This window comes from Amia ocellicauda, chromosome 9 (assembly GCF_036373705.1).
Source record: "Amia ocellicauda isolate fAmiCal2 chromosome 9, fAmiCal2.hap1, whole genome shotgun sequence".
Classification (NCBI taxonomy): domain Eukaryota; kingdom Metazoa; phylum Chordata; class Actinopteri; order Amiiformes; family Amiidae; genus Amia; species Amia ocellicauda.
This window is the reverse complement of record NC_089858.1, coordinates 36,729,137-36,948,827: the sequence shown is the minus strand read 5'-3', so window position 1 is coordinate 36,948,827 and position 219,691 is coordinate 36,729,137. Positions and strand designations below refer to the sequence as shown.

Sequence of the window (219,691 nt, the reverse complement as noted above, 5' to 3'; positions counted from 1 at the left end):
TCTCGCTTAACCACTTACAGAATGTTCCACAATTCTGGGTCAGCTCTGTCCTTAATAAATGGGAAATACATGCAAAAAGGAAATAGCATATCGAGCTCACACGTTCTTAAAGTGGAAACATCTTCATGAACTTCTAGAACTGTCCATTCAGTGAACCTATACATTTACAGTGTGGTTGGAGCAGTGTCGGGAATCAGCTTTAATCTGCTCCACTGTAATACTAAATACAATAAAGAAGACATGAAGGAATGAACTTCAAAGCACAGTAAATGCAACTAACTTTTCACAGAGCAAAAATATTCCGTCCCCACTGTGAAAGTGCGCATCCCCCCCCGGGGTGCCAGCTGTTCTCCTCATTGCGCAGGCAGCACAGCTGGCTCTAATAAGGCCGTCATGACTGATTCATCAGCACAGGCATAAGAATATCCCAAGCGGAGAACCTGCTCCGATTCATAACACAGGCACATAGGGTGAGTTGAATAATAATTTCACACACAAAGTTATGTTCATCTAGCCATTGTTAAAACGACTTCCAGGTCCGATCGAAACTGGAATGTAGTGTCACTCTACACAACATAAAGTGTTTTTATTGGACTAAGACTATTACATACTATATGACACCTTCTCTCTCTCTCTCTCTCTCTCTCTCTCTCCCTCTATCTGCCTGCTATTATCCTTTTCCCCTCGGCTTTTCTTGGCTGTTAAGAAACATGCGAGTGCAGATAAAAGTAATTTCCCGCCTGCATGCTACAACAGAGCAAAAGCTTGGGTCGGCGCCCAAAACACTATTAAAACCAGGAGAAAAAGCAAAGAATTAAGAAGAAATTATCCACCCATTAAAGAAACCTCTTTCCATTTGTACCTGGAGAGCCTTGTGGTACAAGAGCAGGCCTCCAACTCTGATCTCATTATTCTCCATACCTCCTGTAAAGAACTGAGATGCAGTGGAAATGATCTGGTGTCCTGTCTAGTCTCTGATCTGGAGTGGCTGTGTTTGTGTGTGTGTTTGTAATTGTGTATCGCATGACTGGGAATTGCCTGGGCCAGTATGGGTGATGGAGCTGCGTTTGATAAGGGGAGAAGAAACCCAATCATTGCATGGTAAGGCGAAGATTGGGCATGGGTTCAGGTTTTTCTTTGGGTACCTTATAAAGCAGTTGTTCTCAATACACTTGCTCTCTTAACACAAAATAAACTCGCTCAAGCTCAGCTTAAACAATCAGAGTTGGATGTGATTCCCCCAGCCCTGCAAACACGCGCTGAAAGTGTGTTTCGAGACTCCTTACTTGTTGTGCGCTCTGTTTTCTCTGGAGGACCGCCCAGTTTGGGCCCTTTTTTCCTGCACCAACAAGCAAGCACTTCTTGTGTTAGTATTAGCCCTACAGCTGTGCTCCAGACACACACAGCAAAGGGGGTGTTTAATATCACAAGCTGTCAAGAAGCCCTGCGAATATGAAAAGGCCATCACCTGTCTCCAGCTTTGTAAGTGCCGGCAGAAATTCCCCGTTTAATTGCGTCAGGAAAAAGGACCTGACACTTTGATAGGTTTATAAATGGAGCCCAGAAAAGGGCCTCTGCACACGGCCACTTCTACCAAAGCATGAAATGAAAACATTGTGGAGGAGAACTTTTTAGTAAAACAGGGATCGCAGCCAAGGGAAGGAGTCTCTTGCCAGGTTACGCATGTGGTGTTGTTTGTCATTAGCAAAATCATATTCTCTGTCCCTCACCCTAACACACAGAGATCGAGGAAGACACTAGAAACAATGGAAATGACTGCGATCCCTTATTATTTTGTGGACCCTGGGACTGTTTGACATAGAAAAGCAGCCTTTGAAATATATTTTGAGTCAGCTGATGGGCCTGAAATACACAACACCCTGAAACTGAGCAAACTGCTGTGCAAAAGAGTCCGTGTCCTGTGAAAAGTTTTACATCCGTTTTGAACTTGCCATAGTTTTATTTCCTTCAAAGACTCCCAACAGCTGGAGGTATATGGAAAATAAAGTATGATCCAGTTTTTTAAGAGCAAGCCACTTTTGTTATACCCTAAAGGGAAGTATGTTAACTTCTAAATGGCTCATTTCTCATAGTTTCTCCTTGACAGCATTGTGTGTGCTAGGCCATATATATTCTCTGGATAACTACCTTTGACCAACCATAGTCAAAGCGAACACGCACAATAAATGTACAATAAAGCTACTGTACTTAGGAATCGAGGTCAGTTCCCACTGTTGTTTGAAATCAGAGTAACGTACCATGATGGTGCTGCACCAAAAATGACAGAACTTGTAAATCTCTCAAGTGAAAAGAAAAAAAAAACAGACACTGTGCGATTTACATGATATACACTACTGTTCAAAAGTTTTAGGTCCTTGTTTTCCATGAAAACATACATGAAATGAGTTTGAATATGAAATATAGCAAAATGAATAGGAAATATAGTCATTGACAAGGTTAGAAATAATGTTTTTTAATTTAAATAATAATTGTGTCCTTCAGACTTTGCTTTCGTCAAAGAATCCTCCATTTGCAGCGATTACAGCCTTGTAGACCTTTGGCATTCTAGTTGTCAATTTGTTGAGGTAATCTGAAGAGATTTCACCCCATGCTTCCTGAAGTCAAGCTGCTCCCACAACAGCTCAATAGAGTTGAGATCTGGTGACTGCGCTGGCCACTCCATTATAGACAAAATATCAGCTGACTGCTTCTTCCCTAAATAGTTCTTGCATAGTTTGGAGCTGTGCTTTGGGTCATTGTCCTGTTATAGGAGGAAACTGGCTCCAATCAAGTGCCGTCCACAGGGTATGGCATGTCGTTGCAAAATGGAGTGATAGCCTTCCTTCTTCAAGATCCCTTTTACCCTGTACAAATCTCCTACTTTACCAGCACCAAAGCACCCCCAGACCATCACATTGCCTCCACCATGCTTGACAGATGGCATCAAACACTCCTTCAGCATCTTTTCATTTGGTCTGCGTCTCACGAGTGTTCTTCTTTGTGATCCAAACACCTCAAACTTAGATTCGTTTGTCCTTTTTCCAATCTTGCTCTGTCCAGTGTCTGTGTTCTTTTGCCCATCTTAATCTTTTCTTTGTATTGGCCAGTCTGAGATATGGCTTTTTCTTTGCAACTCTGCCTAGAAGGCCAGCATCCCGGAGTCACCTCTGCACTGTTGATGGTGAGACTGGTGTTTTGCGGGTACTACTTAATGAAGCTGCCAGTTGAGGACCTGTGAGGCGTCTGTTTCTCAAACTAGACACACAATGTGTTTGTCCTCTTGCTCAGTTGTGCACCAGGGCCTCCCACTCCTCTTTCTATTCTGGTTAGAGCCAGTTTGTGCTGTTCTGTGAAGGGAGTAGTACACAGCGTTGTACGAGATCTTCAGTTTCTTGGCAATTTCTCACATGGAATAGCCTTCATTTCTCAGAACAGAATAGACTGACGAGTTTCAGAAGAAATTTATTTGTTTCTGGCCATTTTGAGCCTGTAATCGAACCCACAATTGCTGATGCTCCAGATACTCAACTAGTCTAAAGAAAGCCAGTTTGATTGCTTCTTTAATCAGCACAGCAGTTTTCAGCTGTGCTAACATAATTGCAAAAGGGTTTTCTAATTATCAATTAGCCTTTTAAAATGATAAACTTGGATTAGCAAACACAACGTGCCATTGGAACACAGGACTGATGGTTGCTAATAATGGGCCTCTGTACGCCTATGTAGATATTCCATTATAAATCAGCCGTTTCCAGCTACAGTAGTCATTTACAACATTAACAATGTCTACACTGTATTTCTGATCAATCTGATGTTATTTTAATGGACAAAAAAATTGCTTTTCTTTCAAAAACAAGGAAATTTCTAAGTAACCTCAAACTTTTGAACGGTAGCATACACTCACCTAAAGGATTATTAGGAACACCTGTTCAATTTCTCATTAATGCAATTATCTAACCAACCAATCACATGGCAGTTGCTTCAATGCATTTAGGGGTGTGGTCCTGGTCAAGACAATCTCCTGAACTCCAAACTGAATGTCTGAATGGGAAAGAAAGGTGGTATAAGCAATTTTGAGCGTGGCATGGTTGTTGGTGCCAGACGGGCCGGTCTGAGTATTTCACAATCTGCTCAGTTACTGGGATTTTCACGCACAACCATTTCTAGGGTTTACAAAGAATGGTGTGAATAGGGAAAAACATCCAGTATGCGGCAGTCCTGTGGGCGAAAATGCCTTGTTGATGCTAGAGGTCAGAGGAGAATGGGCCGACTGATTCAAGCTGATAGAAGAGCAACTTTGACTGAAATAACCACTCGTTACAACCGAGGTATGCAGCAAAGCATTTGTGAAGCCACAACACGTACAACCTTGAGGCGGATGGGCTACAACAGCAGAAGACCCCACCGGGTACCACTCATCTCCACTACAAATAGGAAAAAGAGGCTACAATTTGCACAAGCTCACCAAAATTGGACAGTTGAAGACTGGAAAAATGTTGCCTGGTCTGATGAGTCTTGATTTCTGTTGAGACATTCAGATGGTAGAGTCAGAATTTGGCGTAAACAGAATGAGAACATGGATCCATCATGCCTTGTTACCACTGTGCAGGCTGGTGGTGGTGGTGTAATGGTGTGGGGGATGTTTTCTTGGCACACTTTTGGCCCCTTAGTGCCAATTGGGCATCGTTTAAATGCCACGGCCTACCTGAGCATTGTTTCTGACCATGTCCATCCCTTTATGACCACCATGTACCCATCCTCTGATGGCTACTTCCAGCAGGATAATGCACCATGTCACAAAGGTCGAATCATTTCAAATTGGTTTCTTGAACATGACAATGAGTTCACTGTACTAAACTGGCCCCCACAGTCACCAGATCTCAAACCAATAGAGCATCTTTGGGATGTGGTGGAACGGGAGCTTCGTGCCCTGGATGTGCATCCCACAAATCTCCATCAACTGCAAGATGCTATCCTATCAATATGGGCCAACATTTCTAAAGAATGCTTTCAGCACCTTGTTGAATCAATGCCACGTAGAATTAAGGCAGTTCTGAAGGCGAAAGGGGGTCAAACACAGTATTAGTATGGTGTTCCTAATAATCCTTTAGGTGAGTGTATATTCAAGGCATATATCAAACTCTTCAAGCTAGACCAAGGCAATCTGTTTTCTGTGGCCTCTGCCTAAATAAAGAACTGAAATGACCTCTTGAGCACCTTCTTGGTGTCACTGCATTGTGTGAGGTTAAACCAGCAGTGGTTAGGATTGTGAATATGTGCTATCTTTTCTTATCCCAATTTCCACATCCTTGCCATCAGAACATTGAGTTTATTCTTATTTTTATATAACACCTTTTCAATTTCACTTTCTCCACAAGGAAAGCAGCGACCGAGCAGGGGGACTGAAATTATAAGTCAATGAAATGTGAGAAAGATATATTTATTCCCTCTAGCGCTGGATGGGATCGGGCAGGATGACCATAATTACAAAGACAGCCCACACAACGGCGGAAGCAATTCCAAAACACTAAACACTAAAGCGCTTTTTTATGACTGATGCAGTTTGGTTGGGGAGTATCTTCATATGAGATACCAATGACCTGCAAGGGATTTTGAGGTTGGAAATCACAGTGAATGACATAATCCGGCTTGTGTTGCAGGCCAATTTCGAACACGTGGGTTTGCAATATAAACACAAATCACCTAAAAAAAACGATAGCTTCAGGAAAGCGAAAGAAAAGGAAACAAGGACATCATCTTAAAATGATCCAAGATAGGTTCATTAGTGGTAAAATATAAACACAGTTCCTAGAAAGAAGAGAGAATATGTTTTGAAAGATGTGCTGCTTCCTCGTTTAGTTCTTTGCAGGCTAATCTGACATGAAAAAGATGAAAAGCAAGTTCTACTGTAGGACTCTGCTGACGGGAAACGGTTTGATGGGCTGGAAGACCCTGTTTATGAGATCAGTGTTTTTCCTGAGCCTTGCCAGCCTGCTCTCAGTAGACCTTAATAGGACATATGTAGCTACTCTATAGGAGCTGGAATGTATGGAATAGTATTTTACAGAGCGGTCTGCACCAAAGTCCCTTCATCAGATCTAACATTTGCAGCCTCAGCCCTCAGCCAACATCTGCTTATCCATTTCAGCCAGTGGAAACAGGTATCCATATGAGAAAAGACCATTGCAGACTCAATTAAATAGGTGCATAGACAAGCTCTTCTGACGTGGCATTTGAAACTCAAAAATATGATTTTTAACTTTTATATATTTTTAAAAATTAAATGTGTAATATATATATATGCATTTCAGTTGAATGTTGCTTGATCAGAACACAGCCTTTTTCAAGATGCTCTCCTGCCGTCTGGCCAATGTGAGAAAGGGAGGGTGAAATTATAATGAATTGGATGGGATTTGTCTGGCTAACTCTGGTCTCCATGCAGAACCAATTAACAATTTGAATGCATGAATTACAGTATAATGGCTTTTTATACTTTTCATTATTTGGTGCAAACTGGAACACAGCAACAGTGCCAAATATGTCTTTGGCCTGGCATGCGATCTGTGCTGTATTTTTTTTCCATGGCATTCAAAACTATGTTGTCAGACTTTGTCACTGCAAAACTTCCAGGCTGGACATTGTGCCCCAAGAGGTAGACCGAATTTGAATGGAAGTCTTTATAAAATGGAAAAGGAGACTTTAAAATGTCCGGATTAATTTTCGGGGTGCGGGGGATGGAATCCAGTATAGTGAGTTCAAGAGCAGGTCCAAGGTACCCCGTCTGCTCACATGCTTCCTGCTGAATCAAAGCCTCACTAGGAAACACAAATCAGCTCCAAGTTCACGCCCAAAAGCATGGCTAAATTAAGGTCCTGAAACTGGAACTTGCTCGCAACATCTTTTCCTTGCTAATTCACTTCTGAAATGTTCAAAGGCCATGTCATAGGACAGGGAGAACAGATTATATTGGACTAAGCCACCAGGCATCCTGCCAGCTGCGTTTCAAGCTGCTAACCGTGGCTACATTTGGTGTACAGCCAATCACATAAGAGTTGCTTTGAGTTGTGGCAGGCCGTCCTTTACCTGGATTTCCAAAGTGCTTAAATATAAACGTTTAGATAGAGCCAGATTGTATTGCATAGTTCAGATTCAGCCATAAAAACCACCCAAGAAAGCAAACACAACAACAGTGTCAAGAGATTTATATTGTCCAGAGTGTGGACAGAACCTTAGTTTAACATCTAAAATATACCCCTCACTTTGACTAATAAGATGTCCACCATTTCTTTATCCTTCTCTGCAGCGACTGCATGTTTCCATCCATGTCTGCTAACAGAGAGATGACCAAACAGCAAATCTGTCAACAGCGCTCCTCAGGATCTGAAACCCAGTACCTTCTAAGAGTGACATCATAAAGAGAGAGAAGCATGTTGGCCTCCCCATGCGAACAGTGTTAGTGTGTTGCATTGTATTTTCTTGGAAAAAAGGAAAGAAAAATCCCATCTGACTCTAATTAGACAGCTCTTGGAAAAAACAAACCTTTTCTTCTCGGCCCATTAGTGAGTCATGCACATCCAGACTCTTATCTGCTCTGAGTGATTAAAGTTTGCTCTCGCTGAAAAAGGAACAGATTGGCAAAAGTACAGCCCACTTCAACAAAGCTCAGCCTCTCAAAAAACAAACCGCACCCCCCCTACACCCCTCACACACACTTCTACCTCAACCCCCTCCCCTGAATTTGACCCTGAGGTGGATGTTGTTTTTTGTTCTTTTTTTCAAAAGGGGTTGCCTCCCGCCCCTGATCCTATTCTTGCTCTTTTCTTTCCTCGATCGAAGGAGTCAGGGGCTGGGCTTGAGGAGTCTTCTGGGTTTTATAAGATATGTACAGCTGCCAGAGTGTTTGCAGAAGCCTGTGAGCCGAGAGAGACGGAGGGGAGGTCTGAACACAGTGAGAAGGAGTGGAGGGGGGAGACATTTACCAGAAATCGGCACCTTCTGTGATCAGCGAGATATTTCACTTTTTCCAGCTTCTGGGGGTGAGTCGTCATTTAAGACACTGCAGCTTATTCAAGACTTCAGTTCACTGTTCCTCCGCGCCAATAGAAACGGACTGGAACAGAAAAGGCAACAGACAGAGTTTGAGACGGTTTGTCGCAGTGGATTTTTCTTTTTCCTTTCACTTTGGGAATTTTCATAGCCTGTGGGGAACAGGATTTTTACACGACCAGGGCAAGGCACTGTTCTCTCTCTCTCTCTCTCCTCCTCATCTCTACCTCTGGAATCTGTCATTTTGTAGGCTTCCCTGCTCTGTAGATTAGAGTAGAGGATTCATCTAACATTCCTCCATAAAGTGTCTGTGAGGAGACCTGAAGAATTTATTCCCAAAGTGGGGGTGGCAGAGGGACCTGACGGCACTTCATACAAACATTCAGAGGGCAGTAGTGGGAGTCGACAGACCTCCAGTCCTTAGACTCCTGAGAGAACACACTGCAGCCACTTTATAAACTGTTAAAGATTTGGATTCATTTATTGTGAAGAAAGCAATCCTCCCAAGTTGACTTGACTCTTGTGCTTGAAGCATTAATGCACTTAGACTTTCTGGACTTTATCCTCAAATTCCCTCTCCCACAGAAAACTAAACAACAACCTCTATGAGTTTCATATCCTGACTGACAATTCCATCATTTGTTTGTCCTAAAGGGGACATGCTAGTATAATCTTGCCAACTTTGGCAAGTGCACACATTCAACTTCACCATACTATCCTCTTGTGCTTGATTGAAGACACTCACCCACATTAGAGCAATCATTCAGATTTGGGCAGATTTGGGGAAGGGGAGCCATCGTTCTAGACTACGTAGAGGAAGAAGGAGTCTTCCTGGTGGTGAGTGAAGATGGAGAGGAGGATTCCAGTCTACTGCTGCGTCTTGCTGTGTCTGGGTTACCTGCTGGTCTGGTGCTGCACTGCCGAGTCCCAGTCCGTCTCCTCGGACCACGATGCCACCGAGGTGCAGGCAAGGGACAGGAGAGAAGTGTCTGGGAGGAGGGAAGCCCAGGCTGACGAGCCAGAGGAGAGCCCGGACATAGCACCGGCACCCAAGAAGAAGGGGAAATCCAAAGACAAGAGCAAGAAGTCTGCTGAAGAGATCCTCGCAGGTAAGGTGGTCTGCTCTGGAGATCCACACTCCTGCAGTGTCTTGCCGTAGCTTGAGGTGGGCAGCCAATAAAGACCTGGAGAAGGTGTTGAATCAAGTAAACAAACAACTGCACTTTCCTCCTTTCCTTGAGACTTGACATCTCCTAATAAGTCATGGCCTATTGATGTCAACCATGATGTCCCTTACTTTTTTACTAGCTCATCGTCAGCATCATGTGAAAGAGGTTACAAAATAGATACAGCAGTAATGAAATGTATTCATACTGAACTAAACAGCGGATATGTTTGTACAGCTTCTTTTAGACAATCTGTAAAGCTGATATCCTGTTGTATGTGACACTGTAGTTGCAGTTGCTTGTGCACGCTACATCCCCTAGTCTCATTAATTAAGTTTGGACAAAAGTGGCTGTTAAATTACTTATTAATTGATTTATTAATATTATTATTACAACTCTGCAACAAAGCTGCATGGAGTACTGACACAACACTGGCTACTGCATCTTTAAAACTAGGTTAAGGGGCTAGACTATTGGTGAATTGAAGAGGCTTGCTGCTGAAAGACACATTCCTCAGTCGAGTTCACTCTTTTGTTCCACTCAAGCCATGGCTCTGTGGTCAGTGTGGTTGGTGGCAGAATGAGAGTTTGGACAGTCGGTTTACACAAGCGTTCCCAATCCCAGGCATGCTGCTTAGTCACCGACCCTTGACGTCTTTGAAACTAGGAGATAACATTTCTTGCGTCTTTTTCCCGCAGCGGCGGTTAGCCGAGTCGCAGTTATGTTGAGACGCATGTGGGCTCAGAGTGGAAAGAGCTCGTGTGGTCTTACGGAGGGTTTAGTGCTGTGAAGTTTCCAGTTACTTTGTGGATTCGTCTGAAATTTGAGCATTGCAAATAATTATCAGAAAGCTGCTGATTTCTCTTTAAAAAAATAATCTGTGGAACATTCTGGAGACATGTGTTTTCATTTTCTGCTGTGCATAGACCAAAAGTGTTTCTGTTTCTCTACTACATGGGATCCTTAATATAGTTGATATATATCTATATTCACTGTAACTTCAAGCAGAGAAAGATAAACTATGAAGCCGTTACCATTTGAAAGGGAAGCTTATTTGAAAAAGAATTACAACACAACAAATTGACACTGAAGTAAAAAAGCACTTTGAATCACCAATTATCTCTGTTTAAATACTGTTTTGAAGACACAAAGGCAAAATACAGTATTAAGTGTAATATGTTGCATTACTGTAAGTAGTTGAAAGTTTTTTTTTTTTTTCAATTACAGCAAAGCACAACCCCCCAGGATCAATCCTTAAAACACATTGCTAGCTATTAATTTAATGCACATTAAACCAAATCTCCATAAGATAGTCTACAGTGATTACAGACATAATTTCTTAGAAAGGATTTTGGTGAAGAACAAGAAACAGGAATTCCCAGTAATGATGATAGACCTTTCCTTGGCTCAGTCTCAAAAGCTAACTTATTTTTTCAGAAAAAGAGAAAGAAAAACTTTCCGTTTTGAGTGTGCAACAGTCAAGCTGCAATCCTACAGTTAGATTCCAAACCCATTCATTATTCTTACTATTAGTATGTCGAGGGGGTTGGTGTCTGCAAGCTGAAATGAGCTGAGTTGGGCACATTTGGTAAACCAACACACATTTTTCATCTGGGCTCCCATGCTTGATTGAAAAAAACGAAATTCCTCTTGTCTGAGTGAAAGCAGGAGCTTCAAAAACATTTTTGCATCACCTAAGGATTTTCCCACAATGCTAGGGATATACAACCATTGATCATAATTGTACCTAATTCCCATTTCCTGTATTCATTGATATTGACATCCTCCTTTCCAGGCTTTACTAACCCACTACTAGATGAAGGCCCCTCCCCAACATTGTTCTGCATTTGGCTCTCCTTCTCCATCTGGAAACATCCTATAAATGTCTTGATTTCATCTTGCTGCCTTCTGCTTCATTTCCTTCTTCTTCTCCCTCTTCTTATTTTTGGTTGTTTCTTGTGTTCTAGGGATATAGTCCAGTATTTGCCTTGGTCCAGCGATGACCTATTCATCCCGCTATGTGTTGGGCCCATCGCCATCTTTGTTACTTTGTTCTAGCAAAGACATCACCAGCTCTAATTTGCTTTCTGATGTGTTCTGTTATTCTGTCTCATCTTGTTATTCTGACCATACGCCATTCCATCATTTTTTGGATGGCCCTGTGGTTTTTGTATACTTTTTGCTTGCAGTGTCCAGACATTATCGCAAAGCCAGATGCAGCTTTCTGTATGTAGGCTGAGAAAGATCTTAAAAATGCTCCTGCCCATGCAGTGATTTTCTATGTCCTGGTATAATAGCCTGCCATTTCTCCTGCAAATATTAAAACTTCTTCCAACTAAAAAGAACTTCACAGAAGACAAGTTGAAGCAATTTGTCAGGAAACGGAGAAGAGGAAGCAAATAAAGGCTTTACCAGGACTCTCAGTGTTATTTCTAGATAACATAAAATGTTTTGATTGGTCAACCTTAACAGTGCAGCACAGATAATCTTCCCCAGGTCGTTTCCAGTACAGAAGCTTGGAGAAGCCTTTTCTACAGCCAAGTATTCAGCCTAGTTTAACTGGTGAATTAATGCACAGCAATAGGAATCGACTGAGTATCACTGTGCAGGACGTGTAGCTTGTCAGAAACTAAATAACGGAAACAAATGCATGCTCTGCTCTGATCCTTTAAGCTCCTCTATGTGTCACGTCAGAATATGCTGCTTTTGCTTAACACCGAGGTGAATTAAGGTGAGGAGAACGTGTGGAGACTGCAGACAAGAATGCCATGTTTGATCCAGTGCAGGAGAACAGCTGCCAGGGATTAGCTGAGCCAGGCCTTGTTTGAAATGTAGACGACCGTCTCCCTCACACCCTGCCCAACCAAAACGTGACGCGATCCTCTCACCGCCATGGGTGCACTGTGGCAGAAAACAACCAGCTGCAACAAGTCAGAGGACCCATTGATCCTTGGCTGTGTTTAGTCTGAGATATTTGCCAACCATAGCAAAAAAAACAAAAAAGACATACACAATGAACAGAACATCTAAGTATCTGGCATTTCCAAGTTTAGAATTTTATATTTTTTTCTTGTAGAATTGAAAGAAACATTCCTACACACTTTACCCCCTAAAGGAACCTTCTAGTAGCTATGGGGTAAAATGCATGTGAAATGAAATGGGATTTAGTAAATGTATTTTACAGCGTCTGTTCTCTGTCATTGTGTTCTGGCGAAAGTATAGCAATAGTACACGTATAGATGCTGGGGAGTTTTAGACACAGCACAGGGAGGCAGGGGTGAAGTTGAAGAGCAGTGACAAAATTTTGACATTGATTGATCCATTGTCAGTCTGGGGAGGAAGAGAGGGAGTGACGAAGAAAGTAAGCAAGCGTTACAGGCCTCAGAGGGGGTCAATAGCCTGATGGTGACTGCACTCTCCCAAGATTTGGTAGAGCATACAAATCTCCATGTTAGGGTGACTGAACTTTTGGTATGGCAGGTTTGTCATGCTTTGGGAGGTGTGCCCAAGACAACTGTTCAATCCCACGCAGGGTCTGACGCTACACATTACATGAGCTATACAGAAAAAAGAAATGGATGGAAAATGAGAGTGTGTGTTTTCTTTGGCTGGGTGTCAATCTGGCTTTGCAGAATGCTTGACATCACAGAAGAATAATCCAAGAATGGTGTCATGGAGTTATTGCCCTGCTTGGTACAGGGCTCCTTCAGGAGAGAACAAGACAGGCACTGTCTGGCAGCGCTGATGGGTGGGAGGGACGGAAAACAAGCATCTGACCATCAAACACGGTGATTTGCTGGGACTGTTTAAGGAGGAAGTGACCCTCCTTGACACTGGCATTGCAATCGTACCGAACAAGCTCCTGAATCCTGAATGCAACACATCTATACATGAGATTCACAATATGTAGTGCCACAAAACTCTGTAGGCAGCAGCTTTTGGAATCTCCTCATTGTATAATAAGTCTTCTTCACCTTTGCTTTGTTGGTCATCTCTTTGTTTAAATTAGTGAGTTTGATTTTCTTGTTCCTGGGAAAATATGTTTAATTTACAATAGTTTTTTTCTAACTCAGTTTTATCTATTTTCAAACAACAATGGGATATACATCACACAATGACAGTGTATCATCCTATCAGATCAGAGGTGGAAGTATGGAAACAGTACAATGTATTCCTTAGATTGGATCAACATCCCTGCAGGTGATGATTGATTTAATTGCACAATGCCCAGCATGTGAAATTTGCTTCTACCCACAACAGGTAGTGATGGAAGCTGCAATCCCTCTTCCTCATGGTCAGTCACGTGTATGAGGTACAATGAGAGAGTCCTTTCTGATCCAAAGTCAAGAGAGACAGTGACTTATTCACTATACAACTTGTTCCATTTGCCTGCTAACAAGCCTGGAACTGCCCAGACTCGGGTTGGACCCAGTGCCAAGGCGATGGGTACACTATGCAGGCTACAGCGATTGAATCAGACATCATTCAACAGAAATTCCTGAGCTGTGACTCAGATGCTTTCTATCAGCATTAGCATTGTGTCTTCCCCTGGATAACTTGTAGCCAGAGGCCCAAGATCAAGCAGGTTAATATTCTTGTATATCACTGACAAAGCAACACTGAGCAATCGCAGCACTTGTCAACAAGTTAAACACCTCTGCCCATCATCCAGTTTGTCTGGTTGTGTGTATGAAACCCTGGTCAATAGTTAACATTCAGTGGCTGAGAATTGCACATGAAAGAATATGCAAAATAATGCACAACCCTACCCCTCCAACACATTCTATTGCCAAAACAAGACAATAACAATGTAGATTTAAGGAAAAAGGTTTAACTTATTTTATTTCTTAGCAGATACCCTTGTCTCAGGCAATTTACAGTTATAATATATCACATTATTTTGACATACAATTACCAATTTATATAGCTGTATTTTTACTGCAGTGCCTTGCACAAGGGTACAGCACCTGGGATTGAACCCATGACCCTCCACTCAAGTCCAGAGCCCTGACTGCTACGCCACACTGCTGGAGTTTTATAAACCAGTACCCATAAAGACAAAATTTAAAACGTGATATTTGAAGCATGGCATTACTGCTATAATAATGATTGGGACAAAGAGGCAGAAATTACATGGTTTTTTTTAGAACATGACTGGTAAAATTGTATGAAGTTCCTGTAGGTTATTAATGGCTAAAGATCTGGAATGTCTTAATCTTGTCTAGTTTACCTAACAATGGCTACAAATTATGATCAGAAGTACTAACAGGTTGGGGTTTCATTCATGTTGTTTCTGTTTCCCCAACTCCTCTCTAGCCAAGGCCAAGAAAGCATCCGAGAAGGAAGCTAAAGCCAAGAAGCAGAAGGGCCCCAAGCCAACCAAGAAACCAAAGGGTCCCAAGCCAACTAAGAAACCCAAGGCCCCGAAACCCACCAAAAAGCCCAAAGCTCCCAAGACCACCAAAAAGCCTAAAGATAAGGTCCCCAAGAAGCCCAAGGAGAAAGTGAACACAGAGAAGCTGGAGGGGGAGAAGGAGGAAGACAAGAGGGAGAAGGTCGAGCAACCAGAAGAGCAGCCCACAAAACAGCCAACCCTGGATGAAGAAGAGAAGCGCATCCTGATCGAGCTGGGCTGGGACATTCGTATGTATTGCCAATCTGTCACCTTGGCAGGAAAACTCCATATGATGCTCTCAGATACAGACGGCCGATTGACAGTAGTTAGATTCTTAGCTTCTACCAAAGAAATACCATAGGATCAAGCGTTGTCTGTGCATGCAAAAAAAAAATATTGTGTAACAGGTCAGTGAAGCAATTATACTGACAATTATAGGAAAGCTAATCGGGTTACTTATATTAAATTGATTCCAACTTGAAACGTTTCTTTAGCAACCCCAGTGGAACCACCTACAGAAGCCGAAAAGGAGACGTCCCCAGATTCAGGTAGGCACAGTCTTGTCTCCTGTATGATGTTGAAAAGTGTCATTTGACCCAAGCATATGCATTCTGTAAACACAGCTGTCTACTGGGGCCATTTCAAGGCACTAACTATTCCAAAACTGTAAAACGGTGATGTTACTACATACTCACTACAAGAACAGAAGCCTGGATTTCAGTCACAGATATAGCAGTGTTTCAAACAGGTCAGGTCACTTGGGTGATAAAAAGTTGGACGAAAAGTCAATCTTGTTTGTCTTCTAGCACTGTTGGAAATATATTCTGTTTGTTCAGGAGTTTCCTCAAGCTTACAGTAGTACATCCAAAACAAATGTTTTGCTTCAATGAAGAGGGCAGTGGGGTGGGGAGGTTTAGAGGCTGATTTCCGAAGATCTCAGAGTAAAAGTTTGAAGCGCTTAAGGCCAAGGTCTAAAAAAGAAAGCACATGAAAAAATGATAGCAATCTGCTGTTGATAGACTCAGTTCTGAAAAGAGCTGGCTTGTTTTCTCAGGTTGGTCACATACAGCTCTTTAATCCTTATAGTAACAGATTAGTTTTGTTTTGTTGTTTTCCACAGTGGATGTTTTCTTGAAACCAGAAGTGCGCCCCACGCCTGAGCCGTCAGAGGACATCAAGAAGGAAACAGAGGAGGATGACTACTGGGATATCAAATGTAAGGGGGATTTATCAATTTCCTGGAATATAGAAATGAGTAAGGGATGTTTAATAGTTCAACCACTAGATCATCAAGGAAGAACAGAGAGTGCAGGGGTCAGTGCTAAGCCAACCACAACATTGAATGGCTTTCCAAATGATTGAAGACCAGCAGTAGCACACAAGGCCGTGTTATTAGAGAAACATGATGCTCTCTAAGTGGGCCAAACACCAGCGCAGGCTTCTGGGAAATCTACGAGTGGGCAAAACAACAAATGTCATGTATACAGTCAAGATGTGGCGTGAAGAGAGACCTGTGCAAAAAAATAACCTCCCCTCCCATGATAGAGAGGTCAGAGGCCAGTATGTTCCAACGTTAGAAAGAATACTGGTCCCCATTCTCTTGCTGGGCATTCCCTTCCAATCCTGGTGTCCTGTTTCCCTCTGACAGATGGGCTCCCCAAACCCCAGCCTGAAGGCAAGGAGGACTACCCTGAGCCATACACTGAGGACTGGAGACTCCCGGTCACAGGTATTCCTCTGGGGGACTGAGAGGATGTGGGCGGGGCCATCTCCCAGCCCTTGGTGTTGTCAGATTTGAGGTAGAGACGTGGCCGAGATAGGACAGGAATGCAGCCGGGGGGTTACGGTGAAAGCATAACCCCAGTGTAGTGGTCAGAACTGGAGTCCTGAGGTGGAGGTTATACCATTTTACACCGACATCCACACTCATCCCAGTGCCTGAGGAGGCACAGCCATTATAGGATTATATATCCAAAGTGACCCCAAACCTGGAAGAGGTCGTAAATTACACTAACACTGACAATGATATGCTTAATCGTTTGCGACATTCACCTCTGTGATCCCTACCTGCCTTTCAAGTAGTAATTAATGTTGTTAAGTCATGTGCGTTTCTCAATCAGATCACAGAGTTTCTGATGATTAATAAGTTGTTATTCTTTCTGTAAATTACATCTTGTTGAGAGCATCTTGTTCTTTTCAAATGTATGTTTTCATTAAACAAAAACAACAAAACAGTGAATGAGATTTCTTCACAAGACATCTTCTTTTTCCATCAAAGAATTCCCACGAATGACTTTAACAGGGGCCTGGTTCTGTTTTTAAAATAACTCATGAATGCTGGACTGGCCATAAGGTCTCCGTCACTTAACTTAGAAACGGACATGGATTACCAGTGCTGATCACAGATTTAAAGGCAGGTAGCGCCAGCAAAAATAAATGCTGGAACACCAAGCATCTATAGACTTGAATTCATGGAGTAACCCCATTCTGATCCTACATGAGGGGCAGAACTGGGAGCCTCCCAGGCATAGGGGAGAGTGTCTCAGCAAGGACCTCATAGAATTATCTGAGATTCTGCCAACACTGTTTGGGCTTCAGAGTCCTTGCAATGCTCAACAAGTAGGCCTTCAGGGTTTTGTTAACCCCCATTTCATCAAGGCGATCTCTTCATGTCATCTGTCTCACCGGTTCACGATCTGCTCAACCACTCCAGACATGTCACCTTCAGTCATGGGAGATGGATAAGGAGCATGTGAGGGGATTGAATGGGTGGAGCTGTGTTGAAAAGACATTGCAATTGCCTTTGACCCCACGTTTGACTGTTGCTTTTGTTTTGTCCCCCCCCCATTTTCTCTTCCCCAGCGGAACCCACCCCACCTCCCTTCGAGGGTCCATTGTACGAGTACTACGAATACGGATACAGTATGTAAAAGGCGTCTGTGCCCTATTTCTCCCCAGCACACCAGGCTTCTATAGTGATACACACAGTGCATTCCCATGAAGCACTTAGCTTAAGCCCCATGCTAAGGCATGTCTTGAAAACAATTAAATTACATTTTACAAGGGAGCAAAAACAATAACAATAATCATGAAAAGATGTCTGGATTACCCTGAGGCAGTGTTTCTCATTATTCCTGAGTCAAGTAATCATGCTTAATGGTTCGCTTTACCAAGGCTTGGGTTGCAGATGTAGCGAATTAGAGAGATGGTTGTTGTTTCTGTCGTTGTTTTGGTCTCTTAACTTGCTTTTATGTGTCTGTTATTTTGTTGTGTTGGTACAGGGCAATATTTGTACACTTTAAAATAAAACACAGCACTTAGCTTAAAGAAGCCAAGTTGGTGCAAGTTTCTGTGCAGAAACCAGAATTAAATGCAAAGTAAAAAAATAGCAGTCGCTCTGAAAGTGATGCTGAATCTCAATTAATTTATTTTTAAATCTCTCCCTAAAGGAACATAATGTAAAGCACTGCCTCCTTCCTGCTTCACAGTCTTAGTTTTTGAAAGTGCTCTTGTTATTTTCAATAGGAGTGATTTTTATTTTTCTTTACATTCCCATTGGATATATACATCGGTGATAAAACATGTTCGTTTCCATTCTTTAAGGAATGGAAACAAGGACACAGTACCAGGCTGGTTGAACAGGCTGTGTGGAATCCAGAGCTTCTAAGATTCACTGTTCACAAGCTGGTCAGATATCATGCCACAGCTCTCCTGAGAGCAGTGGGTGGCCTTTGAAGAAGTGCCCCATATGAGGTAATGGCCGCTGTGAACCAATTTCTGTGTGGTGCTTCAGCGCTGTCTCTTTCTGTGTCCCCGATGCAGACAAGAAGGAGGAAGAGGAGCTGGAGGCCGCCAGGAAAGAGAAAGAGGAGAAAGGTAAGGATTTTCAGTTTTTTCCAATAGTCATCAAGCTTTGTTCTGTATCCTTAAGGAATGGGTTAGTGGGCCACAGGGCCTAGACCAAATGTAACCTTTAACCTATACCAAATCACAACTTGCACCTTATCATGTTGCTTTTTCCCCTAAGAAATAGACAGTGGCCTCTAATAATAAAATTGCGTACAGGTTTGTAATTTGTGATTCACAGCTCGGCTGTAATTTTGCTTTTGTCTAGGCCTAGCTGTATGATCAGTGTTGTTCCTTACTTATAATAATCTGTATCTAGAATCCCCAGATGCCCTGATCTTACTCTGTTATATAATCCCCATATAGCTCTCTAAATTCCCAGAATTCCTGTCCATGTTCTTGGTTTTCTCCAGCCCAGCAATTTCCTCTGAGAGGGGTCAGGAGCCGCCAGTGCAGCGAGATACCGCAATCTGAGCAGGGAACAAATAACAACAGGGCGAGACACGTTTCAGCTGTGAAAGAGGGAAAGGGTTTTGACAGGGAAACCTCGAAAGTAGAGGTGGTTTGGAATGCGGCGGTGTATTGTAATTCAGACAGGTGGTGAGAAAAAGAGGGGGAGACAGAGAGAAGGGGAAAGGAAAGAAGTTAATTAAAACAACAGCTGCTGCCACGTGTAGGATTTTTTTTTTTGTGAGATAGAAGAGAGGAAGTTTTTGTTTTATAATTGCTCTGGATTTCCTGTGTGCAGCCCGGAAAAAATAAAATAAAATAATGTTTTTAAAAAACAAATGTCTGCAGACAAGCAACAAAAATGGCCAGTGGACTCGGGGAACACTTTCCCTATTGCTCCGGCGAGGGGGAGAGCACACAGCTGGAGATTAGTTAGTCTACAGCCGCACACAGGGACTGCGGGATAATGAATCGTGAATCATACAGCTGGGCTTTATCAGAGGCCATTATGTTTCTTCCCCAGGTCACCACAACCAAAGTGCAATCAATTTAATTAGAAATGTGATATTAAAACAAACAAAACTAAATACCTATGCTTACAAAACTTGGGTTAATACCTTTAATGGAGGGAGTTTTTTCATGGTGGTCTGGAAAAAACTTAGTAACAGTCAGTGAATTCTGTGGAAGATTGTTCATGAACAATCACTCAGAGAAATATATTGTTTGCCTAATTTGTCAAATGCTTGCAGACAATCAATATATTTCTTTTCCTGGGTTTTTAGACTTGTACGGGTGTTAAAGAGGGATACAAATGTATTCGCTTAAGCTGTGCCATCACACAATGCTGGAGACATATGGTGCTTTTAGTGTAAATTAATTCCTCCTGGTTCTGGTCTCTCAGCACATTTCTGCCTCTGAGCTTATTTACACTGGTTGATCTGCATTGAGTTTTCTGGACAAATATCTGCATTTGATCACTGCATTCCTTTGGCAGGGGAAGAGGGCAAGCTGGTAGATATTACTCTCAAAGTCCAGAACATGATTAAATACATTGAAGATTCATTCCTTTCACTCAGCTAAATAATTTGCGGGGAAAAGTCCTTTATGCAGTACTTTCAATCCTTACAAAATAAGTTATACAATTTCTCTGCCAAAATACTCAGATCCCTCTTAACAAATCTAAAGCTGATAAGATCTGGAACTAAAGTGGAATGACTGCAAGCTGAGTCAAAATCAACAAGATCCCGCTAGAAATCCCACTGGCTTCACCCTGCCTAAAACAGGGAGAATCCCCAATCCTCAGACACTCAGGTTATAGATTATGGGCGCAGGACAAAACGGAGAAAACGAGTGGGAAATACCTGTGACCACTGCCGAGAGTATGCACCTATATCCTTTCTACTCTGACACCACCTTGTTTTTCCTTCCAATTATTCTGGAAACATTTGAAATCATATCCTTTCCCTCCTGGATCTCCCCCCCACAGAAAAAGCCAGGAAGCGACTGAAGGAAGAAGAGGAGGAGAAGGAGCTTGAGAAGAAAGAGTTCATCTTCAAGGAACCCAAGAGTAAGGAACACACCACTGTCCCATAGGCCACAGAGACTGGCCTGGGAAGTGGGTTTTAGTAAAACAACAACAACAACCAACCAACCAAAAACAAAACACAGATTACACTGCATACAGCACATAGATTATTGTGAGCAGGATCACCATTAGCACTGCAGGATCTTTTGCAGGAATGCATCAGATACACGTTGAGAAGCTCTAAAGGAATTCTGGGCCAAAATCAACGAATCTGTAGTTTTTTTGAGTTCCTGGAAAATCCGTAAGAGTTTTTGTGTGAAACTTTCTTGTTTTTTGGGGGGTAGTACCTCTAACTGACCTGAAATACACACTCATAAACCCCATACGTGTTGTTTTAGTATATCTGACTAAGCTCTTACCACTTTCTTTGTTTTCCCAAAACCGCTTGATGTACAACAGTAGTTTAAAAAAACAACTGCATGTTCCCACTCACAAACCCAGAGTGAATCTCTGAAGACATATCAGATAGTAGGGTTTCAACTTAGGAAACAAGGGAAAAGAAATGTAATCATCCTTGTATTTGATTAGCCTGGTGTAAACAATGATGGCATTGTTATTGTAGATCAGTTGCCTCACTGTGCAGTCGTCACTGAGAGGTTTGTGGTAGCTGTTTTTTGTGCTTGTTTTTTGTTGCTGCGATGTCATTTCCACTCGTTGGAGATCATGAGATCGCGGACATGAGACGTGGTGGCAGACTGCGTCGTCAATCTGGCAACACTTTCACGGTGATGTTCTCTACCCTTAATCTGTGCTGAGCTCGGCTGAAATGACTGGCAAGAGGACTCCAATGTCAACACTGGGCCCGACTGAGATCTTGGAAGGGCCTGTGTTGTTTTTGGCACTGCCTCTATCCTGCTCAACGAAACAGTCTGGCACTCTTGCCTCAGACCCCTTAGCGGCAAAAACAGCCCACAGCTCACCAGATCACAAGGGGACTGTGGTCTGTAAGATCCAAGAGAACTTCCAATTTTTACTGAAGGCTGCTCCACAACTCCAGAGCTCTCTGACACTAAAACCACAGCTTTCTACAGCTAGAAACTCAAAGTCTTCAGCCACAGCACTGGGGATAAAGCAAACTTGTTGCAACCACTGAACGCTAATTCAATACAAGTGTGTAATACAAATTCACATTCTAGTAACTGACAGAAAATCCAAAGTGTTTATGTAGAGATTAACACAGTGTGGTACCTTTTAATTAAAAACCTTTTACTTTTTATCCTTTCTTCGCCATTTCAAGCTTTCAATATAACATGAGAACAAAACATAGTCAAAATTAATTGGTAAATTATTTTAATTGGGGGAAAAGAAAAACAGTGGTGCACTTTGACACCCTGACTCTCACAGAAGGGAAAGGTTGAAACTCTTTCACTTGTTCCTCCCAGAATGCCCTCCTCTGGGTATGGAGTCCCACCGAATTGAAGACGACCAGCTCCTGGCCTCCTCCTCGCTGGACCACAGCTTGGGCCCCCAACGAGGAAGACTCAACATACAGGTACAGAGCAGTTTCTGGACTGAATCCTGAACACTAGCCAGTAGTACCACAGCCCTCCCCATACTGATTACACAGATACTGGAAGGCTTACAGTTGATTTTGGTAGATACTAACTGATCTATTACTGCTAGGATCATTTTCTGCCAAGTATTGTATGTGCGACTCAAGGCACATCCACAGAGTGTTACAATGGAAGTCTCCCAGACTCATACGAAGCTATGGAAACCTTTTTAATTCTGTGCGTCCAGTCTGAAGAAATTTTCATTTAACATTAGCTTAGCTTAGCACAATTGGTGGAAGCAAATGGTTGCAAATCGCTGACTCTCAAAAGAGGCTAATAGACCTTTTAAATACTCAAAAGCTTGTCTGTTTGTCATTTGTAGTCTTTCAATACTACATACACATACTTCCTGATTCACGGACTACTTTTGAGTATTTAAAAGATCTATTAGCCGCTTTTGAGAGTCAGCGATTTCCGACCACTTGCTTCCAGCAACTGTGCTATGCTAACGAAATTATAAATTAAAATTCCTTCAAACTGGACACACAGAATTAAAAATAGTCTCCATGGATTTGTATGACTCTGGGTGAGTAAGAAATCAGGCCAAAATACCAAAGTTTCCCTTTACAAACACTGTGGGGCCCTTTCTCATCCAGTTGAGTTCCAATGCAACCTTAAATTCCCAAACGTACCATGGTCTCATCACATAAAGCTCAAAGTCACTTTAGGCCATGGGACATCACACCAGCCAACATGGGGAACGAGGGAGGGGTCAAGGCTAGGGTTTTGGAAATTGCGCCTCACTGCCCAAATAATGCCACCCACGTCCACACTGACCTGAACTGTCTCTCCATCTCTCGCTCCGATGCCTGATTTCATGGTAAATGAAGTCACATTCACAGGGAGGGGAGGACGAGGACAACCTGTACGGGGGAGCCTGGTGCGCCGAGACCGAGGAGACAAAGCACTGGTTCGAGTTTGACGCCCGACGAGAGACAGAGTTCACTGGCGTCATCTCTCAGGGCAGGGACTCCCTGCTGCAGTAAGGACCCCCCATCTGTGTGTCCAGGACCTGCCCCCCAAGACTACAGCCAGCTGGGCTATACAGAGCCTCTCCCCAGGCAAAGGATACTGGGTGCAACAATGTGTATCACGAGTTAGAGATTAATGACAATGATAAAAAAGTTACACTTACACATTATTTGCAAAGATCTAATTTACATCCTTGGATCTTTAGTCAAATGATTGGGTTCCTAACAGTCTGTAGACTATTACATCCAACCTGCTACTGTCTTCCCATCCCAGTCTGAAAGAGCTCATCTTTGAAATAGTATGGTTTTTGTGTATATATAACTGGTTCTCTTGTTTGCCACTTGGTTTGAAACACGTTACCCTTCCCAGTAGCATTTCTCTGGTTCTGCATCCAGTTTGTGTTTCTTTTTGTCTTGGCAGCAATGATTTTGTCACTGCGTACTACGTGGCCTTCAGTAATGACAGCAGGGAATGGACCACCCTGCACGATGGCTATGCAGAGTGGGTAAGTGCAGCACACCTTCTAGCTTTGCCTCAGCCCATCTTTATGCTCTTTAGGTAGTGTAGCAGGACCAGGGACTTTGTTCTTGACTCTGAATTGATTAGGACTGGCGTTAGACACTGAATTTCTTTTTTTTTTGCACTTATTGGAATATGCAATATGTTTTATGAAAAGAGTGATCATGACTGCCAAGAAATAAACTACTTTAATGTCTTCTCTCTCAGCTGTTCTTTGGCAACGTTGACAAGGACACTCCAGTGCTGTCACAGTTCATCGAACCCGTAGTGGCCCGCTACATCCGGGTCCTGCCCCAGAGCTGGAACGGCAGTCTGTGTATGAGGCTGGAGTTCCTAGGCTGCCCTCTCACCAGTAAGTGTGCAAATCACTACAGCAATAACACGAGCACTGGCGGTAGCAGGAAGTTGGACTTGGTTGATAGATCTCCTTGGCATGCTCCTGGCTGTAAAGAAGTGAATGTCTTTGGGGAAAGTCCTGTTACTGAAATGTGTTTCTCATCCTCAGAGCCCAACATCTACTACCACAAAGAAAATGAAGTAACCTCAGTGGACGACCTGGACTTCAGACATCACAACAACAAGGATATGAGACAGGTAGGCTCCTTGTCCCCATCCAAACCATCAACACAGTCCAGGCGGACCAGCAGGACAGTGAGACAGGTCTTTCTGTGGTGCTCCACATCCCCTCCACCATCTTCCTGTCTCATCTCTCTCTCTCTCTCTCTCTCTCTCTCTCTCTCTCTCTCTCTCTCTCTCTCTCTCTCTCTCTCTCTCCCTCCTTCACCCTACTAGATGATGAAGGTGATCAACGAGGAGTGTCCCACCATCACCAGGATCTACAACATTGGGAAGAGCTCCCAGGGGCTGAAGATCTACGCCATGGAGATCTCGGACAATCCTGGAGAACATGAGACAGGTGAGGGGTCCAAATGACCTCTGCCCCCACAGAACCTACAGCTCAGTCCCACTGTCCGTCAGCATTGTACCACTCTGTGGGGGTTGGTGCAGCAGCCAATTTCTCAATTTCAGAGTCACAGCCCAGCAGGGTTCAAAGGCAGCTTGCAAATTAAGTCTAAGTGGTATTGTAAACACCTTTATTTCCCTAAGTGAACAGTACTTGGGGGTTAAAGACCTGGAAACAAAGGCCAGTTTTAGACCCCTGATTGCAATAAGAGGTTATATAAGTAATAATAAGTCAGTAAGAGCCAGGTGACACCCAGAAAGGGGCGCACCAGAAGCCAGTGTCATTGCCCTAACGGTCCCTCCGTCCCCGTGCACCAGGTGAACCGGAGTTCCGCTACACGGCCGGTCTCCACGGAAACGAGGTTCTGGGCCGAGAGCTGCTGTTGCTGCTGATGCAGTTCATGTGCAAGGAGTACAACGACGGGAACCCCCGAGTGCGCCGCCTAGTGGAGGGCATCCGCATCCACCTGGTGCCATCGCTCAACCCCGACGCCTACGAGCTCGCCTACGAGATGGTCTGTGGCTCAGCCTGTCGCCCTGCTTGTTGACTTGTTGCTGTTGCTTAATGGCTAATTTTTCATAGTATGTTTTCATTTGTAACACACCTTTCGTTAAGTACAGTGAGGGAAAAAAGTATTTGATCCCCTGCTGATTTTGTACGTTTGCCCACAGACAAAGAAATGATCAGTCTATAATTTTAATGGTGGGTGTATTTTAAGAGTGAGAGACAGAATAACAACAAAAAAATCCAGACAAACGCATTTCAAAAAAGTTATAAATTGATTTGCATGTTAATGAGGGAAATAAGTATTTGACCCCTTCGACTTAGTACTTGGTGGCAAAACCCTTGTTGGCAATCACAGAGGTCAGACGTTTCTTGTAGTTGGCCACCAGGTTTGCACACATCTCAGGAGGGATTTTGTCCCACTCCTCTTTGCAGATCCTCTCCAAGTCATTAAGGTTTCGAGGCTGACGTTTGGCAACTCGAACCTTCAGCTCCCTCCACAGATTTTCTATGGGATTAAGGTCTGGAGACTGGCTAGGCCACTCCAGGACCTTAATGTGCTTCTTCTTGAGCCACTCCTTTGTTGCCTTGGCTGTGTGTTTTGGGTCATTGTCATGCTGGAATACCCATCCACGACCCATTTTCAATGCCCTGGCTGAGGGACGGAGGTTCTCACCCAAGATTTGATGGTACATGGCCCCGTCCATCGTCCCTTTGATGCGGTGCAGTTGTCCTGTCCCCTTAGCAGAAAAACAACCCCAAAGCATAATGTTTCCACCTCCATGTTTGACGGTGGGGATGGTGTTCTTGGGGTCATTCCTCCTCCTCCAAACACGGCGAGTTGAGTTGATGCCAAAGAGCTCGATTTTGGTCTCATCTGACCACAACACTTTCACCCAGTTCACCCATTGGCAAACTTCAGACGGGCCTGTACATGTGCTTTCTTGAGCAGGGGGACCTTGTGGGCGCTGCAGGACTTCAGTCCTTCACAGCGTAGTGTGTTGCCAATTGTTTTTTTGGTGACTATGGTCCCAGCTGCCTTGAGATCATTAACAAGATCCTCCCATGTAGTTCTGGGCTGATTCCTCACCGTTCTCATGATCATTGAAACTCCACGAAGTGAGATCTTGCATGGAGCCCCAGACCGAGGGAGACTGACAGTTATTTTGTGTTTCTTCCATTTGCGAATAATCGCACCAACTGTTGTCACCTTCTCACCAAGCTGTTTGGCGATGGTCTTGTAGCCCATTCCAGCCTTGTGTAGGTCTAAGATCTTGTCCCTGACATCCTTGGACAGCTCTTTGGTCTTGGCCATGGTGGAGAGTTTGGAATCTGATTGATTGATTGCTTCTGTGGACAGGTGTCTTTTACACAGGTAACGAACTGAGATTAGGAGCACTCCCTTTAAGGGAGTGCTCCTAATCTCGGTTTGTTACCTGTATAAAAGACACCTGGAAGCCAGAAATCTTGCTGATTGATAGGGGATCAAATACTTATTTCCCTCATTAACATGCAAATCAATTTATAACTTTTTTGAAATGCGTTTTTCTGGATTTTTTTGTTGTTATTCTGTCTCTCACTGTTAAAATACACCTACCATTAAATTTATAGACTGATCATTTCTTTGTCATTGGGAAAATCAGCAGGGGATCAAATACTTTTTTCCCTCACTGTATATAATACCCATGAAACAAAAAATTGGTATTGTTTTTATTGGTAGTATTACAGCCTTCATTTTCTATAATATATGCAAAATAAAGTATTTTTATTTTATTTTAGTAGTATATTGGTTGTTGTGTATGCTTATTAAATGGTGAACTGCACCTGAATGCTAACGCTTTTTATAAATGAGGAAAAGGCAGCAGGTCTCTAGAGGTGAAAGGATAAATTGTTTACCAGGGCAATCTGTGCTCCCCCTGTATAATCTTCTATATAGGGCTCAGAGATGGGCAACTGGGGCCTGGGACACTGGACAGAAGAAGGCTATGACATCTTTCAGAATTTCCCAGACCTCAACAGCATTTTATGGGGGGCAGAGGACAGGGGCTGGGTCCCCCGCATCGTGCCAAATCACCACATCCCCATCCCAGAGAACTTCCTGTCAGAGAACGCCTCGGTGAGTACACACAGCCAATGAGAGTGAAACAGTGATATTATTATTTTTAGATATTGTATATTTCCCTTTCTACCAATCTAACTTTTATTCAAACCTGAAACACTTAATCTACCCCATCCCAACCTACGAGTCATGATGAGACCACTATATGTAACTTATGTGCGTCCATGTTGGGCTTTCAGGTTGCGGTGGAGACCAGAGCCATCATTTCCTGGATGGAGAAGTACCCCTTCGTCCTGGGAGCCAACATCCAGGGAGGGGAGAAGATGGTGACGTACCCCTTTGACATGCAGCGGCCGGCGTCCAGCGGCGGCGGGGGGGGGCGGCGACGTGGACACGAGGAGGAGGAGGAGAGCGAGGACTCATGGGCGCAGGCACAGCAGAACATGGAGAACGAGCTCCGCGAGACCAAGGACGACTCCATGTTCCGCTGGCTGGCCATCTCCTACGCCTCCACCCACCTCACCATGACCGAGACCTATAGAGGAGGCTGTCACACCGATGACGTCACCTACGGCCTGGGCATCGTCAACCGGGCCAGCTGGAAGCCCGTCGTGGGCAGTGAGTGTGCACCCCCACCTCCTGTCACAGATCAACACTGTGGCAGGAAGACTAACTGGAACCCAGAAACTGTAGATGTGTATCTGTGGAGAGCTGAAGCCCAGGTCCAACATGTTATTGTAGTTATCTGGAAAGCTGGTTAATTGGTTAATAGTAATTAGCCAAATTGTTGGGCTAGATAAGTTCTTGTGAGCTCTGAAGAGATCTAACACAGAACATAGAAGAGATCTTCCTGGAATTCCTTAGGAAATTCCTGGCCTCTATGTATCAGATTTACATCCACTTATTGTGCAAAATTGTTTAGGTGTTGTTTTTCTGTGCAAACGAAAGCTTTCCAAAAGTTGGACAAGGTTACCTCTTTTTTATCTCCCTTTAAAAAAAAGGGAATAGGATTACACTATGTAACACAATTTTTGTTCCTGGGTAGTAAGTGTTATTTCCTAATTGCTTATGCCTCAAAACTATAGAAAATGGCTATTATTCCCCACAAACTTTGCTTTTGTGACCAGGACAGTGATATTTTGAAATTTATACTAAAGTAATACAAAAATGACTACAAAAGTTTTAGAAGTGAGTAGTTTTGCGAGATTTACAAAAATACTGTAAATACTTTAGTATAAATACATTTTAATTTGGATTCATATATTGTTTTTTTCTGATTTGTGAACGAAAAGACACAAATGTGCCCGTTTTCTCATTTGTAATAGTTACATTTCAAAATATCACTGTCCTGGTCACAAACAGCCATTTTCTATACTTTTGAGGCATAAGCATTTAGGAAATAACACTACCCAAAAAAAAATGTTACATGGTGTTATCAAGTCTATGGTGCCCCTCTTGTGGCATTGCCTTGGTATTGCAGTTTCTTAAGGGGTAAAGGGAATTTGAATTAAACTGAGAAAGGCAAAGTGCTTCACACACACACACACACACACACACACACACACACACAATGGCAAATTAGATTGAATCTCTAGTTTTCCCTCAAGATTCTATTTATAAAGAACGGCAGCCAAAGGTCCAAGAATCTCACCATCACTCTCACTGCTGCAGTTCTGCTCTTCCTTCACCAACCGATCACTTCATGTCAGATTCTTCCTCGTCTTGTCCCAGGTATGAATGATTTCAGCTACCTCCACACCAACTGCTTTGAGCTGTCCTTCTTCGTGGGCTGCGACAAGTTCCCTCACGAGAGCGAGCTGCCGCAGGAGTGGGAGAACAACAGAGAGGCCCTGTTGGTCTTCATGGAGCAGGTATGCAGGACTGGATCAGACTACTAGACCCATAGTGTACAGTGTCTAGAAAATTATTAAGTAAAGATGTAATGTAACAGGCCTTTGGGGCCCTTGTTAATCTTCATGTCATGGGGGAGGGGGATATACCCAGGTAAATCGCCAAGTAGCTTGGTTTTATAACAAAGGATGCAAATGCTCTCCAATGCGATCTCTTTTGTACCGAGACCCATCATAAACTGTGCCTCTGCTGACAGGTGCATCGTGGGATCAAGGGGGTTGTCAAGGACCGCGAGGGCAACGGAATCGCCAATGCCACCGTGTCTGTGGAGGGAATCAACCATGACGTCAAGACAGGTGAGGACTTCATGGAAGGGGAAGGGGGACAGCTTGTTGTCATGGTGCTGTTTTAAATAACCTTCCATATCACAGGAAACCAACATAATTGAAAAAGTAGTTGTCGGAGGTCATTCTTTATTTTTTCCTTTCTTTCATAATCCCCAACAGCAACAAATCTGATCCCTTGTTCCTCTCTCTTCCAGCTGCCAACGGGGATTTCTGGCGCCTGCTAAACCCGGGGGAGTACCGGGTGACGGTGCGTGCGGACGGCTTCTCCTCCACGAGCCGGCTGTGTGTGGTGGGCTACGAGGTGGGGGCTACGCAATGCAGCTTCACCCTGACCAAATCCAACTGGGACCGCATCCAGCAGATCATCGCCCTGAACGGGAACAGGCCCATCCGGTTGCTGAACAAGAACGGGAACGGCACGAGGATTGGGAACCAGATCAGGAACGGTGGGGTGCGTCCCCTGACCCGTGCGCAAATACGTCTGCTCCGCCTGCGCCGTATGAGGCTCCGACGACTCCGCCTGCAGCGACTCCGAGCCAACGCCACCACTACGGAGCCCCCGACCACGACCACCATGCCTACGACCACCACCACCACCACCACGACCCTGCCTCCTACTACACCCCCCTACTATGAACCCCTGTTCCCGGATGGCAACCCCGAAGAAGACACAGACTATGATGCATGGATCACTGTGGACAGCCCCACCACCGCAGATGATGTCTTCTACCCAGACACCCCCGAGCCCACCGGCAACTACGAATTTGAGATCAAAATAGAGGACTATTAAAGACCAGCGGAGACACTTTTAATCTCGCACCTTACGGTTTCAGGAGGGGCTGCGTCCTTCTTTTCAATTCATGTTAAAAAATTGTCTGTCGGTCGAATGATTTCCAGTGTCAGATCTTTTAAGAGTTGGAGCCAGCCTCCACACACACACACACAATTCACAGGGCTTACAGGAGTCTTTCACATCCTACCACTGTTACACACATTCGTAGTGGCAACTTGATTAGTAAGTAGTCAGCAGAAGGCAGGAGGGAGCTTTGGGTCTATTGAAACTGAAGAATGTAAGCAATGCACACACAACAAGGCACGGCAGGTACAAAAACCTTGATCATGAATGTATGAAATTAATACCAATTTATTATAATGCAGTTAAACAGAATTGTGTGTAGACTAGTGTAAGTTTGGGAACTCCATGTATGTTTCTGCACTAGCAATGCCAGCTAAAGTAAAGGATGTTTTCCCCATGTTTTCATTACCAGCAAAGTTAGGAACAGGTCTGTTTTCCTTCGGCTTTTTGTTTGTTTGTTTTCCAGGAAAATGTGCAGCGTGATGAAGACAGACAATGGAAAGTCATCTCTCTCATAATAAAAGCAAGAGCTTCAAGTTTATTTACATTTGTTGTCTGTTCTGTCAAAAAAAAAGGAAGAACAAATGAAAATCTATATTTAAAGTCTTTCTCCCCTCACTTTATAGTTGATGCATGTATAAACTAACAGACAGTAAACATCAAATGTCTTTTCTTAACTGCTTCCCACTCATGACTAGTAAACCCCCTCGTAACTACAGATTTTAAAACACTTTATCCGAGGGATTTCACAACACACTTCACAAAACACAATCAGGTCACATGATTCCGGAAGCGGTTCTCGAGAATTCAGATACAGCAACTGGATAACTGATCAATAAATAACGGGTGTGGGTGAAGAGTGCAAATGGACTTACAAGAAAGATACGAAGAAACAGGAAACAGTATGGTGTTCAGCTTATGAAACTCCAGGTGGATACAGTTTGGCATCCAGGACCACAAGTTCCTGGTGAATTGTACATAAGTAATATATATATTATACTCAATGTCCAGTACAAAATGTTCAAGTCAGTTTGAACAAAGGCATCATGCATTTTGGCCTACTGTGTGGCTGCAGAGTGATTTCAAGGCAGCCAGATGCAGCCAATGCCCGCTGTCAGGACAAGGGGCCTGTCAAGAGGGAAGACCCCAGTGCCAGCAAGACCCCACCCACCACCCCTGCCTGTGGGAGTCCTTCCAATTGGCCCCTCAGTGGCTGACGTTCATTTCACTCTCTTCCTGGTCCTCTCCCGAGAAGGCCGAGAAGCTGATGGGCTGACAGTCCAGATTGCGCAGGTTGACCAGGCAGGCGGTCTGGGTGGTGCAGAACTCTGGGATAGCGACAAGGAGGACCTCCTGGCCATCAGCTCCTGGAGAGGGAGAACCACACAGAGATGAGTCCAGCAGGCTGCAGACAGGAGTGATGGAACACGCGGTGGCCATCTCGGAACCTAACTGGCTTTTTTTTATTTTTTTCCCCCCACGGTTCTAGTTCTAGAATTCATCCCATGGGAACATAGCAAGCCAAAGTACCACAATGCAACCCTAAAAACAGCCCTCACCTGTGATGTGCTTGGACTGGTAGGAAGGAGCGTTGCCACAGAAATAGATGTCGGGACACTCCTGGAGAATGAAGGGGTCACTCTGGTAGAAGGGGTAGCAGCCTTTAAAAGGGGAGAGGGAAAAAAAAAAAAAAAAAAAGGGTCAAGGTCAACCAAGACTACATTTTCAAGACTCTTCAGCTCTCATTGGGCCCCATATCAATCTCAACTTGCCCTTCTCCTTACCCAGCGTGTCAGGGGCAGTGGGTGCCAGGTGGCGGAGTCGCAGCGTGTTCTCCAGGATGTCCAGGTGGTCGTCCTGGCTGCTGTACCTGCAGATGTCTTTCACGTTCTGGCCCGCAGTACCCAGGAACCTGAGACACAGCAGGAGGGCCAGCGTTCAGACACAGGGCTGCAAGGACGCACTTGAGAGGAGCGGTGCATGTTTCCACGCTACACAGCGAGATTCTCTATTTAGGCTTCCCATGTAGTTGGGTTCTTAAACATTTCAGGACCCCAGGGGGTGACCTGCAGATGCCTGCTTGGATTGTGGAACACAGTGGCTCCTATTTTAATACACAAAAATACAAATAAAATAAGTAGGCCTGTTTGCTGCCTGCCATCTTTCCCCTTTCACTCACCGGATCCCGTCGATTTCGGCCTGGAAGGGGTTACTGACGAGCTGCAGGGTGGGGTAGGCTGTGGACAGGGGGAACATGCAGCGGTGCAAAGGCTGCTGGGGGAGGGTGTAGTTGGTGGGGTCATATTCTCCTGGCATGAGGTCCACAGGCACCGAGGCCTGGAGTAAACAAAGGGACAGGTGTTAATTTTAGGCAGGAACATAGACGGCAAAAGAAAGTGCGAGAGTGAGAGATACAGAGATCACATGGACTGTGGTCAGTTAAATGGACAATCTGAGAAGGTTCCTTACCACAAGCTGCACAAGGATCTCGTCCAATATGCGGATGGCCTCCACGCTGCCTGCCTGCGTCTTCTTGGTCAGGTACTTGGCCTGTGAGGAGGAACAGCAGCAGCGCCAGGATTATGCCAGTGTTGTAGATGCATTTGTAAACTCAAACCAGCAGATTAACCTGTGCTTTAAAATGTAAATATATGATGAATGAAATACATAAAAATAAACAAAACGTTTTTCATGCGTTCAATAATGAGATTGAAACAATTTTTTTTTTTTTTAACAAACAATGCAAAATGCAAAATATATAGCTTTTTAGCTTACAATATTAGTTTATAATAATAATGACCTTTTGTAATAATACACTAAAATGCAAATAAACATAATAAACAAAACACTTAAAACACAAATACACAATAGACTAGAACTCACATATGAAAATAATAATACATAGAAATGCTGATTAAAATAATACACTGGAACGCTATAATAATAAACAATGAACAGTAAAATGAACTAAAACTCAATCTATCAAAACCTGTGCCATCACCGGCTTGCTCTGTGACATGTATTGAAAAGTTCAACAACACACCTGGAAGGATGCACTACAGATGCACTACAGGGATTTGTGCAGAACTGCGATGGATCTGGTATGTGCTTGACAAGGAAATTGTATTTTTGAGTATGTTTTTTTTTTTTTTTTTTTTTTTCTTTCAGAAATACAATTTCCTTTTAAATAACTTGAACAAATATAAAGTGCAGCACACATTCAGGCACATACTGATTTTATTACAAAAACAGTCAATCTCCTTTGAAACTCCTTGGATATTCCTAGGCACACTGCCTTGTATTCAGCCCTGTTTTCTGAACATCTCATCACAGCACTGCATAGCTTTTGCTAATAAAGGTGAATGGATTGTCACAATTATTATGTATTTCTTAGCAGACATGCTTGTCCAGGGCAACTTACAAAATATAAGAGCAATACAAAGTGCAATAATACAATACAATAGACATCAGACTTCTAGATACTCACAGGGAAGCTCTAAATGACGTGATTGTATAAAAATGTTGCATGATTGCCTCCACGGCTTTCAATACACATTGTGCAGTATGAGCACTACCTTTGGGAATGAACCTGAAACGCTGGACCGAGAAGGCACTAACAGAATAGAATAAGAATTTTGATGTACGCAGATACAGCATGGTACTGTGTGAGGGTTTTCATTTGACAGACGTGTGTGCATCATGGTACTGAAGTAGTTAAGGTAAGCAGAACAGTCACACAACTAACGTGACCATGAAAACACAGGACAGGAGATCCCGCAGCCCAGGCACATTAAAACAAGCGTTCCCAGTTGCATAATCTCCATACATCCTCCTTGCCGCTCACCTTGTTCACCGAGTCCTTGCCCTGGGTCCTCTGGCTCAGCAGGTTTCCCGCCAGCAGCACCCGGGAGATGAGCGACGCCCCACTCTGCTCTCCCTCGTCTCCCAGCTGCCCCGTCACCATGTCCACCAGCAGCTGCAGCCCCAGGAGACTGTCCGCACTGGTGCCCCCCAGCCCCAGCCCTGAGGCCAGCAGAACAAACCTGGGGTGGGGTGGGCAGTTGAGCTAGATTTACTATGTTTTGGGTAAAATGTACAACCCCAATTCCAAAAAAGGAATGTTGTTCTCAAAGTGTTGGATTATTCGCTGACACATCTGTTGGCGGATTGGCGAGCCTCGACCCATTCTTGCTCTTGAAGGACTAGGTCTTTTTTGGAGGCTCCTTATTTACCATGATTACACGATTGCCTCGCCTGTTTCACATCACCTTCTTATTTCAACTTGTCACGTCGCTATTAGTCCTAAATTGCCCCTGTCCCAACTTTTTTGGAACGTGTTGCATGCAACAATTTCAAAACAAACGTTTACCTTCAAAAAACGATGCAGTTGATTAGGTAAAACATCAAATACCTTGTCTTTACACGTTCAAAGTATATTTACAAATCACTCCTCTTTGTTTTTATTAGCATTTTCCATTCTGTCCCAACTTAGTGAATTAATGGGTTGAGAGCAGCGGAGCTCACCGGTCAGTGTCCAGAGCTTTCCTGGGGGGCTGGGGAGGGAGGTCAGCTGTACAGTAACCCTCCACCATGAACTTCCCATCATTCTTCTCTGCTCCAAACACAGCGATCACACTACCTGAAACAACAGGGGGAGAGGGATGCTCAGAGTCTGCGGCAGACCTTTCCAATAATCTGGGTCAATAGCCTTTCATAATAAGCGTATGTTATTGCCAGGGGGGTGGGGGGCAACCATTAGGCCTAGGCCTTAAACAGTGGACCCATCAGATATTTTCCTGCTTAAAAGTCTGTTACAGTCTATATGAGTTCTTGTTTCTCTCTCCTTTGTGGCAAATGTGTTTTTTTCCACCCAGGTCAGCTAGAAACACACTCTCACATTAACACTAGAAGCGCCGTGCCAGTCAATTTGACTAATTTGGTTATTAAAATTTGAATTACTCTGTGGTCCTACATGTGGTCCTAAATGTTGGATTTGATGTTCATGAATAAAACTTCTGAGTTTTATACGATCGTTTGCCTTTGATTATCATATCTCAGCTGTTAAATGACCGGCTTTGGCGCTGCTAGGTAGTTCGAGACGTCAGCGCTTCTAGCGTCAAGTAATTATGACATGGCTAGTAAGATCTGCAAAACCAGCAAAAGCTTACGGATTCTCTGTGGATTAACCCACTCAGGAATCACAAGAATAACTGCATCAAGGCACTTTACAGTGGGCAAGTCTCAAATAAAAGCATTCGCATTCCCTTCGTCACTTGCACTATCTCCGATCATCACTGCGTAGGCTGTACCCAGCCCAACCAAGTGCCACAGCGACAAAAAGACCTCCTTGCCTGTGACGAATTTCTGCGTGTCTATGTTGCCTTCCAGCTTGATCCTCTGCAGCTCGTCCTCCAGGATGAGCTCGTCTGATTGGCTGATGTACTTGGCGCGGGGCGGCTGAGGCAGGAGATTGTGCTGCGGGGGGGAGAGGAGGACAGAGTGAGGAATAGGACAACACAAAGCAACCGTCCGATCTTAACAATAGCAAACGATGCAAGAACTACGATCTCTCCCTTCCACAAGACGTGAATTGTCTAAACTAGTCTGTCAACACCTGGCGCCTACCTCCTCACTGATCTCCCGTAGGATGGACGGCTGCAGCTCCATGTGCTTGAAGATAGTTCCCACAATGCAGCACTGCTCCCCCATCTCGATTTCAAAGAGCTTCTTGACCTGCACGTTTGCACCTGCAACGGGAGTCTGCGCTCACACTCTGGATCATTGCAGCATTGTAACACTTCTTCTGAGATACTAAAGTTGACTTCCATGGAGAACGTGGAACCAGATGCTAGGTGCCCAAATGGCTCATCATTTTGACATCTGAGGAACATTTGGATTTAAAATCAATAAAAAACTGAAGTAAATACTCTTTAGTACCTCATGAGCACATCAGTATCCAGCTAGCAGAGAAGCTGCATAAAACTACAGCTAATACGTATAGTTTGAAAGTTGTTATTTTCATTCTGAGCTACCGAACCAGTTCCGATTGGTTTATTTGAATTTGATTAGCTGTACCGAACAGACCCTCCGATCTCATCTGTGGGTCTCACTCCAATCACAAATCGAGCCCGAGGCGTCCATACCAGGACCGTCATCGCACAGCAGACCTTGTGAACGAACCTTTCAACAATGCCCGGCAAAAACCGTCCACCGAGTCCAGCTTATTTATGAACCGCATTACTGTATTCTAAAAACCCCTCAGGAGCGGAGCAGGCCCCTACCCCATGTCTGCTGGGCTCGCTGGGTGAGTGTGGGCCTCATCTCCTCCAGCCGGGTGGCGTAGATGTGGGCGTACTGGCGGCTGAAGGTGCGCTCGCCCAGCTTGAAGCGCTCCGAGCAGTTGACATAGGAGGGCCGCACTCGCTCAAACACTGGGCCCTGAGGGGCAGGAGGACCCAGAAGCGTCCCCTGTCTCTGGCCTGTCAGATCAGAGAACATGGCAGCTAGAGAGAGAGAGAGAGACAGACAGACAGACACAGAGAGAGAGACAAAGAGAGATAGTTGACACACTTTGCCAAAGTTACAAAAGTATATATTTTAAATGTACATTAAACTAAAACATATAAAGACAATGCAAGATAACAATGAACAAGTCACATATTGGAGCAAAATACAGTGCAAGATACAATACATATCGCAAGACTACAGTGTGCTTGAATAGGGCAGTCAAGCAGAGCTGTACTTGTGAAGCACATATTTATTTCCGGAGTGAGACTGCCAGGGCAATGTGCAAAATGCTCTTCCTATAAAAATAAAAATAAAGTTAGTTCTCCACATTATCTAAACTTAATAGTGATTTACGACTAAACTGTAACGTAAATGATACTGCACTTACCATTTCCTCAACACACACTCGGCTACATCAAATGAAACATGCAAACAAATAATGATGTGTGTGTAGAAAGGCAAATTCGGCTCGTTTCATTATGCAAATTACGCCTTGTGAGTTGCAATCTAGGGCATTTGAAAAGATGCTCCGTAGATACATAGGCTACCTTTAACAACAAAGTATTTTTACCTTTCTGATACAAATGGCACTTTTAGTTTGCTAACAATTTTAACGGATGCACTGCAACAAGAAAGCACAACATGCGCACACTGCATATATACGTTTATTTAATGTGTGTATCCATGTGCTCCGGCATATATGATCAAATTTCACATTAAACCCCTGGATGATTTACAATCCCCCTGTCCGGACACAGACACATTGCATTGCTACAGGTCAAATGATTTATTATTACCCACAGACCGCCTTCCTTTCCAATTCTGGTCGTTGCTTACCTTGCAATTTAGCAACTCGGTTCCCGAACTCGTTCTTACCTGTATTTTGATCTAAAACAATAACTCGGACAGATCTATCTTCTCCTCCTGCGCCGGATCACGCTGCACACCACTGACACAACATCAAGAAATCCCGCGCCGCTAGTTCCTGCCCCTTGAACTCTCACCTTTCACTCCGACAGACGCAGCAGCGCCGCCATATTGGTGAGGTCGCTTGAATTGCTCACGTTTATTTAGTATTGTTTAAAAATGCATTCAGTATGGAGTTTCGCTCGAGATTTGTTTTAGTTTTGAAGCACTTGTGATCTGTAAATTATATCAATTCCCTTATAAGACAGCTAAAATTTGCTGGTGAAAATCTTGCCACTTATAAACAAACTTAAACCAGAAAGACAGAACGATGGAACAGGTGAGAGACCCCCTAAGGCAGGGATGGCAAACCTTTTTTGGCTGGAGTGCCCAAAGTCTGGTTTGTATACTTGTATAAGTGCCAAAGGGTGCCAATTATCAATTAGGGATATCAAAGTTTATACAATATTTAACCAATATTTATATGTATTTTTTGTTGTTATTAAGTTATTAAGCAAACATGCCAACAAAACCAACCGCAATACAGACAAATCTGAAAACTATGGACAGATAGAACCATCCAAATGACCCACCACCTGCATCCACTGCCAACCCACTATCCCACCACCACCACCACCACCACCTTGAACCTACCCCCTTATCCCTCTGGAAAGCAAGTGCAGCTCCAGTCTGCTGCAGAATATGCTGCACATATTCTTCCCAAAAAAGATTATAAATGGGCAGGTACCATTTTTGCTCACAGATTATTGTCAATTTACAAATATAAAAAAGCAATAGTAAAAGCACTTCACTAGCTCAATCATTTTGGGAATATGTGCCTTTTTATTTTTGACAATGAGAATCTTTAATCCTCATTCAAATTAAATCAATCAATCTTAATAGTATGCCAATAATAGTAACACCATGCCAAATCATGTCACAACATTAAAGAATAAAGAATAAGTGCATCATACAATGAATACATAATTTCAATGTTGCAGTATTGCTACAGTGCATTAAAATGCATGAATCCCATTTCATCACGCATTATGTATGAGGATTATAATGCTAAAATACGTTTAAAAACCCCATTAAAATCACAGTCTACCCCCAAAACAAAGTCCCACAGATTCCCCCATTGCGCTGCCGTTACATACAAGAAGTAGAAGTTTGTTCATTTGGCTGCATTAGTAACCCTTCATATTGTTTTGTGTTTTGTTTGCACTCAATCATTATCAATGCATCTTTTTAAACGTATATTTACTTAATACCTACTGCTTTTACATTTTGTAAAATAACTAAAACTGGTATATTAATATACATTATGTGGCACTTATGTTTTCAGAAAAAATAATACAGTAGTATCAATCTACCGTGAGTATGTACTCTACAATCAAAGGCATCATTTATTTATTTTGCCAACATTATGACATTTTTAAATTGTAGGAGTGTTAAATATGAATGATTGTGGCCATTTCTCCAGTTGATACAGGAGATAACGGTAAACACAATTTTTCTTTCGCCATGTTCAACAGACATGTTCACTGCTGACACAATGACCAGACGTCACTGTTTTTGGTGGCCTGTGAAAGAGGTCTAAGTATCTCTGATTGCCTGATGAATATAATATTGTTTATGATGAATACATGAAGATAACACATGTTGAGAATTAAGCTCAATACAGTTGTCATAATTCAAGATATGGCTTTTATTACAGAAATGAACTGAATTTAATGTTATTAAGGATATTATGGACAAGTTAAGTATCGGTACTTATTTTTATTATCTTATGAAAAATATATTTGACTGCCAAATTGTCTTTTGCATTAATGTAGTTATTACACCAGCAATACGTACATACATGAATAGGAAACACAATGATGCAGGAGACAGAAGGGTAACTCCCAGGGTCCCATTTTGTGGAAAGGGAAGTGTTATTGCAATTTACAATAGCACAGCAGTCTAGGTGATGCAAACCTGCCTGTCAGATGAATACTCTACTGGCATTTCAGTATATTTGAATGTAATTGTATCACAATTGTGCTGTACAATAGTAAGATGATGTCTAACAGTAATGGAGAACTGCTACATTGCTAATTGACTATGTGTATGTCTAATATATTGTGCTTGGAGGCGTGGGGATGGGTCAGTAGAGCTTTGAAGTCAAAACTTGTGTAGTTTCGTCATTTTACCATACGTCACAGAAAAAGAAGACAAATTAAAAAGACAAAGCGATCTTTTATTTTTGTATGCATTTTGTTTGTCTTTCACATTTTTACTGCCAGCATGATATGAATGTACAGAAAGCATAATGAAGAAGGGGGCTGAGATGGACTGTGGGCTTGATTTGCTGGGACGGAGTCTCCTTAAGATTCCTCCTTCTCGTCTCCGTGGGTGATGATGTAGCAGAGGGACTTGTAGTCGATGTTGCCGGTGACGTCAATGGGTGCAACAGAAAACGCTTGCTCCACCTGTAGAGATTCACCTGTCAGTTAATCTGGCTTTTGTCTAAGATCTAATCACACATGAATCCACAGACACAATAAAGTGTGCCAATAAAGACAGTTGAAAGGCCAGAAAATTGGGTATTCGATGACTTTCTGTTCACCCACTGGAGTATATTCCTTTCCTAACACAGGAAGTAATAACACTCATATTAATCTAGTGCTATATTGTAAATAAATGTTAACTTTACGAAGAGGGCTCTGAGAAATATTACAGTACCTTTTCCCTTAGATATGCTATTTGGGGACCCTTTGCAAGAATATTAAAGCTCGTAAAATGGAATTGACTAGAAATATTGACTGACTAGAAATGGAAATCAGAAAGCACAATATTTTAATTTTATTCCCTTGTTTTTAAAAATGTAGTAGTGATGTGGGTGTGGAAAATCACCAGCCACTCACCTCATCTTCTGTGAATTTGTCCGCTTGGGTCATCAAAAGTCTTTTAAACCTGTCATTCAGGACCCAACAAACAAACACATGAAAACAATCACACAATCAATGAAAAGTAAGGTGTAAACAGTTTATATCTGCAAAAATTCAAACACAAACAATCTAAAAGAACAGGCCAAGGGGTTTTAAACTAATTTATTATATCCTGCACTGTCAAAGCTTGCTTTCACGAAGACCAGATCATCTCATGTACAAACAATGCGTGTTGTTATTATTCCTAACATGTCTGTTATTTTGCACACGCCAATGACCAGCCATCCCTCCTCCCCTGTTTAAGTGTGTACTCACTCGTCCTTGTTGACAAAGCCGGTGGCATTAGGGTCAAAGAGTTTAAAGGCAGCAAGGATAGTTTCCTCTGGATCTGTGCCTGGTGAACCAAAACAGATGTCAGTTTTGTTAGAGTTTGTTTGGTCAAAACATCCATTTAGCTAATTAGCCAGTGGTGTTTTGCTGCAGATTTTCATAAACAAATGATAGACTGCATGTTGACTCCAATAAGTACATCATAGCAGTGGGAGATCTCTGTCCTTTACGAGAGCCTTTACTTCAGTCCTGGCAGTGATATTCAGCCTTGTAGGGCAGACAGGCACACTCAGTCACCTACCATTAAGCTTCTCCCCGAAGAGAGTGAGGAAGACGGTGAAGTTGATTGGCCCTTTCCCCTCTTGAAGCATCTCTTCCAGCTCCTCGTCCTTCACGTTCAGCTTCCCTGCAGCCCACAAACACAGAGTTTAGCCCCAGGACACCCCAATATGGGCAGTCCAGACTAGGCCTACGAAAGCTGGGGCAAGACTGAAGTCATTGCTAAGACAAATATAGATGCAAGCAGCAATCATCACTGGTGTAGTAAGCATGGCATTGTAGTACTTTAAAATATTGCAATATGTGTACGTTTAAAAAGTGTATGGCATTGTATGATATACAATAGATCAACTAATGCATATTGACTAGTTTCTAGGTCATACTAGTGCTGTAAAGGGTGTTCTAGGCCAATTTCAAAATATGTCTGACCCTCTCCTGATCTTAGGGCATAGCTTAGCGTAGTAAATAGGATAATGTTTTTACACTCCTGTGACAAGTACATTAAAAAATATATATACTAATTGTATTTTTCCTGTGGCCAATTATGCTGAAATGTATTTCACATTGTTAATAACCACACATTTACACAGGATCATACCCAGCTGAGTGTAGGTCTCTTTGAGGTCCTGTTTTTTAATGATGCCATCTCTGTCTTGGTCAATGCAGCTGAACGCCTGCAGATAAGAACACAGATTAAACACTCTGACCTGCAGCCTTGTTTCATACACAGCCTGCTCACAGGGCTGTGATCTACAGCATGGTAGACACTAACAGCGTGTACTGGTGATTAGGGCCCGCCGAATGGGTTGTCTCCTGGGGCACTGTGAGAATTGAATCTCTACTAGAAGGTAAACACCATGTAATTATACAATAATTAGCAGTTGTCATTAACAGAAGCTTTTATCCAAACTGTGTTTTTTCTTATACACAACACATTTGATCACAATGAGTTTCCTAAACAAATTACAATATAATAATACCCCCCCCCATAGAAAAACACCTACTTCCTTGAACTCCTGGATCTGTGATTGTTCAAACATAGAGAAGACATTGGAGGAGCCTCTCTGAGTGCGCTTGGCTGCAGCCTTGCTCTTCGTCGCTGCTTTCCTGCTGGCCTGAGTCACATTTCACACACGGTTACATTGCATATCATCACCACCTGCCCTCTTTCAGCAAGGCTTACCTCTGCTGTGTATTACAAACGTATGTTGTCTCTTAAACTCTACTCAAATACCATGCGGTTTCGAGACATTTGATAGCCTAGAAACTGATCAATCCCATCTTTGCTGATTAGATTTCTTCCATATATCTGAATCCGAGTGGCACTTTTTTTTTTTCTTCCGTAGAAGTTACAGTGACAAAAAAGTTGCCCTTTGAAAACCCAGCTGGATCTCTCCCCAAAATCCAAGCTATGGAAAAACCTGCGGATGCCATACTCACCATGTCTGTGCCGTGTGGATCTCAGAGCCCCAGGCTGGCGTGACACTGCTGGGTTATATGGCACCCCTTATCTCCTGGGCTCCTATAATAAGAGACGGGGGACTGTAGTCCCTTACATGGCAATCCACAGCCCTACATCCCAAGTGACGAAGATAAGCGGCCAATAGCTCGGATTCCTCGGCAGTGGGAGAGATAGGGAGCGGGAGGAGGCGCTGTTTTTGTCAGGTGGCCGTCACCTCACCCTGTCTGGCAGGAGAGTGAAAGAGCAGGACTTTCCCTTCATAACAGTCTTTCGCCATATTAAAAGTGCAATACAGTTAAAATACACATGGACAGTTGGTACCTGTGATCTGCAAAGCGGTACAGAGCCGGACAGAACCTGATTATAGAGCTGCCCTTCAACTGAAATAGAATACTTTCGTACCAAAGTGCTGCACTGTAAATGGGGGTGTAGTAAGATCATCCACAACACTGATTCGCTGACAATACTACCCTACAGAACTAGTCGAAATTAGCCCTAAATGGGGTCTTAATGGGGACTGAATATCAGAACTCTGTGTACGTAAGATTTTTTTTTCCCCCATCATTTACTACAGGCATAAAGTGTTGATCACAGTCAGTCTGCCCTCTTGAAATGATCACTATCAGTCCAAGTCCAAAAATTATCCTGATTTATTTTCTTTTTTTAGTACCGCATACGTGTCAGCTTTGCTTTTTATCGAGTTGCTTCTAAAATCAGACGGGATGGTACAGCGCAGCGCAACAACTTCTGTAGCCCCCGAGCTCGAGAGACCCCAGCAGAGGGAAGTCAGGAGTCTGTCGCAGCTGATGTCTGGAGATCTCCGAAATGTGTTGTGATCTGAAAGCAGTGTGATTGGTGATCTACAGTTCCTGTATGAGTGTGAACCAGAGAGCGAAATGAAGAAAAAACGTTTTATTTTTTTAAACATACAAGTTTATTGTTTACAGATCATTACTTTACATGGAACAGATTTGAGCTGGCTATCTTCTGCCAATACGTGTCCCTGATAAGACAGGGCTGTGCAGTCAGAGCCTGTCAGAGCAACTGACTCCTAATTGGGCCTTTTCTGTCTCCTGCTGCCCATGCGGCACAGTCTGAAACATGTCAAAGCGCGTCACCAGGTCAAATGCCTTTTATTAGTACAGGCTGCATGGAGTGAACACAAGCACTGTATACTGTAGTGGGTATTTTATTTGGTTACATCAGGAAGTGCACTAATCACTAAATGTGTTTATGTATATAGCTTTCCTGTTTTCATGTCATGTAATTAAGGCAGTTTCATATCTGGTGTAAGACACACTCATACATATGCATATAAAATTGGCCTTTCAACATTAATAAGTGATGCAATAGTAGAGGATATAGGCACTTATAAAAGCATATGAAATCAAAGGTTTATCCAGCTTTACAGTTTTTTTCTCACACACACTACAGCAGATTACAGGTTAACAACATTATTTACAAAGGTTTCTGGCCTACATTTACACCATTCCTGCTTACAGATTATGTACCATTTTTCACAGGATATGAGATTCAGTCCAGAAATAGCCCACATAGAGTTCAGAGCTTATTTTTCCCTTTTCCATTTGAGAAAAGACCACAACATTAATACAAGGATATTATTACATCACTACAATACAGGAGTCAGAACTGTACAATCTGGACTTGGCCTACAACATCACACATCAGACAACTGGCTAAATCCTGATTGAAAATATGGAATAAATAATAGTAACACTTAATTTCAGCAATTCTGGGGAAAAAAACAGACTGCTTTGGCTTTGTGTGCCGAAGAAGCTGCAGAGAGATTAGAGATCATAATTTTAGTTTAGTTTCTGTGGCTGTGGCCTGCACATACACAGAGTAGGCCCTATCTGCTACCTCAGTTTCAAGCCAGTCTGCAAAAAACTTTTACTTAAACACAGAACAAGGAGCTCTGCTATGAACTAAAGACCTATCTGGGGATACTGACTCGCAAAGTAGGAGACGAGGCTGTTTTTACAAGTTTTGACCAGTGTTTTGTATTTTTGGTGCAAAACAGCTCTGAATCCCAGAATCCCCTGTGCTGTTTTCAGTGTGCTGCAGGGTGCCCTCCATGACATGCAAAAATTGCAGTTTAGGAGAGAGCATTCCCCTGGCAATTGATGCCCATTCTGGCTACAAATGAGAGGGCGGAGAAGCGGTCCAGTAGGCTACAGTCCATTGTTGGGGAGACAGGCTCCCCCTAGTGCTAGGAGGCAGCAAGGACATCCCTCACTGGCTCAGCATGCACGCCATTTTGCAGGCCACGGCGGAGATGAGGGCCGCCCCCCGTCCACTTCCTTCCTCTGATTGGATGAAGGTGATGTCGCAGCGAGGGGTCAAATCCCGAACCGCTTTATGAAATTTCTCTTGGAAGCTGGCCAGGAAAGGAAGAGAAGACCATGGAATTAGGGAAATGGGCAAATGGGACAGCAGAGGTGCATTCAAATAAATGTAGTGGGGTGTTACAGAGTTAAGTCTTTTATGTTTTAAGTAAAGCAGTTAAAAACAGATCTGTTCATAGGATGGAGCTGTGCCTTGGAGCTACAATAGTCTCAATGTCCTTGTCTCAAACATGACTGCAACTCAAAACTGCAACTCAGACTAATATTTTCACATCTGCATTTAATTCCAATTGCTAATCTTCTCCAAAAATTCATTTCATGGATTGGCTGCTGGGTTTTATGTGAATTAGCACTGAACGCAAAGGTTTTCAAGAATGCAGAAAAGGATTAGTCCCACATTAATTTTTAATCTATTTGCATGTGAAAGTAAAAACATATTTTAAATATTATAGCCCGCATGTTTTTCAGCTTAACTGATCTTGAGGGGGAGATGTTTTAACCTTAAAAATGCTTTTGATGCTGTTTAAATCTATAAAGGGAACATGGGGTTGGTTAGATTTGTTTTAATGTTTATGAAATATTTGCAAAGCAGTGCAACTCCTTGGTTTCTTAAAGTGCTTTTCTCTAATCTCCCCTGCACTCCTAACCCCCACCCCACCCTCCCTCCTTGAGTGGATGACCTCTTATCAACTAGAAACCAAAATAACCAAATAGGATAATTGCTGGTTGTCTTTCTGATTTTCTACATCCCCCCGCCTCTCTCTCTCTCTCTCTCTCTCTCTCACTCACCAGGGGTGCAGTTTGTAGACCGAGCCATCCACTCCGACGGTGATCTTAAGGGCCTCTTCGCTGCGTCGCTCTCTCATCCGGTTGATGACGCCAGCCAGCCCAGCCCCGCACATGTGGGCGGCACGCGTGGACACACTCTCGCAGGCCAGTCGCACGATGTCACAGTCCAGCTCGGACGGCAGCACACCCAGTGTTGTCAGGATGTTGTAGATCTGCTTGCGGTCTCCAGAGTCGCTGTGGGAGGGGAAACAGAGACCGAGAGAAAGGTTGAGAAAAGAAACAAGAAACTTCTGTGGAAATGACTCCACTCTGCCCAGAAGCCTGCATGGTCCCATTAGACAAAGAGTTTTGGTTTTGGTTTCCTGTACTATTGTGTAGACCTCTAACTGGATTCTCCCCAAATCTTCATGTATCAACGTGAACACTAGAAGTGAGGGTGTGTTTTGTGTTTCTGCTGATCCTAGCACTTCAGAGTGTGTGAGTGTGTGTGTGTGAGTGTGTGTGAGGTGGGCTGCCATACCTCTCGATCTGGGACACGAAGCGAGTTTCAAAGCTGCCCCTGGTCTTCAACATGTCAGAGGCCTCACCGTTGAACAGCAGGTTCTCATTGACCAGCTTCAGCACGAGCAGCCGCACCAGCTCACCCATATATTTCCCACTGATGATCTTCTCATAGCTGGGAGGGAGGGAGAGACAGGGGGCAGAGGTGAGCTGCATGGGTCACAGGTCACACACTTTCCACGAAGCACTGCTTAAACAAACTGTTTTTTGATCCAAAAGCTACCAAAACTGGAATGTGTTCCTTCGTCTTCACATGAGTCACAAAAGTAACAAGGGCCAGCTTATATCAACTTTGGCGCCATAATTACCACTCCCCTATGTAAAGCCCGACCTCAGCGCTAATCCAAAACCACTTGTCAGTAAATGAAAGTGTACAAGCATTATTTACACACAATAAACTAAAAAAAAAAATGAAATCTTGATCAAATGGACACATGAATGAGCCTCTTTTGAAAACATTATTATTAATAATTTGAAATAAATATCAGCGGTCAGTGTCACTGAGGTGTGTAGGCTTAGCTAACAGCTTGGGAGTCCACACACTGCTTCGTTTGCAGTAAACAATCATTAGCAGAGACTTAATGAGGTCAGAGTAAGCCAGCGCCATTACAGCGCATTAGCCGGTGTCCAGGGGTGAGATTGATGGCTGCTTTATGGGGGAGATTTCACTGTGGGCTGCACAAAAACAAGCCTGGGGCCAGGATACCACACAGCAGTGCCAGGTGAGCTGCAGGTGAATGACTATGAGACCTAAACACTCTCCTCCCTCTCATTTCAGCCCTTACAAATAGCCAGCTGTGTTACTCACCTAGAGAACCCAGACATGCATTGCATTAACCTGTAAGCATCTTCATCTATGTTAAACTGAGCTTCTTTGTTTTGCAATATAGGAATACATACACATATATCAAATGATGAGTTACAAATAGGATACAGTGCATTTTAAAGAAACAGCTCACTGTGAAAGGAAATATACCCAATTGCCTGAAGAGAACAGTATTTGAACAATGCATACTACCAGTGCTCACTTATGGCTGCGAAACCTAGTTACTTAATGAAAAAATGTTGCACAAGACGATGACCACATAGAAGATAGGAAGATTAAATAAACTTTGCAGGTGTGACGTGGAAAAGAGAAGCTGTAGATCGAAGCAGAAACATCTTGGGTCTTTATGTATGTATTCCTATATTGCTGATATTGTCCTGGGTGGCTCGGTTGATTTCTTGCATGGTGTTGACTACACAATGGTTAGCTTCCCTGTCTACTCAAGACGCCTAGCACTTGGGACTCATGACCCCATGCTACAGTGATAGGGAAGCTTTTAACCACCAATGAATCGACAGTGGGTGGGTGGGTCTGACGATGATTGAGTTTAGCTTCTCAGGATCAGAGTGCACCTTGGTGTGATAGTGATACTCACAGCTGCTGGCCGGGGTTGAGAGAGGTCTCGTCCACCACGCGGTCGTACTCCAGCCGGAACTCCTCCAGCTCGCCATTGTCCCCAAAGGCTCCCCACTCGGTGTTCACGCACATCCGCCCCTCCTCGCCCTCCACCAGCTCCACTGTGCGCATCTCTTCCATGTAGCAGGCGTTGCAGCCCGTCCCTGTGGAAGAGGCCCAGGTTACACCCAACGAAGACGCAAAATCAGAAAGACCCATCCCAGAAACCCTCAAGGCATCTATTATTATTTTTGTCATTTAGCTGACATTCTTATCCAGGGCAATTTACATTTGTACCCATTTATACAGCTGGGCATTGTACTGGAGCAATCTAAGTGAAGTATCTTGCTCAAGGGTACAACAGTCATGAGTCCAGAGCCCTAACCACTACTCCACAGTGTCCACCTAGCCTGGGCTACCCATGTTTCCACTAGCCACGTTTAGGTGCTCAGTTACGGCACGGCCACGCTGAGGTGCAACTGAACGTGGCCAGTGGAAACGGGGTATTATATACTCTCTGGTCTCGTGACTTTGAGACTGCACAGAGATACTGGCTTACTAAAATCAACTGGGGAAGCCTCCTCTTACCTACAATCATCCCGACCTCGCAGCTGCGGTCTTCGTAGTAGCAGGAGATCATGGTGGCTACTGTGTCGTTCACCATAGCAACCACGTCCATTTCAAAGTCCTGAGAGGCAGGCAAGAGAAGTTATTTGTCAGTGGGTGTCAGTTGCATCTTATAAAAGTCATTATCAGCACACGAAAAACACTGTAGTACTATTATTTAGTAGTACTGGTATTCCTAGTATTAAGATTAGGTTGCACCGATTGGTTTATGGCATTCCAGGGCCTTGTTCAGGTGTCAAAGTGTGGCTGGGCTGGAGGGCTACTTTTGTGGTGCCAGGTACTGGAGGGATGCTAATAATTTTTTCCTTAAAAGTGATGCTAAACCTGCTGGTAATCTTTTTTATCAGTAAGACAGGGAAATTATGAGCCGTCCAGGTGATGGTCAAACTTACCCCTCTCCTTTTAATGGCGTCCCGGAGAAGACCCACCACGTTGTTGCCTTCAGCTCCAGAGGCTTTGAAGCCCTTGGTCCAGTTCAACAGGATGCCCTGATAGAGGGGGGAAAAAATCAGTGAACATCAAGGAACGCATTCCTAAAGACCTGCTACTATGGATGGACAACCAAAAAGCAGTGGCTCCCAGCTCTTTTGTGAGCCAAACACAATATCAAAACAAAACATAAAGCAGAACCCCCACTTTTTTAATGTATTGCGCATGCCCTCTTTCCCAGCCCCGGGGTCTCTCTCACCTTGTCGATGTCCTCGTGCCGCACCGGGAAGGAGAAGGTGAAGCCGAGTGGCAACTTCTTGTGCTTCATGTTGTGCTTGTCCAGGAAGTCGGAGATGCACTCGGCAATGTAGTCGAACAGCTGCCATGGAGAGGGGGAGAAGAAGATAGCACTGAGCATTAAGGAGCAATGGACTTGTCTTCCGGAATAAATCTCTTCTTTCACCATTAATCCCAATGGACATTTAGATTTTTCTATGCATATTCTACAGGATAAAGCCTGGCATCACAGCACCGCTCATCCTAGCCAAACCAACCCAACAGCAAATGCAGAAATGCCTGTAACCCTCCCTGGCTCAATTAAACATGGTCTCCATCCCAAACCCAACTCTTACCATCTCCGCTGTACCCGTCATGGCGTCCTCTGGGATGGAGTACATTTGATGTTTGGTCTCCACTTTCCAGCCCCTCTCCTCATCCTCCCCCACCTTCACCAGCATCACTCGGAAATTTGTCCCCCCAAGATCCAGGGCCAGGAAGTCCCCCACCTCTGATGAAAAACCACAGAAAGAACACAGCGCTGTTACACCATGTGTGTGCAACAGTAAGCTGGTATGAATACGAAAAAAAAAACATGCAGAGAATAGAGATTTAAACTGCAGGTAAAGTGCTGGTCTGTTCATTTTAAATTGCATGAATAAATATGTCTATCCACCCCCTCCCCAAATTAAGACTAATGTCACCCAGCCCCAGTGTTGCTGTGTTTTCCCCACTAGTCCTCTCAGTTTAAAGAACAGGGCTGCTGTTGCTATTGTCTAGAAGGGGGGTGTTGGGCTCGGGGCTGTGCTCTTACCTGATCCTTCAGGAGTAGAGCGCACATAAGTGGGCAGCATCTTGACACTGGCTTCATCGTGGGTCTCCAGACGCAGGCCGCGGTCCATTTCGTGCTGCATCCGCTTCATCACCTCCTTCAGCTCCTCTTTTTTCAGCCGAAACTCGGACAGGATCTGATCTACCTAAGGTAGAGAGAGACCGCGGGTCAGTGCCCCCGAGAGCGGCTTTCTTTTTCTAACTGGTTTCCAAAGACCTAAAATAAATCCCTTCACCAGCCTTAGTAAAGCAGCAAAGAGTATTTATTCAAACCATTCATGGCTTGGATATGTATTTGTATAGTTTGAACAACTGAATACATTACTGTTAGTCTAATTTTAAAACAACATGAGACTTTTTTTTTCTCTCCTTAGATGCTCTGTTTTTTCTATTAGTTCCAGCTTCCAGAGAATCCCTTTCCTGCCAAATCATGTCCTCTTAGACAGCGCAGTGAAAACACACTACAGTACAGTTCACACGACATCTCTACGATCAAGACTTTACCAACCAAACATTCATAAAAGCATACCATTCTTCCAGGTGGGCCCCAGGACTTCTCCCCCAAAACCTGCCTCTTCTTTAAAGTCAGATTCATCACGTTTATGTTCTGAATTATTACTAAGTATATCTGTCATTAGAGGACGCTGGCACCACACAACGCACCAGCATCCGTGTGCATTTGACTCTTCATTGTAATTGAAATGTACTCCTCTCTCCTCAACTGAAAAGCAAACAATTTCTGTAGGAAACGTGACTAATAAGAACCTTAATTTAGTTTTCTTGCCAACTCAAAGCATAATTCAAAATTACTGTTTCATAAAGCCACTAATGATTACAATATCTAAATCAAAACCAAATCTTCCTTACCCTGAGGACTCTTTCAAAAATGGAGCCACGTCTGTGGAACACTCTCAACTTCTCCGCGTGGTTAGAACGGCAAGTAGCGCACGGCATCTTGTGGAAGTTCGTCAGAGTGTCCGCGGCGGTGTAAGAGTGCGTATCTGTGTGTGTGCGTGCCTGTGTGTGTGGTGACAGACTACAGCTGGTTAGGAAGCCGGTCTGTTTTTATGCAGAAGACGGGGGGTGGGGGTGGGCTGGTCAGATTAAGTCAACAGCACACACTTACACCATCAGACACACACACACACACTCACAGACTCATCCCAGTCTTACCAGTCAAGGTCAACTTCCCCTCTTATCTCAAAAGAGTTACTAAACTTGATTGTAGAGATTGCATTAGGTCAAGGCCAAATGTCTAGTTGGTAATTTTAGAAATACTGTTTATTTTTCTAAAGTAGTTATATTTATAGTAAAGGCATTGACCCAGACCTGGTAAACCACCTGATTCAAAGGGCATTGCAATTGCAAGTTTATAAATGAACACACAGAATACACAGAATGGCAATGCATGATTCCAACTGCGTCTCCCTTCATTTCTCAGTTCATTTTGATACCTCTATGTATTGTAGGTTAGCTTTTTTTTTTAGGTGAGCAATTCTCATTTTTAAATTACTCTCGTCACATCAGTGTATCCTGAATAATTTAATTCACAACTATATTTGGAAGTCATTTACCCAGAACCCAGAAAAAGCAATAATTGAAACTTTAAAGCTACACTACCGTTCAAATGTTTGGGGTCAAAGAAATGCATTTTTTTTTTCCAAAATCTAATTGATCAGAAATACAGTGTAGACATGGTTAATGTTGTAAATGACTATTGTAGCTGGAAACGGCTGATTTGTAATGGAATATCTACATAGGCGTACAGAGGCCCATTATCAGCAACTATCAGTCCTGTGTTCCAATGGCAAGTTGTGTTTGCTAGTCCAAGTTTATCATTTCTAGGAAGGCTAATTGATCATTAGAAATCCCTTTTGTAATTATGTTAGCACAGTCGAAAACTGTTGTGCTGATTAAAGAAGCAATCAAACTGGCTTTCTTTAGACTAGTTGAGTATCTGGAGCATCAACAATTGTGGGTTCGATTACAGGCTCAAAATGGTCAGTCTATTCTTGTTCTGAGAAATTAAGGTTATTCCATTCGAGAAATTGCCAAGAAACTGAAGATCTCGTACAACGCTGTGTACTACTCCCTTCACAGAACAGTGCAAACTGGCTCTAACCAGAATAGAAAGAGGAGTGGGAGGCCCTGGTGCACAACTGAGCAAGAGGACAAACACATTGTGTGTCTAGTTTGAGAAACAGACGCCTCACAGGTCCTCAACTGGCAGCTTCATTAAATAGTACCTGCAAAACACCAGTCTGACCGTCAACAGTGCAGAGGTGACTCCGGGATGCTGGCCTTCTAGGCAGAGTTGCAAAGAAAAAGCCATATCTCAGACTGGCCAATACAAAGAAAAGATTAAGATGGGCAAAAGAACACAGACACTGGACAGAGCAAGATTGGAAAAAGGACAGACGAATCTAAGTTTGAGGTGTTCGGATCACAAAGAAGAACACTCGTGAGACGCAGACCAAATGAAAAGTTGCTGAAGGAGTGTTTGATGCCATCTGTCAAGCATGGTGGAAGCAATGTGATGGTCTGGGGGTGCTTTGGTGCTGTTAAAGTGGGAGATTTGTACAGGGTAAAAGGGATCTTGAAGAAGGAAGGCTATCACTCCATTTTGCAACGACATGCCATACCCTGTAGACGGCACTTGTTTGGAGCCAATTTCCTCGTACAACAGGACAATGACCCAAAGCACAGCTCCAAACTATGCAAGACCTATTTAGGAAGAAGCAGTCAGCTGATATTTTGTCTATAATGGAGTGGCCAGCGCAGTCACCGAATCTCAACGCTATTGAGCTGTTGTGGGAGCAGCTTGACTGTATGGTACATAAGAAGTGCCCATCAAGCCAACCCAACTTGTGGGAGGTGCTTCAGGAAGTATGGGGTGAAATCTCTTCAGATTACCTCAACAAACTGACAACTAGAATTCCAAAGGTCTGCAAGGCTGTAATTGCTGCAAATGGAGGATTCTTTGATGAAAGCAAAGTTTGAAGCACACAATTATTATTTCAATTAAAAATCACTATTTCTAACTTTGCCAATGACTATATTTCCTATTCATTTTGCTATATTTCCTATTCAAACTCATTTCATGTATGTTTTCATGGAAAACAAGGACATTTCTAAGTGACCCCAAACTTTTGAACGTTAGTGTATCTATGCTTGCTTTTATTCTCCCTCTGTACAGAAATAAAACTTCACAAAACACTTTGTTTTAATCCACAACCACATTAACATTATTAAGGTAAGATGCATGAAAATTAACTAAAATGTGTAAATAAGTACAGATTATATACACTTGTTTGCTGGGCTTCAGTTTGTGTTTAACCTTACTTGGTGGTGATGGGATTGAATGACTGCAATTAAGATCTCGCACGTTTTCAGAGCACATTTCTATTGGCCCAGCCTGCTTTGACACTGCTAGAATGATCTGTAATAATTAACCCTGAATCCATGTGAAATCCGGTAAGTACCGCCCTCTTAATGTGCTCGCTGATGACACACAATCATCTGTTCACTAGCAGCATTTTAAAGAGTGTGATTAGCAGCCTAACAGCATTGTCAACACACAGCTCCTCTTACCCTGTCTATTATGTCTGTGGACAAGTAGGACAAGACTAAGTGCTGTCAAGGTTCGTTAGAGATCCAAAATCCTACCCTTGGTTCTTTTTAGTATTTAGTCAGTTTGGTCAGGCTAAATGGAAGCGTGCATTTGATTACAATGGTTAATGAAAATAAGGTTAAAAAGAAAAGTATGGCAAGGCAGCTGCTTTACAGTGGCCCAAAGAAGGAAAAAACTTTTGATAGATCTCATAATTCTCCTCTGCGTGGTTAATCTTAGTGTTTCAAATTGTTATGGGATGAGAGAAGAAAGAACAGGGAGATGACAGGAAATTGCCTGACTTTGTTCTAGCTCTTGTTCCCCCATTACAAACAAAACACAAACAACTCGGCCAGCTTGAGTGTTTACGACCTTTTCCGCACTCGATTTCCATGGACAACAACAGAGGGATGTTACTAGCGTTGTTTTCTGTTAAAGTATAATAGCATCATCACAAGGTAGTTCAGCACACACCCCCACACCCCCACCACCACCTCCCAGAACCCGGTAACTGTGTGTGAAGAAGTGTAAGTGTAAAAACAGCTATTAGTGCTTCAATAAGAAGAAAACACTTAGTTTTCACTAACCACCATGACTGTGTCTACAATATGCTCCAGGCAACCAAGATTCAGTTGAACACGGTCACACGTGGAAGCTGACGCTGATCTAATTTACGGGAAACCTGACTTGTCCAACAATCCATCAACATCCTTTAATGTTTAACTCTCTGCTGAGCTCACACCTCTGCATCCGCTGGGATATTACATTGATTTATTAGACAAGATCCTATATTTAAGTGTTTTCCCATTGCCCGAGTAAAGTGCTACTACATCTCACCTGATCAAAATAATCTCCACCAAATAAAAAGCGCTCATGGGTCGAATAGAGGGACAAAGAAAATGAAGGCACAGGGAAACGTTTTGAAAATGCCGAATTTGCGTGAGGATCTGGGGGATAATGAGTTGTGTTCCATATCTCTGTGCAGGTTTCATAATATTTGGAGACATTCTTTTCAGCCAGGAAATTTGTCCTTGACTTCTCACTTTGTAACTAAAAATGGCTCCCCTGTGTTTATCTGGTCAAGCCACTGGCCTGAGGTACACCAGATCGGAAGAGTGAGGGAGGTTATGGCTGGGACTTGCTGATCTCGGCTTCAGCCCATATGAGCAATAGTGTGGACACAGTTGAATGCCAGGGGCCAGTTAAGTGTGTCAACTGTTAAGTGTGTGCTCAATCGGGAAGTAAATTAGCACAAATGTGTGAGGCTATTGCAAAATGTTCCCATTGATCCTGCAGGGAATTTTGCAATTCCACAATGGAGAAACTAAGCAGCATCAAACTGCCAAGACTGTGAAGAGACAGATTTAATCCCTCTTCTGTCTGTGGGCATTTTAAAGTACCAAGCAACGGTCTGGACTGTGTTTGATGAGAACGCAGTGCACAGTCTACATCCGCTACGTGAGGTGACAGCCTCTCGCACCAGAGGGGTGGTCTATATGGTCCAAAAAGCATATTGCAGAATTCTAGATGTAACATAAGATATATGGTTTATGCCACAACAATATATTCCCATTTGATGTGTTGCCAAGGTTGCCACCCTTTCTTAGGTGACTTTAATGTTATAACTCAACGTGTTATTCTCCCCACTTCGTGAATTGGGAGCTATCCTGCCACCTTACATGCCCATAAATGAGCAAAAACATATAAAAGTCAGCTCTAGCATTTTATTGGTTATAGCCATACAGCAGAAAAAGACAATTAACAGCACAAAACATCTTCCTCTCACTTAAATGTCGTAGATACTTTTAATAACTTATCATAAGTTAAATACCTTATATTTAGAAGATCTAAAGATAATATCGCATTAACATGAATAAAAGGGCACTTATAACAATCCTAAATGTATTTACTTTAGGGAAACTGGTCAACCTGAAGCAACAGACAGCACAACTACTTAAATATAGGTCAGACGTATTGCTGCAGAAGTAACATTAGACTGTTTTATACTGGGTGAATAACAGTACTATGCATTATTTTCTGTATTTGTATTTACATTTTTTTAGAAAATCCTCCATTGTCCCACAGTGTCTGCCGGGTCCCATTCCAGCCCAGCTCTTGGCTCCTTAATTGGTTAATGAAACAATTAACTGGGTGAATTGAACACTGCTCTCCAGACTCTGAAATGTTCTGTGAGTTCAATGTTTTGAATTATGTAAGTTATCGGCTCTAAAAATAAAATATTAAAGTTTTCCATGAGCCTACCTGAGTAAATAATGACATTAATTAGGCAATAGGGATCACCTATTGCAATAAACACCTGGCACTTGATTGGGATGAAGTTTCACCTGCTTGGCTCTTTCTACCGTCAGTTAAGAGCACCTACTACCTGTTCCTAATGAGTGAAAAACAAAAAATGGGACGGCGTGACAATGCAAACTGGCCAATCAGGGAGGGTTTGTAAAGGCTATCGAACAAGCTGGACGGGACTTAAGTGGTTTAATCTGAAGTTCTCTTTAAAAAAATATATGTTTTAAGTAAATGTAGTCCAAATTACAATATCTGTACAGATCCCTCATTTTGAGAATTCCCTATGCAGTCCAAATGGGTCAGACCATGAGACTTGAAGTGAGCACGGTGATGAAACAAAACCTATTTTAGTATAGGAATAAATATCAGATATCTATTGTTTGTTCAAATGAATGGTGTACACCAATAGTTTTCTTCCCTTTAGACACTTATCTTCATTTGGGATCTGTATGTAACTGGAAATGATGCAAAAAAATGAAATACTGGTATAATCCTTAAAGTCATTAAAAAATATATATTGGTACAAATTTGATACCGGTGTATCGCCCAGTCCTAACTGCAGGTTGAACAGGTTTCTAGGCAGGGACCTCTGGGGGTTTAATGAATCCATGACCTGCGTGAATCAGATTGCAGCCTCGTGCCAGCGGTTACTGTGTACACTACTCCAGCTTATCAACACAAACTGCAGTTTATATTTAGATTTGACTCTCTGTTTCAAGGACAAGCATCCTGGGTCAGTAGCACCAGCTTCTCTGCACTGAAATGTCATCACAAATTGCACACATGCACACACACAATCCTCCAGCACTGCAGAAACTAGTCAAGACAGTGTATTAAAGAGACTCACCCCACAGAACTCATCCTTTTATTTTATATTAGCTAGTTCTACATGTTTCCTCCTGTTTTAGCTCAATGTCTGCTGTAGCTAAGAGATGGCCGGTCACGAGGAGAAGTGAAGTGGAACAATTTGCAGACTGTTTGCACATCTTTGAACATAAACAGGGCCGTACTTTTTGGAAAGGCATCAAGAGCAAGGCTTCCACTTTGTAATGATAAAAATAAGGGCTCTCCAGACTGGATAAGGCCGTCTGCCAAGAAATAAAAATAAATTAAAAAAGAACATGTCTGTATTCTTTCCTTTCATTGGGGGTGATTTGAAGCACTTGAAGCACTGCAGTAAAGCTAACATGTCAATGCATTGCTGTGGTCTACAAGACGACCATATTTAGCAGTGCAGTGCCTGCATCTAAAATAACTGACTGTCTGCTTGGTGAAAATTCATCTCTGTTATGGGGTTTGTGAAAGACAAAAGTAGGAAAGCGAAAGGAAAGAAAGAAAAACTATGAGAAATTCTCGTCTGACTATGAATTCAGGTGGAGTGTGTGTGCTTAGCGCCACACACCAAATACAGACATCACTTGAAATTGTCCCAGGAACCCTGGTAGGGATGATTATCATGATTTATTAAACACAATTAGAGCTCTCGTACTGTAACATGTACGTAGATGGCATCAATGAGTCACAGTTCACTGCCCTATTCAAAGGTTGGTGGGGGGCAGAACAGTGTGACTAATGGTAAAACTGTAGGAACACACACACGCACGCACGCATGAACACACACACACACACACACGCATGAACACACACACACACACACGCATGAACACACACACACGCACGCACGCATGAACACACACACACACACACACACACACACACACACACACACACTGGTGGTATTTCTATGTCAGATTCTACAACATCCCAGACTAAGAATATACAACACAACTCTTAAGAAAAAACAGCCAAAATGAGGCATAGCACTGACCATTACCTCCTATATATTTTCAGAGAGGAGGGTTTTATAAAGGTTTTAAAACTGAAATAAAGTGATCACTCTAACATGTTTTGAAAACAAAACATTTAATATTCAGACTAGGACAGCATAATGTAATATATATATATATATATATATTATTGCTAAATATATTATATATCTTATATATTATATATTATATTATTGCTAAACGTGTATGTAACTTTAAACAGGGTTAAAGTATGAGTAAAACGTCAGATGTATAGTAAGGACTGATAAAACTACATCCCCAGGAACCCCGAGTGCAAACCAATTAACTGTCTTATACATAATACAATTTTTATAATACACCACAAAGATTAGCTTAAAATGTAAAGATGTGTTAATAATACTGCCATTTTATAACTCTCAAAATATGACTGCTGAAATTGCCTACCTGAACTGTACCATTATTACACTCAATCGTATTAGTGCACTCCTCAAGGTGAAAGTTTGTGGAGTATATATATATATATATCCGCCACAAAATAATTATGACAATAATATTATTTGCAAGCTCATCGTAATAAACTGATAGCGCAAGCAATGCATTAAAACTCGTGGTAACATTTACAGGGAGGGAATAAAAAACGTGCAATGTGGTTCAAGCCTGGAAAGTGAAATATCGAGATTGTTGCTGCGGTCGGTGACGTCAATATTTTTAAGCATCTCTGACTAGAAGAGTCCAGTCCAGAGGAGCTCACACGCCCCGTTAATAACTGCGCGATCCAGGGATCATTGGACGTACTAAGCGTGATCGCCGATTTCAATGATATATTTCCCTGTAATATTACATTAGTAAAATTGGACGGGTTAAACCTCACCTTCTCCATCATATGGTGGTCCATGGTGCTTCCTCCGCCGGTCATGGGTGCTGCTGTGCGGGGCGCTGGGTGCGAATGGGCTGGATCGTGCCGCACTGCCTGTATTACCTCTCTAACAAACTGACACGCGTTTCAACACTGCTGCTGTCTGCGTGTGTTTCGTGCAGTCTGTTTTTTAGTTATATAGGCTGCTGTCTATTTCTTATGTCGTTGTTATTTTTTAATTAAGGTAGTCAATTACCCCCCCCCCCCCCCCACACACACACACACACACACACACAGAACTACCAGGTTTTTATCTGCAAAGTATACGGTGTCGACCTTGCATGTGGTCCCAGGAGAGCTGCAACGCATTCAGACTGCTCCTCTCTTCATTGTGCAAGTCCCGTCATTTGCATTCATTCCTCCCAGACTCTTCAGAAACGTCGCTATTCCGCCATGGATTCATTTCCACTCCAATTTACTCTAAAGGAGATGCGTGACATGAATTGCTCATCCCAGTGGATTTGTACCCCAAGAAGCAAGAAATGCCAATTTTCACCTCAATCCACTGCTTTATTGCTCCGGTTGGTCGGTGTCCCTTTTGCAATGATCCCTGCCGTGGCCTGGTCCTCAGTTGTGCCGGCTGAGATGCAGAATTGCTTTTCCAACCATACAAAAAAAGTACATCAATGAGTCTGTGATCTCGCCCTAGCAGTGTGTCTATTTTGAGGCCATGCTGTGTTGATGAAGTTAACTAAGACTATATGTATGTCATGTTCATGATCTGGGACACACGTGTGCTCGTCCTCCCGGCGCTGCTGTTTATTCTAATAACTCCGGGGACACGTGGCGCGCTTCCCCTTCATTTGCACGTTTGGAAACACACTTAATCTCCCTCCTTGTTTTATAGTCACAAGAAGGACGTAGCTGCGTTTGTTTGAATAAAATGGGGACTGCCTATCGTCTCCGCAGCAACCGTCGCAAAGCCACCCCTTGCCTGAGACCCCCGACCTGCTGACGACCACCCCCGGCCGTTGCCAAGACATGGTGAATCTGTTGCTCTGGAAATCATTCGCTGGACGCTCACCTTATGGTATGGAAAACACTTATCGATGAAGCGAAGGGATAGTAGGGAATTGTTAAATGGAGCAAAATCAGATAGGAAAACATTGGTCTTGTAGCACTTTGTGACAGGGGCAGGTCGGCAACTGCGTCTCATTTGGGTGCTTCGCAGTGTCTCACCTTATTTAACCTCCCTGTCACTTCATCCGTCTAACACGGGTGGACAGCAGGTGGACAGCAGGTGGACAGTAGGTGGACAGGGGTGGACAGTAGGTGGACAGCAGGTGAACAGTAGGTGGACCGCAGGTGGAGAGGGGTAGACAGTAGGTGGACAGGGGTGGACAGTAGGTGGACAGCAGGTGGACAGGGGTGGACAGGGTGGACAGTAGGTGGACAGCAGGTGGACAGGGGTGGACAGCAGGTGGACAGGGTGGACAGCAGGTGGACAGGTCTCGATGTCTTGTTTTTACAGATCTGACGTGGGTGCGCTCTAATTGGAATGTGGGCTGACCGGATGTTATGCCAAATAGTGATACCTGCTAATATTTAGCACCCATGAACGCGAAGTTGTGTCACTGCCAAATAGTGCTACAAACAGAATACAGTCCATCCAACTACCGTAATTGCTAATACACTATTGATACATGAAGACACTAATTAGCACTATTGGGCAGAGCATATGCCAGAGAGTGTCAATTTATTTGAATCTGAGCAGCTTGTTTGGTAAACAGAAAGCATTTTGTAGACTAGCCTTGTTCAGTACTAGACAGCTACCACATGCATGAGCTATTTTAAATATGCAAAACCCATTTAGGAAAACAAAACACAGAAAATCATTACATTATACAGGATACTACGTATGTTTCCTAATATGACCAACATTATGATCAAAAACGTGCACAGATAAAGTTATGTTTCCCTTACATGTACACATTTAGTAGGGTGACGTTTGCAGTAGATTTTCAAATTTAATTTTTTTCAACATCGTTCACATCGTTTTACTGTTTTCTGTCAAGTAAACACGCACACGATATGAGTAAACAGTTTTATTAGTCTTGTGTGCCATTTCCTTATGATCAGTTATAATTATTATTTTAAGCCTAATAGTCACTATTATTATAATTATAAAAATAATGTATATATAAATATGATTATGCGCAGGCGCAATGAGTGTTGGAACTGTGCCAGGGACACTGTATGACATTTTATGTTAACCACGCCCTCTGCGTTCTGATTTGTTGCCATGGTTATATCACAATGGTCTCCGTAACTTAAGAATACTGTAAGGCCAAGCTACCACTCAGTCGGAGGAAAGCAGCGAAAGAAGTTGTAATTAATGTTTATCGATGTCTGTCTACGAACCAATTACAACCAAGAAGAAGAAAAAAACTGTGAGTTTTTCCTTAATAGATTTATTGATATGTCAATGTCTGCCTTAATTAATTAATTGATGTCCCCGATTTGCATAGGTTGTATTAGTACACAATGTCTGCCATGTCAAGGGATTGCTTAATTAGCTAATTATATTTGGTTCCAAGCAAATGCATTTGTATAATTTGTATACATATATCTATGTTTTTTAATGCTCATTAAGGTGTGTTGTATTGAAAAGGTGCTTTTTCATTTGTGTGTTAAATGTTGACTTTGAGTTTTCTAATGTGTGTGTGTGTACATCGTGTGTCAGTTCGTGAGTTTATTTATGTGCATCTCAGTGTTGATAATATGTTAGTATGCTGGGCCTCGTTCCTTGGACCTGGTTTAACTAAATCAGGCTATATCCTATGGTAATTTACTCATCTGGACTTTAAATTTAGATAACTTATGTCAAGTTATCCTGAATGTTATCTGAACTCATCCCTGTTCTAGTGAGCTGTGTATGTGTATGTGGGTCAGTGACGAATAAGGATTTTAAAATGGTAAAAAAAATATAGTTTAAAATATAAATTAAAGCTCTTTCTACCCTTCATTAGAATGTTATGCATATATTTCAAAAAGTTTTATTTGTGAAAATAATAATTTATACTTTTTTATTATAAATCATATGATTTCTAGTATCAAATATGTCATACCGGATAACAATGATAGATTTGCAGATTATTTGACTTTAGTTTTTTGTCAGCATAAAGTGGGTTATAAGTATTCATAGTTTGATCACAAACAAATCACAATTAATCTCACAAATTTGGGGTTTTCCATCGACACCAGTGCATTTTGTGAAGTTAGTCACCCAAAACATAACGCTGAATAGTGAAAAATGATGGGAAATGTCTGAAAAATTGTTGTATCCTTAACTCAAGGACACTGACTTAAGTATTTTTACAAGAAAAATCTGTGTTGTCCTACCTGACTGATACTGTTACTTGGAATGACATACTGTGAGATTTCATATGGGATGATATCTAAATATAGTCTCAGTAACAAAGATGTACTTAAAAAAATAATTCTGTATTTAACCGAGAGATAGAGTCACTAAATGTATATATATAATTTTAATTAACAGTAAATAATCAGAAGTGAGCAGTCAATATGATGTAATACAATTCCACTCAAGGCACGGGCTTTGATAAAACAGTAGCAGTAAAACATTTTAAGATTTAAACATATTAAATATATTCAGCACATTAACTATTTTTAAGGTTATACAGGAAACCTGTAAACATATGCCATTTTAAAAAAAGTAAACCGTAACAACAATGTTGTAACTCATTTATGACATGAAGTCAATTCAATTAATTAACATTTCAACAGATTAAAAAGTATATTGAATGTTTTCAAATTATAACATTTTAAATATATAAGAATTATGCTATTTGTGAACTTTAATATATATTCTCTTAAAACTTGCAAATGGCTTCATGGCATAAACATCTGCCATCTCGTTTGTTATTTAAGGACATCCACACAGACAAAAATTGCATTAAAACTACAGAAATAATGTTATAAATATATTATTGTGTTGTTAAAATAACATGACAATGTAAATGTGATGCCTACACGCTCACAAATACTCCTAAAAATAATAAAAGTATAAGCAAGTCACTCCAGATAATGAGTGACATTGTTGAACAACAGAAAGTGATCGTTTTCCGGTTGACAAAATCGTTTTCTGGTATGACAAAATACAGGTTTTAACTTATGAATCAGGCAATTACTTAACCATTTATATAAATGTATTACTTTGACCTCAAACTATTCAATGTCATCTTTCACATTAAATATACATTTGTTTTTAAAACAATATTATAAATGTTTTTTAAGTGTTGTCCAATATGACACAGAATTTTGTACCCTAGTGCACCAGTGATCGAAAAGGTCAAATTATCAACATTTTAGGAGAGACTTACTAAACTTTCTGCACAGCCTGGGAGTCCTTCATAATCATAATATGTCCTGTCACATTGCTAGCAAAATGCATTCTGATGTAAAAATGCTCCTGAATGTCTGTTGTCCAGGATGACACTGGAACAAATCCCAATATGGGGACAAAAGTTTTTTTCATGTCAAAATGTAATTAAATTAAGAGTCCGGTATGACATGTTGGATGATTGGAGATTAATAACTCCTAAAAATTTGTATAGTCATGAAAAATACTCATATCAGTGAATAAAGATAGGAGTATTGAGACATAATATTCAGTTTTAATAACAAATAAATACATGTAATATTTGTAATATGCTTGGGACACCAAATTTCATGCATCACGTTATTGACCCATGTATTTGTTCTTGTTTGTGTGTGTATTGAGTGTTAATTTGCTTTGTGTGTGTACTTACATGTTTTATTTGTGTTACTTTACAGAGTGCCCTTTCTGTGGCCGAAACCGAGGAAGGGTACTTTCATGTTAAGAAGCCATTGGGGAAGAAGGTGTTTGTGCCAGCAGGAACCCATGGCACCTTTCACACTACGAGGCTGTTCCAGAAGGTAAGCAGCAGACTGGCACTGCAGGGCTCAGTGATCAGAAATGCTATGAACACATTATTGTGCTGTTGTGGTAAGCTGTTGTGTGTGATTGTGTTATGTTTGTTGCTGCAGCGGCATCAGGAAAGGTCGCAGTTTGATCTGCAGGACCCCCATTGCCACCTGCTGGACAATGAATACAACTCTCTGCAAGATCCTCACCTGAAGGAGTTCTACAGCAACAAGACCAGACAGCGGAGAATGTACAAACATGGCCTCCTCACCGCAGACAAGAAAGTAAGAGCAGCACAAGTACACATTACAGCGTGTCTGTTAGAGTATTGTTAGCTATCACTCCTGATCTTTTGTTTCTTTTAAATTCCAGGTAGCGTGCTCCTTGAAGGACTATAATAGCTACTGTGACTACCTGAGGTCCGTCAAGATGGATTGGGACAAGAACTACATGAAGCAACAGGTACCTTACAGCTGACCCTCTGAGATCTGCACACAACACACTATGCAGTAACACACTTTCACACAGCTCAATACAACAGAACACTGACACACTCACACACAGCTCAGTTCCTGTGAAAGTTGCAGTTTGTGACGGATTAGCAGTGTATCCGTCTGTCCCGTGTGCCTGTGGGTGGGGTGAGTCGGCCCGGCCCGTCAGCAGGTGCTGTAGGGATGTGACCCAAGCTGTGTTGGTTGTGTCTTGCAGAAGGAGCTGGTGAAACAGTTCCTGATCCTACAGGAGGAAGAGAAGGTCCCGCAGGACATGTCTGTCCAGGACGTGACGGAGTGGCTCCTGGAGCAGGGCTGGATTTCATTCGGGCAGCAGGGCGAGGCTCACAGGCTTCGGTGAGTAGGAGGCAGGCACAGCAGCGACTGTGACTGCAGAGTGGATGGACAGAGAGGTGGATGGACAGGCAGGGGGGTTAAGATCAGTGGCAACATGTAGAGACAGATAGATTTGGACAGGTAGACTTACACTGATGAATTGGTAGTCTTAGGTGGGAATGAGATTTTAGAATGATGTTGGCCATTGTAATGTTGTGTTAATGTGGATATTTTTGAGCTTGGGTATGTCAGCTTTGAAAAAGGCTAGACAGACAGAAAGATGTGGTGACCCGCTATGTGTTCTGTGTTGTAGGAACCAGCTGGGCAATCGCCGGACAGAACAGGCCATGAAAGCCGCTGAGCAGGTAAGAGAAATAGGACACCGCCGCCCACAACCCCACAAACACACATAGCTACTGCTCGGCTCCACATACAGCAACAGAGCACAACTGAAATGCACTGATGTATTGTATACTTTCCTGCTTAACTAATGTAAGATTAGTAAAAAAAGAAAACAAATTTTAGATTTCTCCCTAATGATGAAATGTTTTAAAGTTGAACACCTATTGTCACAACGTGAACACAAGTGACTGATGACGGGAGTCCAGATGCCATGTTGGTGTCTGGCGCTATGATGCTATGTGCTGTGTTGACACACTGTGCCCTGTGTTCTCTGACCAGGCCTGGAAGGCAAACCAACGCCAGATGCTGCAGAAAATGGAGACGGAGTCACGAAGGGAGCTGAGGCTGGAGCAGCACTGGAAGGTATGGAGACTCTCCTCCTGCTGTCATCTCTGACCAAAGCAAGGCAAATTTCGCTTTCACACGGGCCCCTTCCTGCATTTAACACGTTTCTCTGTGTCTCCTGCAGAAACCCTCCATGAAGCATGAGGCGCCGAAGCCGGTGCGAACGGTCTCTCAAACTGGCAGGAAAACAAGTAAGGACTGTGACACCCCGACACTCACTAGAAAAATCCACCTCAAACCCTGTCAGATTAGACTGCACTGTTGAGACTCCTAATGTGGAGCAGAATAAGCATTAGACTGGGGGTCTGACTCGTCTCACCGCAGTCCATGTTCTGAACTCCCTGTGTTTCTCCTCTCTTTCACCACAGAGACTCTCTCCACTGTTGAGAAAGAGTTCACGCTCTACCATTCAAAGCCGACCCCGCCGGCACAGCCGTCTGACGAACCCCGTAGCAGCCCAACCCCTCACAGCAGCCTGACCGCTAAAAGAAGCCCCCGCAGCAGCAAACTGACCCCTCACAGCAGCCCCAGCACCGGCCCAACCCCTAAAACCAGCCCGACCCCTAAAACCAGCCCGACCCCTAAAAGCAGCCCAACCCCTCGCAGCAAACTGACCCCTAAAAGCAGCCCGACCCCTCACACCAGCCCCCTCACCAGCCCGACCTCCCGCACCAGCCCCCGCACAAGCCCAACCTCCGGCCCCAGCCCCCGCACCAGCCCGACCTCCTGCACCAGCCCCCGCACCAGCCCGACCCCTAAAAATACCCCAACCCCTCACACCAGCCCCCGCACCAGCCCGACCCCTAAAAATACCCCAACCCCTCACACCAGCCCCCGCACCAGCCCGACCCCTAAAAGCAGCCCAACCCCTCACACCAGCCCCCGCACCAGCCCGACCCCTCACACCAGCCCCCGTACCAGCCCGAGCCCCCGCACCACTCCAACCCCTCACACCAGCCCCCACACCAGCCCGACTCCTCAAAGCAGCCCAACCCCTCACACTAGCCCCCGTACCAGCCCGAGCCCCCGCACCAGTCCAACCCCTCACACCAGCCCCCAAACCAGCCCAACCCCTAAAAGCAGCCCAACCCCTCACAGCAGCCCCAGCACCATCCCGACCCCTAAAAGCAGCCCAACCCCTCACATAAGCCCCCGCACCAGCCCGACCCCTCAACCCAGCCCAACCCCTCACACCAGCCCCCGTACCAGCCCGAGCCCCCGCACCAGCCCAACCCCTCACACCAGCCCCCACACCAGCCCGACCCCTAAAAGCAGCCCAACCCCTCACACTAGCCCCCGTACCAGCCCGAGCCCCCGCACCAGTCCAACCCCTCACACCAGCCCCCAAACCAGCCCAACCCCTAAAAGCAGCCCAACCCCTCACATAAGCCCCCGCACCAGCCCGAGCCCCCGCACCAGCCCAACCCCTGAAAGAAGCCCAACCCCTCACATAAGCCCCCGCACCAGCCCAACCCCTCACACCAGCCCCCACACCAGCCCGACCCCTAAAAGCAGCCCAACCCCTCACATAAGCCCCCGCACCAGCCCGACGCCACAACCCAGCCCCCACACCAGCCCGACCCCTGAAAGCAGCCCAATCCCTCACACCAGCCCCCGTACCAGTCTGACCCCTCACACCAGCCCCCGTACCAGCCCGACCCCTCAAAGCAGCCCAACCCCTCTCACCAGCCCCCGTACCAGCCCGAGCCCCCGCACCAGTCCAACCCCTCACACCAGCCCCCAAACCAGCCCAACCCCTAAAAGCAGCCCGACCCCTCAACCCAGCCCCCGCACCAGCCCGACCCCTCAACCCAGCCCCCACACCAGCCCCACCCCTAAAAGCAGCCCAACCCCTCACACCAGCCCCTGTACCAGCCCGACCCCTAAAAGCAGCCCAACCCCTCACACCAGCCCCCGTACCAGCCCGACCACTAAAAGCAGCCCAACCCCTCACACCAGCCCCCAAACCAGCCCAACCCCTAAAAGCAGCCTGACCCCTCAACCCAGCCCCCGCACCAGCCCGACCCCTCAACCCAGCCCCCACACCAGCCCCACCCCTAAAAGCAGCCCAACCCCTCACACCAGCCCCTGTACCAGCCCGACCCCTAAAAGCAGCCCAACCCCTCACACCAGCCCCCAAACCAGCCCAACCCCTAAAAGCAGCCTGACCCCTCACACCAGCCCCCGTACCAGCCCGACCCCTCAAAGCAGCCCAACCCCTCTCACCAGCCCCCGTACCAGCCCGAGCCCCCGCACCAGTCCAACCCCTCACACCAGCCCCCAAACCAGCCCAACCCCTAAAAGCAGCCCGACCCCTCAACCCAGCCCCCGCACCAGCCCGACCCCTCAACCCAGCCCCCACACCAGCCCCACCCCTAAAAGCAGCCCAACCCCTCACACCAGCCCCCGCACCAGCCCAACCCCTAAAAGCAGCCCAACCCCTCACACCAGCCCCCGCACCAGCCCAACCCCTAAAAGCAGCCCAACCCCTCATACTAGCCCCAGCACCAGCCTGACCCCTAAAAGCAGCCCAACCCCTCACACCAGCCCCCACACCAGCCCAACCCCTAAAAGCAGCCCAACCCCTCACACCAGCCCCCGCACCAGCCTGACCCCTCAACCCAGCCCCCGCACCAGCCCGACCCCTGAAAGCAGCCCAATCCCTCACACCAGCCCCCGTACCAGCCCGACCCCTAAAAGTAGCCCAACCCCTCACACCAGCCCCCGCACCAGCCCGACCCCTCAAAGCAGCCCAACCCCTCACACCAGCCCCCGTACCAGCCCGAGCCCCCGCACCAGCCCCCGCACCAGCCCAACCCCTAAAAGCAGCCCAACCCCTCACACCAGCCCCCGCACCAGCCCAACCCCTCAAAGCAGCCCAACCCCTCACACCAGCCCCCGTACCAGCCCGAGCCCCCGCACCAGCCCCCGCACCAGCCCAACCCCTAAAAGCAGCCCAACCCCTCACACCAGCCCCCACACCAGCCCAACCCCTAAAAGCAGCCCAATCCCTCACACCAGCCCCCGCACCAGCCCGACCCCTAAAAGTAGCCCAACCCCTCACACCAGCCCCCGCACCAGCCCGACCCCTCAAAGCAGCCCAACCCCTCACACCAGCCCCCGTACCAGCCCGAGCCCCCGCACCAGCCCCCGCACCAGCCCAACCCCTAAAAGCAGCCCAACCCCTCACACCAGCCCCCGCACCAGCCCGACCCCTCAAAGCAGCCCAACCCCTCACACCAGCCCCCGTACCAGCCCGAGCCCCCGCACCAGCCCCCGCACCAGCCCAACCCCTAAAAGCAGCCCAACCCCTCACACCAGCCCCCGCACCAGCCCGACCCCTCAAAGCAGCCCAACCCCTCACACCAGCCCCCGTACCAGCCCGAGCCCCCGCACCAGCCCCCGCACCAGCCCAACCCCTAAAAGCAGCCCAACCTCTCACACCAGCCCCCGCACCAGCCCAACCCCTAAAAGCAGCCCAACCCCTCACACCAGCCCCAGCACCAGCCCGACCCCTCAACCCAGCCCCCGCACCAGCCCGAACCCTGAAAGCAGCCCAACCCCTCACATAAGCCCCCGCACCAGCCCGACCCCTCAACCCAGCCCCTGCACCAGCACAACCCCTAAAAACAGCCCAACCCCTCACACCAGCCCCCGCACCAGTCCGACCCCTAAAAGCAGCCCAACCCCTCACACCAGCCCCCGCACCAGTCCGACCCCTAAAAGCAGCCCAACCCCTCACACCAGCCCCCGTACCAGCCCGAGCCCCCATACCAGCCCCCGCACCAGCCCGACCCCTCAACCCAGCCCCCGCACCAGCCCGACCCCTGAAAGCAGCCCAACCCCTCACATAAGCCCCCGCACCAGCCCGACCCCTGAAAGGAGCTCAACCCCTCACACCAGTCCCCACACCAGCCCGACCCCTAAAAACAGCCCAACCCCTCACACCAGTCCCCACACCAGCCCGACCCCTAAAAACAGCCCAACCCCTCACACCAGCCCCCGCACCAGCCCCCGCACCAGCCCGACCCCTAAAAACAGCCCAACCCCTCACACCAGTCCCCACACCAGCCCGACCCCTAAAAACAGCCCAACCCCTCACACCAGTCCCCACACCAGCCCGACCCCTAAAAACAGCCCAACCCCTCACACCAGCCCCCGCACCAGCCCCCGCACCAGCCCGACCCCTAAAAACAGCCCAACCCCTCACAACAGTCCCCACACCAGCCCGACCCCTAAAAACAGCCCAACCCCTCACACCAGCCCCCGCACCAGCCCCCGCACCAGCCCAACCCCTAAAAACAGCCCCACCCCTAAAAACAGCCCAATCCCCCGCACCAGCCCCCGCACCAGCCCAACCCCTAAAAACAGCCCGACCCCTAAAAACAGCCCAACCCCTTTAAACAGCCCAACCCCTCACACCAGCCCAACCCCTAAAAACAGTCCAACCCCCCGCACTAGCCCCACCCCTAAAAACAGCCCCACCCCTATAAACAGCCCAACCCCTCACACCAGCCCCCGCACCAGCCCAACCCCTAAAAACAGCCCAACCCCTAAAAACAGCCCCACCCCTATAAACAGCCCAACCCCTCACACCAGCCCCCGCACCAGCCCAACCCCTAAAAACAGCCCAACCCCTCACACCAGCCCCCGCACCAGCCCGACCCCTAAAAACAGCCCGACCCCTCACACCAGCCCCCTAAAAACATCTCGACCCCTCACACCAGCCTGACCCCTCACACCAGGCCGACCCCTCACACCTGCCTGACCCCTCACACCAGCCCAACCCCTCACACCAGTCACAGACAGACGTGTTTTAAGGTATTTTATTTTGTATCTTCTTTTTTGGGAAAATGTGCATCTATTCACTCACACAATCCCTATAGATAAAGGGAGATGTTAAATTAAGTCCTACGTATTACTGCATTGTATGTATTTTAGGCTTTATACAATTAAAATATTACTAGTTACTAGAAGTCCGCCTTATCTCCAGATGTGTGTGTGTGTGTGTGTGTGTGTGTGTGTGTGTGTGTGTGTGTGTGTGTGTGTGTGTGTGTGTGTGTATGCCCCCGTTAAGGTGGGTCCATGACAGTTCATCCCCAAATGGGGGCCAAACAGGCCATAATGCAGTGGATTGCGTGCATATTATATTGGTTCAGAATTTAACATGCATACCATGTCAGTTTGTGTGAGTATTATATGGGTTTGTGTGAGTATTATATCGGCTGTTCACGTGACTCAGGTGGGCGGGGCAGGATTGGGGATGAAGGGAAATCAAGGTGGACGCAGCAGTGCAAGCTTTGTCCTCGAGCAACACATTACTGAATGACTTAACCATGTCATCTGAGCAAGACATTACAGATTACTTTTACAGTATTGATCACACTGTGTCCATGGTTGACACAGGGGGTGCTGTTTGTGTCATACATAATGTCATTCACAACAGCGCTTTTGTGCATGCAAACACATTTTGTCCCCCGGAATGGACATTATCTGTAAGTAAAATATAAAATGTACTTTGCCTTCACTGGACGAAATGAAAACCCTCTTTCATCATTTCACCCACAGAAGGAAAGTACATTTTACTTTTCACCTACAAAATTCCTAATTCCGTGGGACAAAATGTCCATTCTGTGGGACAAAATTATCATTCCGTGGGACAAAATGATAATTTTGTGGGACAAAATGTGAATGGTGTGCACAATATGGTCATTTAATGGGACAAAATGTCCATTCCGTGGGACAAAATTATCATTTTATCCCACAAAATGTAATTGTGTGCACGATATGGTCATTTTGTGGGACAAAATGACCATTCCGTGGGACAAAATGATCATTCTGTGGGATAAAATGGTGTTTTTGTGGGACAAAATTATCATTCCATGGGACAAAATGATAATTTTGTGGGACAAAATGTGAATTGTGTGCACAATATGGTCATTTATTGGGACAAAATTATCATTTTGTGGGATAAAATTATCATTTCATGGGACAAAATGTCCATTCCGGGGGACAAAATGTGTTTGCATGCACAAAAGCGCTGTTGTGAATGACATTATGAATGACACAAACAGCGCCCCCTGTGTCAACCATGGACACAGTGTGATCAATACTGTAAAAGTAATCTGTAATGTCTTGCTCAGATGACATGGTTAAGTCATTCAGTAATGTGTTGCTCGAGGACAAAGCTTGCACTGCTGCGTCCACCTTGATTTCCCTTCATCCCCAATCCTGCCCCGCCCACCTGAGTCACGTGAACAGCCGATATAATACTCACACAAACCCATATAATACTCACACAAACCGACATGGTATGCATGTTAAATTCTGAACCAATATAATATGCACGCAATCCACTGCATTATGGCCTGTTTGGCCCCCATTTGGGGATGAACTGTCATGGACCCACCTTAACGGGGGCATACACACACACACACACACACACACACACACACACACACACACACACACACACACACACACACATCTGGAGATAAGGCGGACTTCTAGTAACTAGTAATATTTTAATTGTATAAAGCCTAAAATACATACAATGCAGTAATACGTAGGACTTAATTTAACATCTCCCTTTATCTATAGGGATTGTGTGAGTGAATAGATGTATCTTTGCACATTTTCCCAAATAAGAAGGTACAAAATACAATACGGAAACTATTTAAGTTTTAATGTCTGTCCACCAGTGCTCTGCGGGGAAATGTCTCACTTCTGACCAGTTTCCATGGCAACTTTGTAAAAGGTGACAATATGCATTTTCATGTTTTTAATAATGTTAATTCCCATTATCATGTTCATAATCATAATTTTGGAACTTGTCACCCTCCATACCATGTGAGCGCGGGGCCTGACTGACCTGTTCAGTGGCATTCAAATAAAGAACTGCATTGCAACCTGCCTGCCTTGTTATTTTTTTACTGTCTTATAATATTGTTGTCACAATATGTTTTACATTATAGTCCAATATTTTAAAATATTTTTGATAATTGGTTTATTTTAACTTTTTTAGTTCACACACACTATTGCAAATGAATGAGTGAAGCAGACGATGCCTCACACCCAACACACCACCCCTGAGGACGGGTGTTTTAATTATTTAATATGCACAAGCTGAGTTTAATTTAGAAGTTTACTTACATTTTTGTGCTATAGATCATTATATATAATATGTATTATAGTCACAACTGCGGATACCTTCCACAACCTTGACCACTTCTCAACATGTATTTAGCAACATTTGGAGAAATTGGATGACCAAACATGTCTGTGTTGACAATGTCTCCTATGGAGTTTTGCCACCTGTTCTAATTTTCTGGGAACATATCTCACAAATCCTACAGAAGGTCTAATTAACATGCATTAAATTAGTACCCGATGAGAATGTCTTCACCAACCAGTTTTCAAAGTTTTTTCCCTATGTAACTGCCATTTGTGCTTCCTGTGAAGTATCATATTTTAACTTTTCCCCCGTAAATATCACTCTTATTAATGTCCACAATACATGACACCCTCTTTATTACTGGCCAGATTGCATATACAGACGGGTGATAAAGAAACACCTGAGTAAATGAGTGGAGGAACATAACGAATGCAGATGCCTCCAAACAGGTGTACTGCATGATACAATTAAGCAATTAACATGCGCGCATGCTCTGTGGCATGTATAAAGATGCCGCGCAGGCGCAGTTGAGCTCGATTGTGGCTCAGGATGGCAAGAGGAAAGGATGGCAGTGACTCGGGAGGTGGAAGGGGCTCCCTCTCGGATTCCAGCGGCGCATCTCAGACACTCAACCTTAGTCCTGTGTTACACGACAGGCCATACTGCAATACAGAAGGCTTAGTTTCCTTATTATTTTGTGTGTATTGTGCTTCTATACCAGATGACCACAATAGGGGGGCACAATCCCAGCACATTACACACAATCCCAGCCATCCCACTGGTGGAGCTGCGCAGATCCACCCACGACTGCAGACACTACATCTACAAATTGAGATTCTTGAGAGGTCAATGTAAAGCATTAAAAAATATCCGAATTACCGATGATGGTATGTCAGCTCCCTGATAGATAACGGTGACGTCCATCTGAGCACCAGATCCTCAGCAGACATCAAAGTCAAGTGCTGAGGTCCTGTTTGTTTGCTTGGACGAAGACTCTCCCCACTTGCATGTGTGACGGGTCAAGTCAAGTATATTTAAAGCAATAACCATGAGGGAAAACAGTATGGCGTCCCCTATCCTTCAGTCAGATAAACATAATCCATGGTGACCAGTGCAGAAATTGAAGGACTTGAAGGACACAAAATCGGTGTATATTTTACTAATATTTCACGGTTTCACAATAAAGTATTAGTACTTCCTCCCACTTTTTCTTTAAAATGATTATAATCTGTCAAAGGCTCTCTGCACTGTCACTCCGCTTAGTCCCGCCCTCAAGCAGAGGTGCACAGCCAATCAGTGAAGCGAGGTTTTGCAAACCAGCTCCGTTAGGACTGTGATTTTACTCGCATATTTGAAGCTGTGTTTAGCGTTGAGAAGTAGTAGGTGACATTATCGGTGTAGACAAGTCAGGTTAAGCACAGATAAACAACAGAAATGCGACTTTAAATTATTGACAAAGATTTGCAACTTTCAAATAAACAGTTTAAGGTTGAACAATGAATTCTGCTTTTGTGTTTTTTTTGGTGAGGTGTAGTTTGTCTCTGTTAGTTGCAATTTTAAATAATAGTGATGGGCAGTTCGATTATTTTTAGTGACTCGATTCATTTGATTCAGATCAGTTTGGAGAATCGATTCCTTTTGTTCATTTTGTTCACTGATCAGGAGACTGAACCAATGCAGCCCGAATCAGGACGCACACCACAAAAGCATGGAAAAGTCTATATTTGACTGGGTTCAATTCAATGCAGTTGTGACAAATATATATTTAAAGTCCTGTAGATAACAACAGTTTGAAGCATTAACATTATTTAGCCTACACGATTAATCTAATTAAATGTCATATATTGTTTTAATAGTATTGTTAAATAAATGTCTTACTCATAGGTGTATCTCAATTATTATTAATAATAATAAGTATTGGTCATTTTGTTGATTTAACTTAAGATGACTTGCAAGTATTAATAATAATTTGTGCAAAATGTGTATAAAAAGTGTATAAAACATTACAAAAACAGACCTCATAGTGATTTATTGTATTTTTCATTTGATTGGCAGACGTACCCAATGAATATGAACTGTAATACACACACACATACATTATGTAAAGTATATAATATTGCATAAACGTCTAATCTCATTTTCTGACAGCGTAATCCGTGGCACTCTATACTCGGTCTGGATGATGTAACTGACGCCATTTTGGCTCATACAGAGTTATTTCTTATGCACTAAGCAAGAGGGAATTTGTTGCTACTGCTTGTTGCATGTTTTATCTTTTTACTATGTCTGTTTTGACTGTTTGACTTGACGTAGCACAAGGGGGGGGGGAAATAAAAACATTTTCGTATTTTCAAAACCGATATGTATGATTATATATTTGCAAGACAACAGCTCAGAGAAATGCGATTACTAAACAACCAACATTATAATTAACATTTGTACTTGCCTCGCTGAGGCACTCTATTGGCGAGAGGCCCTAGGCTGCAGCCTATGTGGTTAACACAGCCCAGCCTTTATCCTATGGTGACACATTTCTATCCTGATGGGAGTGGTCTCTTCCAGGATGACAATACCCCCATCCACAGGGCACGAGGGCTCACTGAATGGTGTGATGAGTATGAAAATGATGTGAATCATATGCTATGGCCTTCACCGTCACCAGATCTCAACCCAATTGAACACCTATGGGAGATTTTAGACCGTCGTGTTAGACAGCACTCTCCGCCACCATCATCAAAACACCAAATGAGGGAATATCTTCTGGAAGAATGGTGTTCATCCCTCCAGTAGAGTCCAGAGACTCGTAGAATCTGTGCCAAGAGCATTGAAGCTGTTCTGGCGGCTTGTGGAGCCCAACACCTTACTGAGACACTTTATGTTGGTGTTTCCTTTAATTTGTCAGCTCTCTGTATGGAATTGGTATATTTTGGGATATTGCTTGTTGGACATAGCAGATTTGATATTTTCTCCATGCATCGATGTTAGTAAATATGGATCATAGTTTTTATGAGTTCTTTTCAAATAAAGCTAGCCTGTTTAAATTATTATACCATTTGCAGAAATTGAATAATATAATCATTATTATACATTAAACTGTAATTACAGTTTGTATATGTTGCTAGGAAAATGTATAAAGGGAGGTTTTTTTATGTAGAAATATGGAAAAGACACACAAAGTGTGGTACAAGAAAGACAAAAAGTGTCATAAGGGAACAATAGATGTCAAATACAACCAAAACAATACTGGAAATCCACTGATGCTAAGTAGGTCTGGACCTGGCCAGTACTTGGATGGGAGACCACCTGGGGAAAAATTAAGGTTGCTGCTGGAATCTGCAGACATCTGCTGTGCTTTGGATCCTAATGCCCAGGACAGGGATGGGGACACTGCCGTGAATAAGTGCCACGTTGTTTGGATGACATGTAAAACCAAGCTCCTTACTCTCTGTGGTCATTACAAATCCCAAGGCATGTCTTGAAAACTGTAAGGGTCCTGGACAAAATTCCAACTATGTCCCAAATCTATTAAGGCCTCCTAAAAATATAATCATCTCTCCCACTGATGTGTGGTGAGCGTACTGGCCTTCGCATCATCCAGGTGGTGGAGGTGTAAAGCGCTTTGGGTGTTCATAAAGCGCTATAGAAGTGTAATTATTATCATTACTACTCCGATTACCTTCACTGCATACTACCATCAAAATATTAAATAAAATAACAATATGTCATGCAAAACGACCTATCTCGTACAAAGTATCTTCAGCTGGTTTACATTCCAGCTCCGTAAGGATCTGTTTCCGGTCGGACTCATTTGATGGTAGGAGCTACTTCCGCCCGGAGAGAGTGACGTGGTTCGGGGCGAAGGAAGGAAAAGGGAGTTTCTTCGCTGCCCGACACTCGGATTTTTGTATATCGAGGCAGCTTTCATTTTCGCATCTGTCACTGAACGGGTAGAGGTTGTGTACGTGTGTCTTTACCTGCCTACTTCAAAAGTGGTGTTTTTAAGTCGCGCCTCAACTCGGCGACACGAGAGAAGCGGAGAGGACTTTTCACCCGGCAGGAAAGAGGCGACACACTCGGTGAGAACCAGCCTTCAGACGAGGTGGTGTCGCCGCGACGGATCAGTCGCCCAAGATGAAGACGTTGACATTTCCTTTACGGTTACGTCGTGGTAGGAGATAGTGAGCAGGTTACCCCTGACTCAGAGGCACCAAGTGTTACTGTTGCTCAGTTAGTGTGATTTCACTGTATAGCCGCTGTGCGAGTAATGGAGTTTCCTAAAGACTCAAATGTAGGGACTCGAGTGAAGGGAGGGTTGTGGAAACCGGCATAGCGGTCGTACACCGAGCCTAACCCCGCATCCCCCGGTCCTGCTTATTTGAAGATCCCCAGAGTTTGCAGCTTAAACGTCGACCCTTTTAAATGCCACCCCCGGGCTCTGAAATGGGGAACGTAAACACGGCCACTAACGAGCCAGATCTGTGCCCGGATACGAAAGCCCGAGATCGCAGGTCTGCAGGGTCCGAGACATGTGTGTCTTCATCATCTTGTCATATTAATTCAATCGAAACAACAACATAAGTGTGTGAGCTGAATGAGCGCAATCCACATGCTAAACAGTCTGAGTGTTTGGGTGCAACACATACTGACAACGACCCGTCCCCAGTTTGTTTTACACGTCAGTGCAGGATACTGCCATTGCATGGTTGTGTTTTTAAGTTATTTGATTGTTGCTTTAGTTAACGTGCATGTTCGGCTATCGATCCGTATTGAGCTACTTCTTAAAAGAGAGTGTAATGGGGTCACATAGGGCTTGGCTTGGCTTGGGGGGCTCGACTGACTGAGTGAGTCATGCTTTCACAGTGATTGTTTTTGTGTCTGTTTCAGGGGTGGCTTGAAGGACAAGCGACTGCCTGTCTGAGTCATTATGAAGCTGTTCAGCCTAAGTGTCCTCCACAAGGGAGCCAACAAGGCTAATCTCCTCAAAGCTGCCTATGATTTATCCTCCTTCAGCTTCTTCCAGAGGTCCAGGTATGGAAAGTGCCTTCCTCCGCCTCTGGCATGCTGTCTGTCTGAATGTGTGATTGACGGGTGTTTTTTTAATGATGTAATTCAGGGCACACAAAAACAACCACCATAATCATTTAGTTTATAATTTACTCTTTAGCCATCAGAGCTCCTAATACAAATTCAGCGTTCGTTTCGGACATTAAATTACATGAGACAGCATTTGCTTTTGACCCGAGATCTTAATCAGCAGCCGAAAAGTCAAATCAAATTAAAGTTCCCAGTTTATTGGGTCCATCCTTTTGTTTCCATGGAAACCCCAGAAAGAGGCAAGGATCCAACAGCTCCATGTACTGTGTAGCAGCTGCTGTGTCCAACCACAGACCCGGGTGGCCTTGATCTTTACAGCAAGACACGCTCGTGTGGATTGTGCGTGTGTTGTTGCGCAATGCAATCCTCCTTATATGTGAATGTCCACACTGTCAGAACTCCCTGTCGAAAATGGCGCATGGTTCGAATAAGAACATCGCTGGTGTGATATTCGATTTATTGAAATGGGCTTTTCTTTCATCCCGAGATGTTAAATCCTCCCTAATTGCTGCTGGATAAGATGCAGGCCAGCGCAGAGTATTAATAATGTGTGGCTGTGGGCGTCTGGCGGTTTTGTCCGCAGAAACCCCAGCTGAGCGTTTCCCTCCTGTGTTTCTTAGTGTGCAGGAGTTCATGACCTTTACAAGCGCCCTGATCGTGGAGCGCTCCTGCCAAGGCAGCCGGGCGTCAGTCAAGGAGCAAGGTAAGGGGGACCCCACAAATTAACACTCTCCCCCCCCTCACTCTCTCTCTCTCTCTCTCTCTCTCTCTCTTTCTCTTTCCCCCCCACACTCTCTCTTCCCCCCCCCTCTCTCTCTATCTCGTCTTTTCTGAGTATCTGCATTGTTACTAAGTGAAGCACAGATCATCAGCAGCAAATGGGAAGGCAGCTGTGGCACTGCCTTGTACTGAAGCCAAGACAATTCTCTTAAATATAGCTCTACTTGGCAAGGGCCCCTGATGGATAAGTTGCTATTGCAGTAATTAGGAAATTAAATGACAAGTTAATTACCAGAGTATGTTGTTGTCTTACAGCGTGACCAACAGTATTTGGTGGTGTTCTTATTGTTACCCTTGAGCAATTTGCCTGCAGATTTGACCATGATAATGTAAGGAGAGGAGTTTCCCCAGTGTCACCAATCCTTTTGACTTCATGCTGTTTTCTAACACTACCTCAGCCCTTCACTTGTGAGACTTTCTCTAACAGTAAGACAGGCAATGTCTTCTTAACTGGAAGGAGGCTGCAAACGTTTCTCTAGTCAGGAGTTCTGTTGATACCGTTAATGCCTCACTTGACATGCATGTCGCCATGTTTGTGTTTTTGTGGCTTTGAATTTCCTACTAAGCTGGGAAAAGATGGACACCTGAGTAAAGGTAATTTAATACTCCGTCGCTTGACCACAATAGGGTGTTCTATTATTGGCGCATCGTCTCCCAGTTGCCATTGTAGGACGCTGAAATATAAGCGCCCAGTGCAGATGTGTCTGATCAGAAACAGGTGTGAACAGAAATGGAAAAAGGGAAGAAGCAGCACTTAATCAGGTTCCTAACTAGTTTTTTTTTTTTTTTATATACTGTGTACAATGTTCTTTCCGTTTAGTTTTTTTATACTTTGCCCAAAGACAGGCTTCCATGGACTGGATCTCCATTAAATGATTAGCTCCTTAGCCACATCACCCTGTCTCCTCTCCCTTCTGCCAGTCAGATGTCACACTGCTGGGTTTTGAGGTTTCCTCTTGCAGTTTTCTTCCTCAAAACTTTCACACTCCAATTGGCACTGGTCTAATACTACTAGTCTTCTTTTAGCATAGACCTCACTGAGACTTCAAATATTTATCTTCTTTAGTTGAAATTAAATAAGATGTTCAAAATTATTTCCCACGATTATTCTTATTATATCCACGCTTTGCTGGTGTGGCCGGGGGGGAGTGAGAAAATGGTGGTTTGTCTCTGGCATTGTTTTTTAAACACACACACACACACACACACACACACCCATACAGTACTGGGCAAAAGTTTTAGGCAGGTGTGAAAAAATGCTGTAAAGTATGAATGCTTTGAAAAATAGTTGTTAATAGATTATATTTATCAATAAAATGCAAAGTGAGTGAACAGAAGAAAAATCTACATCAAATCCATATTTGGTTTGACCACCCTTTGCCTTTGCATCAGTTCTTCTAGGTACACTTGCACACAGTTTTTGAACTCGGCAGGTAGGTTGGCCCAAATATCTTGGAGAACTAACCACAGTTCTTCTGTGGATTTAGGCAGCCTCAGTTCTTCTCTGTCTTCATGTAATCCCAGACAGACTCGATTATGTTGAGATCAGGGCTCTGTGGGGGCCATACCATCACTTCCAGGACTCCTTGTTCTTCTTTACGCTGAAGATAGTTCTTAATGACTGTCGCTGTATGTTTGGGGTCGTTGTCATGCTGCAGAATACATTTGGGGCCAATCAGATGCCTCCCTGATGGTATTGCATGATGGATAAGTATCTGCCTGAACTCAGCATTGAGGAGACCATTAATTCTGACCAAATCCCCAACTCCATTTGCCAAAATGCAGCCCAAACTTGCAAGGAACCTCCACCATGCTTCACAGTTGCCTGCAGACACTCATTCGTGTATCGCTCTCCAGCCCTTTGGTGAACAAACTGCCTTCTGCTACAGCCAAGTTTTCACATTTTGACTCATCAGTGCAGAGCACCTGCTGCTATTTTTCTGCACCCCAGTTCCTGTGTTTTCATGCATAGTTGAGTCGCTTGGCCTTGTTGCCATGTCGGAGGTATGGATTTTTGACCGCAAGTCTTCCATGAAGGCCACTTCTGACCAGACTTCTCCGGACAGTAGATGGGTGTACCAGGGTCCCACTGTTTTCTGTCAATTCTGAGCCGATGGCACTGCTGGACATCTTCCGTCTGCAGAGGGCAGTAAGCATGATGTGTCTTTCATCTGCTGCAGTAAGTTTCCTTGGCCGACCACTGCGTCTACGGTCCTCAATGCTGCCCGTTTCTTTGTGCTTCTTCAAAAGAGCTTGCGCAGCACATCTGGAAACCCCCGTCTGCCTTGAAATTTCAGCCTGGGAGAGACCTTGCTGATGCAGTAGAACTACCTTGTGTCTTGTTGCTGTGCTCAGTCTTGCCATGGTGTATGACTTTTGACAGTAAACTGTCTTCAGCAGCCTCACCTTGTTAGCTGGGTTTGGCTGTTCCTCACCCAGTTTTATTCCTCCTACACAGCTGTTTGTGTTTCAGTAAATGATTGTTTCAACCTACATATTGAATAGATGATCATTAGCACCTGTTTGGTATAATTGTTTAATCATACACCTGACTATATGCCTACAAAATCCCTGACTTTGTGCAAGTGTACCTAGAAGAATTTATGCTGTTTTGAAGGTAGAGGGTGGTCACACCAAATATGGATTTGATGTAGATTTTTCTTCTGTTCACTCACTTTGCATTTATTTAATTGATAAATATAATCTATTAAAATGTAAATTTTTGATGGCATTCTTACTTTACAGCATTTTTTCACACCTGCCTAAAACCTTTGCACAGTACTGTATATATATTTACGATACATTGCATGCCATACGTTACATGGTAAACGGTTAACACTTACACTGAGTTTAAAATACTAATCAGTTGATCGCATTTGCTCAGCAATTAAAACTGATGCAGTCTTTTTGTATTTGGTATTTTAAATTTGCTCTGACACTTGTATAAACGCAGGGGTCCAAGGTTATTAAACTGAGCAGCTTCTCGACAGACTGTCATCCATTTCAGTTTTCTGGTAACTAAAGCAACACGGCCATAGATCAGGTCAAAGTTCACCGACGAGACTAGCCACCATCCTTCTCCGGAAGGGCAACCATGGCAGAACTAAGCACAGAGCTGGTCGCAAGTCGTTTTGCCCTTCGATGACGATTGTGCAACTGAGTGTAAACCGGCCTTAAGACCAGTAGTTCCCCAACGCTTTCAGTTTGCGTTTTATCAAATTAAGATAATTTACTTGGGGGCTTTGCAAGTATTTTTCAGTAACTCTAATACACTGGTATTGCCCATTCTCATTATGCCCATAACACACCCTTCTCATAGGTGCAAAATTAGGCCCTCAAAGTGCTCTGACACTTGCAGAATGTTAGTCCGCCCGGAAATTTGGAGGAACAGCAGAGTAGCGTGTCTGTGTTGTCTCTCCAGAGTATCTGTGCCATGTGTACGTCCGCAACGACTCCCTGAGCGCCGTGCTGATTGCTGACAATGAGTATCCCTCCAGAGTGTGCTTCACCCTGATGGATAAGGTAACCCCCACCCCCCCGCCCCCAAACAAAAACTAAAAAGAGTCAGATTTAGTGCTGGAACCAATTTAATGCATTTCTTTGAGTGCTGGTTTCATTATCTGATTCATATGACACAAGAAGCAGCTCATCACATGGGACTTGACCTGGCATTAATTTGTCCTCCCTTACTGTGGTACTTGGTTCTCCACCACATTATTGAAAGAAAGTTGAGAAGAAATGACAATCATTGTATTTTAAATATTTAATTTTCTTGTATAGTGCTTTGAGCTGCTTTTAGTATGAAATTTGCTATATAAATAGTTGTATTATTAAAATGATTGAGATCCTCAGTAGGGCTGTAGAAGGAAGGAAGGAAAAACTAGCCAAACTTTGCATTGAAGGCTGCATGATTTCCCTCTGTGTGGACTGTCATCTTTCTTCTAGGTATTAGATGAATTCTCCAAACAGGTGGACAGTATAGACTGGCCCTCGGGCTCCCCAGCTACCATCAACTACACTGCCCTGGACAGCTACCTTGCCAAATACCAGGTGAGAGAGAGAGTGAGGGGAACGAGACAGTCCTGAAGTCACACACGCCCCTCTGAATCCCAGCTCTGATATTCTCAGTACTCATTCTGGCTGCAGTCGGCTTAGTTTAATTATTTTTCCTGCCGTGTAGCAAGAAGCCACTAGAAATGATTTAGCATGGCTTAGATTTTTGTTTTTCTTTATTTCCCCATTCAGAATCCTCGGGAGGCTGATGCCATGACTAAAGTCCAGGCCGAGCTCGACGAAACCAAAATCATCCTGGTGAGTCCGGTGCCAAACACGTCTGATTTTTCTAGTGTCAACTTACGGACGTGCGGTTTACTATCTATAAGCTTGTGGGTGGAGAGGAGTCCAGGATAAATGTTGGTATTGTGTGGGGGTTGAGCTGGGCCTCAGTGTCTCTTCCCTTGCTTGGCAGCACAACACAATGGAGTCATTGTTGGAGAGAGGAGAGAAGCTGGACGATTTAGTGCAGAAGTCGGAGCACTTGGGAAACCAATCCAAAGCCTTTTACAAGACTGTGAGTATCTGTGAACTGCAGTACGAACACACACACTGTTGAATGAGTTTATATATATATATATATATATATACAGTGAGGGGAAAAAAGTATTTGATCCCCTGCTGATTTTGTACGTTTGCCCACTGACAAAGAAATGATCAGTCTATAATTTTAATGGTAGGTGTATTTTAACAGTGAGAGACAGAATAACAACAAAAAAATAAATTGATTTGCATGTTAATGAGTGAAATAAGTATTTGACCCCTTCGACTTAGTACTTGGTGGCAAAACCCTTGTTGGCAATCACAGAGGTCAGACGTTTCTTGTAGTTGGCCACCAGATTTGCACACATCTCAGGAGGGATTTTGTCCCACTCCTCTTTGCAGATCCTCTCCAAGTCATTAAGGTTTCGAGGCTGACATTTGGCAACTCAAACCTTCAGCTCCCTCCACAGATTTTCTATGGGATTAAGGTCTGTAGACTGGCTAGGCCACTCCAGGACCTTAATGTGCTTCTTCTTGAGCCACTCCTTTGTTGCCTTGGCTGTGTGTTTTGGGTCATTGTCATGCTGGAATACCCATCCACGACCCATTTTCAATGCCCTGGCTGAGGGAAGGAGGTTCTCACCCAAGATTTGACGGTACATGGCCCCATCCATCGTCCCTTTGATGTGGTGCAGTTGTCCTGTCCCCTTAGCAGAAAAACACCCCCAAAGCATAATGTTTCCACCTCCATGTTTGACGGTGGGGATGGCGTTCTTGGGGTCATTCCTCCTCCTCCAAACATGGCAAGTTGAGTTGATGCCAAAGAGCTCGATTTTGGTCTCATCTGACCACAACACTTTCACCCAGTTCTCCTCTGAATCATTCAGATGTTGGCAAACTTCAGACGGGTCTGTACATGTGCTTTCTTGAGCAGGGGGACCTTGCGGGCGCTGCAGGATTTCAGTCCTTCACGGCATAGTGTGTTGCCAATTGTTTTTTTGGTGACTATGGTCCCAGCTGCCTTGAGATCATTAACAAGATCCTCCCGTGTAATTCTGGGCTGATTCCTCACCGTTCTCATGATCATTGAAACTCCACGAAGTGAGATTTTGCATGGAGCCCCAGACCGAGGGAGACTGACAGTTATTTTGGGTTTTGGGTTTATTTGTGAATAATCGCACCAACTGTTGTCACCTTCTCACCAAGCTGCTTGGCGATGGTCTTGTAGCGCATTCCAGCCTTGTGTAGGTCTACAATCTTGTCCCTGACATCCTTGGACAGCTCTTTGGTCTTGGCCATGGTGGAGAGTTTGGAATCTGATTGATTGATTGCTTCTGTGGACAGGTGTCTTTTATACAGGTAACGAGCTGAGATTAGGAGCACTCCCTTTAAGAGAGTGCTCCTAATCTCAGCTCGTTACCTGTATAAAAGACACCTGGGAGCCAGAAATCTTGCTGATTGATAGGGGATCAAATACTTATTTCCCTCATTAACATGCAACTCAATTGATAACTTTTTTGAAATGCGTTTTTCTGGATTTGTTTGTTGTTATTCTGTCTCTCACTGTTAAAATACACCTACCATTAAAATTATAGACTGATCATTTCTTTGTCAGTGGGCAAACGTACAAAATCAGCAGGGGATCAAATACTTTTTTCCCCTCACTCTATATATATAAAGAAGTATTTATGATAATATATAGAAGGTGTGTGTGTATGTATATATATGTGTGTATATATAATTATATATATATATATATATATATATATCAGTAATATACTCCGAATGAGCTTGTACTTTTAAATAAATACATTAGGATTGCATTTTTCAGGATGGGAAAAATGTCCAACACTGCTCCCTTTCTCTGTGCGTCTCCACAGGCTCGGAAGCAGAACTCTTGCTGTGAGGTCATGTGATGGTCGGAGCCCGGCTCGGTGGACCTGCCTCTCTCCTGGACGTCTGCAGCCTTCAGAGCCTTCACACCCCGGCCTCGTGTAGCCTGTACAGCGGAGAACTCGCCCAGGGGGTGGGGGGTGGGGGGTGGGTACGGCAGGGGATGGGGGAACTGTGCTTAAGCGCGGTCACCTCTTTTCCCAATTCAAAGAGCTCTAGAACCCCTAAAAAAGAAAAAACACATAACAAATCTATATATGCATTCTGACTAATTGAGGTGGGGACCGGAAGGCTAAAGACATGAGAGAAAATAAGAAAAGAAAAAATAAGTGCGTTTATTGTTTTCCCTTTGTTTTAACTCGATATTGTGAAACTGGTTTTAGATCATGGAAAACGAGGGTTGATTTATAAGGCTGTACCACATTCCTAGTCCAATATATATATATATTTTTTTTTTTCTTTCTTTCCCTTTGTAGTTAACACTTTGGACATGCTTTGAGATTCGTGTACACCATCTGGGTTTTGGTTTTTACAATTCCAGTCTCATCCCACCGGGCCTAGGGAAGCTGAGAATATGCATCGCGTTATATATTAGGTGGATTGTCGTCCTTGAAGCCGAGGCTCGTGTCCAGTGCCGTTGTGTGTGTTTGTCATCCCGTGGCATGGCGTGCAGCGGGCTGTGTGGCCGCTTGGAGTTTGTAGCTTGTAGGTGCTTGTTTGCAAATTCGGGAAAACTGGAGTGGCAGTTGCTGGATTTTTATCCATAGATGTGGTGGGGAAGCACCCGAGAGGTTTGGCTGCGGTCCACTTCCACGCTGACACCCGGGACGAACTTGCCGTCGAGTGATCATGCAGCTTCTAAGTTTATTCCTGCAGTCTGGCTCCCACATAGTCATTTTTGAAGCTCAGCATCTCTGTCTGTGGAACGATGCAGGAACAGTCAACGGCTGACATAGAGGAAGACTTAAAGGCCAGGAATAAAACCCAATCCCTCAGGAGCAGAATGCAAAGTTCCTCTTAGTACAGTCAAACCAACCCCAGGGACTCCTATGTCTCAGATTAATTGTAAGCCATTATTTGGAAGGATTTGAAGTATTTTGTATTGAAGATGGCTTGTGGGTGACATGCAAAGCAGGGCATAGGAGTAGTGCTTTAGTAACCTTGCAGGAAAAACATTTTCTGGTGTTCTACATCATGACCACTAGGTGGCTCCATATCTTCATGCACAGTGCTGATCGAGTTTGAGAGTGCTTGCAAATCCTGGTTCCTATTTACCTTTCGGGTGTGGTTTCCACAAGGCCTGCCTCACATTTAAGAAGCAGTGGAGCCCCATCCCGATGCAGAATTCAGACGCACCAGGTCCTTCTGTGTGGATCTCTGCTCTCTTATTACTGTATGTCTAGGTGCAGTTCTCACCACCACATGAAAATGCTGAATGCTGATGTCTTAAACTAGGTTTGGTGTCCAGAAAGGAGTCCTGATTGGATCCCCGGTTGCTCGAGGGGTTGTCCTTTTTAGTTTTTCTCCTACACCTACTGAAATAAAATTGTCTGCTTGCTCACCTCCTAAACAGCAGAGAATAGAATGAGCCTTATCGATGGGATATTGGTTGTTGACTTGGAAATTGGCCCTCTTGTCCCTGGGTGCGAAGCCTTCTCAGTGACCTTTCTGACAACTCTTAGCATTGCTGACCACTGTGCTGTACATACTACACATGATCCATTTTGCTCTTTTATCGTTTCCCCTGATTTACCTTTTGTAACTAAAACACAAATGTATTTTTTCCATCTCCACTCAAGCCATCAGCCTCTCCAGTTGAGTTATGATCCAGGGGGTGGGATCCATATCCATAAGTTTTCAGTCAAGTTGCAGGTGAAATGTCTGTGATGTGTACAGCACAGTGGATGGTCACAGGAAGTGTTAAAAATGTAGTCGACACCGCAGCATTCTTCAGCTGCATAGTGTTGTTGACTTTTGGCTGTGTAACTCCGATTCCCTTCCCCTGATGCTGGGAGAAGTCGATCTGTGCTGGACCTGCAGAATATGGCTGAAATGCCATTAAATGGACCTTGCAGGTTGTTCAGCTTTGAATATGAAGAAATGGCCAAAATGTTGACTAAATTGGTATAAATACATCCTTTTTAAACTCCACTGATTTTTACATGTCCAGCACAACTATTTCTGGTGATGGAAGCATCTGCTAGCTGTTGTCGCCACTGTATCCCTATATATCCTACATCCCAACAAGGGCTCTGTAGGTGCGACACAGATTAGGGTAGCAAACCTCAGTCCTCAAAAACTGAGTCTCTTCAGATCTCTTGTTAAACAAACACAGCACAAAATAAACGGCCTTTTTTCCCGCCGTGATACTGTTTTCGCCATTCAGGAGATTGAGTCCTGTGGAAGATCTTGCTTTTGAGCAGCAACCCCTGAAGTAAATATCGTACAACCGTGGGCTCTCTGGAATTAAGGGCGAGTGGGTGGGTGGGCGGACCGGAGTTGAAGTAGTACTTTAACATAAATGTAAAGAAATACTAATAATAGAAGATATTGTGCTGCTTGTAAGAAAATGGTTTGTGATTGGATAGGCTTGGGATTTTTAAAGATGGTTTCTACTGGCATAACTCCAGCCAAAACAGGCTGCCTGGGCCTCCATTGCCTTGAAGAGAAGCTTTGTGTTTCTGCTGTGAGTTTGTGTGTAATTCGGCAGTGTACATGTGGGTGTATCTGTGAGCGTGTGCGTGCGGGTGTGCTTACTAACAAGACAGTGTTTGTAAAGTGGGTTGAAAGGACCCATTGACTCTTGCCGTGTAGTTGTAAGTTTCTGTGTGCAATATCACTCCATCCTGTCTCCTATGGTGTCGGTTTTTAAATTTGTGCCCCCTGGTTAGAGCTGGGCTGGTATATCGTGGTGTTGGCATTCGTCTTGCTGGCGATGGCGCAGTTTGGCGCAGTTTGACGTTTTCAAACACTCGAGGTGCCTTCAGTGTGTTGTGATCGATCCCTCCTCCTCTGCGCCAAGCCCTGCGCCACCTCGAAAAACATTTCATTCATGTAAAATTTGATTCTCATTAAATAAAGACAGAAATTATTTAAGGATCAAAACTTGAAATTTTGCTTGATTTTCATTGAAATTGTTGCTTTGTTTTTCTGTTTTGTTTTGTATTTGTACACTTTAGATTTGGACCAATAAAAAATATTCCATAACAGTGCATACTGGGAACGATAATTCTGTGTGTTTCCAGTCAGTTGAAGAATCTAAAATCTAGATTAAAAAATACCAGTTTATAGGAATTAAATACTGTCCATACAGCTCTAGTTCTTTGGCCTTCTTCAAAGTTTGCCCTGCTCAACAGTAGAGTAGATGTGAATTATTAACACACTTTATAGACTGGTCATCATAAATCCATGTGTAATCTCTGGTCACTTGTGATAGTGTTACCAATATATTGATCAGTGTTAAAATGCACATGATGAGTTTGGTTCTTCGCTGGGGGTTGCATTCCCTCACTGGGGATGGTTAATGTGTTACTCAAAGCATTGCGCAACCCCCAAATGGTTCCCCAACATAATTTTGCTTAATAAGCTATGAAATGCCTTATCATAATTGTTTTTAACTTGTCCTTTATTTTTATTTTTCTTGCTTGAGTAGTTTGGAAATAGGCCAAAAAACTGTTCAAAAATAAAAATACTTCTACCACAGTAAAGATCAGCAATAAAACCAATTTGCATCTAGGGTTATGCTGCTTTGAGTCTCTTGGGCAAACATTAAAGGACGCACGTGGACAAATCCTGGTGTTATATTAGGGTTGACTTAAAAGCGGTGACCTTCAGCAGCCAGTCTCCGTCGGGACAAACAGAATGAGCTGCTTCATACAACAAGGGCATTCAAATCAGAAGAACCGAAGCTGAGAAAAAACAAGTTTTGATCTTACTAGGGACATCTCTATCGTAAAATAAAGTATATTTTCTACTAGTCATTTTTGCTTATCTTCGTTCTGTCTTTTCTATAATCAAGCTGATTTGTAAATGTGCTTCATGTAGATAATTTGACTTTTTTTTTTTTTAACTGCCAGACCACGATCTTCAAAATTGAAAAACAAAGAAGAAAGTGCTAATCAACGATGCCTAAAATTTGTTTTTCTCTTTCTCTCTACCTACTGTTTACATGACTTGTAATCTTGCTCTTATAAAGTGTATAAAAATTTGCTTTTGAAAAAAAGACTGTTCTGTTGCCCTTGTGTGTTTGTGTGAGAGATTTCTGTTGTCTTTCTGTTATTCCTATTTCGGGTGTCCCCAAGGGCTCCCTGCCCCCATCAGGGTCCCTCTAAATCCTTTTTCTTCCCCACTCTCAAAAATGGATTCCCCTTGCCCTAACACCATCTCGGACATATCTTAGAGCACCCGTCTGCTCCGCACGGCTGCACCAGCGGAGTGACAAAGCTGCTACGCCGAAAGACCACACCCTGATCCTGGGGGAGGGCCTTAAACACTCCACCAAGCTAAGAGAGAGGTGACATCTCCTTAACAGGCTCGTACACTGCATGAGGCTCGGGACAGATGTGGCCAAAGTATTGGCACTGTCCTCCACAGTAGGGTGTTCCAGCCCTATTGGCTATAGCTTTACAGGGGGGGTCCTCTACCAGATGGCATGTTTTGAAGTTGCCCATTGGAGCACAATAGACAGACCTCTCCCACACAAAGCTAAGTTAGTACCCTGCTGTGGTAACTCATTGGCACACATCCCTTTGTTTTCCCCCTTTCCACACATTTCCATTTGCCCCAAATCCTTAAGTAATTGATTGAAGACAGCAGGCTAGTATCAAACTGGGGCAACCAGAGTCCAGGGATGAAAGATCAGGCTTCTTGAGGGGAGGGGCACAGTAGCACATGACAAATACAGGTCCCACCCCATGCCGTTTAGTGTCCTTTTTGGGCAGATCCACAGCCATTGAACTTGGGGTGAGACAAAGTTTGTATATGTAGGTGGGGCTAGGGCACACTCAAGAGTGGCCTTTGTGTAAACTTGTCTGTCTCTTAGTTCAGGAGACTTCGCAGGCATAATAGAAAGGGGGGAGGGGTCCTACTGAGGGAGTACAGAGCCTTCACAGCTGTGCTTGCAAGAAGTTGTCTCTTGCTGATACCAGAGCTTAAAACAAAAACTCTGGTGCAAGGTTACAGGACCCCAGAGATGGTGGAGCAAGAGCCCTCAACTCCAGCTGGCAGGAGCCACTGGCATCCAATCTATCTATGTATAAAGCAGCCTGGAAGGCACTGCTGTTTCATGTGGGCAATACAGGAACCTCTTAAACCTCAACCATGAGGCTGACAAGCTTTTGACAAGGTGCTCTGAGTTCATGATCGTTACGTCAGACGGTTCTTGTATCTCCTGGGTGTTGAAACCTGTCAGACAGTCGATTCAGAGCAAAAGTCCTGTTGTGGCTTGTTTTCTGGTATAAACACGTCCCGGCAGAGTGTGGATCTGCCCCTGTCCAAACGTGAGCAAACTTGCACAGCCTGCTATCATTTGCTCTTCCATTACGTCAGTGCGGTTTGAGAACAATATAAGACTGTGCTCCTGAAGCCTGAAAATGATCCACATGTGAGTGTGTATAAGCCTATATAAACATATTTCTTATTATATGCAGAAGAATAAGGTTTCTTACGATTGGTAATAGCAGTCAAAACATGACTATTGTTCTTATTACTGTCATCATTCTTATCTTGTTAATATTCAAGGCACGCCCAGAGCTCTCAGTAGTCGAATCGCAGTGTCCGCCCCGCCCCGCGTCCCGCCCCCTGGGGACAGGCGAGCTTCCCCATTCCTGATAAAGATGCGCGTTGGGGGGTTGTGTGTTTTTCTGCAAGGTGTTGATTTTTCGGGAACGCCGTTGTCGGATATTGGTTAACAGCAGGGGTGTCCCCAACCCGCCCAGGGATGAGCAAGCGACTTCGGCTGTCCCGCACAGGTAGAGACCGGCTCCAGTCGCGACAATGCCGACAGACTCCCCGAACAGGACGCGCTCCGGGGACGAGGTGAACCTGACACAGGTGGGTTGTGCGGGGCAGGACGGAGGAAGGTGCCGGGAGTAAACGACACCCTTATTTTATTGCATGTGCTGCTGTTTAAGTGCTGTGCTTTAACTAAGCATGGGCTAGTGTCGAAATGCGTAGAAACGGCTGTTGCAGTTCAGAGCCACTTCCATTTAATCTAGACGCCATAAACTCCCATTTGTTTTGCCGTGTTTATTTTAATGTAGTGACAGTGCGTGTTCTTGAATATAGGTTTTATAGTATTTTCTACTCCCCACGACACGATAAAGTAGTCCATAACCACGCAGATGTGGAGTTGTTTGGTAGCGCAGACTTCCGCAGTTCTCCGCGGCCCCACCAATGGGCTCTGTGGGATTCCGCAGATCTGCGGGAATCTGCGCTATACGCGACCTTAGTCTTAACATTTTTATTTTATTATGCGAGCTTTAAGAATTGCACTAGGCAGTAATAGGAGCGTATAACCTCATCAATCAACGCCACACACACCACCCTAGTGCTCAGTGTTTGTTGTTGTGGAGGTTTGTTTGTCTTCTTACCAGTTAAGACTTGGACTTCTACACTTTTTGTGTGTGTGTGTGTGTGTGTGTGTGCGTGCCATGTTTTCAAATGCCAATAACCCGCTACATTTCCGACGCCTGGAAAAGTACCGTGGTCACGTTGGTTGTGGCGCAGATGTCCGCAGTTCTGCGCAGATCTGCAGAAATCCCCCTCGATCGCGTTGGTGGAGCCGCGCAGATCTGCGAGCATCTGCGCTACGCGAGATTCGGTGCTCAGGCGCATGTTTTGGAAACTTCTGTGCCCGAGCGGCTCTACATAAGAACATAAGAAAGTTTACAATCGAGAGGAGGCCATTCGCCCCATCGTGCTCGTTTGGTGTCCATTAATAACCAAGTGATCCAAGGATACTATCCAGTATATTTTTAAATGTTCCCAAATTTTCAGCTTCAGCCACATCGCTGGGGAGTTTGTTCCAGATTGTGACAACTCTCTGTGTGAAGAAGTGTCTCCTGTTTTCCGTTTTGAATGCCTTGAAGCCCAATTTCCATTTGTGTCCCCGGGTGCGTGTGTCCCTGCTGATCTGGAAAAGCTCCTCTGGTTTGATGTAGTCGATGCCTTTCATGATTTTGAAGACTTGGATCAAGTCCCCACGTAGTCTCCTCTGTTCCAGGGTGAAAAGGTTCAGGTTCCTCAGTCTCTCAGTAGGACATTCCCTTCAGACCTGGAATAAGTCTGGTTGCTCTCCTCTGAACTGCCTCTCGAGCAGCGATATCTTTCTTGAAGTGTGGAGCCCAGAACTGTCCACAGTATCCAGATGAGGTCTAACTAGTGCATTGTACAGTCTGAACATCACTGCCCTTGTTCTCAATTCTACACTTTTGACAATATACCCCAACATTCTGTTTGCCTTTTTTATTGCTTCCCCACATTGTTTGGATGGAGAAAGTGAGGAGTCCACATAGACTCCTAGGTCTTTCTCATGCGTTACTTCATCTAGATCTGTACCTCCCATAATGTAATTATAGTGGACATTTTTGTTACCTGCATGTAATACCTTGCACTTGTCCACATTGAATTTCATTTGCCAGGTGTCGGCCCACAACTGAATATTATCTAAGTCCCTCTGAATAGCCTGTGCTGTCGAGATTGTATCTGCTGAGCCACCTATTTTAGCATCCTCTGCAAATTTGATAAGTTTGCTAACTATCCCAGAGTCCAGATCATTAATATAGATTAGAAAAAGCAAAGGCCCTAGTACTGATCCCTGTGGAACTCCACTAACAACCTCACTCCAGTTAGAAGCAACTCCTCTAATCAACACCCTCTGTTTCCTATACATCAACCAGTTCATAATCCATCTAATTACATTACCCTGAATGCCTACAGCTTCCAATATTTTCTGTAATTTTTTCCAATATTTTACAGGTGATGCAGGCGAGACTGATTGGCCTGTAATTTCCTCGCTCAGTTTTGTCCCCTTTCTTGTGGATTGGTTTGACATTTGCTGTCTTCCAGTCAGTTGGCACATCCCCTGTTCCAAGTGTCATTTGGAATAATCGAGTTAGCGGCCTATAAATAATTTCCCTCATTTCTTTAAGTACTGTTGGAGTACTGTTTGCTCTGCACCCTTCATTATCTTGCTGCAACAGCAGTTGGAGAAAATGCAGTATTTGTATATCTAAGAGATGCAGTTGACCAGAAGGCAAGCATGCTTAATCATTACAATGTTTCAAATTCATGCAAACTTTAAAAAATGTATTAAAAGGCATGGATAATACTTGTTGGTGTCTTCACATTTTATACGATTGGCCTACCTGTCTGCATAGGGGAGCTTTTTACATCTCTGGATTGAGCTTTGTAGGTTTCACTTGCTGCCTGTTGGGGACCCCAGAAGAGCAGTGCTATAGATGCATCTGCTGTAGAGAAAAAGTTGGAGCTCTTGTATGCTTTTATTAGAGCACTTGCATTGGTGTGACTTTAAGGAATAGTTGGCCAAATAAGAATTGAACTGCCTTTATTTCTCAATGCCCCCTTTGTTATGATGGTCCGGCCCCACAGAACTTGAGTCTCTTTGTTGTCTGTGTCCTGTTCATTTGTATGCTATCTCCGCTGAGCTGCTAAGTTCACTGCCATGCTTCGCAACAATAGCCGTAGTCAAGGAAAGCAAGTCCAAGTCACCCATCAGGCAACACCATGAAAAGGCAGAGGGAGAGGGCGCAAGGGGGTCAAAAACGCATTTAACGCTGTCCTATCCACCTAAAAGCTGTCTCCGAGTATGCACGTTTGGAGGACCGAATATAAAAAAAAAACAAATATTGGGACCGTGTGACGAGGATTGGGCCAAGACGCTCCTTGCCTCTCCTGGAGAACTGTTTTTGCACAGTAGCTGCTGCACGTGCGAGTTCATTGCTCCCGTGATTGGCCCACATGGGGTTCTTCACATGATGCCAAGGCTTTCTGGACGTGAATCAGTCAACAGGAACATCATAAAGCAGACTCGCACAAAAACAACTTCTGTCAGCATATTTATTTTGGAAGGGTGGCGATGTAATGCAAGGTCTCCGAACCAGAGTTGTTTGCACCGCATTGTCTGTCGAGAAATATGCAGCTCATCAATTAGAGGGGGGTAGTCGACCGCAATACAGAAATGGTGACTAAACTGGAAGAGACAAGTTTCTGTATTGCCTGCGTTCCCCCCCCCCCTTCCTTAAAATTGTTGTCGGCACCGTTTGCACTAGAGCGGTTGATGAATGTGGTCCCTGCTGTTGTCTGGCCTCTGACAAGTCGCTCTGGCTTGGCTTTTATCTGCTGCTTTTTCAAACGACTGTCTGCTGCTCACTTTATATTCTCTCCACTTCTCGCTTGTTGCTACTCCTTGGTTTCGTTCCTTCTGCTGGCTTCCTGTTGCGGTCTGTGTTAAATTCAAGACTTTGGTCCTTTCCCCACTCCTCTCTTCACCACACTGCTCCACCCTGCCTTTCCTCCCTTGTCTCTCCCAATATCTGCTCTCGCCTCTTCCATTCCTCTACTAGACCTGCATGCCCCGCGTGTTCGAGCACCCAGTCTCGCAGGTCTTCCTCCTCTGCGTGCCCCACAGCGGTGGAATGAGCTGCCCAGTGTCTGACCACCTTCCTGCGCCTCCTTCACACACAGCTGTTTAACTCTCACACCCTCAGACCACTCGGATCTTCTCTTCCACCTTCAAACTTATAAACTGTGTTGTGTGGATGCATTTTTTTTTTTTTAGTATATTACACCGTTTCACACTGCAGAAACATTTTAATTCTTGGTTCTGTTCCAATTGACTAGCTGCCTTCACTTCAGTTTGTTGTCATAGTTTGGTGGATTTCATTTCCCTGTGCATTTAATTGCACTTCCACATTTTTGGGGTTTGAACATCTCTACACAATGTAGCATTTGTGTTATGTAACTTAGGTTGGTCATCCAGTTTTTGAACACAAGAAAAGGCCTTGTTGGTATAAATGGATCCAAAACTACTTGGTTGAAAAGTTGAGCAGATGCATGTACCTTTTGTGTAGGTTTTTAAGATTTCTAAAGCTGTGAGTGGTTTGCCTGCACTTTCAGCTCTGTGCAGCAGTTTGTTCTATGTGACAGGATGCCAGGCTTTCAAGATAAGAGGAGCAGATTGTGTTCTGGTCTTTTCCTGTAGCTACACTGCATAACATAGATTGGGTGTGTGCTGTGCTTGCAGAATAGCCATCGTTTGATTAAGCAATAGCCAGCTATGTTCCTTTTGCTGTCCGAGCGTGTGATAAAAGCCACAGTGCTGTCTGAATGAGACGCTTGTAACTCTAACAGTTGTTTGTTTTTCCTCTGGAATGACCATGCAAAGTCTTAAGGGAAATGCATGAGTTTGAGCCAATTATGAAATTAAACCACCGCTATATCTGGTTTTCAAAGGATTACATTTAGGCCATTTTTGTGGTTCTTTTTTGTATTTCAGCCTCTGTTTTTGTTGATTTTTAACATTGTGTATTTCAAAATCAGCCATGGTTGCCGAAAGGCTACGGTGATTACTCCGAGTATTAATGCAGTAGCAGGCTGTTCATTGGTTAAGGAGCTGGCAGTTAGTATAGCCCAGCTACAAAAACGTATAGATATTTGTCGGTAAGTATGGGCCAGATTCATCGGATCTTGAATTCGGGCATTCTCGGACAAGACCAGAGTTGACCGTGTCTAGTACCCTAAGAGCTGGTGTTTCTTTGCAAATCCGGATGTTCGCCTTGGGCACCATTTAGTTTTTCTTTTCCCCCCGAGCGTGCTTAGCAAACGTGACTTGAGGATTTCATCGAAAGAAATCCAGACTTGCTCAGGCAAGCAGAGACAATGACAGGAGAGGTGTGTGTCGAGTCGAGTGGGAGGGGCTTCGGGAATGTCAAGGCGTGCACATGGAGGAATCTTGAAAGGGGCCAAGTTATTTATCTGCGCTATGCTGGAGGAATTCGCATCAGGATGGGTGTTGCAGGAGTATGCCGTGACCCAGTACAGCCAGTAACAACAACTCTTGCAGGAGACCTTGCTGTTCCCCAGCCAGGGCTGATAAGCACAAGTTCCCTGACTCCCTGCCAGCAGGGTTCAATCCCTTCAGGTTCTAACATCAAGGTTATCTTCTGGTTAATTTCTCATTTTTCTTTTCTTTAAATGAGGCACTTAAAGGGCAACGTAGGCTGAAAGACACCCAGAAAGGTGTGGGATGTCCTTTTTTTAGATGCTTGTTACATCTTGGCTTCTCCTGTGAAATTGCTCCAACACCATAGGCTTCGAAAAGGAGAAATAAAATCCCCTTCAGATATTCACCAATGGCTGACGGCATTAATCAGTTATCTGCGATAGTTGGTGGTGGCTGTAGACTGACTGATTTTTATACTAGGATCTTTACTCGCTGCAAATCATCAGGCACTTTTTGTTTCCTATGTGTTCGCACTGCAGAGTTTCTCCTCACGTGGCTCCTGGTCTGAGCACAGGGTGGCACTGGGATCTTTTGACCCTCAGGGCTTGTAGACTTGAACTGCAGACTCCCATTTAAAAAAGGATGGTAATTCTAAATTTCAATTATTTTGTTTTGCTCTGTTAGAGCATAGGTACGAAAATGTCTTTCAGCTGCCCATACACTACACTATACTTGACGCGTGCCTAATGTAATGTGTGTTCCTCTTGCTCTTCCTGTAGGGGGAGCCCCAGCACCAACCATGGACAGCCCTTCCTAGGGGGCACAGAAATGGTGAGTCAGGGCCTGGCGGGGGGAGGACAGACATAAGGTCCAGTCAGTTGGCGATCCTTTTTGGCAACTATATATTTTTTTTTAAACCTAGGGCATTGTTCATAAAAGGGGTAGTGAGACATTTCCAGTGTGTGTGGTTTGGAGGTGATATTAATACTAATTGAAGTATTGGAATATAACTATATAAAAAATAAAATAATGAAACCTTGCAAAAACAGCCACCAGGTCACAACACAGAGTGCATAGGCTCCACCTTGGTCACCCTGGTGACACTCAACAGCTGTTCCATACCCCACAGGGTCCACGGTCCCCCCGCGCCCCGCCCTCACAGGCCTCCCCGCAGACAAGGACAGCCAGGCCCCCGGGAGCGGCATCATTCCTGGTATGTCTTAGAGGGCACCCCCTGCCCCACCCCCAGGGCTGTCCCAGTGCAGACCTGGGGCCACAGGGACATCTGGTGACAACTGCAGCTCTCAATCGACCTGTTGAACACATCTAAAAGCACAAAGTAATTTCTTTCATTTATTATCCCACCACAATTTGTGTATGTAGGGGAATCTTTAAATATGTAAAGGTGTAGATAGATATCCATACAGATTTTTGTGTAGAGGATTAAGAAAAAAAAACAAAAAACTCCTGGAACTTGAGGTACTGTCCCTATAATGCATTTCTAGGCCACAGGAGGAGTCTGACATTCATAGAGATCTAGACCAATTCACTTCTGCAGAGCACAGGGTGGAAAAGGGCCAGGAGAGACTGTGGCCCCGCAGGAACTGAGTTTGATACCCCTGTGATATACTGTACAGGGCAGCCACCCCTGCAGGAAACTGACCTGCAGTACAATCATCCGTCCCAGGAGCTGGTGTGTGAGAAGCGACAAAAACAACTCATGCAAGGAAAGTGGCGTCTGAGCAAGTGAGGCAGAGGGAAGGGTCTGTGTAGAACGGGAAGAGATTGACCGATTGAAGTTCTGTCTTTAGGTGCTGCCTTTTAGGTTTTGAACTACTGTCCCAGTAATTAAATTAAATGGCATTTGTTAATACCAGCGTTTCCCCCAGAAATTTGCATAGGCGCACACTCCTGTCTGAGGAGCAATCGCTGTGCCAACAGAACAGAAGCCTCTTCTCACCGTAATCTATATAATAACTGTCAATTTCGGTGTAAGTGTGGAGGCTGGCCAGGGACTTGGTACACACTCTGAAACCTGCACTTAGCCTGACATGGTTTCCACACTGCCCCGTAATTATATTGTGAGCTGAATAACACTGACACTAAGTATATTGTACTGTACAGTCCTTTAGGGCAATTCGGTGCAAATTGCTGGTTGAAGTTGTTTAGTTTGTAACAGTAAGTGCTAGTTCTGGGACCCGTCTAGTGAACTTCTGGCATTTTAAGTGTTTGAAGGTTTATATCAAATTTAATTTAAAAATATTTTGAGCTGAAGTGGTCCCGAGTGATGCACTTACAAGGTAAACTCTTGAACTTCCCCGTGAAGATTAATGCTCATGTCTGATTTACATCCCTAGACTTCCATTCCAAATATGCTTTTAGAAAAGGATAAAAGCTTTGCCTGGTGTGTAAAATGTGTTTTTTAATAGCCTATTGTTTCTATAACAATGTTTTTAAATTTCTTCTGGAATATTCTCAAGGACAGAAATATCTATAACAATATCTTCTCCGGACAAATCTGTGCTCTGACTTGGTATGATTTTGTCTGGGAGGCTGAAACATCAGAGAGGATGTCTGAATTAATTTCAGGGCTGTGTACTCCTTTAAATCTGGTAAACCGCATCTCCAAAATCTGATTAGCATTGTTGAATTTTCCCTTTATTTGTAGCTGTAGCTCCCCCCACCCTGATCTGTAAGACCCAGCACTTGGCAGGTTTCCATCTTGGGGGTCAGGGTGGATGTGAACTTTTTCCACAGTTTTTCCCCATATAAGACAATTTACTGACATGATCGTAGGAGCTCCTGCCCTTTACGGGCCATAGAGCCTTTCCCCACACTGGGCTCTCCAGGTCTTTTTAAATCCCTGACACTGCTGGCTTGGGGGGGGGGGGGGGGGGGGGTTAGAGTTACCATAGGTCTGTGCAGACCGTAAGGAGCTGAATTGGGAATCTCTGAGCTCAGGGTGGAATGGGGGAAACTGAAGACACCGGTCCCTGCAGGACCAAGATTGGGGGCTCCTTGTGTGCAGGTGTTGTTATTGGATGCTGAAGATATAGTCCCAAGGTGGTGTGGTCTTCAGGTGGTTGTGGTTTGCGAAGGGCGGGCGGTGCTGTTCCCTTGAGACTGCTGTCCTGAGCAAGTGCTGACCCTAGCACCTGTGTCTGTGGCAGGTGCCATCGCAGCGGCGTTGTTCATCACCTTCCTGCTTGCTCTGTACACGGTGCTGTGGAAGTGCATGGTCTCGGCGCCCCTGAGGTAAGGCACTGGAGTGGCCTGGACGCTCACTCCCCTTTTCACTCTGTACTCATTTCCGGTGTGCACGGATGCATTGTAGGTCATATCCCAGGCAACCTACGCTCTGGTGTTCAGTTTATAGCCATTTATTTAAGTACGAAAGGTCTCATGGTGCACAAAGTCCTTGTTAATATTTGTTACAGTCCCAGAAGTGGTTTGAATGTTTTTAGTTTTTTTTCCTTTTAACAAAAAATGTCTGCATAATGGAAAATAGTTTATTTAAAATGACCTGATTGTCTCTGATTAGTTGAAATTGAACTGCATAAGTGCTAAAGCCATATTGGTTGCATGAAGGCAAGCAATCTTTAGTCCATGAAGGAATTGATTTTGGTTAAATATTCAAGGGCAACTCCCAGGTTGTTTGTTTTTTTGAAGCTTTCAGGAGAGACTTGTTGCAACATGAAAATGACGTGTTTTATTTTTAAAAGATGTCTTTGCAAATTGTAGAAAAGAGCGGCAGCAGCAGAAGAAAAAGAAGAAAATCATGAAGGCTCGTGAGAAGAAGGCCCCTGTGAAGGAGCTGATCTGCTGACCCACTGGCAGTGGGAGAAGTGCTGACCTGAGGGTGGGGTGGGGTGGCGGGGGGATGGGTGCCAGCTTTCCGTACTCTTGTCTGTGGTATGTCATGCCTCGCACCACTCATGGGCCCCTTGCTGCCCCTCAGACAGTGTTACCTGGTAGCCCTGCTGTGGCTGCTCAATTAAGGGAGCAGTTCTGCTACTGGCAGTGACCCTGGGCTCCAGCTGTGGCCTGGCTTCTCTTGGAATGGACTGTGGGGCCCACACTGACCAGAAGAAGGATGACCACTGGGGTGTGGGGTTATGCTGCATTTCACATAGACAACTTGGCTGTCAAGAAGGCTGGACCAGCATTAAGGGTGATGGCTTTAGAGGGTTCTCTAATTTATTTGATCCAGCAAAGGTTTCATGTGCTTCCCTTACATTTTGCAAACCGCTGCTGCTCTTAACCTTGTGCTCATCGACCTGAGGGAGGTGCTGTGAACAGACCTCTTCCCAGTCTAAAACAGTTGACTTGATTAACGAGACCACTGCTTAAAGGGCAGTGGTGCCGCAGTGAATCTATAATTGACCGGCACAGAACCTTTTCAGAGAGTGCAGGCAAGACTTTGTGCCAGGGATCCACTTGAAGTCCATGCTAAGAGAGCTTTGTTTTAGGAACTCTCCAGTCAAGTGTAAGTTCTGATCCTGACTTTCTCCAGAGTCAGTTAATGTAATTTGGGTGGAAGTTGGGCGTTGTTTATGCTGTGCAAAAATTATGGCTGGTTCTGCTGGTTCCCCCACTTCTTTAGAAGGCTTGTTCTTTTGACATTTTTAAATGTTGTGCCTGCTTAACCCAAGTTTAAGTTCATGAAACTGTTGGTTTCTTTTGCTCGGTGTGGTTCTGCACACGCATCTACGTGTATTGAGGGGTAAAGTTGTGCATGCAGTGGGGATGTATACACTGTCACATTCTGCATGGCTACAAAAATATAACTTTCCATAATTAAGTTAATGTAAGTCTACTAATATTGACTAAAGTTCTACATTTTCATCCTCTAATAAACCCATTGCTTGGTTTATATTGCTACATGATTTGGAGGGGAGGACTGTCATGACTAAGCAGGCTGTCTTTGTACAGTATTTGCATGCCACTGTTCCAGGGTATTATTTTGACACTGTTTATACACCTTATTATGCAAAGTTGTGATCTCACAGATTAAAAATTGTTTTTTGTTTTTGTTTAGAATACTTCAATTTGTATTTACTTTATGGTGGGGGTGGGCACTTAGCTGCAGTAGTGTTTCTGAAAGACTTGTCTCAAAAGTTTGAGCTGTCAAAACACTGGCTCGCAACAGGATAGATACCATCCCCAGATTTCCTCTCTGCTTCCATAATAAGCAACATTTTTTCAGTCCCATCAATCTCCTTGCTCTGCTTTTTCTCATGATGTTGAAGCCTGCATAAGCTTCTATAGATATCTATATGTATTGCTGCTGTGTGAGAGCCACCATTCAGCAGGTTTGTATTGGTCTGGCCAAAGCAGAAGCTCCTGTTGACCTGAGTAATGGGTTAACCTACTGCGTGAATGGGTCAGTCCTGATTAAGAGCTGGGCTGCCTTGACCCACGGCCAAGGACCATGGCTGTGTGGAATCTGCCCATTGGCCCAGCATGCACCTGTAATCCTGTATGTACTGTATCAAAGGCATGTGTTGAACCAGGCCCTTAGTGATGCAACACTCCACACTTTAATAAAATAAACACAACTCTTAATGTTCTACTTGTGTCATTATGGTTCTGAAGAACTTGAAATTACATGAATTAATGTTAAACAGCTTCTCTATATTTATGGATATACAATAGATTTCATGAATACTGGCATTGGAGGAGGAGTTCAGTCATTTTCAGAACAGATGCTGGTCCCTTGGTGCTGGCACTGATCAGAGATGGTAACTGTGTTTGGCCTTTGTCAGGAACTGCAATGAGTGGAGTGCAATACATTCAACAACCACAGAGATCCCACTCAATTACAATTGCCTTTGTTTAGTGTTTGCCTAAAATATATATATATTAATCTCCTTGTCTTGAAGTGCCTCAATTGACCGTTACAGTGCAGCTCTCCAGGGTGTTTCACCGCTCGTCAGTCCCGAGTTTCGACCATGAACGATGGAGGTATTGTGGGTTAAATGGGTGTCCTTTGCAGATCATTTACAAGTTGGTGGTGGCTGTCCCAGGCTCTCCATCAGTCTGTGTGGTGTGTGTGTCTGGCTGCCCATTGCTTAGCGAGTGGTTGTCATGGATGGGGCCCTTCTCTTCTGCGTTCTCAAAGGTCGAGTTTGAGTAGCAGTTCTTATCGCTGGGGTCCGAGTCCTGGGCCTCTTTCTTCTGCAGTTCGAGCAGCACGGCCCGGTTCACATCCGGCCCTGGTTGTGAGAATGGAGTCAGGGTTATAAGCTTGTTTCAATCACCCCTCACAAAATGACAGCAGCCATACAAGCATTGCACAGTATAGGGTCTTACCGAAGTAGCTCAGCAGCACGGGCAAGAAGATCAGACCATGCGCCATGCCCAGCAGCGTGATGACCAGGTTGAGGCGAAAGAAGAAGATCTGGATGAGCTGGGCCTTCGCAAACGCCAGTACCACGATCCCTGGGAGGTTTGTCATGGCAACGCCCGCAAACACCTGCCACATGGAGGTAGAGACACCCACCAGGTGAGACTCCCAGGCCTATTTCTTCACTTCTACCATTCTGAACCCATGATCAATCCCTTTGTAGCAGACTACGTTGTGGTCTTCATAACCCAGTTTTGTTTGCCTTCCCACAATTCCAAAGTGTCCTTTGTCCAAACGACTGATTTTATACACTGTACATAAAGAATAAATATGCTTTCACTCCCTCCCTAATGCTACTATTTGGACCGCATTCCATGTCATTTTTACTAGCAGGGTAACACCAGATTGAATGCTCTTTTCAGTGCCTTCTGCATTGTGTTCAAACAATTCTGTGGCTATCATATCTTGAGTCAACGGCATAATTTACATTCTCCGCTGCAAAAAAAAAAAATGTGGTGGAAATAAGAGGTTTACAGTGTTGCAGCGCCATTTCTCTACTTGGAACAAAAACCGGGAGACGACTGCTCCCCTCCAGGAACTGGCCTTGACACCCTTTGTCCCACCTTCAGTGGTCTCCACCACAATGACTATGCCTCCTATGATCTCAGCCGGTGAAGGTGGACTCACCGCACTGCCCATGTTGGTGGTGGCCTCCTTAGCCCTCTCCACACGGGTGAGCTTGGTGCTGATGGCAAAGGAGCGTGTGAGGTGAGAGACAAACTCCACCGAGATTCCCACAGCCTGAAACGGCAAGAACAGCCACACATCACAATACAGTATAATACAATACGGTTAAATATATAATATTTCCTAAAATAGTTGTAACATGTTTTTGTTGCCTGGCATGGAATAAACATTGTTTTGCATCAGACCATCTACTGGAGCCTATATTTGACCACAATATAACAATATAGTAACAGTCATATGTATATTCCGGCAGCACTGTCCCCTTGCCCGCGCCAAGAGGGTACTGACTGTGACCAGGTTGATCAGCGAGACGGCATTGTAATCGATGCCCCACAAGGTCATGACCCCCACGGTGTCCACGGTAATCATGATGATGGTGAGGAGGTTGAGCAGGCCAGAGCGCAGGTCCATGCCCAGGAGGATGCAGCACACCACAAAGGTAGGCAGCAGGCACATAGAGATGTTGAAAATGCCTTCGGGAACGATGGACAGGTACTGCTCGTAGAACACATAGGTTATCCTGCAGGTGAAAGGTAATTGCATCAGCCGGACAGACAGATTTAGGGGCCTTGAACACCATCAGACCTCTCTCATGATTTTAAAATTATCAGAATTATGTAATTGGAATATTACAAATAAACAAATGTTTCAACCCCCATGTATAATTAAATGATAGTATTTTTGTTTTGTTATGAGCAGATGGCATTACATTCTTTTGTTAGTGTAGTTGTTGGCAGCCTTTACACCTGCTAGAGATTCAAGGATTCTAAGGAAGTGCAGAAGTCAGCTTCTGCATTCTGATACGCCCCAAAGATGGCGGAATGAGGCTCGTACGTGTATGGGAAGACCTCAAAGTCGGGCGCAGTGCCGGGGATCTCCCTCATGCCCTTGGTGATGTTGGCTGCCAGCTCACGGGCTGTGCGCAGGGCGGCCGTGAACTCCTGGGAGTTGGTCAGCGGGGTGTGGTAGGCCATGAACCGCGAGGCTGCCAAGGAACAGCACCACAGCATCACAACCAGAACGCCATTGACTCAAACCCTGACTTCCATTTCCATTTCAACCTCTATCGCTCTGGTCAATGTAGATGATTAATATGAAATATTTTAATTGTATACATTATTTTTATAACCATTAGTATAATCCGAACATCTCTTACTCTCGGTTTAGCCCCTGCAGCCTCTCTGCTGATGACAAATTAAAGGAAAAACCTGAATAAATGAGTGGAGGAACATAACGAATGACGATGCCTCCAAACAGGTGTACTGCATAATACAATGAAGCAATTAACATGCTATCATGCTCTGGGACATGCATAAAAATGCTGAGCAGGGCCAGTTGACCTTGATTTTGGATCAAGATGCCAAGAAGGAAGGATCTAAGTGACTTTGACAGAGGGGTAATTATTGGGGCAGGAATGGCATGAGCTTCAGTCACACAGACGCTCAACTGGCTAGTGTTCTCGACAAGTAGGCGAGTGCATGTGTGGCGACACCAAGAGAACGGTACAGGCCTGACTGCTCGATCCCTACAGTGAGGGGGTCCGGAGGCTCTGTTATGCTATGGGGGGCATTTTCCTACCATGGTTTGGGTCCACTTGTCCCCTTAGAGGGAAAGGTTACTGCAAATCATTACAAAGTAATTCTGAGTGATCAGAACATTTCTATCCTGATGGGAGTGGTCTCTTGCAGGATGACAATGCCCCCATCCACAGGGCATGAGGGGTCACTTAATGGTTTGATGAGTATGAAAATTATTTGAATCATATGCTATGGCCTTCCCAGATCTCAACCCAATTATACACCTATGGGAGATTTTGGACCAACGTGTTAGACAGCGCTCTCCACCACCATCATCAAAACACTAAATGAGGGAATATCTTTTGGAAGAATGGTGTTCATCCCTCCAGTAGAGTCCAGAGACTCGTACGATCTGTGCCAAGAGCATTGAAGCTGTTCTGGCGGCTCGTGGTGCCCAACACCTTACTGAGACACTTTATGTTGGTTTTTCCTTTAATTTGTGACCTGTCTGTATATTACAATGTCAAGGAATTCCCTTCCCTCTTCTATTCAATTTTTTTTCTCCCAACATTGTACAGTTTTTATGATCTGCAAGACATCGTATTGTACTGTTACACATCATCACACCTCGGACCGGGAGGCTTTCCTTACCTGTAATCTCCCCTGCTTCATTCATCACCACAGCCTTATCATATGCCCCCAAGCCCCTGTGGAGAAGGAATGGCAGGTCTCAATAGGTAGCATCACACAGATAAATTAGGGCTTTCGACTCTATATCGTGCTGTGATTCAGGTGAAGCTCTCCTTCAGTCTACACTGCACTGTGTTCACAGACTGGTCATGGGTACTGGGCTTATCCAGATGAATCTGCTTCTGTTATATTTCTTGGAGTGGAGGCAACCAATAGCCCTGGGCCTTAGGCTGTGGACCCCCCAGAGATGTATTTTCGCCAGTCTCTATCATCCTAAAGGGATGTTTTTGTTTTTCTGTCCTCCGTTTCTAACACAAGCTTGTGTTGTTTGCTCTCAGTGTGTGAAGCTCTGTGGCAACTTTGCGAAGCATGATTGATTGATTTATAAACTATAAACTTAAAAAACACTAAGGCCTGTCTCACACATTTGGTGTAGAGAGTGAGGCTGGTCGAGTCTGGGTGCTGAGTTTGAATGACAATGTCTAAAAATAATCCGCTATTATGGTGACCTCCAAGAGCTACAGGCTAGTAGGATTATGGGTCACCCTTCACACACCCCCCTCCGCCCACTCACCCTTTTGCACACTTCAGGTTGGGCCGATCGGAGAGGAAGTGGGGCAGGAAGGTGTTGAACTGCTTCACATCGGGTCTCAGGATGCCGTTCAGAGGCAGTGGCATGCATTTTAGCAAGCAACGCCAGTCAGCTGGAATCACAAAGAGACTGATGGACTCGTCATGGAGGAAAAGGCCCGGGTTTGTTTTTATGGTTTGAAAAGAAGCATTTATATATATATAGTACATGCACATCTACATTTTGAAAAAGTCTGAATGATTAAGGGGATTTTGATAAATGACGCCATCGAAATAAGACGCTTTAAGGAGTGTCAGAGGAGAGTTGATACCTACATTCATTCGAGGAGCAGAACTTCCCTATATTAGGTCCAGAGGTGTACAGCCGGCAGCAGCCAGAGCCGGGATTGAGCCAGTCAAGGAAGTCATCGACCCAGGACGAGGCTGGGATAGCCAGGTATGACCTGTGGACACAAACCGGAACTCTGCATGAACACTTTGTAATCACGTAGTATGTAATTCCTTAATATGGACACAGTCATCCAGAATTGTCTAATGCATGTATATTATTAAACAAACAATCATACATTTTTCCCATAATATACAGTGATGTTGATATCTTACACCCTGTGTTATATTAACAAGCTGTTTTAAGTCAGCTATACCTGGTGTCGACCAACAAAGAGATCTGAGAGAGTCTGCAGGCTGAGCAGAGCATACTTACTCTTTGGGGAAGTCAGTGGCATATTGGATCTTTTGGGTGAGGGAGAAGGGGTCACAGCCCACGCTGGAACAGACATCATTAATTCCTTTCACTGTCGTGAAGTTGTAGCCCCGCGTGGTGACAAAGTAAGTTGGGACGCCCACCTCGAAATACTTGTATAGGTACTTGAAATACTCCAGCATATAGGAGTCCTGTGTGAGGGAGGCAGAGACATAACCAGGTACTGTGGTATAATTACGCTTCTGGGGTTACTGTAGCACCAACACTTTGTACATTCAAGACTATTAAGTTTTCTGGATATGAGTGTTTTAGCTATACTCTTAACTCTTACTGTTACACCAATATTGAAATCCCAGGCCAGTCCCCATACATAATAGCTTTGGATGCCATTGGCTGTCTGTGTTGCATGTCTGCCTTGCAGCATTATGGTATACTGTGAACTAACTCACCTGGGGCAGGGCCAGCTCCTGATCCAGGCCCACCGTCACATGGAACATCAGGAAGATGCTGGAACAGAACATGAAGAAGAAGAGAACCATCTAGGAGCAGACAAGATTGACAAGAAGTCAGAGGTCGTCACAAGGCTTTTAAAGATAAACATCTAGGGTCAATGTATGGGATTCCTCTCCACTCTCCTTCCTCCAGAGCCCGCTCCTTCTCATCCTTGGTCCCTAAGTGGTGGAACGACCTCCCCACCGAAGTCAAACCAGCAGAGTCCTTGACCTCATTCCGGCGCTTACTCAAGACGAATCTCTTCCGACAGCACTTAGTCCTCTATCCCTGCTAGATAGCACTTCAGCTTATTATGCTCCTCGCGTTCTTGATTGTTTTCCTCCTTGCTCCCTTTCCCGTAGCCCTCGTCTGTAACCCTACATCTTGACAGCACTTAGCTTTCACCGTCCAGGATGTAGGAAGTCTCTTACTGTACTTGTGTAAATTGTAATTGTAATTTGTAAAATGTATTATTTTGAATTGCTATGTTTTAGCTAAGTTGAATTTGTAATGATTGATGCCTTGTACTTCTCTGTATTTTTGCACTTATGTTGTAAGTCGCCCTGGATAAGGGCGTCTGCCAAGAAATAAAAATAGTAATAGTAATAATAATAATAATAATTGCCATGGCAGCAAACTGAACAATTGGACTGTTTGGAACCTGAAACTTTTGGCAAGGAAAATACATTTGGAACTAAAACTGGTTGGGCTTAGCTGTGCGTACCACAGTGATCCTGGTGACCCCGTGCAGTAGGAAGGGGGCGTAGTATCGTCTCATGGCGGGCAGCAGGAAGCCCTCGTTCCTGGTCTTTTTGGGCCTGCTGGACACGGTCACGCAGCACAGGATCTCGCAGCGAGAGGCGTCCTGCCGCCGGGCGTCCAGAGACAGCAGCGCCACAAAGGCCGACATCTGCAGCAGGAAGTCCATAAGCACCGCTAGAGCCGCATACAGGGCGAAGGACTTCACAGCCGGCATGCTGCTCAGAGCCCCTGCAACCCCAGAGCACACAGTTATCCACCTTGTCTACAGGACTCTCGTGGTTTGTGTTGTGTGAGTCTAGACTCAGTGATTTTAATATGTTCATGGAAAAGTTTGTATTCATTATGAAATTGAAGACATGTTTGACCATGCTGTGTAATTTTAACTAATTATTACACATTCATACTGCATCCTCATCTACAAAATAAATAAATAAGTCCTTTGAAGTACAGCAAATTTCAGCCCCTATTTTACAGGCCTACTTTACAGTGACTTTCTCACCTAAGAAGAAGCAGACGCACTCAGAGGCACTGCAGAGGAGCATGCTGGGAGCCACGTTTCCCAAGATGCGGCCGATATGTTCCTCTCTCTTCTCTCCTGGCCTTCTCTCATCCCTCTGACATGGAGAACCACAGAGGCATTGCATCAGCATCAGGGAAACAGAATATGGTTTTGGGTGCTGTTCTCCTAAAGTTTTGCTCAGACGCTCATCTAATGATATTTCAAGATGTAAGGCTTCTCTGAAATCCTACTTTCTAAATGTGAGAAGGACACTTGTTTTGTGGAATACATGAATGTTCGTCTACCTCCTAATGAGAGAATCATGGAAAACTAGACCATGTTCTATGATGTTTGTACAGGGTCTGTGGTTTGTTGTTAATGATTTCCATTTTGATTTGTTCCCTTACTGAAAGGGAATGTTTGAACAGATCCCAAAGTGTTTTATATCAAGAGCTATAATCAACAGAAGAGCTAGCATTGTGGACCCACCTGGAACTCCAGGACGAAGATGAAGATGTTGTCAGCTCCCACAGCAAGCACTAAGAAGGGCACAACCTGCAGGATGACCAGTGAGGAGGGGATGCCCACCCAGGCATAGAAGCCCATGGAGGCCAGGACGGAGCAGCCCACTACCAGGATTCCACCAAATCCCAGCAAAAACTTGGAGTCCACCTGCAAGAGAAGAACCACAATCACCTATAAGCCATGGGGGACGCTCAGGGTGGTAAAATAGAGTGAGGGAAAAAAGTATTTGATCCCCTGCTGATTTTGTACATTTGCCCACTGACAAAGAAATGATCAGTCTATAATTTTAATGGTAGGTGAATTTTAACAGTGAGAGACAGAATAACAACAAAGAAATCCAGAAAAACGCATTTCAAAAAAGTTATAAATTGATTTGCATGTTAATGAAGGAAATAAGTATTTGACCCCTTCGACTTAGTACTTGGTGGCAAAACCCTTGTTGGCAATCACAGAGGTCAGACGTTTCTTGTAGTTGGCCACCAGGTTTGCACACATCTCAGGAGGGATTTTGTCCCACTCCTCTTTGCAGACCCTCTCCAAGTCATTAAGGTTTCGAGGCTGACGTTTGGCAACTCGAACCTTCAGCTCCCTCCACAGATTTTCTATGGGATTAAGGTCTGGAGACTGGCTAGGCTACTCCAGGACCTTAATGTGCTTCTTCTTCAGCCACTGCTTTGTTGCCTTGGCTGTGTTTTGGGTCATTGTCATGCTGGAATACCCATCCACAACCCATTTTCAATGCCCTGGCTGAGGGAAGGAGGTTCTCACCCAAGATTTGACAGTACATGGCCCCGTCCATCGTCCCTTTGATGCGGTGCAGTTGTCCTGTCCCCTTAGCAGATAAACACCCCCAAAACATAATGTTTCCACCTACATGTTTGATGGTGGGGATGGTGTTCTTGGGGTCATTCCTCCTCCTCCAAACACAGCGAGTTGAGTTGAGACCAAAATCGAGCTCTTTGGCATCATCTGACCACAACACTTTCACCCAGTTCTCCTCTGAATCATTCAGATGTTGGCAAACTTCAGACAGGCCTGTACATGTGCTTTCTTGAGCAGGGGGACCTTGCGGGCGCTGCAGGATTTCAGTCCTTCACGGCGTAGTGTGTTACCAATTGTTTTCTTGGTGACTATGGTCCCAGCTGCCTTGAGATCATTAACAAGATCCTCCCGTGTAGTTCTGGGCTGATTCCTCACCGTTCTCATGATCATTGAAACCCCACGAGGTGAGATCTTGCATGGAGCCCCAGACCGAGGGAGACTGACAGTTATTTTGTGTTTCTTCCATTTGTGAATAATCGCACCAACTGTTGTCACCTTCTCACCAAGCTGCTTGGCGATGGTCTTGTAGCCCATTCCAGCCTTGTGTAGGTCTACAATCTTGTCCCTGACATCCTTGGACAGCTCTTTGGTCTTGGCCATGGTGGAGAGTTTGGAATCTGATTGATTGATTGCTTCTGTGGACAGGTGTCTTTTATACAGGTAACGAGCTGAGATTAGGAGCACTCCCTTTAAGAGAGTGCTCCTAATCTCAGCTCGTTACCTGTATAAAAGACACCTGGGAGCCAGAAATCTTGCTGATTGATAGGGGATCAAATACTTATTTCCCTCATTAACATGCAAATCAATTTATAACTTTTTTGAAATGCGTTTTTCTGGATTTTTTTGTTGTTATTCTGTCTCTCACTATTAAAATACACCTACCATTAAAATTATAGACTGATCATTTCTTTGTCAGTGGGCAAACGTACAAAATCAGCAGGGGATCAAATACTTTTTTCCCTCACTGTACATCAGCAGTACAGTTCAAATGGTAATCTTTACACTACTAATCCAAAATGTTACCCTACTACACAATAAGAAAGCTATGTAGGTGTGTGTGGGATATACAATTGTCATCATTTTGGCTCTGTACGCCACCACAATTAATTTGAAAGGAAACAATCAAGATGTGCTTTAAGTGTAGACTTTCATCTTTAATTTAAGGGTAGCTACATCCAAACTGGGTGAACGGTGTAGGAATTACACCCATTTTTATATGTGGTCCCCCCAGTTTTAGGGGCTCAAAAGTAATTGGACAAACTAGCATAATCTTTAATGAAATTGATAGTTTCAATACTTGGTGGCTAATCCTTTGCAGTCAATGACTGCCTGAAGTCTGGAACCTCTGGAATGAGTTTTGAAGCATTTGACTGAATCTGAGCAGATAATATAGCCCTAAACACTTCAGAATTCATCAATAAATACAAGGGAACCCTTTTCAGCCATACATTCCCATGGCATAACACAACCTCCACCATGCTTCACAGATTCTTCCCATCATTCTGGTACATGTTGATCTTTGTTCCAGAACTGTACAGGGTTCTTTAGATGTTTTTTGGCAAAAACTAATCTGGTCTTCCTGTTTTTGGGGCTTACCAATGGTTTCCATCTTGTGGTAAACCCTCTGTATTTACTCTGGTGAAGTCTTCTCTTGATTGTTGACTTTGACACAGATACTCCTACCTCCTGGAGGGTGTTCTTGATCTGGCCAACTGTTGTGAAGGGGTTTTACTTCACCAAGGAAAGAATTCTTGTCATCCACCACAGTTGTTTTCTGTGGTCTTCCAGGCCTTTTGGTGTTCCTGAGCTCACCAGTGCATTATTTCTTTTTAAGAATATACCAAATAGTTGATTTGGCCACACCTAATGTTTTTGCTCTTTCTCTGATTGGTTTGTTTTGATTTCTAAGGCAAAACTGAAGCAAAACGCCCCAAGAACAAGCAGGAACTAAAGACAGCTGCAGTGCAGGCCTGGCAGAGCATCACCAGGGAAGAAACCCAGCATCTGGTGATGTCTATGGGTTCCAGACTTCAGGCAGTCATTGACTGCAAAGGATTTGCCACCAAGTATTGAAACTCATAATAATAAGTTTGTAGCATCATACTCAAAAAGACTTGCGGCTGTAATTGGTGCCAAAGGCGCTTCAACAAAGTATTGAGCAAAGGCTGTGAATACTTATGTACATGTGTGTTTTATTTTTAATAAATTTGCAAAGATTTCAAACAAACTTCTTTCATGTTGTCATTATGGGGTATTGTTTGTAGAATTTTGAGGAAAATAATTAATTTAATCCATTTTGGAATAAGTCTGTAACATAACAAAATGTGGAAAAAGTGAAGCGCTGTGAATACTTTCCGGATGCACTGTATATGTACTAGACATCTCATAAGGCTCTTCTCTTCCTTGTGGAGCATTATGGGTTATCTGTAGAGCGGTTGCAGTGTGTGTGCCTTGCCTCTGTGAAGCCCACTCTGACGAGAACCTGCTTACCAGTATACGCTTCCAGGAGGAGTACTCCCCCAGGGCAACTGCGATGTACATGAAGATCACTGCATAACTGATCATGAAGATGGGGATGTCCTCAGCTGTTGTGCGGTTGATTTCATCCTCCAGGGATCTCTGTGGAGAAACGGTGAGAGGATCAAGGTGGCGCATCCATTTGCTCTTATTGAGACTTATGGGCTGTCTGCTCCTTCTCCCAGTTCGTGTTCTTGTATTGCTACAGGGAGCAGATGGTTTGTTACATCTTCAGATGGGAGTAAAAGGAGGGAAGTGGACAGCTATGTTATGTGTTTTGGTGCAAATCGAAGATGAATGCAAGCATGGTTATAAACAGACACGCACAGACACACACTACAACCTGCCCCCACCTCTGCCATGTAGGCGAATGTGAAATTGGTGGAGGGGTCCCTCTGGTACTCCTGAATGATGTCCAAGAACTTCTGCTCCCAGATCTGGACTAGCTTGAACTTGAGGCTGTCGCGCGGGTAGTTGTTCAGGGAGAAGGTCATAATCAGAGCCTCCGCATCGGTGTAGGTCTCGTCTGCACAGAGCGACAATGTAGTTAACAAACAGCATGTGGCAATTCCTACAAGTGGGCCTATGCACACTGTGACCTAGCTGGCAGTGGAGCAGTAGTTCTTAAACCTGGTCCTGGAGGACCCCCTACTCTGCTGTTTTTTCTAAAAAAAAAAATCTCAACCTTTCAATTATTTTAAACAGTAGGGATTGTCTTAACTTACCTTATGAAGGAATCAACTTTTTATCAGTTACACAATTTAAAAAGTCTAATGTAAGCAAATTATTAATGGTTCAATTAAGTAATTGAGAGCTTGGTTGGAACAAAAACCAGCAAGGTGGGAGGTCCTCCAGGACCAGGGTTGGGAACCACTGAAGTCTTGAGCTGATGGGAGGGTTTTACATTCATTCCTGATTCCGCACAGATCCCTGATCCAAAATGATGTGCAGCAAAACCATCATGTCTGTTTGCCTTGAAAAGCTTAAGTAGGTAATTGCAGAAATAAGATTAATTGTGTTTTGTATCCCTATAGTAAGGTTCACTGTGGTATCCAAAGTTAGTCTGACAGTGTCTGCTGTGAGTGGATTTTTACAAAGACCCCTGTGGCCGAGTCACTGTGTGCTTTACAGATGAGTACAATCCCACAATACAAGCAGACTGTGTTACTCAGGAGCTCCAAGACAAGAAAGTTTGCTTCAGTGCACTATTGTCTTTTCTAAGACACATAAAACCACTGTAGCATCTGCAAGGCTGACTTCTATCCTAGATACTAAATGACTTCTGGACCCAATAACAAACTTGGGGTGATTAAAAACAGAAGTATGTGATCATTGTTTCTATTCAAATATGCTTTGTCTGTATGTTACTTTGTAAAACTGATCGGTTAAATCATGGTTCTAACGCAGTTAGGGAGGCATACCAGGAGATGGCTCCTGTGTGTGCCCTGGCACTCCAAACAAACCTTGTTGATTCCTGACTCTTACTGCAATTGTGAAAGAAAAGCTCAGAGCACAGAGTTAATGAAATAACCGCTTGCTTAGTCTGATCAACCTTTTGTGGTTCTTCCAAGTCTCAGCTAGTGGTGCTCTAAAGACGACAAGGCTTTGAAGCCTGGAGAGGACGCAGCACAGAGTTTGACTGCAGCGGTGCGGCGGGGGCTTACTCTCATATCCTCCCACTGCCAGGAAGGGGAACACTGGAGCCCCATAGTCTGCCATGCAGCTGAGCGCCAGGTCCGTGGTGTCTTGGAATGACATCGGAGAGCTGCCGGAAGATTAGTCATCAAGGAATGCAAGAAGAACATTTACAAAATGTGGATTACAGTCTGTTAACCAATACAGTTACCTAGAATCATGTTTTATATACAGTGAGGGAAAAAAGTATTTGATCCCCTGCTGATTTTGTACGTTTGCCCACTGACAAAGAAATGATCAGTCTATAATTTTAATGGTAGGTGTATTTTAACAGTGAGAGACAGAATAACAACAAAAAAATCCAGGAAAACGCATTTCAAAAAAGTTATGAATTGATTTGCATGTTAATGAGGGAAATAAGTATTTGATCCCCTATCAATCAGCAAGATTTCTGGGTCCCAGGTGTCTTTTATACAGGAAACGAGCTGAGACTCTCTTAAAGGGAGAGCTCCTAATCTCAGTTTGTTACCTGTATAAAAGACACCTGTCCACAGAAGCAATCAATCAATCAGATTCCAAACTCTCTACCATGGCCAAGACCAAAGAGCTGTCCAAGGATGTCAGGGACAAGATTGTAGACCTACACAAGGCTGGAATGGGCTACAAGACCATCGCCAAGCAGCTTGGTGAGAAGGTGACCACAGTTGGTGCGATTATTCGCAAATGGAAGAAACACAAAATAACTGTCAGTCTCCCTCGGTCTGGGGCTCCATGCAAGATCTCACCTCGTGGAGTTTCAATGATCATGAGAACGGTGAGGAATCAGCCCAGAACTACACGGGAGGATCTTGTTAATGATCTCAAGACAGCTGGGACCATAGTCACCAAGAAAACAATTGGTAACACACTACGCCGTGAAGGACTGAAATCCTGCAGCGCCCGCAAGGTCCCCCTGCTCAAGAAAGCACATGTACAGGCCCGTCTGAAGTTTCCCAATGAACATCTGAATGATTCAGAGGAGAACTGGGTGAAAGTGTTGTGGTCAGATGAGACCAAAATCGAGCTCTTTGGCATCAACTCAACTCAACTGCACCGCATCAAAGGGACGATGGACGGGGCCATGTACCATCAAATCTTGGGTGAGAACCTCCTTCCCTCAGCCAGGGCATTGAAAATGGGTCGTGGATGGGTATTCCAGCATGACAATGACCCAAAACACACAGCCAAGGCAACAAAGGAGTGGCTCAAGAAGAAGCACATTAAGGTCCTGGAGTGGCCTAGCCAGTCTCCAGACCTTAATCCCATAGAAAATCTGTGGAGGGAGCTGAAGGTTCGAGTTGCCAAACGTCAGCCTCGAAACCTTAATGACTTGGAGAGGATCTGCAAAGAGGAGTGGGACAAAATCCCTCCTGAGATGTGTGCAAACCTGGTGGCCAACTACAAGAAACGTCTGACCTCTGTGATTGCCAACAAGGGTTTTGCCACCAAGTACTAAGTCGAAGGGGTCGAATACTTATTTCACTCATTAACATGCAAATCAATTTATAACTTTTTTGAAATGCGTTTTTCTGGATTTGTTTGTTGTTATTCTGTCTCTCACTGTTAAAATACACCTACCATTAAAATTATAGACTGATCATTTCTTTGTCAGTGGGCAAACATACAAAATCAGCAGGGGATCAAATACTTTTTTCCCTCACTGTACATCTTTTTTAATTTCATTGTAGTTTAAATATAATTAAAGTATACATATTATTTTGTATATCAGGTTGAATCCATTTGAAGGCCAAAGTTATTTTACAGTTTTATTTTTAGATTAAAAAAATAGGACTTAGGAACATCTGCATGGAAATTGACATTGCTACTGCTGCTGCAATGCAACACAATTTCTTCACTGGCGGTAATAATGTTAAGGCAGTCTGAACTTTAAGCAAATAGTTTGCTGTTAATGGCATTAAAACATATCTTCTGGTTCAAAACTTATATATAGCCTTATATATAACACATAACACTGGGCATTGTAAAGGGTCCAAAAGCAGCCCCACGACTGACCAAGGTAATTTTAAAGGCCATACTCACTTAACGCAATATATAAAGTGATCCCTCCAGTCCACCTCCTTAGTTTGCCCACCCTCAGTCATATTGACTTTAGCGTTCAGTTTTGTCACGTTGTTCTGGAAGTACTGCACCAAGCTGTTGACAGCGCAGTCGGTGAGCGACGAGTTGTTGGGGTTCAGTGGAGCAAAGCAGATATCGCTGAGGCTGGCATTGCGACCGAGTTCTTCTGACCAAAACTGGATGGTCTGCAGGCGACTCTGTAACTCCAGGAGCTGCAGGATGAGGTCCTTGGCAATCACCCCCCCGAAGGTCACTGTCCCATAGACCAGTGAATTGTAGGTATAGCCTTTGCGCCCGGGGGCTGTGAGGATGAGCTGATTGGTGCGGAAGAAAGGGTCAAAGTGCGCGTCATGGAAATCTTTCTCCTTCATGGCCTGGCTGTTAGGAGCCGACCACAGCTGGACAGGGTCTGTGGTCAGCTCGATGTGCATGAGGCCTATGGCAAACACCACAACCACGGCCAGGGATATAAGAATAACCTTGATCGGGTGGCTGGCCATCAGCGTGCCCCACCGTTGGAAGAGAGAGCCGAGGAACGCCTGAGTGGCCAGGCTGTTTCTGTCGGTGCACGTCACATCTTTAGGGAGCACCTTTTTCCTCACCTCGTTGCCGTTTTTGTCTTTCCCCGGTTCCTTGCTCTTGCCATGGTGTAAGTTCCTGACCAGCAGGAAGCCCAAGAAGGAGAGACTGGCCCCAGCGAAGATGGCGAGACACACCACCAGCACGCCATCCAGCCTGCCAATTTTGAAAGACTCGGATGCAGAGGTGGGGGGAACAATGACGGGGCAGGCCTCTAAACAGTCCTGGCAGGAGCAGGCCTGTCCATCCAGGGATGGGGACTCGTAGCAATGCCAGGCCCGCCCATTGTAGGGAACAATCCCAGGAGGGACAGGCCTGCCGTCAGGCATGAGGCGAAAATCAATGTCTAGGGGGGCCAAGCCGTTGCTGGCATCGCCTTGGAAGTCCAGCCAGTACTGTGTGGTGCAGCCAGCTGCCCCATACTTGCCGCACATGACCCCGATGGCATAGCCCCCAGTGGCAGGAAGGCGCACGTTCTTGCAGGAGTTGAAGGAGGCATTGGCAAACTCCTGGGTCAGGTATGACTCATACGCCACCACAGCCTCCTTCTGCTCGCCCGTATCCGTTGTGTAATTGGTGGTCCGCAGGATGTTGACACTCTGACTTTGGTTGGCGCTGCAGGTGTTGATGCAGTGGATGTGGGCAAAGTTGTCGGCACAGGAGGGGCAGCGGTTCAGGATGGCTTTGGACAGGGCGAAGCTTTTCTGCAGGGACTTCATCTGGGAGCTGGTGCAGCAGACTCTTGTGTCTTTTGGCCCCCTGTCCAGCATAGGGCACACCTTCATTAGCTGGGCATAGTCAATACTGTTCAGGGGTTTAGCCGGGCCTTGGTAGGCACAGGGGATCTTTGAATTGATCAGGGGATTGGTCACCTCAGGATTGAAGCCACACTCCCCGTAGAACATGCATTGCCCCTCTTGATGGAGCCCTTCCATGCCAGCCTGTGGAGAAAAGACCATACATGTGAAAGGCATGTCTGATACAGTGGTTTACTGCTAATGGGGAAAAAACCCACCCTCTTCACATTACACCATCAAAAATCAACATCTAAACAGGCTGTAGATTCTCATAAGAGAAACCTGAGGGACATGTGGAAGGCTTTTCAAGTGTTAGCCATAATTGTCTACTTTTATTTATTTTATTTTGTGAGACCGCTCTCCATCTTTGCAATCCAGGCCCAATATTTAACATCTTAAGTTTAAACTGGGACGTGTCATTCCAGAAAGGGCATGGGAAAACAGGTTATGTAGTGGGTTTGTGCTGTGTTCACATGTGTGTCTTGTGGCACAGGTGCTACACTGATACACAGCACTGCCATGTATGATTTTAACGGCACAGTATTCCTGTGTGCTGACTCTTTCTGATCATGAATTCTAAATTAAAAAGCAATCCATGGGAAGTACACCTCCCATCTGGGCCGACGGTTTCTCACTACAGGCCTTCACATAAGAGGCGTGAATCAGCAGTTGTCTTATCTAATCTGTTGCATTGTTATTCTAGTCACTATCTGTAAATAGACAGATACAGTGCCAGTCCCTTGAGAGCATTACTTTTTGCTTCTCTGTCAGCGCACCCTGAAAATTAGACGATTAAGAAATGGCTTTGTGTGGTCGATGTTCTATCTTCAGTTCTGTGCCAGTTGATGGGAGATGCATCTTTTTCTCGTTTTTCTTGTTTTTTTTTTTTTTTTTTTACAATAAAAGCCCTTCAACATTCCCCTTCATGACCACACTCATTTAGAGTCACTGATACAGAGATCTTACTCACAAGATGGATGCAAAAGCTTCCAGATAATAGTGACAATCTGTTGCGAGGGGCAAACTAACAATACTGTAGGTCAGCTGATGTGGTCTATCTACATATACACGCATACTATGAGTGTTTGGCTGATTCTGAAGTGTGTTAACATCTTAAAGATATAAATTTGGTTGAATGGTAGCTCAAATAAAGTCTAAAGTTCATGTTATATGAAAAAAAAATCAAACGATTGAGCTTTATTCACATCACAAGATACTGTATTTTCCTTGTCAATCAATAAACCAGTCTGCCCATTTTAGTCCAAAACAATACAGTTGTATGTTTGTACATGGCTGAGAAGGCTCCATAACTTCAGTGCTTTAGAAATGTTTGGAGAGTGGCTGACTGGTTAGAGCTTAGCTTTTAAAACATCTCCTTCGTCTTGAGAAATAAAGCTTTCTGATTCAACTGATTCAAGGGCAAAACCCCCTAGAAAGGAAACTTGACCACAACTGGTGTATAAAGAGATTTCACTAGAATTCACGGCTGAGGGTCATTAAGGAAGGGGGGAGCTGATTGGCTGGTTATGGTCTGTCAATGACCTGTTCCTCTACAATGACCAGCATTTATCCAGTATAAATCAACATCAACCACAACAACAACAACGTCAGTCAATAAAAACACAAAAATAACACAAAAGACGACTTACCGCGCACACCCAGAGGAGGCACAAGGTGGCCACCAACGGATTGTCCATCGCAGAAGCCTTCGTATGGGTATTCCAAGGCTGCTGTCCCCGAGGGATAGAGAGGAGAGCGACGAGGGGGGTGGGGGGTGGAGGTCTCGGCGGTCAGTAGACGCTGTGGAGCTCGGAGAGAGGGTGGCAAGGTGGAAAGTGGGACCCTCTGGTGCGTCCGTCCGGCTGATTGTGTGACAGAGGAGCAGTAAAGGGTGGGAACTGTTTTTCTCCTTGACGTCGGCAGCAGTTTTACTGATGCTGCTTCTTCTTTATCTGGCCTGACGCTGAAGCACCAATCCTCGTCCTTGGTGCCTGCTGCATACCATTGATGATTAACAAACGGCTGTGCTCTGGCACATTGTCAAGCCCTGTAGGTGGCAAGTAGACACAGGCCTCTTCACAAGGCACAAGAGGAAACTCCCTTGGGGTTTCCTCAATACTCATTGACCACAGGGCCGTTTTAGCACCCACTCACCCCCATCCCCACACCGTGTTGATGAACTGCCTGCTGTGCTCTGCCAGTTGTTCTTCGTGGTCCGTGGTCTCTTTCACAACACTTTGTTCTACTGGGCTCCCGCCAGCTCTACCGAAGGACATGTTTATGCAGCTTTCAGATGATATCCTTTTGCAACCCGAAAATGTTTCGTAAGAGAGCTCTTGCAAGAATAGGGCTTGCCTTTCTGTTATTTTAATTTGAAGGGCTCTGCTTGGACTGAATTGCCCATATCCCACATAAGCACATATGCTAACAGTAATAACAATAACAAAAATAATGATATACTGTATCTGCCGAGTTATTTTTTTTTCTGTGGCTGTGTGTGTGTCCTCCTGCACAGCAGTGTTTGCTCACATGTCCAGGATGTATACGGGCAGGTGTGATGACTTTTCCACCAGGCTGTGAGGAACAAACACCATTCTGCAGCTTAGCTTGTTTGTAGAGTACTACCTTGACTAGGTTCGCTACATTTTGCACTAGAATTAGGTTGAGGGTTAGAGTCCCCCATGTAGACTGTTAGGGTTAGGGTTGCATTTCTAGTGAATTAACTAAGAACAAGGGTAGTTTTAACTGGATTTTCAGCTGTTGGTTTTGGTTAGGTTTGGGGTTGGGGTTCCTGTTAGGCCTGATAGTGGGGCAGGTAGGTAGGTGTCTTATTGCAATAATGCAGTAGTATTTACATTTAGTGTGTCAAAAATATAGACTGTCATCGTTACGCTAAATAAATATTCTTGAATAAATGTCCAATCTGGAGGAACTTTTATAGGACTGAAAAAGCAGATTCATTTATCTAATATTTCTTTGGTCCGGATCAAATAATTTTTGATTGGTGGTCAAACAGCCTTTAAATGATATCAAAAAATAAACTCTCCTAAAACTATGAATTGTTACAGTGCTGCCCCATTTCTCTATGCTATGCTATACGTCACCCATCACATTAAAACATAACAAAGATTGTATGTGGTGATTGTAAATAGTGTCTTGTATGCGCTCACTGTATGTTTTTTAATGGTTCTGTTCATGGTGGGGCCTTCTTATGGGACATCAACCGTAAGATTCAAGTGGGCACAGTCTTCACCCACAGGGTACAAACATACATCTTTAATATTTGTTAGAAATGTGACATCCTTGTATTTTCCATAGGCCACTATGCCCCTTGTTTGTATAGTTACAATATACAGGATATATTTTAAATATATTTGAATCCATATATTTCTTTTAAATGTTGAAAAGCTATTGTAGAAATGAACTTCAGATATTTTCCAGATGAATTATTGTTATTATCGGTATATATTTATAAAGCAAATATGTGGTTTACATATTGAAATATATTACATTTATGTCTTGCAGGGCTGTCTTCCAATGTTCGGTCTCCACACTTTCCAAGGTTCGTCACTTGACAATCACATCGATTTTATTTCTCTTGTTAAAACACTGATAATTGATCATGTTTGAATACTGTAGCAGGCCACCGCACCCAATAAAGGTTTAATAGGGTAAAGGCGGTGGGGAGGAGTGCAGGCAGAGGGGGTAAAAGGTGAAGGGAGGCGGAAGAGCGAGTGTGTGTGTGTGTGTGTCTGTTTGTGTCTGTTTATCTGTGTGTGTGTGTGTGTGTGTGTGTCTGTTTGTGTGTCTGTTTGTGAGTGTGTGTGTGTGTGTGTGTGTGTGTGTGTGTTCAGTCCCTGAGACCTGTGTGTGCTGCAGTAATAATAAATAATATGATGTGTTGTTGCACCCACAATAATGAGTTGGGTCGACTGTTTGGAAACCTCCGCAAGGGTTACAATACTAAACCACACGTCAGATATCCCTTATAGACTATCTAAATTAAAACATTAGATTTGTATACTGCCCATTACTTAAATAAACATTGATGGATATAACAAAGTTCAAAACCGTCATAATAACCCCCTCAATTTCAATTTCCAGTCATGTCAGCAGACATTGGACCAGATTCAATTTGAACAATGTATTTTGAAACCATACGATTACACTGATAATTTATTTTTTATCGTCTGAAAGAGCACCATCTCCCATTTGCTAGCATGCATGTGGACTACTGCGTTATTCTGCTTTATTGTTTCTTTTTCCACCATATTTACAGCAAAGTGTTGGTGTTGTGCAGTATAATGGAAACATAAAGCAAAACAAATGTTTAGAAAAACATCTGCTGTTTGCAATGTTTTTCTAAATGCACAGAAGACGCCCAAAAGATTAATGTAAGCTGTGCAACTGAAAATTAGTATATCACAGAGAAACAAGCAAACTCCGGGATCAGTTAAGCAACGCAAGTTTAAATTGTATGCAAATTGAAAGCAGCGCACTGGAGATGATGCCGTGTTTAGTACTGCGTACTAGCTCTGCAAGTTTTTTAATCAACCCACTATTATAATAATGATAATAATAATAATAATAATAATAATAATAATAATAATAATTATTATTATTATTATTATTATTATTATTATTATTATTATTATTATTATTATTATCATTATTATATACCGAACAATATATAATGTTTACACAAACTCTGAACTCTAGAATGGAGTCTTTATGTTATAGTTAACCCAAATGTTAAGGTTACTGTGTTCCGGTGTCTTTAGTAATTACTACTTTCAGAATAGTTGTGGCTTTCTTAATGTTACTGAACACCAGGATATATTCATCAAGTGTTCACCGAATCGCAATTTAGGACACTTTTTTTGTATTAAATAAAATAAAAATTAAAGTTAACATACATATGTCACCGCGCATACAGTTTATTATGGGTAGTGCATTTATTGGAAGGTTAACATGTTTCATGCAAGTAAAATCAATATTATTATTTATTTCTTAGCAGATGCCCTTATCCAGGGTGACTTACAAAACATAAGAGCATTATAAAAGTGCAGTACAGTCTAGAATTACAGATCAAAACAGTACAAATTACAAAAGTTCACAATAACATAAGTGCGTAAGAAAATATACAGTTAATACAGGTTCTTCATCCTAGATTTGTGAGCTACTAATTGCAGACAAGATGTGAAGTCATATTTAATAGCTCTGGGGAAGGTACAGAGGAGCAATCAGTATAAACAACACGAGTACTAGCAATGTAAAAGCAAGTTGTACAACGAATACTAGATATTAAGTGCAATTTAACAGGAGAGCTGAGCCCTGCAGGGGAAAAACAGCTAAGTTACAGGTACAGTTTGAATATGTGTGTCTTGAGAATCTTTCCTGATTTCAGTGGGAAGGTCATTGCACCACTTAGGGGCCAGGGATCAAAAGGAGCGGCTCTGGAGGAAGGGTCATACATATACATAAACCGTGTGCTTGTAAAAAGAAATATTACCATGATTACTGTTCGAGATAACTTAACTTAAGTACAAGGGGATGTAGTTTTTACCTTTGAAGGTAAGAACTGACCCTTCAGGACAGCCCTAATGTCTTGTGTCTTTTAAATATCCAAAATGGGGGCCAAAATTGCATATAAAAAAAATTAGGATCACACATTTCCACTGTATAATACACCGATCAGTCATAACATTATGACCACTGACAGGTGAAGTGAATAACACTGATAATCTCGTTATCATGGTATCTGTCAGTGGGTGGGATATATTAGGCAGCAAGTGAACATTTTGTCCTCAAAGTTGATGTGTTAGAAGCAGGAAAAATGGGCAGCGTAAGGATCTGAGTGACTTTGACAAGGGCCAAATTGTGATGGCTAGACGACTGGGTCAGAGCATCTCCAAAACTGCAGCTCTTGTGGGGTGTTCCCGGTCTGCAGTGCTCAGTACCTATCAAAAGTGTCCAAGGAAGGAAAAGTGGTGAACCAGCGACAGGGTCATGGGCGGCCAAGGCTCATTGATGCATGTGGGGAGCGAAGGCTGGCCCGTGTGGTCCGATCCAACAGACGAGCTACTGTAGCTCAAATTGCTGACAAAGTGAATGCTGGTTCTGATAGAAAGGCGTCCGAACACACAGTGCATCGCAGTTTGTTGCGTATGGGGCTGCGTAGCCGCAGACCAGTCAGGGTGCCCATGCTGACCCCTGTCCACTGCCGAAAGCGCCTACAATGGGCACATGAGCATCAGAACTGGACCACGGAGCAATGGAAGAAGGTGGCCTGGTCTGATGAATCACGTTTTCTTTTACATCACGTGGATGGCCGGGTGCGTGTGCGTCGCTTACCTGGAGAACACATGGCACCAGGATCCACTATGGGAAGAAGGCAAGCTGGCGGAGGCAGTGTGATGTGTGGAAGAACAATCATCTTCAATCAGGTTGGACGTTAGTTGCAATGCCTTTAATACACGCAGCGTGGAGAGGAACAGTGAATCAAGAAGATCCCAAAGTCGTTCTGCCTTCATTTTAAAAGTCAGAGGCTTTTATACACAAAAAAAAAAGATCTGGTTACAATCACAAAGGCATTACTATATTATCTTAGAGAGTTAGCTAAGCAGAATATATATCATTATAAGACAGAGTTCATAGGTCAACACATGGATTAGGGAGCAGGCACTTCAATCATACTGTTTGACATTGTCTCCAAGATTCTCATTGTAAATAACAAACAGAAATCAAGCTTCCTTCTGGCTTGACCTTATCTTTAAACAAGAGAGTAAAACAGGTATGAGAGAGAGAATTTCTAACTTTCCTTCCACAGATGCTTTGGGCAATGTTCTGCTGGGAAACCTTGGGTCCTGCCATTCATGTGGATGTTACTTACTTACATGTACCACCTACCTAAGCATTTTAGCAGACCATGTACACCCTATCATGGAAACGGCAATCCAACCGAGCATGTGTGGGATGTGCTGTACAAACAAGTCCGATCCGTGGAGGCCCCACTTCTCAACTTACAGGACTTAAAGGATCTGCTGCTAGTGTCTTGGTGCCAGAAACCACAGCACACCTTCACAGGTCTAGTGGAGTCCATGCCTCGACGGGTCAGGGCTGTTTTGTTGGCAAAAGGGGGACCTACACAATATTAGGCAGGTGGTCATAATGTTATGGCTGATTGGTGTATATACACTCACCTAAAGGATTATTAGGAACACCTGTTCAATTTCTCATGAATGCAATTATCTAACCAACCAATCACATGGCAGTTGCTTCAATGCATTTAGGGGTGTGGTCCTGGTCAAGACAATCTCCTGAACTCCAAACTGAATGTCTGAATGGGAAAGAAAGGTGATTTAAGCAATTTTGAGCGTGGCATGGTTGTTGGTGCCAGACGGGCCGGTCTGAGTATTTCACAATCTGCTCAGTTACTGGGATTTTCACGCACAACCATTTCTAGGGTTTACAAAGAATGGTGTGAAAAGGGAAAAACATCCAGTATGCGGCAGTCCTGTGGGAGAAAATGCCTTGTTGATGCTAGAGGTCAGAGGAGAATGGGCCGACTGATTCAAGCTGATAGAAGAGCAACTTTGACTGAAATAACCACTCGTTACAACCGAGGTATGCAGCAAAGCATTTGTGAAGCCACAACACGTACAACCTTGAGGCGGATGGGCTACAACAGCAGAAGACCCGACCGGGTTCCACTCATCTCCACTACAAATAGGAAAAAGAGGCTACATTTTGCACAAGCTCACCAAAATTGGACAGTTGAAGACTGGAAAAATATTGCCTGGTCTGATGAGTCTCGATTTCTGTTGAGACATTCAGATGGTAGAGTCAGAATTTGGCGTAAACAGAATGAGAACATGGATCCATCATGCCTTGTTACCACTGTGCAGGCTGGTGGTGGTGGTGTAATGGTGTGGGGGATGTTTTCTTGGCACACTTTAGGCCCCTTAGTGCCAATTGGGCATCGTTTAAATGCCACGGCCTACCTGAGCATTGTTTCTGACCATGTCCATCCCTTTATGACCACCATGTACCCATCCTCTGATGGCTACTTCCAGCAGGATAATGCACCATGTCACAAAGGTCGAATCATTTCAAATTGGTTTCTTGAACATGACAATGAGTTCACTGTACTAAACTGGCCCCCACAGTCACCAGATCTCAACCCAATAGAGCATCTTTGGGATGTGGTGGAACGGGAGCTTCGTGCCCTGGATGTGCATCCCACAAATCTCCATCAACTGCAAGATGCTATCCTATCAGTATGGGCCAACATTTCTAAAGAATGCTTTCAGCACCTTGTTGAATCAATGCCACGTAGAATTAAGGCAGTTCTGAAGGCGAAAGGGGGTCAAACACAGTATTAGTATGGTGTTCCTAATAATCCTTTAGGTGAGTGTATATGTGTTATATATGGGTAAAGGAAGGCCTGACTGATGCTGGTACTGGTCTGTAGATGCCCAGAACAGGTAAGCTGTGAGAGCAGTGCCGTCCCATATCAGCACACTATCACCAGGCCCAATACTCGATTGGGGCTGTTAAAGTGGAGATAATGGAGAGGGCCAGGTAGATACCAAATCTGTGCAAAGGTTTGAAAATAGACAGTTTAGACTGTAGAGATGTCATCAGTAACCAGGTAATGGAAGAGAGATGATTTTCATGTCATCGCTATCTCTGCACAGGGTGAGAACTGTAGATTAGCCCCCAGGTCTCTCGGCCACAGTTCAGCCCGTGTGTCTCTCGCCCACACCCTGGCAAACTTGCCACTCACGGGTGTCCTTCACCCAGTAATTGTTAGGTGAACTTTTATGATAATCACCTCTTTAGAGACTAGCAATATCATAGATAGACTGATAGAGAGGTCATTGACTATAGAAAGGGTAAATTAGACATTTCAGCATTTTGACAATAAACCATGGCACACAGCATGCATTTGCATTAAATTGCGTGGAGAGAAACAATTACACTGTGAACTAAAGACATTGAAGCCTGAGACACATCCCTCTGGTTTGCCCTGGAGATCTGTTAACCATCTTATAAGCTACGCTGAAATTTGTGTTCGCCCTTAACCAAATCTGGACCTCACTGTGGACTGTGGGTCTGAAAAGACAGCGCCCCCTGTCATAGCTCGACTATACAGCGCTGTGAAGCAAAGCATTTTTTTTCTAATAATGGAAGAAAAACAAACAATCGATTAATAAAATGACTGGCAGGGAAAGACACAAAACCGGCCCAGAAATTGCAGACATGCACCTTCTCCACAAACAGCTGACTTGTTGGGAGATAACTGTGTAATCAGGATGACTTGAAGGTGGTTTCTATGTCATATTTTTGCATGTCAGACCTACTGGCCTTGATAACGTACTCAGAGCACTGGCAGATCAGAGATTAGATGAGTAAGCGAGTGGGAGAGACACCTTTGGGCCATTTCAACTGTGGAGCTGGGGATGGCTTGGCTGCCAAAAACAGGTTGTTAGCCCTCAATATCATTAGTGTTATCTCATCAGTGTCTGCTGTAAACAGGACTGTAAAAAAGGAAGGATACTTTCAGTTCCCGATTAGTTAAAAAGTATATGTATTAAAAACAAATCTGCAGGTTTTCACACATCATTGTGGTTGCTACAGTAACTGAATAATCCCTGTATGAATATGATCTTATCATATTGTCTCTCACAGCCTTTCTGCATGAAAATCACTGTTTTCCTGGTTAGCATTTGAAGGGGAACTCAGTGGATCTCAGTATTTGAAGGCTGGTGTACTTTGGCAGAAAGGAAGAAGGTAACTAACTGGTCAGTAAATCAGTGGGTCCAATTTTTTAATGCCTTTGTAATTTTTTACAATTGTTTTCCTAGTACTCTTCATAGTCCTTTGAAATCGGACAAAAGCACAAGTGAATTGAAACACCTTGAATGCCGAGTGTGTCCCATGCAGGAGTTAACTGCATACTAGAAAGATCCTGGCTGGCTTTGCTCTGAAACATTCAATAAATTCAAGGCCTGTGTTTTAGGTGCATTAAACTTTACCTGTTTGGGAGAAACCGAAACTCCACAATCATGTTGCCATGGACACCTCCCGCTCACAAAGCGGTTTTGGACGAAAATCCCATATTTATGGAACAACAGATACAGATACTCTGTCTCCATATAAGGTATGCCTTTAAAACATTTTTAATATTGGATATGCTTTCTAAACTAGGATATACTAGGATACTACTTTTTCACATTTTTAAACTAATAAGACCAACTTAATAATAATATAAAAATAGTATATTCTTTCTATTAATAATTTAAACTTAGAATCGTCTGTTTAAATCAGGTGGAGCAGGCTTAAAATCTCAGCTGATATCTAAACATCATACATGTTAAAATAGATCCGTGAGTAACACAAATCTGCTTTTAATAATTTGTTTCAATAAACAAAAAATATTTTGCTTTATTGCATTGTGTTATTAAATCCTTTTGTAACATTTAACCCATATTTTGATGCAAACTCCACCTGTTAATCAAAGTTTGCCCCGATGATCATAAATTTAAAATCAGGTCATGTCATTCCAAGGCCGAAGTGATAACCCTTGTGTTTATTGCCTTTATTGAATTGCTTCAGATCCTGATGGTTATGAATGATATTGAAGCTGAAGGGGTTTGGAGTCTTGTCTTGGCTGTTCCCTCTATGAAAGCCTTTTAAAGAAAGGCCACTGTGCTATTTTATGATCATGTTTTTAATAATTGGTTAGTACCTGCTATAAACATGAGGAAGCTGAATCTGTGAGATTAGTAACAAATTGCTCTTGGCAATCCAAACATTCCTCTCTCTCTCTCTATGTATGTGTGTCCTATCGTGGAACAGAAGGTCTGCAGTTTATTTCCTTATTGAGAGGCAATCTCAATCTTGCCAAGAACAAACGGTGGCAAGAAACTAATCAGTTCCCCTGAATGCTGGTACAGCAAAAACAAAACTAAAAAAAACAGGCTTCATGCAAAACCACTGATCCCACAACATCAAAACTGAGACCTGGGGCCCACAATTCATTTGAATACAGATGGTGTGCCACCATTTGATAAATGGAAGGGAGAATAGACCTCTATCAACACCTTCCTAGTGACTCTGCTGAAGTAACAATAGATGACAATGTGGAGCATGATTTCTTTCAAAGAGAGATTGACAGAGTTGTTGTAAAGCGCCATTTATCAGTCTGTGTAGGTGACGAGCAGGAGACAGCAACACGGACAACCACCTGTCTGCAGCGTGTGTGTGTGTGTAATTCTATAATTATCATTCCATAGAACTGTCGCAGATAAAGGCCCTTCGTACTATGGATAAGGTGCAATCATGATTTTCTTCTGGTGTGTCAGCTTTCGTTACTGCAACAGCATAGTCCCCCGTAATCAGGCTCTTGGTACATTAGTCAAGGTCGCCCGTGGCTCAGTGCCAGGCCCTCGCTGGCTCCCAGCCCCTGGAGGTGTTGCGGCCCCTGGCTGGGATGTCATAACACACAGGGCTCCAGTCCCCAGAGAAGCAAACACAACAACATCATCCTTGTTTTTCTGGCACCATAGCTACACTGGGAGCTGTGGGTGGCTTGGTTTGTTTTGTTTTGTCATTGAATGATAATGATGTCCCTTGCATGCATCCGGCCTGAAAACAGTGCTCAACAGTGCTGTGTTACTGTGACGATTGTGTACCTGAAAAGTGCACGGTCTGTAAGGTGGACTTTTCTACCTAAACAAGGCCCAGACCTCCCGTTTGCCATCACAAAAAACACAATTCCCAGGCAGTTTTCACATATGCTTTAAAAAACTTGACATTTAACCAGCTTGAACCACATTATTGGGTACAGCTGATAAGCACTGCCCTTTGACCTATTCGTTGATTCACTCTTCCTTATCAGCAGCAACTGCAATAATGTCATTTTCATTAGTCCTTGCAAAACATTTATTTCCCCTTTTTTGTTTTGCATGCTAGCTTGGCGCTGAATAATATATTTTACTGCCCCCCTCCTTAAGCACACCTAAGGCACCAGAGGGGGTTCTGTAGAAAAGGCAGGTGATAAAAGACACGAGGTACACATCTGCAAACTGTGCCATCTTGGTGAGGGCAAAGCTGCCAAACAGGCGCATCTGCTGCCAGAGTCTGCGGTCAGAGCCCATTGATGGTTGATTTTTCGAACACTACGAAAAGTGTAAACTGAAGGGAGAACTTGCCTGCCCCCTACTCTCGATGGCACTATTGTTTCCCAGCATGCACTCCCAGCTCCAGATCACTGTGCCACCTCTCCACTTCATCTCTGTCCCTCTGCTTCTGGGATTTCTAAATAGCATTAGCTACTAATCATAAACCACACTGTGGATGCGTACATTTACTTTTTTTTGTTTTATTAAATCTGGTTTCTGAGGTGGACCTTCAACACAGAGAGACTTCCAAAGGCAAGCGATTATGTTCAAAATCTGCTGGATTAGGGATGTACTACCATTCGGGGATCCACAGAGACATTTTACCCAACATGGCAATCTTATTTGTCTTACTCTAACCACCTCCAGTTCCTGTCTGTTAGCCGACGCTCTCCATACTTTACCTTTAAAAGACCTGCTATATATATATACATATATATATATATATACATACATACACACACACATTATTATTTTTTATAACCTATCTTTTGTCACACTGGTCTTCACACACCAGTTTATCTTTGCAGTAAAGCAAGATGAGAGTGCAGAGGCTGCAGTCGACACATTAACCTCAGTGACACAGTGTTAGGTAAGTCTGTCAGGACCTTTGGCTGTGATGCCTACACTCTCATCTACCAAAAAAGTTTATCTTGTTCTTGTTTGGCCTATGTGCAGCTGTGTTGTTTTTATACAGTTCTGTGCAGTTAGTCAAGGGAATGCTTCAGCAGTAATTAAAAACATTGTGTTTATATAATAATGTCAAGTCCTTTACACATTTAAAAAAGGCATAAAAGTGGCATCTAATCAGTCAAAACTAAATCCAGTCACAATTTGAACTCTGAACTGGAATCCCGATCAACTACCTTCAAGGGGCAAGTGGTAGGAATACTGTGGGAATTATCCGGCAACCTGCTGGACCCATATCCAGTCAGATCCGAACACAATTCTACAACACGCCAAGGGTAATCTGGCAGAGCAAAGACATTTAATCTGAGGATTCATAAACGCTGTAGCTCCCACAATTAATAATTTAAATTGTATCCTAAATGACGTACAGTAAGATACTATTATCTCCAGCAAAAGCTAACATGTCAACCTGACCATCTATGATCAGGGTGTTTCTGACAACAGCAACTGTCTATTCTTAAATGGCCGCTGTCTCCGCCTAGTGGACACATTAGAGATGGCAGGTTTCAGGGTCACACTCTAAGTGTCAGTGGCTAAAGTGACAAAAGCTTAAGTCTGGGGTGACAAAAGCATTATAGTAATAGAAAAGAGTCTTTTGTTATTTTAGAAAGTGAGGGAAAAAAAATAACACAGAACAAATGACCAGGATGGAGCTGAAGACGGGCTCTCGTGAACAACGGGACTTCCAGCTGCCGGCTAATTGGAGTTCATCAGCGGGCATTAAACATGGATGTGTCACGTCTCAAATTTCCCCCAATAGTGTCCACAGAGCGCCAGAGACACAAGCGGTCTAATGAATGCCAGGCAGCGGGTTTGTGTGAAGGCAGCGGGGTCCCCTGCATGCAAAGCTGGTCTTGTCTTTGGGTCCCGTGCCCCTCCTCGAGACCAGAGACGCAGGAGCTCCGCTCAGTCCTATCAGAACAAAATGTGATCGGTGGACCGGTGTCCTTCTGGGCATCTGAAGCGATCCGCAGTCCCGTCAGCCTCTTAAGACTGGGTCCTCTGGCCGCCTCTTCCTTTGCCCTGCTTCCCAGAGTAGCGGAAGTTCTTCAGTGGGTTGCTGCTTCTCGTGTGACGCTGTGGAAAACAGGACGGGACAAAACATGGCCCGTTAACCCGCTGAAACCACACATGCGGGCGGCCCAGATCAACTGAAGCCAAACCCCCCCTCGACTCGGGCCAAAGATTCCCGAAACACTCACTTTAAAACCCTTGATCAAAGCTCTGCCCCCTTCCTGGGCTCCAGCCACCGCACGGCGCCGCTTCTTCTTCCGGCTGATAATGGGATTGGCCACCCCTCTCAGAGTAGCAGGGACTTGGCACACACAGACAGAGGAGGTAAGTCAGCACAGGGTCATTCACACACACTGAGCAGAGACGAGTGAATGAGTGGCGTAAAAACAGGGCTGTGGAGGAGCTCCTTGACATCAGATGAAGACTTTAAAATAAACAAATAACTGTCATGAACATGTCATGAAGAGGCCATGAGTGCTGGACGGCCCAGCTGTAGGGTGCGTGTGTGTGTGCGAATAGGAAGAGCTGCTCACTGAGGTACTCTGGCACATTCTTCAGGTGCGGTTTGATGATGGCAGGGTGCAGGTCGCGGTCGTGGCGCAGCAGCTGCAGGTCCCGGGGATTGTCTTCAAAGTACGTCTGTGGGGAAAACACAGTGAGAAAGAAAGAAAAGGAAAGGAAAGCTCAAAGGGCAGAGTTTCTCCCATCTCCCACAACATCGATCCCCAACTCTCTATCAGATGTTTATTTATTTATTACAATCATTTCTTAAGATTACAGACCATAAGCGCATCTCAACTCTCATCAGTTGGTATAAATTAGTACACCCATCCTTACATATATGTTCCAAAAATCAATGAAGGCAAAGTTCTGCAGGGACTAATTGAGATTTATTACAATCATTCTACTGCCTTTCCACATAACGGGAACAGTGCCCTCTGCAAAGCCAGAGCTGGTTAAGAGTCCCAGTCTTGGCCACTGAAGAGGCATGCTGGATTGTCTCAGCTTGATGTACAGACCAGGAGAGGGGTCTGACCTTCAGCTTCTCAGAGTTGAGCAGCTCGTGTTTGATTTCCTTCAGCCGGGCTTCCTTCACGGCCTGCTTGGTAACGGACCGCATGGCATCCTGTGGAGAGAGACCACAGATACTCAAGACCCTGGGCACCGCAACGTATACCAGCTGCTTCACCATCACAGACAGACCTTTAATATCAAAAGACTTCACTCCAGGGACAAACATATGCCACATGCCCCTCGTAACCCCCTTCAACTCCACACCATCGGCCTTCAAATGAGACGCACAACTCACCCGACACCTGTACCTGAAGCCCTCGATCTCCTCCATCTTAAACCCGTACGGCTGCAGGGCACAGTCGGCGCTGTCTGAAACACAGGAGGAGGAACGTGAGTGCCTAGTCACACACGCCACACCACAGGGGTATAGACTGGTATCCAATAATGATGGGGTGCTGGGCACTCACGCTCAATACCGTCACAATCTTTCCGACACCTACTGGATCTGAACAATGTTCCGAGATGTGTTCCATAAACACTTCTGGTCACGTGACACTGGGTTTTGAAATACTTTGTCATGTGGTATTGAAAGAAACCTGTTCAGTTATGTGTTGTGTACGCATAGGGTACAATAGCCCTATCACACGAGGAGAGCCTCGTTCCTCCCATTGCTAGTATTCAGTACAGAGTTGAAAGCATCGACAAAGAAAGAGAGAGACGGGAGGTTGGGTGGGCTGACCTCCAGTGAGGGCGTCCTTGATCTCGGTCAGCTGGGGCAGCTCTGTGTGCGACACGAAGGTCAGTGCAGTGCCGGGGTTATCGGCTCGAGCAGTCCTGCACAGAGAGAGGGAGAGGGTGAGGGAGAGAGAGGCTTTAGTTATCTCTGTTCTTAAACAGGCTGCTATCACAGAGATCTACAGAGCAACAGCAGGAGTGTCTTGTGTGACACGCACCCTACCTATTTAACCCATTTGAGGGAGAGGGAGACCAGATTAGCTCCTTTTGCTGTGATTTAATGAGAGACTATCTTCCTACAAAAAAGGAAATCTGTATATCTTCCACAAAATGTTGTGAGCAAGCCTGTGCAACACTCAAATGCTTCCCCTCGGGGGAAAGGCAGCACAGGGGACGGGGCTCACCTGCCAACTCGGTGGATGTAGGACTCGATGTCGGCCGGGAAGTCGAAGTTGATGACGTTGGCCACGTTCTGGAAGTCGATGCCCCGGGAGACACCGTACTCCTTGTCTTTTCCCCTGAGGAGATACGAGAAGGGGCCCTGTCAGGACACCAACCTAGCCAGGAGCAGGGGAGGATATGGAGAGGTCGGCCCACAGGAGCACAGCAGCCCCCCACACTGGGCTGGGCTCCACTCCCACATCCACAGGGCGAAAGACCCTCCATCGCCCTCCCATTCCCAGCCCAATACCCACCTCCCTCCTTTCCCTGAGCCCTTGTTCTTCTTCTTGGTGCCTTGGCTGCCCTCTCCCTCCTGCGCACTGCCAGGGTCGGCCAGGCTCTGCTCGTCGGTAGCGATGATGTAATCATAGAAGCCCTGGTTGAACTGGCCAATGATGTGGCACCTGGGGAAGACATGAGATCGGCAAATCAAAGAACTGCAGCTCAGATGGAACACCTATCAGGGACTCCATAGTCAAGATAGAAATTCCATCCATGCAGTCACCTATATAATAATTTTGTGGACATCTACAGTTTCGTGGCTTAAATGTTTCTTTCGGATTGAGCTGCTGGACTAATCAGAACAGATCCATTACTGGGAGCTCCACCCCCACCAGAACCTCAGAGGCCCCGCACACACAGACCTGGAGTGGACCGGCAGCTCGGAGTTGAGCACGCAGGCCGGGATGCTGAACTGCTCCAGGAAGAGCTTGAGGCGGTAGCAGCGGTCAATGGCGCTGACGAACAGCAGGGTCTTGCCGCGGACCAGGCCCAGCTTCAGCAGCGTGTAGATCAGCAGGAACTTGTCTTCCTCCTCACACAGCACGCTGTACTGCTTGAGCTGGGAGCTGTCGGGCAGCTGGGAGCCCTGCAGCTTCAGGGTCACCTGGAGGAACAGGAGCTTGGGTCACCTCCTGTGTGGAGCCTGGCTGGGGTCGCTCTACGGACAGCCACAGTGATCCTATCAGCGGGTCTCAGCCCTGCTCATGGACTCCCACAAGTCTCTCTGTTGTTGTTCCTACCAAGCTTCCAATTACTCATTAGAACTCTTTATCCCACTTATTATTGACCTAATCAGGGCTTTTTAAAATTTTAAAACCTTTGCAGATTGCATGTTAAATGGTTAATAACACTAGAATTCTAAGCTTAAGTGTCAATGTAATAGAGAGCTCGTCTGGTACAAACAAAAATGGTGGCGTCCCAAGAGCAGGGCTCAGAACCATTTATAGTAGGAATAATCATCACTGTGTACACCCCTTTAGTCAGGCATAGATGCTAATTATGTGTCTGAAGGGGAAATCAATAAGAATAATCATCATATTATCACATCATCGTCACCACAGTAAGAAATCAGTAGATGCGGTTTCTAAATGCTCCCCGCTCCCCTCTCCCCAGGCTCACAGGGTTGTGCAGCACCAGCTCCTTCAGGGCCTGCACGTCCTCGTTGAACGTGGCTGACATCAGGAAGGCCTGGTAGATCTTGGGCAAGTGGCTGCGGAGGAGCACAGAGACAATCAGCACATGGTCAGGGAACACACACACAGCAGCAGATTCCTGTCAGCACTGCACACACACTACCGGACACACATTACTGCACACACATTACTGCACCCACGCACTCAAGATTGACCGTCGCCTATTCCAAGAACAGGCCTCAGGGAAAGCCGCAGTCCCTCTGTACTGGGTGTGCCTCTTCTATGGTACTTAACTGGGCACAAATGCTTCCAGTCAGTGAAGTTATTGGGACGTGAACGATCTGGGATGTGCATTCTAGATAAGTCTTCGGTCCAGGAGGACATATTTCATGGAGAGCAATGAAGCAGAAGTAAGGTGGTTAATGTGGAAAAATAATGACTTAATTACTTTTCATAGTCATAAATTACCTGGATCAAAGTGTTTCAGAATTATAATATGACAGAAAAGGAAAGAGGAGCAACAAACACATGAATACATACACAGCCAGCTATTGCTATTTATTTTGTATTTGCTGTAACTCGAATGCACAGTTATGTTTCCTAACGCAGAGCGGCAGTCTGAGTGTGGTTTGGAGAGGAAGAGTCAATCGTTTAGTCAAGTAGACTGTACAAATTAGCTAGATAGATAGGTCTTATACATTTTGTATATTGCTGTTGTGACCGGAAAACATTGCCACAGGATGCTAATGTTAAGGCATTTTCATTGCAGCTCACATTGCTAAACTGGCAATTGAATGAAAATATACAAAAAATTTAAAAGAAAAACATTGGTCGGTCAATTATTTATAAAACAAATAGTCACAACTTTTATAGTTCATTTGAAATTGTGAGTCTGACACGAGGTGCATTAGAGTTGACAAGTCTGCTGTTATTATGCCATTTCAATATGTCTTCTAATAATGTATTTTTACATAGATATTTATTTAACAAAGTTGTTGTGTTAGTTAAGTATTCATCAATTACAACGTATTCATTTATGGGGAAACTATTTGCAATAGAGACATGCATTTATTGCTGCATAGCGGAGCTTCTGCTAAAGAGAAACGTGCGGTTTGTTTTCATCGTGTCTTTGCTGGCGTGCATCGTATTGACCAATGGAAAGGACGTTACTGTCTGTCATCATTCCTAGAGATTATATATTTTTTACCCAACCACACACTGTGACTCTATGAATATCTAGCCAATCCAATGAAATCCTTTTAATGACGTGCAGAGGCCCAGAGAAGGGAGTAGCACTGAAGAGGAAGAGGAGTCTGAAGAGCAATAATGTGTCACCATATAACACCCTGTTTCATTTGTTAGTTTAGTGTGTATACAGATCCCCATTAGCTGGCATGTTATTGCATACGTGATTGATAAATTTGAAAACGATGCTCCCGCACACTGTCTCTACTAGCAAGTGCTATAATTCAATAGAATGCAGTGTTTTGGTCAAAGACCTTATAACACTTGCAAGTAGAAACTGTGTGGGAGCATGTTTTTCTATCCAGATCCTTTTCCCTCATACACACCTGTCTACTCTATACAGGTGTGCAATTAGCTTGTTACGGTGATTGATTAATTACCTGAATAAATGCCACGTTTTAACATGTTCACCACACATGTACGTAGCCTCATGCATTTTTGGTGATGTTTGCCTTTGGCTGGTAAAAATACCAAGTGGCTGGTAAGTTTTTTCCTTCTACCAGACACAGTGGCTAGTGGCCAAAAAAGTTAATTTTATCCCCTGCAGATAATGTTCGATCCTGATCCAGGTTATTCCTCTAACTGAATAAATCCAATCTTTAATTTGTCCTTTATAGGCGTTTTCAGTCCTAACCATGACATGAGACTGAGAGAGTATTTATTTCTCTCCTCTGGGTTTGATGGGCTATTCAGAGGGACATCCATCCTAAATGTACTGATTGACCACTGTGACAGCACTCGTGTTTGTGTGCGGCAGCGCGGCACAGACCGCTGTCCAGCCCGGGCGGGGGGGGGCTCACCACAGCAGGCCTTTGAGGTCGCTCTCGAAGCCGAAGGAGAAGAGCAGGTCGGCCTCGTCGATGACCAGCATGTCCAGCGAGCTGCGCAGCATCAGGTTCTGTGCCGTCAGGTGGGCCAGCACCCGCGACGGTGTGCCCACCACGATGTCTGGCTTCTCCATCAGGATGGGCCTGAAAAACACACACTGGGGTCAGAGCTAAACACGCAGCACTGTGGGACAGAAGTGACCAGTGCAGTTTCCTCAGGTTTTCCTTCCTGCTTGAGCTCATCATTGTGTCAGTTGAATAAAAATAGTACAGTCCTCACCTCTGTGCCGAGAGCTCCGCTTTGCCCGAGATGTCTGCCACGCGCACGTCCCGGGCACAGAAGCCGGTGAGCTGGCGGATCATTGTCTGCACCTGCTGCCCCAGCTCCTTGGTGGGCACGAGGACCAGAGCACGCACAGCCTGCTCCTGCACGGTCTGCAACACACACACACGCCTCAGCAAATCCTGACACATATCAAACTAATCCAGAAGCGATTTGTTAAATAGTGGGAGCCATTTAAATACCGTGGAATACCACGTAAGTACAACACTGCAGTAAAGCAGTGATGAAATAAGAACTTGCTAAGCGCCCGTAGTGAAAAAACAGTAACCTCTGTAGGTCACGGTGAGCGGTGGAATTAAATATTTTTTTGTTCTTCTGTTCTGGATTATTTTCTGCATGACCTTCCCACAGAAGTCAAAACAGCAGAGTCCCTGACCTCCTTCCGGCAAGACACACCTTTTCAGACAGTACTTGTATTTTTGTCATTTACTCTCCTGTAAGATTGCACTTATACAACGCTTTGTCATACTCTTGCCTTGTGGTACTAGTACTCGTATTGTTTATTTTGATTTCCCCTATGCTCCCTTTCCCTTAGCTCTTAACTTTGACATAACATCTTGTCTGCACTCAGCTTTTACAATCCAGGATGTAAGACTTGTGTTTGTTTACTGTATATCTCGTATACACTTATTATTGCACTTTGTATTGATCTTATATTTTGTAAGTCACCCTGGACAAGAGCATCTGCCAATAAAGTAATAATATATAAATATACACTCACCTTAAGGATTATTAGGAACACCATACTAATACTGTGTTTGACCCCCTTTCGCCTTCAGAACTGCCTTAATTCTACGTGGCATTGATTCAACAAGGTGCTGAAAGCATTGTTTAGAAATGTTGACCCATATTGATAGGATAGCATCTTGCAGTTGATGGAGATTTGTGGGATGCACATCCAGGGCACGAAGCTCCCGTTCCACCACATCCCAAAGATGCTCTATTGGGTTGAGATCTGGTGACTGTGGGGGCCAGTTTAGTACAGTGAACTCATTGTCATGTTCAAAAAACCAATTTGAAATGATTCGACCTTTGTGACATGGTGCATTATCCTGCTGGAAGTAGCCATCAGAGGATGGGTACATGGTGGTCATAAAGGGATGGACATGGTCAGAAACAATGCTCAGGTAGGCCGTGGCATTTAAACGATGCCCAATTGGCACTAAGGGGCCTAAAGTGTGCCAAGAAAACATCCCCCACACCATTACACCACCACCACCAGCCTGCACAGTGGTAACAAGGCATGATGGATCCATGTTCTCATTCTGTTTACGCCAAATTCTGACTCTACCATCTGAATGTCTCAACAGAAATCGAGACTCATCAGACCAGGCAACATTTTTCCAGTCTTCAACTGTCCAATTTTGGTGAGCTTGTGCAAATTGGAGCCTCTTTTTCCTATTTGTAGTGGAGACGAGTGGTACCCGGTGGGGTCTTCTGCTGTTGTAGCCCATCCGCCTCAAGGTTGTACGTGTTGTGGCTTCACAAATGCTTTGCTGCATACCTCGGTTGTAACGAGTGGTTATTTCAGTCAAAGTTGCTCTTCTATCAGCTTGAATCAGTCGGCCCATTCTCCTCTGACCTCTAGCATCAACAAGGCATTTTCTCCCACAGGACTGCCGCATACTGGATGTTTTTCCCTTTTCACACCATTCTTTGTAAACCCTAGAAATGGTTGTGCGTGAAAATCCCAGTAACTGAGCAGATTGTGAAATACTCAGACCGGCCCGTCTGGCACCAACAACCATGCCACGCTCAAAATTGCTTATACCACCTTTCTTTCCCATTCAGACATTCAGTTTGGAGTTCAGGAGATTGTCTTGACCAGGACCACACCCCTAAATGCATTGAAGCAACTGCCATGTGATTGGTTGGTTAGATAATTGCATTAATGAGAAATTGAACAGGTGTTCCTAATAATCCTTTAGGTGAGTGTATATGCAGTGACTAATTCTCGTCCGTTGTAAATGTACACCTGACCTAAACAATACCCCCGCATGTGAGAATCCCATGTCATCAAATGCACGCAAGTAGTGAGCACTGCAGTGTGGGCCGTGGTGGATCCGGGCCTGGGTCGGTTACCTGCTTGGCCGTGAGGATGTGCTGGATGATTGGCAAGGCGTAGGCGGCTGTCTTCCCGGATCCGGTCCTGGCCCGGGCGAGCAGGTCCTTCCCGTCCAGAGCCAGAGGGATGGCCTTCTCCTGGATCAGAGTGGGCTGAGCCCAGCCCAGGTCGGCCAGTGCCTGCAGGGTGGACGGACAACAGCGCACATTGTATCAACTGTACTATAAGCACGTACCGTGTGTATCCCTACTACTGCAGACCTGAGGGGTGTACTACGAAGGGAGTTGAACCTACTCAGATTTAACTCAGGGTTATCAAGGAAAATCAGGGTGCCTAAACTGGTGTTAACTGGAGTTCGTGCGCGTTCGCGTGAAGTGGGTGCGCATGCTCAGTGTGTGCACAGTGTCTGTGCGCCGGACTGTCCCTGGAATAATGCAGCTGATAATGTCAGGATATGAGGGTTTGAAGAAAAAGAAAGGTTAGCGGATAAATGTAACACTGTGGCGCCAACAAAGCCAGGGAGGCCTGTTGGCAGCGCACTGCCGACAGAGTCAATTCGTAACAACAGTATTCTTGTCATATGATCTCTATTTTGTCTTATGGATTCTTCTTTTATTTGTAATATGATTGAGATGTAAGGACACGTAAAATAGTCTATCTAAATATGTGACAACAATTAGGATAATTCAATTACAGCCTACACATGGGCTACATCTCTGAAATTGACTCGTTACTCACTGTTACTGAATTAAGATCTACTAAAGCACCCAGGCTGCAGGGCTGCCTGAATGAATGTAATGCTATTGTGTTCAGAATATCTTCATTCTAACAATCATTTCAGCTGCAGCCCCAGTGGAAAGCGCACCTGCAACAAGTCCGGATGAAATATACAAATATTCTATCAGGTGGTGTGTATTAATAATACTCATCATTAATACACAGTACAGATGTGGTGTGTAGCCTACACCTATAATAGTCTATTTATGTGTTTACAGCAAACAGAGAAATACATAGTGAAAACTGGAGGAGGGCATGATTCACGCATATTTCGGAATCCACTCTTGGTCGTGGCTCCCCACCTAATGTGTCTTTCAGTGTCTTGAATACTAGTAGAAGTTTTAAGGACAAAATAATGTAGACCAGCCTACATGTCAGATCAAATACGATATGATCAAATACCTGATGCTGTGACATGACTTCCTATTCACTTAATCCCCCTCATGTTCTCCCAGGGGTGCTCTAATGGGGATGTGCGTACAGTCAATCGCACCAATCCCCCTCGGGATTCCTACGGAAAACATGTGTTCCGTATATAGGCCCAGCATATGCATATTAAAAATAGACCAAGTATTTTTATATTGCGAATTACCTGCGATCGCATAAAAAGCCTCTTTGATCTTTAGAAGGATTAAACGGCCAGGGACACAACAAATGCCTGCAGCAGTTCAGAGAGAGCGAGTGCCAGAGGTGCAGCATCACCGCTGGGACACATGAAGTGTCCGCTGCAAAACACTGTTCACAGTGAGGGCATCACTCCGAGCGCCATTGACACGGCTGGCCCTAGAAGCGGCAAAGACACTGAATTCCCTCGGATGAGAATCGATGTCTTTCATAGAGAGCCTCATCGGGGTGAGCTAGAGAAGCTGCCCGGTCTCCACACACACTCGCCCTGCGGAGAGAGCCTCTCACAACCCGGGCCCAATGTCGGTTTCGTCCCGACAAGACTGTGGGCAAAGAGGCGGTGCTTTAAAACCGGGATAACCACGAACATGCCCTGCTGGAGCAGTGTAGAGATGCGCGTATACTGCCATAACAGCAGACCTCGGGTAAAACGTATCCACCTTCGTAGTGCCGGTTAACCGGGAAGATACACCCGACCTCACAGTTACTCCTGAACTGACCTGGATAAACCAGTTACCTCGCTTCGTAGTGCAGCCTCTGCCCATAGCACACGACTGCGGGTGTAAACAAGCACGGAGCCCACGACCGCCTCACACGCCTGGCGGTTTCACTCCCGGCACCAGGTCCCGTCATGTCAAACACACGGACACGATCCGAGCAGAGTAGGGTGCTTGGGAGTATAATCTCTGATCTGTTAAAACAGTGTGGCTTACCTTTAACAGGCGATCATCTAAGCCCATCTCATGGAACTGCAGTCTGTCAGCAGCCATTGCTTCCACGTGTGCGCGACTGGAGAGCAGGGGGTGAAAGGGCTGCCGGGATACAACCGCGAGAGGCAGCAGCGCCCCCCGTGGCCAGGAGGACAAACTGCACTTTTAACTTCGACGCGTCGACCCTCAGTTATCAAAGCTGAAACAGAGACCTTCATCTGGGACCTGCATTGCTGCCAGCCTAGTCATGCAGTTATCACTCGTGTTCCCTAATATATGTATATTTACAATCATTTTACATTCTGCAAAGTGACCAATATGATTCTCAGTATGCATGCATTTGCCAAGCTCATGATCTTCTCAGTTGCTTTTGTCAAATGTAAATCACAACACAAATATTCCGGTTAGGTTGATTTTATTAACTGAACACACTGCTCTGTAGTGAAAGAGAGAGAGAAAAAAAAAGACCACAATTAAACAGACAAATAAATTATTAATTCTTAAAAATGGGAATAAGCAGATAAAGTGGAGCTTCTTCCCATGGGCCGATATCCTTCCACAACGGTTTCAATATTTGAACGTGAATTCTCCGTAATTAATTAGAAATCCAAGACCGTTCTCTCTGGTCTAAACAACTGCACACGACACTGAAAGACACCTGGCTGAGTAAGTACAGGAATTATTCCTCTTCCATTTGCCCACAAAATGAGGCTAAATAATGTACTGTATTGTACTGTACTACACATGGCATAACCTGTCAAGTCAAAAGCATAATGGAGAGCTGAGAAAGCACTTGTAAGGCCTTTTGTGCTTCTGTGCGTGGACTGGAATGTGTGTAGAGCGATATCTGATTGCCTGAGCAGCACAAAAGCAGTGTTCAAGGCGGGCTCAGTTTCAGACGGGTGACGGGCGGCTCGTTCAAGTGCTCAGGCCTCCCTCCCTGCGAGAAGAACAGTCACGGGCAAAACAGCAGATTATAAATAATCACACAGACGGAAACCAGAGAAATAAACGCAATAACTGGTCAGAAAGTGGTTACAAATATACTGTGAACCTGCGACATTTACAGCCCAAACCCACCGACCTTAAAAAAACAAAGTATAATTTAAACGAATGTCTAGCTTGCAAGCAATGTGCCACTTCTTCATTTTAAGAACCCTTCCCATGCTTTGATTTTACATTTTAGTTTCTTCAGTAAAGAGACTCCTTCTCGCACATCCAGCCCCCCGCACACAGTGACAGCACTACAGCTACAATAAGTTAGAACTGCTAAAAACGTACCTTGACCTTTTCCTCCAACAGCTATCAATCATTCTGAATTAAACCCTTTGCATCAGTTCATCTACCTTTGTGAATGTGTTCAGAGATTAATTCAACTATCCAGCATCCTGCCACAACCCTGACATTAATAGTATATACAGCATGAGAACTTCCCAGAGATTAAAGGACATCCAGAGTTAGAAGCTCTGTTAGATGGGTTATAAAAAGAATACTCAGTTCAAAATGGCTGCTTTAAAGGTCTTGTTACATTCTGCCATCTACGTATAAAAAAGAGCATCTTTGTGTATTCAAAGGGGATCTTCCTTGAAAAGGCGGAAGATAAAGGGAGATTCAATCTTGTCTTTTTTTCTTGTATTTCTCCTTCCCTGATCCTGACCAAAAACGAAAAAGGTCACAACACGTCCTCCACAAACCCCAAGTAAAAAAAAAAAAAAAAAAAGTCTTCAGATCTCTAGGCATCCCCGAGAGCCTGAACTGGGGGTTTGTAAAGGGCGTGGTCACAGCTGTGCCCTGTCCAGTGTGGAGCGAGGAGAAGGGGACTTGAAGACGGAGGGGGAGGGGTGCTGGAGGTGTGTTTGTGGGGCGTCGCCGATTACACCAGTTTTTTGGCCTCGAAGAAACTCTTCAGGTGCTTCATCTGCCAGATGCCGGTGATGATGAGGATGACGGTCTGGGCGATGGACCACCACAGCACGCGCTGGTTAGTGCTCTCACTGGTCATCCTGAAGCGCTCCTCGCGGTACTGCCAGAGAGACACATACACACGCACAGGAGCACCGTTAACACAACGCACTAGCTGCTGGTTCCTCAAAGCAATAAGACGTCAGGGAAGAAAACAAAGGTGACATCCTACGCAAGAGACTAGGACGATGTCAAGATGCTTTTTTTCCTCTCTTTCTATTAAAAGAGCCTTGTAATTATCACCACGTTCTTTATTATGAACTGAACTGAACTTCTGCATAACGGAACAGATGAGTGTGTATGAGGAGGCGTAAATGACTGCACTGGTCTTCCACGGCCTGCCCGCTCCCTCACCCGCTGGTAGTTCTGCTCCTTCTGGATCTGCTCCACCTGGTCCAGCAGCTGCCGGACTCTCAGCTGCAGCTCGGTCAGCTTGTCCTTGGCGGCGATCTCGGGGTAGTTGTTGGTGTGTTCCCCGACCTGGATATCCAGGTGGACTCTCTGCAAGACAGGGGGCGTTTTAGGATGGAATAGAAAACATTGCGGAAAGAATACAAAGAAACACAAACAAATAGATGAATAATGACTAATCTGAGTGGTAGGTGTTGAAATTGCAACTATCAAAAAACATCTAATTGTTCACAACTTAGATTGGAGTGGTTTATTTCATTAAGGCCAGTTATAATGAATGCTCCCACTTTTTCCTACAATTAGAGCCTCGCTACTTTAACCTAATTAGTTTGACCTCATTTTGCTCATTGAAGGGGGTGACTCCGGCTCTCTCCTCTGCCATAGAGGCTTTGCGTGCTGCCATGCTTACCAGCTTCCCGCCTGCGAAGAGCAACATCTTGGTCGAGTTGGAGTGCAAGCAGATCTGGTGCTCTCCGGGGGTGTGGGAGGTGAAGGTGAAGCGGCCTTCGGAGCCGTACTGGCGCGAGAGCACAATCTGCGGCACAAAAAACGGCACACTGAGCCGACTCGGAAACAAGGCCAGCCTACACAGTGAGGAACAGCATGCAAATCTAAAGGGCAGCAGGTACCGGCTGGCAGATACACTAAACACCCACACATAAGCACAGAGAAAGAGCAACAACCTCCCCCACCGGCGGCTGTCGGAAATAGGCCTGGATAAATACGTGATAAATGCCTTTCCTAGTATTGACAAATATGTGCCCATGCTCTTCCGTTACATTCTGTTACACTTCTGATATCCGTAGCCTCTAAAGATGAACTTCTGCACCCTGGCTGTAAAATATTAACTACTAGATTTTAATGAGAAGGGGATCAATCAATAGTACCGACCAGCAGGCCATAGAACAGTACAAGATACAACAGGCACGCTGCATTTTACTAAAGGTGAATGAATGCTGTTTTCCTATTAAACCAAAAAGAAAACACAAACAGACTTATAACTTTGAAGTGCTTTGGCCAGGACGTGACATTGACAACAACTCTAGATAAATGTGAAGCTTCCAGATTTCCCCTTGTAAGGAAAGAAGAAGCATTTGATTGATCAAGTGAGGATTTAGACGTTGTATTCCGAGTTTGTTGCTCTAGATCTCACACTACAAATTCAGTTGGCGCCTTAGATCTACAGCCACTGAAGAAAGTGCACCTTTTGTCTCGCTCTCCCTGGCTCACCGCTCACCTCCTGAGGTGGGCAGCTCTTGGCCCATAGCCCGTGCTTTCACGACTAACGTCAATCAGAACCCGGGTTGCTAAGACCTGGATAATAACCCAGGTTGGTGTGTTAGTGGGAAAGAGGCTTTTGTAATTTACAGCATGTGACACTTTTTTTTTTTTTTTTGCTCAAAAGTATAGAAAATGGTTATTATTCCCCACAAATGTTGCTTTTGTGACCAGGACAGTGATATTTTGAAATTTACCTATTTCCAATGAGAAAAAGGGCAAATGTGTGTCTCAATTTAAAAAATTATGTTACATAGTGTTTATCAGTCAAGGCTGCTTGTTTTAATAAGGTGGGGCTTCCCGTAGCTAATGTGAGTCACGTATCCGGGCGTTACCTTGGTGTCGGGATCCTTGACCTCCACGTGCATCCCCAGACCTGGAGTGGAGGGCAGGAAGGAGGCACTCTGTTTGTCCCACAGCTGTGTGCGGTATTTCCCTGGGAGAAAATGAGCAGCAATGGTCAGCACACCTTCTCTGTGGCACAGGACACTCACTCACTCACTCACACAGATGGGTGACAAATTATAGGAAAAACCTGAATAAATGAGTGGAGGAACATAACGAATGCAGATGCCTCCAAACAGGTTTACTGCATAATACAATGAAGCAATTAACATGCTATCATGCTCTGTGTCATGTATAAAAATGCTGAGCAGGCCCAGTTGACCTCGATGTTGGATCAAGATGGCAAGAGGAAAGGATCTAAGTGACTTTGAAAGAGGGGTCATTATTGGGGCAGGAATACTGTTTTATTGATAAAAGTATTTTACTTTACAATAAAAACATTCATACAAATTTTAATACTTGTGGTCACAAGTATTAATTTTATTGGGGCGGGAATGGCTGGAGCTTCAGTCACAAAGACGCTCAACTGGCTAGTGTTCTCAACAAGTGGGTGACACCAAGAGAACGGTACAGGCCTGACTGCTTGACCCCTACAGTGAGGGGGTCCGGAGGCTCTGTTTTGTTGTGGGGAGCATTTTCCTGGCATGGTTTTGGTCCACTTGTCCCCTTAGAGGGAAGGGTCACTGCAAATCATTTAAAAAGTTATTTTGAGTGATCACCTCAATCCTATGGTGACACATTTCTATCCTGATGGGAGTGGTCTCTTCCAGGATGACAATGCCCCATCCACAGGGCATGAGGGGTCACTGAATGGTGTGATGAGTATGAAAATGATGTGAATCATATTCTATGGCCTTCGCCGTCACCAGATCTCAACCCAATTGAACACCTATGGGAGATTTTAGACCGACGTGTTAGACAGCGCTCTCCACCACCATCATCTAAACACCAAATGAGGGAATATCTTTTGAAAGAATGGTGTTCATCCCTCCAGTAGAGTCCAGAGACTCGTAGAATCTGTGCCCAGAGCACTGAAGCTGTTCTGGCGGCTCATGGTGGCTCAACACCTCACTGATACACTTTATGTTGGTGTTTCCTTTAATTTGTCACACAGGCTATACATAAGTATAGTGTAGAATTCCCCGAAGCAATGCACATTCCTGCCCTTATCAGAGAGATTCCTCATGTCTATATCAAAGAATGATGAATCTGCACATTCAGTTGCATCCAGGAGTTTCGGTCACAATCTAACTGAAACTGAATACAACAATACATTCATATGTTGTACTATTATTATTACTCATTCCACTTAAGGTGCATTCATTAATACACTTTTTGACCCAAATCAAATTGAAATAAAACCGCAAGCTCAAGCTTTGGTCGCAACCTATATAATTGCGTGCATAGTCGACCCCTGCAGGTGAAAGGTGTGAACTGTGACGTAACCGCTGTTGTCCTCCAGGAAGAGAGCACCTGCACCCAGCACATGCAATGTCCAAAACTGGTACACGCCCAGAAACGGGACTTCTTCGGATTTCACTAATGCTTAAAAATACCTACAACACACACACAGATGACTGCCCTGTGTATTAAATAAACGCAAGCAGGACTGACGGGGGAGACATTTCCCCCAGTCTTTGAATGGCTAATGAATGGTTAAGGAGTGAACGCAGGGCCAGCATGCTTGTATATCCATGCCTAACTGACTGTCAATGACTGTGCAGCGCACACGGAGGAGCCGGGCAAAGACAGCTAGGCCACTTGTCCTCTCCCCGGGGAGGGTGTCGCCTGTACTCACCGATAACCATCGTCTCATCGGGGATCTCCTCGATGAAGCATTTCTTCTCCGTCTCGCCTATGTGGAAGTACAGCGCTCGGGTGAGGCTGAGACAAGTGGCGAGCAAGAAACAGCCGAGCACCTGCGAGAGAGGACGCATCCTGCACAGCACAGCCATTGACAGCTGCAGCCTCTCGGACGTCAGCGGCGCCTGCCAGCACTGCACGGAGCCCCAACTGACGAGTGCGCATGCGCCTCGGCGTCTCCGCCAGGGAATGGGTACTGAGTCTGCGCAGTGCTCAGGGGCCTAGCAGAAAGTTACATGCGCTCTTTGTGATGCGGCGGCAGAAAAGAGCAGCATTGAACTGAGGTGGACAGTCGCTGTGGCCTATAACTGGCAATTGTGTAGTGATGGAGCGAATTAACACATTATTTAACGATATTGGAAGCCTCTGTAATGAAACGACAAAATGTAGGCATTCTTGCGGCTGCTGTTAATCCAACCACACAGAACTAAAACAATGAACATGACATTAATATATATCTTTGAAAGAGGCTCCATGGTGGCCCTTAATTAAACCTGTGGTTGATGGAAAGTGATTTGTATTTCCAACCTGAGAGGAGGGAATGGAAACACTGTAGAGATGTATTATGTATCCATCATTGGGGACAGACTGTATTCGGTGTGTCCAGGTGCCCTGGAATGTGGTGCCTTCGGCTCCAGCTGTGTCCAGATGCAGAACAGCAGACATTAACAAATATTGTGACCATGAATACCCGCCAGTTCAGTTCTGCTGCTCAGCACCAAAAGCATTTCCCCCCCAGGCTTCCCATTACATCCAAATAGGCCACTGCAACCATCGAGGCCAGTTCAGTTCTCCATTAATGTGCCTGTGATGTTCTGTCTCAAACAGGGCTGTCCCCTATGTCAGAGCTGTATTGTGTATCCCGTGGGCAGAGGCTGGTTTGTGACCAGACCAGAAAGCATCACTGGCACACAGTCACACACAATGAAGGTTTCAGTATTAAACTGTAGGTGTGCAGGGGATCCAGGGGATATTTCAGCCTGTTTAAATCTGTCCTGTGGGGAAATAAAGACTCAGCCCAAGCATCTCAGGAATATACTTTTTCATATAACACAAAATAAAACTGTAATGCCTAACAGACAATGTAATTGTTCACATTTTCAGTTTGTTTTAGATTTAGATTTGTCAAGTAAATGTAATTTTCTGCTTTTTAATTCAATTCCAGAAGCTGCAGTTATGTTTATAAAAAATCCCAATACTTATCAATTTGACAACATACTAACCCCCTCGTGAAAGGAATGTCATAAGTTTGTGGACATATAAGAGGATATATTTTGCTATTGGGACACAAATTACTGATGCACACAATTAATGGTCTTTGAACTGCAAAAGGTATTTTAGCAGGAACAGTGACCAGAGGACTAAGAGATGAGTTTGAACAGAAACCATGGATATTACAGACATTAAGCACTCAAGGATGTGGAAATGAAATCCATTGTCCTTTTAATACCAAGTGTTTTAGCTTCATCAGAAATGTGAAGGTTATCCAAAGTACAAAAAATAAAAAGGGGAAACTCCATGCCATACATTGAATCAAACAATTAAAAATACCTATCAGAATACCTTTGATAAATAGAGACTATCTCTGTGATTGTGATTCTAATTGACACGTTAGTTTCGGGCTGCTAATAGGAAGAGGTGCCCAAATACAGTACATTCTGCATCTTTGCCCACATCAAGCAGAGTGGGTTATGTAGGAAAGCTGGGAATTCATCCTTTGTGCCGATGGATGCCAGAATTGTATTCAACCTTGTCGGAAACCACAGTCAGCCTCGACAACATGGGCATCTGTTCCTGACTCCGCCACTCTTTGTGTAAAGCAGTGACTACAATTTTCAGGCCTAATTCACCTAAGGTCACCATGTGCCCTTTGGTAGTTTGGGTGTTGAGTGTGATGTATGTACTCTGTGTGGTCCATCCACTTGCAGGTTTTCCATTGCCTGCATCACCCTCGTCTGTAACCCTCCGTGTTCAAGACTGAAGATACTGGGTTCCTTTAACCCGCACACACGCGTATGGAACCGAGAGCGTGTCGCTGCATTTGCCCATGTGCAGGGCAGAATGAAAAGCTGAGCCGGAGAAGATAGAAATAATGTATGTTGTGATTTGGATAGTAGTCATTGTCTACAGGTGACTATGTATATCTCAGTCTCTTAGTTTCCTAAACTTTGTTATCCAGGATGAGCATCAGGGATTCGTCTGTTGGCAAGCCATCTTTTAACTGCAGGCATTTGAGAGAAAAGAGAAGATGATCGCATCTAAAAGCAGATTTTTTAGGATATTAATCACCCACATTGATTTAAGTTTCCTTCAATAATGTTCATTTATTATTTGTATTATTATTTTAGACAAAGAAATAACACAACGCACATAGAAAAGTGTAAAATTCTCAAAAAGGAACATCAATGTTAAAAAATACATATACAATTAACACAAGTATGGGGTAAAAAGGAGGGGTATGAGGCTGCCAGTATTGATCCATCTACAAGGCATAAATGATGACATTTGCAATTTCCCCATTAAACCATCCACACAAAAACCTGCATGATGTCTTCAAAAACTCACTACGGAAAACGTGCAGAAATAGTGCCAAGGATTCCTATATATTTCCTGTAGAAGTTTCCCTGCGGTATTCCTGTTCAATTAGTGTATTTAAGATGTTGGCTTCAAAACCTTGCAGCAGTTATTTTGTATCTTGTTTTAGTTTTTTTGCTGGAATCCTGTCCAGTTTTTTGTTTAGTTTTATGTAAGTGGGTGGAGCTAGTATGATTTTAATGAAATCATTAAAAATATTAATTTGCTGTTAATCAGTTTGATTCACTTATTGTGTTAAGGCTGGATTGTGAGGAAGTTATTTGTAGCTCCGCCCCCAAACCAACAGACACGCCAAGAGAGGTGTGAGCGCTATATTTCAGATATTTCTGTACGTGACTCTTGCTTGAAAACCGGTATTGCTAAATATTTTTTTGAAAGTAAGAAACCACTGCTCTGTTCTGTACATCACAGTATCACCACCTTGATACTCCTGTGTGGGACAGCAACACTTCAGAAGTGCTAAGGCCTACAAAGTCTTAACATTGATCATAACCCTACCTCAGAAGCCAAATGTCTTTGCATCTTCAGAACATGTAAAGTACATCTTATTTATTTATCTAGTGGCTCTATAATACACAGCAATGTCCTTCAAGCTCGGTCCCATGGGGCAGAGGTAAAACCCAGTAAACCCAGTACCTGGAGGACCAAACTAGAGCTGTCAATGACTGAATTAACCTACTAATGTGATCTGTATAACACATGACACATTATTTTAAGGCCCTGTTACAGGTCCCTGGTTTAACAGGCTTTTGTCCTTCAAGGTGTTCGGCCTGTAATGTAATTTGCATGCCTGTAGACAAATATTTGATTCATCCAGTTAATCGGCTAATCAGATGGGAGCCTGGTAGGGACAAATGCCTGGAAACAGCGCTGCCCTCGATTGAGGAGGCCGGAATCGCCTGGGTTGTGACCCCCATGGGGACCGGAGATGGAAGAACACTGAGTTAAACACAAATAAAATAATTTCTCAAACCTACTTTACACAAATGCAGGACATATTTACATTTAGAACAAATTGAAAGTGTATATATTAAAATTAAAATAAAAAGATCAGGTTTATATATTATTTTAAGGCACGCGTACAAATCTGGACAGTCTGTCTGACTGGGACGTTGTGCATACACAGTGACAAGGACAAGGCATTTGTTTCCTTAAACGGCTCTTCCCCTCCATCCTTTCCCCAGTAGTTGCCAACAAACTGTCTCTGATCTCTACATTGTATTTGACACACACTGTTAATTAAGCATGAGACAGCAGGCTAGACTAAAAACATACAAAACATGGAAAACTTTTTTTAGTTTGTTTTCAATTCAGGCTTAAAATATGTAAGAATGTGCATACGCTAACTAGGACAGGGGACGTATGGGCATCCCGCAGACGCACTGCGGCAAAGTCAGAACACGGTTAACAGAAGCTGCTCCCGGGTCGCAGGCTGTGATCTGGAGAGCCGCCAGCAGTCTCTACAGTGTCTACAGGGGACATAGAGCAGTCCAGTCCTTGAATCCTGGGGCTGGGGAGCTTGCAAGACCCCAACACGCTGAGCTGCTTTCTGTTAAAACCCTTTGCTGCAAGGGCCTCTGCTTCTGTCTGACCTCACTCTGATGGACACTGATCCTTAACTGTGGTCAAAGAATGGCCATCGACAAACCTGTGGATATGAAAGTGCCAGCCTTCAAGAGTTACTATATTCTTATCATTATTGTCATATTTATTATAATTATTATTCAACATTGCAATTTGCGCTGCTATGTTGCCTTCTTAAGCAGCGCAAAAGCTGCAGTTAATGGTGGGCTATAGCTCCCGGCCGTCCCTTCAGAGACGGGACCAGCCCATACAACCCACCCACCCTCCCCGCGCCCCCCACCCTGTCTTTCCCCTCCTCCAGGCTGAGACCCTCCTGTCTGTGGGATTGTCAGTAACAGTAACAGCTGTGTGCTACAGATCCGTAGCTCCGGCCAGTCATTCCACCACATTTGTAGTGATCGCGTTTTCACATTTCATCTGGAGAGAGAGAGAGAGAGAGAGAGAGAGAGAGAGAGAGAGAGAGAGAGAGAGAGAGAGAGAGAGTAACTGGCCTTGTTGTTAAACTTTCTCTCTCTCTCTGTCTAGTGGTTTAAAAAAATAATAATAAAACAGTCACGTGATTGAATAGGACCAAAAAGTAAAACACGAAAGCATTATAATGTGCGATGAGCTTCTTCCTTGTCACTGTATACCGTATATTTATTCAGTCAGAGAAAACAGCGTCTTAATTATCAGTTAACAGATTTTCTCAGCTAAGCTTCTTACCAAGAGGAAATGAGCCCGGGAAGTTAATTAAAAAAACAGAACAACAACAAAAATAAACTTGAAAGCGCACATGCTCCACCCCACGCTCTCATTCGCTACGGCTAAATCCCCTGTATTCTTATTCAGACTTCATTCTGCCCACCAAATTACCCACCCACCTTAGCGTCGGTGAGTCGCAGCAGCCGATTGGCTACCGAACTTTCTGACACGTTCATGTCTAGAGGGTAGTGGTCCACCGTGGATTCATGGGGCATCTGTCAGGGAGGGAGAGAAACACACATCACTGTTTTTATAACATTGTGTTGTGTGCTGTGTGCTGTGTGTTGTGTGCTGTGTGCTGTGTGTGCTTTGTGCTGTGTGTGACTGTGTTGTCTTCATCTTTATTGTGCATGAAGGTGATATTCACTCGCATGGGAGAGGGTGTAAAAGTAAAAAAACAAAGTGGCGAATAATTGGAAAACCATCACTGGAGAGCAAAACTGGGCACTGGGCTTTGCCCAGAGGTGGGTGTCCGCACTCACCAGTAAAGGCGGGGCTCTGAACAGGTAGCTAAAGGGGTAGTAGAGCAGGTTGAGGCAGGAGGCGGCGTACAGGTCGGCGTAGCGCATCAACTGGCTGGAGAACAGCGTCTGCCGGGAGCCGCAGCGCAAGACACTGCCCATCTTCCCGTAGCACATGTCCATCTCGTGGGTCACTCTCTAAAACACACACACACGTTCCCTGAGGACAAGGCCTCACTGTCCCACATCCACACCCACACCTTCAGAGGAGCCCCCAGTGAAGCGGCTGCTAAAACTCTTTTACCAAAATTAGTTTTTACTTCCTCTACACAACACTGCAAAGGGTATCGATACTACATCGATAGCCTATTTAATTTAGAAATATCTGCACCCATACAACATAGTAGAAAACGAGGGCTTTCCCTACACAGTCCACACAATGGAGCCAAGGTATGCAATGAAGCTAAATGTAGCTCAGTCCTGTTTAACTTAATTTCTGGAGGGAAGACTGCGCAGAGAGGGAAGCAGAAGCAGAAAGATACACCCCCTCACCTTGATTCGGATCTGGATGGCGCTGATGTCGGGAGACTCTGTGCTCCCGCTGTCCAAGTGTCTGAAACGCCAAGGAGAGAGAGGCACGGTCAACAGGGGACAACGGGACACACTCTGACACTCTTTCAAACACTCTGACACTGGCATGGACACTGGAGCACATGGATCTGCACACACCTGTACCATACCTCCCAACAGGGCGCCATAGTATCACAACATCTGAGACAGTTCAGGTTTCCTTTTGGGCCCCTGAATCAAGAATACATTCATAATATTTAGCCATGGAACATGAACCAGGGCCTGCTTGTAAATGGGCAAGAGACTCTGCCTGTGCAGTTGCACTGCATGAAGCCAAGTGCTCCCCAATTTTTCCCCAATTCCTCATTCTTTCTAAGATCCCTCTGTATATTCCCATTCCCATCGTTCATGCTGTTTTCCAATCAAACCAACAATGCAACATGCCTGCTGCACATCGATGGAAAGAAGCAATGCTCAGAATGAGAGCCAGCAATGGATGAAAGACGAGCAAAATAGATTCAATAAAAAGGATAATAAAAAAAAGAGTTGCGGTTGAAAAGTATATTATGAAGCCTTGTGTGGGAGGTAGACAGGACACACAGACACCAGCCAACAGCCACAGACACACGCCTTCACATGCCCGACACCGCCTCTATTGCCATATTGGAAATAAAGGATATTGTGACTGTTTACATCATCCGTCCTCTTATGACGAGTATTTACAGTGAAATTAGCACGGTGCTCAGGGTTTTTATTAATGTTTATGGTAAGTTGAAGACCCTCATACTGTTAACGTGAGATGCACACACACACACACACACACACACACACACACACACACACACACACACACAGTTGGACCGGCGCCACGTACTTGTAGAGCTCTGCTAGGAAAACATCTAGGCTCTTGAGCTCTTCGAACAGATCTGTAAGAAAACACAGCTAGAGTCAACAGGGACCAAACCTGAAACGTGAATACCTTGAAATTGCGATCCTTTGAACCAGTTTTTGTTATCCCAGAGAGGGCCACAAGGAGGAGCTCAAGCCCCACTGCACACCAATCAAATGACTCAACAGCAGGAATAGCCACAACAAGTCATGCTGAAGTGTCTTCTCTTCCCTGAGGATGGACAGACATGATCAGAAACGCACTTCATTTCACTTTATGCACTTGTCCAGTTGTACTGAACTGTCCCAAGAATCAACCAGGAAACGAGTACAGGTGGGAGCCTCTGAGCAGGACACGTTTGCCCCTGGAAATAAAACAACTGCCAGGCCAGGCTCTACTCACGGCTCTTCTCTGTCCACACTCGCAGTTCCTTGGCCAGTTCCGGTACCACCAGACAGGTCTTCCAGCCCTGGCGCTTCTTGGATTTCAGGATGTCCCCGAAGATGTGGTCCCCAATGTACAGGATGTCCTTGCCCTTGACCCCCAGCAGGTCACAGATGATGTCCGAGGAGCCTGCAGGAGGGAGGAGCACGGATGGTCAGAAACAGTGGGAAAAATAAATAACTGCTCGGTCCGTGGTGCCTCACTATTTTGTCCTCCCCCTTCCATCTCCAAGGTAGCAGCATCTGACAGGAAGGGCACCCTTATTTGTGATACTTCTACTATAAATAACATAAGTTCGTCTACAACATTCCCAAGTGCTGCAGTTCCCAGGGAAATGGGCACAGTCTATGTCTCAGATATTATTGTCTTTAAACGCGTTGCTCCTGGGCACACAGCGGCTGCTTTCTGTCTCCTTGACACACTTCTTTACCTCCAGAGTAGACGGTCCCGTGCTGCAGCCCACCCGTGTACGTGCCGATCCGTAGCTTCCCCGTGTTCTGTGGGACAGAGACAAGAGCAGGACAGGAGAGGGACGGTCAGGGGCAAAGGATGTATTAAGGTATTGTTAGTATATCAGGCAGGCCCGTCTCAGGTTCAAAGGACATTAGCAGGGCAGGGACGTTACCCAGGCCAGGGGGTGCTGCTCCTTTCACGATTTCGACACAACAGCCAGGGGTCAAACTCTCCTCAGCCGGCAGGCCTACTTACCGTGTCGACCTGACGGAGCACCGTTCCCTCTCCGAAGAACAGCGGCTTCCTCGTGTCCACAGCGACCAGGTCGAAGTAGGATCGCCAGGGTTGCTTGGGGGTGCCAGGCTGTGGGGCAGAGGAGAGGGGGTGAGACACTGCAAGTTGTATGGTCTCTCCCGGTTAGTCTTTTGAGGAGAGCCCTAATAAAAAGTCTCTGCTTACCTTGGGCCCTTGAGGATGGTCAAACAGGTAGCTCATGATGGCCTGTGAAGACAGAGGCAACACTGTGGTGAGCAGCTCCTCTCTCCGGTCATGAGCACAACTCAAATCATACCAAAAAAGTTTACAACAAAGCGCTCCGGAGATGGCCAGTCAGGAAGACGCGTCTAAAGTTTTTCTAAGGAACATACTATCATATACAAGATGACTCCCTTTGGTTGCCGGACAACTATATCACTGTCCCGCGTCACAGGTAGTGAGAAAATATACACTAGAAAGTGGAATATCCCCCTTGTGTCTCTTTCAAACAGAGTGGATAATGATCACCTGGTCTCCTGTGTCTTTCAGTGCCCCATCTTAAGGCACAGTGGTTGACTTTACAGGGAGTATCTCAGACATGTTAGTTTGCTGAGGGGGGGTGGTCTGGTGTGGCCAGCCAGCACCGTCTCTGTATCCACACGTGTCTCTGTGTGTGACTGTGCCGTTAACCTTCCCCAGGTGGAATTTCACAGACATCCAGGAAACAGAACCCAGCTCCCCAGGCCCGGCAGCCAGCTGAGAGGGGCTCTCGGAGGGGAGGGTCCCAGGGGGCCACGGCCACGGGTGGCTAATCTGGGAGGCTGTCAATGCATGTTGTGGATGGCTGCTGTGGATGGCTGGCAGGCTGGGCTGGGTTTATAGCCGGTCAGCTGGGACCTACTTTCAGCTTCTTACACGCTATGATGGGCATTTTCATGGTCTCTCATACCTTCCCCCGCCTGGAAACATGTATCGGTCTTTTATGATGAAAGTGTTTGAATTCAGGGTTTTGAATGTAGGGGAAGGTGGGGGGATGAGCGATTTGTGAGGCTGCTCCTAATGCCCAAATAGATTGTTTGGGGACAGAAACCCCCCAAAAACATAGCAAACAAATGCAATAGTGTGAGTAGCCCCCTGTTCAAATGCATTGTGGGAAGTTTCTGCAACCAGACCAGAGTACTGTCTGGTATTGATGAGGGGTTGGTGGATGAAGCTCTAGATGATCACCTCAGTGTAGTTGTAGTCACTGTTGGTAGCCAGGAAGACTTTGGCCACCTCCTTCATGCGGCTCAGGAGGAGAGGGAGACGGGGCTGCAGGAGAAGGCAAGAGAGTGTCAGCAGGGCAGATACCTGGAGAAGCTCCAGGCTGGAAACTGGAATACCGCCCCACTTACATCTTTCTCAATGTATTTCTCCATGTTTTGAAGAGTCTTTTCCTTCAGGATTCCCTGAACAACAGGAGACAACAAGAGAGGGCATTAGAGAGTGTCTGTGAGCGTGCTTGTGTTTGTGTGCGTGCCTGCGTGAGGGGAGGGGGCAGTTAAAACACTGTGTATGCCAGGCATAGACAGAAGGAGCTGCCTGTGTAGGATCTGTGTTGAAGTCAGACTGGGCCACAACCTGACATCATGTGCTCACCGTGTCGTGTACATAGTCCATGGCATCCCTGACATCCTGGAACATGCTCTTGAAGGACATGAACAGGTCTCCGTGTTTGTAGCCTTTCGGCAAGCTAGAGAGACAGACAGACAGACAGACAGACAGACAGACAGACAGAGAGATAGAGAGCGAGCGAGAAAGAGGGGCTTTAGTTATCTTTATTCTTAAACAGGCTGCCGTCACATAGATCTGCAGAGCAACAGCAGGAGTGTCTTGTGTTTCTCGACAATATCAGACACACACCCCACCTATTTAACATACAGAACCTGACAGTGGGCAGTTTGAATTTGGCTCAGGTGACCTGCTGATGTAATATGATGATGTGGTGGAGCAATTCTTTCCTCTCGCCTGCCACGCGCTGTCACAGCTCAGATGAAAGATTCTGAATGCTATTTGGTTAGTTTAATTAATTGCCGAATCTGCATTAAATCCTAAATTAGACAATTTGCAAAAGCTAGGTGTTGATTAGGGATCACAAAGAGCTTCTTTTGAGTTAAGACAACAGATCTGAGTTACATTTTGGTCTGGGTTAGGTTTAGGGTCCCTAGTAAATGTAGGTTATGTTAGGATTTCTATTGTCGTAACTGAAGTAGATTTGCATGGGCATAGCTTGACACTTTAGCGTTGGCTGTGGTTGGGGTTCAGGCTGCTGTTCGGCCTTAATATGGGCCAGGTGTCCTACACATGTAAGACAATGGGCTATAGTGAAAAGTCTCTCCTGTATGCACCTCGACTAGCTGTAATGCAGTCTCACATTTCAGCATAGATTTAAAATATAAATTAGGCTAATACTTGTCGTAGCTCTATGAAACAAACAAACAAACATAAGTTACTTAAGTAACACATACTTGAACTGTTGTGTGTTTAATGCAGACAGTATGTTGCAGGTTGCACTGGTGCCGGGGAATCGGTCTGTCCGGTTCCACTTTAATCAGAGAGATTATTTTGTGCATAACATTACACAGAGGATGGTCTTGCAGTTGGCTTGTCTCCAGCAGCTGCAGGAGACTTTCCTGACTGGCCTGGTGGGGGGCTGGGAGAGGAATGGGAAACCCTGCCGTAAAATACACAACCCTGTGGCTGTCATCTGTTTTCAATACCGTCTGGAAGAGTCTCGGACTCGGTTCCACACACTCAGTTCCTCTACAGCATAACCGTTGAGACTTTCGAGTCAGCGGTTGGATGTTTTAGTAAATCTCCGTGCTTGTCAGTCCACATGAACGGAAGGACAATTAGCTGTAATTAATGTTTGTATTTTGGGGAGGTGCTATCATAGTGGCTTCTGAGTGTTCCTTGACACCCACTGGCCCGAACAGCAGGAGAACAGAGTGAGAGTGTCCTGGCTGTGGAGGGGCACCCAGTCCACACCCAGTCCATGGTGTTATAGTGCATTAGTCTTGTTGGGGACTAGTGCCTCTTGCATATCGGTGTAGGAAATCACCATATGCAACAGGAGTGCTAGGGCACCTTGCGTGTAATTGTGGGAGGGTCCCTGCTCAATCAAGTCCTTATAATTTGTTTGAGTGATTGTTTTATTGGATTATATGGGTGATCAGGTAGGGTGAATATGTGGGAATATGTGACTACCGGTATGGGGGTTGGACCTGTATGAAAGTTACGCGTAGTCAGACTTTAAAAAGGAGAGGCGAAGGAGTCAGCACCCCCTCATGTCTGTTGTTCAGGGTTGTCACGAGACGCGCAAAGGAAATAAAGCCCCTTGAAAAGATTTGTGAGAGTGGAAGTAGATTATTTTCCACACCAAACCCATTACAGTACCGATAATCACTGGTTGGCTGTCAAAACATGTAAATTGAGAATTATGGCAAAATGCATTTTTCTATGTCTTTTAAATCCTCTTAAGTGGCTCCCCTGTCATTGAACAGGTTTTAAAACACTACTGAATTAGGGAAGCTTAAGTCTTCCAGTCACCCTGGATTCAGGACATACTTGGTGTATCGTTTGCAGTTGGTGAAGAAGTCCACAAGGCAGGCGTACAGGTAGGTTTCTAGGAGAGGAGCAGAAAAAAGCAGGACACATTGATCAGGGCAGTGAATCAACATCCTGACATAAACCCTCTGTGGTCTGTGAGTTGATCTGTGGCCACTGATTGCTCTCCTTACCTGAAAGGTTGAAGAGGGTGTTGAGGATGTAGAATCTGTCAGTGTTGTCCCTCTGGATGAACTTGTTGGGGTAGTACTCCTGAATCTGAGCCCTGTAGACCAACAAGCACAGATCAGTCACACACACACACACACGACAGACATAGCATGGGAACATTACAGCATGGGACATTTCTGGAGGCAGAGTTTGAAAAATGATGTTAATGGCTCCACTCCGCATGAGAAGGATCTTTTTAAGGCTCGCTAGGACAATGCCCCCCCCCACCACCAGGCCACTTAGTCTCCTGTCGGATCAGAGTTGTTTTGCTCCAGGATGAAGTCATGCTGTATATTTGTTGATGACACACTTTTATTCCATTTACTTCTGCTGCTCTTTTTTTTTTTGGACTCACTTCAGCAGTGCCATGTGTTTGTAAAGGGGAAGGGCATGGCATCGTATGCCCCTTTCACAGAAGCACAGTAACCCAGGTTATGGCACTCTTTTTATGTACCCGAGTTCTCATTTGCATTAGTGTGAAACCACGGGACACAGGTAGGAAGTGGGTTGACCCGGGTCAAGAGAGAGCCAGTACTGACGCAGGTAGAGAGAGACACGAAGCACCTCCTTTGGTGACCAGTTGATCTGAGCCGCAGCTTAAAATAAGGAGTGTGAAATCAAGTCCAATGCCAAAGACTAAAAACAAACATGATTGTCTTCATTCCCCAACCAGAGAATGAAGAGTTAACCCTGTCCCTGGGCTGCTATGACAACGGGCCCTTGACAGGCAGCAATAAGATCCTAAATCAACAAAGCAGGGATCGGATTCCTTCTGACCCCGCTCCGTCTCCCCAGAAGGTGACTCCGCGCGGCCCTGCCAGCAGCGCCCTCGCTGAGCCCTGGCTCTCTACCCGGTACTGCTAATCTTTCCCCGTACAGAACAGCCGCCCCCCACTCCCACTGCTCTCTCCTTCTCCTCTGCCCAGCTGGAGTGTGAGCCTGCGCTCTGCCCAGCTGTCTGAGCTGTCTGTCACACCCGGGGTAACAATAGCCATTCCTCCCTCCCGCAGAATCTTGCCGATTACCGCAGTATAAATAAACGCCAGCTTCTCCGAGCAGCGGGAAGAGATCACGCTGTCAATTACAACTCAGTGAAGGAAGGAAAGGAGAAAAGTAAGAAGAAGAAGAAGAGTAGGTCAGATTACAGACATAAGAAGTCAGAGCAGCGTTCGTTGATTCATGAATCATGGAGATTTGACCTGGACACTGAACTAGACTCTCAAAGCCACGGCAGTTATGAATCTCATTGCTCAGGAATGAGACGGGGAGTTCAGTGCAATTCAGTCAAGTTGCGATTGTCTTTTCTGGATAGGTCATGTTTATTTGACATCGTGTTCATAATGTAAAGATTACAATATATATAAATAAAGATTATTACTGATTTGGGGGGAGGGATCTTACATTTGTCAAAACAAAGTGGAACAATCGAGATGAAACGCCTCATCAACACTTCAATGTGACGCAGCTGAAGCGGGCCGATGGGCGCACAGTGTTTTAATGAGAGCTGCCCTCTGTCCAGTCCGCTCCAGCAGCCTCTAGAAACATGGTGGCAGTGGGCCAATGGGCAACTCAACAAACACCAGCCAGCTGAACTCAATGGCCTTCGGAGGCGAGAGAGAGAGAGAGAGAGAGAGAGAGAGAGGCAGAACAGAGAGCAAGGAAGGAGTGCAGCGATCTCAAAGGAATTTGGGTTTGATAGAGGCAATTCTGGGCCAAACTTGTTTTGTCGCATTCAGGGTATAGACATACCGTACTGTTACCTAGGCGATTTCCCAGCATTCACTCCTTCTGCCACTTGTTACATGAACAAACCCTGTAAAGCTGGTGCCACAGTGGAAACCGCCACAAGAAAGAGCCAGCTTGTGCAATAAGAGTTTCTCCTACAACTCTGTACAACTAACCCGGCTTCTGAGCTAAGCCCGGCTACGTGAGGCAGGGCCAGCCTTTAACTGAGCGAGTGAAACGATATAAAGGATAAGACGAAAGAGGAAAGAGATACAGATGTCAAAGGTCAAAGTTTGATGCTTTTACTTATATGTGCATGTACTGGTTCATTAGAGATTGTACAAATCGCCACCAAGGAGCCATCCCCCTCCTTGCCAAACACGACCTTGAACATTAACCCTGTAAGAACTCACTGTGTGTTTTCTAGGTCCTGCTCAGCAATGTAAATCGCCACCTATCTGTTTGCCTGACCTGGATAATCTTGGTTAAGCCTCCCTTTTTTGTGCTGAGCGAACAAACATGATTAGCAAGTTAAGATTAGCCTGTAGCTAAGCTAAGCTGTTATGGAGGAGGTGGTGGTTATAGGGGGTTAAGAGGGGAACTGTAATTTAACAAAGACCTCAAATGTTGCTGGACCCCAAACTTCTAACGTGCAGTGTGTATGAAAATGAGATCGACTCTGCAAATTGGATTACTTTCCAATTTCTCCATGAGGCAAAGTCTGTACAATGATGCAACTGTGCATTGGGAAACCCTGATTAACTTTGGATGCAGACAAGCCTAGAAAATCCCTTCTCAACTCATAGATTTTGTAACACTTGGCTCCAGCACTGACCAACCGATCATCATTTTGTTGGAATAGTTTTCAGCTTTCCTGTGTTAATTCCCATTTAAAAAAATACCCCACTTAGCTAGGGAATGGCTCTGGACAGTCAGACCGCCACTTCTCATTTCAGATAGCTGTCCCCCATGTACTATCAACTTTGAGATCAATGCTCCCTGGTACCTTGAGGATTAGACTGAAACAACAGTAAACAGGACTAAACTCTTGACCCTAGTGGGATTGCAACTCATAGCATCGCTCCCCCATGAGAGTTCACCCTTTTCCCCTCAATGCTTTGCACCTATCAGAGCAGGGCAGTGATTAATCCAGAGTCAAGCCATTCTTGCATTCTCTGCCTTTTGCGATATGGAAGCAGTGAAGTCAGACTCCATGAATGCCAGCACTTACCCTTTAAGGAAGGTGAAGCCATGCGTACACACCAGGATGTTGCCGTGAGAGTCCACTTTCAGGAGGTTCCCATACATGGTGTCGAACACCAGCCCTCTGAAAAGACAAACACACAGTCGGTCAGCCCTGCAAAGAACACAACGCATGAAAACGCATTGCCAAGCGACCGCACGGCAGACACATTTCGTGTCAGTATATGGTCGGGGCCCACTCTTTTTCCTATCAAACTCGAGCGATGGTTGTGAACAAACAGCCGTCTGGAGTTGGAGGCTGGAAATGCAATTTCGTCTGCCACAAGGGGGTTAAAGGCAGGAGACGTAGCCAGAGGTTTATCCAGCTGCAATCTGCACACATGCCTCAGGGTTAATCCCCTCCAGGCACGCGGCCCCAGTGGGTTTAAATCTTGGCCCGGGTCTGCAGGCAACGGAAGATCAGCGAGCTATGAGGTCGGCCAGAGGATCGGGGCTGTATTGAAGGGTTTTGCCAGTAAGACAAGTCACAACCGAAGGCTGTATTAATAACCGAGCTCTCTGTACCGTACCATGGTTACAGCAGCCCAAATACTGGAGCTAATCCTCCCCCAATCCCAACTCCAATCTCCAACTGTTCCATCATAAACACCAGGGTTTTTTCCTCTGTTATCTCCCCCTGGCTATTTCTAATACATCCTATTTCACCCCCATCTGTATGTAACCAGAGGAGCCTGTGGGGTTCCACATCCAGTGTACTTGCAGTATACATACAGTAAATATTTGTGCTGATTTGGCAAGCATACACGCTGCTCAGATAATGACTGCTCAACGACCAACAACATCCAATAAAGTGCATGAGTGATTGCAGGCTTGGTACAGAATTTGTGTGTGTGTGTGTGTGAGTTTGTGTGATGTCAGCGCAAATCCACTATCCTTTAAGACAGCTCATACAAGGGTCGGTCGTCGTGATAAAAATGTGCCGCGGCGCTGGCATGTGGAGATAGCGACGTCATCTGCTGTCTTGGTAACCAGATTGGTAGAAGCAGTAGTACAGTATAGTCCTGCACCGGGGTCCCTGCATCACACTGTGAGTCACACCGTCAGAACTGCTACAGAATAGCCCGTGAAAACAGTTTCTGTTTCTGTTCGAAACCCCTATGCACACAGAATGGTTGCAAGAAACCCCCATAAATGGTTTTAATAATAATAATAATAATAATAATAATAATAATAATAGCAAAAAGTAATACATGTACCTAGAACTGCAGGCCTGACTCATTTTGGACAAGTGGGCCCTTATTGAAACACAGTAATCTTACAGGGCTGTATACCACGGCATTCCCGAACTCCGAACTATATATATATATATATATATATATATATATATATTTCTATAGGGTCTATAAGGGGAAAAAAGGCATGCAGGTTGCAGGTCACACAGGACAAAGTCTGCATTTGTAGATTTGTTTTAATTAAGGCAAGTCCTTTTATATATCCCATTATAGCCCCATTGATAAGCACTACCTGTATTCCTTATAATATCAAGATTAATATCTTGCGTGCCTAAGAAGTTCAAACCAGGCGAAAATGAGGGTGAGTGTACAGTGATATATATAAGAAACTACATCAGTGATTTTAGTAGGTTCTTGTTAATCACGAACAGCATAACAAGGGCACCTACATTTGCAGTGCAGTGGCGCTACCGGGTGAATGTAACCCCTGTGAGAGGACTGCAAAACTCTTAGACAACGTTCCTGTGGTGCAATCATGGTCCAGGCAGGGTAAGGCACAGAGGGGCACGGTAAAGCATGAGAATGGAGGTAGTGTAGCCATGTAAACACCTCAACAGCACCTGTAGAAATCTGTCACATCGCACTGACCTGGTGGGGAAGTTGGCGTCATATGTGTACTGAAGCAGCTCGTGGGGATAGCCGATGGATACCAGTCTGTCCATCAGCAGCTCATAGCCCAGCTCTTCGTAGTCAGGGGATTTGTACACTGGACACAGGGACACAGGGACACAGGTACACAGGACACAGTAGTTGATCAACTTACAGGGCCTTACAGTGGGAGATCTGGTCATGGTAATTGGGCACCTCTTGTTTTATTATCTTCACATTACAGTAAATCGCCTTGCCTTTCCTGTTTTTCACTGTGCAGTTCAGCCTATGATAAAGGTGCTTTGAGTCTTTCGTGAGGGTGATGCTGTGGTGCCGTCCTCATATGCAAATACCCGTGCAGAACGTCATAATCGTGGCTGTGCAGGAACACTTTGTGAATATCTGACGTTTCCTCTCAGGCACTGTCTTAGGGTGAGCTGCCCTTTGCAATTGGTAGGGGAGTGTTTGGTAAAATACAGATATCTGATGTGGAAAAATAGGCTTATGTAGAAGTTATGTGTGTCTCCTATCCTCTGAAAGCAAAATCTGAGAAATGCTAGACTATAGAGAGGCTATAGGGGTAAGAGTGAAACCTTTATACTAGCAAACTGATTGGAAAAAGTATACTGAGATCTAATGCAATTGACTGACTCTTGATTTTAACCAAAGAGCTAACTGTACTTCACTGTACAAAAATGACACAACAGGAAGTCACGCCAGTTTTCTATATATGAAACCTCAAAGACAACCAGGATTGAGATGCTGTAGAAGGCCTTACTTGCCAGTGTGTAATCCATGTCGAAGCCATAGCACTTGATCTTCTCCAGGGTCAAACTCCTGTTGACGAACACTCTGCAATGGAAAGAAGAAGGGGGTGAAATGTAGGTGAGATGCACAACTGGACCAGACATAAAGTTCTAGAAGAAGAGTTTCATCCTGGCTCAGTCCGTACCAGGATAAACCTTTACTGTAATCAAACAGAGGGGTTCCAAAAACAAAACGAATGCAAAGCTCTACACATCCCTGAGAATGCTCTAACTATTTAAGTGATTGTGAGTTACCTGTCCACACCGTCCAGAGTGTTCACATCCTGAGGAGTTTGTAAACTTTTGAGGCTCAAATCCACCACACTCATTTTCAAAAATCCCCGTTGGCGTTTGAACTGCAGTGCCCAGCTGGGGAGTGACTTGGAGGCCTATCTTGAGACCACTTGATGGCTGCCAGGGGGAAGACCTATCTCCAAGACCATTGTCACAAATGATTCCTGTGGTTACTGGCACCAGGATAGTGGTGAACGTGTCTGTGGGTGTTTCGCCGGCGTCCGCAAGTGACATCACACAGCCTCCAGAACACTCCCCCTGCAGTTCCTCATGAGATGGCATCTTGAGCCTCAGAGTTGTGAACTATGACATCATCACTTACGGATACATTGCCGAAATTGCTGTAGTAACGGGTAATGTAGAAATGTGTTCAGGCTGTGTTCTGGGCGTATCACATACATCCCCAGTTTCTCGGGGAGCATCAGTGGTGGTAAAAAACACATGGGAGAAAACTGAGCTACACTGGGGTATGCTGAGGAATTCTCGGGGTGCCTTTGAGGCCAAACTGCGAGCAAGACCCTCACACACATATGTAAGACACGGACCAGATCCCTGCACTGGGGCCTGTGGGCAGATAAGAAGCCCTTTTCTCGGTGAGCGAAGATCTAAGAGATGGAACAGCTGGCTTATCTGTCCTTCCTGTCTGTCCAGCAGCTCTGTGATAAACCTTGCTGAATAACCTTCCCCTCTCCTGGAGCTGGGCTGGGCCGGGCCTGAGTGTAATCAGACAGGGGAGCTCCTCTCTTCAGGATCTCCCAGATAGGCACCAAGAATGTGCGCCAAAGAGAAAGAGGGTCACATGTGGGGTGGGAGGAGGCCTCAGGGTTGCCCAGGCCGACATCTCATATTCATGAAAATCTGCTCTGTCCTGCCTCGGCCCACTGACGTTACTTTCCTAGTGTGGTTTTGAATTGTGTTTGTTTGCGCACTCCATACCATGCAAACATCCCAAGAGCACAATTGTCAGGGTAAGAAGCAAGAAGCAAAAAGTAACTAAAGAGGCTCAGACTTAGTGAAGCAGGTATAGATAACCGGCACCCGGACTGTGATCAAAAGGTGATGAATAAAATGTTTTGCCTGCCTGCCTGCTCACACCATTCTTTAACTCAAAATTAAAGCAGGGGAGGCCTCAACAGATCGTGCTCCGCTCTCTTTCAGAGCCCCAAGTGCTGTCAGCCAACGGCCTGCCGGTACAGTACGTCATGTCTTATTAAGCCGACGCTGGCAGCCCAGGTTCTGTTATTAACTCCGTAAGGAAATTAAATCTTTCAGGGTGCCAAGAAATGTTACAGTATGAGCCAGCTAATAACTTTCTACCAGTGTTCCTCCTCACTCTCTCTCCCTCTCTCTTCCATCCCCTCTTTCTCTCACTCTCCGGTTCACTGCACCTTTCCCTGAATTAGCCTGGTACACGGGGAAGGGAAAACATACAGAGCTTGGTGTTTGAAGCTTATCTTATTCAGAGTATATTTGCACAGACATGCAAGTGCCGTTTAGATGAGATCAATTCCCTTTATTTAAGTCCTCAATAGAACTTCTACCACACCCTGCTCCAGGGCACACTTGCAATGGATCAAACAGCAGTGCTAATGGGGGGTTCCTGTTTCCGTCTAGGACTTGTTAACGACCATGAAAACAACCTCACTGTCTGGCTTTCCTGTGCTGCTCCGTCAGAGCCCACTGACTCAGACACAGTGCTGACTTGTCTGTATTCTGCCAGCCTGCCTGTGCCAAGCAACAACAAATTCAGAAGTTAAGACACCCAGATGAAACCAGCCCCTGTGTCTCCTTATTACCCAGCATTATTACCAACAAATTCACACCTGATCTTTGCAGGAATATCATTTTTCCGAAATGGCTCTCTCACAAGTATATTCTTGACCTTGTATTTACTTTTTCCCCCGGGACAGTGGCTATTAAAGTAACAGATCTAACACAGGGGTGTCAAGTTCACCTGGATAGAAGTTATAATTTGTGTCCTGATGAGACCCCACTCTGACATGTGCAGACCCGTTTCTCTGTGAGAGCTCAGACCTGCTGGTGTTAACTGTACACAGTACATGCTGGAATGTAAAACTCAGTAAATGAAAATGTCTCAGTGACCTAATTTCACAGGGTGGGCACTGCAGCTGGGCCAACTGTCCTCACTTATTTATTTACTTATTTACTTGCTTAAATTGTAAGTATTTAAAAAACAAAAACATTAATTCCTGATTCATCCTCTACTCTCAGAGGTTTATCCTGTGCAATCTGTAAAATGCACAGCTTTATAGGGAACATCCAATCACAGATCAGCTGAAGCGATCACGCACAGGATGCCAGCTGATTTTCAAGATCGAGATTAAATAACAGAGGAAGGATGCATGTATGTGTCTCTATGTGTATGTTAGCAATGCAAAACTTCCAGAAGAAACTGCAAGCAAAGAATGTGCACAATGTGTATCACTGACCCTTTTGCAAACCATTTCAATACACTGACACAAATTGGTTTATTTATCAATGGCGCTTGGTTTCCCTTTTGTAGAAACATGAAGTTACTGGCTCTGTGCTAAAAGTGTTTTCCAAACACCTTGGTGCTGTGAAGTTATACAGCTGTGCTCTATGGGTCCCCGGTGTTGTTGCTTGTAAGCAGAATCCATGAATCACGTGTTTCTGGGAAAAGTGAATAACAACTTCCAGTTTCCCACAGCTTCCATTACAGAAAGAAAAAAGAAAAAATCTTGGGCTCATTTCAGCAGTTTCAGGTTCACCAACATGCGAGTTCTGACAGATGCCCTGCGGAGTCTGTGCGCTCGCTGCTTCCCTTTGCCAAGTTAAATCACAAAGCGATTGGGAGTTGATCTACTATAAATAACCCTTTCTTCATCCCTGGCTGAACTGTGTGTCTGTGCATTATACAAATAATGTGCAATGATTAGCACAGACAGCGTATTTCTGCACTAACAAGCCTGGATTAAGGCCACTGGCATGACCTCAAGAGTTGTCAAGGACCAGGTTCAATGTTCCAGCTGCAGCTGCATCCCTGTATATTATTAGGTGATGGGCTCTGATCTGCATGCAGGACGTTTTTCAGGAACTAGCTATAATAATAATAATAATAATAATAATAATAATAATAATAATACATAAAACATACATACATACATACAGTACAGTAGACAAGCAACAGGTATTACATTCTGAAACAGGACAACGCATCAGTGGGGTAAAAGTCTAGATAGTACATGACATGCAGACCAGAACCATAATTTTTCCCAACTGTGTGATTACTATTAATACTGATAATACTAATAATCTCACCTATGGTGGTAGTCTCTTTTCAGGGAACGGTAGTCGACGTGGTTGGGCTCCATTAATAGTCTGAAGTTCTTCTGTGACTCCTGCCAGCCCCGGTTCAACTCGGAGGACGGGGGCGCCGCGTCGCGGGAGATGCTGCCCATGGTCGGGGATGCGGACACTTTGGAGGAGACGGGTGGGTGATTAAAGAAAAGGACAGGACAAAAACACCCACACTTGTCGCCTGCTTTCGTCAATAAGCAACCCCTCCCTAATCAGCCGCGGCTCTGGGACGCGCGGAACAGGGAGTGATCGTGTGCGTCTCCGCTCGGTCGCGGGCTCCGGTGCCAGGATCCAAAGTCTCGCTTGCGTGGAGAGATAGTTTATCTGCCCGGCGCACAGCCTGTCCTATAGTCCTCTCGCAATGCTGCTTATCGCCCCCCAGAGAGATGCGCGCAGGGGACACTTCAGTGAGGACAACAAACAGGCATTTTTCTCTGCGACAACTTGGGGAAAACAGTCCCAGCAGATATCCAATGCGCACAGACAGCCCGTAGCAGCAGAGTGACCGCTGCGCACCGAGGAGACTGGAGTTTAGAAAGAGAGATGCCGGGACACACACAGAGAGAGGGAGAGAGAGAGAGAGAGACGGGGGGGGAGAATAATAAAAAAAAAAAAACCTGCCTCTCTTGTTACACCAGAAATCAATTCATTAACCCGGCCTCGATTGGCAGTGAGCCCAGATCCTTAGACACAAGCGCAGTGAAAGACATGTCCAAAGCGCATAGGAGCGCACTGAGCTTATTCTGTCGGTATTTTTAGCCTGTTTTCTAATGAGACCCCACTCTACACATGCATATGTCATCGCTGGTGTTCAGGCTGCACACCTCCCAGGTCCACATACAGTTAACTGTGCATTCACTGCTTTCTAAGTCTCCAAGTGTATATTTTGAGCTGTAACCCTATGCTACTCTTTTGGATTCCATTTATTTTTGAAGTGTAGTGTAATGGCTTTTTAAAGCACTTTGGAGAAGGTGGCCCGCATAACAAAATTGTTGGTTTGTTTGTTTATTTGAGCATGGACCACATTCATGCACAACATAAATATACTCAGTTGTGATGCAGGAATACAGGACTGAATAGTAAACCTGCTAGATGTAAAAAAGAAATAATAAATACATCCAAATTCAATATCATATTCTGTTCAGCTACAGCTTTTAGTTTCCCTTGAGATTGTGATGACCTCACGGTTAGTACGTCTTTAACTTTTAATTGTTGTTTTTTGTTTGTTTTTCTCGTGGAAATAATGGTATTATCTCCCAGTACAACCTGAAGTAACACAATCTACACACAATAGACAGAATGGATTATACTCAGCAAACATAAAAGCAGTCTTTGTTTAGTCCTTTGAAGTGGCTGCTTGTTATATGCGGTAGATAAGGGTGTATATTGATCTATTCTGCTTTTTCTGAAGACCGCATTTTGTAACAATGTCTAGATTATAATACACACAGTTCTTATTTTCATGGAGACAGTAAAGGTTGGTCTCGTGAGTTTCTTTCTTCTTCTTTTCCCTTGTTAGTTTTCCCAAGAAACAAGACACCTGCGTCTGAGCAGCCGAAAATAAAAGGAAATTGCTGATCACAGTTGGATCATGGCTGGCAAAGCTGTGGCAGTGGTTTCCTCAAGTGTAGACCGGGATAATGGCCGAGCATCAACGAGATGGGATATAGCTTTGATAAAGAGTACAGTGATGCATTACAAACTGGTGGGTCATTGTGTGTTTTCAACTTTTGTGGCAGTTTTGGAGCTCTGATCTGGTCTCTCTTGGGACACTCAAGCAGGCCGGAGCCGAGAAGTACGTGCTGAATGTGACTTGGTGTCCTTATCTCAGGCAGCCATACACAGAGCTGAGAACATCCGATCCATTCGAGGGGGCGGAAGGGGGTATCTGTCCCGGCCTGTTTCGACAAGTTTCTAATGTCATATCAAGGCACATTTATCACGCAGTGTGGCAGGCTGTTTGACAGTGTATGTGAACATTGTCAGTCAATCCCTGTTGTTTCTTTGTTGGTTTGCCAACATTCCAGATTGTCCAGGAATCCTTCAAACCCTTCAAAGCACTCCTGGACCAGCCCAGAAGAAGAATTGGTCAGAGTAATCGCCCCAGTGTCTGATGGCAAGTGAAATTAGATTGATCCTGTTATTACTTTGGTGGTAGCTTCATACATGAGGGTTTGAATTCAACTGAGTGATCAATCCAAACCCAGACACTGACTAAGCAGGTACTGGCTTCAGGTTACACTTAGGGTTGTTTCTGAGTAATGATTTTACTGGCTAAGCTCAGTGTTGCACTCGTTTGGGGTTCATAGTAGAGATAGGCCTTTGGGCCAGGCTTGGGTTAGTGGTTACATCTGTGCAGTGAAACTCAGGCTTCCTTTAAGGTAAGGGTTGTGTTTCTACCAGAGACTGGGGAAGGTATGGGACTCTGGCTGCTGTTAGTCCCTATTGTTGGTCCAATTCAAATATGTTGGTTGGGTCAATAATATTACGATGGTATGCGATTGAAAGGAGATCAAATTCAAAGGGAGGAACATCAGAATAAAGGGGTAACTTTGCGCAGTGAACCCTGTCAGATATGTTTGCTGCACCTCCTCGTACTCGTGCCTCCAGGTGTTGCAGAAGCTGCTAATATTTATTACTCGTGTCACCTGGAAGCCATTTTGAATCCCAAGTCTATGGCAAATGACTGTTCCGGTGCCTTCAGATCCTACCTGGTGGAGAGATTTTAAAATGTTACGTAATTGCTCTCACGGTGTCATTGCTGGTTGTGTAGCAACATTGAAGCAGGAAATGAATCAAGCAGGGAACTTCTTTTGATAAGACTAGCTTTCCTAGATGGCAGTTCTGAAAAGGAGTTGATGTGGAATTGGCCCGTCAAAAAGGGTGTCTGAGTTCCAGGGGGAGAAATGGGAATGGGAAAAAGGGGATGGAGGTTCAAAGGGCATTCTCCAGCCATTGAATGCCGTGTCGTCCACAGCTGAAATGCCAGCGGGACTGGGCCTCTCTCACACACCTCCGCACTCTGGCCCCTCTGAGCTAAAGGGAGACTCCTCAATTATTGATGCCCCGTCTGAGTGGATCGGTGGCGACTCGTGATATGAATGAACCCAGAGGTGGAGGTGAGTGGCGGCCCTCTGTGTGATCGGATTGCAGTGGCCGCCTGGAGGTGTTGTCTGTAATGAACTCGATCTTGCTTTCCAAAAGCAGCTCATAAAAACGGAAGGCGCTGCAGGGGTGTGCTCTCCCAAAGGTGGTTGGTCAGTAGAGAGTGTAATGAGAACACAATACTGTGTACAGATACAGCACAATCCAATCTGCTGCAACACTATCTGAATTTCCACAGCACTCTTTTCACGGATCTGCTCTTATTCAGCTCAGGCTGTCTCTTAGGTCAGTGAGACGCACTGTGCCAGTGTTAACTTATGATTAAAACCCGTCTCTGAGGGCCGCCCCTGGACTGGGAGTGAGTAAAATACAGACTTCACAGCTGCTTTTTTCGTACATACTACTTTTCCTTTTAGGAAGAGTGGCTCTCCAGCAGCTCCTAGACCTAGTAGTTAAGTCAGTGGTTTTACGTGGATAAAGGCGCTGCTTCCGATCTTCCGAGCGAGTGGCACTGATCTTTGGCTCGGTGCAGCCCGTCCATTGGCTACAGCAGATCTCCCAGTGACCCCGGACAGACCTTTGTAAGTTGAAGGGGGTGGAGGAAGGATAAAAAAATAAATACAGAAATTACACTGTACTCTCCCCTCCACAGTCTCATGCACGCCATCATTTTCCCCAGAAAAACAAAGATTCTTCTGCAAGATATCCTCAAAACCCCAAACTTGGCCCTCTGCAACTCGTCCGTTTGGGTTCAAATGTAAAGCTGTGTCTCTGGCGGGTGTGTGAGGCTCCGGCATGCACTCTGACAGGGGTGAGGCAGATAGGGAAAGTAAAGAGACCCTGAACTGCTTGTTGTCTCAGCAAACAGCCCCCAGGATTTAGCTAACTCAGCAGCCCAACTGATGGCCCAGAGTGGCTTTTGTAAGTGCTTGTGTGTGTGTGTGTGTGTGTGTGTGTGTGTGTGTGTGTGTGTGTGTGTGGGGGGGGTGGGGGGGGGAGCGGTTTACATGTGCTCGCCACATCACTGGCCATAATGTATCAGGGGTTTGTTTGTCTGTTTGTTGTTGTTTTCCTGCTCTGGGGTTAATCCAAGCAAAGGCAGGGTCAAAGGTCAGCGGCTGGACTTTGTTTGCATCCCCTGGCACCTTCCTCTCCGGGGAAATGGCTCTCTTTTTCCCTGAAATGTGGGTCAGATGCCAGTGCCCCCTTCCTCACTGTGCCAATCTGACACTTTGATAACCTGCAAAGCATGCCCTAATCTGCAAACCAAAAAGCAAAGTTTAATATATACATGTATTTAAATATATATATATTTTATTTAATTTGTAAATACTTTCAAATAGCGCTGTGTAGTGGCCAGACAGTGGAATTGAAGACATTTCATTTTCTGCAACTCAATGTTAGGTCTTTTACTCTAATTAATTAATTATTGTAAAACGCTCTGTGGCTACCCTGCGAAAGGCGCTATACAAAATACAAATTGACTGATTGATATGTATCTGGGAAGCGGAGATATTACAGTTAGTAATACTTAGTGAAAGGTGACTTTTGTCCCCTACAACATGCCATTGCCCTATAGGACACTTCAGTGACTGAAGATTGATACACTAACAGATTGTGACCTACATTCATTACTATTCACTACACACTGTAATATCACCGCTTCTAAGGTATAATGCTCATACAGTGCTAACTTACAGTGGCTCTCAAAAGTATTCACCCCCCTTGGACTTTTCCACATTTCATTGTGTTACTACATGAAATCAGGAGTTTTTTGTAAATTAATTACAAATACAAAACAGAAAATAATTTAATGCATAAGTAATCACCTCCTTTTCTATGACACACCTGCCTGAGCTGTGATGAAACCAATTTTCTTTAGAGGTCACGTAATTAGTTGAATGGAATCCACCTCTGTGCAATTAAGGTGTGTCACATGATTTCAGGTTAAATACACCTGTCTCTGGGAGGTCCACCAGTTGGTTAGTACAATTCCTAACAAAAACTACATCATGAAGATGAAGATGAAGATGAAGATGAAGATGAAGATGAAGATGAAGATGAAGATGAAGATGAAGATGAAGATGAAGATGAAGATGAAGATGAAGATGAAGTCAAATCAAATCCGGAATAAGATTCTTCAAAAGCACCAATCAGGGGTAGGATATAAGAACTTTTCCAAGGCATTGAATATCCCCCAGAGCAGAGTAAAGTCCATTATAATGGAGAGAATGGGGCATAACTGTGACTCTGCCTAGATCAGGCTGTCCTCAAAAACTGAGTATCCAGGTGAGAAGGACACTAGTCAGGGAGGCCACCAAGAGGCCTATGGCAACTCTAAAGGAGTTACAGTCTTACACGGCTGAGTTGGGAGACACTGTGCAGACTTCAACAATAGCCCGGGTGCTTCACAATAGTGGACTTTATGGGAAGGTGGCAAAACTCACATCAAATGTTGGCTAGAGTTTGCCAGAAGGCATGTGGGAGACTCTGAGACCAAGTGGAGGAAGATTCTATGGTCTGATGAGACCAAAATAGAGCTTTTTGGCCTCAATGCTAAGCGCTATGTTTGGTGCAGCTTAACACCCCACATCAACCTGAGAACACCATCCCTACCATGAAGCATGGTGGTGGCAGCATCATGCTATGGGGATGCTTCTCTGCGTCAGGGCCTGGAAACCTTGTAAAGATAGAGGCCAAAATGAATGCAGCAAAGTACAGAGAAATCCTGGAAGAAAACCTGATGAAATCTGCAAGAGACCTGGGACTTGGGAGAAGATTAATCTTCCAGCAGGACAATGACCCCAAACATACAGCCAAAGCCACACTGGAGTGGCTTAAAACAAAAAGGTCAATGTCCTGGAGTGGCCCAGTCAAAGCCCGGACCTCAATCCAATTGAGAATATGTGGAAAGAGTTGAAAATTGCTGTTCACCAAAGGTCCCCATCTGTCACGGTCTCCCTTGCTTCTACCTTAGTTCACCACCAGAGGTCTCCCTCTCCTGAATACTAAATCTAGTGCTTCTCCTTTCAACTATCCCTCCCAACCTGTTTCTCCACCTTCTTTCCTTCCAGGTGCACCTGTTCTGTCCTCCTCTCATACCATTGGCTAATCACTCATTCACCTAGTTCAAACCCTCTCTCTTACACAGTATTTAAACCCCTCTGTTTTCCAGCTGAATTGTGAAGTCTTGCATTCTCTCCTGGACCAATGCTAAGCCTTGTTTCTTGAGTGCCTAACCGTGTTTTTTGACCTCTTGCTTTCCAGTCTCGTTTACCCCTCTCGGATCTCCCCACAAGCCTGTTCGCTCGATGGACTGTCCCTGTTTACTCTCTCTCGTTTGCCCTTTATCGGATAATCTGCATCAACACAACGCCTGCAACTTGGATCCTTTCCTTGAGTCCTTGAGGACGTTACACTATCCAACTTGATGGAGTTTGAGCATTTTTGCAAAGAAGAATGGGCAACAATTGCTGTGTCCAGATGTGCAAAGCTGGTAGAGACTTATCCACATAGACTCATGGCTGTAATTGCTGCCAAAGGTGCCTCTAACAAATATTGACTCAAAGGGTGATTATTTATGCATTCAATTATTTTATATAATTCATTTAGAACAATTTGCAGATTATATTTTTCACTTTGACATTATGGACATTTTCTGTGTTGATCAGTGGCAAAAACTGCTGATTAAATCCAGTCTGATTTCATGTTGTAACACAATGAAATGTGGAGAAGTTCAAGGGGGGTGACTTTTGAGAGCCACTGTACACAGTAGCACAGACCCTACCCTGTGCTGTCACACACTGTCACTGATCCACACACCAATCCTGACCTGCCTGGCATGTGGTGACTTTACTCTGAGTAACAGGAAGCGACAGAACTGGACACAGGTTTAACAATTAACTCAATGTGTTCCGCAAGATCACAAGGTCGGTGTGTATAATACAGTGGGGGAAAAAAGTATTTGATCCCCTGTTGATTTTGTACGTTTACCCACTGACAAAGAAATGATCAGTCTATAATTTTAATGGTAGGTGTATTTTAACAGTGAGAGACAGAATAACAACAAAAAAATCCAGAAAAACCCATTTCAAAAAAGTTATAAATTGATTTGCATGTTAATGAGGGAAATAAGTATTTGATCCCCTATCAATCAGCAAGATTTCTGGCTCCCAGGTATCTTTTATACAGGTAACGAGCTGGGATCTTAAAGGGAGTGCTCCTAATCTCAGCTCGTTACCTGTATAAAAGACACCTGTCCACAGAAGCAATCAATCAATCAGATTCCAAACTCTCCACCATGGCCAAGACCAAAGAGCTGTCCAAGGATGTCAGGGACAAGATTGTAGACTTACACAAGGCTGGAATGGGCTACAAGACCATAGCCAAGCAGCTTGGTGAGAAGGTGACAACAGTTGGTGCGATTATTCGCAAATGGAAGAAACTCAAAACAACTGTCAGTCTCCCTCAGTCTGGGGCTCCATGCAAGATCTCACCTCGTGGAGTTTCAATGATCATGAGAACGGTGAGGAATCAGCCCAGAACTACACGGGAGGATCTTGTTTAATGATCTCAAGGCAGCTGGGACCATAGTCACCAAGAAAACAATTGGTAACACACTACGCCATGAAGGACTGAAATCCTGCAGCGCCCGCAAGGTCCCCCTGCTCAAGGAAGCACATGTACATGCCTGAAGTTTGCCAATGAACATCTGAATAATTCAGAGGAGAACTGGGTGAAAGTCTTGTGGTCAGATGAGACCAAAATTGAGCTCTTTGGCATCAACTCAACTCGCCGCGTTTGGAGGAGGAGGAATGACCCCAAGAACACCGTCCCCACCGTCAAACATGGAGGTGGAAACATTATGCTTTGGGGGTGTTTTTCTGCTAAGGGGACAGGACAACCGCACAGCATCAAAGGGACGATGGATGAGGCCATGTACCGTCAAATCTTGGGTGAGAACCTCCTTCCCTCAGCCAGGGCATTGAAAATGGGTCGTGGATGGGTATTCCAGCATGACAATAACCCAAAACACACAGGCAAGGCAACAAAGGAGTGGCTCAAGAAGAAGCACATTAAGGTCCTGGAGTGGCCTAGCCAGTCTCCAGACCTTAATCCCATAGAAAATCTGTGGAGGGAGCTGAAGGTTCCAGTTGCCAAACGTCAGCCTCGAAACCTTAATGACTTGGAGAGGGTCTGCAAAAAGGAGTGGGACAAAATCCCTCCTGAGATGTGTGCAAACCTGGTGGCCAACTACAAGAAATGTCTGACCTCTGTGATTGCCAACAAGGGTTTTGCCACCAAGTACTAAGTCGAAGGGGTCAAATACTTATTTCCCTCATTAACATGCAAATCAATGTATAACTTCTTTGAAATGTGTTTTTCTGGATTTTTTTGTTGTTATTCTGTCTCTCACTGTTAAAATACACCTACCATTAAAATTATAGACTGATCATTTCTTTGTCAGTGGGCAAACGTACAAAATCAGCAGGGGATCAAATACTTTTTTCCCTCACTGTACGTGCTGCTTTAACACTAATTTATTCTCTTATACAACATCTTGTGAGCGTGTTTGACCTTTTCTCCTCCCATATGACACTATTTAGTCCCGCGTGGGCATGCATACATGTGTGTGTGTCTGTGTGGTGTAGTTGTGTGTGTGTGTGTGTGTGTGTGTGTGTATGTGTGTGTGTGTGTGAGTATATGTCTTTGTGTGATTGTGTGTATTTATTTATCATCCACGGTAATCAGTTCCAGTCCCACCCTTTGAGGCTCAAGCGTCAGACTGATGACTCACGCTGGCCCACCCAGCCTCACCCTCTGGCCCAGACACCCAGCGCCCCCACACCCAGGTCTGGTGCAACAAGCCATCATTCATCAATGTTCACTGCTTTAAACAGTCAACATTGTAAAGAGAGGAAATACATACACAACAATTACCATAAAAGAAAAGTAACGATACAAGGTCCAGAATGATGATAAACATTATTAAGACATATGAAAATATCGTTAGTTTGCTTGTGTGAAGATCAACGCATCTGTAGTCAGAGGGCATCATAACCATTCATGCCCACCAGAGTGCAGCAGTGTCAAGCCCATGACAGCCTGGCACTTTCTCCCCGGCCATCATGTTTCTGCTGCTGAAGTGCGGTATTTAACAGTCGTGTAATGTTTGACAGTGCATGCTAATAAATGTAGAGCAATTCTCAGGATACATCGGTGAAGAAGTAACAAGTTTATCACAAAACAATAAATACAAGTGAACTACATGAAATCAGACTGGATTTTTTGTAAATTCATTACTACATGAAGACAGTGAAGACAACTAAGGATATGAGTTGGACAAGCCTTGTGTGTCTTCAGAGACAATTGGTTGCAGTCTTATCTATCAGAAGTGATTACATCTCATTAAGATACAGTTATACCAATAGATTTACCACATGCATAATTAACATAGACCTGAGTTTATTACTGTGATTGTGGTTTGATGTGTTGAATGGTGCTCGTCAGCATTCTTCAGGCAGCAGATGTAATCAAAGACCAAAAAACCTGAGCCCCAAAACACACAAGCTTTACTGTTTTAGCTGATTGAATATCCTAAAGACAATAGCTGTATACAATCCAATAAACTAATTATTAAAGTAGCCCACAGAAAGGAGTAAATACAAACAACTGATCATAGACAAAACTGAACTAACAACATAAAACCATTTACAATATAAAGATTGTTCCCACTACAGAAATGCCCATTGGTTTATATGTGTGGCTGTTTATATAGCACTATAGTACTGTTGGAATGCGAGTAGTCCTGGATAAAGAAAATAAATACTTTATTAAATACATAATTATCCTGGTGGTTCAGAGCCCACAGCCACGACTCAGACTCTTTTATTTATTTTCTCGCACCCACGGCCGTGTGACTCAGTTTCCCTGTGTCCTGTCTCAGTTTCGCTCGCACAGTACTGTCATTGTCCGTCGAGTGGGCGGTCAGCGTTTAGCTGTCCTGCGGGGTTGGCTGGGCCACTTTCTCAGGATATGGAAGTGTCTTTCTTTTGCCAGCAGACTGAACCACACACTGTCACAATATCTACAGGAGAGCTTGCAACAACCCAGGACAGGTCGTTTTAAACGGGGGTCTGTGATCAAGGAGGGGGTATAATCCTTGCACTGAAGACAGCAGCTCAGTGAGGTTGATTTAGGAACACAGGTGGAGGTAGGAATAGTCTCACTGTAACTGTAGACCGATCTTATTGTTAGGGATGCGTTAATGTAATGTAACCGTGCTTTGTTGTGGAATATTTTGGTGTTGTCTAGGCTTGGGGTTGGGGTTGTTGTTAGCTCTAATAACAGGGCAGGTATCTCACTGGTGTAACACAATGGTGTATTGTGTGAGGTCTGTCAGGTCTGGCACACTAATGCAGCCCCACGGCTCCAAATGAGGAGTAGGAACGTGATGTAATCGTTAGTCCCTTGTTTTCTCTGCCGACGCTTGAGAAGCTTATGAACAACAACTGAAAAAGACTTAATAAACAAAAAGATGGAAACTAGATCAATATAAGTAATTATGACTTCTGAAAATGATTGGGGCTGGTAGTGATGTTCACAGGTGGCCCACAATCCCCCCTGAGCAGCACTGTTTAAAAAATATCCAGGAATTGCACAAAGCGGGACACGGCGCACCGTCATTTTCTGGAATTTCATCATAAAGTTCAGGTTAGATAAACACAATGGCTATGAATGAACCGCTGCCGCACGAATCCCCAATCTGGAGCACAGGACTTTGATATTCTGTATTTACACAGTTGCTGGCATTTCCCATTGAGCCTCACCTCCCAGCATGCCACTGGAGAGTCCACTGAACCCACAGGGAGATGCTCCAGAACCTGTTATACTTCTTTTGGACAATTGTGGTATTTTGGAGGGAATGTCACGTAATAAAGCATTGAGTTGGGTAAAAAATTAAACCCCCCCACACTCTCACTCTCACAGTTGGACTTACACTTGAATACCCTAGAAGACAGACTTCAAACATGTTTTGTGTTGAAGCATGCACATCTGGGGCCCAACTGTCAGCCACCCCTGCTTACAGGTGACAGCCTGGAAAAAAAGAAGAAATAATCAGATGAACTGCTCCCTTGGAGTATCTGAAGTGCAGGACTGAGGTATGTACTGTAGCGTTTTAAAAATTTGGGGGGGACAAAGGACCAAATTCAAACCCCAGCGTGATAACAGGGTGTGGGCCCAGCCTGGGCTTAAGTGATTGCAGCAATCCTATTGGTAGAACTGTCAGGTACCTCAGTGGAGAGGTTGGCATTGGCCACTGCCCTTTTGTTAACTCCTTTACCCACAATGCACCCCTCTGTTCAATCAATTCAAATACGCCAGCACTATCTGTTACTCTGTCTGTGTTTTCTTTTCTTCTCCCTCCAGCTTGGTTATGTCATTTTATGTACTGCCACCAGGAAACTGTGGTAAAAAGCAACACCAGGTTATCTGCTGTACTGTATCTCTCCTATTATCATATAAAACATAAAACTGTCTGTTCCCAGTCAGATAACTAGCCGTAAAAGGTCGTATATCTTTCCTTAAGCCAAAGTGTTTTTGCAACATTTGAATTTACAAATGTCAAAAGTATCTGCGGAAGGGGAGTTGTGGGGACGGTATATACATGTGATGGTAAATATATATATATAATATATATATATATATATATATATATATATATATATATATATATATGTGACAGCTTTTGAGCTTTTGGGGTGCCAGGAAGGATAACCGTATCACTACATCTAAGCCAGAACAATTTTTAAAAAGCAAAATAATGAGTCACAGCCATCACTAGGACCCAGAAACCACCTCAGTGGGTGTGCTGTGCCTGAACCTGCAGCCCATATGTCTGGTGACAGAGAGCTACATGTGAGTTTGCAGGAAAAGGATACAGATAGCTAATAGCGGGAGAAAAACAGACCAGGACATTAGTCCCCTTATTTATCCAGATGCAGCTAAACATGCAAAATAAAACAAAAAGTCACAAGGCACATGACATCCTCTTAGGCCTCTGCCAACAGATCCGCCGATCGTGTGTGTGCAAGCCAAGACACTCCACGCATTTGTATTGAAAGCTCATCTTATTTAAAAACGAAACAACGAATAGATAAAAATAAAAATCAGTTTAGGCCCTTTTCTGCACCGCTGAGAAACGTCTTCCTGCTCTGGGCTCCAAGCTGCGGCTGTGAAATAGGTCAATTTGTCACCAGTCATAAGATAGCAGACCGTTTACCCTGGGGATTGGCCCTGCCTTACTGTGCTGCCTTGGCGGCATTAGCAGCTCCAAATAGGGTTTGGTGGAGTCACTTGGCTGGACCAGACTGGAGCTGTCTGGAACTGCCTGTGACTGCCTTGCGTTTTGAAAGGGATCGAGAAGCTGGAGAAAACCAGTTACAGGCGAGGTACCAAAAGACAAGAATGTCTCTGTAGCACAGCTGTGAAAATTCAGAATTAACTCACATACAAATCCTCTTTAAAAGTTCCCAGCACCAGGGTAGGGCAGGCCGTGGTCTGGCCAGCCTGGACACACAGGAATACTCCACCTGTCCACCAGCATTTGGACATCATTAAAGGAAGAGGGGACAGACCATACTTAGAGTTTCAAAGGTGCCAGAAATATGTGATGCCTTACGTCATTGTTTTCATTCTTGTAACTCCTGTTTCAAGGTGTGTCTTTATTCAAAATCATATTGATCTGCTTTAAGGGAACTGGCAGAGAAATGTGCAGCACTCATATGCAAAGTTAGAGAGTTTCTTGGTTGGTTAGTTACTCGGTTTGTAGATGTCTGTTTCCAGGTCAACCCGCATTCAAAACTAGAATTGCACTGTAAACATACACAGTGTCAAGAAAGTTCTTGAGCCGTTTTTCCCCTTGGCCTAGCCTCTGCTCAGGTGCCCCCCTGGCTAGAGTTCACTGCACTGGCGAGATTGATAAAGTTATGCAAGGACCAGGGCACAATTAAGAGGGGCTGTGCCGTCACCAGGACTCACGTGAGAAATGTCACGCTCTTAAACCTGGCCTTGTGCCTCAGCAGAGTGCACGTGGCAACAGCACAACAAAGTACAGCAGAAATAAAAGTGTGTGCCACACTACCTGTTTGGTCCTGTTTGTGCTCCATGTTTATTGCTCGGGGACGGAGATCTGCGCACCAGGTGGCACCAAACCCATCTTCTTCCATAATATCTGCACCATATCAGCCAGGCCTTTAATTGTACGTGCCTTGTGGCTTTTCTTTAATTGTATCATGATTGTATGATTGTTTTAAAGCTGCAGTAGAGTTTGCTCATGCAGGATGTGTTACACACAGCTGGGTGAGACTCAGATATTTGAGCCTTGCTTTGTGACCTTTGTCTGTTTTGTTGTTTGTCTTCCTACTGCCCCCCTTGTCATTCTGCACCTTGGTGGTTGTGGTTGCCCTCCAGCGGGCTTTAGACGATCTGTGTTCTCCATCCATAACTCAGTTAAGTGCAGCTATGTCTGAGCTGTATTGATCACTGTCTGCAAGGCGGGTGAAATTTGGATTGATTGGAATTCGGCAGTGGGACGAATGTAGCTGAACGTGAAGTGGAGAAAGTCAGACGTGACTGCTAGACCATGGTGATCTGGTTTTATTTACTGTTGCCAGGGGTAGAGAGTACAGCGGGCCAACGCACTGCGCCTCTCACACCGGCCACATGCAGCTATTGAGCTGGAATGGACTTTCCTGGATTATTCACACTATGGGGGTTGGAGTCGTGCTTTGGCACATTCCTGATTTGCAATGTAGTTTTTATTCCTTGGAAATTGTCTGTTTGTAATATAAACAAAAGTGCATGGCAGGCCGGCATCAAAGCAGATCGCACGAGTGCTATTGAAGTCAGCTGATGGTTCTGTTATCTGCCGTCACGGATCCACCAGTGTTTGAGGTGCAATCAGTGTTACTAATCACTGTTTTCACTTTTGGATTTAAAGAGGCTGTATTACCTTAACTGTAATGCCCAGCGGTACTGCAGTGCACTCTGAGGAAGATCAAATCTCAAACACCTTTTGTTTACCTCTGAATTTCTATTGTAGCATATTGTAATATTGTAGTTCATGTGACAGCACTGTATTCTCTTTCACTTATATAACGCCTTAAGTTGTGTTCAAATCAAACACACACACACACACACACACACCCTTGGAAACATATAAGCTAATTCATGTTTTTGCCTGTTGTTGTTCATGATGCAACTGAAATAACAAAATATTTTCCATTTCAACACACACACCTGTTCTACAAAATGTAAAAATGCAGGATTCAGCTTTCCACATCGAAGCACAGCTGTCAATCAGAGTGCACATTTAATTTTGAATACACAGCTGTCAATCAGAGTGCACATTTAGCTTGGCATGTATACACAACTTTGCAACTGAACTGGTAGAGCAGAGAAACGGGTGTGCCGGTGGCAGGACAGCGACAGAGGACTCAGATGTTCAGTCACCAATCGCCCTTTGTTTCAGGTATTTTTTACATCCTTGGTGCTGCAGGAGGCCGTGCATGCCAGGAGCTGGTGCACGCCTTTAACACGCATGCGTACTACCTACAACCTACAAGGGAACTTTGCAGAGCTATAGAGACGGAGCAGCCCATAGTAATGCTATGGTTAGGTATCGTTTTTCCCCTCGATTCACAGTTGAAGAGTGAATCTCTTGGTAGCAGAAAACAAGTTTTTCTCCTGCAGAAATGAAAGTGCAAATCAACATATAAGCCTGCCTTGATATTGTCTTTATTGAGCAAACATAAAACGGGATTGGCAGTTTCAATATAGGAATGAAAGAAAATTGAGTTTTAGGAGCCACATTGAAATGCATTGTTGTTGTGTTTATATACGATGTTTGCAAAGGCAAAATATGCACTTATACATATAGGCATTTCCAAAATAAAGTATGGGGCTACAGATGTATTTCATGTCTCGGTCGTTTTGCTGTGCACACATTTCAGCACTGACTTCAAAGTGCACTGTTGTTTTTCAAAAGGGTTTACGTTTTTTGCGGTTTTAAGTAGTGTTTCGTGTTTTTTTTTCTATCAGTATCATGGCATACGAGTGCCTATCTAAGACAGTCGCCAAAGTCTCCCATCCCAACGATTCATGTATCATTGCACAGTTGAGCATCAATCTCCTTTCTCTAAATGCATCCTCTATGGTTAGCGTGTGGATTAAACCACCCTGGCACCCACTTGTCGTTTTCAGTGCCCATTGCAAAGCATTTTAAACATGTTTTGCACCATCCAATTTCCCCCTTTCCCACGGTAGCCTACTCTTACCCCCGGGGGGCTTTAAAAGCAGTGGGTTAGACTGCAGATGCTTGCATGTTTTGCGAGAAAGAAGGCTATTGCTTCTTTCTTTTTGTGTGCAATGTGTATTATTACTTGCTGTAGTTTATGGACTAGGTTTCCTGAAAGTCTGTATGACCTAAAAACTCTGTTTGAAGAGTATGACCACGGTTTGGTGCCAAGTGTATTAGGTAACTGCGCCCTGGGGTTATGTAACATTGTACACAAGAACTAGTTTAGACCGGGGGCTGGTGCTTTCTGCTTTTCACTTCTGCAAAGTTGCATTTGGGACAGTCGGGAGAAGTGTGTACCAGCTATGTGCGAGTCAGGAACAGCCTGTAATAGATGTAGGAACAAAGCGAGCAACTTTCCTTTCTCATTCGTTTTGTTGCGCGTCATAGTGATACAAGTTCTTAAGAAATTTGAATAGGGGCACAGAGAGTTCAAAGAGGGTCTCTCTTGGTTTAAATTGCGTACTTCTATTGCAAAATTAAACTTATACGCTTTATTCTATTAAGTATTCTTTACATTGGCATCAAAAACATGATACACCTATGCCTTTATAGTATTCGAACCCCCAAAAGCTAATATACCACAGTATTATTAAATACAAGTTCATCCTTTGTTCTTCATTAACCTGTTTTTAATTCGACATAACAAAAACAAGTTAATTTAGAAACGTTTCATTCAAATATTATTAAAGAAGAAAAGGAGTTATAACTGGTAATTTGTATGCTGGGAGGGTGTAATTAGACTAGTATGCACCACTCAGAGTTGGACCGGTTCTTGTGTGTGAGACAGAGAGCTGGAGTGTTATTAAATCCACAGTGGATATTTCTGTTTGAAAATAACAATAGAAAACAAATTGGCATTATGATTAGTAATTTTATCAAGGGGTGTATGGAAACAGTGACTGGAGTTTAAAGTTTCCAGGGACCCCCCACTGTCCAATGAATGTCAGACCCCTTCATCGCCTGCAACTGAAGTGCTGTAGTGTTTACACACAGAATTAATAGAGATTTTAATAAACATTCTTTGTCAGTGCATTTTGATGCTTTAATAATGTAATAATTATTTAAAAAATCCCCACATGGTTTAAGAATATAGGTACAACAACAGAACAATTACCCCCCCCCCCCCAGATTTAAAGTGTTATTGCCCCTGCTTACACATTTTGTTAGTTTCCTGCCAGGTGTATGAATTCCCAGCAGACTAAATCTTTTCTGAAACAATTATTAATATACCACTAAAAAAAAACTCTGTCTGCTGCCTGCGGAACTGATAATTTAATATCGTCTGGTATATGCATTGGCATCTTACAAGTGGTATTTTTGTACATGACGCCGATCTTATTGTGAACTAGGCCAGAATGAAAGCACACATTTAATAAGCTGTATGCCTCCTCTGCTCTATCAGGAAGAATATTATTCCTTTACTTCGTATTCAATCCAACTCGTATTGAATTGGCATGCTATTAAAACACAAGATGGTTTGACTCCGAAAAAAAGAATACCCATAATGCAAATCTCCTTATCAAATGGTATCAAAACAGGTATTGTGGTGAACAGAAATATATAGCTTTCCTTTCTGCTTGTTGATAGTAGGATAGTAATATAGAAAAACTGCCCTGTTTATCAAGGGTTATACCAACACCTTATCTCAACTGAATTCAATACTAATGATAGCTAACACATAATTAACAGCACATACATGTTTCTAACATATGTGCATTAGGGAGTATTTTTTTCCTTTTTATTTTGCTTGCATTTTAGATCAAAGGTGTTGCTAGTTAGCGAATGGGTGTAAAAACCCTTGATGAATAGGGGTCACTCTTTCGACATGGTATTATCTCGAAGATACACACAGTTTTTCTAAGTATCTTCGTGACTTGATGGCATTCAGTTTTTCAGGGTGTATTTCCCATGGTGTGCTGTGGTACACACACTATTTTTCACTAGCCCTAATTCTTTTAATGATGTATAATCCTGGCTACCCACAATGCCCCCTTGGCAGTGTTAGACCAAGCACTCTCACTGCAGTCCTGACCTGTTTTGGTTTGTTTAGGAGTTTCTAGCCTTGCTTATTTGTGTTGTATTTCTTTTCCCACAGCTATCACCCTGCTCTTTCACATTTACTACACACTGGCATTTTCTGTCATTATGCTTAATTTTACTAAGTGCTGCATATAATTATATTAAAGGCTTACTTATTTCCAGGGAATTACCACAATGTGCTATTATTTCCAAATTGTTTTCTTACCATTTTCCCACATGGAGGATTTATGTTATTATGGTAAACATGTTGGAAACCCAATTACCCCTCATTTACTGGGCTTGTAACATTGTCATTTAAGTCCATAAGTAGCGCTTCCTAACGTGTTGTGAAAGAGGTGAAGGGAGAGAGGGGTGTGTGGCCCTGTTTTTCGCATCTCCGAAAGCCTCGGTGGAAATAACTGTGAGTCCCAAAGGTTTCGACGTTGTCTGCCGTTGAGAGGGAAAACCCTTTTAATTGCAGAGTCCCCTCACCAACACCTAACACCGTAGAGCGATAAAGTGGGTCCGAGCCACATCCAGCTTCATTGTTCATTGTTCATTGTTCGACACAGAAATAGCCATTTTACTGGTGACACCTAGAAAAAGTCAGGGACTACATTCCATTCCATTTTAGGTTTATTTGATTTTTTTGTAAATGACACTCCTGGGCAAGCACTCCGAGGCTAGGTAGCCAAAGATGTGAAGGAACTGTAAGAAGCTCATAGATCAGAGCTTCTTTTACCTCTTTTTTTAACTAAACATATTAGGACAGAAGCATACCAAAGGACAGCTATTCACTGTTCTATACGCATATTAACATAAGTAATGTGTAAGTTATTTTCATTTCTTTCTTAACATGCTGTGATTATAATCAGTCTCTAGCATATGCTTTCAAGATGGCAGCTGGCATCGGTGCAGGGGGTGTGTCCCGGAGGAAATTGTCAGTCTGATGTCATCATTATATAATGATGTGAGTGACAGGAGAAAGACCGGACACTGAAGAGCCCTGCATGAATATAAAGCTGAAATCTTGAAAGGGATTGCTTTGGACTTGGAAATTACAAATGTACAAACTTGCCAGAATGGATACAAACAAATTAATAGAACCATGACAGACAATTTTATATAAACAGCCAGAACAACACACAGTGAGGTATACAAATCTTTTTAAAACCAATCATGGATATAGATGATTTCTATGCAGAATATGCTGTCTGAAGTTTGAGTGTAAGTGTGCTGTATATTTATAAAAGAGGGACAGGAAAGTGTAGGCTAATTCCTATTTGGAGAAAACAAGTTTATTTTTGAAATGCAGCCAAACACATGCAAATGGGTTTATGGATATTCTGAATAGATTTTAACCTGACAGACCACTTTAGTATGGAACAGACTGTATCCTATTTATTTACATCTGTCCATGTATGCCACGGTCCCAATGCATGTGGGTTTACAGTCTTGAATTGAAGTGAAGAGGGTTGTTATTATTATTGCTTAATCCGTGTCTTTGTTTTGTCGCTGGGTTTGGCAGTTTCTCTCAATTCTGCTGAGACGTCGCACAGTTTTTATTTTTTTTATGCCACTAATTAGACCTTTGGCACTTGTATAAGCAGGAGCATTGGCATTGTTTACAGTGGGTTAGCTGGTTAAGAAGTGCAGCACTTGCCTCCAAGGCAGAAATCCACACTCACTGCACTGGGGACAGCTGGGTTATTTGGCTCGGTTTGGCAGTCTGAGTGGTTGTTGAGGAGGAGTGTGGGTGAGACACTCGAACCAAAGTATTTAGTACAAAAAGCTGTCTTCCTGTTTTTCTCCTCGACTGTAACCTACTAGGAAGCTGGGCTTAGGAGGTGTGACAGCATGCTATAATAAGACCCTGAATAAGGGATCATTACACAATCAATTTGAATTTATTCTAGGATTTTCCACACAGGGCCACAGTGTGTGGGACTGGACATTTTCTCATCTGCTCTATCCCATCAAACCTCTGTCAAAGCATGGTGCTTAACGGCGTGTACAATGTAAAAAGTGAAAAGATATAAAATAAATAAATACAACTAATAAAAAAACAAAGACCCTGAAAACCTGTAAACACTAATTAAACAAGTTTTCTGGTATAAAGCCTGGCCTGTTATACTGAGCAGTATAACAAAACCAGAGACTGATCTCTACCTCTTGGCAGGTCAATCAGCCCACAGGTAAGGAAAAGTACTGGGAATACTGTTGTTGCGTTAGGGAAATCATATGCAATTTTTTTTTTTAATGTGGTATCGTCAATTATTTATCTGTGTATTCGCCCCACCTCAATTTGGAATCGCCAATTGTGCTAATGCATCTCGGCTTGACGCCATGACTCCCACTGCCTTCACGTGAGGAGGGTGACGAAGTGCGACCAGGCTCCTCCAAACCTGGCTGCCCCCGAGCCCACTGTCTCTCTACACCATGCAGGCTACACAGAGAGGTTCAGCACCGATTGGACGAGAGGCACTCACCTGCACACCCTCCCCTTTAATAAACCGCCCTCTATCGGGAGGAGCAAGAAAAGATCAAGGTCCTTTCCAGGGTCTGCATCATGGAGGACGACGAGAAGTGCAGCCGCTTCTTCTTCAAGAAAACGAAGGAGAGGCGGACTGCAATGTCCTCCATGATCGACTCCTCGGGGCAGGAGGTGGAGGGCAGAGAGGCTGTTGAGACAGTGGTGCGGGACTTCTACAGGGAGTTGTACGATCAGAAGGTGGTGGATCAAAATCTGATCCATCACTTTCTGTCCCTGTTGGAGTCCCGCAACGAGGGGGACGAGGAGGCGGAGGAGGATCCAGAGATCACCACCACTGAACTCTCCCGGGTGATAAAGAGTCTTAACTCTGGAAGGACACCGGGTCCCGATGGGATCCCTGCTGAATTCTATAAGATCTTTTGGGATGTGCTTAAGGAAGATCTGGCTCAGGTCTTGGGGTCGATGTACAGAGAGGGTAGACTGGCCCCTTCTATGAAGAGGAGTATCCTCTCTCTTCTTCATAAAAAGGGAGATCCAAAGGATCTGAGGAACTGACGGCCGGTCAGCCTCCTGTGCATCGACTACAAGATACTGGCCAAAGCACTGACGCTCCATCTGCAGCGGCCACTCCCTCAAGTCATGGGTCCCGACCAGGTCTGTGGTGCCCGGGGGAGATCGGCGGCCGACAACGCCATGCTGCTCAGGGATGTCGTGGCCTACTCGAACGAGAGAGGGCTTCCCCTGGTCCTAATCAGCCTGGACCAGGAGAAAGCCTTCGACAGAGTGGGCCACGAATACCTGCAGTTTGTTATGGAGAGGATGGGTCTCACTCTTGGCCTGAGGAAGTGGGTTAAGATCATCTACAGCGGCCTAAGCAGCAGGGTCCTTGTGAACCGCCACCTGACCGAACCATTTCCGGTCAGGTCGGGGGTCCGACAGGGTTGTCCCCTGTCGGCCCTGCTGTACGTCCTCTGTCTGGAGCCGTTCATGCAGGCGATCCGCCGGGACGTCCGGGTGACAGGTTTCCATCTCCCGGGTTCCGTCGGAGAGCAACTGAAAGCCCTGGCCTATATGGACGACGTGGCCATGGTCTGCACGGACGCGCCGTCCGTGGCCAGGGTTGAGGAACTGCTGGACGGCTTCTGCAGGGCGACGGGGGCTGCTGTCAACAGGGCCAAGAGCGAGGTCTACCTCTCCAGAGCATGGCCTGTCGGCCGGGGCCCGCCGACCGTGTTCCCTGTGAAGCCGTCCATCAAGGTTCTGGGGATCACGATTGACGGGACCAACACGGGCACCCGGAGCTGGGAGGAGGCCATAGCAAAGGTCCAAAGAAAGATCCACGGCTGGAGCACAAGGACCTTGACGATGGCCGGTAAGGTGCTGGTCGTAAAGGCCATCCTCTTCCCGATACTCCTCTACGTAGGAATGATCTTCCCCCCAGACAAGGTCGTCGCAAAACTAGTGACCAGAATTATATTTCGGTTTGTCTGGGGGAGCAAAATGGAGAGGCTGAAGAGAGTGCAAATGGTGAAGGGTACCCTGGATGGAGGCAGGGGGGTCCCGGACGTTGTGTGGCTGATAAAGGCGCAGGGGCTGGCCTACGTGGTCAAGAACATCCAGGCTGCTGGCAAGAAAGTGAGTTTCATGAACCGCTTTTATTTTGCCAGCAGCCTGAGACCATTCGACCTCTGCGCTATGGATAACACCACTCGTGGGATCCCCCGCCGTTCTACAGGGCGCTCCGAGCCTTTGCGCTCGAAGTAGGTCTCCATAAAGTCGTGCTGGCCTCCTGGGATTATAAGACCATCTGTAGCCAGATGAGATCTACCCAGGAGACCAGCCGGATAGAAGATTTCCCTCCCGAAACCTGTCGGTTTATCTGGGCTAACGCTACGCACGTTTGCCTCACGAATACGCAGAAAGATGTCTCCTGGATGGAGTCGGTGTCTCCCCACCCGAGTGTTCATGCACAGAAGGGGCCTAGCCCCTTATGACATCTGCCCCTACAAGGGTTGCCTGGGGAAGGAGATGGAGGCTCATATCTTTAGGGATTGCCCCTCCGCCTACAGGGTCTGGCTCCTGTTTTCTCCGTTCCTCCACAGGTTTGCCGTTCCTGTGCGGGCGACTGCCCAGCAGATCTTATATGGTCCAGCCAGGGGGTTAACATCTTCCACCCTGAGGTGCTGGTGGCGTGTCGTCTGCGCAGTGAAACAGGCCCTGTGGGAGGGACGGAACATCTGTCTGTTTAATAAGCAGGAGCTGGACCCAATTGTCATCGCGCGGAGGGGCATGGTACTTATAAGGGACTACGTCAATCTGGAGGTCCATCAGAGGGGCAAGGAGGAAGCCTTTAAGAACTGGCAGATACAAGATCTGGGGGAGCTCAGGATCCCATGATGGGACCCACCTCCGGGGACGGTCATCTCCCCCTGCTGGAGCCAGAGTCCAAGATCTTTTAACTATTTATTGAATAATTGTCTTTTAAAAAATGACTTTTAAAAATGAATTTTAACTGTTTTTAAAGATTTAGTTGTTTTTAAAGCACTAGTTGTTTGGGTTTTTTGGTTAGTTTTATTCAATTTTTTTGTCAAATACATTGACCGTTTGGATTTAATTTTAAATGCATTGGACCGTTTTGGTTTGTTTTTTATTTTTACTTTTTTAATTGTTTTTTTTATTTTGTCCAGTGCATTTTCAGTTATTTTCAATGTATTTGACCTTTTTGTTGGTAGCAGTTTGCTTTAATCACATTTGTTTTGTTGTTTTGTGCACTTGTTTATTTGAAGTTTAGTATTTTGTTTACGTTAAATCACAAAGATTTTAAAAATTTTAAGTGATTTTAAGAATTGATTTTTAAAAATTTTAATCACAAGTATTAAAATTTGTTTGAATGTTTTTATCTTTGAAATGTAAAATACTTACACCAATAAAACAGTATTTTACTTTAATAAACCTGATTATAAAACTGAATTTGCAGTGAGAAAGACGCGAGATGAGTACGCTGAGATTACGGACTCTCGTTATTAAATGGGTTACTGCACCCTAGGGATCTCCTGTCCAATGTGATTGATCGCTGGGCAGTAAGGGTTAATCCTCTCCACACACTTGCTCAGCGGCAGGCCAGCGAGTTCGGAGGGATGTGTCAGGCCCCGGGAAGACAAACACACTCTGCTGCTCTCCTCGCTGACCAGAGGTATTTATGGAAGCAGGGCTTTGGCACTGACCTGACCTCAGAGCCGGTACTCCTGCGAAGAGGGTCACAGAGAGCAGAGCTGGGAGAGATGCTCACAGGCCACACAGTGTATGAGAGAGGAGAGCAAGAGGTCAGCATCTCGGCCTAGTAACAGAGGAATTCCAGTGCCCTCGAGGGTCTACAGTCCTGGTCCAGGAGGGTCATGCTCCTTGGTGTTCAATGGTCAATGAGCAAGAGACCTGGCACTCATGTTAATCTGAGTGAGCCTAATGCACAGGTCCACTCAGAGCTGGAGTGATAACCTTCAGATGTAACACTGTGCATCTCCAAGACTAGACCTCAGGCCCAGGCTAAATATGTACAGCCAGAGCCAGGTGGCTTCAGAGATGGATGTGCAGAGGCTCCAAGACACAGCAGTGACCCAGATGTAACAGCTATTTTAAGCCCAGACGATGCATTACAAAAACCTCACACTGAACACATGCAGATGGGTGCTCAGTGGCTTGTACACAAGCTGTGCAGGGCCCCAACAGGGTGGCTGCTTAAGTACAAATTCTCAGAGTAGCCACTGTGTACCAACAGTATATGTGATATACAGAGAGGTCACCTTTTAGGGACAGGAATTTAGAATATTTACTGTTGCAAGTGATCTAAAGAGTGTCCTTATATACGTAATTCAGCTGTAACCTTTCTCAGGAATGGCAGGCGCAAGGATATGCGTTTACATGTGAAAGGACACATCACATCAGCCACTGCAAGAGGGGAAAAAGAAGAAAGTGTTTACAGGACAGAGTAGACAGGAGGTGATGCCTGGAAGCGTATGACAGCAGGGCCAGTGAGAGGTCAGAGGTCAGAGGTCAGACAGAGAAAGTCTCCTGACAGGTTACGTAGGGTGCCCCTCCCTCCCTGGGCAGCTAGAGCACACAGAGGCTCGGGACATGTGAGTGGAATGGCTAAGTTTGTGCTGACGGAGGGGTGTCTGTCTCTGCATCCGGCCACTTGCGACACATGTTCCCACTGCGGGCTCTTAGTTCGGCATGGCTACCTTAATTGTTACTAATAACAGATGCGCTAGCGAGGAATGCTAATTAACATGTTCCGATTACCGGGATAATCCGCTGACTCTGTGCGGCGGCCTGTTAATAGAAGCAGTGAAGTTAACAAAAATTGGCCTTTATGATGTCACTAACAGCTGAATGTCTAATCTGTGTTTGTTTTGTTTCCCTTTACTGTACAATCACCTCCCTCTTCCCTGGAATTGGTGTGGTGTGTTTTCTCGCTCTGGTGAACCAAATCAGGGGTGGGAGGGGACTTCCCAAAAATTCATTTTTTTAATGTAATCACCAATTATGGATCATCTCTTACCTTTATTCACCTCAGTCGCTAAATTGTCAGCCAGCATGGGAGATGTGAAGCCAACAAACAACAAATAGTTTTCTCTGGAGCCTTCATTATCAACACAGGTAGTGTTAACTCACTCAATGGAGGTCTAAAGATGCCCACAATGCACTGAGGAAACCCAGGCCTACTCTGGGCACAAACCCAGCCAATCAGGCACTGCATAGGAGGGATTGTAGATCCAAGCCAGTAGACTAGTAAATCTTAGGACTGTAGGCCCCACACTGGCCTTTGCCAACTGAACCACTTAAGAACCCCTGACAAATCATACAGTAGCCTGAACACATCGATCCACTGAGGCTGCTTCATATATGTTAAGTTCTGTCATTATGCAGACAATTCTTGTTTTAATGTCAAGAGAATACCACCAGATAGAATAATTTGACTTTACCCCCTCGGCCAATAACTGCCCCTGTTTGCCAGTTCCCATCCAGCCTGTCACTGAGAACATCACATGCCTTGGGAAGGAGATGTTGAAACTCCTGTGTGTATAAAAAAAACAACCAAAACAAAAAACGCCTCTGTATGCACGGCGCCTACTCCTAATCAAGGCAAGGAAAAGGCCCCCCTTGCATCCACTGTTGGGACAAGCTGAATATACAAAGAGGCCCAAACAGCTGGATAATTATAAGATATAAAACAGAAGGAACAAAGGCTGTTATTTAAGAATTAACAACCCTGAAACAATATATACAGTGAGAACTCGTATCCGCCCCATCACCACCCCCTTCTGCAATCCTCCCTGTGACATGAGAAGTGTTCATCACATCGCGGTCTATTATTATATCCATGTAGTGTGGAGGGCCCTATAGGTGTATCTGACCTATTATGAGAAAGTGAGAACCACCAATATACAGGTACCTGCAGCAGAAGGTTTGCAGATGATCCCAGAACCTCAGGCAGAATGTGCTTGACAGAAACCCAGAGACCCAGTTTCAACTGGTTTGGTCCAGTGCTACCTCCTGCTTTCAAGCGAAACAGAGTGTTTCTCCCTTGGTACTCTCATTTAATTAGGCCGCTAAATAGAACAAATAGTCCGGGGTAACTTGTGTCCAACGATCCCAGATTAAAAGGGTCTCTTCAAGATACAGAAACAACAATTACTGTGAAAGAAAGTCTACCTATCACAGTGAGGAAACTTTCCTTAAAAACAGTGCAGATGGTGTAGACAGGTTTGGTGTAAAAATATCCAGCCTAATAGCTAGACCTCCAGTTGCTTCCTGGACCCAAACCTGTTGTTTTCCAAGGCATTTATTACACCTGGCTTCTGCATGTTGCTGTTGTTTTTAACAAGCTGGTATCACTGAAAAGCCTGGAGAGGGGAATGCTAGGAATAACAAGAAGAGAGACAGAAATTGATCCCAAAACACACCGAGATGTGTGACATCATCGATGGACGGGAATGAGTGAAGATGTTAAAATGGCAATGGGTTAGACACATCGCGGAAGACCATATCAGAGCCAGACTAAACAAGCAATAGAATTAATCCCAGTAGATGAGAATTTACCAAGAAGAAGACCATAGAGAAGATAGTAAGATAAGAGCAGATGCTTTACTAGCATAACTTTGAAAAGAGATGCTGTGGAAAGCGAAAACATCTGGGGGAGGCCTTCGTACAGTAGATTGACAGAGGCTGGTGCTGATGATATATCTATACATATATTTAAATTTAAAAATGCTTCTAATATTTTTATGAATCAGGCCAGCAACCAAAGTGAACACAGAAAATAAAATTAATAGAATATACTCGCTCCCCAAGCTGTTTATGATCGGCTATATGAAATACTGTTATTTTTCACTGACTGTCTTATCTAAATATCCCATTGTGTCATGTCTTCTTCCTTTCATTGTAGCACCACTCTGTAATATTAATGATTTGCATATGCAGGCACATTCATTGAAACAGACAGATGAATGATACTTTAACTGAGCAGAATTACGACCTCGTGAATTTCACCCGGGTTCCAAGCGCTTGAGAGGTGAGCGGCTCCAATCCAGCCAGTTCAGAACACAGAAAGAGACACTGATTGGCTTCAATAGTCTGACATTATGATCAAATTATTGGCACAGGTTCTTGCACTAAAGAGTAGGGGTGTGGTACAGGCATCTGTTAAACACTACAGAGTGGTGTGTATGTTGTTTTCCCAGATGTTGAAATCATTTCTCACACAATTCACACTGATTCTGTAATTGGGTTTTAAAACTAAGACCATTAATCACTTTGGTTTCATGTTAAAAAGGGCATTTTTCCTGAATGGAAAAATCCTACGCCATGTCTTTCTTCAAAGCAGGCTTTGTGTCTATGGGCATCAGTGATTTTTCTTGGAAAACCACAACAAACACTTGCACAACTGGGTATTGTATGGGTGAGAAAGCAGTTTTATAAAATCTAAACTGTTTTAGTTAAAGCATGCTTTTTGTTATTTTTCAAATAATACAGAAATAAACTTTCAGTGTTTTCTGCAATACTTGTTCTTGTGACAGGTTGAAAGATAGTCGAGAGATACATAGAACATCCAGAGCTGACAAAATTGCACAGTAACGTGTTATTATTGCTTAATGTAACATAACTTCTGAAAAACACATCATGCGTTCAGACATATATTTTTTGGTTTAAATGTATTTTGTATTATAATGAGCAATGTTCCCAACTTATGATATAGCACGTTTCAGCACACCTAAGACCTCCAAAGTGCTCCAGCCACCAATTACAACAATTAAGGTTTAATTCAACAGAGTTTTAGAAATGCTCCATTTAAAACTATTTTAATAAAGAATATTGCATTTTCACCACCAGGAGATCAATACAATTCGGGATATGGGATTTTATTTACATATGAGACTTCTTCAGCCCAAAAAAGATCAATTTCTATTTTTAAGTCTACAAAAAGAACTTGCAAAAATGTAGGGATGGCAGAGAGATGTAATGTTGTAATAGAGGAAATATACACTCATCTAAAGGATTATTAGGAACACCATACTAATACTGTGTTTGACCCCCTTTCGCCTTCAGAACTGCCTTAATTCTACGTGGCATTGATTCAACAAGGTGCTGAAAGCATTCTTTAGAAATGTTGGCCCATATTGATAGGATAGCATCTTGCAGTTGATGGAGATTTGTGGGATGCACATCCAGGGCACGAAGCTCCCGTTCCACCACATCCCAAAGATGCTCTATTGGGTTGAGATCTGGTGACTGTGGGGGCCAGTTTAGTACAGTGAACTCATTGTCATGTTCAAGAAACCAATTTGAAATGATTCGACCTTTGTGACATGGTGCATTATCCTGCTGGAAGTAGCCATCAGAGGATGGGTACATGGTGGTCATAAAGGGATGGACATGGTCAGAAACAATACTCAGGTAGGCCATGGCATTTAAACGATGCCCAATTGGCACTAAGGGGCCTAAAGTGTGCAAAGAAAACATCCCCCACACCATTACACCACCACCACCAGCCTGCACAGTGGTAACAAGGCATGATGGATCCATGTTCTAATTCTGTTTACGCCAAATTCTGACTCTACCATCTGAATGTCTCAACAGAAATCGAGACTCATCAGACCAGGCAACATTTTTCCAGTCTTCAACTGTCCAATTTTGGCGAGCTTGTGCAAATTGTAGCCTCTTTTTCCTATTTGTAGTGGAGATGAGTGGTACCCGGTGAGGTCTTCTGCTGTTGTAGCCCATCCGCCTCAAGGTTGTACGTGTTGTGGCTTCACAAATGCTTTGCTGCATACCTCGGTTGTAACGAGTGGTTATTTCAGTCAAAGTTGCTCTTCTATCAGCTTGAATCAGTCGGCCCATTCTCCTCTGACCTCTAGCATCAACAAGGCATTTTCGCCCACAGGACTGCCGCATACTGGATGTTTTTCCCTTTTCACACCATTCTTTGTAAACCCTAGAAATGATTGTGCGTGAAAATCCCAGTAACTGAGCAGATTGTGAAATACTCAGACCGGCCCGTCTGGCACCAACAACCATGCCACGCTCAAAATTGCTTAAATCACCTTTCTTTCCCATTCAGACATTCAGTTTGGAGTTCAGGAGATTGTCTTGACCAGGACCACACCCCTAAATGCATTGAAGCAACTGCCATGTGATTGGTTGGTTAGATAATTGCATTAATGAGAAATTGAACAGGTGTTCCTAATAATCCTTTAGGTGAGTGTATATGTATATACAGGAAATGTATACATACATTTTAAAATGTGATTGTGCTGTAGCTTTAATAACAGATTCATAGCAATCACTACAGTGTGGGTCATCAGCCTTACAACTCGGGGGTCCAGTGGAAAACTACCGATTTGGTGTCCAGCAGCACTGACACAATACTAATGATCCCCAACAAAGAGACTCCCACTGGCACCCTCCTCCCCCCAAATCTGACACGTGTCCATATTAGGAGCTCCGGGGAGGCGCTGTATTATGACGTCTCCGTCGTGATCACGCGCTGGCGGCGTGCAGAATGAATCAAAGCGGTTCGGGGTTTTTTTAATGACACTTTCATATCGTTTTTGTTTAATCGTTGTGTTCTTTGTCCGATTCAATAACAATGAAAGGTAATGCAACACCGTTCGTTCTCCAAACTGTATCTGTTAATTCAACCAAATATATACACTGCTTTCCCAAAGCAATGTTTATTGATAATGACTTACTGCATTGTGACCTTTTTATGCCTTTCATGCACAGCGGTTAAAAGTACAACGTGGCCAATTGGGTTACGCAAAAAAGGAGCATTTCTGTCCTCTCCCGAGCAGTAAATGCCATTGAGGTTTAATCACGAGCACATTCAGTAGTTTGATTTTTATTTTATTGTGCGGTGTTGGTTTATAAATATGTAATCCGAATAAAGAGATGCAGCAATATGTATTGACTACTGCAGCGTCCATGAAACGGACACAATAGGACACAATAGAATAACAGGTTCGATATATAAAGACTTCAGGTCAAATAAATGTATCATAAGCAACGACGACACGGCTTTCCCAAAGATGATTTCGATTCGATTTGCTTCATCACAATGCAGAAAACAAACTGATATGGCACACCGCTTCATTACAGTAATGACCCTGCTAACTCACTGTTGCTAATGTGACGTTGTGTTAGCAGATATCTTTGTACAGATCAGCTCAGGTACCAATTGCACATCTCGGTAGAAACAATGTTGAGCACACACAGACGGCCAAGTGTCAGTCAGTTACTACAAAGACATCCTGACATTGTTATCCTTGGAAACAACCGCATGCTTCTTCACAAACAAGTCCCGCTAAGAGATGAATACCTACGTTTTTAAACCGATCCGTCCACCTGCACCTGTACTGATGGGGACACTATCGTTTGCATTAGGAAGCGAAGCTGGAAGAAAGGATTTCGACCAACCCTAGCTTTGTGATGTCTAGTCTTCAAAAGGTGGCGTTGGAGCTCGGGGGGGGGGAGGGGGTCGCTTTCATGCATGCATGCGTGTATATCTATCTATAGTAAAACTAAATGGATTGAATGATCTACTTTTTGGTGTTGATCTTAAACTGTTTTTGCACCGGTGTGGGAACGAGCAACTCGTGAAAGGATATGTTTTACCTGACAGACAGATTTTTGTTTGGGGGGGGGGGGTCTTGTTTTTTGGAAAGATCTGCGGTGTTCGCTCACTGGGCGCATGACTGCCGTGACGTCAGGGGGCGGGTCCCGCTCCTCCACCCGCATAAAACCCTGCCGGCAGCCGAGACGCGTAGTAGCTCAACGTGGTGGACTCAGTTAGCGGAGACGGGCCGGGAAGAGGATTAGGGTGAACAAGTTCACTGAGTGATTAGGCTGAAGTATAGGTTGACTCTTATTTTTATTTTGGGTGAGTGGTAGTATCGGTTTGTTTCGACACGGTGGCTTCTTTCGAAGGCGAAGCGGCCAGTTGAGGTGTTTGTGTGGAGGGGGCTCCCGCGCTTGCGTGCTGCAGAGCGGGACCGAAGTCATTGAAGAAACATCCCATTGAAATCCTCTGCTTTTTACTCTCGCCACGTTTCTGCTTGATTTGGTAAGTGTGCTTCTTTATTGGATGCTGCTTTGTTTATTGACTGATCTCCTCTTTGATCAGGCTACACCTCCGTGTGCTGATTTCTACCTGTGTAGTAGATCCGCTCAGTGCCAGGGTGGTAGCTATCATTAGAGGGAAACGAGACTATAAAAACACAATATTCACACATCCAAAGTAATACAGACCCCTAAACAATATGGTAGTATCCGCATTGACACTGATTTCATGGTAATGGCAAGACACGTGTGTGACGATGTAGCTCATCATGATACGAGCGGGCATCGTCTTGCTTTGTTTTATAGATGCGCGGAAATGTTCTGTATAGATTTCAATAATGGTATGTTTAATAAACTATTGAGAGGATGTCTTCATTGGGCTTGTCGTCATGGCAAAGAACGGGAAGGGGATTCTTCCACAAAAAAGCTGTGTGATTCGCGAAACCCGACTGATGCTTAACCTGGTCGTTTTTAAAATCCCAACATAATCTGTTCTAGTTTGCGTGTTAATTGTAATTTAGACGCTTCTTCTGGAATTAGCGCAGAAAATGGCGATCTCCTTCCTGTCACACAGATCGCCCATTCAGCCCTCGCCAGACACGCGTTTCAGGGGGAAGCCTCGTTCTGGTCCGCCGTAGAAACGTCATTCTAGTACCCCTTCTCTGTGCTGCCCAGATGTGTTCATTATCAACCAATAATGATCTTTATAAAGCAGAAATTGTTTTTCTAATCACGCTGGGGGTCAACCTGTACAGAGAGCGCTGCTATGACCAACCCATAATTATCATAAGCCGGCTGCTACCCTTACTGCATGTGACTTCACTTCAACAGAAGTTGACCGATGTTCGTCCCAATCGCACGTTTGTTATTAAAGAGTCTTCTCGATTTGGGTAAATATTTGATCGAAGCCCCACGTTTTGATCGTACGACAGTAATTGATAATAGACGGCGTGTGATAAATGAGGTGCAGGCGTTGCGCATGCGCTGTCGCACTGCATTCGAGCTATTGTACATTGGTGCGCTTCAAACTGGTCAATCGGATGAATCCCCTTGACAGATACACTTGATATTGTGTTGGTATCTGAAACGTGTCTTTAAATGTACAACACTACGTTATTGCTAGCCGTTTTTGTCGTGTGTGTGTGTGTAGGGGGAAGTCCTCCTCTATAACGGAAGTCTTCATTCAATTGTAGCTGCCTGTCTGTTGTGAGCCGGCGCGTCATCATTGTAAATGTTCAACAATGTGTATTAAAATGCCACGAATCCTACGATCTGCAGTGAATTTCAATGCTGTTGGTGCAGTTTGTGTTAAAAAGCCAAAAACAAAACAAAAAACGCGATGATCACAGTACGACTTGTGCTGATCTGCCCGCCGAAACGTGCGCACAAAAAGAACCAGCCATAACCGGTTTGCGCGATCTGCCGGGGACCGGCAGAGACGGCGCAGGCGGCGAGCGGAGCGGCTCGTCTTCATGTGCCGTTTCCTGTGCATTGGCGGCGACTCGAGGGCAGTGCGGTCTTTCTCTTTGCATGTATTTTTCCGGGACTGTCTGGACACGCATCCGTGTTTCAGGAGGGAAAAGCGCTTCTCTCCATGCTAAGGTCACTGCGGTGCGCCTGCATAGTCTGGGAATGCGCAGCCCGGGGGGACTTGGTGTTGACCGCGGGCAAAACAAGTGTTGTCATTCTGGGGTGAAGCAAACGCACACACACAAACACGCACACACACAAACACACAAACACGCACACACACAAACACGCACACACACAAACACGCACACACGCACACACACAAACACGCACACACACAAACACGCACACACGCACACACACAAACACACACACAAGTGGGGGTGGGGTTTTGTCTGAGCTAAGCCACACATCTGTAGCCGGTCTGTGCGCGTCTCCTCTTCAAAAGAGACGGCACTTGCTGCTGTCTGTATCGTGTCACAAGCACTTCAATTGAGGACAACTTTCTCTACTGTTGTCTGCAGTTTTTGAAAGACCTTCACACGACTGACCTACACACACACACAGTGGAATTTGCCCAAAGTTTACAGGCGATTTTATTTTTTTACAACTTCTCATTTTGGCGGCTGGTGCTGGGCAGGCGGGAACGCATGCTTTTCCTGTTTCTCTTCAGCCAGAAAGCGAAAACAAACTGGGGCCAATATGGGCGGGAACGGCAGGTGGTTTGTTTTGGACAGTTTGAATTTTTGAACACAGTTTTTACACTTACGTTTTATTGCTTTGGAAGTCGATTTGTTTTCTTGTACATTTTGTATTTCGACTAATGGCATCAAGCAGGCTAACTTGGATTGTTGACTGCAAGTCTAGACCAATGAGCCGGAGGTATAATTCTATTTGAGCTAGCTAAAGCGTTTACTGCAGCGATCTGCCTCTTCACCCCTCTAACATTGGAACTGTTGTCACGTCATCCCTGTGCCCTTCAGTCTGGTGGAGACCATGCGAGCAAAGAAAACGGGCCCCTGGGCCGTGTGGCCGCTGGCATGCCCTTGTGTTGCAGCTCAGATTAACAAGGAGACGAAAGATTTAACACCTTCTATTTACTGGTTTACTTTACCATGCCGTTCGCCTTTTACAAGTCTATGCTTCTTGATTGGCATAGCTTCTATTTCTTGCCATGGCTGGGTTTCTGATGACTCGGAGGGTGCATTCTCCCCAGGTGTCCGGTTACTCCACATGTTCCCGGGATGTAGAAATTTCATGTTGCATAAGTTGGGCTTGGGTGTATATGTCATTACTCTTTCTACAGCAGGTGTATCCTATAGTGCAGACCGGGTAAATGGTTATGGAAAATGTATAAGAACAAGGAATGCATCCTCTGAGAAATATTTCTCACACGCACTAAAATTTCCCAAAGAATTACTAATAAAAGCCAGTGACATCGTTCATACCTTTCCCAATAAAGTTGCACAATCCCACCAACCACAGAGTTGGATGTCTTTGCCCCTCTGTTGGAACGTGTTGCTAAGCACGTGCATTTTGTTTAGTTTGTCTGCTTTGAACAACGGTGGCTGAACCAAAAGATCCAGATAGCGTTCCATTTCTTTACAGGATACTAATTTTGTTTTTCTCCCCCCTTTCTTTTCAGGATGAGGAACGCCTCTTCTGCAGTGTTAGTCACACAATGGATGTCTGCTCATTTTCTTTAAGCACCCAGAGCCAAAGAAACTCTCTCAAAAAGACTAGTATACACAGTGGATAGCAATAACCCCCCCGTCTGTCTCCACCCCTTTCGATTTGTCTTTTAAATATCTACATTGCTATTCGAATTGAACGCATCACTTTCAGAGTTTACATATTTAAATTTCTCCTGTAATTCTAGTTGAGTGCATCTTATTTATTGAAATTGAAGCATTAGTACCTCATTTTAGTTTTTCATCTTTTGTAAAAAATAAATAAAAAAAAAAAAAAAATACTTTAAATTTTATATTTTTATACTTTTTTTGTATTTCATATAATTTAAATAAACGCACTAAGATTGTGAAGAAAACCAAACCAAAATGGAAACCATGACAGCGATGGCGGGGTTGTTATCCACTACATTGGCCCCTGTCACTGAAGGTCCTTTGGTGGCTTATATGTGGCTCCTGATAGTCGGCTTCATCATAGCTTTTGTCCTGGCGTTCTCTGTTGGTGCCAACGATGTTGCCAACTCCTTTGGCACAGCAGTGGGCTCGGGTGTGGTCACTCTACGCCAGGCCTGCATCCTGGCCACAGTGTTTGAGACCGTGGGCTCGGTGCTGCTCGGTGCCAAAGTGAGCGAGACCATCCGCAAGGGCATCATAGATGTCAATATGTACAACGGCTCGGAGTACATGCTGATGGCCGGCTCTGTCAGCGCCATGTTTGGTGAGTGCTTGACCTAACCAGCATGGTCTGGCCTGGTTCCTGCTGTCCGATTTGTGGTGATCCTGTTTTAAAATGAATGCATTTGTTTTTGATTTGTTGTATTGCATATGTAAATTGTAGCAGTTGGAGTTGAGGGAAGGTGTATTCAGTAAGCTTTTAAAAGTGTCTTTCTCCTGACTAAAGCTAAAAGTTTCCTCCATCTTTGCAGGTTCTGCCGTGTGGCAGTTAGTGGCTTCGTTTTTGAAGCTTCCCATTTCTGGAACCCACTGCATTGTGGGAGCAACTATCGGCTTCTCCTTGGTGGCCAAGGGTCAGGAAGGGGTCAAGTGGTACGAGCTCCTCAAAATCGGTGAGCTGGCCTTTTGCTTGCGTGTTTCCTCTAACCTAGAATGCCACTTTATCCTCTTGGTTTATGGCAAACCCACGCCTCTTCGTCAGGCTTTGAAAAGGAAAGCCTTGATGAACTTAACCAGTATTTTTAAATGGCAATTCTTGGAAAAGGCAGGAGATTAATCATGATAAATTTGACATTTTCCTGTGCTTCGAGGTAATGGCATATATTGTAGGGGGGGGCGGTAATTTTTAATGTGATTTAATTTGTAATTCATTTTAATTCCATTTATTTCCAGTGCTTTCCTGGTTCGTCTCCCCTCTCCTGTCTGGCATCATGTCAGCCCTTCTGTTTTTCATTGTCCGCACGTTCATCTTGCGCAAGGTAAGATGACAATCCTCTGCCAGTCACCTTGTCTTGTTACGAATAAGGAAATTGTTCTCTAGCTTGTTTTAGTTTTGTGTGGGAAGCACTAAGAGATGGATGTCCTAGATTATGGTCTTGCTTCAATGGAATGGAATGGAGTGGGGGGGGGGGGAGTATTGCTCTTTTCTAACTGTAGTACCCTGTGGTAGTTCTCATTTTACAGTTTTGTTCGGATTTGTGGGCCTTTTTTCAGTGCTTTTATATAGAACTGAATGTTTTGTTATACTGCCATCCAGTAGCGGAGACTTTGTCAGCCAGGAAGTGGGGGTAGGGTGGGTGCATATTGTTGGACAACACTGAGACCTATATAAAAGATGTTTACACATAATTTGGATTACAGCTCATTCAGGAGTTACAACCCTCTTGTTTGTGTACATGACAACATCAAGTGATGGGATATTTCATGCTTGATTCCCTATTTTGAGTTCATACAACTGGGCATGTGACCAGCAGTTCAGGATAAGTAATGAGCTGCCCAGTGTTGCATCTGCAGCCAGACTGCCGCTGCCAGGAGCAGGGCCTCATGTGGCTGTGCCTTCCACGGCTGGTAGCAATCGCCCGCAGTTCATTATCATGTCTTAATGAAGGCCATTTCCCTCCCAACTCCTTTTTGTCACTGTAACCTAACAGTCCAGTGGTACAGTCTGAAATGGACAGGGAATGTAGAATAGTCTTGGAAGGACTAACTGATCTGAAATGGAGAATTCACTCATGGGTGTCTGAGGGTTTGTGTCTCTGTGGCCCAGAGTAGTACTTTCATCCATTACCAGTAAGAAGTTATTAAGAAGCTGGTGGTGATCACCATGTGATCCAACACGATGAAAAGATCTTCCTGTTCTAGACATGGCGAGCTTTTATTTTCTCTTCCCTTTGTGACTGAAAGTGTAAAACCCAGCAGGCATTGCCACTGTGTTGCAGCTAAACTGGCACACTGTTGAAACCACTTGGTGCCAGGAGCTAGATCAAATAAAATGAAATGCTTAAATGTTTTTGACTGTATACATGCTTGGATATAAATAACTGCCTTTCTCCTCCTTAGGTTGTTAGATTTTTATAATAGTCTAGCATGGGAAGCCCCAGGGATTCATTAAAACGGTCTCCCTCAGGCACATTTCAATTAATGTCCCCATTATTATTCAGTTTTATTGGGGGGTGGGTTAACTACTCTGCCTTTTTTTCAGTTTGTTAAAAGTAGCTTATCAGTCTGTTCAGTGTAGTAATGTTTAATACAATATTTCACTGGCAGCAGTTGAATGGATTCATATCTTGCTTGCTTTTAAGAAGCTTTAAATAGCTAGTGAGTGTTCACTGAAATTGGGCAAGGATATCAACTGGATTTAAGAATCCCTTTTTGGAAAAAAAAAAAAGTTTGTAGGTGTTGCCTGGTCAGGATAGGGCCCTAAGAGTTTTCTGGTGTCTAATCCAGTCTCTTCCTCTTGTAGGCCGATCCAGTACCCAATGGGCTCAGGGCTCTGCCTGTGTTTTACGCTTGCACTATTGGAGTAAACCTCTTCTCCATCATGTTTACAGGAGCGCCACGTAAGTATCAGAAATCTGATTTGCCTTTTTGCGTTCACCTGTAACCTGATGTATATTTGTCTTCTGTGTGTCTCATGAACTCAAGTGAGGAAACTTGTCAATCTTTAGCCCCTGTAGTTTTGTAGTTTTTTTTTTTTTTTTTTTTTTTTTTTTCCCGTTGTGCATTATTTCATCATAGGCAGGTTTACGTGGAATCAAAGCGGATGACCCACAGCTGGGCCATGGGATTATAATCTTATTTTTGACATGAAGTCTGCATGAGTACCATTTCAGAAGCAGGTGAAAAAACGTGCAATTAAACTTTTAATATGCCTGTTTATGAAACCATTGTAACCTTTTGTTTTTTCCTTGTTTTTAACTATCCAAAAAACAGATTGTCAAACCTGCACTGAATGCATTAGTGTCTTAAATGAGAAGCTGTTCTTGACTTGTTTTTTTTTTTTTCACTTGACTTATAGTAGGAAGTCATATTAAACGTTCGATTTTACTCCTTTTTTTTACTTACAGGACCGAACTATTAAAGAAGTCAACTGGCCTGGGCCAATTACCGAAGGCTGCAGGCCGGTGTATGCTGTGATAGATGCACACACACACATGCACACACTTGGCTAGCTATTAACAGCCTTGCTTAACAAGAGGCTCATGTTAATCTAGCTTTGACTTCCACACGGCTGCCTTGCTTTCTCAGTTCTGTAGGAAGTTGCTACACATCAGGTTGGTCTTCCTTTAAGATATGTGCAAAATTTATAACATGTTTTTTCATTTGCATACATGCAAGATTCAATTTTTTAAATTAATCCAGCACTGCTCTATTGGTGCATAGTTCTGTTTTGTTCAGTACAATTGCTGCATAATCAAAACCACTTGGAGGCAAAACCTTAATGGTAAATTTCTTGGCGAACACCCTTATCCAGGGTGACCTAGGATACTTGCAGTATATTACATTTATTTTTTTCTGAAGTTAGGCTTATAGAATGGCATGACAAGGCAGAAATAGATGACATTCTAGTCCTTTCCAAAGGAAAAATAAAAACACAACTGCATGTATACTTGTTTGAACACATACTTTAGATCACCTGAAAATGCTGACTGACTGTAGAAAGACACTGACATTGCACACATACCAAACCGATGACTTGTCTGTCTCGGCAACTGGCTTCAGTTCTGCAGAGTAGCTCTCTAAACAGCTGAAGATAATTTATACCATCTGTAAGAAGACCCCACCACCACTTTTTTTTTTTTTTTTTTTTTTTTTTTTAAAGGACGTAATCTGTGTGCTTGCTTTCTCTGAAGACTATTCTTTGAACGTGACCTGTTTAGTCTTACGAGTACCTTAGTCCACCTAATCTGACTGTTGGATGCAACACACGGATTACATTGTATCGTTAATCATTACCAAGTGGCATCTCGCTAACTTCCAACTGGATTAACATCGACGAACAACTTTTTGTTTGTGTATTTTTTTTTTTTTTTTTTTATTCTAAATTTCAGTTTATGTAAGTGGGCTCCATCCACACACACCACCCATGCCCTTATAACTCTTATTTTGAAGTATTTTCCAGTCTTCAGACCTGTGCCATTAACCCAGTGTATAGGAACTGATTTGCATGGTAAACTGTTGTTGAATTCTTGCAATTGGAGAATCGATTTTTTTTTTTTTTTAAATGTATAGTGAATATCCTCCCTTGCCCTTTTTCCTTTTTAAATGGAGCCAAGTTATTTGCCCGTCTCTCCTATAGCTTTCTAGAAATCACAAACCTGCTGTGGTTAATTCACTACAGCTTGTTTATTGGTTCTTGTATTTTTTTGTTTTTAACTTAGTTTTGTGGTACAATTTTAAAAATGCCAGAAGTGATTTTTATAGCCCTTTTTTATTACCCTTTACTGGGTTTCTTTGAATTTGAAGTTCCCTATTGTTGTGTGTGAAGCAAATGGTAAGGTTGTGGGGAAAAAAACCGGTTGCCTTTTCACAATCTGAAGACTAAAACAGGTTGCCTTGTAAAATCAGAAGACCAAAACAAAGCACAGTAGCATTGCACTTAACCACAGACCAAATCTGTTGAAATCCCTTCCCCTTTCCTCTCTTGCCACCTTACAAAAGTTCCTTTTAATACGTGCGGAAAGCCAAGTGTAACCGGCGTCACTATCTCCTGCAGATAGTTTCTAGAAAGTGTCCGTATTTCCTTTTTGTGCTTTCTGCACGCTTGCATGCTGAGCACTTGTCGATTTTCACCTGGACCCTGTGCATCGTATGTCCTGGAAAGTCCCAAAGTCACCATTGCACAAATTTGTAGCTGAGGACTCCCTAGCATCTTGACCCATTGCCTCAACTTTTAAGAGACTTGCAGACTATACTGTGAAACACCCTGTAAAAGATGCATGAGGGAGGCTGGGAGGTGAACATGGCTTGATCCAGTTAAAAGTTCTCATAGAAAAAATACATTTCTGGCTTACAAATTTAAAAATGGACTTTTGTATTGGAGGCCCCTATCTATCTGTTCAGGCTGTTCGGGGCGGTGGTGCAACCGATAGCTGTAATTCACGGTACAGTATCACTACTGAAAACGAAGCTTCCTGCTAATCCCTGTCACAAGGGTGGTTACGTAATTGTGTATTGCTTAATTTGGACATATCGGCGACCGATTTGTCAAGTTCAGACCCCTAGGAATGAAATGGAGGAGGGGAAAAATATTGTTTAAAACTTTAAACCAGCATGCTGTGTTTAAGTCTTAAAATCCTTCCAGGGAACATGGGCATCTTTTCTTTACTAAGAAAGTGTAATGTGTATGTTGTATGCCTCTGACACCCCGCCAGCGCCATTTGTAGCCTAAAGAGGGCCGGAGGGGTGAGATTCGCTCTGCTAATGTGACCACTCTCTGGGGTTGGCGTTGCACTTAGATTGTATCCACTCAACACAACCGAGGAATCTGTGCCTCTCAGCGTACTCGCCCCAAGGTGTTGACATGCCCCTCTATTTAGGGGCAGAGGGGCTGCGACTAATCTAGGGGGCCCTGTTGCTGCGGAGGCAGAATTTAACTAAACAAATGGCTGGTTCCCCTCCAGGTGTCCTGCCGGTCTGGTTACGATACCGGGCAGGATATTGGGCTGCTCTCCAGTGACGCTGAGTCATCCCTTTTGGCGTCACTCTTATCGTAGCTCGCTGTTTAAAAAGTCTCCTTTTTGAGTCTGTTGCATAACTGAACATGTATGCAGGGGGCAGGGTTATCTTTGGTGGCAGCTTGTGAGGGAGGGAGCGGGGAGGGGTGGATGTCCAGAAGTAGAGTGTGACCAAAAGTCCCTTGAGTCTTCAAATTTAAGCCTCTTTAGGAGGAGGTGTGCGATTTGAATCTGTGAGGACATTGCAGAACTGTCACAATGAGGATTGATGGCAATTAAATTACTTTTCCTCTGACCTCCCTGTCCGTTCTGCTGCACTGAAGTGGTTTCACTTGTCCCTAGAAAAATTAAAGAACTGATACCAAGGGGATTAATTTTGTTAACTGTGTCGAATGTACAATTTCCAGTAGACTACATGTATTCTAGGTCGGAGATCTTCAGCCCAGGTCCTTGAACCCCTGGTGTTAAAGGTATCGGTAGAGAAATATTACCTGGAATAGCAAGTGCTCCCCACCCCCCCCTTGCTCTGAGCTGTGCAGTGGTGGGCTCTTTGCCCTAGCAGCCAGGTGCAGGTGAGCGCCCCCCTCCAGCCAGACAAGAAGAGCCCACAGAGCTGGGAGGGGGCAGTGTGCCCGTGTCTCGGTCAGTGTGAGGTGGTGGCAGCTGCTGCCTCGGGTTCTCAAAGCCCCTCTCCTGTGTTCCTCTCCTAGTGCTGGGCTTTGACAAGATCCCATTCTGGGGGATCCTCGTCATCACGCTGGGCTGCGCCGTCCTGACTGCCCTGATCGTCTGGTTTATCGTGTGCCCCCGGCTGAAGAAGAAGATTGAACGTGAGTGTCAGCCGCCTGTCCAATCCCTAAACTGTACAGATTTGTTTTGTGTAGATTCACTCTTCCCAGGGGAAAAAAAGATAATTGTGTTGGAATGTTGCAGAACCCACTGCTAACCCTGTCTGGGCTGACTTGGCGAGGCTTGCCAAGAAGCTCCTTACTCTGAAGGCTTATCCTAACTGGGTCATGATGTTAACCGTAATTGGCAGCATCACGTTGACTGACTGCTTATCCCCAATCCTGGACTGGAATAGTCTTTGATTACATTCGGTGACTGGCTAATGTCGCATTCACGCTCCCCATATATAATATTATACAATATATAGTATTTTTCCTCCTCAAATGAGATCCATTCATGGTATCTAGTTATACTTTTTTTCTGCAAGGAATTCTTTTTAACCTCCAACCAGACTGGTAAACGAGAGAGATTTAAGTTTATCCTTGGAGCCATGCAGCAGCCCCAAAACCTGTGCTCTGCAGTGTCCTCACTCCACCGCCACCTGTATTGAAGTCTTTCCTCGTCAGGAGGGTGGTGGGGGGGGGATAAAGCAGATTGCCACGTGACTGCAGCACTGTAACTGCATTGAAGTCCTCTGCAGCTGTCGTCCCTCCCAGGAAGGCTTCACCTTGGCTGGCGGCTCTTCTTGGCACACTTATGTGGCCGGTGCTGCAGTGCTGGGCAATGCGTCAATCTGAAAGTGCAAAACCTGAAGGGGGGGCTGTGATTGTTTCAGGTCTTCCAATTAAATTGCATTGCTGGACTCTGGCCTCAGCCCTCCATACTGGTCCCTAGTGGATTGTTTTTATTTGGAGGCCAGTTCTTGTGGTGCCTCTGTGTTTGAGCTACTAATGAGTGGCAGGTGTGGACTGGCTGGCATTGCAAAGCCCCGAGACCAGTCTGTCGCAGTGAGAACTGGAACGGCCTGTTCCTGTACTAAACGGATCCCAGCGGTGCTAGCCTGCTGGAGCATTAAAGCTTTTAAAACCACTAATTTATAACAAAAGCTAAACGTTTCATCTCTCGCATTCTAAACCGAGCAAGTAAATCCCAGCATTGATTGCACTGTCCGGCCTCTTTCTCCCTGGGTTTGGGCCTGTGCAATTATGTATACATACACTCTGAAAGAACGGTCTTGTTTTCCGTTGTGCAAAAAAAATGAAGTTAATGGATTTGTGGAAACAATCCAGAAATTTTAAGATTATGCATGTTCTTGCTTAAACTCTGCCTTTAAGGTAATGGCATGGGAGCAGCCTTCGAATGGGTCTCCTTGTGTTCACATTTTTGATGCCATATAGATTTACAGCCTTGAGCTCTCCTGCACTGGGAACAGTTTGTCTGTGCACAGGGAGGAATTTCAGAACACCCCGGCCAAATGGTATTGGCTTCATTGAAGTCTTTTTGCTGTGGCTCGGTTTCCCAGTGTTAGTGGATTATTCTTTATTAGAGTAGAATTCCCCACTATTACTTGTCTAGTTACTTTGCCAAGGCTTTAAATTAAACTAAAGGATTTTTAGAAATCTAATTTTGTGTGTATAGTGTATTGCACATACATGAAATTTACTCCTCGACTTTCCACATCCCCAGGATATGCTTTTGCTCCCTGCCGGATTGAAAGCGGCATAGCTTGGATTCACACAGTGGTTTGTTTTAAACGTGGGCAAGCTTGCCTTTTTGCATTCGGCAGTGTTAAGCATTTAATAAGATTCTCATTAAAGACGGATTTGATCGGCTTGACTTGGCACAATTCCTCCAAACAACATGCCCACTTTCAGCGCAGGACATCTGTCACATCGGGACCTGAAACCCCAGCTGGTATCGGGCAAGGACATTTCGGTTTTAACTCTCGTCATGCGAAGCCGAGTTGACTTGCTGTATTTCATGGGTGCTGCGTTTAGTCTTCCCGGTTCCTGGAACTATGCGTCTGACACTGACACTGCTTTCCTCTCACTGTTTCTGACCCCAGAGGACATCAAGTCCAGCCCCTCCGAGAGACCCCTGATGGACAAGAAGAACAGCGACATGCACTGCCCCATTCTCAAGGCTGTCCCCGAGGAGCCCATCGAGTGTCTGCCCAGCGTGGGGATGTCTGAGAGCAGGAGCTCCCTGCCTGACCACATGGCCACCTTGCTGAGCTCCCACCCTGTTCGGGAGGAGCGAGGCGTCTCCTTCAACATTGGGGACTCGGAGGACTGTGAGGAAAAAGACCGGCTGCAGGGAGAGGGCAAGGACATGGCTGCCGACGTTCATGCTGCGAACTGTGAGTTTGTGTTCCTGTTCCCCCACCTTGAGTTCCTGGTTCCTTAGTAGCCTGGCACTGCATTAAACCTGTCAACACCATCTAACCGATCGCATTGATTTGTGTGCCTCACTTAAGCAGTAAGTAATGTATCCAATGTACCCACGTGTCAGTGAACGAATGTCTTATTTCTCTTGGCCACAGTTCAGAATGGTGGGCATGTGCAATTCAACCACGTCGCCAGCCACATGCCCAGCAACGGCTACAGCCAGTACCACACAGTGCACAAGGACTCGGGCCTGTACAAGGACCTCCTGCACAAGCTGCACCTGGCCAAGGTGGGCGACTGCATGGGCGACTCGGTGGACCGGCCCATGCGGCGCAACAACAGCTACACCTCCTACACCATGGCGATCTGTGGCATGCACATGGACCTGTTCAAGCCGCGGGACGGAGACGGCAAGGGTGGGGCCTCGGCCGAAGAGGGTGCCGACAAGGACAAGCTGGGGCTCGAGCACGGCAAGAAGAGGGTGCGCATGGACAGCTATACCAGCTACTGCAATGCCGTGGCCGAGACCAACCTGCCCGAGGGTGTCGAGGAGGCCCAAGTGAAGCTGGAGATGGGCATGGGTGACCGCAAGAGCAGCGACGGCTCCCTGGAGGACTGCCTGGACAAGGACAAGCCCGCCGTGTCTCTGCTTTTCCAGTTCCTGCAGATCCTCACCGCCTGCTTCGGCTCCTTCGCGCACGGCGGCAACGACGTCAGGTAGGCGGGGAACCGGGTGGCAGATCTGTGGTGACAACCTGGATGCCTCTGTTTGGCAAAGCTCTTTAATGGCAAGAATGAAAATGCTCTTTTAAGTCATTTGTTTTACTCCTCCTCAGCAATGCCATCGGACCCCTGGTTGCGCTGTGGCTGGTGTACGAGAGTGGCCAGGTGGCCAGCAACACACCCACCCCAATTTGGCTGCTGCTGTACGGGGGTGTGGGCATCTGTGCTGGCCTGTGGGTGTGGGGCAGGAGAGTCATCCAAACGATGGGCAAGGACCTCACCCCCATCACCCCCTCCAGGTAGGACACAACCCTGGATCTGCTTCATGTCTGCTCAGTTTCTTTTCTCAATGGGTCAGAGACAGTCATCTGGTCTCTCTTGGGATGTGCAGACTTTTTTTTTTTTTTTTTTCCCTGACCAGAAATAACTTTTAAAATGTTGCTGAGTGTAGTGGGAGTTTTCACCGCCTGTTTTAATAGATCTCTGCTGCTTATATTCCCTTAACTGACTTCAGGTCTGCTTCTGAGAATAAAACTGGGTTATTTTTGCTCATTGTTGTATAGTTCGTTGCTTGGTACACATGGGTGTTTTTATTTAGAAGTGGAAAGGAAAAGAGATGTCACCATGGTTTGCTCGTGGTGATTTTTGTTGAGCTGGTAAGATGCCATCTTGCAAAACCGGATGTTGTGTAACCGGGTTTTCTCTGTCTTCCACAGTGGCTTCAGCATCGAGTTGGCTTCGGCTCTGACTGTGGTGATCGCTTCCAACATTGGGCTCCCGATCAGCACTACTCACTGCAAGGTACGAGTCCGAGGCAACATCTTTAGCGTCTACATTGCGGAAACTGGGTGGGGATAGTAGCAAACGCAATGTAAAATGGCCACAGAGTTTCACAGGGGGAACCCAGGAGGGGCGGAGGTGCAGGACTGGCCTGGCGGTTGCTGATCGGTTTCTCTCGTGCGCAGGTGGGCTCTGTGGTGTCGGTGGGCTGGCTGCGCTCCAAGAAGGCGGTGGACTGGCGCCTGTTCCGCAACATCTTCATGGCCTGGTTCGTGACCGTGCCCATCTCTGGTCTCCTGAGCGCCGCTGTCATGGCCCTCTTCAAGTATGTCATCCTGCCCTGAGGACAAGGGAGCGAAGAGAGTCAGAGGGCGCCGGCCTCCCTCCCTGGACCCCTCAGCCACGCAGGGGCGTAGAAGTGTGAGACTGAGGTCGCTTCTAGAAGATAATCCAGCTTCAGTCCATGAGATTTACAGTTGCTGTATTAACGTGCTTTAACTCATTAGTGTATGAATATCCCACTTCAGCTGTACATTGTATTGCCAATTGAAACACCAGAATAGATTCTCTTGTAATTATGTACATATGTTTTTTTTTTTTTTTTAACCTTTATTTTATACACATACGAGTTAAGTCCAATTTTACATGCAGTATTAGCTGGTTTTTCAGTTTCTCCAAATGAATTGATCGAACTTGCTGATCCCAGCCTAGGGTTGGCAGTGTTGCATCGGTGCCAGTGTAGGGCAGGGAAGCAGTTGAGGAGCCAGTCTCTCAATCAATATGCCTTAATCTGAGTTGCGCAGAAGCGTGTCACTATCAGTGTTGGTTGCGTGGTGCTGCGCGAGATCTGGCGGCTGCAGTTGTCGAATAGTTTAAAAGGTTCTTCCCAATTCTCTTTAATTTGACACGGATGACTTTTTTTTTTTAAACCATGTATTAATGTGGCATTTTGAGTATTGCACTGCAGTTCCAATGTGCATAATTATCAAACCATTAACCATGTTTAAGAAGCTGCCTAACATTGACTGATTTATCAATTAAAGTTTGCTGCTGAGAGTTGGCTTGAGTGTGCACCTCCACTACACCACCACAGACGCCTGCTCCAGTTAACTGGTTCAAGTTCTTCCTTCTAGCTACACAAACGAAATGCAGAAGTATGTTGATGACTGTGGAGGCTGTAGAAATGGGGCAGATTGCCATGTCTTTTGAAAGGGGATCTGGTGGTTTGATTTGACCTTGTTACTGTTACTTTGGAGTATTAACCTCAAACTATAAGGACCTTTTTATATCAAAAGGTGACTTGCTTCTAGTCCACAGAACTGCTTAAGGTTCCCAGACCTGTTTTGTTTATAATTAGCCTAAGGGTGATTTATACATGTTGACTTTTAATTTGTTCAACTTTGTATTTTATATAATCTAAAAGGAACAAAAAGGGGGGAAAAAAAAAAACTTTATAACCAACATATCTAAGAAAAGGGGGAGGAGAATCCAGAAAACTTGACCAGACTGAGTTGGAGGTGCCCGGTACAGATGCCCACCTCCTGAGCCCTGGTCTCCCTGTAGAGACTGGATGTGTGGTGGGATAGTTGGATTGCTGTATTAATGCCTTTTGTTAACCGGTACCAAAGAGTGGATGAGTGGTTGTTCTCTTTGTACACTTTAAGTCTTCCTATATGTGACTGGACATTTAAGAAGGAAAAAAATGGAAATAAACTTTTTTTTTTTTTTAAACCCAATTGCGTTGCTGGTTTCTTACTGTGAAATCTAATGTGCCTCATTGTAGGATTTCCACTCCTGCTGGGGCTGAAATTGCGACGAAGATTTCCAATAAGCGCTGGAACACGAGTTTTCTTGTCAAATTAAGGGTTTATTAATAATGCACAATATTACGGTGTACAAAGGATCAGATGCCAGTCTACATGCACTGCTGAGTAATGCACTTCCTGTTGGGTTATCTGTAAAGACGATGAGCCAGTCACTCAATATCCTGCGATTCAACACCCCTGGCTGTGGTATTATGGGTTGGTAATAGGGGGAGGTGTGATGGAACCAAAGAGCAAAACCTACTACTATAAAATGCTTGTTTATGTATTTGAAGTTATGAATGTACAAGTCACCACATTTTATTTAGGACTGAAACCATTTTATTCCTTTTTTTTTTAAACCACAAAATTGTTTCTCTATCTTCAAGCTTCAAAATCGTGTGGATCAGTTACTCCTTCCTCAGCTGGGGCAAAGTCTGTTTTCAGCCTTTTTATGCAAATTCATCTGAAAGAAAGCAGGAGGGGACAAAATGGGTCAATCACAGAGTAACCATAAGATTTGGTTATGCAAAATGTGTCCACTTTGTTTTTTCGGGAGCAGCAGATTTGTTTAGTGCACGGGCCGTTAATGCTAACGGCGGTGACCCCAGCTTTGCACAATCCGTACGGTTTCTGAAATCGTAGGCTGTGGCACTGGCCCTGGAAAAAACACTCCGGTTGAGATGATTCAAGAGGGCAACTTACTTTCAATTACTTGTTCGTCCTCAACCCTCACTAAAAGAAGAAAAAAAAAAAAGGTTTTGGATTGGACTAAGCCAACAACAGCATTTTGATCAATCAAATTAGTTGTTCAAAACCCACAGCTATCCAGATTAGAGGTTTTGAAAATCCTGACCCCTGCCGAGTAAGCCTTTTGTATCCTGGTCTAAATACAAAGATTCTCCCGATTCTCTAGATTTTTGATTGTCCACCCTCGCTATATATAAATCTGCCAACTGGCACCTTGTGGTACCCTTTTCCACTGGACTGCAACACTCCCATCTGTGCTTTCCCCCAGACCAAGTGATCATTTTATCACATGCAGTTGAAGGTTAACTGGGTTGAGCACAGTGGTGTTTCTTGTCAATTAACCCCTTCCCTGGGGCATGCAACCTCTCTGGGGGCCTGGACACCACAGTGAAAGCACCCAGCAATGCTGTTTATTGACACTAGCAACCCCCGCACACCTCGATTGCCCCACCCTAAATACCCCCTCCGACGGGACACACAAGGCCAAGCTGGTTCCCGCAGAGATATAGGCCGAAAGAGCCCAGGGAACGTGATCAACTCTACTAGGACTTCCGTCTTCTCCTTGAGACGGTAAGGTCTGCCATGGGCTCTTCTGTTTCAGAGCAACAGCTCTAGAGTCCAGTGGGAGGACTGGGACAGGACTGTGTCCAATTACATTGACCTTTGACCTCTTTGTGTGCCAAATTAGATTTTAAGGAAGGGGGTGGAGTTAATCATGAATTACCCAGTGTGCTTCAGGAAACCTGGCTTGGACACAAGACACTCTGGCCTGTTTTCGCTTTCATGACTAAAACAGGGCAGCCAACTAGCAAGCATTCAGACGCACTGCCGCGTTCTATTGATGGGATGAATTGAATGAAATTGAAGGAAAGCAGTGTGGTTTCCCCCCTAATCATTGCAAACCAGTGCAATTGGGGATCGAGTGATGAGAGTTGCTGTTTAGGATGTGCAGGCGCGAAGCTGGGGGTCGGCACCCTCTTTTCAATAACAGCCCTGTGGAGTCAGAGTTGGCAGCTTACCTCTCCTCTCTTCCTCGCTCTCTGAAAAAGAAAGGAAGCCTGCATTAATGAGAGTGGCCTGGTTTCAAAGGGGAAAATAGTTCCAGTTTCAGGATAAGACTGGTGAGATACTGTTGCTGCCTTTTGAAGGGCAATTCATCACCTGAGCAGCAAAGTTTGAACACAACGACAGCTCAATCCATTACGGATCTGGTGGTCAAAAACACGGACAATAAGAAGTTCGACTTTTCGGTTCAGTTGCAATTACTGCGCTTTTGCTTCATTTCCTGTGCCGGAGCAAGTACTCTGGCCGGCTGCAGAGGACTTATTATCGATTATGATCATGTCGTCAGTGTTTGTCCACTCTTGAGTTGTTCTGGGTGATTAAAGTCCTATTATTAGGTGTTGTCGCCCCGGATTTGGTGTCGATATCTGGGTGTTTTAATCTGTGGGATCCACCTAGTAGTCAGAGCCCGTGGTCATAAATAGTCCCATCTCTATTTAGTGTCAGTCTGGAAATCCTCCTGGTAAATCATATTATCTCCAGCTATTGAATAGTTAAGAGGAACACAGAGATACATCTGATAAAAAAAAAATGAATTGCCAGACTATTGTTTTGGATCTATGCTCCTATCAGGTCTTGATGAGCAAGAAAGGGTGCATATTTTAAAAAGTCACCTTCATCACCTTCTGGGCTTGCTAAACCTTCAATAAGATCATCTGCAGAGAGAGAAGGTATGAATATATATGTGCATATGTATTCTGATTTTGAAAAAAAGCATATTGACTCTCTTAATATAATGATAGTGTTTTCTGTATAAAAACAAATCACAGTCCTAAAGCAACTGAACCTCAACGAAGACACACTGCAAGTCTTCTCCGTAAATCGCCAGGCGGCAGACAGATCTGAGCTTCAGAGTTTTCGCCCTTTTTTACCGTTTGTTTGTTTGTTTTGTTAAATCTGCTTGATTAAAGGTCATTACCAAAGCCTACCAGGAAAGAGAACAAAAAAAACTGAAAAGCTTGCACAGAGTATCTCCCGTATTCCCAGTCAAAGGTTGCATTCACCCTGCGTTCTTGACAGGCTGTTCACCTCACTGGAAGTTTGTTTATTGATAAGAAAAATTAAAATAAAAAGTAAAAAGCTGGAAGAGATGGTCCCGTGATATCTGTTCACACCCAGTCTTAAGAATTATAGACAGCATTGTGGAAATAAGATACTTTTACAACACACAATTTCCTGTGTCCTATTTATGGTTATATGGCCTGCTACTCCCCTCTCTTAATACAATGATCCCTTGTAGGATTAGGAATACATTTCTTCAGACGCGTTATTCAAAATATACATGAAATGAACCCACCTAAACTTCCCAGATCTTTTGTTTCGATGTGATCTAAGGAGAGGGAAAGAAAGCACAAGGAGTGTATGAACACTTTCTGGAAGCCACACCGCCACAACTATTTAGATTGCAGCCACAGGAAAACACGCCAGGTTTAAAGATGGCCCCAAATTCCCTCAATCGTTTTGTGGTGGTTGTTTATTTGTGTGTTTCTTGCATGTTTTTGTTGTTGTATTTTTTCCCAACTTGAGGGAAAGAGACTGGAAGAAAGAGAGAGAGAGATGTTGGACGGGGAAATCCAAATCAAAAGCTGAAGAAAGGCACAATGCAGGGGGGAGGCCGTATAAGGGCCAATCTAGATGAGAGGTGGGAATTAAGTGGAACCATCCGTCATGCATTGAGTATTGACCCTGATTCCCTGCTGTTCAGCTCCTCGCCAGCAGTGTGATGCCAGTGCCAGGATGCCAGCACTAAGGCCAGTCAGAGATCAGGCCACGAGGGCACAGTGATTTTCTAGCTCTGGCGCCAACCAGTTGGCATGTAAAAATAAAGTAATTGAAAGTGCAGAGTTCCTTTCTAAGGCTCTGTCTGTTGGAAGATACAGCCCACCAAAACACAGTGCAGTCATCAGAGGACAAGCAAACACCCTCCCAAAACCACAGTGTAGTAGTCTACTTTTTCCCCCGAACACACAGCATAGCAGGTGTTTGTGCCTCTTCAGTTTTGTGCTTGGTGTTATGTCACATGTTGTGTCTGCGCCCAAGCAGGTAATTTCCTAATAGACTGAGGGGGCTTGGAATTAAGGGAGTTTGTGCTGGTGCAGCAAGGAACCACATGTAACCTGATGTGTCGTATTTCAGTGTCGTGTGGATTTAACCACTATGTCTGAAAAAAAAATAAGGTCTGTCTTCTGGACCTGGACAACATAAACACCACAAGCAAACACGAGCACTGCCAGACGAAATTGGGCATCCCATACGGGACAGAAATAAATACAGTAAAAAAGGGGGAAAAAAAGAGAACAATATGTATATATGGACACAACCTCCTACCTCTTTTCTCCTCAGTATCTGTTAGACAAAAACAAGATGGTGTGAGTGTGAGAGTGCGTTACATGTGTCACAGCACTGTCTGGGAGGGATTAATCTTCATGGGTTAGGCTCATGAATCACGCCACTTTAAAACATTGTCACTCTCCCCTGTGTGAGTGAACCCTGCCCGGGGGGGCGGCTCTGCCCACCGCCGCTGCTCCCCACCCTGTGTGAATGCCTCCTTTTCACCTCTGGCAACGGCTGTTAAGGCCCATCTCAGCGGGCGGGCTGGGCTTTTGCGTTGCTGTGCCCGAGTGGCACGTTGTCAGGGGGAGCTGCCTGGCACCGGACAGAGGGGGCTGAGTGGCGCGGCTGGCACCCTCCACATAAGGGCGAGCTACAGAAATGTGTGGGTTTTTTATGTGCCTTTTCCCCCCTTCTGAATTCTCAAAATAAATCCACCTAGGAAACAGGGAGTTCCCCTCAGAAATCGCAAAACAATGTCTGTTTCTCATTTTTGTTATTAGGTTCATTTATTTCCATCTTAAAATACACATCAGACTCACCAGTGTTTTCCACTTCTTCTTCCACGGCGCCCTCTGTAAAGACAGCAGCAAAACCACGTGTCAAGTATTGATCTGAGTTACTTGTTTGTTTATGTATTTATTTATTTTGGTGGGGGGAGGAGGAGGGCTGCAAATAAGGTCAACTCCAGGGTAACATGTCACCACTGTAGGATCAAGTACTTCCAAACGGTAGTGAGGAGCAATTGAGACAGTTCGACAGGATTGTTTCCACATTAAGCCTTTTCTGACTAATTATTCAGTGTAAAGTTGTCCTATTTTGCAAACATTGGCTACATAATAATAATATATAATCTCTGCTTTCCTGTTACATTTAGTTGTTGCAATATCTCTGTGGCTTCACTCAACACTAGGAGGATTTATGGAGCATTTCAGGACAGGAAGCTGTTAAACTTTAACGCATTCCCAGGCTGTTAATGTCAGGCCATTCGTGAGGTTAATGTCAGGGCCGTGTGCTATGGCAACTGCTCGTGTGGCAGAATCCACTGAGCTGAAACGCGACCGAGGGGCCTACCTCTCTCCGCTCTGTCCTGGGTCCCTGAAACACAAACACACACACACAGTTACACACATGCCAGAGCCAGGGAAAAAGTGTCCTCAGAAGAATAATAGTAAGACGGCTTGTGTACCTACCAATATCAGCTTCCTCGTTATCCTCCTCCTCCTCTTCGCCTTCCTCTTTTTCATGGAAAGAGAAATGTAGAGATACCTATTTATTTCAGTCACCCCTCCAAATAGGGCGAAATCGAGACAGTGTGGTCTAAACACTTGTATTCAAACAACTGATTCTACTGCTGACTGTCTCTTGAAACTAGACACAAAATTCATGTTGTCTCTTTTTTTAGACTCTTCCATCGTTAAAACACCAAGGATGCGTTTTGTGTCTTTGTTTTGTGTTTTTTTTCTCTCTACTGCTTTGCGATTACTCAGCAAAA

At 44.5% G+C, this 219,691-nt stretch overlaps 12 protein-coding genes across 19 annotated transcripts; 5 read left to right on the top strand and 7 right to left on the bottom strand.

The window, feature by feature from the left end:
- Positions 1–7,795: 7,795 nt before the first annotated feature.
- Positions 7,796–30,651, top strand: LOC136759386 (inactive carboxypeptidase-like protein X2). Its single transcript, XM_066714361.1, has 20 exons — positions 7,796–9,152; positions 14,526–14,852; positions 15,099–15,152; positions 15,725–15,820; positions 16,253–16,333; positions 17,467–17,526; positions 18,427–18,480; positions 20,387–20,467; positions 21,868–21,977; positions 22,869–23,020; positions 23,431–23,515; positions 23,737–23,881; positions 24,035–24,123; positions 24,322–24,445; positions 24,811–25,007; positions 26,934–27,113; positions 27,296–27,674; positions 28,788–28,927; positions 29,164–29,263; positions 29,449–30,651. Exons 1-20 carry the CDS (start codon positions 8,891–8,893, stop codon positions 30,042–30,044), a joined length of 3,312 nt encoding a protein of 1,103 aa, XP_066570458.1. The 5' UTR covers positions 7,796–8,890; the 3' UTR covers positions 30,045–30,651.
- pold2 (polymerase (DNA directed), delta 2, regulatory subunit) lies at positions 30,619–37,605 on the bottom strand. Of its 2 annotated transcripts, none has more exons than XM_066714362.1 (11): positions 37,494–37,605; positions 36,392–36,613; positions 35,736–35,857; positions 35,462–35,585; positions 34,635–34,749; positions 33,955–34,153; positions 32,580–32,660; positions 32,290–32,447; positions 31,895–32,022; positions 31,670–31,771; positions 30,619–31,477 (listed from the first exon to the last, which is right to left on the bottom strand). In XM_066714362.1, exons 2-11 carry the CDS (start codon positions 36,606–36,608, stop codon positions 31,317–31,319), a joined length of 1,407 nt encoding a protein of 468 aa, XP_066570459.1. In that variant the 5' UTR covers positions 36,609–36,613; positions 37,494–37,605; the 3' UTR covers positions 30,619–31,316. The 2 variants fall into 2 exon arrangements, with proteins under 2 accessions (XP_066570459.1, XP_066570460.1); XM_066714363.1 differs by having other exon boundaries at positions 37,455–37,598.
- Positions 37,606–39,741: 2,136 nt separating this feature from the next.
- On the bottom strand, positions 39,742–42,605 carry myl7 (myosin, light chain 7, regulatory). Its single transcript, XM_066714360.1, has 7 exons — positions 42,503–42,605; positions 42,067–42,177; positions 41,661–41,736; positions 41,085–41,189; positions 40,769–40,847; positions 40,430–40,478; positions 39,742–39,994 (listed from the first exon to the last, which is right to left on the bottom strand). The coding sequence occupies exons 1-7, from the start codon at positions 42,503–42,505 to the stop codon at positions 39,890–39,892; spliced, it is 528 nt and encodes a 175-aa protein (XP_066570457.1). The 5' UTR covers positions 42,506–42,605; the 3' UTR covers positions 39,742–39,889.
- Positions 42,606–43,421: 816 nt separating this feature from the next.
- Positions 43,422–58,646, bottom strand: gck (glucokinase (hexokinase 4)). Of its 2 annotated transcripts, none has more exons than XM_066714359.1 (10): positions 58,441–58,646; positions 49,828–49,990; positions 49,370–49,524; positions 48,997–49,116; positions 48,701–48,796; positions 48,270–48,369; positions 47,662–47,845; positions 46,200–46,355; positions 45,680–45,913; positions 43,422–44,922 (listed from the first exon to the last, which is right to left on the bottom strand). In XM_066714359.1, the coding sequence occupies exons 1-10, from the start codon at positions 58,483–58,485 to the stop codon at positions 44,778–44,780; spliced, it is 1,398 nt and encodes a 465-aa protein (XP_066570456.1). In that variant the 5' UTR covers positions 58,486–58,646; the 3' UTR covers positions 43,422–44,777. The 2 variants fall into 2 exon arrangements, with proteins under 2 accessions (XP_066570456.1, XP_066570455.1); XM_066714358.1 differs by lacking the exon at positions 58,441–58,646 and adding an exon at positions 50,712–50,883.
- Positions 58,647–60,776: 2,130 nt separating this feature from the next.
- On the top strand, positions 60,777–69,944 carry LOC136759383 (mucin-2). The gene is made up of 9 exons (XM_066714357.1): positions 60,777–60,875; positions 63,283–63,405; positions 63,517–63,678; positions 63,767–63,856; positions 64,103–64,242; positions 64,535–64,586; positions 64,903–64,986; positions 65,093–65,159; positions 65,337–69,944. Exons 1-9 carry the CDS (start codon positions 60,831–60,833, stop codon positions 69,698–69,700), a joined length of 5,127 nt encoding a protein of 1,708 aa, XP_066570454.1. The 5' UTR covers positions 60,777–60,830; the 3' UTR covers positions 69,701–69,944.
- Positions 69,945–75,968: 6,024 nt separating this feature from the next.
- Positions 75,969–88,669, top strand: ykt6 (YKT6 v-SNARE homolog (S. cerevisiae)). 3 transcript variants are annotated; one of them, XM_066714356.1, is made up of 8 exons: positions 75,969–76,310; positions 77,027–77,170; positions 77,857–77,939; positions 81,438–81,538; positions 81,962–82,066; positions 82,262–82,327; positions 82,485–82,586; positions 84,433–88,669. In XM_066714356.1, exons 2-8 carry the CDS (start codon positions 77,067–77,069, stop codon positions 84,466–84,468), a joined length of 597 nt encoding a protein of 198 aa, XP_066570453.1. In that variant the 5' UTR covers positions 75,969–76,310; positions 77,027–77,066; the 3' UTR covers positions 84,469–88,669. The 3 variants fall into 3 exon arrangements, with proteins under 3 accessions (XP_066570453.1, XP_066570450.1, XP_066570451.1); XM_066714353.1 differs by having other exon boundaries at positions 75,970–76,218; XM_066714354.1 differs by having other exon boundaries at positions 75,970–76,218; positions 77,003–77,170.
- Positions 88,670–90,245: 1,576 nt separating this feature from the next.
- LOC136759381 (uncharacterized) lies at positions 90,246–100,450 on the top strand. Of its 2 annotated transcripts, none has more exons than XM_066714352.1 (5): positions 90,246–90,496; positions 96,188–96,239; positions 96,538–96,621; positions 98,579–98,663; positions 99,131–100,450. In XM_066714352.1, the coding sequence occupies exons 1-5, from the start codon at positions 90,440–90,442 to the stop codon at positions 99,147–99,149; spliced, it is 297 nt and encodes a 98-aa protein (XP_066570449.1). In that variant the 5' UTR covers positions 90,246–90,439; the 3' UTR covers positions 99,150–100,450. The 2 variants fall into 2 exon arrangements, with proteins under 2 accessions (XP_066570449.1, XP_066570448.1); XM_066714351.1 differs by having other exon boundaries at positions 90,250–90,496; positions 99,150–100,450.
- Positions 100,451–100,929: 479 nt separating this feature from the next.
- On the bottom strand, positions 100,930–118,893 carry npc1l1 (NPC1-like 1). The gene is made up of 18 exons (XM_066714350.1): positions 118,398–118,893; positions 115,334–116,892; positions 113,284–113,384; positions 111,973–112,145; positions 111,593–111,721; positions 108,245–108,427; positions 107,756–107,870; positions 107,219–107,484; positions 106,452–106,541; positions 106,003–106,193; positions 105,615–105,742; positions 105,283–105,412; positions 104,670–104,725; positions 103,336–103,486; positions 102,790–103,021; positions 102,442–102,555; positions 101,721–101,883; positions 100,930–101,623 (listed from the first exon to the last, which is right to left on the bottom strand). The coding sequence occupies exons 1-18, from the start codon at positions 118,443–118,445 to the stop codon at positions 101,409–101,411; spliced, it is 4,044 nt and encodes a 1,347-aa protein (XP_066570447.1). The 5' UTR covers positions 118,446–118,893; the 3' UTR covers positions 100,930–101,408.
- A 10,227-nt stretch (positions 118,894–129,120) lies between these two features.
- Positions 129,121–140,950, bottom strand: ddx56 (DEAD (Asp-Glu-Ala-Asp) box helicase 56). Its single transcript, XM_066714346.1, has 14 exons — positions 140,837–140,950; positions 138,740–138,901; positions 136,595–136,749; positions 136,288–136,458; positions 134,229–134,319; positions 133,472–133,713; positions 133,082–133,231; positions 132,791–132,904; positions 132,391–132,485; positions 131,947–132,020; positions 131,674–131,763; positions 131,171–131,276; positions 130,826–130,938; positions 129,121–130,700 (listed from the first exon to the last, which is right to left on the bottom strand). The coding sequence occupies exons 1-14, from the start codon at positions 140,891–140,893 to the stop codon at positions 130,611–130,613; spliced, it is 1,710 nt and encodes a 569-aa protein (XP_066570443.1). The 5' UTR covers positions 140,894–140,950; the 3' UTR covers positions 129,121–130,610.
- Positions 140,951–141,231: 281 nt separating this feature from the next.
- LOC136759378 (transmembrane emp24 domain-containing protein 4) lies at positions 141,232–146,835 on the bottom strand. The gene is made up of 5 exons (XM_066714349.1): positions 146,628–146,835; positions 144,820–144,920; positions 143,616–143,741; positions 143,150–143,296; positions 141,232–142,856 (listed from the first exon to the last, which is right to left on the bottom strand). Exons 1-5 carry the CDS (start codon positions 146,782–146,784, stop codon positions 142,707–142,709), a joined length of 681 nt encoding a protein of 226 aa, XP_066570446.1. The 5' UTR covers positions 146,785–146,835; the 3' UTR covers positions 141,232–142,706.
- A 2,161-nt stretch (positions 146,836–148,996) lies between these two features.
- Positions 148,997–168,318, bottom strand: LOC136759377 (cytosolic purine 5'-nucleotidase). 2 transcript variants are annotated; one of them, XM_066714347.1, is made up of 19 exons: positions 167,712–168,318; positions 164,090–164,163; positions 163,312–163,429; positions 161,460–161,555; positions 158,467–158,558; positions 158,294–158,351; positions 156,326–156,419; positions 156,082–156,135; positions 155,915–155,998; positions 154,892–154,933; positions 154,688–154,795; positions 154,410–154,476; positions 153,938–154,108; positions 153,521–153,572; positions 152,806–152,877; positions 152,629–152,689; positions 152,098–152,274; positions 151,735–151,830; positions 148,997–151,288 (listed from the first exon to the last, which is right to left on the bottom strand). In XM_066714347.1, the coding sequence occupies exons 1-19, from the start codon at positions 167,849–167,851 to the stop codon at positions 151,247–151,249; spliced, it is 1,698 nt and encodes a 565-aa protein (XP_066570444.1). In that variant the 5' UTR covers positions 167,852–168,318; the 3' UTR covers positions 148,997–151,246. The 2 variants fall into 2 exon arrangements, with proteins under 2 accessions (XP_066570444.1, XP_066570445.1); XM_066714348.1 differs by lacking the exon at positions 152,806–152,877 and having other exon boundaries at positions 167,712–168,316.
- A 28,487-nt stretch (positions 168,319–196,805) lies between these two features.
- LOC136759375 (sodium-dependent phosphate transporter 1-B) lies at positions 196,806–213,987 on the top strand. 2 transcript variants are annotated; one of them, XM_066714345.1, is made up of 11 exons: positions 196,806–196,881; positions 201,459–202,219; positions 202,428–202,568; positions 202,849–202,934; positions 204,419–204,515; positions 208,343–208,462; positions 210,427–210,720; positions 210,904–211,465; positions 211,585–211,770; positions 212,188–212,272; positions 212,437–213,987. In XM_066714345.1, the coding sequence occupies exons 2-11, from the start codon at positions 201,871–201,873 to the stop codon at positions 212,593–212,595; spliced, it is 2,079 nt and encodes a 692-aa protein (XP_066570442.1). In that variant the 5' UTR covers positions 196,806–196,881; positions 201,459–201,870; the 3' UTR covers positions 212,596–213,987. The 2 variants fall into 2 exon arrangements, with proteins under 2 accessions (XP_066570442.1, XP_066570441.1); XM_066714344.1 differs by lacking the exon at positions 196,806–196,881 and adding an exon at positions 197,974–198,347.
- Positions 213,988–219,691: the final 5,704 nt, after the last annotated feature.

Excerpts from the sequence above, each read along its gene's own strand:
- LOC136759381 (XM_066714351.1), top strand. The coding sequence starts at position 90,440 with ATGCCGACAGACTCCCCGAACAGGACGCGCTCCGGGGACGAGGTGAAC. Across the intron at positions 90,497-96,187 it reads ACGAGGTGAACCTGACACAG|GGGGAGCCCCAGCACCAACC; the intron begins GTGGGTTGTGCG and ends CTCTTCCTGTAG. Across the intron at positions 98,664-99,149 it reads ATGGTCTCGGCGCCCCTGAG|AAAAGAGCGGCAGCAGCAGA; the intron begins GTAAGGCACTGG and ends TGCAAATTGTAG.
- LOC136759378 (XM_066714349.1), bottom strand. The coding sequence starts at position 146,784 with ATGGCTGTGCTGTGCAGGATGCGTCCTCTCTCGCAGGTGCTCGGCTGT. Across the intron at positions 144,921-146,627 it reads CGATGAGACGATGGTTATCG|GGAAATACCGCACACAGCTG; the intron begins GTGAGTACAGGC and ends ATTTTCTCCCAG. Across the intron at positions 143,742-144,819 it reads TCAAGGATCCCGACACCAAG|ATTGTGCTCTCGCGCCAGTA; the intron begins GTAACGCCCGGA and ends TTTGTGCCGCAG.
- gck (XM_066714358.1), bottom strand. The coding sequence starts at position 50,798 with ATGCCGTGCGCTACTTGCCGTTCTAACCACGCGGAGAAGTTGAGAGTG. Across the intron at positions 48,797-48,996 it reads GGCACGAGGACATCGACAAG|GGCATCCTGTTGAACTGGAC; the intron begins GTGAGAGAGACC and ends CCCCTCTATCAG. Across the intron at positions 45,914-46,199 it reads TTCGTGTCCCAGATCGAGAG|CGACTCTGGAGACCGCAAGC; the intron begins GTATGGCAGCCC and ends CCCCTCCCACAG.
- ykt6 (XM_066714356.1), top strand. The coding sequence starts at position 77,067 with ATGAAGCTGTTCAGCCTAAGTGTCCTCCACAAGGGAGCCAACAAGGCT. Across the intron at positions 82,067-82,261 it reads GCTACCTTGCCAAATACCAG|AATCCTCGGGAGGCTGATGC; the intron begins GTGAGAGAGAGA and ends TTCCCCATTCAG. Across the intron at positions 82,328-82,484 it reads ACGAAACCAAAATCATCCTG|CACAACACAATGGAGTCATT; the intron begins GTGAGTCCGGTG and ends CTTGCTTGGCAG.
- pold2 (XM_066714362.1), bottom strand. The coding sequence starts at position 36,608 with ATGTTCTCTGATCTGACAGGCCAGAGACAGGGGACGCTTCTGGGTCCT. Across the intron at positions 34,750-35,461 it reads CACGCAGAAATTCGTCACAG|GTAGTGTGATCGCTGTGTTT; the intron begins GCAAGGAGGTCT and ends CTGTTGTTTCAG. Across the intron at positions 31,478-31,669 it reads CCAGTCCAAGCACATCACAG|GAGCTGATGGCCAGGAGGTC; the intron begins GTGAGGGCTGTT and ends CTCCCTCTCCAG.
- npc1l1 (XM_066714350.1), bottom strand. The coding sequence starts at position 118,445 with ATGGACAATCCGTTGGTGGCCACCTTGTGCCTCCTCTGGGTGTGCGCG. Across the intron at positions 107,485-107,755 it reads GTGCGTCTGCTTCTTCTTAG|GGGCTCTGAGCAGCATGCCG; the intron begins GTGAGAAAGTCA and ends CTGGGGTTGCAG. Across the intron at positions 106,542-107,218 it reads GGGTCACCAGGATCACTGTG|ATGGTTCTCTTCTTCTTCAT; the intron begins GTACGCACAGCT and ends GTCTGCTCCTAG.
- LOC136759377 (XM_066714347.1), bottom strand. The coding sequence starts at position 167,851 with ATGGGCAGCATCTCCCGCGACGCGGCGCCCCCGTCCTCCGAGTTGAAC. Across the intron at positions 164,164-167,711 it reads AAAAGAGACTACCACCATAG|AGTGTTCGTCAACAGGAGTT; the intron begins GTGAGATTATTA and ends TTTCCATTGCAG. Across the intron at positions 156,136-156,325 it reads TGGACTATGTACACGACACG|GGAATCCTGAAGGAAAAGAC; the intron begins GTGAGCACATGA and ends CCTGTTGTTCAG.
- LOC136759383 (XM_066714357.1), top strand. The coding sequence starts at position 60,831 with ATGTCTGTCTACGAACCAATTACAACCAAGAAGAAGAAAAAAACT. Across the intron at positions 63,679-63,766 it reads TCCTCACCGCAGACAAGAAA|GTAGCGTGCTCCTTGAAGGA; the intron begins GTAAGAGCAGCA and ends TTTAAATTCCAG. Across the intron at positions 64,587-64,902 it reads CCATGAAAGCCGCTGAGCAG|GCCTGGAAGGCAAACCAACG; the intron begins GTAAGAGAAATA and ends TTCTCTGACCAG.
- LOC136759386 (XM_066714361.1), top strand. The coding sequence starts at position 8,891 with ATGGAGAGGAGGATTCCAGTCTACTGCTGCGTCTTGCTGTGTCTGGGT. Across the intron at positions 16,334-17,466 it reads CTGGAGACTCCCGGTCACAG|CGGAACCCACCCCACCTCCC; the intron begins GTATTCCTCTGG and ends TCTCTTCCCCAG. Across the intron at positions 24,446-24,810 it reads TCCTGGAGAACATGAGACAG|GTGAACCGGAGTTCCGCTAC; the intron begins GTGAGGGGTCCA and ends CCCGTGCACCAG.
- LOC136759375 (XM_066714345.1), top strand. The coding sequence starts at position 201,871 with ATGGAAACCATGACAGCGATGGCGGGGTTGTTATCCACTACATTGGCC. Across the intron at positions 208,463-210,426 it reads GCTGAAGAAGAAGATTGAAC|AGGACATCAAGTCCAGCCCC; the intron begins GTGAGTGTCAGC and ends TTCTGACCCCAG. Across the intron at positions 211,771-212,187 it reads ACCCCCATCACCCCCTCCAG|TGGCTTCAGCATCGAGTTGG; the intron begins GTAGGACACAAC and ends TGTCTTCCACAG.
- myl7 (XM_066714360.1), bottom strand. Across the intron at positions 40,848-41,084 it reads CTTCGGGGAGAAGCTTAATG|GCACAGATCCAGAGGAAACT; the intron begins GTAGGTGACTGA and ends TTGGTTCACCAG. Across the intron at positions 39,995-40,429 it reads ACAAATTCACAGAAGATGAG|GTGGAGCAAGCGTTTTCTGT; the intron begins GTGAGTGGCTGG and ends GAATCTCTACAG.
- ddx56 (XM_066714346.1), bottom strand. The coding sequence starts at position 140,893 with ATGGCTGCTGACAGACTGCAGTTCCATGAGATGGGCTTAGATGATCGC. Across the intron at positions 133,232-133,471 it reads GAGCTGCCGGTCCACTCCAG|GTGCCACATCATTGGCCAGT; the intron begins GTCTGTGTGTGC and ends TGTCTTCCCCAG. Across the intron at positions 131,764-131,946 it reads GCTTCAGGTACAGGTGTCGG|GATGCCATGCGGTCCGTTAC; the intron begins GTGAGTTGTGCG and ends CTCTCTCCACAG.